This window comes from Rhamphochromis sp. 'chilingali' (genome assembly GCF_963969265.1).
Source record: "Rhamphochromis sp. 'chilingali' genome assembly, chromosome: 15".
Lineage (NCBI taxonomy): Eukaryota > Metazoa > Chordata > Actinopteri > Cichliformes > Cichlidae > Rhamphochromis > Rhamphochromis sp. 'chilingali'.
This window is the reverse complement of record NC_137942.1, coordinates 30,770,883-31,026,053: the sequence shown is the minus strand read 5'-3', so window position 1 is coordinate 31,026,053 and position 255,171 is coordinate 30,770,883. Positions and strand designations below refer to the sequence as shown.

At 40.4% G+C, this 255,171-nt stretch overlaps 3 protein-coding genes and 1 long non-coding RNA gene across 4 annotated transcripts; 1 reads left to right on the top strand and 3 right to left on the bottom strand.

Annotated features, from left to right (window-relative positions):
- Window positions 1-31,579: 31,579 nt before the first annotated feature.
- Window positions 31,580-34,603, bottom strand: LOC308411030. The gene is made up of 7 exons (XR_013974325.1): window positions 33,432-34,603; window positions 32,798-32,893; window positions 32,608-32,701; window positions 32,406-32,517; window positions 32,163-32,313; window positions 31,918-32,045; window positions 31,580-31,804 (listed from the first exon to the last, which is right to left on the bottom strand). It is a non-coding gene; the product is annotated as an uncharacterized lncRNA (long non-coding RNA).
- Window positions 34,604-78,520: 43,917 nt separating this feature from the next.
- On the bottom strand, window positions 78,521-222,572 carry LOC308411954 (carbonic anhydrase-related protein 10-like). Its single transcript, XM_080906022.1, has 9 exons — window positions 222,184-222,572; window positions 214,762-214,836; window positions 146,508-146,650; window positions 113,725-113,910; window positions 107,448-107,543; window positions 106,186-106,258; window positions 102,480-102,634; window positions 92,860-93,034; window positions 78,521-82,708 (listed from the first exon to the last, which is right to left on the bottom strand). The coding sequence occupies exons 1-9, from the start codon at window positions 222,242-222,244 to the stop codon at window positions 82,686-82,688; spliced, it is 987 nt and encodes a 328-aa protein (XP_080762148.1). The 5' UTR covers window positions 222,245-222,572; the 3' UTR covers window positions 78,521-82,685.
- Window positions 222,573-223,921: 1,349 nt separating this feature from the next.
- Window positions 223,922-241,555, bottom strand: LOC308410929 (cytosolic phospholipase A2 gamma-like). The gene is made up of 14 exons (XM_080904597.1): window positions 241,333-241,555; window positions 240,644-240,754; window positions 237,191-237,333; window positions 236,252-236,441; window positions 236,032-236,137; window positions 235,817-235,957; window positions 234,194-234,259; window positions 233,928-234,068; window positions 233,331-233,477; window positions 233,146-233,229; window positions 231,789-231,943; window positions 230,607-230,778; window positions 224,566-224,734; window positions 223,922-224,285 (listed from the first exon to the last, which is right to left on the bottom strand). The coding sequence occupies exons 1-14, from the start codon at window positions 241,444-241,446 to the stop codon at window positions 224,267-224,269; spliced, it is 1,758 nt and encodes a 585-aa protein (XP_080760723.1). The 5' UTR covers window positions 241,447-241,555; the 3' UTR covers window positions 223,922-224,266.
- On the top strand, window positions 240,672-252,928 carry LOC308410928 (cytosolic phospholipase A2 gamma-like). Its single transcript, XM_080904596.1, has 15 exons — window positions 240,672-240,799; window positions 243,497-243,715; window positions 244,113-244,223; window positions 244,567-244,709; window positions 244,836-245,022; window positions 246,094-246,196; window positions 246,315-246,455; window positions 247,028-247,093; window positions 247,188-247,247; window positions 247,981-248,127; window positions 250,144-250,227; window positions 250,345-250,499; window positions 250,582-250,753; window positions 250,843-251,027; window positions 252,469-252,928. The coding sequence occupies exons 2-15, from the start codon at window positions 243,572-243,574 to the stop codon at window positions 252,556-252,558; spliced, it is 1,788 nt and encodes a 595-aa protein (XP_080760722.1). The 5' UTR covers window positions 240,672-240,799; window positions 243,497-243,571; the 3' UTR covers window positions 252,559-252,928.
- The last annotated feature ends 2,243 nt before the right edge of the window (window positions 252,929-255,171 follow it).

Below are 255,171 nucleotides of genomic sequence, written 5' to 3'. Positions count from 1 at the left end.
TTATTGGCCGGGCATCCGAGCGGATGTGCGCTGCTGGTGCGCGTCCTGCCCGGACTGCCAACTTGTTAATCTGCCGGCCATACCAAAAGCGTCTTTGCGTCCGCTTCCACTCATAGAGGTCCCGTTCGAACGCATTGGCATGGACCTCATCGGGCCGTTTCACCGGAGTGCACGCGGCTACCGCTTTGTGTTAGTCCTGGTGGATTATGCAACGCGGTACCCGGAAGCAGTCCCGCTGCGCACCATCTCTGCAAAGAAAAGATGGTTAAGAAAGGTTAAGAAAAGTAAAGAGGAAAATAAGAAAGAGGCTCAGTTAGCTGCCATAACAGGTAACACAGTTAAGGTTTCAGAAAAAGTATTCTGTCGTTTGTTTGCTCGATCATGCCTTAAACACATCAAAATGCATAGTGGGATTATAATACAAGTGAATACTGTGACAAGCACTGGTACTGAATAGGCAATCGCTTAGCAGCAAGGTGAATCGGTGATGCATTAGTGTGGTCTGCACTTCCTCTTCTTTGATTGGGTGAAATAAGTTGAAAGTAATTGGAGGAGGGAACCATGGGGAGTGCCCTGCATAATTTCAATAAAACGCCGTTTTAAACGCCGTTACAGCTGGCAGAGAACGCCGTAAAAAACGCCGTTCAAAGATGCATAAAAACGGCGTTTTGTGCCGAGTAGCGTAAAAAACGGCGTTTCCGTCTGTCTTTGAACGCCGCTTTTTACGTCACTCGGATGGTGCGTTCAGGGCGCCATCCGAGTGGCGGAAAAAGCGGCGTTTGTCGGAACAGAACGCCGTTTTTTTCGGCGTTTTGAATAATTAAACGGCGTTTTTTACGCCATTTCTTAACCAAACGGGTTAGGAAAGTGGCGAATTTTGGCACTAATGGCTTGCCATACCTTATGTGCCGACACCGGCGTTTTAGCTGGCAAAGCGGCGTGGCTGATGTGGAGTGAAGCCACGTTAATGACAACATGTACAACTATTGGAGATGTGAGCAGGACAGACGGAGCAATTGACGGAAAAAGTTTGGACTTTATACCAGTTTTTAAATTGTGTTGAAAGGCCACGTAAAACCAGAGTTGTGATAAAAAGAAATGCAATGTTTGGTTTTCTTCCTGAATACTATCGTTGTTTATATTTACTGCGGGAAGAAACGGTAAAAACTGCATTTTATAAGGAAAAACGCTCGAAAGCACTCTCCGCCTGTGAGCAAAAACACATGAAATGTGTCAAAATAAGGGGGGAATTTAAGGTTTAATAATTTAATTGTTTAATAATTTAGGATCATTTTAGGATTTTTTGGGGTTTTTGGTCATTAGATATGGTGAAGCAGAAATTGTTATTTTTATGTTAAGGTTAAAGGATTAAAGTGAACTGAATCCTGTTTAGAAGATACAATGCCAGTGTTTTAAAGCTGTGTACAAATCTTAGAGGGAAATTGTGGGACAAGTTGACAAAAAGATATGCTTTGGGGAACATTGGTGAAGGTTGTAGGAGTAGAAAAGGTTTGATTTCTTTTTTGATTTCTAGAAGAAGTGGTTATAATGTATAATGTTACATACAGATATTACATAGATTTATTTTTAGGATAAAGGGGATAGCTTATAAGTAGAAATGATTTTTATACATATTGCATTTTGTGCCTTTAAAGGAGTTGTGGCTCAATTCGTCTCTTGGGGGTCACGAGCCTTTGGCTAGCGCTATGATTGGCCAATCTACTGTGAGGATGATATGAGTTATTGAAGGATTGCACACGCTTACAGACACAGAGTCCAGAAACACACATGAAAGTATTGATTCCAGGCAAAAGGCCTCAAATTAATTTAGCTTTTAACTGAACTTAAAGAAGGACCAAAGGAAGGAAAGCATATATTTTGGTTAGGTCTGATAAACTAGAATTAGAAGGTATTGTTACATTAGAATAAGCAAAATGAAATAAAAAGGCTATATTAAAAAACAGGTTATAACATAGGAAATGTGAGGTTTTAAAATGAAGTTAGTGTTAACACACAGGAGTTGTTTTTAGGCAGCGTTTAGTTATGATGAAATGTAGGCCTATGCATGAGTAATTGCTTATATGCTTAAACTTAATTGATTAAAGTGGTTGTTTTCTTTTGGATCTTTGAGTAGAATAGGCATTTATAATGATTTTCTTGTTAAAAAGGTGACTTTAGATTAGAGTAGAGGCCCGTGCAGCAGCGACAGTTCGTGTACAGGATGTTGATGATCAGATAAGGGAAAATAGAGCGAGCAACCAGACGTTTAAGAGTTTTAAAGTGATGAGTAACGTTGAAGGATATATAAATACAAGTCAATAAGTTAAGAAGATAATTAGGATAAGGCTTTTGATTACAGAGTCCCAAATATGATAAGTTAGGGAGGTGCAGGAAAAGGTGTTTTGTTTCCTTTGCAGAAGATTTTGGCGACCACAGGGGGGTGAGGATCCTGGAGGCCCGAGGCCTGATGGACCACAAGAGAGGGACCGAGAAAACCTAATCTTACGCATGGAGTGTTCTCGAGTGGGAGCTGGTGTTTATTACTGGACCAATTAGATGACATGAGGTTGTCTGATTTGCTGAGAAGAGGACGGCTAGAGAGGGTCAGAGCGAGGACACAATGTATTGCGACCTCTGGTGTTCCATAGGTCGAGAGAGGGAGTGTGGATCAGGGAAATTATTTTACTGCTATTGGTAAATAATCATCATCATTACCATTGCATTAATAATAAAATTTACAGTATTGATATTGTATTCAGAGGTTTAAACAGTGTGTGTCTTTCAGAAAGACTAAGTTGCAGGCTGACAGGAAGTTGCAGGCTTTGCAGAACTGAAACCGAAAGTAGTCTAAGTGCAGGTTATTTTGAGGATTACATGTGAGGACGAGCCTCTGTTCTGGTGAAAGGTCAGAAGTGCAACGGGTGAATTGAGAGAGCATTTGAGGACGACACACACACACACTCAGTTAGAGAGAATCATTTATAGGTGAGAAGTTGGTCATGTTTGTCTCTGCAAGAAAGAGGAACAGCGTCTGGCAGGATGTGGAGCTATGCGCTTCTAACCAGTCCAACTGGCGTTCTTGAGTAATTTATAATACTTTGGAACAACAGTAAAACACCCAAGAAAGTGTAAGACTGAAGCAGGTCCAACCTTATAACCAAAAAATAACCAAATTCCCTAACATACTAAAATCATTGAGCAGTTCAACTGCTTTCCACGGTCCAACCGTATTAAATCCGTTTAGCGGTCCAACCGCATTCAATCATTTTCAGCAGTCCAACTGCTTTAAATCCTCAGTACTGTCATGAGATTCTCATCAAAATCAAAGCAGACATCTACCAGTAATTTCAGTGAGTAGACTTAAATTTTATCATGTCCAATTTGGCACACTTTGGAAATAATTCAACAGGTAGTGCCTTACCTTTGGATAAGCCGGCTTATGCCCACTCACTTCGACCACTGGCACTCATGTCTGCCCGTCCGACCACCTCAGACCACCGAATTTCTCCGTCTACACCTCCAACTCTCTCCCTCCTCAACCACCAGATGAAGCCCCCAAATTTTGAGGTTCACATATTGAGGAAGGAGAGTACAAACAACCATTGGTCCAGATGTTTAAACCTCTGAATACAATATCAATACTGTAAATTATATTATTAATGCAATGGTAATGATGATGATTATTTACCAATAGCAGTAAAATAATTTCCCTGATCCACAATAATTAATTGCCCAGCATTGGTCATTATATACTGTATTTTGCAGACAGAGAGTTACAGGACTCTCTCCCAGACCACAGACTCATAATACAAGTCAGAGCTTTATAAAAAGAAAGAAAGTTGTGTTTTTGAAATTGGAGTTCAAGTTATTTTTACTTCCAATAGACTTAACATGTCAATGACTAGATTTTTTTTACATTTTCATTGTAAGTGGGCTAAAGTAGTTAATAAAAGTAGTGTAACATAAATGTAAATGCTGTAATTTGATTTGATTTTAATAAACCATGTAACTTGGATGGATTCGATGCTGGCGTCACCACAGTGCACACGTCTGATGTCGCTCACAGTGGTCCAAGGGATTGCTCAGGGAGTTTATGTGTTCGCTCAGACACGTGAAAAATTAGAGGGAACATTGTTTGAGACCCTCCACTTTATCTTCTGTTGGCCCGGCTGTGCATGTTCCCGGTTTAAATTTGCTTATTGCTTTCCAACCAATTGTTCTACCTGAACTAGAGAAGCTTGTGTTAACTGCTAACCCGTGTGGTTCTCCGAATGATGTCGCTCATCCCCTTTTTCTAAAAACAGTGTTTCCTACTGTTGGACCACATATTCTGAACCTAATTAATACCAGCCTCTTGTCGGGTCAAGTACCAAGCGGGTTTAAGCATGCAGTTATTCACCCCTTACTTAAGAAGCCAGGCTCAGATGTTTCAGTAATGTCAAACTTTAGACCCATCTCTAAACTTCCTTTTCTGAGTAAGATCTTGGAAAAGGTTGTTCACACTCAGCTGATGGATTACCTAAACAACTCTCAAATATTTGAAGTTTTTCAGTCCGGCTTTAAGCCATTTCATAGCACAGAGACAGCTCTCATAAAGGTTATGAACGATATTCTGGTAGCGACGGACTGTGGTAAACATGTAGTGCTTATACTACTAGATCTGACTGCTGCATTTGACACAGTGGATCACGACCTGCTGATCTCTCGATTACAGCATTGTGTGGGCATTTCTGGCTTGGCACTCCTGTGGATAAAATCATACCTCTCAAACAGGAGCTTCTGTGTTAAGTTGGGCTCGTCATCGTCCTCTGTGGCCCCTCTGCCATGGGGTGTACCACAGGGATCTATTCTTGGGCCATTACTGTTTACATTGTATCTCCTGCCACTGGGTGCAATCTTTCGTAAACACAAAGTTTCATTTCATCTGTATGCTGATGACTGCCAGCTTTATTTTCCTTTCAGTCATTCTGATAGCTCCCCAATTAGACTCCTTTTTCTTTTCCTTTTTTTTTTTTTTGCCTGTCCCGTTTGGCTCTTTTGCCATCAGAATTATTGTCTAAAGGCGAAGAAAGATGCCCAACGGATTTACTTTACCAAATTGACCATCCCAGCCTTGCCGTAATGGTCTATTTGATTCACCTTTTATTGTTTATTTTATTTTCACTTGCTGAATACGGGACAGACTTGACTGCGGGAAATAAGGGGAGAAAGAAAGAGGGAAAGAAAAACAGCTGAGAAGAGGGACGGAGGAGAAGGGCAAAAAACAAAAACCAACAGAATAAGCAGAAAAAAAAATACATATATCGATCACCTGGATCACCTGTTGAGAAAGATAAAAGAAAACAAGCAGAAGAAAACGAGAGTAATAGAATAAACAACATCACAATGATCTATGGGAATATGACAGTAAATACTAAATATTAAACATTATTGTGCAGCACGTAAGATCGACAGCACACAGTGTGCTTTAAGGTAGGAGCCAAAAAGGGTGTAGTTTGTGGGTGTGATCACCCGTGTGTACACCTGTGAGCATGGACGCGCTTCCTTTTTAAAAGGTTCCTTCATGTAAAGATCTGCTAGAGGGTGTGGGGAGCCACAGCCCCGTCCTCCAGGGCATGAAGCAGGTATGGAGGAGATCAAAACTCCAGACATCCATCTCAATTAGACTCCTGCTAGATTGCCTTAGTGATGTTAAGTCATGGATGGCTCAAAACTTTTTAAATTTTAATGAACGTAAAACGGAATCAATTCTGTTCGGCCCGAATCGTTCCTCTGATATCCCTGATGTTGACCTTGCTGCTCTGACCCCTCACCTGAAGAGCTCGATTACCAATCTTGGGTTAAACATCGACTCTGCACTTACCTTTGATGGCCATGTTAATGGGGTGGTGAAATCGTCATTCTATCAACTCAGGCGTCTGTCGAAGGTTAAACCTTTTCTTTCAAGGCGTGACTTGGAGACTGTTATCCATGCTTTTATAACCTCACGCTTGGATTATTGCAACTCCCTTTTAAAAGGGGTTGGACTGGGCACTCTGACACGCCTGCAACTAGTACAGAATGCTGCGGCACGGTTTTTATCTGGTAAAAGGAAATTTGAGCACATTACTCCGCTTCTGGCCTCCCTGCACTGGCTTCCAATTGAATTTAGGATTCATTTTAAAGTTCTTTTATTGGTTTTTAAATCTTTAAATGGTCTGGCACCTGCATATTTGTCTGATTTGCTGAAGCCCTATGTCCCCACTCGTTCGCTCCGGTCAGCTGAGCAGCTGTTGCTCTCAGTCCCCAAATCACGGCTGAAACTGAGAGGAGACCGAGCGTTCTCTATCGTGGCCTCTAAGCTTTGGAATAATCTTCCTCTTCACATTAGGCAATCGACATCAGTGCTGGTTTTTAAATCCAGATTGAAAACGCATTTTTATTCACTGGTTTTTGACTCAGTGGTTAACTGACTTGTATCTATGTTTATTATTTTATCGTATTTATTATTCTTATGGTATCTATTATGTTTCTATTGTTCAGCACTTTGGTGAGCCTTGTGTGTTTTTAAAGTGCTATATAAATAAACGATGATGATGATTAAAAGCATCTGATGGGGTCTCAAAGAAGGGCAAGTGGGCTATCAACATTCATCAACACTGTGAATGTGATTAAGAATATACATGCACGCTGCTATTGTTTGTTTGTTTTTTGATACAAATAGTATATATATGCTTTAAATGAGACTGTAGCAAGTATGACCCACGCTCAGCTAGTGGTCTCCTCCTCGGGTCCCTCAGGTAACTACTGCAAGAATATTGGATGCATGATGATAGGACCCAGTTGTGCCAGCCAGCCTCCCACAACACGTCACCCTGAATCCACTGGTCCACAGATCCCACACCCCCACCACACTGACCTATATCTTTTTCATACAGGTGTATTGTGCCACTTTAGAATTATGCCTGATGGTGCCTGGAGGTAAGTGACGGACAAGGTAAGCGACTCATGTTGTAACTGACGTCAGACGCCGGAGATTTTGGTGGAAAATTAAAGCAAATGGTAGTTTAGATTTGAACAAATTCATTTAAGCTTCAGTATTACCAAATACATGTATCAATTGTCTTATAACTAACAATATTTGTCTAAATAATCTCCAACACCCTGGAGAACAATGGGGAGAGTTTAGAGACTCTCCAAGATTACATCGATCAGTGCTTTCAGGATCTCGTGATGAAGAAGGCCCAGTGTGCAGCTTCCCCGGCCAAACCTGAGACGCCGTCGTCGAAAAGACAACGCCCGGCAGATTCCCCCAGCTCAACATCGCCAGCCGGCAAAGATATTGCCGACATACTGGAGTCAATCGACAAGCGATTGTCCAGTTTCGACGCAAGGCTGTCCTTGGTGGAGATTCTTCACCGAGAATTTAAATGCTTGCGAGAATCCCTGGAGTACAGCCAGCAGCAGGTGGAAACGCTTGCTGCTGAAAATGCCACGCTAAGGGAGTCGGTGAAATGTCTCACAGATAATGTTACCCAGCTCAATAGAGAAAATAAAAAAATAAAAGAAACAGTTATCGATCTACAAGCTCGTAGCATGCGTGATAATCTGGTATTTTCTGGTATTCCAGAAGCCGCTGGAGAGGACGCGGAGACCACGGTAAAAAGCTTCATCAAAACCCACCTGAAGCTGCCGGAGGACACTGTGAAGAACATCGTCTTCGATCCGGTACATCGCCTCGGCCCCATTCGGGCTACGGCCGGGAGACCACGTCCTATCGTGGCCAAATTCGGCCACTTCAAACAAAAGCAACATGTGAAAAACCGCGGCAGGGAATTAAAAGGAACGGACTTCAGCGTGAACGACCAGTTCCCCAAAGAGATCTCGGAACGACGCAGGGTCCTCTTCCCAATCCGACGCGGCTTCATCCTGAAGGGCTCACGCGCTGTCATCGCTGTGGACCGGCTGTACGTGGACGGACAGCTCCACCGCGACCCCAACATCACTCCGTGGCTGTATTAACCTCACACCAGATAAGAATCAGCTACACCCTTTCCCTATCCACTCACACTAACTTGCATTAACATCTGTTTAACTTACCAGTATCAAATCGCATCTTAAAGTGTGATTTCATAGCAGAATTAACACCGTCACTCTCCGTCAGTGATTTAATTGGAATGTTTACGTTTTGTTTCTGTTTTTTTTTTCTTGTTTTTTTTTTTCCTCTCTTTCCCCCCTCTTGGTTTTATGCTGCTCACCCCTGTCCTTGGTTTCTTTCTTTATTCCTTTCACTGCCTCGATCACCTGCTTCGACACCCATCCACAAACATCCTTTATTTCGACACATACAACACATACCATGCACTCAACGGCAGCACATTTACATCAGTCAGACAGCGCACACAGTCGTTTAGGATACACACACTTAAGCCAAGCCTACTCATATTAGTAAATATGCAAACACATAGTCAGACTCAGGGAGCATCTCGCCACACATTTTTTCTCTCTCTCCTTCTCTTTATTTATGAACAAGTGACGTATTCTCTCCACCTGTCTAAGCGACGCACACAGCATACATCCCTAGTTATACACAAACATCTATGGGTACACTGAGGTTCATTACATGGAATATAAATGGAGCTGGCTCCAGAGAAAAGAGGTTAAAAATATTTAACCAACTCAAAAAACTACAGGCTGATGTTGTCTGTTGTGATATTTTGATACCATGGTAGCATTTACAGGATATTGTTTTATAGTGATATTATACAGGAAAACTGTTACTCAATAAGGCCCATTTACTAGTTGTTTTTCTCTTTCTCTGTGACCCAAGAATTAATGTGTAAGAATCACAGGATGGTACCTCAAGGTCGAAAACACCACAGAGATCACTTCCTTACTCCCATCCTCCCTTCTTTATCTCCTAGAAAAGAGCTTGTTAAAGGCCAGGTGGTTTGTTTCAGAATTCACTAATGAAAGAACTCTGTATTCTATGTCTAGGAGTGTATTTTGCTGGGATGATCATAAATTGTAACTGAAGAGATAAACTACACAAAGGATACTTCTTTGCTCAGGAGGCAGGAAGACGTTTCCTTATTTGGTCTGTACCGGTTTGAACTGAGAACATGCTGACACACGAACCTTTTTCCTCTATATAAGCTGTTGTATACTTAATAAACCTTTGAGTTGATTGTGGGAGAGCAACCTGAACAGTTTCTGTCACTTTGTTCTCCTAACTGCTCCCGACGTCGTAACTAACCCAGCTGAACGGCATACCTGAGTGTTACTTTGAATAATTAGGAGTATTATAAGGAAAGGACAAAACTCTGCTTATCGCTCACGCCACGGAGGAAACCCGGGACGGAAATTTCCTTCATTGTCCTTTTACAAGAGACCCACAGACCTCTTAGAGGTTCGAATGAACTTAAAACACCTGAGTTTCCCAATGTGTTCTCAGCTTGTTATAATTCTAGACAAAGGGGAGTAGCAATTTTAATACATAAAAATATTAATTTCACAGTACTCGATAGAGTTATAGATCCAGAGGGCAGATTCTTAATCATTAAACTATCTATACGTGATAAAAAGCTATGTATTGCAAGTGTATATGGTCCAAATGTTGATGATCCCTCATTCTTTCATGGTTTTTTCAGTGCACTCTCTGAACACTTAGATGGCACACTTGTTCTTGGAGGCGACCTCAACCTTGGACTAAATGAAGACATGGATAGGCTCAACACAACAGGAACTCAGCGCAATTGGCAGTCCACAAATATAATCAAACAGTATATGAGCGACTTTGGTCTTTGTGTTGTGCCCTTAAACAGGGGAAATAGTGAGGAGAGGTGAAAGAACGGCACAGACACGCAGCTCTCACTCTCACTCGTCTGTATTGAGTTTCAGAAGCAATACAACCAAAACAATATTCTTATGGATGCACTCAGTCTCAGGACAACTGTATCCAAACTAAGTCACTATTGTTCGCTGCATTAGCTGATGAGAATACTTTAGATAACATGAACTGTAGCATTAGACAAAAACATCTTTTTAACTCGCACATGTTAGCTGACACAGTCACTAACTTTTCACAGCAATGAAATAATACTTTAAGTACTGCATGTCTTTCAGTAGTTAACTTATACAGATCGTAACAGAAAAATCTTCACACAATATGGCGGAGTAATAGCGAAAACTAGCATACGCAGCAACAGAGATTAACTGGAACTTCTCAGCAAAATAGTCTGCAATTCACATCTTTCACTACAATGAACAATGATAACAATGTAATAATCAACAGTAACACACATTTATACAGATTTGTGCATGACAGTTACCTTAAACAGGGGAAATAGTGAGGAGAGGTGAAAGAACGGCACAGACACGCAGCTCTCACTCTCACTCGTCTGTATTGAGTGAAGGAGGAAGCGTGCGAACCCACCTACTGGAGCCCTGAGGCATTAACAATGGATCGACGCACAATCAACCCAGGCAAAACTTTCACTACTTATCTCCCTCTATATTCCCACTGCATATTCTATTCGAAAACAGTCAAAGCAACAAATAAAACATTAATAAGGGCATGACATGAAATGTAAGGAACAGAGATGTACAACTTCAAAACTAATCAAATTTATGATCCACCACATACTCCCCCTCAGAATAGATGTTGTCCTCAACATCCAAATGTTTAACATTTAGCACAAACGTGGAGTTATGACCATTAATATCACCAAAACCACATACAATAAACCATTGCATACTATAACTGTTTCTTGCACCTTATATGTACTCTACAAAAATAGTTTCACAAGCTGGAACTCTTTTCATACATTCTTTAGTGTGGGTTATTACCCAAAGTCTTTCAGTGTTCTCATACAGTCTGTATGAATTACAGTGTCCATGCAGTTACATTAACACAGTCTGCTGCTGGCTTGAGAACAAAGTCATTTTAGTGCAGCTTGTCAAAGCGGTCACTCTCTCCTTTGACAAATGTCCATGAGAGTGATACAAGTGGCCGTAGCCATGTGGTGTGCTTTGGATGTGTCTGTTAAGCTGCAAGCACAATATGAATCAGTTCAATGTCCAAAAGTCACTTTGAATATGAATTCTGTGTTAAACAGTCCATTTCCTTGTGGTTGGTGTGGAGTGTAAGTACATTGTCTCTGTTCAGTAATGTGTTTCGTGTGTGATCACAATGTTTCTTTTCACTCAAGTCCAAACAGTTATCAGTGGCAGTATGCCTGAACAGTCCGTGGAACCATGAAGTGTGTATGATGTGATGGTGTTCTCAGGTTATAACAAGCTGGTGAACCAAGCCGATCATATGTGAAGATCTTTGGTGGCTTGCGCTCTCTACTCGGTCGCTGATGCTCTTGCTCACAGGTCCTGCTGTGTTTGTCTGGAACAGGTGCAGGAACAGGTTCCTCCACTGATGGCTCCTCGACATAATTTTCCTCTTGGTCGGGTAGTTGTTCACATTGGTTCAGTACTTCATGTTCATTCTCTGGCTCAGATGACATGTTTTCCACTGTTTGAAGGTGTTTGGCTGGTTCATCAGTGCTCATAGGATTCAGTGTCAGAGGATAAAGTGGCTCAAATGGCTGCTGAGATGACACTGGATAGTACTCATCATCGTCATCCTCTTCCTCAGCTTGTTCCACTTCCTCACTTGTCTCCACGGCTCTTTTTCTTGTTCGTGGTCGCACTTCAGTTTCAACAGGCAGATAGTCACATGGCAGAAGAAGATTGCGATGCAATATCCTTGATCTCCCTTTTGCTTTCTCAGGTCTGAGTTCATAAACTGGGATATCTCTGCTGACCTGACGAACGACTGTGTGAACCACATCCTCCCAGTGGTTCCTCAGCTTGCCTGGACCTCCTCGAGGTGTCATGTTCCTTATTAAAACACGATCACCTGGCTGTAATACTGAGCTCTTCACCTTGCTGTCATAATGTCTTTTACTTACAGCTGCTTTATGAGCATTTTCTCTCGTGATCTCATATGCTTCTTCCATGCCTTGTTTCCATTTTACCATGTAGTCATGATGATTGCCATCTCCTTGTTCTGAGGTCAAGCTGAACAGCATGTCGATTGGCAATCGTGGGGAGCGTCCATATAACAAGTAAAAAGGGGAAAATCCAGTTACCTCGCTGCGGGTACAATTATAGGCATAAATCAGTTTGTTAAGAGAGTCCTTCCAGTTAGTTTTCTGACTCTCTGAGAGTGTTTTCAGCATCTGGAGTAGTGTCCTATTAAACCGCTCCACTTGTCCATTCCCTTGGGGATGGTAGGGAGTAGTCCTGGACCCAGCAACTCCACAGTAGTTTTTTAGTTGTGCAAACAGATGATTTTCAAATTCAGCACCTTGATCATGATGTATTCGTGCTGGAAAGCCAAATCTTAAAGCATAGTCATTAAAGATTTTGTCTGCAGCCGTTTTACCTGATTTGGAAGTTGTGGCATACGCTTGGGCGAAGCGTGTGAAATGGTCAATGACTACAAGGATGTATTCATAACCCCCTTTGCACTTGTCAAGGTGCAGGAAATCAATTGAGACAAGTTCAAATGGGTGAGTAGTGACAATATTAGTCAGTGGTGCTCTGCTCTCATGACACGGCTTCTTCTGTTTTATGCAAACACACCTTCTGGTCACATAATCCTCTACTTCCCGTTGCATATAGGGCCAGTAAAACCGGTCCCGTATCAGTGACAATGTTCTCTCTACACCTTGATGGCCCATTTCATCATGTAGCTCCTTTAGTACAGTACTTTTGTGTATTTCTGGTAGGACCAACTGTTTTCTGTTTGCTGTTTTTCTGTGCAAGATCCCATTCTCATCCATCTCCAATTTGTCCCACTCCCTCAGGAGACATATGACCTGTGGGCTGAGTTTTCTTAGTTCTGAACGTGATGGTTTTTCCTGTGTTAGTTTACACTGAATTACAGGTCCAATAGTCGGATCACTTCTCTGGTCCTGTTTGATCTGGCCTTTTGTCAGTGGAATGATGGAAACATCTGTGGCCATGGCTGAACACCTGACTGAGACACCCATGGACCATGACACATTGGAGTCATCCTGCCTTTCCACTGCCTGTGTGGTTGCTCCAATTACATCGTATGCCATTTCCTCTGTGCATTCATTCATAAACGTTTCCATGTCTACCGGCATCCTGGAGAGGCTGTCTGCGTCCACATTTTCTTTACCAGGGCGATATTTAATTGTGAAGTGAAAATCTGCCAGTTCTGCTACCCATCGACACCCTGTTGCATTCAGTTTGGCAGTGGACAGTACATAGGTAAGTGGATTATTGTCGGTGTACACGGTGAAGAATGGTGCATAATATAGGTAATCACGGAATTTTTCTGTGATAGCCCACTTGAGAGCAAGAAACTCTAACTTGCCTGAATGCAGATGGTAATTCTTCTCAGCTGCAGTTAAAGTGCGGGAACCATAAGCAATCACACGAAGCTTTCCATTCTGCTTTTGGTACAACACGGCACCTAATCCCTGGTTTGACGCATCAGTGTGAAGGGTGAATGGCTGTGAAAATTCTGGAAAGCCTAGAACAGGGGGCTGAGTTAGACAGTCTATCAGCTGCTCTAGTGCTAACTGGTGCATGTCGGTCCACTCAATAGGTGTACTCGAAGGGACACTACACCTGTTTCGCTTTGTTTGCCACTTTAATCTTGTGTTTCGCTGGGTCTCAGCATCTGCAGGTCCCTTGAGCAAGTCATACAGAGGATTTGCAATTCTGGCAAAATCCTTGATGTATTGTCTGTAATAACTTAGTAGGCCCAACATTGCTCTTAGTTCACCAACAGTACCTGGCTGTTTGTTTTTCAAAGCTGTTACAGCAGCAGTGTTTGCGGAGTCTATCCTGCTTCCCTCTGCTGACACAATCCTGCCAAGGTACCTCACTTCTGTCCTAAACAGGTCACACTTCCTTGGTTTGAGTTTGATTCCGTACTCCCTGAGTCGGCGCAGCACTTTCCTGACATCCTCAACATGATCCTCAAACGTTCTGCTAAAGACAAGGACATCATCGAGGTAAGGCACACATATTTCATCCCTTAACCCTTCTAAGCACTCCTCCATGCAGCGTTGGAATGCTGCCGGAGCATTCATCAGTCCAAATGGGATTCTGACCCACTCATACAGGCCCCAGGGGGTCACAAAAGCTGTTAGGTGTTTACTGTCTTTGCCCATGAACCCCTGGTGGTATGCTTTACCCTGGTCCAGTAGAGAAAAGAGAGTGTTGCCACCTAAGTTGTCCATGATGTCTTGTACTCTGGGAATGGGGTGGCGGTCTGGGTGAGTCTTCCTATTCAGCTCTCGGTAGTCAATACACAAGCGCAATGTACCGTCTTTTTTTCTCACACAGACTACTGGAGAGGAGTAAGATGAGTTTGATTTTTCCACCCACCCCTGAGCTATTAGGTCCTGTAGGTAGTTTTTCATTTCCTGATACAAGAAGTAGATTCGTTTTGTTCCATTTTGCCATTTCCACCTTTGTTCTACAATAAACCACCTTCAGCGAGTGCCTGCGCGTGGATCCTCATTTATCTTTCCCCACATGGCTCACTCTATTCGCCGTGACAGCATCTTAGTTATGGTCAGAAATAGAGACACAGACTGTTCTTTCATTCCAAGACATTTTTGAAGCATGTTGTCTGATGTGGACTCCACACTTTTATCTAATTGTCACAATTCTCCCCAACATGAGTTACAGTGGAGTAGGTTGTAACAAGAAACACAGTGTATTTAACATTAACACACAAGGTCTGTGTTATTCTTCCAGGGCTTTGAATAGATGCCATTTATGAGATGTAAAAGTGGGAACTCTAACCAAAAAATTGAGTTACAGGTGCGGTGTTATAAACATAGTCAGTCTCTCCTATACTGCAGTAGTAATTTTAGCATTTTATTTTGAGGTAGGGTTTGCTAAACATAATGATCTGTGCTCTAACCTTGCTTGTCCCCAAATAAATACTACTGTCAAATTAATAAGTGGGTTTATAATCATTATAAAAGCTACTGAAGCAAAAACAAAATGTGCAGCCTCATTACCATCTGCGATACACTGTGTATTCTGACACCTGTCTGCCACAACCAGCATTACATTTTTCAGCAGTTTGAGCTACAGTAGCTCATCTGCTGGATCAGACCACATGGGCCAGCCTTCGCTTCCCATCACTAAGGCTTTGCTGTCCATGACCCTGTTGCAAGTTCACCACTGTTCCTTCCTTGGACCACTTTTGATAGATACTGAACACTGCAGACTGAGAACAGCAGATCTACAGTTTCAGAGATGCTCTAGCCCAGTCATTGAGCGTAAACAATTATGCCCTTGTAAGACTTGCTGAAATCCTTATGCTTGCCCACTTTCCTGCTTCTAACACACCAACTTTAAGGACAAAATATTAACTTGCTCTCCACTAACAAGTGGAATAATAAAGAGATAATCAATATGATTCCCTTCAGGTATAATGGAAAATATTATGACATATGTATGACTGGGCAAATCCAAGTTACACTTGATGATGATTAAAAATTAACAGTAGCTTCTTAAAAATTACTAGTTTGACGGCATTATTTATTCAAGGACAAGCAAGGGTGATGGCATCAGTAAAGAACAGCTCACTATTTTGTAAACATTATGTTGCATGCATAAACATACGCAAACTATACTTTATTTTCCATTAAGTTGCCAAAATTAAAACTCCACTGTACAGAAAAAAATAACATGATTCAGAAAATGCAGATGCAATATAATCTGAATTGTTATTCCAGCTGCCATAAGCAGAAAAGATTTAAAAAGGTTTTTACATAAGTTTAGTAGTATCTCTTTCAACAAAGAGTTCAACACAGTTTTAGAGTCAAAAACAGATAACTGCACTTTTAAATGAGGATATCAAGTGAGATCTATTCATTTAAATGTTGTCCTTACTAATAAAAGGATATATTTTACTAAACAAATTAACTAGCTTAAATAAATTTGTATTTGATTGATAATTAACTGAAATAATGTTAAAAAAATATTTCCTGGACACTTTTCAAACAATAAAGCCATTATAAACCCTACAACCGTATTTATTCAGAGACAAGCAAGAGTGATGACATCAGTAGATCATGGATTATTATGTTTAGATCAGCCTACTTCAGACCAACATGCCAAATCTACAACAGCAATATACTGAAAACAAATTATGATGTAGAAAACATACAAGAAACCTTGCACATGGTTTGTTATTCCACCTGCCACAAAGAGCTGGAATAATGGAGAAAATTGTAAACTAAGATTTTATTTTATCTCAGTTTATCAGTAACATTTTCAAAACAACACAGTTCAAAGCAACACAGAGTCAAAAACACATGTCATGACTGTGCTTTCAAATGAGGATTTCAAATGGGATCTGTTTATTTAAATATTGGCCTTCCCAAAGAAAAAGGGATTTATTTTACTAAACAAATTAAGCTGGAACACTCATATCCAGACTGGATTCAGGGAAAAAACTAACTAGGCTGAGAATGCACAACCTTTACACACACACACACAGCACATACCATCCAGGCTTTGAATCTTTTTGTGTTTTATTTTACTGTAATAAAAAACAAAACAAAAACAATTATTTACAATCATGGTTTTACATCTTCATCTTAATAAGCGATCCATTAAATAAGAGCACCAAAGTTACAAGTAGAGCTGAATAAAACATAGTGCTTCAGCATTTTGTTGTGTCTGTTTTTCCTGTGCTGCCAGGATACAGCAGCCAAGAAAGCTGTAGTCCGCGTCTGTGAATACCCGTGTGTACACTTGTGTGCATACCTGTGTGGATCAGCATGCTTGCATTCCAAAGGTTTCTCCATGTAATGATCTGCTAGAGGGTGTGGGGAGCCACAGCCCCGTCCTCCAGGGCATGAAGCAGGTATGGAGGAGATCAAAACTCCAGACATCCAGAGGCCCCCAGAACACAAGAGACCAAGGAAGACCAACAGAGGGGCAGCCGCGCCACTGTCCCAGAAAGAGCTGAGGAGAGTCCCAGATGAGGGCTCACTCAGCAGCCGCGGAGCAGAAGCCAGGGGGAGTTGCAGTGACGCGCCCGTGAGCTCCGCCGGCAGCCAGCTGTGCCTGAGTGACCGAGCCCCAGGCCGAGAGGCCGGGGGCACCCCACCTCCGAAGTGGCCCCAGCGAGCCCCAGGCTCCAGGCCCCGATAAGCGGCCGCTTTTAACTCTTATTAGAATGAGATTTTAACCACTACGGTGCAAAGTTTTTAGGTACTGCGTTGATAAAGTACAAGAGATACAATCAGTCTGTGTTCATTCAGCAGTCAAGGACATCAATATTTGCATAGTATTTTTACTGACATGTAGTGCACATATGTTTTGGGCAAAAACATTTTTTAATATTAAAATATGAACATTTTAACATACAATTGGCAAATTAGCCAATGCCAATGCAAAACCAATGCCTATTAAAAAAAGAAGATAATCTTCTCACAAACTGGTGTTTGATTTTGAAACAGGAAAAAAGTGGGGAAACAACTGAAAAGACTAACATTTGAATAAAACCTGAAAGCAAGTAAATACTTTATATGCTGCCTAATGGTAAACTTTGGTAATATTGATGTATGAAGAACAACACTGGCTGATGATGAAATACAGTCAGCTGGCATGGTGACACTGCCAGTATTAACCTGCAGGGCTGGACTGGGACAAAAAATCGGGCATTTTCACTACAGACCGGCCCACCAGGTATTAAAGCCATATAGCCTTTGAATGAAAACAAACCCTGTTGTGACAGTGATGTACACTGTCTTTTTGGTATATGTATGATTTCTATACATTTTACGTCAGATAAAAACTTTGTTTGAAAGATTCAAATAATTATTTAATAAAAGCTAAATATTTGAAATGAGAATAAGAAAGAAAAGTATTTCTTTGTGCCCCCCTCTCCCTGTTAATGCCCTACCTGGCCCCATGGCAACACTTTGCTAGACCCGCCCCTGCACAGTTACCAGCTGTCAGCTACTTAGAAAAAGGATCCTGGTGTTATTTGTCTCTCAGAAACAGTTCATAACTTCCCTTCAACTCATTCATGTCACCTAAAAGGTAAACCTGTTTCTCCATCACCTCTTCAGCTCTGATGGTTCAGTAAGGACATCTCCTGGTTTCATCTTCATGTTTCCCTCTCACCAGATAACCAAACCATATCATGACCAGCAGCTTTACAGCTGTGGCTCCAGCAAACACCAGCTGATACTAGAAATTAATATTAAATAAATTCTAACAACAGCTGATCAAGCTTAAATGTGCTGCTGTTGTTTAGCGCGACGTCGGCTGGTTTCCTGTTTCTGGCGCAAAGTGGGCGATAAACAAACGAGAGAGAAAAGCTGATCGGCTAATCATTGATCAGTTTCATGATTAAAGTAGCAACAGAAGAGGGAGGGGGGGGGGGATAAGAGAAGAGGCAGCTGTGCAGCGTAAAGACAGAATAACTCCAGCTTTTTGTCTTTTCCCATCCTAGCTAAAGTACGGGACAAACTGCGTCTCTTCTCAGCTCAATACGAAACCCATAATATTTTCTCTGAATGAGGGACCATTCCATTTTTTAAGGAGCCGTTGGCAACTCTACTAACTAAACTTATGAATAAAATAAAGTTCACTATCAGTAACATCGTGTCTGTGAAGGTTCTCAGTCATCCAGGTCATCGTAGTCAAAGGAGCTTGCAAAGAAAAGCGTCTGGACTTCTTTAAGTTGCTTGAAGACGTTTCACCTCTCATCCGGGAAGCTTCTTCAGTTCTAAGGTCAAATGGTGGAGAGTCCCAGATATAAACCCAGTGGGAGTATCCCCCCACAGAGGGACAAAAGGACAAAGGATAAGAAAGACAGACGCAACAACATTGTCATCCCCTATGTAGCCGGTGTATCAGAAAAACTCAGGAGAGTTTTCTCCAAGCATGACATCCCGGTGCATTTCAGACCCAGCAACACGCTCAGACAAAAACTGGTTCACCCGAAAGACAAAACTCCAAAACACAGACTTAACAATGTGGTGTATGCTGTACAGTGCAGCGAGGAATGTTCAAACCTCTACATTGGAGAGACCAAACAGCCACTTCACAAGCGCATGGCACAACACAGAAGAGCCACCTCCACAGGACAAGACTCAGCAGTCCATCTGCATCTTAAGGATAAAGGACACTCTTTCGAGGATGCCAATGTTCACATTTCGGACAGAGAGGACAGATGGTTTGAAAGAGGAGTGAAAGAAGCCATCTATGTCCACTGTGAGCGACCATCTTTGAACAGAGGCGGGGGTTTACGACACCAACTCTCTGCCATCTATAATCCAGTTTTGAGATCCCTTCCCAGACGCCTTAACGCCCACTCACATCCTGGGCCATCTGACCTCAGGAATTCGCATGACAAGGTGGGGCCAGGTTTCACAATGAACACACCCGAAACTCTGGCTGATTGGGACCCACGCCCAGTTTCACACCTTGGCTCAGGCGATTAGAGGATCATCAGGGGGTCCTTTCGTCCCTCTGTGGGGGGTCACTCCCACTAGGTTTATATCTGGGACTCTCCACCATTTGACCTTAGAACTGAAGAAGCTTCTCGGATGAGAGGTGAAACGTCTTCAAGCAACTTAAAGAAGTCCAGACGCTTTTCTTTGCAAGCTCCTTTGACTATCAGTAACATCATAGCAACCGAACAGCTGTATAGAAACTCCGTCATGCTAGCTCACGCAGTACGAGTTATTGTAACTGACTGTAAAAAGTCAGCGTAACGAAAATAAACTCCACCTAAACTTGGTTTATATCTGACCCAGATTGACTGCAGGTCATAACTTCTTACCTGAAGTTCAGTTCACCTGATACTCGAACCGGCGGCCGCCTCGGGTCTCTGCTCCTCCTGCCTCCCCTTCCCTCATCCACCTGTTACCTCTGTGGAAGCTCCCCATAGCCACCACCAAACAACTGAGTTATTTTTACACATCGGCCAGCATCTGGCCAATCCACCACCTCTCATTGTTCATGCCGTTACAAAAAAAATAAATTAATAATTCATCAGCCCACTGTGCAAATGTCCGATGGCTAGTCCAGCTATGTTAACTTGTTAATCTTTCGCTGAAAAAATGTTTTCTGTGGTGCCGTCTTTCGTGCTTGGCTCTTCTACCTTTGCTAACATGATGCTCATAGTGCAGAAGCCGCTGCTGCATTCACTTACTCTCGGACATCTGAGCTTCACTGTGAAACCATAATCGTACATTTGATATTTCATTAAATTTTATTGTTTTAGCTTCGGGGTGGCACCTGGGGTGGCCAGTCTGGTTGGGGGGGGGTGGCCTGTGCCCCCCCAGGCCACCCCGCTGGACACGCCACTGACGTCTTTCATGAGAGACTACATGGACAATGGACTGTTAATGCTCTTCCACATTCATGTGGCTCTCTTGTAATACTACAAAAACATTTGCATGCAATAAAAACAGTAACAAACAGTACATCTAAAAAATTTGACAATCCTCATTTTATGAAAGAAAAATATACAAGAGGGAACTTTCACAAGGAAGAAGAACAAGCCTAAGGAGCCTAAGACATCATCATCTTTAGAATATAATCGAAATGACAAAAAAAAGGAAAACCTGTAACAGTAAAATCTGAGATAGTATGTACTTACATGTGACTTAAGCCAGAATATCAGTTCTCAGAGCTTCATCTGTTTTAGCAGAGCTGTTATTTAATTTTACAGCTGTTATTTAAAAACTTGAAGTGGCACTCTACATGAGTCTCAGGATGTGTGTGGCTCAAACAACAGCTTTTAGTTTTTACAGTTATAGGATACAAAAATAGAGAAGATAAGGGCCTTTAGAACAAACTGCTTGGTGACAGTGCTAGGACTTAATATAAAATACAGACTGTATTATTCGTTACATTAAAGGTGTCAGATTCACTTTCAGTAAGGGCCACAAAATGAGAATCATATGAATCACTTCAAGGTTCATACAGTTGTAGTTATATATACATTAGTTTGAATGTGAAAAGCATGTACCAAGCAAACTTTTCACATGTAATTTTGTCCACATAAAAAATAGCTTTAAGCACGTGAAACGTGCTCATTCATCTAAAGAAGTTTACATCTTTGTAAACTGATTAAATATTATTTTCTTGCTATTTTTATGCCCTTTTAAACACAGCCAATCTAAATTATAAGTACACAGTTTATATCACTGGACATTTTGAATGCATTATCCTATAAAAATAAAATCTAAGTGAGTGACTCTCTGGAAAATAAGACAGCAATCAGGCTGTCAGCCAGTTCTCCTCTACAAACATTGCAAGAGCTTAGTCCGCACGGCTGGGAATAAGTCAGACATACATGCCAACCCTCCTGATTTTTCCGGGAGAATCCCGAATTTCAGTGCCCCTCCCGAATAGTTTTTATATTACTATTTTAGTATTACTCTTTCTGGTTCGTAAAATAAACTTTTAACATATTTTCAGGCGAGAATGTAGCTGTGTAAACTTCAACTATCTGAACTGGCAAGAACAGCGAAGTCCCAGCACATCGTTTTCAAACCCCCGTGGTCTTGCATTACCCAGGTTAAACATGATATATAAGTCACTTAGATAACCTAAAAACGTTATAGTTTGGCTTTTTTCAGTGTTTTATTTGTTTGTGAGTGAATCGGTTTGGCTGAGATTAAAGTTTAACTTAAATTTAACTTTATTAATCCCTCGGGTGGATTCCTCCTTGGTTTTCACACAGCTGAATAAACATCAAACAGAAAACTGATTAAACAAAAGTGTGAGATGATCGAGAATTTACGGCAGTGTACGGTCATATTTTAGATAGCAAGGAGCAGATGGCAGAGTTTCACTCCACCGAGAGAGCTCGTGACGGAATTCTGAGGGCTAGACCGTTCAATTTCACAGTCACTCACTTCCGGCCTACCCGGCTTTTGGAGGACCTGGCCCACGTAGACCATGAAGGCCGAGCCCTCAGGGGGATGCAGCCTGAATCTGGACATCCCCGCTGTTTCGGTTCGACAGTAATAACGGCGACATTTAACTTTTTTTATCCGATAAATAAACACTGTAAAATTCACGTTTTTTGTATATATATATATGACCCCCTCCCAATGTCTCCCTAATTCTGAGGTGTCAAGGTTGGCAAGTAGGTCCTATGAAGTATTCTTTTGGGGTGGGTGTTGGACTTTGGGCTCTCTTTTGTCACAAACTTTGTTCATAATTTTAATGGAATTTCTGATGGAACTAATTGGCAAAAGGCTTCCACTTTTATGGCCCCAGAATTGTATCTCTGTTCTTTGCAGAGTGGTAAATGAATTGATTCTTCTATAACACTTTTCTACTCTCCCGGAGCACTCGAGGCGCTTTATATAACCTGCCACATTTGCACAAGTGCTTTCTTCTATGCTTTTTCTAAGTGTTCTCTAGCTAACATTCTCACACATTCATTCGCATTCATACTCTGATGGAGCAACTTGGGGTTAGTATCTTGCCCAAGGATATTTAACATGTAGACTGGGGGAGCCAGAAACAGCTTCCTTACTTTTGTTTGTTTTCAATCACTTCAATTTTATTTATAAAGTGCCAAATCACAACAACAGTCGCCTCAATATGCTTTATATTGTAAGGTAGACCGTACCATATTACACAGATGTTTGTACCACTCTCTCCAAACCATCTATCACAGCAGTTCTCAGTGCCATCTTGTAGCCACCACTTTGACTCTTACTGCTATCCCTTCTGTTACACTTCACCCCAAAACTCCTCTCCACACTCATCTAGCTTTGCATGGTTGACCGCATATATTTAAACCCTACTTCCGTTACTACCTCTGCTTCTTGCAGTTTCACTATTGCACCTGTCTCCTTCTCATTTGCTCAAATTCATTCTGTCTTGCTTCGACTGACTTTCATTCATTCTACCTGTCCATGAAGACTATTGCTTGACCTCCTGTGTCTACCTGTCAATCACCACGGCAAAAAAGAAGGGGCTTAGAGCTGATCCCTAGTGTAATCCAGCTTAAAACCATTTCTCACTCCCATTGTACACCAGTAGTAATATAATGGTACAGAATAACACAGAACAAAGTGTGAGTATAGTCATAAATAAATCAAAAGAGCCAAACATATCCTGTTTTTGAAATGATACACTATATATATTATAATGTTTTTAACACACGTATATCTCCACAGCAATCACACAACCCCTTCCCATTATGGACCCCATGAAGACCCCTTGATGCTTTTGGAATATTTATGCGATATCAAACTCCCAGAACAACAACAACCAGAAAAACCACAACCTTTGTGCAACAACGGAGACTCGGAACCATTCTTCATCGCCGGTCCATGCATAACCGCGAGTGAGTGTCTGCCTAATGATTTCAGCGATGTTTTCGAGTACAGTCTATCAGATTTCAATATAGTTGATATACCCACCACACCAGATTGTCTCAGAAACAACACTGATTCAGACATAGGTTTTGAACAAGGCTGCATAACAGACTCGCAAATATCACAGGCATATGACGCATACTTAAATACAGCAAACACATCTACTTTTGATCAGACCCATTCTGCATCAAAAAATGATAAACTATATTTGATTGATGCCAAACTCAGCCAACATCAGCAAGCAGTACAGAGGGATGTGCAAGAAATAGCCGCTAAACTCACACGAGAAATAGCAGCTAAAGTCAACCAACATCAATAAGCAGCACCGGGGAACTTGCAAGAAATAGCAGGGGTTCTAACTAGTATCCAGCTGACAATAAACAACACCTCAGGTTTATTAGATCTCATTAATACCAGCTTTCTAAATAGTTGACTTTTAAAATCCACACCATGGATCCACGCCGTAAATTATTCAAACACAATGATGGCTCCACTCGAGCTAAATGGTTTGACTTTGAGGGTTTTAACCATGCGGCTGCACAATTAGTAAGCAAATGTCAAGTTTTGCATGCAAGACTTAGTAGTCTCGCTGCAGCACGCAGGGCAGTGTCTGTCAATAGAATATTGTATTTCTCTAGTCAGTATAACCTTTTAATGACATAAGTTTACTTGTGATAGAATGCTGCATGATGATCATTTCCTAGCTTAGAACTGATTGTACTTTTTATTGTTCTGGACTGATTGTTCTTTATAAAACGTGTTCTGATATTTGTATCTGAATCTTCCCACAGCGATAGTCAGTGTTGGGGAGTAACGGAATACATGTACCGCCGTTACGTATTTAAAATACAAAATATGAGTAACTGTATTCCGTTACAGTTACCGTTTAAAAAGGTGGTATTTAGAATATAGTCGCGGGTCAGGACTGTTTGGGTTTTGTTTGACAGCTACGTTCTGTTGTTCCAGGCGGCAGCGTTACGGTTGCCATGGTTACAGGGCGACGCTCTCTCTCTCTCTGCGACTGCGTGTTTCCTGGGTGAGAGAGCGCCTTTTCGTTGTTGTTGTTGTGCTAAGCTAACAGGCAGAATGCTACAAGCATAGCTCTAAAGAATGTAGCATCATGGCCAGTGTAGTCCGTGCTGCAGGAGAATGGACTGCCATACACGTTATGTGTCTGTGAGCGCGAGGAGGGAGAAAAAGGGGAGTGGAAAGGTACGAGTTGTCATCGAGGAAAAACGGGAGCTGGAAGCATGTAAATATAATAATAACCACTGCAGCCAAGAAGAGTGCCTGACGAGCCCAGTTGTAAGTAAGCTATCAAGACTCGACTGTACACCGTGTTCGTGTTTTCCTCCGAAAACAATAAGTTCCGTTGGAGCAGTCTTTCAACGCCTCTCTCTGTCTCTCGCAATAAAAGTTGACCCACACAACAAAGTAGAGCTATTTTTCGGCTACGAGCCGACAGGGACCCCGCCGTATTAGTCAGAGGTCCCTTTACTACAGTTTGGAGTCGCGGACCTTCAGTAATAGTAATAAATCACACAGCAATAGTACATTCACGTTGTTGTAAAAAGCATGATAATATATTAAGTAATCCAAAGTATTCAGAATACGTTACTGTCATTGAGTAACGTAACGGAATACGTTACAGAATACATTTTGGGGCATGTATTCTGTATTCTGTAATGGAATACATTTTAAAAGTAACCTTCCCAACACTGGCGATAGTAAGAAGTCAAACAAGCAGTTCTGACCTCGCACACACACACACACACACAATCACACAATCACATACAGTGGGGCAAAAAAGTATTTAGTCAGCCACCGATTGTGCAAGTTCCCCCACTTAAAATGATGACAGAGGTCAGTAATTTGCACCAGAGGTACACTTCAACTGTGAGAGACGGAATGTGAAAAAAAAATCCATGAATCCACATGGTAGGATTTGTAAAGAATTTATTCGTAAATCAGGGTGGAAAATAAGTATTTGGTCAATAACAAAATACAACTCAATACTTTGTAACATAACCTTTGTTGGCAATAACAGAGGTCAAACGTTTACTATAGGTCTTTACCAGGTTTGCACACACAGTAGCTGGTATTTTGGCCCATTCCTCCATGCAGATCTTCTCGAGAGCAGTGATGTTTTGGGGCTGTCGCCGAGCAACACAGACTTTCAACTCCCGCCACAGATTTTCTATGGGGTTGAGGTCTGGAGACTGGCTAGGCCACTCCAGGACTTTCAAATGCTTCTTACGGAGCCACTCCTTTGTTGCCCGGGCGGTGTGTTTTGGATCATTGTCATGTTGGAAGACCCAGCCTCGTTTCATCTTCAAAGTTCTCACTGATGGAAGGAGGTTTTGGCTCAAAATCTCACGATACATGGCCCCATTCATTCTGTCCTTAACACGGATCAGTCGTCCTGTCCCCTTGGCAGAAAAACAGCCCCATAGCATGATGTTTCCACCCCCATGCTTCACAGTAGGTATGGTGTTCTTGGGATGCAACTCAGTATTCTTCTTCCTCCAAACACGACGAGTTGAGTTTATACCAAAAAGTTCTACTTTGGTTTCATCTGACCACATGACATTCTCCCAATCCTCTGCTGTATCATCCATGTGCTCTCTGGCAAACTTCAGACGGGCCTGGACATGCACTGGCTTCAGCAGCGGAACACGTCTGGCACTGCGGGATTTGATTCCCTGCCGTTGTAGTGTGTTACTGATGGTGACCTTTGTTACTTTGGTCCCAGCTCTCTGCAGGTCATTCACCAGGTCCCCCCGTGTGGTTCTGGGATCTTTGCTCACCGTTCTCATGATCATTTTGACCCCACGGGATGAGATCTTGCGTGGAGCCCCAGATCGAGGGAGATTATCGATGGTCTTGTATGTCTTCCATTTTCTGATGATTGCTCCCACAGTTGATTTTTTCACACCAAGCTGCTTGCCTATTGTAGATTCACTCCTCCCAGTCTGGTGGAGGGCTACAATACTTTTCCTGGTGTCCTTCGAAAGCTCTTTGGTCTTGACCATGGCGGAGTTTGGAGTCTGACTGTTTGAGGCTGTGGACAGGTGTCTTTTATACAGATGATGAGTTCAAACAGGTGCCATTCATACAGGTAACGAGTGGGGGACAGAAAAGCTTCTTACAGAAGACGTTACAGGTCTGTGAGAGCCAGAGATTTTCCTTGTTTGAGGTGACCAAATACTTATTTTCCACCCTAATTTACGAATAAATTCTTTACAAATCCTACCATGTGAATTCATGGATTTTTTTTCACATTCTGTCTCTCACAGTTGAAGTGTACCTCTGGTGCAAATTACTGACCTCTGTCATCATTTTGAGTGGGGGAACTTGCACAATCGGTGGCTGACTAAATACTTTTTTGCCCCACTGTACGCACATGCTCACATCAAATGTATTCATTTTTCTTGTGTATAAATAAAGACAAGTGCAAGAACAGAGCGCGCATTTCACAGGGCCCCCACTCTGATGTGAGCGCTCTGCAAGTTAAAACTGCAGCGTCTGTTTGTGTGTTTTCTCCTCTTAGACTCTCAGCTGAAGAAGTGTCTTTGAAATAAATCTCTTGACAGTGTCTAATGCGCGTCCTTGTCCAACTCATTCCGAAGCCGTTACTGATGATGCTGTTGATCAACCAACCGAAACACATCCGGATTTGCCTGTAGCCATGAATGTTACTGTTGCAGCGACTGTTGTTACTCAAGCCACCGTCAATTGTCTTATTACCGGGGCTTCTGTCATGCCTGAAAGGGTGTGTGCACCTAGCACACATGCTTATCTGGGTGCTGCTGCTGCTACTGCAGATGCTGCTGCTGCTGCTGTTGCTGACGCACCACCACACAACCCCTCAAATAAAGGAAATTCCTCAAGTGTTAACCATTCACAAACAGGTGCTGCAGTAGTCGAGCCCATTGTTCAGTCTGGGTCTGGCAGTCACAGTCATCATAGCATCAGAGAGATACCTAATTTCAACGCCCGAGAATTGTGCGAGCGCCTTGATTTTAGGGACATAAGTCTTGATGATCCAGAACAAGTGCCAGAAAGAGGTATAAGCTGCTTAGCTAATGTGATAGATAGAGCAGTGGCTGGATCTCAGCAGGGTTGTGTTCTAAATGTGGTCCTGCGTGGGCCCTCGTTGGCTTCTGATGCTCAAGCTGTTTTAAATCCTGATGATCACTATGACCCTGACCTGTTTCTCAACCAAATAGCTCAAGTTATGCAAAGTAATGACGAATCCATCGGTGATGATGCATTAGAGTTTATTGTCACGGTTGCACAAAACAGTAGCGGCGGGGCTCGCTTAAAACTGGCAAACATCCCTTATGACGAGATTCTCTCAAAGAAGGGTAAACATTTGTACACACCAGACAATACGCACAACAATTTGTGCTTCTCCCTTTGCATAGCACATTCATTAAACCCAACAGCCCCCGAGCATGAAAAACATGCTACTGCTAAACAGTTACATGCTTGAATAGGTCTATGCGACACACAGACAGTATCATTCTCTGATGTCGGCAAATTTGAGAAGCACCTAAACATTAAGATAGTAATCTATTATCACGCAGCAGGACGTAAACGTCTGCAGAGTTTTTTCACACATGATGAGCCAAATCCAAACACTGTAATGCTGTACCTACACAATGAACACTATCACCTGATTGAAAAGCCAACAGCTTTTCAATCAGGTGCATCCATGAAATAACTCAAAACATGTTTTATATTTTAGATTCTTGAAAGTATCCAAATTCAAATTCAAATTCAAATTTTATTTGTCACGTACACAGTCATACACAGTACGATATGTAGTGAAATGCTTGGACAACTGCTCGTGACCTAAAGAAAACAAAAAAGGAAAAGGCTATGAATAAGATAGGAAATAAATATGAAAAATTAAAAAGGGTAAATTTAACTAGGAAGGAATAAAATATAAATTAAGGTTAAAAATGAAATAACTGTACAACACAAATTAGAATGAAGGGTAAATTTAACTGGGAGAATAAAATAAAATATATAAATTAAAGTGGAAAATAAAATAACTGTACAACAAAATACACAATATAGAACTATGTAAGAATGTATGAAGAAATATAAATAAATAAATATATATATACACACACACAATAACAGCAGCTGTACAAGTATTAACTGGAAATGAAGAATATAATGTCCAGTGTTGTGCAATCCACATTATGTCTTGTGCAGTGCAAATATGCTTAAAGTGATTTAAGTGATGAAGTGAAAACAATGTCCAGAATGTCCAGTGTGTGTGTAAGAACTATATGTGTGGGTCAGTACTGTGTGGTGGTGTGATTGAGAGACCGTATCGCCTGCGGGAAGAAGCTCCTCCTCAGTCTCTCTGTGTTGGTCTTCAGGGAGCGGAATCGCTTTCCTGACCTCAACAGAGAGAACAGTCTGTTGTTGGGATGGCTGAGGTCCTTCACGATCTTCCTGGCCTTGGTCCAGCACCGCCTGCTGTAGATTGAGTGCAGGTCAGGGAGCTCGGAGCGGATGGTGTGCTCAGCTGACCGCACAACCCTCTGTAGAGCTCGTCTGTCCTGCATGGTGCTGAACCAGGTTAAGATGTTTCCCGTCAGGATGATCTCTATGGTGCACGAGTAAAAGTTCCTGAGCACCTTGGAGGGCAGTTGGAAGTCTCTCAAGCGTCTGAGGTGGTAGAGACGCTGACGGGCCTTTTTCACCATGGTGTTGATGTGACAGGACCATGACAGGTCCTGCGTGATGTGAACTCCGAGGTATTTGAAGCTGTCCACTCTCTCCACTGGGCACTCGTTGATGACAGGGGTCTGGTAGTTCCTCTCCTGCTTAGTGCTGAAGTCCACTATCAGCTCCTTTGTCTTACTGACGTTTAGAAGGAGGTTGTTCCTCTGGCACCAGTTCTCCAGATTCCTAATCTCCTTTAGGTAGGCCGTCTTGTTGTTATCAGAGATCAGTCCCACCACGACGGTGTCGTCAGCAAACTTGATGATGGTGGTGGAGCTGGTAGTGGCCACACAGTCATATGTGTACAAAGAGTACAGCAGGGGGCTCAGAACACACCCCTGGGGGGCTCCAGTGCTGAGAGTGGTGGAGGCTGAGACATGTCCGCCCATCCTTACTGCCTGTGGTCTGCCAGTTAGGAAGTTGGAGATCCACTGACACATAGATGAGCTGAGTCCCAGATGCTCCAGCTTGGTGGTGAGTGTGGAGGGAATTATGGTGTTAAATGCAGAGCTGTAGTCTATGAAGAGCATTTTAACATAATTCCCCCTTCTAGTGTCCAAGTGAGTGAGTGATGTGTGGAGGAGATGAGAGATGGCATCGTCTGTGGAACGATTTGGACGGTAAGCGAACTGTAGTGGGTCCAGTGTGTCTGGTAGTGAAGAAATGATGAAGTCTCTGACCAGGCGTTCAAAACACTTCATCACTACTGAGGTGAGGGCTACAGGGCGATAGTCATTGAGAGAAGCAGGGGGGGTGTCTTCGGGACAGGAACAATGATGGACTCTTTGAAGCATGTGGGGATCACCGACTGAGATAAAGAGATGTTGAATATCTCAGTGAACACAGGAGCTAGCTGGTATGCGCAGTCTCTGAGGATACGACCTGGGATGCCGTCTGGTCCTGCTGCTTTCCTGGTGTTCACTCTTTTGAAGGCTCTCCTTACTTCATGCTCGGAGATGACGAGCACGTTTCCGGTGCTGGCAGTATCTTCCTGTCTGCAGCCGTTAGCGCCGCTAGCACTAGCATTGTTGGAGTCCTTAGCTGCAGCCTCGAAGTGAGCATAGAAAGTGTTCAGCTCGTCTGCCAGAGTCACGGCCACGTTGTCATACCGGTTGTTGGTGCTTTATAGTCCGTTATTGTCCTTAGTCCCCGCCACAGGCTCCTAGAGTCACTCTGTTGGAGTTGTGACTCTAGTTTCCTCCCGTAGCGCTGCTTCGCCTCTTTCACCGCCCTCCGCACGTTATATGATGCGGCTTTGTACGGGTCCATGTCCCCCGTCGTGAGTCCCGTGTTGTAGGCAGCGGTGCGGGATCTCAGAGTGTCGCGGATGGTTTTATCCACCCACGGCTTCTTGTTGGGAAACGTTGTGATAGTCTTTGTCTCCACAGTATCATCCGCTAGTTTCCCAATGAATCCCACAACCGCTTCCGTAAACATGTTGACATCATCATCGGAGCTGTTTCTGAACATGCCCCAGTCTGCGTCATCGAGTGCGTCCTGTAACGCGGCCACCGATTGATCCGACCAGCGCGCGACCTTCCTCTGAACCAGAACTTCCTGTTTCAGCCTTTGTTTGTATTTTGGGATGAGGAAGATGGCGGCGTGATCAGATTTGCCAAAAGGAGGGCGGGATTGTGCCTTGTAGCCGTCCTTGACCGTAGTGTAGCAGTGGTCCAGTGTCCTTTTACCTCTGGTGGGGCAGGTGATGTGTTGATAAAAGTTCGGCGCTGCGCGTTTGAGGTTGGCGCTATTAAAGTCCCCCGTCACAATAAGTGCAGCGTCCCGGTGTTGTGTCTGGTGCTGTGTGAGTGCCTCATGCAGCTCGCATAAGGCGGTGACCGTGTCCGCTTGTGGTGGAATATAAACGGCACTTACAATGACCGATGTAAATTCCCGAGGTACACAGTAAAAAACCAAGTGTCAATTTTACACTTACAGAGTTGATTTTAACTCTGCTTCAGATAACATTTGGTCCCACTCAAAATTAGAGTTAAATTTACTCTATGGCCAGTGTTAACTTTTCAGTGTTAATTGTACTCAATTTAGTGTCAAAATTAACAACAAAATGTGTAAAAATATTTAACACTGAGGGTTATTCACACTGTTCAGAGTAATTTGATTACACTTTATAGAGCTATTTTACTCCAAATTTAGTTTAATAATAACACTCTGATGTGTAATAATATATCATTTTTATTTCTCTGTAGTGTGATTTTTTTCATATTCATCTTATGATGCTACATTACTAAATAACTGTGATCTATCCTACATTATGGAAATAACAACAAATATACAGGTTAAAGTAACAGCATTTATTATGTTTCTCAATTCAGTGTCATTTAATTAACGTAACAAACCTTTACAATTCACAGTTCTATGATGCTCACTAGAGAAAACAATATGACATTTCCCCAATGTCGTAGTTGCAGAAAAGTAACAAAGTTGGTCAGGGATGAACTGTATGATGTACCAAAGACATAATGGGCCCTAAAGAGTTCATCAAGGGCTCCTACAGAACCTGTCGCATTACATGGAAGTGCATGCTTCTCAATCACAATGAAGGTGTGAATGCTGCTTCTTGTGGATCCCTGGGTAAGATGGTAGGGCTGACTGCTTCAGGTGATGTTGTCTAGATGCTGCTGTACACTGGTTCCAGCCTACAACAACACATTAAACAACAGTATTAAGTGACTATCCTCTGACAGTAGATTAGCTCAACTCACTGTCCATGAAAATAGAGGTGATGGAAAGTATATTTTAAACAACATACCTTTGGGAATTTGATGAGGTTATTGACAGCTTGAGATGCAGACATCTTTCCTGGTCTCTTTCGCCCTTGTGCAGATGGTGGTAGCAGATGTAGCAGCAGCAAGATAGTAGACAAGTCACTGTCCCAGCCTACAGACGAATAAACAAAGAATTATTCCAAAAATACATTGAATTGACAGAATTACCTATATAACCAACAATGGCAAATAAAAACAGTCACAATCATACCATTCTCAACTTCAGTACCTGACTCAGCATTGCACATCTCCAAGAGCTCTGAGGTGGGGACAAGTCCATGACTTTCCTTTACAACCTCTGCTTTGAGATTGGTGAGCCACCTCTCCAAGAATTTGCTCCCAGTGACCTCACAAAACAGGAGTCGGAAATCTTGTTCTATCTGTAATGCAAAAATACAGAACATAGAGAGGTGTTTGATTGAATCCTGCCTACAAATTACATCAGTATCATTTAAATGATAAGTGAACTTACTTTTGGGAGATTTGCAAACTGAGACGCTTCTTTCCTCCACAGCTTTTCTTTGAATGGTCTTCAACCGCCATGCAATGTATCCTGAACTGTTCTCTGGATCGTAGTAATGTTTCTATGTAATTAAATAAACGAAGAAGGACTATGTTATCAACATTTCTGAGGGCAATTATGTATTTAATGTTGAAAAGTTCCCTTTACTTACATATCCATGTTGTGAATATGGGTCTTCCAGATATGGAGACAGAGCAACAATGCCCTGCGCATACATCACTCTTACGCTTTTAGGGGGAGATGTCCTAATGTATAAATTCAATAATTGGCATTAAACATCACAATTAAAAATAATACAATGTTTAAAATGTTTCTTTATATCTTACATTTTTGATTCTTACCCATGTCATTCTGTCATCTCAGCCTCAAGTATGTTTCTCATCCATCTTCTGGTTGCATCTCTCAGAGATTTGGTTTTTCCATACTCTTAAACCTTTCTATAAGATAGGAACATTACTTAATATTACTTAACATGTCATTAACATTGCTATCAGTTAATTTACACAAAATACATATTTCTTACTAAATAATGAGCAAAACTCTAAAGTAGTGTATGCCTTTGGCATTTGCTTAAAATAATATAAACCAGTAAAGTTAACTTTATGGTAATGCTACCCACTTTTTCTGAAAGTATGTACGCTTATGTAAGCTAATTAGCGATTATTAGCTTATTGATAAACGGTAATTTAGTTGTTCAAACTGTGCGATTTGACATGTGACAATGATATTATTTAGACAGCATTTAGAAGAAATACATAGTTAAAATGTTTTAGGTTCATATTAACGCAGTGAGAAGATAACGAACATCTTAACTTTTAGCAACTGCTAGCATGTAGCTACTGGAATGCCATTAAACCTATGGGTAAATGCTGCTAACATGTCCTCACTCGACATCAGTGAAACTATAAAGAGCTACTTAGTTTAAAAATACCTTTTAAACAATGTTACCAGTATGGGAATGTTAACTTCACTTACCTGACTGTGGCAGCTCTTTGGAGAAAATTCCATGCGCATTAGAGCTCTGAGGCCACACACGCCTGCGGACTGGTAATAATCAACACTGTGTGGAGTGAAGTCTTCACTGCGTGACTAACAAACTTTACACTGACTTTTAACTCTGATGTTAGAGCTGGTTTACTCCTCATAGAGTTGTAAATACTCTATCTAGGTTAAAATAGGTTTACTCTGAAATATCGACACTCCATTTTTTACTGTGTAGATAAAAAGGACGACACATGATGGACAGTAGTTCCAGATTTGGTGTGCAGGAGCGTGTGAGAGGAACAACGTTCGCACTGTTGCACCAGTTGTTGTTCACCATTAAACACACGCCGCCTCCCCTTGACTTCCCCGAGTCCCGTGTCCTGTCCATGCGGTGAACCGAGAAGAACTCGGCCGGCTGGATGGCGTGGTCCGGCACCGCTGGGTTCAGCCATGTCTCGGTGAAACAGAGGAGATTGCAGTCCCGAATGTCTCTCTGGAACTTTACCCTGGCCCTGAGGTCGTCAAGCTTGTTCTCCAGTGACTGGACGTTGGCGAGCAGGATGCTAGGCAGAGGTGTGCGGTGTGCACAAGCTCTCAGCCTGTTTCTGACGCCGGCTCGCTTCCCTCTAGGCCGCCGCCGCTTCCCTTTGTTCTCCCTCAAGATCTCACTCGGCCAGCTCGGATCCGGAGTTAAAAACTTCGAATTGTGAGTACATTGTATACCAATAGAAACAAGAGTGTCACTGTCATACCTAATGTACCCAATGGTGATGATTTTGCCGATTTAGAAATGCTGAAAACTAACTTAAAAAACAAAGACAAAGAAAAAGTGGTCGGAGCAGTCGTGACAGCAGCCGACCTCACCGGCGCCATCTTAAAGGACAGTTTTAAAACACAGTTTTATAGGGGCGACCCTATCATAAAACCCCCCACGGTGTGCTGCAAACTCTGTGTCTATGTCTATGTGCACGAGCACATGAATGCCTACATGTGCGCGTTCCCGCGTGTCTATGTGAGTGCTCGTGTGTGACTGTGTGCGCATACCTGTGTGTATGTGTGTGCACATGAGTGAATGTGCATGTGGATGTGCGTGCGTGACAGTTAAAACACTGTGGGTTTAGGTGACTCCCTAGAGGTCATAAAACCCATCTCCCTTCCAGACCACAGTTATCCAGTTACAAATGTTGAGACCCCCACCCAAACATCCTCTGGGGAAATTCCACTCAGCATTAACTCCTCTCTGTTTTACTTACACAGTTCAAGTGGGGGAGGGGTCTCCTACAATCTACTCCTAAGTTCACGACACAGTGAGGCCTTTATTATATTAAGGGCAGTATCTCTACAACAGTTCTACATTATATTTTAACACATTTCTAAACTCTAAATCAACTAAATATTCTACAAACCCCAGGAACAAAACTGAAAAGCTACCTTGAGAGTAGAGTAGATTTGACTTTGCAAGCTCTCAGGCAAATATTACGGACTCATTACATTGAGAAAGATGCCACAGAGTTGTATCACTCGCTCACACGCGCTGTACAGGAGCCAAAAGAAACTCCAATCCAGTTTTTGATGCGAGCAATGGATTTGAGACAACAACTTGTTCTTGCTTCAGAGAGAGTTAAGTCTGGTTTAAAGTACAGTTCGGAGCTCATCCAAAATCAGTTTCTCCAGACAGTACTCACTGGCCTCCATGATGACACCATCCGAGCTGATGTGAAGCTATACCTGCAAAATCCTAAAATCACAGATGAGGTTCTTCTGGAAAAAATGACTGCGGCATACAGTCTGGAAATGGAAAGAAAGAATAAGCTGTCAGCTGCATCAAGAGCAAAGATGATAAAAGTTGCAACAGTAAGTGGGGAAGATCAAGAGGTGGAGAAAGAAAGCAGTATGCACACATCAGACAGTAAGAACAGGCAAGGTGGAGCGGTCAAACGAGACACATTAATGGATAAAGTTGATCAAGGCAACAAGGCTATATGTGAGGCTCTGCAGAACCTCACCACTCACATTGCCAGCCTCCAGCAGACCGTTAAACCTCAGCACATGAGAATGGCCGAACCACCTGACCGGAAATACCAATCACAGCCTAGGAGCACAAACATTAGACAGTGCCAGCAGTGTCAATCATCCAATACAGGAAACAAATGTGACCACTGTTACAAATGTGGCAGTACGGAACACTGGGCAGCAGGTTGTCGTAGGAAAAAGTGCTCAGCTAATTCAAGTAAGATCGAAATCATACTTAACCCTGAAGGGGAGAAGCACCAAACCGACCCATTCAGCCTCAAAGCACCCCTCACTGGTAAACAACAACAAATGGCGAAGCTGGTAGGCAAAAGAGGCCAGGTCCGTGGCTTCTTAGGAGGTGTAGAGAGACCACAATATTGTGGGACACCGGCTCACAAGTATCGATAGTGGGGACGAACTGGAGAAAGAAACACCTGCCTGATGCTGAAATGAGGTCAGTGGAAGAGCTGCTCGAAGAGGGAGCTTTAGAGCTCTCAGCTGCTAATGGGACCAGTATTCCATATGAAGGATGGATAGAGACTGAGTTCAGCCTGTCCAAAAATGCTGTGGCTGGGATGACCAACAGGCCCGTCCAAGTTCCAATCCTAGTCGCCAGCGGTGACATTGAATGCCCCATCATCGGCTTTAATGTGATAGAAGAAGTAGCTTTGAGAAATGACACCAGCAAAGACTGTATCCCCCCCAGGGCATATGCTGGACAGATTGTGCTCAGCATTCGAGGTGGGGCGCAAAACTGCAAGAGCTGTCCTGTCTGTCCTAAAGAAACAAACGCCTGACAGCCATCCCCACATAGCCCGAGTAGGAAGGCGACCTGTGACCATCCCGAAGCGTAACATGATGACAGTGCAATGTGGTTGGCTAAATAAGAGTGTGTTGAGTGGGTCACATGCAGTGTTGGAGCAGAACTGTGAGACACCATGGCCAGCAGACCTAGTTGTTAGAGAACAGCTAATTCAGCTCCCCTCAGAAGGTGATGCTAAAGTTGCAGTGACTGTGGAAAACATGACTGACCATGATATCACCCTCTGTGGTCGCACTACACTGGGGTGGCTGCACAATGTTGATGCTATCTACATGCCACATGTAAAATGTATGGAGGGTGAGCTTTCTAAGACATCAGACGGAAGTACTTCCTTACCCACAGTGCAGTCCAGTCAGACAACAAAAACTGAGCCCTGGGACCCACCAGTGGATTTGAGCCATCTGACAAGTGACCAACAGCAGCAGGTAAAACAGATGCTGAGGGAGGAATGCAATGTTTTTGCAAAAGATGACTGGGACACGGGATGCATTAAAGATCTAGAGCTGGAGATACAGCTAAAAGACAAAGTGCCTGTGCAAAAGACATATAATGCAATCCCCAGACACCTTTATCAGGAGGTAAAAGCACACATACAAGACTTACTCAATCAGGGCTGGATCCAAAAATCTTGTTCTTCATATTCTTCGCCTGTGGTATGCATCAAGAAGAAAGATGGTGGCCTTCGCTTGTGTGTAGACTATAGGCTCCTGAATGCAAAGACACTGCCTGACAGACATCCCATCCCAAGAATACAGGAGATCCTGGAAAACCTTGGGGGCAACTCCTGGTTCACAGTATTGGACCAGGGAAAGGCTTATCACCAGGGTTTCATGAGTGAGAACAGCAGACCCTGTACTGCATTTATAACACCATGGGGACTCTATGAGTGGGTTAGGGTCCCATTCGGCCTTACTAATGCCCCAGCAGCATTCCAGCGCTACGTGGAGGGATGCCTGGGAGACCTCAGGGATGAAATGTGTGTCCCATATTTGGATGATGTACTCGTCTTTAGCTCAAGCTTCGAACAACACATCCAAAATGTGAGGAGAGTGCTACAGCGACAAAGAGAATGTGGTATCAAATTAAGGCCACAGAAGTGTGACTTTTTCAAATGTGAAGTCTGCTATGTGGGGCGAGTGGTTTCAGCAGAGGGATACAAGATGAACCCCAAAGAAGTTGAAGCAGTGCAAGCACTGAAACAGGAGAAACCATCGACCGTGAGAGAGGTGAGAAAGTTGATGGGTTTCCTTAGCTACTACAGACCCTACATACAGGACTTCTCAAGGGCAGCCAAACCCCTCTATGAACTCTTAGCAAAGCCCAAGTCTGAACACAAGCAGCGTGGAAAGAGTAAGGAGTGCCACCGCAAATCTGCCCAGCTGCCACCATCCCATCCAATCCAGTGGATGACAGTTCACCAAGAGACATTGGACAAAATAATAAACCAGCTGACAAACCCACCAATCATGGCATATCCAGATCTGGAGAAGCCATTTGTTCTTCATGTAGATGCCTCTGAGGATGGTTTGGGTGCAGTCTTGTACCAGCGTCAAGGGACTGCCCTGAGAGTCATAGGCTATGGATCACGGACACTGACAGCTGCAGAAAAAAACTACAAGCTACATTCAGGCAAGCTGGAATTCCTGGCACTGAAATGGGTCATAACAGAACGCTTTCGTGATTATCTGTTTCATGCGCCTCATTTTACTGTGTACAGTGACAATAACCCGCTGACATACGTCATGAAGTCAGCGAAACTTAATGCAGCTGGACACCGCTGGGTGGCGGAGTTGGCAGATTATCGGTTCACTCTTAAGTACAGGCCAGGGGCAGCGAATCGAGATGCAGATTTCTTATCAAGAAGAGGAAAGCCCATTGAAGACATCATGCAGGAATGCACAGAGGCATGTCAGCAAGATGACATTGAATGTATTGGGAAAGCCCTAGAGAGAGAGAAAACAGGAGAAATGAACTGGATCTCAGCTGTCACCTGTAATGTCAACGCGCTGCCAGAGGGATGCATCGTCTCAGAACCAATTCAGCCGTTTGCAGTTGACGACATCAGAGACGCCCAGGATCCAGACATAGCCATAAACCGAGTTTTGTCCCTGAAAAGAACACACACCTACCTGAAGCATAAAGAAAAGATGGCGGAGAGTGAGGCAGTTAGATACCTTCTTCGGCAGTGGCCCCATTTGCAGATTGATGGAGATGGCATTCTGAGGCGTGAGACCACCAGGAGAAAACAGTTTGTTGTTCCTGATTCATTAAAGCCCATGGTCTATAAACATCTACATGAGGAGATGGGACATTTAGGAGCAGACAGGATGGTTGCTCTCGCCAGGGAGTGCTTCTTCTGGCCTAAAATGAGGCAGGAAATGGAGCACTATGTCACTCAGGTGTGTCGCTGTATAAAGAAGAAGAAGCCTAACAGAATAACCAGAACACCAATTCAGAGCATTGAAACCTCTGCGCCGTTTGAGATGATATCCATTGACTATCTGCATTTGGACAAGTGCACAGGAGGTGAAGAATACATACTCGTAGTTGTGGATCATTTCACCAAATATGCCCAAGCATATGCGACAAGGGACAAGTCTGGGAAGACTGCGGCAAGAAAGCTCTTTGAGGACTTTATCATGCGCTTCGGTTTCCCATCCAAAATACACCATGACCAGGGGAAAGAATTTGAGAACAATCTTTTCCGCAAGCTTCAAGGCTACTGCGGTATCAGCCATTCTCGTACCTCCCCGTACCACCCACAGGCCAATCCTGCAGAGCGCTTCAATAGGACCCTCCTAGGTATGCTCCGGACACTTGATGAATCTCAGAAGTCAAGATGGAAAGACCATTTGAACAAAGTAGTTCATGCAGCTATTGGGAGGATATGATTCATGTCATCACCGAGAGGAAAGGTCCTGATAGTCCAGTGTATGTGGTTGAGCCATTGCAAGGGACAGGAAGAAGACGAGTGTTACACCGTAACCTACTGTTGCCATGTCCTTACCTGGTTGAAGAGTCTGGGGTGTGTGAAAGCAGCCTGAAAGAGAAAAGCCGTGGAAACAAACAGAGACAGTTAGCAAGAAGACATCATCAGACCAAGCCCGATACTGACCAAACAGACACAGGCAGTTCTAGTGAAGATGACTGTCACATGTGGACAGCACTGAGATATGCTGATCCACCCCTCAACCCAGAAACAGAGGATTTCTGCCCCCGGAGTGACGCACTCGGAGAGAAGTCTGAGCCTGCTTTCAGAGCAGAGGGGCATCCTGAAGAGGAACAGGTGGAGGAGAGACGCAGTTTGGAGGAGGAGGTTGAAGCTCCAGCTGTTGGACCCGAGAGTGACCAGAGTGATGCTGAGACATGGAGACACAAGCCAAAGAGAATGAGACAGCCCCGGCGTGTCTACACATATGAAAAACTAGGCCAGCCAACCGTCCAGCAATGGAGCACATGCCCTGTCAGTGTGAACAGCCCTTCAAGTGGCATCCATCATTCCTCTGTCCCACCATCATCCATGTATCCTTTACAGTATGAATAGATATAACAGAAAAACACAGAGTCAACTTCACATGAGAGTTTAATCTAAGCGTAACATTACAGTTGCAGTTCATGTTGATGTAGTATTGACACATGTTACAGTTAAAAGAGAAACAGGTACTCTGAGCATTATTACTATAATAAATAGAGGGAAGGTTTATCATTCTAGCGTCAAAGAGTAAGACAGTAGTGAGTACAATATGGGTTTACTGAACTCATGGTTTTGAAGTGTGTAATCACATGATGTTGGGGTGTAAATGGTATTTTCCTTGTCCCACTGCGAAGATTCGGCGGGCCCACCAATACTTCGAGGGATAACCCACCCTTCAGTACAAAAGGACTATGAACATTTAGTTTTGTATCGTGACCATGAGAGACTTGTCCTGAGATACTAAGAGATGGTATAGCCTCTCACCCAGTAACGTGTAATATGTGTGGAAATACTTGTTTGCTCACTCATCTTTGGTAAAATGTTCTATTTTTGGTAAATTGTCAAAGATTAGAAAGAAAATGTGTGGCAACATTTTTCTTTTGTGGGGGAGGGTGTTGCGCTCTAAAAGTAGTTATAAAACTTAAATTTTTCTGAATTGTGGGGAAAATCTTTAAAGACTATTCTTATTTAATTGTGTTTTGTTTTTGGACACATTTCTAGTTAATTTTTGTAGTTTACTGGCTCCAGGAGGTCAGAGTTCAGATGTGTGATGTCATCAGTAAGCGCAGAAAAAAAACAGTGTCTGAGACGTGAGGGGGCGATGTTTTGCTGATGATACGCTATTCTGCCTGTAAACTCCAAACCTGAACTGAGGAGAATAAAGTTGCAAGAAAAAGGAGAATGGAGTCATGTCTCTCTGAGGGTGCAACACAAGGAGAGCTTAACTTCTGTCTTGCTAGCTTGCCCTGCGCTCTTCCTTCTGATTACATTAACTCAGTGGACCGACACATCAAATTCACCAGGGAGGATATGAAAAGTGGCAGGTTAGCCTTCTTAGACTGTGAGATTTCCATCAGTAATGGGGGACATCTAAAAGCTGACGTGTACTGTAAACCTATACGGATCAGTATTTAAGGTTTGACTCTCATCATCCACTGAAGCACAAACTGGGTGTCATCAGGACGCTACAACACAGAGTGAACACCATCCCCACAGACACAGCAGCCAGGGAGGCAGAAGAACAGCACATCAAGAAGGCCCTGAGTAAATGTGGTTATCCCAGCTGGACTTTTGTCAAAGCAGGAAAGGCACCTAAAGAAAGCTCCAGCCGATCCAGGAGAGAAGGAAAACCGCTGCCCAAGTGAAAACCTGTAGTGATCCCATATGTGTCCGGAGTATCGGAGCAGTTGAGATGCATTTTTTCTAAACACCTGGTCTCTGTGGCTTTTAAACCCCAAACCACGCTGCGCCAAAAATTGGTCCACCCCAAGGATCGGGTGCCCCGACACAAACAGAGTAACATAGTGTACGCTGTTAAGTGCCAGGAGGATTGGCAGGATTTATACATCGAGGAAACCAAACAACCTCTGGCGAAGCGGATGGCACAACACAGAAGAGCTACCTCGTCAGGCCAGGACTCTGCAGTCTATTTACACCTACAGGCCAGTGGACACTCTTTCAATGTTGAGGATGTAAAATCCTGACAGGGAGGACGCTGGTTTGAGCACAGAGTCAAGGAGGCCATTTACGTGAAAAGGGAAAGACCATCTCTGAATCGAGGAGGGGGCCTAAGGGTACATCTTTCGCCATCTTACAATGCTGTGATTGCAGCCATTCCCCAACTCTCTGTGAATGGTACTCATGGCCATTGATCAGTGGGCTTTGATCAGTGGGTTTTGGTCAGTGGTTGTTGATCAATGGTCATGAGAATTTGCATAATTAAGATTAAGGAACTGACCTCACAGCCCATTGTTCCTTCAGTGGGCTGGTTTCAGTCATTATGCAAATGTACCGTTTATAAGATTGAAACCTGCAGTCAGCTGAGACTGAAGAAGTCACTTGAATGAGTGACGAAATGTTTCTCCCACAAAACGCTACGCCCAGATGAACAGAATCAACTTTTGGAAGTCTTCATTTACATGTCTCCTGTGTGAGTCTGTGTTGCCGTGTGAGTTTACATTTCCGTGTGCTCCCTCGCCCTCTGTGTGTCCTAGTCATCTCCATGTTCCCCTCATTTAAACAAGCTCCCTCCCCAGGGCCTGGGGGTTGTTTTTCCTGCTGGTCAAACTCTGAGTTGGCTCCCTCTGATGAGGTCTGGGTGCAACTCAGCGCTATCTGGAAACAGTCTATGGACAATAAAGATGGTGTCAAACAGCGACCAGGACTGTTTCTACCTCCTCTTTCTCTTCCCCTCCTTTTTTGTGAGTCGTTTATTTTTTCAAACTCAGCCAACATGTTTTTACCCCTTTTGTTCTTTTCTTTGCTAATATTGGTATTTAATCACTTTATCTCATTTAACTAATTATGCAACTACATGCATACCCATTCATTTATTTTATTTCTATTTTGATATCTTCAGTTTACACATATGTTTGTATGATTACATGTGTGTGTTTATGTGTGTGCACAGGCATATACATATGTATATATTTGTGAAAGTCTCTATCTGTATACATATTAATGTAGATGTATGTGAATTTGTCCACATTTGTGAACTGGTATGTCTGCAGATTAACACATATCTGTTGTGTATTAGTTTAAATAAAATAAATAAACACACAGTGTGTGTCAGGTGACAGTCTGGGTTGACCAGCTATGTCACGATCCTGGGTCTCTGACGCAGCGTTTTCAGTTTACGTTTTGAGTTCTTAAGTTATCCCTTTATATGCTGAGTAAACTGGGTTATGTTTTGATTGCCTTAAGTTTAGTTTTGTTTCACTTAGGTCTTCTGTGTTAGTCTGTCATGTTTCTTGTCTTCTTGTCCATGTTGTCAAGTTCGTGTTGTCATGTCTGCGTTCCATGCATGTTTCCTGTTTTATTTTGAAGGGCTGTGTCCTATATCAGTGTAGTCGGCTTTGCTTCCTTTGTCTCGTTATTTCAGATTAGCGTCAGCTGTTTCCAGATGTGTTTCCACTTCCCCTAATCACCCTTGTGTGTTTTTAGTCTGCGTGTTTCTGTTCAATTTTTGTTAGGTCGTCTGTTTTTCTTCGTCATGTCTCCATGTTGCCAGGATTTTCCACGTTTAAGGTTTTGCTCTTTGTGTTCAGCATTCAGTTTTCCCAGTTTAGTTCTAATTAGTTTCCCCCTAGTGTCCGTGTGCCTTTTGTTTTGTAATGTTTTTTATCACCCTTATTAAATGGCTTGCTTTTTGTTAACATTCAAGTTTTGTTCCAATTTCCTTGGTGTCTGCATTTTGGCTCCTCTTCACAAATTCATACAGTGTGCTGCTGCACACTGTGACAGGCTAGATCTGATGTCAGCGCACATAGTCTGTTTTAACATTCAGATGAACTGTTCAATACTTCAGTGTTGTTGAAACTGGAGTTTCACTGACCTTGAAATTCTTCGTAAAGTGTTATTTAGTGAATATTAACTGCTTCAGCTGTTGATAAAGGGAGTAGCTGTGTGCCTGTCTGTTTGCAGGCAGTTTGCTGTGTGAAGTTGTGAGTCAGCTGAGGGAGGCACTGTTGGCACAGACACTTTTGCGAATGAGTATCTTTATTCAATATTAATTTTAGTATGGATTAATATTTGAGTATCATATTACCTACTACTGAGACTTACCGCAGTTTCCCACCCCAATATCCCGAGCAGTCTGTCAGACAATCGTGCATTGTTCAAAGCCTCATTTTTATCCTTTTTTTCCCTCTTATGTAGATCAATCTGCACCCAACTGCTGTTTTATTCTGGTCCACTTTGTATGGTTCTTCTGCTTTAACTTCTCTATGATTCCCTGATTGTTTCCAACTATGACTCCTCCTCACCTGGCTCCATCCTTTGTGATTATCTGCTGTACCTTAAGGGGTGGAATTAAGAACCAGTGAAGCTAACAGGTGGTATTAAATTCCGGTTCTTTTGGATTCTTTAGGGCCAAGAAAGACACGGCTCAAAAGTGGTCTTTTTACTTTAAAAAATTATCTTTAATTAATATATCCTGGATATGGAGACCTGAGCACAAAACACACAACCCCAGGTCTGAAGCACAAACGGAAGCCTAGTTATTTATATAGTTGCTCTCGACGTCACACCACACTTTAAGTTTCGATCAAACAGCCTAGTTGGTTTCACTTTCTAGCTGCAAAAGCACGCTCTGCAAAAGCATGTAATTTCCTGTCAGCCTTCAACCTAGTTTTACACTGAAGTCTGGGCCTCTCATAAAACACACTAATCAGCATTCACCTTTCCCTACTACGCCTCCCTAACTTATTTTGTTCATCAATTGTTCTCTTAATTATTCAATTTTGGTTCAACCTATCATGTTTGGGGCTCCCTAATCAAAAGGATTAACCTAATTATGTGAATAAGCATGTTAGCATCTATCCATCGGCACTCAAGGTCCTCCCTACAATATATCAATTCAGTCAGTTACGCTGAGCGACGTTTTTGACGTTTTTGACTTTCAATTGACCGAGTGACAACTCATATCAGCACAGTTGCAATGTGTGTATAAAAAAATCATTTATATATACTATTCAATGTTACTCATTTCAGTGAACAACCTTTTAACACCTTTAACACACTTAAAGTGCCGCTTTCACATCCCTCCAGGTGCTTCCTGTTGCTCGCTCTCTTCTCTCTTATCTGATTATCAACATCCTGTACACAAAACTGTTGCTTCTGCAAGTGCGAAAGTTTCCAAGCAGAATGTGCCTTAACTCTGACCTACAAGTCACAGTACATTTTATCTGTCTATGCAAGCATCTTCATTGACCTTTTACACCGTGACACCTTTCACAATAGATTAGAAGAAAATCATTATAACCGCTTATTCTACTAAAAGATCAAAGAGAAAGCAAACATTTTAATCCATTAAGTTTAAGCCTAAAAGCAATTACTCATGCGTAAGTTTTATCATAGCTAAATTATCAAGCTCCCTTGATAAAGCCCCTTATTTCAAATTAAACCCAAAATCGCCCCTTCTTGACAGCAAAAGCTTAGTCAAATCATTTCTCTAAAACTCTCAGCAATTCTCCTCTAGGGTATATTTGCCCCGGGCCTCCAAACCTGTATTTAGGAAGAAAATCAGTCTAATCATCAAGTTAAATCTTTTACACCACTGGCTCCACTCAAACCTGCCTAGAAACAACACCTGTGTGTTAACACTAACTTCATTTTAAAACTCACATTTCCTGTGTTATAACATGTTCTTGATACAGCATATTTTCATTTCATTTTGCTCTTCTTAATGTAACAGTACATTCTAATTATACTTTACCAGACTTAACCAAAATATATGTGCTTTCCTTACTTTGCTCCTGCTTTAAAGGAAAAAACCTTGGTCACTTCGACAAGTGTTTGTTATTCTATAACTGCATTTTACATGAAAAGTCTAGCAATCTCCTATGTGACTCATAAATATTACTTTTGTTTTAGAATTTTCTTAAAGCAAACATCAGCAACCCAAAATCAGCAGCCAAAACATTAAGTCTGCAAAGCATTCCCTTTCTCTCCCCAACAGAGTCAATTGTTTGTCCCCCTTTATTCATGCTAACCCTCATTCACTCAATTACACACATTCACTCAAAAGAAAAACAATTGTCTATCATTTTTGGTCTGGATTGACACGCGGCAATCCTTTTAGACCGGAACTCCCAGGTTCCCACAGGTGGCCTTCTCCTCAGCCAGTTGTAATCTGGAAAAGATTTTCAGCACTGTTAATTCAATCTTGCAGGCCTGCTTACAAAAAATGAGAAAAAAAAGAGAGCTGATTATTAGCTCATCAAAACACAAAACATAATCACCTGACAGGTTTTCTCTAAGTGCACTGTTACAATGTTAAAGGGCCCATGTTTACTAAAACCCCCTCTCTTTAAAATAAGAAAACAACCCAAACCTCACTGACACAATCAACCCATCACTCAAACAACAACCCCAAAGATCTTAAACACAGAAAATGTTGCTTATTAATCTATCGATATGTTATGGGAATTAGAACTTCAGGGCCACAAAAGTTTTGCTATACTCTTTGTTTGACTAATACTTAGTCTGAAATCAGACTTAAAATCACTCTCGCTGTTCATTTTCCCCACATCATATCTCGTTGGTTGGCCTCAGATTCCACAGCGTCCTGAGAGTCGAGGTCAACTGGCATAATTTCACAGAAAATCTTGTTAAAAGCCACACAATTTGCACACAGTAATGTTCCCCTTTAAGCACTTTAACATACTTAGATTTAGCATAAGATATAAACCCGTTATAACGTGTCCTCATTAAATTATAAATTTCTTGTCCAACTCTGTACTTCTGAACAGACCTGACCACCTTATTTAATTATCCTATATTTTACCATTATCTATTTTACCAACTAATTATGTGTTAACCTATAACTTTCTTCCGACCGCCGCATGTGGAAAATTGATCCAGGTCTGCTTTGGACCTAAAAATAACAAAACTGAGACATTTTCCTTATTATCATCAGTGCTTAAACGACCCACTTCTCTCTCTCCGGCCAAAAATACCAATTTATTTCATGTATTCACCTTGATAAATGTAAGCGTGTTCTTCCTTGCATTCATATTATGTGGTCATGTTAATAGAGTGTAAGCTGCTTCTTCACTGCATATGTATTTTATAATCAGGTTTAGCTCATGCCTCTTTGCACTGAGCTGTGGATTCAAACTATCTCAATTCTGCTTCTCCCCAAAAAATAATTTCACATGTAACCATTTGTATATGTGTGTTTTTTACCTTTTTAACCTCATTGTTGTGATGTGGTGAAAATTTCTAAACCTTCATAAGTTCAGCTTTCGATCCAATTTTCCCATATGCATTCACTATATAATGTCCAGGTTCACCTCTCACTGTTCTCACAGTTTCCTGTGGGGCCTCGCAGATCAACACAGGCCCAAATCAGCTGTTTCTTCTCTCTTGATCTTTTCAGTCTTTTCTTTGAGGATTACTCCAAGCATGGCAAATATGAAAATCAGTGTTCAGTGCTTCCACACAGTTGTTTATCCCACTGTTCAAATCAAATCAAATCAAATCAAATCACTTTTTATTGTCACATCACATGTGCAGGCACACTGGCACAGCACATGCGAGTGAAATTCTTGTGTGCGAGCCCCACAAGCAACAGAGATGTGCAAACACAACAACACAAACGAGCAAAATACAAGAATGGCCAACCTGAAACTAATAAATATATGTACAATATATAATAGTGTATGCATTTCTGGATGTGTATACTAAATATTTTCCTACGTGTGTGTGTGTGTGTGTGTGTGTGTGTGTGTGTGTGTGTGTGTGTGTGTGTGTGTGTGTGTGTGTGTGTGTATACACATTTTTACAAATTAAATAGTAAAAAAATAAAATAAAATAATAATAATAATAATAATAATAAAATATATAAAATATACAGAGTTGAATATGTGCAAAACAAGTGGCATTTATATACAGTGTGGAGTGCATAATGTTGAAGTTCCAGTAGTGAAGCTGAGGTGTCTATGACGTGTTCAGCAGTCTGATGGCCTGATGGAAAAAGCTGTCTCTCAGTCTGCTGGTACGGGACCGGATGCTGCAGAACCTCCTTCCTGATGGAAGCAGTCTGAACAGTTTATGGCTGGGGTGACTGGAGTCCTTGATGATCCTCCCCGCTTTCCTCAGGCACCGCTTCCTGTAGATGTCTTGGAGGGAGGGAAGCTCACCTCCAATTATCCGTTCAGAGCACCGCACTACTCGCTGGAGAGCTTTGCAGTTGTAGGCGGTGCTGTTGCCATACCAGGTGGTGATTCATCCAGTGAGGATGCTCTCAATGGCACAGCGATAGAAGGTCCTGAGGATGCGGGGGCTCATGCCGAATCTTTTCAGTCTCCTGAGAAAGAAGAGGCGCTGCTGCGCCTTCTTCACTGTTTTGTTTGTGTGTACTGACCACGTAAGATCCTCAGCCAGGTGTACGCCAAGGAACCGGAAGCTGCTCACTCTCTCCACAGCAGCGCCGTTGATGGTGATGGGGGTGTGTACTTCTCTGCACCTCCGGAAGTCCACTATCAACTCCTTTGTCTTTGCGACGTTGAGGGTGAGATGGTTGTCTTGACACCAGTGGGTCAGGGCGCTGACCTCCTCCCTGTAAGCCGTCTCATCACCGTTGGTGATAAGACCCACCACTGTAGTGTCGTCCGCAAACTTCACAATGATGTTGGAGCTGTTAGTGGCTGTGCAGTCGTAGGTGTAGAGTGAGTACAGGAGAGGGCTCAGTACACACCCCTGTGGAGCACCAGTGTTCAGTGTGATGGGGGATGAGGTGATGCTGCCCAGTCTGACCACCTGGCGTCTGTCAGACAGGAAGCTAAGGATCCAGCTGCAGAGGGAGCTGCTCAGTCCTAGATCCTGCAGTTTCCTGTCCAGCTTCGAGGGAACGATGGTATTGAATGCTGAGCTGTAATCTACAAACAGCATCCTCACATACGTGTCTCTCTTCTCCAGGTGTGACAGGGCAGTGTGTAGTGTCAGGGCTATGGCATCATCAGTGGACCTGTTGTGGCAGTATGCAAACTGTAGAGGGTCCAGTGAGTCGGGTAGTGCAGAGCAGATGAAGTCCCTGACCAGCTTCTCGAAGCATTTGCTTACGATGGGGGTCAGGGCTACAGGTCGCCAGTCGTTCAATGAGGAGATGGTGGAGGATTTGGGTACAGGGACGATGGTGGCCATTTTGAAGCAGGCTGGGACTACAGACAGAGAGAGGGAAAGGTTGAAGATGTGCGTGAACACTCCAGCCAGCTGAGCCGCGCATGACCTGAGGACGCGGCCGGGAATCCCGTCCGGACCAGTAGCTTTGCGTGCGTTCACCTTCCTGAAGCACCTCCGCACATCCTCCTCAGACACAGTGTGCGCACTGACGTCATCCGCGGTGCGCACACTGTCCGGTCTCATGGTGTTCGCTGTGTCGAATCTAGCGTAGAATACGTTTAGATCCTCACACAGAGAGGCCGTGGTCTGCGGTGTGCTGGTTTTCCCTCTAAAGTCTGTGATCGTGTTTAGTCCCTGCCACATACTCCGAGGGTTGTCAAACTGTTGTTCCACCCTGTCCCTGTACTCACGTTTGGCTGCTTTGATCGTCTTCCGGAGTTGGTAATGTGCGTGTTTGTAGTCCGATGTGTTCGCGGAGGCAAAGGCGGTGTTCCGTGCCGCGCGAACATCTCCGTTAATCCAGGGTTTTTGATTTGGGAAGGATTTGACTGTTCTGGATGGGACGACATCTTCCACGCATTTCCTGATAAATCCACAGACTGAGTCTGTGTATTCATCAATGTCTCTGGCGGCCACGTGAAACATTTCCCAGTCCGCGTGATCAAAACAGTCCCGCAGCGCAGACTCCGATTGGTCCGTCCAACAGTGCACCGCCCTCCGGGTTGGAGCTTCCTGTTTCAGCTTCTGCCTGTAGGCGGGCAGGAGCAGGATGGAGCAGTGATCTGATTGGCCGAATGGGGCGCGGGGGAGGGCTTTGTACGCATCCCGGAAAGAGGTGTAACAGTGGTCGAGTTGCCGGTTTCCACGTGTGTTGAAAAGGATGTGTTGATGGAGTTTTGGTGAGACTTTCTTCAGGTTTCCCTTATTAAAGTCTCCGGCTGTGATAAACGCTGCCTCTGGGTGTGCGGTTTCCTCGCTGCTGATCGCGCTGTACAGTTCCCTGAGTGCACGGTCAGTGTCGGCTTGTGGGGGAATGTAAACAGCCGTAATAATCACTGCTGTAAATTCCCTCGGTAGCCAGAATGGCCGGCACTTAATCATCAGGTACTCCAGGTCCGGTGAGCAGAAGGATTTGACCGGGTGCACGTTCGCATAATCACACCAGCTGTTGTTGATCATGAAACACACACCACCGCCTCTGCTTTTCCCAGTAAGATCCTGTGACCTGTCCGCGCGGTGCACAGAGAACCCCGGCAGTTGTATTGCGGAGTCCGGTACTTTGTCCGATAGCCAGGTTTCTGTGAGGCAGATCACGCAGCAGTCCCGCATCTCTCGCTGGAATGAGATCCGTGCCCGAAGCTCGCACAGCTTGTTCTCCAGAGACTGCATATTAGCCAGTATTAAACTGGGTAACGGTGGTCTGTAAGTGCGCCGTCTCAGTCGAACCAGAACGCCAGATCTTCTCCCTCTGCGTCGGCGTTTGCGGCCTCCAGGGCCAGAGAACAAAGGCGTCTCAGGTGAGATGAATGGGGGGTCTGCAAACGGAGCGTCCGTGTTGCAAAACTTGAACTCCGGAAAGTTATAAGAAAGACCGTCTTTTATGTCCAGTAAGGTTTGTCGGTCGTACACAAGGAGACAAGTGCTGCTCGTGAAAAAATAAAGGAAAAGTAAAATTAAACACAGAAGAAAGCCGTTGCTTGGGGGAGCTCGCGACGAGGCTGCCATACTCGGCGCCATCTTGAAGCATCACATCACATCAACATCACATCAACTTCCCAGCTTGGAGTTCAGGGTGCATGTTCCATCAAGTATTTTCTTACATGATGCTGCTGGAGTCGTCAGTGTTATAGTTCAGTTGCACTGTCTTTTTGCTATTAATTCTTCAAGTACACGGTGTTCTGTCTGTCTTCTGTCTTCATCAGGAGATTGACTGTCCTTTAAGCTTCTTCTCAGGATAAGGAGACAATGAGAGGTGAAGCTGTCGAATTTTAAGCCAAAGCCTGGCCTGTTTTCATCCCAATTCTGTTACTCTATGCTTTTGCCGCTGAACTCATGTTTTCAGGTTGAGAAGAATCCACCTGTATTGACACACTAAAACCTTCAATTAATATCCTTTTCATTTCTTTTCTCAAGACATCCATTAGCTTCATCTGCCTAGATTTTAACTCTTCTCTCTCTCTCTGGGTGCACACTTCACACACCAGCCAGTTTCCTTTTATGGTCATGCAAAGTTCCTGTCACACACACAGCTTCCTGTCACACAACTACACAGACTCATATTTTTCTGTTTCTCTCTTTCCTGTTTCTACAGGCTAATCGAACTCTTGTTATTTTAGTATTTACAGTCTCTAAACCCTCTGTAATTCTGCTAAGTCTTGATCTAAAAACAATGCACCCTTATTTCACAATCTTCAGCGTGCTCAGCAGAGCTCTTTCAGACATCAGGACAGTTTTCCACACATGTCACCATTCTTTCAATTCAGTTTCGTAGCATCATCCACGCAATAGTTTGCGGACGACACAACGCTGGTGGGGCTCATCACCAAGGGCGATGAGACCCACTACAGGAAAGAGGTTGAGCTCCTGACCACGTGGTGCAGAGACAACAACCTCCTGCTAAATGTCAGTAAGACCAAGGAGATTATTGTCAACTTCCAGAGAGGCCACACCTGTCACCCCCATTGACCATCGACGGCGCTGCGGTGGAGAGGGTGAGCAGCACCAAGTTCCTGGGGGTGCACATCAGTGAGGACCTCTCTTGGACCACCAACACAGCATCACTGGCCAAGAAAGCACAACAGCGCCTCTACTTCCTGCGCAAACTCAAGCGGGCAAGTGCTCCACCACCCATCCTGACTACATTCTACAGAGGAACTATTGAAAGTATCCTCTCCAGCTGCATCACTGTGTGGGGCGGTAGCTGCACTGACTATAACAGAAAAGCTCTACAACGCATTGTGAGAACAGCTGAGAGGATAGTTGGTGTACCACTCCCCTCCCTGCAAGACATTTACACCACTCGCCTCACCCGCAAAGCCATCACAATTGTCAACGATGCAACCCACCCCGCGCACTGTCTGTTCAGCCTCCTGCCCTCTGGAAAGAGATACAGAAGTCTCCGCTCCCGCACTACCAGGCTCACCAACAGCTTCATCCACCAGGCTGTGAGACTGCTGAACTCTCTTCCCTCCCGGCTCCCAGCCAGCAGAATCACCAGATTGGCAGAAGTATAGTAGACAGATTGGACTCTACCCCCCCACACTCTCCAACAAGGAAACACTCTCTGAACCAAGAACTGAAAACATTCCTGACTTGCATTGCAATTGCAGACACCTGCTGCTATATATATTTTTTTAGTATTCTTTTAGCACTATTTATATTATTATATTACTATTTATTATCTTATTGTTAGGGCTGTTTTTGTTTTTGTTGTGCATCTGCACCTTATTGTTGTCAATGCCTACGCATGGGACAGTGTGAAACGTAATTTCAATTCCTTTGTATGGCAAGTACATTTGAAGAAATTGACAAATAAAAGTATTCTATTCTATTCTATTCTATTCTATTCTATTCTATTCTAATACTTTCATCAGCATGTTACACTCCCCCCAAAACTTCCTTAAAAAATAAAATAAAATAAATCGTCTCTCACACACACACCAAGCCCTTTTTCTCTCAACATAATGTGCACCTTTCATTCATCCAAATAACAATTTTACACTCCATTTATACATTCACACATTTATATATAACAAAAGACTGCCACTAACTGCCAAGATAAATGATTTCCATTACCATATTACAACTTTTCGACCATTTTAAAAGCCTCTAAGGCCCAGGTTCGCCCACCCTGCTGGTCAATCACCCCGCTTCGGGAACGCCCTCTCCAATAACGGTCAAATTTCTAGGCCCTAATTAATTTATAACCGCTTCCCGCGGCTCGACAGGAAGCTCCACCTCCAGCGTCTAAGTATCCCACTTGCGCCTTACAGCTTTACTTAAAGCTTACCTGTCAATCACATTAAATGGTCACGGCTGGGGCCGCGCCCCTGTCGGTCAAACCGTGCAATAAAAGTGGTGCTTGACCACTGATTATTAATGACTGTCCCTACCTGTCGCGGGTATCACCCAAATGACGCTGTCGTCGCAGGAAATTGCAGCGCGTCCGCCGCAAGATGGAGCCATAACATTCAGAACATTTTGCACCCCTAGAGAAACGTCCTACAATTTAAATAATTCTGGAAGCATCACTGTGGACTCTAACCGCCAGTTTGTTATCTGATGCCCGGGTCCCACCCTATAATCAATGTGGGAATAAAATTCCCTGACCAAATGTCCTAATCTAATCTCTTTTCTTGGCTGACGTAACGCACACATAACACACCAACTTCTAACATACGTCACAACAATTAAAAATCCACCCCAGTATTAACAACAATGAGCTTTCACCAAATAAGCCCAAACTTTACTTTTATTTATCCCAAATTACCCAAAATTATCATGGACATGTCACCTGAAATCTACTTAACAGATTTTATAATTTAGTTTAATTTCCACTACTGAGCCAATTTAATGGTAACAATCTTCAATTCAGTGGACAACTAATTTAGAATTCATCCAGTGTGCACAATTTTCAACAGGCTTGCGCTTACCTATTATTCTTTTAGACCGGTCTGTTGTCCACCTCGTATCAGATCGCACCTTAAGGTCCAAATTAGAACCCTCAGCCGCACAAGAATCCGGGTCACTGGCACCAAGTATTAAATTCTGGTTCTTTTGGATTCTTTAGGGCCAAGAAAGACACGGCTCAAAAGTGGTCTTTTTACTTTAAAAAATTATCTTTAATTTACATATTCTGGAATATGGAGACCTGAACACAAAACACACTTTCTAGCTGCAAAAGCACGCTCTGCAAAAACATGTAATTTCCTGTCAGCCTACAACCTAGTTTTACACTGAAGTCTGGGCCTCTCATAAAACACACGAATCAGCATTCAGATTATATATTTTATTTCCTAACAGTGGTCTGAAATTATTAATTTTATTATTGCTAAGTTGTGAAACTGTAAATAAACAAATTTATTTAAACAGTTTCAGTTTCAACACATCACTCCCAGATTAAGATTTCACCAGTTTCATCTCCATAAAAGATGCAGAGCATCATGTTGAATTGTTGGACATGAACACACTGATTTCAGAACTTTTATACAGTTGTACAAGACATTCAAAGCTGAAGAACCTGGTGCTAATTTGTTTACGTATGCTATACTGATGCTATCACTATCCAGTTGTGAGTGTGTAGGCATCTGCGCCATTTACTTCAGGGTAAAGAGGAAATGATGTCCTTCATGAAGCCTCCTGATTGGCAGAGCTAACTCAAAATTTCGTCCTATTAGCTTAAAATTTTGAGATACCTAACTCAAAGAGAAACAAGCTTCCATATTTATGGAACTGAATGAGTCCCCAGCATCAACACTTTGTCTTGTGTTGTCTTTTGTCAACTTTGCTGTTTTGAATAGGAAATGATTAACATAAATATGGCACAAATTAATTAATTTTCAACAAAGCCAAAGCTGAACTATAGACCTTATGCTGCTGTAATATGCAACATAATATGTCTTTCTAAAGAAATATTTTAAGTTATAATATTTCAAAGTTTTTTAGAGTCCATTATAGTTCAGTTTGGATTATGCCTATTGTTGTATTGCCAGCTTTTATGATTGTTATTCATTCATTTTTACTTCAGTTTGAAAAACTGAAGTAAACTTTCAGTTTTACTTTCAGTTTGAAACACTGCAGCCAATGCATGCTTTTAACAGCATTGGCAATGTGTTTGGGTATTTAAAAATTTTTTTTTTTTTTTGTTATTTCTTGATTTTAAAACATCCCCTGAAAATGGATAGAGGATAGACTGAGCTGGAAACAAATGAAAAAGTTATCAATATCCAAAGACAAGATGTTGTTAAGGAGTTCAGAAAGGCTGGAAACTATTGTTCAAGACCACGTTAAAAAGTGCAAGAAATTCTGACTCCTTGGAACAGACTGGTGCACAGTACTATGACAGTAAAAGAGTGAAAAGAACATCAATACTATGCATTGACTACACACTGCATAGAAAACTGCATAAAAAACTGCACATAAACCTTCAGATAAGGCAATGTTCTTCCATGCTCATCTGGCTGTCTTGTAATTGTACAAGAAGGTGTAAATGCCATAAAAGACTGCAACTAATCTCCTGTGCCCTGTCAACGTTTACATACAAATAATAGGAAAAAAATAAGAACAGTGTATAAACACAGGCATGGGCTGCTCAAGTCATCTTTGAAGGTTCTTTGAAGGAAAAGAGATCAAAGGATCTTTGTCTGTTTTAGATGAGTTTTTATTTCACTTTACACAGAGGAGAAAAGTGAAAATACACAACTGGCTCAAACAAAGGCTGACAGTTTTATAAGTACGGGATAGAACAATTGAGAACATCAGAACCATAGAAAGAAACCTAAGCTTCCTTTTATACTTGATGTGTCTGTGTTAACAGATGGAGCTGTTACTGAGACAGTGAGCTCAGGTTGAATCAAAGAAAACCTGTTTCTAGCATCTAAAACAGCAGCACCGCTCCTGTAACCACCATTAAAACCTTTAAAAGCTAGTTCATTATCAAACACACCTTTTAGCTGCTCTATCCACCACTCTTTGTGTTACACAGCAAAAAAAAAACCCTGAAGTTGTATTACAATATGCAGATGTACAGTTAACTTATTCTGATAATATGTTTAAATTATACAGCTGTTTACATGATGCACACCTGCAGCAAACAGGGGTGAGTCTAAATCAGGGCATGAGGTGTACTAGACCAGATTTATTTTGAGGTTTTTCATAACATTTAACAGATCGAAAGTGAAATAACAGAAATCACTGCCTCAATTAAAGTGTGTTAATATTTAAAATATACAAATGAAAGCTTTTTTTTTTTTACAAGCCAATAAAAATGTACATGGGCTTGTAAAACTCTGAACCACTGACCTGAAGGATTTTAGGTTGGGCACAGGAATTATATAATATAATAACATCTTGTGTTCAGCAGCACAAAAACGTTGCATCAAAGCACAGGGCAAGGCTCACTTCTCTTCATTGTAACCACCACATTCTCCTTTAAAGGCTTACAGACACAAACTACCACATTCACTCATTGACACATTCACTTAAACATGCAGAAACACATGTACAAAAACTCATGAAGCCTTCTGAGAAGACAGAGTAAAGATTATTTTTATGCCTTAGTTTGGATTGCATATTTATCTTATTTTATTTGACTCTGAGTCCACTGGAGAGGATTTATATATTTTTGCATTTAAAAAATAAAATTAAATATGGCACAAGTTTTGATTTTTTTTTCTGACAAATGAAGCAGATGGTAAACAACCTTCCTTGAACAGGGCACAGACAAAGAGGCCAGGTTCACCTTAGGAAGGCTCACACTAGCTTGGGTGAGCCTTTTCCCTTACTGTCTCTCTGTGTTGCTTTTCAGGTTTGTGGTAGGCAGAGGTAATCAGTGCAGCTGGACAGGCTCCCAGGAGAGCTGACTATCTCAATCTTTGCTCTCGTTCCTCCCACCCAGCACTGTGCTATTTGTTCACTAGACTTCAGCCTGGTTATTTGAGGTTTTAGTGTACGCAGCAGCATACACTAAACATTTATCCTACTGCTGACATGATGAGCAACACAGCTCGTAAAGTTAATTATAGTTTTGATTCTTTTTGGTTAATGAAATTTTGTCATTTGGGTTAAATTTAATTTTTCCTATTAGCTGTGACTTATGTGCCATGACCATGAGTGAGATAAAGAGAAGGAAGTGACTTGGTAATTTATATCGAATTATAGAGCAGTGTGTGATTGGTTGATTCATCAGCAGCTTTTAACTTGGGTTACACATTGCTAATATAGGAAATTCCCCTTTTACCAGTAGCAAGAATGTTTAATAATTACTCCCTAAAGTCACAAAAGATGTCTTGTGATCGTGTGTTATTACCTTATACAAATTATTTTCTGGATGATCAACAATCAGCTGATTATAAATAATTAATGAATTTCATCTACTAGAAAGATAGCAACAAAACAAACAACAGACATCAAATTTTCAATGCTTACATATGGCTCTGATGGCTGATGCTCTTTTCATAGAGCATGTTTGTAATGACTTCATATTCCACTAGATGGCAGCAAACTACCATTAGAGTTTGTTGCTCTCCTGTTCCATCTCAGAACTATAAGTACTAAATACCAAATCAGCTGTTTCTTTAAAAGTCTTCCTGACCCAACATTTACGTGCATTGTGAGTTTTTTGTCATTTTTAGAGCAGTACTGAGGATCATATATGGTATGTGTGGTATTGATGATAGTACACTGCATGACAAATGCACTGGACTGAGATTGAGTTTGGGTTGAGTCTGCTTTCTTTCATTCAGAATTAAGGCAATGGTGTCATAATGCTTTGATGCAGCTGTTTTGATCTCTGGTAGCAGAAAGAAGTATGCTGTTCTAATGAATTTTTAATGTTTGAAAACTCTGTCATCCATTCTAAACTAAATCTGTTACAGAAATGTTATCCAACTCCATCAATCTACAACTGTATGTGTAAACAGAAGTTGACATTATCCAACAGAATTCTTTTACAGCCAAAATAAAAATTTGTTGATGCATTTTCTACACTTGTAAGTAAGAAAAAGTTTCATTTTGGGATGTTTTGTTAATGTCGGAAGTGTATAACAATTTACATGTGGAACAATTTTGTGTGGTGCCCACAGAAACACTAATCGGCCACCTGTTGGTTAATGCAGGAAAGCCCAACAGTGGGGTTTTTTTACCCCATTGGGCCCCTGTGATACTTTTCTGTGGACAGCCCACAGTCAAAACGCAATGGGGCTTGCCCACAGGGCCTTATTTGGGCCTCACAGTGTGAGCCCCACAGTGCAGGTTTGTGTGTATGAGATTGTGCAGATAAGTGCTTGGTAGTGACATGTATGAAGGTGTGTGTGTGTGTGTGTGTGTGTGTGTGTGTGTGTGTGTGTGTGTGTGTGTGTGTGTGTGTGTGTGTGTGTGTGTGTGTGTGTGTGTGTCAGTCCAGTCACTGAGTGTTCAGGAGTCTGACAGCTTGGGGGAAGAAACTTTTTTGCAGTCTGGCAGTGAGGGCCCGAATGCCCCGGTACCTCTTCCCAGAAGGCATCAGGGTGAAGAGTGTGTGTGAGGGGTGCATGGGGTCTTCCATAATGCTGCTAGGTTTGTGGTTCACTTTTACACTCAGCTTTCTCTTCACCACAACAGACTGGGACAGCGTCCACATCACTGCTGCCGCAGCACCAATCCATCTGTCGATCTCCTGCTCCATTCTCCCTTCACATGTGAAAAAGACCCTGAGATACAAGAACTCGTCCCTAGGGATGGGTACCGGTATCGGCACCGGTTCTGACATAAACAGTAGTAACCAGACCGAAAAGCAGCGCACATTTCAGTGCTTTATTTCGGTGCTTTTTTTTCCCCGAGATGTCACACACTTTGAATTCTAGCCAATCATTTTACCTTTCCAAGGATAGTAGGCGGGCCCAGATACGTACGTTCTTTTAGAGCAGAGCTACAGATTAAAAATGCCCAAGGCGAAGCGGTCAAAAGTCTGGCTGTACTTCACAGCAAAAGATGCAAACTCAGCAACAAGTGCTTTAAGGTGATACTGTGCAAAGGAGGTAATACCTTGAATCTGATGGAACACCTGGCGACGCATAGCGGGGGTTTTTTAAAGCCGAGAAATGCACCGTATTTGATAGCTTGCTGCAAGAGCTCACACCGAGCACATCTACTGCGGGTGTGGTGCCTGTTATTGACCCGGAGTTAGCAACATCCCATAAAAATTATGAACAGAATCTGTGACAAAGGGCAGCCTTGGTGGAGCCCGTCACCCACCGGGAAAGAGTCCGACTTATTGCCAGGTATGAGGACCAAGCTCTTGCAACGGTCGTATAAGGATGGAATGGCTCATAGCAATAGGCCAGACACCCCATACTCCTGGAGCACCCCCCACAGGACACCCTCGGGGACACGGTCGAATGCCTTCTCCAAGTCCACAAAACACATGTAGACTGTGAGTATCCTTGAGAGGATGAAGAGCTGATCCAGTGTTCCATGGCCAGGACAAAAACCGCATTGTTCTTCCTGTATCTGAGGTTCGACCAACGGACGGACTCTCCTCTCCAGCACCCTGGTATAGACCTTTCCTGGAAGGCTGAGGAGTGTGATTCCTCTGTACTTGTAACACACCCTCCAGTCCCTTTTCTTAAAGATGGGAACCACCACCCAGGTCTGCCAATCCAGGGATACTGCCCCTGATCTCCACGCAACATTGTAGAAGCGTGTCAACCAAGACAGCCCTACAACATCCAGAGCCTTCAGGAACTCGGACATCATCCACCCAAGGGGCTCTGCCACCAAGGAGTTCTTTAACTGGTGGGTCATCCCTTTTGTCCCCAGACTCTACTTCCTCCACGAAAGACATGCCAGTGGGATTAAGGAGGTCCTCGAAGTATTCCTTCCACTGCCAAAGTTCCCTCTAAGCTGCGCACGTGCGCAATTGCGCACTGCTGGCACGGTCTCTGCGCACAGAAAATCTGCGTTGCGCACAAAAAAATCTAACCTGAATTGAAATTAAAATTAAAGCTTTAACAATTCTGTTTTGCAGTGTTAGTCAGTAAGTGACTGGCTGATCCCGTATGGGATTACAACGATGCCACCTTATCCCATAGCCAATAATGCGATTCACATTCGTACATGCGCAGCTAATCAACGTCGTTGACAGGCTATGACAGGTGCCGACACCGGTGTTTTAGCTAGCAAAGCGGCGTGGCTGATGTGGAGTGAAGCCACGTTAATGACAACGTGTACAACCATTGGAGATGTGAGCAGGACAGACGGAACAATTGACGGAAAAAGTTTGGACTTTATACCAGTTTTTAAATTGTGTTGATAGGCCACGTAAAACCAGAGTTATGAAAAAAAGAGCCCGTTCTCACTCCCGAGGCGTAACATGCTGACATTTTGTCACGTCCCGCGGTGTTCCTGAGGAATGCGAAAGGAGACCTTCCGCGTTCTTATGGTACGCGCCGGGTTATGGATGAAATCCAGTGGAATGACGCTCCCACGGTAATAGACGTTCCAGCCCTGTATTCCAGCCCTAACCATAACCTTATCCTGACCTTAACCAGGACTTTAATGATGTTAAATAGCGTGATTCCAAGGGATTTGAAGAAAAAGAGTGAACATGTGTAGATTGAGTCCAGACTGTCATGCGCCGCGGCTCACATGTACAAAAGGATCCAAGCGCAGACTCAAGCGCTAGCAGAAAATGACACTTTATTATAACAAAAGGCGACCTGGGAAAACCAAAGGAGCAAAACGAGGAACTAAAAAACCCGGGGAAACAATGACGCGACAAAGCTGGAATCGGGACCGTGGGAGGCTGCAACAGAAAGGGGGAGAAGATTACTAGGGAGCTGGGAAGCGGAGGAAACACATCAAAACTGAGTTAGACCAGTTGGCTTACGATTAGAGCGGGACCGTGGGAGCTCGGGAGGGAAGTCCATGAGAAGGAAATCCGTGGAGGTAGTGGATGGGCCAGATGATGTACAGATGAAAATATATGCAATGTTTGGTTTTCTTCCTGAATACTATTGTTGCTTATATTTAGTGCTGGAAGAAACGGTAAAAATGGCATTTTATAAGGAAAACACTCGAAAGCACTCTCCGCCTGTGAGAAAAGCCAAAACCAAAAAACCCCACCCTTTCCTATTGGTGGAAAAATGAACCATGTCGACCTATCAAAAAATGATATGGCAACATGGCATTTAGTTGTTTAGGACGGGGAAGTTTTGGAGTGACGGCGGTGTTTTGAGATGTGAGACATTTGCGACGTTTAGCGCAAATCTTGTGTAGTTAGTGTGTAGTGTAGTCAATAGTTTTTTTGTGTGTGTCAGAACAATGAGACGACTGTTGAATGTTACAGGTGTTACAGCAGTGATACATCTCCTGTTGTCAGGCCTGCAGGTATTAGGCTGTTGTTCTCCTTTATCTCATAGTGGACAGAAAATTTTTTTTGGAGTGGCACAAATAATTTGTGTGGCATCAGATTTGATGCAGAACAACTGATTGTTCTGTAAATAGTTTGAAATGTTTATTTTAAAAAATGCCTTGGCTTCATTTTTAGGTAAACAGCTGCAAAAAACTTTGCTGTTTGCATAACTCAGTTACTTTTTTGAAGAAGTAACTATATAATTAATTGCCCAACATTGATCATTTAAATACTATATTTTGCAGACAGAGAGTTACAGGACTCTCTCCCAGACCACAGACTCATAATACAAGTCAGAGCTTTATAAAAAATAAAAATAAAAAAGAGAAAGTTGTGTTTTCAAAATTGGAATTCAAGTTATTTTTACTTCCAATAGTGTTAACATACTACACAGGTCAAGAACAAGATTTTTATTAATTTTCATTGTAAGTGGGCTAAAGCAGTTAATTAAAAGTAGTCTAACATAAATGTAAATGCTGTAATTTGATTATTGTAATAAACCATGTAACTTGGATGGATTTGATGCTGGCGTGACCACAGTGCTCACGTCTGCTGTTGCTCAGTGGTCCAGGGGACCGCTCTGGGAGTTTGTGTGTTCGCTCAGACACATGAAAAATTAGAGGGAACATTGTCCACCGCCAATCAATTTTCTCAGTCGAAGTCAGCAGTGCTCCACCAGCACTTAGGCAGTCCGAAAGTCTTTTTCCATGGCCTCCCACACCCGAGTTTTTGCTTCAGCCACTGCCTGCGCCGCATTCCGCTTGGCCTGTCAGTACCTATCAGCTGCCTCCAAAGTCCCACAGGCTAACCAAGCCCGATTACCAATACGGTGCAATTACCACACCAGACAGTGATGAAGCTGCTCAGTACACTCTCGATATTCCCTCTGCAGAAGCTAGTGAGAATGGATGATGGGAGATGGGCTTTTCTCAGCTTCCGCAGGAAGTAGAGAAGCTGAGGAGCTTTCTTAATTATGGAGCTGGTGTTGAGTGACCAGGAGAGGTTTTCTGCCAGGTGAAAACCAAGGAATTGGATGCTCTTGATGACCTCCACAGAGGATCCATCAATGTTAATTAGACAGTGATCTCTCAGTCCTCTACTGAAGTCAACAATCATCTCTTTTGTTTTGGCAACGTTCAGAGACAAGTTGTTGACTCTCCACCAGTCCGTTAGCTGTTGCACCTCCTCTCTGTATGCTGATTCATCGTACTTGCTGATGAGACCCACTACAGTCGTGTTAATAGAGTAATAGATTTAAACCTCCACTCCCCTTAATCTAATGCCTGTTCATTCCAGAAACTAGAGGGACGAAAATAGACTCTGACTCACCTTACGGAGGATGTTGACCAGGTGCTGTGACATGATTTTAATGGAAAACAGCTAGACGGCACCTCATTGCCTTCACTGTTTGTACTGCATGCTCTGTATACCTGACCCGATAATCAAAATCAAAAACTGCTCCTCTCCTCTACCTTTCTGCACTACCTCATTCCACCTCAAAGTCTCATTCATCTTTCCAGTGGATACATCAAACACCTTCTTTAAAATTTACCTCACCAGAACTTTGGAAATTCTTCTTCAATTTTCACAATTTAATCATTGCTTCTGCCTTCATTTGCTTCCTATTGCAGATTTCTAAAGTTATTCTACAGACTAACATTTGATGCTGTCTAGCTACATTCTCCCCTGACACCACCTTGCAGTTTCATATCTCTTTCAGATTGCACCCTCTGCACAAGACATAGCCTGACTGGTGAACCTTTTCTCTATTTTCATATGTCACCCTATGTACACTCCCTTTTCTTGAAGTGAGTGTTCATCACAGCCATTTCTATCCTTTTTGCAAAATCCACTACCAACTGCCTCCTTACCATTTCTCTCTTTAACATCACACCGACCCAACACTTCCTTATCACCTCTGTACATGTCTATTGAAGTATGCTCCTAGAGTGCTTTCTAACTAACATTCACACTCCAATAGAAGCTTGGAGGTTAGTGTCTTGCCCAAGGGTATTTGGCATGCAGCCAAGTATCAAACTACCAACCTTTTGATTAAGTAGTTGACCTGCTCTACTTCGTGAGCTATAGCCATTCTTCTTCTGGAACATGTGTTGCAAAGTAGGTTATGTTCACAGTATGTGTTACCATTGCGATATTACCTGTAAGAAGTGAACCAACTTCATCCTGAAAGGTTGATTCTGTTCATCTGGACGGAGGAGCAGTTTTCGATTTTTTCTTATCGAGTCAGTGTACAGAGCTGCTGGTCCAGATGAACAGAATCTTAATTTGAGTTAACTCAAAAGTTACCTGGATATGATGTCATTCTGCTTCAACTTCTGGAGCTGTGATAGCTAGACAGTGATGTTGACATTTATTTAGGAAAAAATATTCCCTTTAAGGTTAGCAGTATGACCTAGGTTGCCTTCTTTTTGAGAAAAGCTAATGTTAGGTCAGAATTTGAATTTTGTAGGATGCAGCACTCAGAAAAAGGCATCTATACTTTACAACAGACTAAGATTTACCATCTTAAATTGCATATAAAGGCACACAATGCTTTTAAAGGTTCTCTGTATTAGTAAAACACTTTAATTGTTTATACAACTTTGCCCTCTCTAGGATGAGTACAAGCAGTGAGACAGAAGATATTTGAGGTCACAAAAATAAGGTGTTTGACACTAAACAATGATTTAGTGTATGGAGAAAGAGATTATATTATTTTGAGGGTGAAAGTCCTATATTTTCAAAGGTAAGCATGAAATATTGTGTTTTTGTCCTTGTAATAACAAAAATGTAGTAATACATTTAAAATCCATCCATCCAAATGTGAACCTGAATGCTGATATTTAATACTGACCTGTCAGCCTGCTTTCCTTTAGCCTGCAACTTTCTGCTCCTTGTTTTCATTGAACAGTTAAGGAGTTGTTTAAGCTATGATTTTGCTTTGTTTTCCTCAATCATTTGGGAGTCTAGGGCAAAAGTATGCCTTTATTTTAGTAGTTATCAGGGTTTTCTTTTCATTTTTTGTGTTGCCAAGTGTATTTCATTTATTGAGCACCTTTCAGGGTTCCCAAGATGCCTTTACACATCATGCTAAAATAATTCTAAACACATGAAAAGCATGATGATGTGAGAGTGATGCATCTTCACACACCCACTAAGCATACCCTGAATTACTGCTTGTCTCAGTTGGAGGCCATTTCTGGTAATTAAAGCTCAAATTTTTTTCCCAGAATCTGCAGATCTTATTTTGAGTAAAGCTGGAGGAGGGATTATGTGTTCTAATTCTGATGACGCTTAATTCCAGTGTTTAAATAATACAATGTTCAGCCTGGTTGAGGCGTTACAATTTGCTGAGTAAAAATGCCAAAACTTGAATGGAATATGCTTGAATCAAAGCTGTGTATCTTGGATGATGTGTTCATAAAAATATTTAAAAGATGCTGCAATAAAAACTTGAATTCAGAGCATATAACTTTCTTACAGCTTGAACGAACTGGATTATTTATTTATTTATTCCTATTATTAATAGCAATGCTACTGATCTGCACAAATTCAAATGCAAAGTGCAGAATATCCAAGCGAGTTGATGGGAGATGCCAGACTGATGTTACTACTACTACTAAAGTTAGGTTGCTAGGATACAATGACAGACTGGAATGAGAGGAAGGGGTGTTGGGTGCTAGTGCATGTTGGGGGCTGGGGACTGGGGGTGTGAGACTGAATCAGATGGTACTTCCACTGAATTCTTATTACAAATCAAGGACAGACAAAAGGAGGTAGGTAATATTTAAAAAATGAGGCTGAAAGCAACAGAGGGACTGATAGAAAGGAAGAGGGTGGAAGCTTGTGAAGGTTTCTCCTGACAGTGGAAAGGGGAGTATAGGTGAGAAAAGAAGGAGGCAGAGGAGAGAAAATGTGTGCATGTGTGTGAATCTGAAGGTGTGTGGGAAAACTCCAGGGAATGAAGAAGGAAGAGAAATGTAGGCGGAGAAGAAATGTGAAATCAAGATGCAACGGTGTATAAGAGAGAGTGGGATACAGGACGTGGTTAAGAGTATATTACACCCAATCACCGATGTGATTGATGAGCACGTCCTATCAAAAGGCATCCCATGCAGCCACGAGAGCTTTCAAGAGCAAGTAGTTTGAAATTGGATGACTCAGCAAATCCACAGACTATATTGGATTGCTACAGTTTTGAATCCTTAATGTCAGGGGTTTTCCCCTAACAATATGAGTTTATATCTTTTTGCAGGGACTTGGCTGTAAGGACTGATATTGATATAATATCAGCATATGTACAACTAGCAGCCATTTAGCTGAGATTAGCTATTTCTCTCTTGATTTGGTCTAACTCTTCTTTACTTGAGGATAAAAAATATATATATCCTTTTTATTTAATACAATTTCGTCTTCATGCTACTTTATGGGCTTTGTGGTCAGAGATATTAATAAATAAACAGCTAAAATTTTTAATGCCTAATCTTCATTAGAGAAGGTTGTAGATACAAAGGCAACCAATTAGGTTTTCATTAAAGCCTAAACACATTTACAAGAAAGCACAGGACACTGCATGTCTTCCATGGTCACACTGGATTTAAAAAAATAATAATTTCTGAATTAAGTGTTGCAGTGACTGTTGCCAGCAACCTCTATATTCAGGAGACCTTAAAGCCAACAAGTAGTCCCATCGTGTCTTTGGTGTTGTGCAGTTCCATATTTTAGGAGATGCCTTTAGTTCTGAAGCCTACAATAGTTACAATGTAGCCCTTAATAGATATAAATCAACCTTTATTTCCCATGAAGAAAGGATTCCTACTTTTAATTCCTGCTGTGGCAAAAGATATTGATATTGGACATAAATCATCCAGGTGTGTTTTCAACACTGGGTCACACTGAAGAACTTTTGCTCAGCGCATTTACCCCTGTTATTCAGAACCAAAAACCTTCAGGGGTTAGTAAGCTCCAAACAAAATGCGGGGTTGTCAGAGACCCTTTTTGCCCACTGTCAGCTTCCAACCACAGTGTGACACACTTGCCGCACTTCTCACACAGACTGGCCAGATACACAAAGGGAAAAGTGGAGAGCTTCTTGTTTTGTTTTTACAGATTTTTTTTTTCATGATTACTTCCTTAGTTTTTCCCACATACAATCAGTTTAACACCATGGATACCTTCAAGGAGAGTCTATACACAAGTGTATCTATTATCCCCACTTGTGGGATTCATTATGCTGAGACTACAAAGGCATGAAAAACCCTCTGGACCCTTGGGGAGAGATCACAGAGGCAGTGTGATGCAGCCTAGAGGAGGCTACAGTGGTTGGGTCATTTGGGACATTCAGGCGTTATGCAATGACACAGATATGCTGCTTTGTTTTAAGAACCCCCTAGCTTACTATACCTACATTTACATCAATGTCCAGTACAGAATTTTGATGACTGAAGCAAACAGGAATGTCTACAATCATCCCACAAGACCTGGATATAAAGAAAAGTATCCTGAAAATTGAAGAGCAAGGCATTTATTGTGTTTGGCAATAACAGATCAGTTTGCTTTGAGCTGATAGGAAGACAACCGTAACTTTAAAAAAACACCCCTTACAACCAAGATATGGTGAGGAGAATCTCACACAACACATCAATCCCGGACGCAGATAAACTACCACAGCATTTTATCTGCACCAAGTTCCACTGCTGTCATTTAGCAACAAAAAAATAAGATTTCCGATTAACCTATCACCGCTAAGTGCATGTGTTTGGACTGTGGGAGGGAACCCGGAGAGAGTTCACATGAACACGGGGAGAACATGCAAACTCCTCACAGAAAGACCCGGGTCTGATGGTAGAATTGAGCTCAGGACCTTGTTGCTGTGAGGCAACAGTGCTAACCACCTTGTCATATAATCATCTCTGTATGTATGTAGCAGGGCAGTGCTAAAAGAAAAACAAAAACAGGTACTAAAACAGCAGTTGCTTTTTTTAAATTATGATTTTATTATGATTAAAAAAAGACCAGCAACTGTCCTTGGGGGCAGCTTACCTGTGACTGCCACTGGCGAGCCTGATGCTGGTGTTTGAATAACTCCTGCAGTCTCCAACAAAAAGACTGATTAATGATTGCTTTACATGTGTCACCATTTCAGTGCTGCATCTCTAAAACCACCTTTCCTCATGATTTAGGAGCAAGGAGGCAGACATGATAACTTTACAGTTACTTCAATGCAGAGCTGACTAACATTACAGAAATCTATTATGTTGCAGCATTAGCAGTAAGAAAAAAATGTTTGAGTTTAGCTTGTACAAGTTAGTGAAAACTAAACAGGTGTGCAGCCTACTGTACATTTACCTCTAAGTGCACTGTCATTATCTTCTTACAGTAGTATCTGTAGCGTCTCCTCCACTATGTAACCAGCAGGAATCCTTATTTTCAGATAAGGATTTAACTGAGTAGTTTATTTGGCATTATTGGCCTCACCATGGGTTTTGTGGATCTCTCCATAAGTTTATGTCATAACCTGGCTACACCCTATAGCATCCACCGTTTCCTTAATATGACAATATAAGATCTCCATTAAAGAAATAAATGTGTAAATCTGCACCAGACCAAAGGTACAGAAGATTATATCAGGCTATCTGCGTATTTTTAGCTCTGCTGTTGGAGATCTGAGCTGATATCTACATTATTGCACAGTATTTTGTCAAAAAGAAACAAAACTGAAAGAGATACACTGGTTTGCCAGAAAGAGAGTGTGATAAATAGACCCAAGACAGAGCAGAGAGCGAGTGAATTAAGCAAAGTAGCAGCATGCCTCTAACCTGAGGGCAGAGCAGAGTGCGATATTCCCATGGCTACTATTGTGATAGACACTGAAACCAAACCAGACAGGGGGCTGCTTAACACTCAGCATCAGACCCTCTTTAATCTGACAAAATACAGCCTAGCCAAGAGCTCGATGGATGGATAAGAGTGCACACACATACACGCACAGATGCACAAAAATCAGGATGGCACATGTTCGTACACTCACTCGCAGACTCCTCTTCACAGATACAGCTCTGAATCCAAAATGAGGATAAATATTTGATAAGGAATGCCTTGTGAGCTGAATTTGCAGACAAATCACGTTGCTTTCTGTGTCCATGGAAAGAAAAAAGAAGCTCCATACTCTTTAAGAGAGGATCTAGGTCAAATACACTGTAGCTTCTCTAGGCCTCTCTGTCTGGTTCCAGACCTTCATGCTGAGACTACTCGATCAATCAGCAAAAACACCTTTCATTCTTTTTTAGAAGCAGGGGCACCAATATTCTTTGACACTGCATGTCAAAAGTTGTTCTTTATTAGTTTATATATTACACTTGCTGCATACATGAATATTTGATTCGCAGCGGAAATGTTATTTGATTTAGTATTGCTAGTTCCAAAAGGGAAGCGAAGAGAAACAGATCTGAAAAAAAAAATCACAATGTAGGAGCAGAGAAATTTCAACTTCAAGTTCCAAAAATGCTGGATGTAACATTTCTGTAGTAAATTCTTGTTACTGCTAGACTCATTATACTGTCTTTGTAAAGGGGTGACTACCAGTCTTTCTTTAAGACTTTTATAGAATGGGAAAGATGAGTTATGTGGGAATGGAATCTGTTAGACCACAGGATGCAGAACCTTCTTAGTGACAACTAAACAGTCTTAAAACTATTCATAACTTTATAGTAATCATAGCCATGCCTCATCAAGTGACCTTCCACTAAAATATTTAGCCACCTTACCTGTTATCTTGTTAGCAATGGTAAAGTTATGAAGAATCTGAGATGTTCTGAAGCTTATCAATAATGTCTGGACGCATGCTCGGTCATCCATGTTCTCATCCATCACATCTAAGTCTTATTATCTAAGCCTGGGACGTTCTGTTTGGACTCCCTCGGCCCAGAAAATATAGAATAGAATAGAATAGAATTCAACTTTATTGTCATTGCACATGCACAGGTACAGGGCAACGAAATGCAGTTTGCATCCATCCAGAAGTGCTTTAGTGATATAGATATATTACAATATATATTAGCAATAATATAGATATGTGAGTATATTACAGAAATGGGTCTATTATGGTATGTTATAATGTACACGGTATGAAGTATGTTGTGAATATTCTATAACTATAAGTATGTACAGGCTGTAGTGAGTACAAGCTATGTACAGGATATGAACAGGATATAAATATGAAAAACTATACAGAATATGAAATAAATAACTTTACAGAATCTGGGATATACAGCTATACAGAAATGGGAACTATGCAAGTTGTAAACAGTTGTAGGATTAAAGATTATCGAATGTACAGAATGATTATTTACACAGAGCTATACAGTAGTGCAGTTAAGATAAGTGAGGGTGTAGATAGTTTCTACAGAGGCTATATAAAGTGCTAGTGGTTGTGAGTGGTGGTTCAGTCCATGTTATTAGCCAGTTATGATGTGTAAGCATGTTTGCAAAAATCCCTTCTGCGCTCTACATGTCAATCACAATAATTCAATTCAGTCATAGCGCTGAATCAAAGCTTTTGACCCTTATTACATTGCGTGCCCACTCTTTAATGATAGCACATAGCAATTTCATAAAAAATGTTTTTATTTAATCATTTGATTCCTAACAAAGGAAATCCCGAGAAGTTGATTCTGTTCATCTGGACATATCGTTTTCAGTGGAAGAAATGTTTCATCACTCATCCTTCTTCAGTCTTATTATATCAATAATGGTTCTAAAGTTGATTATAGTTTATTAAAAATGATTAAACACAACTCACATATTTTCAGTGAGAGCCTCATAATACCATAGCACCGCAGCACTTGCTAATGCTAAGCTAATGTTGCAGCAGAGGTAAATGACGTAATGTTCCCTAAATATGAAGTTATGTCCAGCAGTGGGATGACTTATCATGTCTTGAATGTCATTTATGCAGTAAAATGCTTTGACCGATCCAACACATCATTTCATTATATAGGTCACAGATGTTTACTAGGGGTGCAACGATACTCGTATCGATATTGAACCGTTCGATACAGTGCTTTCGGTTCGGTACGCATATGTATCGAACGATACAAATTTTTTAATTTATTTTATCAACTTTCCTTCTGACGATGCTGTCTGTGTTGAGCGCTTAGTGGATCTGCACTCGACAGTGCAGCCTAGCAGTGTTGCCAACTCCTCAGTAAGGAAAATCGGTTGTCCTAAAAGTCGCTAGAAGTCGCTAAATGACATCATCGCCTAATTTGCATAATTGGTCATGCTAATGTAATTGTAACTTATGTTGTTGGAGAGAGAAATAACATCGTGGAAGAGACATAAAGTGAGTAAAAAACGTCCTAAATGCATTTAGCGTTTATTTAGAACTACAAATTAAATTTCTTTTAGCAATTATTGTTTTTTTTAATGTCACAATTCCAACCCTGCTCCTTTACCCGGGCTTGGACCGGCAAAAGTGACCCGAAATAGGCACTCTGGTGGAGTTACTTTCTGTGTGTGTTTATAAGTAGTTTTAAACCTTGTGATCCACAAAACAGCATAAGAGTAAAAGAAGAACTGACTGATCCACAAAACAGCACCCGCTTCTTGTTGAGAGTAAAAGCGATATGCGCTTTCACGTCTTTTATTAGCGACTTTTTTTAGAAAAAAAGTCGCTAAGGGGCCTGAAAACTCGCTAAATATAGCGACAAAGTCGCTAAGTTGGCAACACTGCAGCCTAGACGGAGTAGTCGAACGCAGATTCACTGAACAGCACAAGCTAGCGAGACAGAAGTTAAGCTCTCCTTGCAACATGGCAAATTGAACCTCCCCCACCCTCATTCAGATCTGGCGTTTGGAACTATTTTGGTTTTCCTGTGACGTATGACCCTGAAGGTAAGCGCGTCATGGACTAAAGTAAAACAGTATGTCGGATGTGCCACGCAATGCTCAATTACATTGGTGGGAACTAGTGTGTTGGCGCAGTTAGCTCGTTAATGGCCGTCCAGCCCCACGCACGGGGCGATCCGAGGTAGCTCGTTAACGGAGATTTGCCGTGTTGTGGCGTTAACGTCATTTCAACGAGATTAACGCTGAGAGCACTAGTGGGAACACAACGAATATGACTGCACATTTACTCCGACAACATCCTAGTGCAAAGACAAGTGGAAGCAGACAAAAACAACAAGCACGCATGCTACAAACTTTACCCGAGTCATTTAGACAGCCGTTAGCACATAATTCTTCTTATGGGGACCTGATATGTTTAATATGCTGCTGAGAATATAGCCCAGAAGAAGCGTATAGTATAGCTTTTATTTTGGAAAGAGACATTTCTCTGTAATAAACCCTCTTTTCCAAAGATGAGTGATTCCTCAATCAGATGTTTTTATTTTTTTTATTACTTTGTTGTTTCAGCAACATTAAATTTAAAAACTGTACTTTTGTGTTAAAATATATATTTATAATTTTAATAAATGACAAATTAAAAAGGCATGAACATTTTTTTGGTATCGAAAAAATATTGAACCGTGGCACCAAGGTATCGAACCGAACCGAACCGTGAATTTTGTGTATCGTTGCACCCCTAATGTTTACATGTAGGGTAGCCCTCCTAAGGAGGACCATAAATCTGCCATTACAAAGTGTCACAGTGCTGGTACTGACCCTTATAGGTTATTTTTTTTTAGCTGCATTGAGCCTCAAATCTATCCTTGCCAACAAAAGCATTTATCAGTCACTTGTAAAGCACAGTTCATATGCACTACATAGATTAAGTTTGACTGATTTGTTACAAGTACATCAATGAAACTCCAACACTGAATGCAAATAGAACAAAAGGCTTTGTGTTCTCATCATAATTTTCAGAAATCACAAAGCTTCTCTCAAGCAAAAGGGCACTTTAAAAAACAGTTTTTCCAGAGTGAGCAGTGCTTGTGAATATTAAAATAAGCTTTAGCTACAAAATCTAATTGGATCTACAAATTTCATTTTGACTTTTCATCAAGACTACAGACTGGAAAAGGGATAACACCAGCCGCAATCAGTTCTAACAACACACCTTTCGTTGAACATCACTGTTGTGATGCCATTATGTTATAAACTCTCTCCAGACATACAAATAATTGCCATAGTATTATCATGCAGGTGACTTCAAGGTAGCACGGTGGCACACTGGTTCGCACTGTTGCCGCATAGCAAGAAGGTCCTTAGTTCAATTCCACCATCAGGCCGGTCTTTCTGTGTGGAGTTTGCATGTTCTCCCCGTGTTTGCGTGGGTTCCCTCCGGCTTCCTCCCACCATCCAAAGACATGCAGCTTGTGGGGATAGGTTAATTGGATAATCCAAATTAGGTTGTCTGTCCCTGTGTGTTAGCCCTGCATCAAACTGGCAACCTGTCCAGGGTGTACCCCGCCTCTTGCCCTATGACAGCTGGGATAGGCTCCAGCGCCCCCCGCGACCTTGAAAGGATAAGCGGAAGTGGATGGATGTCTTCAAGACCATGTTTTGCTGTAATAATATATAACTACACAAAAAAAGGTAAAAACGATACAAGTCCAGCTATAATCACAAGGAAACAAAACTGAATGGTGAAATGTCTCAACTTAGCCCTTCAGAAAAGTCCATTTCCAATATGCTTCATAACCTCTTAACCACAAACACTAAAGTGGAAGGACAGATGTTCTATTAAATTCTGAAAAAGAAAAAAAAGTGGCCATAATCCTTTTCTGTAGCAATGGCATCACACAAAATATTACAGCAGCTGGATGAGATGAGACAAATGGATTAGCATTCATTTTTTTTCCCTTTGTTCGTTTTATAACAATTATTCATAGATATTGTTTATTTGGTTCTGACTGAAAACCTGTAAAAGATGGTGGCTCGAGAATGCAACAACGGCGGCTCTTGGAATCTTTCCTTCGTGATGTATTCTGATAGGGTGATGGCATGCCATTTGTTACAAAGTATCTTTTGGTGTGAGAGAAAGAAAGTCTGTAAAAGAAACTGGATTGATAGAATTTCAGTTTAGTCATGCTGTGATGTTTCTCCCTCCGTTGGTTTGACTTACTCTGAAAAAGCATCGCTTCTCTGCAACTTTTCTATCCTCATGCTGTTCAAGAATTACAGCAACAATGATATGCTTGTTACATCATCCCAGCATACACAATCACACAGAGTGAGACCTCTTCACCCAAACATGTAACTGAACTTGGATGCATTCTTTACTTTTACTGGTAGTCAGCCCAGCCTGACAACCCATCAACATTACTCAACAGCAGAGCAGGGGCCTATCCAGCTTAAGAAAGCTTCACTGTTTTATATACTTTAACTAAATTCTGTTTCAGTATTGCCATGCCTGTCATGCATTAAGAAATGAAATTACACTAGGAACAAACAAAACATAGAAATAATCAGATTTGTGTATATCACTTGTGTGTTCCACTGTATCATGCTTTATTCTAATGGCGTACAGGTTCTGTTTTATAATACCTCTGAATGTGACTCACACAGAGTCTGAGTACTGGAGCTATCAGTTACATAATGTGGGTTTTCCTCTGGGTTTATATAGGTAGCCTTCCAGAGCAGCAGTTCTCACCTGGTGTAATGGGACATGCTTATGTAACCTAGACAAAACTTGCTCTGGCTTTGATATATAGGAGCAGATGTGGCCTTGAGCTAAGAGCAGCAGTCTTGCAACAAGAAATTTTCTATTGCTTTTTTGTTTTTCATTTTCTTTTATTTTAGAGTTTTGTGCCTTTTATTTCCAAGGCACTCTCAAAGCAATGTTTCTACAGATGAAAGGAGGGTGATGTTTGCACTGCCCTACACACCATGCTAACTTACCTTTAGCTTAATTTTTAAACTGTAGTTCCAAAACAGGAAATTCAGAACCTATCTTCACTTGACATATGTGCTCAAACCAGCAGCAATTATATCATATGTGGAACCCACCATAATCAGTCACTGTCAATAACGAGTCAGCCTAGCAGAGTTGCAGCAAATGTTGGGCTCATTGCATCACACCTAAACACAGAACTGACCATCAGTATAATTAGACACAATTTACTAGAGCATATCTAATGACAGTATTTTTATACACTGGATTTATTAGACTAAGGATTAACAATCCATGTATATCATCAAGTGCAAACAAGTTGTTTAGGTGATTTCTTGAGGATTTGTTAAGTCTAAATAAATCATCAGCAAAGTATTTAGACTGATGTTTACAAATACACAGATTATGATATGAGCCAGTTGTTTGTGTGTGAATGGAGGATTTAAAACTACTTATTTCATTATGTAATTCTCGTTTAATTGACACAGTAATTATTTGTTAATGTGTAGGAGAGGTTTGAGACAGATTGACATTTACATTAATCAGATTGGCCAGGGTGTACCCTGCCTCTTGCCCTGTGACTAATTTACTATAGATTAGTGAAGATAAAATAACGAATAAATTGTGAGCATCTCTGTATGTGCAATAAAAAAACTAATTACAAAGTTTTGATAGGGAATGGAGAGAATGACTTGTGTCATTGGAAACTAATAATGACAATGCATATTTTGCTAATGCTGACAAAGATATTTTAAAAATCATTTTTACCATTACCAGTAACTGTTTTAGTAAGTTTAATGTTTCAACACTATGGGAATGCCAGTAATAGTTAGGCTATGAAAGGGAAATTCACAGAGCACATTGTAAAGTGGCTTTAAAACAAAAAACAAACAAAACAAAACAACAACAACAACAACAAAACAACAGGGGTTTGAGTAATGGCTAGTAGGGTCACAACAAAGCCAGGGCTTAAGCCCGGGTTGTTTTTTCAGAACCCCAGGGTCTTTTGCAGTGTCATTTGTTTCATAGTTAGATGCCTGAATGACAACTGTATAAAACACAAAACTACACACAATATCCATAGTGCACAGTCATAAATTCCCCCTAATTTTGGTATGATCCAAGTTCAGGCACTAGGCGACTGAGCACAGCACATGTGAGCGAGGGGGGAGAGAGCAGTGCAAAAAGGCAGACAGAGGTACCAAAGCAAATCATTCGTACTGTACAAATAATGTAAATATGACGGTGTATCACAAAAGATTGATATCAAACTGATCACTTGACCCATATTACGTTACTTGCTCTTCGAGTGAATCAACAAATGGTGAAATGAAAAGCCGAACAACAACAATGCTGTTTTTTTAGAGAGTCTTAGCTTACATGTGTGTTTATTTCATATTGTCAGTTGTTTCCCTCCACGACTAAACAAAGCTCTCTAAACCGGTTATGTACCGATGAACACAACAATGGACATAAGGAGCTTCTTTCAAAGAAAAAACTCAGGTAGATGTTATTTTATATATTATGCTTTGTATGTTGTTCAGTATATTTCTATGCAAAACAAGAGGAATTTCAATACACAGCAGTATATTCACAGTTGAAACCAGATATTTACATACACTTTAGGGAAAAAAACAGTAACTTTTTTTTACTGTTAAACATGAATTTAGAGTAAACTTTTTTGTTTTGGATAAATAAATATTGAAATATCTTTTGAATTAGTTAAATGTCAGAATAAAGAGAGACAGAGCTGTCTATTTTTTATCACTTTCATCAAATTTAGGAGTACATATACACTAAGTTTATTGTTGATTAATAAGAAACTGCAGACGATTCCATTCTGAGCTTAAGAAGCTTCTGATAGGTTAGTAGAGTCCATGTGAGTAAACTGGTGGCACAGCTGTGGATGCATATAAGGCAAAACACAGAGCCTGTTTCTTTGAAATGGGAAAATCAATTGGCTCAATTTTGAATACAATTTGGTGCCATTTGCAATTAAGAAATACAGATAGTTTCTCTCTTTACTCTTAAAGTTAACAAATATGTTTTTTATATTTATCAATCTAAAAAATAAACATTTAGTCTGATTTGATGTTACAATTAAAAAGGTGTTTTTATCTGAAGAGTACATAAATATCTGGTTTCAACTGTATATTTGATGATGTTGGTGTTTGGCTTGATTGTCAGCACAAAGAGGGAGAGAGAGGAACAGAGAGAGAGAGAGAGAGAGAGAGGAACAGAGAGGGAGAAAGAGTGGAACAGAGAGAGAGAGAGAGGAAGAGAGAGAGAGAGAGAGAGGGAGAGGAACAGAGAGAGAGAAAGAGTGGAACAGAGAGAGAGAGGAACAGAGAGAGAGAGAGAGAGAGGAACAGAGAGGGAGAGAGAGGAACAGAGAGAGAGAGAGGAATAGAGAGAGAGAGAGAGAGAGAGAGGAACAGAGAGAGAGAAAGAGTGGAACAGAGAGAGAGAGGAACAGAGAGAGAGAGAGAGAGAGGAACAGAGAGGGAGAGAGAGGAACAGAGAGACAGAGAGGAATAGAGAGAGAGAGAGAGAGAGAGAGAGAGAGAGAGAGAGAGAGAGAGGTTCTGGTTCTGTCTTGATTAAGTCCTCAGTAGTCCTGATTTTGAACTGTTGTAGTCCTGTTTTAATTCCGTATCAGTTCTGGGTCTGGTTGAATTGGGGTTTAGTTCTCGTGTCTTGATACCGCCCGGATTTTGTTCTGCCTTGCTGCTTAATTAAAAAACTATTTTAAGGTGTCCTGCATATGTGATTTTTTTTTCTGATATGAAGTCATTCTTTTTCGAACAAAACTCAAAACACCCCCCTCCCCCCCTCCAAATCCAACATGCATACTACCCTTATATCAACCAAAGTTCCAGAAAAAACACAAATTATGAATTTATTTGTGTGTAATGTAATGAGATTAGCATTTGATTCCCAGGTAAAACATAAATTAGAGGTGCTGCAGTCAGCTGGGTACGAGTCTGGCCTGTAGCCCTTTACTGCATGTCTTCCCCACTCTTTATCCCCAATTTCTTAGCACTTAGCACTTGATGAAGACATGCAGACCGTTCTTGTAGCAGTTCTTCAGGTCTGCACACATCTCAAGAGTGATTTTGGGTCACTCATCTTTACAGAAAGTTTTGGCTCCCTTCATGGACTTTCTATAGCTTCAAGGTCTGGAAACTGCCCAGGCCACTCCATAATATTAATGTGCTTCTTTTTTAGTCGCTACTTTGTTACCTTCACAGTATATTTTAAGTCACTGGCATCCTGGAAGACCCACTCACAACCACCTCGCTTGGGTTGACATTCTTCGTTTTATTCCTTTAAATATCCACTTCATGACCCTGATCAGGAATGACTGCCATATTGAAAGCCAGTAGTCATTCATTCTCAATGCTCCGAAAAACATACGACAAACTTTTAAACTGGGAGTGCTAGCTGTTACACACAAGCTGTGCTGGGGTGATAACTTAACAGAAAATGGTAGACAGCAAAATAACTGTAAAAAAAATAACAGCAGCAAGCTTGTTGGATTTAACCAACAACTTTTATAACTTTGAATAATTGAATTCATTTATTATTATTATTATTAGTTGTAGTAGTGTACTTTTTTTGTACTGTACTTGTATAAGGGCAATCAAAGAATTAAACCTTAAACACTAAACGCTTCCCAGCCAAGAAGTCTAATAACCTTCTGTGAGACTACAACACTTTATTTAAGACAAATAAACAAAACAAAAATGATGACCAATCACGTGGCAGCAACTCAATTCATTTATGCATATGGACTTGGTCAAGAAGACCTCCTGTGAACCAAACATCAAAATGGGGAACAAAGGGGATTTTAGCAACTTTGAACTTTGGCATGGTTGTTGGTTCAGCTTGTCTCAGTATTTGCAAAAAATCTGCTGGGCGTTTCCAACATAGCTATCTAAAGAGTTTACAGAAACTATTAAGCAACACAGAAAATATCCAGCGAGTGCCAGTTCATTTAATAGTTGGTAATAAGAAGGCAATGGTAACTGAAATAACTGCTTGTTACAACCAAGGCATGCAGAGAACCTCATCTCTGAACTCACCACATGTTAAAGCAAATGTGCTATAGTAGCAAAAGACCAGATAAAGGGTCACTCCTTGGTGGTGGCAGTGGTGGTGGTACGGGGTGGAGCAGTGGGGAGGGAGGTTCTTGTTACACTTGTGCCACTCAGCTGAGCATCATTTAAATACCAAAGCCTACCTGAATATCATTGCTTACCATGTCCATCCCTTTATGACAACAGTGAGCATATAAACACCATGTCACTGCTTTTTTGAACATGAAAATGCACTTTGCTGTTTTCCAATGCCCTCCACAGTCACCAGATCTTGGTGTAATAAGATACCTTTGGGATGCAGCGTAACAGGTGATTTGCATCATCGATGTGCATCATACAAATCTGCATCTACTGCATAATACTGCATTGTTAAATCTATGTATAACAGAATTAAGTCAGTTCTGAAGGCAAACGAGATTCCAACAGAGTATTAGCAAAGTGCACTGTACCTAATAAAGTGCCTGGAGCATGCATGTTTACAGGAAAGTACATTATTTATCACATTATTGTTGTTTTCCATAGTCCCTGCTTTTAGTTTGCCCTGCAATTTCCAGCAGAACAGACTCTGGAAACCTTTAAATGTTGTTCCCACAAAGGTTCTAGACTGTGTAAACTCACTGTGTATATTTTTCAGCATCATTCAAACAGTCTGGATCTTACTATTCTCTATGCCTGTTTTCATTTCCTATTAAATCCAGACAGTCACCGCTGCTCATTCTCATTAAACGCTTTGTTACACTGTTAGTAGTTTATGACAAAGACACTCAATGAAGCTTCTACTAATTTCAAAATAGATGAACTAATTAATTATATGAGTTCCACAATCTTTAAACATAAAACAATAGCATTTATTTTGTCCAAAAAGGTAATAATCTCCACTGTAATCCATCTTAAACAAAACTCATATTTACATTCAACATACATGAGTATAATTTCAAGTTACCTCAAATGAAATATAGCTTTTATAATTGTAAATTCCTTTTCCAGTGGTTGTAGCACATAGCTCCCATAGCTCATCATAGTTCTTTTTTTTTTTCATTACAGTTACATATTAAAACTAAACAAACATAAAGAGTCAGTTTTTTTTCATGAGATACAACATCACAGCAGACTGAAAGGTAAAAATAAAAAAACAATCCCACAAGTTGACCAGTTCGGTTAGTGACAATCCATGATGGGAAACCATTACATAAATTGTCTCTATGATGGGAATCTTTATCCAACAATTTTAAGATCTACAACCATCAATGCATGTTAAACCTGAATGAAACAAAGAAAGTCTTTTTGATTTGATGGTTTTGATCAGGCCTTGAACCCATGAAGATCTTTAATATAAACAGTTGTTGGTACCTTATTATTCTGTGGTGTTTTATTTATAGAGCAGCTGTTCAGTGACTTTGTTCTAGTTTTATCATATTGTTGTTACAATATGATATTCAGTCCTGCCAGTGTTGTCACACAATTGTACTGATCTACAGGTGGTGCTTGAAGAATCAGCTATCTGCATCTTGAGAAGGATGGAAACATATGAAAAGCTTAAATGTAAAAACACAAATCAAATAAAAAATAATAATTAAACAAATTTGTTTATAAGAAAATGCCACAGAGAAAATTGAATATTTCAGACATTAGTGTCTGCATTTTGAATATATTATTGGAGACGGTCGCACTTTCCCACTTTAATAACAACAAGATCAGTAATGTCATTTACACTTGATAATAATTATCAACAACATGATTTCACTGGCAGAAATGCTGAATGTGGAGAAATGTAATCTTGTTGTATCTCTCTGTGTTACTCTGGATAAATTTGACCCTTTCTTCTCCAACTAACCCCAACCGCCCAGTTATGTTTGTTTTCATTTCTCTCGTGGCACATAAACAAATTACAATAACTACTTTTCATTTTGAGAAATGCAGATTAGTTGGCTGTAATGGTTACAGCCTAACAACTTTATTAGGTAGGTAGCATCAACTTATGTTTACCGTAAAACATGCTGGTTGAAAACCTTTGAAATCCAGTATTTAGCATTACCAACTTTCTGTATTTAAGGTATTTTGTAAAATGATTTGCAAAAAGGTCAAAGCTAATACTGTGTTTAAATAATATTGGAGTTGCAATAACTGCCATCGTCTGAAAATAAATGTCAAATGTGATAATTATAGCTGGGAAACTTGTCTTTTTCTGATATATCTGACCTGGCAAAAAAGGGAATGACAGGAAATGTAACGACAGTTAAATATAATTATGCCATAAAATGTGACAGATTTTTTTCATGGATTGGAAAAAAAAAATACTGTATATTTAAGAAAAAATTATCATCACTCACTCAGTACTCTTCAGACTGGTTCTGTACAGTATCATTCATGTTTTTAGTTAAGATTTTGATAAAGACTGCAGGAAATCTTAAGTGAAATGGCACCAGAATACTGACAGTTGCCACATTGAGTCGTTTAATGATGTGAATGTGGGACTTTTTAACTTAAATATCAAAATCCCCACATACTGTTAAAGTGATACAATGCTTACAAATTCAAGTCAAATAGTCACTATCCTGATTATTGGTGAAGAAAATAAGGAAATAGCATTTTTTGTACTGTTACAGCAGCATTAGTAAGCTAGGTACTTGAATAACAAGAATGAACCTTTGGTGTCACGGTTAACGCCGACTATCAGCTTTGTCCCGTGTTCAAGACTAATATATTTTTTGACCCATTCATCTCTTCTCAGTGTTTTTACTACACTGATTTAGTGTTTTTCCAACATCATCACGCTGTTCTTTGTTCTCCTTTTAGCTGCTCCCTTTAGGAGTCATCACAGCAGATCATCTCCCTCCATCTCACTCTATCTCTAGCATCCTCTTCTGTCACACCATCTGTGTGCATGTCCTCGTTTACTATATCCATGAATCAACTCTGTGGTCTCCCTCTATCCCTCCTGCCTGGAATCTCCATATTCAACATCTGTTGTGCAATATACCCACCGTCCCTCCTCTGCACATGTCCAAACCTCTCAGCCTTGTCTCTTTAATTTTGTTTCCAAACAACTCAACCTGAGCTTTCCCTTTGATGTCCTCATTTCTAATCCTGTTTATTCTTCTCACTCGAAATGAAAACCTTAACATCTTCAGCACTACCACCTCCAGCTCGGCCTCCTGTCTTTTAGCTAGTGCGACTGTCTCCTAACCATACATCATAGCACATCTCACTAGCATCATGTAAGCCATCCCTGCTCATAAATCACCCAATACGCTCGTTTCCATCTACTCTTCTTCACCTCTCTTGTGTACTGCTCATTGCTTTAGATGGCTGAGCCTGGGTATTTAAGCACATCTAACCTCCTTGTCTCTGCTTCTTGGCTGTTTACCTTTCCATCTATCTCCCTCTCCTTCACACACATATTCCATCTTACTTCTCTTCTCCTCACCAAAGCATACCTCCACCTGTCCAGACTCCCTTCCACCTGCTCCTTACTCTCACTATAGATCAGGTAGTCTGAAAATGTCACAGTTCATGGACACTTGACTGGCCTTACCTCATCTGTCAACCTGTCTGTCTATCTCCACTGTGAAATGGAAGAGACTCAGAACTGATCCCTAATGTAATTCCAGCCACACCAATCTGTGACTCCTACCCCACACCTTACCACTGTCCTGCTGTCCAGTACCAGACTTACATACTTCTTTGCCACTCCTGACTCCATAATGCAGTGCCAGAGTTCCTCTCTTGGTACCCTTCCAAATGTTTTCTTTAGATCCACAACTGCATACTTCTCGAATCACTTTGTTCTTTCCCCAAATCCTAATTACAATGACTGCAAAGTGGTGCTTTTACTTCAGTTACAACTGTACAAGAAAAACCTTTTGTTGTTTTGTTTTGTTTTCTCCCCCACACTCCTTCTACATCATTTTGGGTGGGGGACAAATCCAAAGCCAGACAGGCCTGACATATCTCATTACAGTTGCTAGGCTGATTGAAGAGCTTCTATTTAATGCAGGGATTACTAAATGGTTAATTTGCAGAGGGTACTCTTTGCAGAATAAACTTTGGTGAAAACAGTCTGTTTGCTCTTGGAGTAATGGAAGGAAGGTCAGCTCTTAATACATCGCTGTGAAAAGCAGGGACTTGATGTGAAATGAACTCTGACTCCGCTTTTTAATTAAATACCATGAAGACGAGTGAACAAAATCATGCAAATTGAGTGACCTATCTCTTTCCAATCTCCAGTGGCTCCATCTGTTCAGGTCTGTAAACTGTCAGAGATCCAGCTTCTACCTCCCTTTAGCTATGTAACCTCATTTCACAAGTTCTGAATTCTCTTTTCAAAATGATCATCTTTAATCATTATTTGATATCAGGATAGGCATGTTATTCTGTCTCATCATAACAAAGCTGAGGGTTTCTTTAATGGCAGGGGTATCGATCATCATTGGGAATGTAAAATGAACTGAAGAAGCTTGTTGGATGAGAGGTGACATGTCTTCAAGACCAAGCTCCTTAGACTACCATGACCTGGATGACTGAAAACTTACACAGACATGTTAGAAATGCAACAGTTCCTCTGGTGAATCAATGAGGTTTTTTTTTATAATTGCTTTCTGTACCAGATTTGATAAGTGATTATCACAGCCAAACCCCAGGAACTGGCATTTTTAGCTGCATCCACACATCTATAAATTAGCCATAAAATGTTTGGATCATTGCAACTTCAATCGTCGTGACGTCACAAAACAAATAAACAGACAGTACACAGTAGACATCAGAGTCCTTATGATCTATTTCACACTTTGTATTGATTTGTACCATCGTTGCAGGCCCCTGATGAGTATTGTTAGACAGTGGATGAGTAGGAGGCCAGCGTAGCAGTTAGAGCTTTGTCATTTGAGCTGAGCTAATATCAGTTTGCTTAAGCTGTCTTTAGTGATGTGCAGCTTTTGTGCTTTTTATTGACTGCATGTCCCATTTGTTCTTCTCAGTTTGGTTCAGCAGTGGGAAAAGGGTGCCAGTGATTCCTGCCTCTCCAGCTGTGGTACTGCAGCTTCACCTCTATTTCAGGAGCCACTGGTTCACTGGAGAAGAGGAGAGAAGGAAAACCGGAATTTATTATTTTTGCATATTTCTCATTTATGTGTTTCAGATCATCAAACAAAAGATAGTCTGAGTAAATACAAAAGGGAGTTTTAAAATGATGATATCAAACCTTCTTGGGCCTATGTGAAAGCGTAACAGTTCTAAACTGGTTCCACAACCTGTTGCAGAGTTACTGCTTCTGCAACAGTAACTCAAAAAACCCTCATTACAATCAAGTATGCAATAGAGCATCTCTGAACTCACATTCACCACACATTGAACCTTGGAGCAAATGGATTACAGTAGCAAAAGACCAGGCCAGGAGTCACTCCTGCCAGCTTAGAAAAGGAAAACAAGACCTTAATTTGCACAGCCTCCCTAGAATTACAATACAGAATATTTCAAAAACAAAGAGTCCAGATTTCTGCGGTAACATTTAATAGGTAGTGTCAGAATTTGGCAACGTTTGGAAACATTTCGGCATGAAAGCACAGATCCATGCTGCTAGGCACATTATTTCAGTTCAATTCAGTTTTATTTATATAGCATCAAATCAATACAGCTGCCCTATTTTATAAGGTAATGATTCGACAGTTTACAGTGTTATTTATACATTACTGTCTAAACATCACAGCTTACCTATTGTTGTTGACCAACCCAGTCTCACACCCGTCCATGATGCAGTCATGACCTTTAACCTATTAATTCATGTTGCTGAATCAATACATCGATCTATGACCTTTAATCTATTGATTCATGTTGTCGGACACAAATTTCTTTAAATTCTCTTCAACACAAATTTGCATTTTGTATCCCTGAACACAAACTTTTATCAGCCCGCTATGTCCAAGTCCACAGCTAGAAGTTATCTGGACTTTCAGTGACCCAAGTCTGACTCGTGCACATCAGTTTTTTTCTACACATATTTAGCATGACTTTTAAATAAATGATTACAAATGTCTTGTTGCATCAAATTTAAACATTAAAAATTACTGAGTTGGGCTTAGAACAGTATGATGATTTGGGTTAAAATGCACTGCTTGCCATATCTTTTCAAATACTGTTGTCCTGGTTGCCATGGTGACACCTCCCTGCTTTTTCTGCAAGTGTAGTTCCTCAAACAAAATATATTTCCTAATGAAAAGCATTACTCACAAATTCATGTTCACTGACACAAACAAAAAACACTTAACAATTCGTGTCCATGAACACGAGAAGATTCATTTATTGTGACTATTTCACAAACTGCCTGAAGACCAGGCTGTACCATCCCTCTCCCATCGGCCGCAGTGTACCGATCCTCTGATAGCTGCTTTTAGCAAGATAACAATAAAGTCAAAAACATGACTTTTGCCTTTCTTCAGAATAATAATGAACTGGCTGTACTCAAATAGGCTCCACATTTACTAAGTCCTCAGTTCCATAGAGTACAATTTAAAATGTGATTTTTGCAACTACATCCCAACAGCCAACAAATCTGCAACAAGGGTGTTGCTGTCATGTTAACATGGACCAAAATGTCTGAGGAATGTTTGCGGCACCTTGTTGTGTCAGGAAGAGGACTATAACAGTATATGCTTATTGATTGTTGAGAAAAGAAATCTCATGCACAAAACTATCTCCCCACCTTTGTAATACATCTGACATGACAACCCCCTATCCTCCTACAAATCACCCGGTTACAATTCAGCTCAATTTTATTTGTAGAGTGTACAGAGTTCCACTAACAGTCTTCCCAAGGTGGTATATAGTCTTAGGTAAAAACCAGACAATATAGGACCATCAACAATCAGTCTTCTGCGAGCAGCCACTTGGAGACAGTGGAAAGGAAGAATCCCCTGTTATCGGAAACAAGAGAACCAGGTTCAAGTGGGCACATCCATCAGTCCAACCCAAGTGAGTTGTGTGGAGATAAAAAGGAGAAAAAGCCTATTAATCTGCTAAATTACATTTAGGAGATAAACTGTTTAATAATCCAATTAATGTCACGCAAACTGCTTTCTTTTAAAAGTTGCACCTCTCACCAATGCTTTAAAACATCCGTCATTTTTCTATAATTCCAATTTACAAAACTGACCAATCAAATTCAAAGGTTACTTGAACTGCACAGTTGAATTTCTCACTTATTTGCAGTTGCAGTTGATCAAAGGTATTTAGCGTTTGTGTTAGTTTGCGTTACTATGTTGCAGTTTCAAGCAATGTTTTGGTTCGCCCTGATTAGCATGAAAACCACTAAAGCCAAATGAATACTGTATATATTCTATACTTGTGCTGAGCTATGCATATTCAAATTAACTTTGTAACAAGGACAGTAAACAGACACAACTAAACAAAAGTCCCCTGGAGTGCTGAATATACTCCTCACAGGTTTCCAGTGGATTGCCAGCTACATTTTCTATCACCTCAAAAATCCTGCTAAAGCTGTCTCAATGCATCTTGTCTCTTCTCTTTTCTGTTATCTTAGACTGACTCCATGATGTTAAGATCAGGGCTCTGTTAGAGCCATATGATGTAGAATTTCAGAATTGCTTGCTCTTCTTGGCTGGAGTGCATTTTGTCATGTTACAGAATAAATATGGATGACATAAAACACTTTTCTGATTTTACTGCATGATAGATTTTAAAAAAAAATCTATAATAATATAATTGTAGTCTGAGCACATGAAAAATCAAGCGAAATGTAAAACTGGTATAAGTGGGGTATGAGTGGGGAAAAGTATTTTTATTTTCACTTTGGGATAGATGTACATGCTGGTTGGCAAAAGGCCATAGATTCTAATCAAATGTAACTTTTTTAATGCGAGTTGCAAAACAACATAAAGCTTTTCATCAGCAAAAGGCAATCGCTGACAGCTGCTTGGTGCGTCAAGCAGATGTCAGCCTAAAAACCTAGCTGCTATCAATGAAAAAAGGGGGGAACAAGATAGTACTAAAAAGATATAAAGTGCAGGGAGGAAATCAGTGGGTATGAGTAAGTGCAGTTAACTGAAAGAGGGAATTTCAAAGTGAATTAGTCTGTGGAGGAGAAAAAGAGATAACTCCTGCCAAAAGCAAAATCCATGCGTTTATTTCCCACCAGGATCCTCTCATTGGCAGAGTGCACTGTGTTTCTATACTTTCACTGGATGTTGAAGAAAGTACAGAAGCTTTTTTTTTTTTTGCAATGTCATCTCAGCCTTCTTGCCTGTTACTGGATCACCTGACTTTATATTTTCTAAAGAGAAAGAGATAATATTTGATAGCTTTTAGAATTAGCAACTGCAAGTACAGGTCAGGGCTTCTACAGAGTTTATTTCAGAAGCTGCAGTATTCACGGCGCAGAGCATGTTAACCTCATCTTTCAAGGAAGGATATCAAACTCTACGCAAAGCTTTTACTCCAACTGAAAGCCAGTTTTTCTGTCGCTACAGTGCAAGGTAAATGCATTTAAATCATTTTCATTTTCTCTTTGGATCTTATACTAAACAGTTAGATTTTGAAATGAAATGTAACATTTCAATTCAATTCAATTTTATTTATCTAGCGCCAAATCACAACAAAAGTCGCCTCAGGGTGCTTTGTATTGTACAGTAGATCACACAATAATAGGTACAGAGAAAAACCCAACAATCATATGACCCCCTATGAACAAGCACTTTGGCGACAGTGGGAAGGAAAAACTCCCTTTTAACAGGAAGAAACCTCCGGCAGAACCAGGCTCAGGGAGGGGCGGCCATCTGCTGCGACCGGTTGGGGTGAGAGAAGGAAGACAGGATAAGACATGCTGTGGAAGCGAGACAGAGATTAATAACAGATATGATTCAATGCAGAGAGGTCTATTAATACATAGTGAGTGAGAAAGGTGACTGGAAAGGAAAAACTCAATGCATCATGGGAATCCCCCGGCAGCCTACGTCTATTGCAGCATAACTAAGGGAGGATTCAGGGTCACCTGGTCCAGCCCTAACTATATGCTTTAGCAAAAAGGAAAGTTTGAAGCCTAATCTTAAAAGTAGAGATAGTGTCTGTCTCCCGAATCCAAACTGGAAGCTGGTTCCACAGAAGAGGGGCCTGAAAACTGAAGGCTCTGCCTCCCATTCTACTTTTAAATACTCTAGGAACAACAAGTAGGCCTGCAGAGCGAGAGCGAAGTGCTCTAATAGGGTGATATGGTACTACAAGGTCATTAAGATAAGATGGGGCCTGATTATTTAAGACCTTGTATGTGAGGAGCAGGATTTTGAATTCAATTCTGGATTTAACAGGAAGCCAATGAAGGGAAGCCAAAACAGGAGAAATCTGCTCTCTCTTTCTAGTCCCTGTCAGGACTCTTGCTGCAGCATTTTGGATTAGCTGAAGGCTTTTCAGGGAGTTTTTTGGACATCCTGATAATAATGAATTACAGTCGTCCAGCCTGGAAGTAATAAATGCATGAACTAGTTTTTCAGCGTCACTCTCAGACAGGATATTTCTACTTTTAGAGATGTTGCGCAAATGGAAAAAAGCAGTCTTACATATTTGTTTAATATGTGCGTTGAAGGACATGTCCTGGTCAAAAATGACTCCAAGGTTCCTCACAGTGTTACTGGAGGCCAAGGTAATGCCATCCAGAGTAAGAATCTGGTTAGATACCATATTTCTAACATAAAGCTAAGATCTCCTGATTTAAAAACTAAATAAAATGCTGAACTGATGAAAAGGTTTTCCAATACCGAATCACCAAAGTACTGCCTCTCCTGACCTTCGTTCAATAACAACAGCTGCAACCAAACATTTTCAAAACGTGGAGCGCAGTCTCTCACATTACTGTGGAGGAATTTTGGCTCACTCTTATTTACATAATGGCTTCAGCAAAACCTTACTGCTGGGTTTGCAAACGTGAACTGTTCTTTTCAGGTCCCACCACAGCATCTCAGCGCCATGACTATTCCACTGCAAAATTTATATTTTATTCCTTTTGAGCCATTCAGAGTTGGACTTAACACTAAAGGGACAAACCTAAAGGCAGAGGCTTGCATGGATTTTCCTGTCAGAGATGTTGGTGTGTCAATGAAATCTGCCAACCAGCAACAACTTTTCTAGCACTTTTCTACACAAGCACTCAAAGCACTTTATACAACATGGCTCGTTCAGCCAAGCACTTTTTTCTAAGTGTTTTTTAACATTCACACCTAATGCAACCAACGCCTGGAAAGTCTGCTTGTAAACTGCTGACTGCCTGAATAATTCAGATTCATAATTCAGATTATGACTTCAAGGTCTTCTGTGTGAGACCAGAATCATGCAACTAATCAATAAAGCCACATCTGTGCTGTAGGTATAATGTTCCTTTTTTTGAATTCGAGTTTGCCTTTTGACGTATCTAAAATTTTAGATTGTCAGTTTTGTTTTGGATTAATTCTTTAACATGAAGGCTGTTTGAGGTGGGAAAGCTTGAGCATGAGTTCCTAGATGACTTGCCCCGTGCTCTTGAATTTTAGAAAGTCAGCTTCAGTGTCGGTATGTGGAGTCCCAGAGCTGTGTATCTAATAGGGATTACCAAACTGCTGGTGCTGTGTCTCTTAGCATGTTTAGATGCAACTTATTTCCTCTTAATAATAATATTTCATTTACTTTCCTTTCAGGTCACTCAAAGCAAAAGTATCTCAGAGTGCAGAGGTTAATCCTTTAAAACCTAAACCATCAAATAATTGCCAGAAACAGTCTATTGTCAAAAATTTTTTGACAATAGACTGTTTGTTGAACCTTTAGACAATATATATATAAAATATATCAAATTCTAATCTGCATATATGAGTTTTAATTTGTATCAAATTTGCTACATTAGCCATATTTTTGCAATTTAGTCATTAAAAATGTGTCATGCAATTTATATCATTTTTTGAGGGTAAAAAAAAAGGTCATGCTGATGATATAGAAGTCTCAAAAACTCACAAAAACACATGTATCAAATATGATAAGCTTTAAAAAAAAATGTAAAAATAGCTTTAGAGTGACACTGGGTCCCTGACCAAATAAGAATAACACATGAACAGTTGTTGCATTGAAAAAAGTCTGTATTATGCATTAGTTGATTTTTTCTATCATTACTTACTATGGCTTTATAATTATATTTATCAAAAAAGAAAAAAGATGTTGTAGTAAATTATAAGTGCTTTTCAAATAAAGAGTAGAAATGAAAGCTGCAAAGCAAAAAAGAAGACAAAAAACCCCACTGAACAAAAGTTTGTGGGGAAAAAGGCTTTTACGATGACCTTGTTAGAGATCTGAACTGTGTTGCAATTTAGTTCAACGATTAAAGTTAAAATTCTGCGGAAATTAGGTTATAATGGCTTGAAAAAGACCATTTTTAACATTTCACTTTTCAACCAAAAGGGACATCCACGTAAACAACCATTACCAGAAAACCAGATTCAGACTAGAAAATAACACTGATGCATGCCTGATGCTTGGGAGGAAAAAGTTTGTAAGGAACCAAAGGTCAGAAAACAAAGACTAAAGCCAGAGTGAGCCTTCTTCACTACAGCACTTCACTGATGCAGCCCTGTCCTCTCACACAAAGCAATTTATCCTAATAACGTGATAATACTGGATCCTGGTAGTACTGGCATTTCTGTGGCAAGCAGAAGAACACTTAGAAGAAGTGATAGTGTACTAAAACCTTTTTTTTTTCATTTACGCATTTGTTTTTTGTTTTGTATTTTTTTGATGATGATGATGAAAAATACAGGAGCCACCACAGCTGGAAAACACTAGGGGGTAAACTGGTGGAGAAGTGGTTCACTAAAAATTTAGGAGCCAAGTGCCTCAGTCTCACACAGTGGAAGTGGAACGCATTTAATAAAAGATCATTGGAGACCGTTTTTGAAGTTTAACCTTGAGTTGAAAAAAAAAAGCACAGAAACTGAGATATTTTGTCTTGTTTGATAGCAATTACTGGCAACCTGGCAAGTCTAAAAAAATACTATATTCCCACATACCCCCAAAACAAAGAGCAGCCATTCTGAGTGTTTCTGGTTTCTGGAGATCACCTAAACAGTCTTCCAAGGGACTTCAATTGCTTCAAATGCATTGCCAGAGAAAGACAAGGACCTGGCTGCAGCGTATAAAATTGCCAGTTGAATTTTGCTGAGGCTACTGTTGATCATATTTTCTCTACTTTGTGAGAGCATTAAAGCACTGAAGCGTACCATCTTTCTTTTGGACAAAATTAATTAAAGGAGAGCAGAATTCCATCTGGGAAATCTTATAATCCTTCCACATGGCCAGATGGGCCCGGAGAACTGGGAAACAGACCTCTAACACAGGAATTCCTAACTGTGAAGCCCAGTTCTGTAACACTGAAAAGAAAAGGCAGGCAGATGATTAGACATGGAGAATTTCTGGTGTCCATCTTTTGTCAGACTAAAGTGTGGAGAAAAATCACATCTGACAGCATTTGCTGGAGAGGAAAGGTTGTCAGCGCTTCTTTATTGGGCAATCAAGAAAGTTTATTCTTGATAAATCGCAGAGACATTACAGACATTTCTTAAAAAATGACCGACAGAAAGCTGCTGTGAATATAACCATGAATTCAACAAAGATTTAATCCACTATAAAAGCTTCATTTGTCCTCCTCTTTTTATTTTTGAGCACCCATCTCCTCAAAGGTATCTCAACAATCCAATCGCTTCCACTGGTTGGACTAACACTGTTGGAATTTCTAAAAGCTCCTCTAGGGAGTAGGGATGGGTACTGGTGTCGTTCTGACATAAACGGTAGTAACCAGACCGAAAAGCAGCGCACATTTCGGTGCTTTATTTCGGTGCTTTTTTTTCCGGAGCTGTGATACACTTCTAGCCAATCATTTTACGTTTCCGAGGATAGTAGGCGGGTCCAGGTACGTACGTTCTGTTAGAGCAGAGCTACAGATTAAAAATGCCCAAGGCGAAGCGGTCAAAAGTCTGGCTGTACTTCACAGCAAAATATGCAAACTCAGCAGCCTGCAACAAGTGCTTTAAGCTGATACTGTGATACTGTCAAAGGAGGTAACACCTCAAATCCGATGAAACACCTGGCGACGCATAGCGGTTTTTTTTAAAAGCCAAGAAATGCGCTGTATTTGATAGCTTGCTGCGAGACCTCACACCGAGCACATCTACTGCGCGTGGGTTGCCTGTTATCAGACCCAGAGTTAGCAACATCCCCAAAAACACGAAGAGGAGAGTCCTGGCCCCTAGCCCTGCCAGTGTAGCAGAAATGATGAGGATGATGATGGCAGCAGCAGCCGTTCTTCTCTGCGTGAGTAACTTAATGTGGTTCGTGTGTAATTTACGTTGAGTAGGCTAACCACGTTATTACATTAATACATGTAAGGTGAAATAGCAAACATCATCATAGCTACATGCGGCTGTCTTCTTGTTTGATGGCAGATACTCCCTTCACCCTGGCCAAAAAGGCTAAAATGACCAAAGAAAAAGAGGGAAACGGCTAAACATGAGAGGTTTTTGGATAAAGTTTTCAAGCACTGCTTCCAGCCAAGAGTGATACCATATATGCCCCATAGCTGCAGAAAAGGCTAACATTGTTGTCTTTTTACAAAAACCAGCTGAACATGAGAGGTTTTTGGACCAATTTTGTGTTCTCCATTCTTTAAGCACCGGTTTGAGCACCGTTTGAGCACCGGCACCGTTTCAAAAGTACCGGTTTGGCACCGGTATCGGATAAAACCTAAACGATACCCATCCCTACTAGGGAGTGATTAAGGAAAAATCAAATACCCACACGATTCACAGTTAAGATGATGTCAAATTCAAGATGGAACCCATTTAATCTGATAGAAAATACTTTCAGGAGTTTCTCTTGGAGACTGATGCCCATTATTTGACCTCATTTCAGAGATGCTTTGGTTTACATGTAGTTTGGGAGTTGATCACTTTTTGACAAAAAAGGGGGGGCAGACTTGTTCAAAGGAAACTTCTGACATTCAATGTAAATGAAAAAAAAAATACTTATAAAAGTTAAATGAATGTGATCATATCCCACCTGGCATTTCTCTATATGTGCTTATTCAGTCTGCTGGTCTACTGTTTTGTGTTTTTTTACTCTGTGCCTACAATCTGGCTGTTTGTGTTCTTTTGCTCTTTGACCTTGAGTGTTTCGGTTCTATATTCCAACAGGCCAATATCAAAGGGGTAGTAGAGAACATGACATTGGTTTTAGTTGTGGAGGATATCGTGAACTTCACTGGATTCATAAAAAAGAGAAGCTGTCAGCTGTTATTATTCCTGAAGGATCCAAGGACACACTTCCAAGTTTGGTGTATATTTCTTGGTTGGACCAGTTCTAATTTAATTTAACGCTTCCAGTGTTACATTGGTAAAGACAACACATTTGCACTTTTTCACACATACACATTAATTTTGATGTCCTTTCTTTTTGCTCCTGTTTTTTTACCTATTGTTTATATTCTCACAAAGCACTGCCTGACTTTCTCAAACTAATGTGTATAAACAGACCAGCGCATATTATGCACTGCATGTGTGCTTTGGACTCAGATAATAAGAATAAAAAAGTGCAGGTGCACTGCTGTCTTGGATATTTTGCTACAGTACAACACCCTGTTGTAATTTGTTGTGCCACCACTTTATCATGTAACTAATTATCACATTTAATGGGATTGTTTTCACTACATTAATTAATGTATCCCCCTGTGAAAAGCACCAACGACCACAGAAATCATGCAGATCCTCATTTTTTATCATGATGTTTAAGCTTATAACAAATTAAGCCATCATTGCTGCTTTTATAGTATGTTGTTTATATAGTACGCTGTTTTTATAGTAGGTTATTCTTCATTTCAGTACACTACACTGGCTGAAATGTGTCTAGATTATCTATGTGCAACTTTATAAATGTCACAGCAATAACTTAATATCTGTTGTGAAATATTATCCCTCTATTACTACCCATGATCCACAGGTTTAAAAGGTTTCCCAGAAAAGGGAATGAGTGGGGCCTGATGAGCTTCAATGACCTAAGCGACCTAAATATATCCCCAGTCTTGGCACAAGCTTGTAATAGCTGCCTTGATTAGCTTAAGAGGCTGAAAAGGAGAAGCACAATCATACTTGGCATTTTCTTCATGCAGAAACAAAACCACCGCTCCCTCTTTCTGTACCCTGTGAGTTACCTCTGTATTGTGGACGAAGGGCACGGTTGTTGGGGCAGTCACGGCCCTGCTTGCTAAAGTTGATATTGGTACGGATGCAGCGTTGAAGCAAAGGCTGGGTGGGCCGGGTGTTGTCGCTCATACTAAGGAATATCTTGTAGGGCTCATTCTGGCTGAGGAGGCGCAGGGAGTGCATCTGTGGGAGACATAAGATCAAATCTTAGTTCAAGAGCAAGCTAAAATGTCCTGAGTTCATCTTCAGCTTCTCTAGTGGCACTATGCTAGTCTATCCACCCATCTGCTGCTTATTTGTAGGTGGTGTGGACAGCTACCTAAGCAGGAACTGCTGCTGCTCCCCAGCAGTCCCATTCTCAATACTTCACCCCAGACCTTAAACTTGGCCATAGAGAAGAGACAAAAGCTTCATTTTCAAAGAGTGTGGAGAATCATCGCTGGTGATAAGAACTAGTATCAGTGAGGAGTTTCAGTGGAAGCAGTGCCCTAGCTCAAAACATTTAAAAGAAAAAAAAGTGTCCCACATGTTGACGTGAAAATGCATACATTTTTTACATCACATTTCAAAAGGACAACCTGCATTTGGGAGAGATCATCAAAAACATAATTCAGAATTAATTCAGAGTATTATTTGTGGAACCCACTAAACCTTGAATGATTTATAGACTGTGATTTCGATCTAGTCAATATATAATTGGAAAAGAAAATCAGTCAGTCAACACCACAGGACTAGAACAACACGAGTGAGCACACATGTAGAACCACACAGGGCTGAGTGGAAGGAGAAACACACTATTCCATCTTATTCTTTCTATCTTTTTCTGTTTTTCACCTGCCTCCTCCACCACAGTTCTTTTCTCCCTTATTTCCACATCATGCTCTTCTTCTCTACCTCAAGCATTCTGAACTGAGGTCAGAGCTCTAACATAAAGAAAAGAGCATGAGCATGCACAGATTATTTAGTCACAATGGTGAGTGGTGCTTCGTTGACTCATCAACCTTGAGCATTTTAAGTGGCTAGGAGAAAAAATGTAAATATTGTTAAATATTTCATTGATACATATTTGTTTTAATCCAGATTTATGTCAGTATTATTCACATGCATAAATATAACATATAGTATATAGAAAAAACAATTCTAATGCAGACAGTATTTGAAACTGGCAGATTATAGGTGAGAGTTTTTTCTTTTTATTCTTATTGACCTGCTCTCAAAACTTTTTTTAAACACCTTAAAAAAATCACTTTTTAAACCACAAGTTTTTGTCATTAAGCTGAAGATATGATGAATTTGATACAGTTTTCATGTACCTACATCAAAATAAACCTCAAATATTGCTCAACATATTTAAAAGAATCAGAGGCCAAAAAAATGAAAAGTGCAGAATAACTTTGGTGCAACAAATGACTTGTGAAGCAATCTTGTAGTATTTTTCTGGTGGTTGCAGCTCATTAAATGGTGCAAACACTCAAACCCAGCCACGGGAAGGCCACAAGCCAGTTTATTCCTACTGCTGGTCCCAAAACGGGAATGGGGCGGTTCGCTTCAGGAAGGATCATTCACCCTAAAATCTGTGCACATCATAAAGAATTAAATTCTCGTGCAGATCCGGTGCTGCTGGTCTTCAGGATCACCCTCCAGGGTGATTTGTGGCATAAGGAGAGCAGCAAAAGTGAATCGTGAGACCTGGTATGATGAATGGTTTGGAGACAGTGGTGCCAACAAAAAGACAGACCTGGAGGTGGCTCACAACCAGTGAATGTGACACGTGAGGTAATTTTGCTTTTGTGGGTTTTGTTGCTGTCAGTATTATATATACAGGGTAGGATTATAATGCAGACCAGCCCAAAAAGATTTTTCCCCACACAGAAATAAAATCCTGCATCATAGTTCTGACTGCATGACTTTTATGAAACCATCACTGGAAATGGTATGGTTATAAAGAAAGGGGATGTTATGTGTGTGTGTGTCAAAATGAGTCAGGTCTAGCAACAAAAAGCAAGCTTTAATTACGCTGCTAAGAAAAGCCCGAAAGGCTGGCCCAAAAAAACAGGAAACCAAGAATAAAAGGAGGGCAAACTGATGGAGACACAAAATGGCACAAAGCGCTGATTGAACACAGAGATGAATAGATGAACACATCTGCAAAAGCAAACCGCACCAAGGGGGACGAACCAGCACAGGTGTGAAAACACCCTAAGTGTTAGCGTGTCACCTTTTTCTCCTCTCACTGTCGTTCCTTTTCCTGTTTAAGCCAACTTTTCCACAAATCAGCATTCTACCTACGCTAAACATCACTGCCATCAGACTACATGTGGAAAGAAAGGATGCTTCTGTACCCTTGTCAGTTCCAGCAATCCCGCCTCTCTGTGGTTGCCTATGCAGGACAATCAATCCCACATAACACATTAGCCAAATCTCCCATAGGTGTTCACTTTCCTAATCACCCTGGAAAAGACCACATGAAAACAAAGCGATCACACAGAACAGCTTGGATCTGCAGTGAGCCTTCCCTCTCATGAAAAGACTACAGCAAAGGGTTCCCAGCCAAAGTGATTTCTTCAGTGTAGAGCTCAATGGTTCAAATCTTTCTGTTCATGCTTTAATTTTTCACCAGCCTTTTAATGATCAAATTATACATTTAGTGTTTATACTGTTTGTATCATTCCCTTGAATCGTATGTTGTTGATATTTTAATCTGAGGCCTACTATTCAATTCAATTCAATTTAATTCAATGTAATTCAGTCCAATTCAGTTGTATTTATATAGCCCCAAATCACAACAACAGTCGACTCACGGCGCTTTATATTTCAAGGTAGATCCTGCAATAATACATACAGAGAAAACCCAAGAATCATATGACCCTCTATGAGCAAGCACTTTGGCGACAGTGGGAAGGAAAAAATCCCTTTTAACAGGAAGAAACCTTCAGCAGAACCAGGCTCAGGGAGGGGCGGAGCCATCTGCTGCAACCGGTTGTGGTGGGTTGTGGTTGGGAGCTGTTACTAAGGTAACAGTGTTGGCTGTGGCACAAAGGTTATTGTTCATGTACTTTTCCACTTCAGTTGTTATTTAGATTTTTTTTTGCATACTTCTATGATAATTCTGGTAAAGAATTATCAAAAGGATTTCATAATTTCATTCAAGTGGCAGTGCCACTGTCAAAACCACTGGCTTCATCTCTAATTGTTTAAATATGCTATTTGAATGATCAATTATTAGAATTCATATTTTTGCTGATCTCTCTCAACTTTTTACTCAACAAATTTGGACTTGTCACATTGTCTTTCCCTTTGGGGAGCACTCACTTTGTTTTTTCACTGTCATGGCTCACTGGGTCACCTAATTAAACGGAGCCGTCGTTAATACAGCTCATCACTGGACCCACTTCAGTTTGCCTACCAGCCTGGCATTGGAGCGGATGATGCCGTCATTCACCTCCTACATCGTTCCCTCGCTCACCTGGAGACCGCTGGAAGCACTGTGAGAATCATGTTCTTTGATTTCTCCAGTGCCTTCAACACCATTCTTCCCTCGGTTCTAAAGGACAAGCTGGTGAACTCTGGAGTGGACCATCACCTCACTACCTGGATCCTGGACTACCTCACTGACCGACCACAGTATGTGAGGACTCAGGGCTGTGTGTCGGACAGGGTCGTCTGCAGTACGGGGGCCCCACAGGGAACGGTTCTGGCTCCGTTCCTCTTCACCATCTACACTGCAGACTTCTCCCACAATTCCACCCAGTGCTTCCTGCAGAAGTTCTCTGATGACTCTGCAATAGTCGGCCTCATCACTGATGGGGACGACAAGGAGTACAGAGGTCTGACCCAAGACTTTGTGGACTGGTGCCAGCTGAACTACCTCCAGATCAACGCCAGTAAAACCAAGGAACTGGTGGTAGACTTCCGCAGGCACAAGCATTCTCCACTGCAACCACTGAACATCCAAGGTATGGACATTGAGGCTGTGGACAGCTACAGGTACCTTGGTGTTCATCTGAACAATAGACTGGACTGGACTCATAACTCAGACGCCCTCTACAGGAAAGGGCAGAGCAGGCTGTACCTGCTGCGGAGACTCAGGTCGTTTGGAGTGGAGGGCCCACTCCTGAAGACCTTCTATGACTCTGTTGTGGCTTCTGCTATCTTTTATGGTGTGGTCTGCTGGGGCGGCAGCATCTCTGCTGGGGACAGGAAGAGACTGAACAGGGTGATCCGAAGGGCCAGCTCTGTTCTAGGATGCCCTCTGGACCCAGTGGAGGTGGTGAGTGACAGGAGAACGGCGGCTAAGCTGTCATCCCTGTTGGACAACATCTCCCACCCCATGCAGCAGACTGTGACAGCACTGAGCAGCTCCTTCAGTGGGAGACTGCGGCACCCACGGTGTGGGACGGAGAGATTTCGCAGGTCTTTCCTCCCCACTGCTGTCAGACTCCATAATAAAGACTTTAACTGATCAAGCACACACATCCATACATATGCAATAACACCAAGTGCAATAATCCTTTCTGTCATCGTTGTATTTTTACTCAGTTGTATATAGTATTTGTATTCTATTTTTATCTTATTGTATATTTATTTTATTTTATTCTACTGTATATAGTATTTTATTTTATTCTATTCTATTCTGTACAGTTGTGTACTGTATTTATTCTTATTGTATTCTAATTTTTGCCTCATAACTTTTGCACTGTCCACTTCCTGCTGTGACAAAACAAATTTCCCACGTGTGGGACTAATAAAGGTTATCTTATCTTATCTTATCTTATCTTTCTCTATTGTGTCAAATCAAAACGTCCACTATATTACTAATATGCCTGTTAATCATACAAGAAACACAATCTTCTAGTAGTTGAAGAGCATGAACAATTTTAACAACTGTTCAATAATAAGATTTTGGCTCCTTTAACTCGATGATATTTTTAATACTACCTTAAAATACTTTTTGATACTTACTTTGTATACTTTAAATTTAATTTCACAAATTGGTGTAAAGTAATTAGTTCATTACAGTTTTGCACATACTGATGATTAACAATCTTTGTCCCCAAAGGAGTGGTTGTGTTAAAAAGCCCCCAAACTACAGTTTTGCAGGCAGTGCTAAACTACAAAACAAAATGGTCTCAGAGACACTGGATGGGTTCAGATGAAGACTATTATAACACTGAAACAGGAACAAAGTGTTCTTGGAGGTTTCTGCCGAACATCACATCTTTTTCAACAGCAATCTTCCCCTGTGCTGCCCCTGCACAGACATATCTCTGAGTCCAACCTGCTTGCCTCACACAAGGTTACAAAAATCAGAAGATGCACAATAAGAAAAAAATGACACAACTTCAGCATGTGCCACCAATCGAGGAGTCACTTTTGCCACTTGCCACAATTCACAATGACAATGAACTGAACTGAGTCAGCTTAAAGGAGTCTCCCCAATTACCCCCTGCAGCCTACACTGAAGCTATGGAAAGGAGTAGGTGCTCACGAATGAAAGCCTGTATGTATTACTGAAGACTGTGCAGAACACGTGTCAAACTCGGCATCCATGAGACAAATCCAGCGTTTTGTAAATTTTAATCCAGCCGCATGTCAGTTTTGGTCCGCTTGGTTGTTACAGCAGTGTGCACGGTGACTGCTCAGCTACTCTTAATATGTTTTTAATGATATTTCCTACACCACCACTAAGTTGTCATGTTCAGGCGTGTGAAACATTCGATTTAAGACCCATAGAGATATGTGAAACGAAAAACTTAAAGATTCATTATTATGCTTTACCATCGATGTGTATTTGTTTTTTCCAACCAAATCACTGTCAGTAGTTGTTACAGTGGGGCAAAAAAGTATTTAGTCAGCCAGCGATTGTGCAAGTTCCCCCACCTAAAATGATGACAGAGGTCAGTAATTTGCACCAGAGGTACACTTCAACTGTGAGAGACAGAATGTGAAAAAAAAATCCATGAATCCACATGGTAGGATTTGTAAAGAATTTATTCGTAAATCAGGGTGGAAAATAAGTATTTGGTCAATAACAAAAATACAACTCAATACTTTGTAACATAACCTTTGTTGGCAATAACAGAGGTCAAACGTTTACTATAGGTCTTTACCAGGTTTGCACACACAGTAGCTGGTATTTTGGCCCATTCCTCCATGCAGATCTTCTCGAGAGCAGTGATGTTTTGGGGCTGTCGCCGAGCAACACGGACTTTCAACTCCCGCCACAGATTTTCTATGGGGTTGAGGTCTGGAGACTGGCTAGGCCACTCCAGGACTTTCAAATGCTTCTTACGGAGCCACTCCTTTGTTGCCCGGGCGGTGTGCTTTGGATCATTGTCATGTTGGAAGACCCAGCCTCGTTTCATCTTCAAAGTTCTCACTGATGGAAGGAGGTTTTGGCTCAAAATCTCACGATACATGGCCCCATTCATTCTGTCCTTAACACGGATCAGTCGTCCTGTCCTCTTGGCAGAAAAACAGCCCCATAGCATGATGTTTCCACCCCCATGCTTCACAGTAGGTATGGTGTTCTTGGGATGCAACTCAGTATTCTTCTTCCTCCAAACACGACGAGTTGAGTTTATACCAAAAAGTTCTACTTTGGTTTCATCTGACCACATGACATTCTCCCAATCCTCTGCTGTATCATCCATGTGCTCTCTGGCAAACTTCAGACGGGCCTGGACATGCACTGGCTTCAGCAGCGGAACACGTCTGGCACTGCGGGATTTGATTCCCTGCCGTTGTAGTGTGTTACTGATGGTGACCTTTGTTACTTTGGTCCCAGCTCTCTGCAGGTCATTCACCAGGTCCCCCCGTGTGGTTCTGGGATCTTTGCTCACCGTTCTCATGATCATTTTGACCCCACGGGATGAGATCTTGCGTGGAGCCCCAGATCGAGGGAGATTATCAGTGGTCTTGTATGTCTTCCATTTTCTGATGATTGCTCCCACAGTTGATTTTTTCACACCAAGCTGCTTGCCTATTGTAGATTCACTCTTCCCAGTCTGGTGCAGGTCTACAATACTTTTCCTGGTGTCCTTCGAAAGCTCTTTGGTCTTGGCCATGGCGGAGTTTGGAGTCTGACTGTTTGAGGCTGTGGACAGGTGTCTTTTATACAGATGATGAGTTCAAACAGGTGCCATTCATATAGGTAACGAGTGGGGAACAGAAAAGCTTCTTACAGAAGACATTACAGGTCTGTGAGAGCCAGAGATCTTCCTTGTTTGAGGTGACCAAATACTTATTTTCCACCCTAATTTACGAATAAATTCTTTACAAATCCTACCATGTGAATTCATGGATTTTTTTTTCACATTCTGTCTCTCACAGTTGAAGTGTACCTCTGGTGCAAATTACTGACCTCTGTCATCATTTTAAGTGGGTGAACGTGCACAATCGGTGGCTGACTAAATACTTTTTTGCCCCACTGTATGTTGGGCAGACGAATGAGGTTGTTATACACTGTCTGTATGTGAGAGCCTACTTGTAAAACTGTAATCAGGATGCATTATTAAATGTGTGATTCACATTTTCTACTGTGGGCCTTAATGAAACTGAGCGCGAGAGGCATGATGTGGAAAGATGGATGAGTGGAGAGCGAAGATGGATGGACGGGGGGTAAAAATGCATAAGAGAAAAAAAAGGAGAAGATATTGGAGAGAGGGAAAAGAAAAAGCAAGTGAAAATAAAGATAAAAGACAGAGAGATTAAAAGTGGATGACAGGTAAGTGAGAAGACAAGACAGGTGAATGAGAACAGGGGGAATGCAGTCAGAATAAATGGCACATAGTGTGTGGGATTTCACTGATGCATGCAGGCGCTTGCTGTGCTGGACTGTAATGTGCTGCACTCTGACACAGAGCTTCTTGGTCTACAGATTGCATATTTGATTTGATCTATAGTATAAAGCAACTATTCTGACCAAGCAGAAAAGGTCACGGTATTTAATTCATATAGTTTGACCCTATAAATCTGAATCATCATTGATTATGACTCTAAGCTTGCACTGTCATAATATATCATTTTTCATTTGATTTTAATTAATCTCTTGACAAGTCTTGACATTTGTGAGACAAAAAACAACTTGTTTTTGCTTTCCTGATAAACATAGGCTTAGACTTCATAGCTAGGGCTGGTTTCATCACCGATGACCTCACAGGTTAAAGTTACTTTTTGTAATTATTGTATGTAATTAAAATTTTTTACCAAATATTTTTGTTTTGCTGCCCAGCTCTGTAGTATAATGCAAAAAGGAAACAGGTGATCAATAGGTGTTGATGTGAGAGTGTCTCTCTCTATTAGCCCTGTGAGCTATTCACAGTCTGTTCAAGGTGACTATCAATGATCCCACAGTTTACAGCTGGATATAAAGCACTAATCACATAGAGTAATTATATTTGTCCCACAGCATTAATAAAAAGCTAACCAAGAAAACATCTCAGCACTGTCGGTAACAGTTGGCTCCATTTATCAGGGTTCATCACTTTTACCTCACCAGTCTAGCAGAAATGTTGTAACTTGAGTGCCAACACTCTTTCCAGCAGTGAAATGATAGTCCTTTTTTTTCAATTCAATTGAATTCAATTTTATTTATACATCGCCAAATCACAACAGTCGCCTCAAGGTGCTTTATATTGTAAGGTAGATCCTGCAATAATACATACAGAGAAAAACCCAACAATCTGATGACCCCCTATGAGCAAGCACTTTGGCGACAGTGAGAAGGAAAAACTCCCTTTTAACAGGAAGAAACCTCCAGCAGAACCAGGCTCAGGGAGGGGCGGGGCCATCTGCTGCGACCGGTTGGGGTGGGAGAAGGAGGACAGGATAAAGGTATGCTGTGGAAGAGAGACAGAGATTAATTTTTTTACCATTTTCTTTCTCAGCATAGTTTCTTTTTGGGATGTGGTGCTTGTGGTGATACGCGTCACTTTCCAGGGGCCTTAGCCATTATTTGCTTTTATATTAACTAGAATAGCATAGGGCATCCTGGATTCTGCATTGACAAACATCTTGTAGGACAAGTTCATTTTGCAATATATCTCATCCCTGGTTTATCTTGCATTGATGTCTCTGTAACAAAACTGATTTTTTTCTTCTTTTATTATCTGATCAAGAGCAGACGTAGTTGAAAAAGTACTGCTACAGTGAAGCAATGAATAGAAGAATTGGAGTTGTGCAGCTGTTGATTTCATTGCGTACGGACCTTGTGGACATGAAGTCATGGTGTTTTTTTCCGTTACATTGTGTTTACAGCTCTAGTTAGTTTTTGAAGGTTTTACTCTGTTTTTAAACAAAAGGATTTTCAATGACTTGAGGACCTTGTAAAAAAAAAACCAGCACAGTTGAATCGAGCTTTTATTTTAGACCATAAGATAAAGAAAGTGGATTTGTTTGTTTTCTGTCGTTTCATTACGTTACTGTTACAACAGCCTGCTTTATCTAAACCACTTAGGGAAAAACAGACGGTTTGAAAATTGCAGGTTATGAAGGTGTAATTTGCAGTTGAGGCATGTTTGTACCCCATGCCAGCAAGAAAATTAGAAATCAAGTTTCTTCCCCGATCAACACAATACAAGTCATTTTTTTCCGCCAGACGCCAGATACCTGTGCTACACTTTCATACCTGCATCTGTGTCACGTAGACTGGCTTGTTGATGAGTATCCACGTGGATGTCTCATAGCAGGGAGGAATGGTGATGGAGCCCTCGTAGGTGATATAACGTGTGGTGTCGGGGTAGAGGTCAGCTATGTTCAGACCCATCAATAAGAAGGCATCGTCTAGAGAAAAGAGAAAAATGGCAGGGGGAGCCCGTTAGGCTGTGTGTGCAAGTTCGCTTATGTTCTAACCTATTAACAGAGACACCAGTCAAATGAAAAACAGAAAAATGTGTGTCTTTTAGTGCATTCATCACATTATCACAGTTAAATTAGAACTTTAAAAATACAAGTGCTGACGAGATGCATCTTTACATTTTAATATAAAGACTCATGCTTTTCCAGTTGCATATGTCTATACCAAAACTCCACTATTTTGAATGTGCAAGTGCTCTGAGTACCCAGGTGGTGTATTCATAGCACTCAAAATGCTAAGTGCACACTTGTGTTGGCCATGTAATAGAAAGAGAAGGACCAACAAACAACTTCACCCGGCAGAAGGAGGCTATATGTCAACCTAACATCTGCACATTTTTAGCAGGTATTGTTGGTACAAATAATGTGCTGAGGCATATTTTATGCACGTTAAATTATCAGCTTCACTGTGTGCTCAGAGGCACTATAACTCACAAATCTCATATTATATAATAGCAAGTATGATAATCATGGTCCAACATTGCAAACCTAAGTATGCGGTACTACATGAAAGTGAATCAGCAGAAGTATCCATACTCAGACTCCTGGTGTAACGTTGGAATAAAGTAAGGGTTAGGGTTGGGTAAGAAATGGTTAGGGTAACTCCTCACTACATCATTAAACCCTCACTGAATTTATTAGACACAATAAATAAAGTGTTGACTGGCAAACATGGCCTACAATTGGAGGGTTGCCGCATGGCCGACACTTTTTGGGCAGTTCCTCCTACAGCCGGCCAATCTCCAGCAACTGTGTGGTGCTATCATGTCAATATGGATCATACGTTTGAGGGATATTTCCAGCAACGCAATGAACCACATAAAAGGGAATCAAACCCAGCATTGGCAAGATCTAACTAATAAAGAAGCTGGTGAGTGTAAGTCCGTGTAAAACCTTTCTGAAGTGACTGATCCACGATTTCTCTGCTTGCATAGGGTTATTTCAGGACCATTATTAGGTTTTAAAAGAAGTAAAGCAATTGCTGGTCTTTTCTTTCTGAGTTACCTTCAAAGGTTTGTTTTAAAGTATTAGGGTTAGGGTTAAATGAGAATAAGGTTTGGTTTAGGTTATGGACTTTGATGTTAATAGCCAGGGTGGGTAAAAAGCTCAGGAATGCCTTTATCAAAGGTTAGGATTGTGGTGTGAATGTACAGCTCAGATCTATCACATGGCCAGATTACCATGCAACTTCTAAATTTTGGAATAGCCTTTCTAAGACCATCAGATTGGCTGAATCGATACTCATACTGTTTCCTTTTCCTTCATTTGCTCAGTTTTTGGGGAGGTCTATGACACCATGTCTGCATCCTGAGACATGTACATGTTTGTTTTTGTCCAAATAACAAAGCGCTTAGTAACTGTGCTTTTTATGAAGTGCTATTCAAATATAGTTGCTGTTCTTATTATCAGTTACATTAGTCACATCTAATTTAAGAACTCACTGCTGGTTCCCACAGGTAGTCCTCAACATTAACTTGAATTGGATCTTGGTTTAGATTAGTATAACCTAAGTTTACGGAGAATAAGGATAAGCATATGGATGTCTTGTGGTTAGTCTGTGTGGTTGTTATGTAGCTCTGCTATGTTTAGCCTCATTAACAGGAAGAGAGTTCATCAGAGGACTGTACATCTTCACAGCAGAGGCTGGAAAGCAGATTGTGGGCAATATAGCACTGATTCATATGTAATTAATGAAGCTTTCTTTCTGAAGACAGATTTAACTATCAGGGAGCATTGTTATGTAAAACAAGATGTAGACTGATTTTGTAGTGTCAGAATGAACTGTTGTGTAGCAGCTTTAGAGGTTCAAGACAGACTCCTAAGTCCGTCGTGGTGTATTCAGACCAAACAGTAGTGAAGCTTTGCTTCATGTTACTTTCATGAATATAATTAGTGAACTGTTTCCAGACCGTTTCACTTTCACCCAGGACAATGAAAGAACAATTACCTTTACTTACTCCGACCAATAGCTGGAATAAAGAATGGAGTAAGAGGCTAAACTGAAGTTGAAGCATTTTCAAAATGTACCTCTAGAGTGCAGTGAAAAAGTATTCGCCTTCATCACTTTTTGTATATTTACTTAAATGTTTCAGATCACTGTAATGTAAAATGTAAGTATTAGACAAAGATAAATACAAAATGCAGTATTTAAATGTTTATTACATTTATTCAGAGAAAGAAGTCCAAACCTACCACCTGTTAAATCATTCACAAACTGTGAATAACCTCTTTTTTTTGGAAAACTAAGTTCAAATTCAATAGCCACAGCCAAGAGTTATTGTCAAAAGACCTGATGAATCAAGAAATCACTTACACTGAATTTGTCTATCAAAGTGAAGAAAGTTAAAAGACTAAAAAGTAAAACATATTATGCCACAATCTAAAGAAACTGCAGAGAAACAAAGTCATTTGCTGTTTATCTACATATATGTACAAATGTACAAACTGCAATGTAGACTGTGCTCTGCAAAAAGTCCTCAGACGTAAACTTCAAATCCAAGATCTACTTGCAAAAGAAGCTGTCATGATCCTGGGTCTTTTGACCTAGCGTTTTTAGTTTGAGTTTATTTTGTTCATTAGGTTATCTAAGTTCATTTGGTTATTAGACTCCTTGTGTTTTCTTCCCCTGTATTTAAGTTTCCCCTCACCCTTCGTGTTTCATGCTGCGTGTCTTATGTTATCAAGTTTGTATTATCATGTCTGTCTCATGTTTCCTGTTTTATTTTGAAGGAGTCGTGTGTTCTTTGTTCATTGTATTTAGTTTCACTTCCCTTGTCCTGTCATTAGGCTCATGTCAGTCAGCTGTTCCTCCATGTGTTCCCACTTCCCCTAATCACCTCCTGTGTATTTAAGTCCTCTGTTTTCAGTGTGTGATTGTCAGGTCGTCTGTTGTCCACACCATGTTTCCCATGCTTCCTAGTTCCTTGTCTAGGTTTTTCTTATTGTTTGTTTAGATTTCCCAGTTTAGGTTTGTGTTAATTTTGCTTCAGTTTGCCTTGCCCTTTGTTTGTACCTTTTTTACCAGCCATATTAAACGGCTTGTTTTTTGTTAACATTCAAGTTCTGTTCCCTGTTCCTTGGAGTCTGCATTTTGGGTCCTTTTTTCAATTCATACAGTCTGCCCTCGCCAGACTGTGACAGAAGCAAAAGTCCTAACCACTACATCATTGTGCCACTTGTTAACACTCTGCTCAAAAACTTTGCATTGGTCTGAACACAGCATAAGATTTGGTGCAAGTAGAATGCTGATGACCTAAAATAAAGTGAGGCCCTATGTTTCTGTATATATGGTTATATAGAGATGAAAATTCAAGAAGCAAACATCATAGAAGGTTATATATAGTACACATAAAGTTTTCAAGATTTTATTTAGTCCAAGAACCAGAGGTTTGTAAATGTTCTGAACTGAATTAGCTCATCTAAAGACAAAAAGAATAAGTGTGTATATGTGTGTGTCAGGTAAAGACTGTGCATCTTACGTTTGTAGTTAATTCTGGTGATGGTGTCTCTATTGAGCATACGGTTGAGGAAGGCGTTGGAATTTTCAGAGAGCTGAAAAGGAGAATCACAGACAATCACAAACACATAATGCTATAAAACATGTAGCAAATGCAAGTTTTTTTTCTTCCATGCACTCTATTTCATTTAGATAATGACAATAAATAATCCACAACTGAGAGGTTTTAAAGCCGTATGTTAGAGAGTACATGGTAAAAGCTCTTCTGCAAGTTTAATTCAATACAGTGTTATACATACATAGATACATACAGAGGGATACAGATGATAGTCTGATTCTCTGACCGAATGCTCAGTGTCAGGATAAAAGCTCACAGTCATAAATTGTTCTTCGGATTTGGCCAAGATTCAAGAGCAATTACACTCAACACCATTAAATCAAAACAGCCATCTTTCACCTCTGTGATGTCACTGGAAAAGAAGTGGATGAAGATGCAAAGAAACACTCTTGGTTGTTTTGTTTTTTCAGAACTTCATGATGCATCCCATCAGATTGTGTCAGGTATAAAATACTACATATGACAAACTAATTTGTCGTTATGACAGAAGCTGCAAACCAAGTGGTTAGCTAGCACAGAATAAAACAAAAAGGAAAGTTGAAAGCAGATTTCAACTGAGGAGTCAGACACTCAGTGAGTTGCCATGTTTAAGCCTGTGAAAGAAGCTGGAACAGACTTGCATAAATGTGTGCAACAACAAAATTAAAGATTTATTACTTTGCTTTTACATCAGGACACATCTCGTGTTATTATGTGCACCGTACTGGTAGGAGCTGTCAGGCTGTTGTGAGCCAGCTGAATGGAATGCATCTTGTAGAACTGCAGTCAGAATACATTATCCTGCATGACTAATGTTATAAAGACTAATACGCCTGTTCTGTGGACTAGTTATGAGGGCTATATTTGGATCAAACTCTGAAAGGGCTATATAACACACACACACACACACACACACACACACACACACACACACACACACACACACACACACACACACACACACACACACACTTTCAATTAAGTTAAAGCATGTCAATAAACTCTATACTGTATATCTGGCTCTTAATGAGATTCTCTCTGTGTGGCCCTTAGTGAAACTGAGTTTATCACCCCTGCACTACACCTCTGTATTCTGGCTGTTTTTTGTATGAGTCTTGGGGTGTCTGAGACCAGCATTAATTGCTTTTTTACTCTATTGCCCTGTATTCCCAGAAGAACAAGCAGACCTTTATGAAGATGGAAACCACAGCAATTCCATGAGGGCTCTTAGCTGCCTCGCTGTAGTTGGCATACAGATCTTGATTATAATGGATCAGCTGGACCTGAAAGGAAAAAACAAATTTACAGCAATTTATAGAATATTTCTAGCAAAGATGCAGCTTTTACAACTTAAATTTCACCATAATACAAAAAAAACAAAACTTTTTTGCATACTTTCCTTTTTTGACGAAGGTGCTTGACTGACTGAAGGAAGGGAAAAGAATTCTGAGGTGTGTAGCATTAGCAACAGCCTTCTAACATGTATGTTTTGGAAAACTTCTAATTTGACAGAGGACATGGATGACTGAGAACCTTCACAGACGTACTGACAGAGGACGTTAAAGTATAATGATCATGCCACTAGTCTTCAAAAGTCAGGGCTATCTAGTCATAGTCAATTTTCACAAACTTTTAAATGCAGGTATAACAAGGAAGAAACAAACACAAAAAAAAGAGGGAAAGCGCTGTGCAATAAATTAAGCAGACATATTTATTTCCTAAAACAAAAGAGGTATATCTATCAAGGTCTCCTGGGAGCAGAGTGAAAAATGAGAAGCAAAGAATGCGTCATAACATTTATTTAATTTTATTAGGAAAATAGCATATCCAAACTACAACTTACAGTATACATTGTGATTTTACTAAAGTTTCAAAGCTTGCTGGATAATTTTTCAGTTAGTGTTTTTCTGATAACGAGGCAGCTTGCTAACCTGGTTTGCAAGACGCTAAAAACCAACAGAGTTTCAACAAAGATTCTATTATTAAAAAATAATAATTTAAAAATGACAGCAATGCCCATGTTTTATGCAATCTATGCTTCCTTTCCTTTTTAATTCCAGTTTTGATGTAATTCCTCAACAGGCTCTTGCGTTGGTCCAAATGTCTGAAAAAACTACAAAGAAAGGCTTCTGGGGCCAAACAATATCTGATGTGTGTCCACTCAGCCACCCTATAAAAGCCATTTGACCGCATGTATTTGTGCTGCCATTTGTTTGGCCCTGACCCGAAAATAATGATCAAAAGTGAAGACTGGAACATAAGCTGACTTATAAATCAAGAACTGCTCCTTCAGGCTGAGCTCCAGTTCAATCCCCAGTTAATACTGCCTGACCGATTCGATTTTTGACTCACAAACAAGAATCGGAAAAACTTTTTTCTTTTAAAAAGTATCTGGGGGTGTGTTACTCTTCACTCCTATGGCAGAGTAAGCAGGTTCTAAATTATGATCAAAACTCGATATTGATATGCTTTAAAAGTATATCAATATATGTAACTCTGACAAGTTAATGAAAAGCACTTCAAATCACGACCTCCACAGTTACACCTTCCCTCCGATAAACCATAGGCAACAACAGAATGTATAAGCGATGAACTAAATTCATTTTAACCAAATAGAAAGACAAAAGAATTACTCATCTTCTTTGTTTATTTTAAAATAATGTTTTTGTTGTTTTTCAACATTTAATTCACAAGTTTAGCATTTGAAATTCTTTTTTGGAATTCTGAATTTCTGAAATAATAAATCAAATAAAATCAGTCATATTATCCAAACTTATAAGAACTCCTGTTAAATTGAGTTTTTCAGTTATAGAACACTGTGGAACTTAAAGGTCTTTGGAAAATTGCATCAAATATTTATACAATTCTACCAACACAGAAACTCATTTTCTCTTTCTCTCTATTTTAAAATGGCCAGAAGACTTTTTTAATGGTACCGATGCTAACTTCTTAACTCAAATTTGCATTAACATCTCTTCAACACACAGTTACATTTTATACAGCTTACGAGTTCTAGATAGAACAGACTACACAGGCGATAGATAACATATTAGTGAATTAAACAAATCTACATACTGCTTTCAGTACACCCCTGACAAGTACTGGCATGTTATTTGTCACTGCTTCAGATCACCTTTCGCACTTATTGGGCTGCTGCATCCCCACAACTCTGCATCTCAGGCAACTTATTATTCCAATTCCAAGCTTCGTCTGCTTTGGTTCACCTTGCAGTTCTAAGTATTGCCGTGAATGTTTTTTTTAAACAAACGAGGCATGATCATTAGTTATCGATAAATGTTGCCTGATTCTTAGTGCCAATGAGAAACAATTATCTTTCATTTTTACTAGCATCTCTAATTTCATTGTTACTATTATTGTATAGTTATTATTACAAGTAAAATTTACATGTTCTTGTCATCATCAGTATTAGTATATCCTAATCCTTCTATTTGCCATCGTCACACTACATGAATATTGTGTCTTGACTACTAAAACCTGTTGTTCATAGGTTGTATAAACACTGGCTTGTCTCCTGAACAGTACTTACAGTTATTTAGAAAGAATAGTAGTAGCTCTTTTGCTCTGAGTTTTGATTTAGTGAGTGAGATTACTGATTCTTCCAGAACATCTCTGACAGAAGTGAAATCACAAATAAAATTTGCATAACAAAACTGAGAAGTGTCTCAGAAGTGTACACTTTCATCTCTGTGGACAGGGTGGATTTACAAAACAAATGCACCATTGTTATTACTGTTTGGTTAAAGACAGACAAGCTTGGGGTCTCTCCACAGAGCCCCAAACTGAACATTTTCAATTTTGGCAACAAGGTTTGAATTTCCACTGAGATGGATTACTGGCTCAGTGTTCAAGTCTAAGGTTTTATGTATCATGCTGTATCATGTTCTATGTGTCAAACATAGAAGATAGCCTCTTTTAATCAGCTAAATGTGTTTATTATTACAGAAACATCATCCCAGTGGACACTCTTTCAAGGATGAGGATGTACACATCCTGACAGGGAGGAACGCTGGTTTGAGCGCGGAGTCAAGGAGGCCATTTACGTGAAAAAGGAAAGACTATCTCTGAATCGAGGAGGGGCCTAAGGGTACATCTTTCACCATCTTACAATGCTGTGATTGCAGCCATTCCCCAACTCTCTGTGAATGGTACTCATGGCCATTGATCAGTGGGCTTTGATCAGTGGGTTTTGGTCAGTGATTGTTGATCAATGGTCATGAGAATTTGCATAATTATGATTAAGGAACTGACCTCCCAGCCCATTGTTCCTTCAGTCGGCTGGTTTCAGTCATTATGCAAATGTACTGTTTATAAGATTGAAACCTGCAGTCAGCTGAGACTGAAGAAGTCACTTGGATGAGTAATGAAACGTTTCTCCCACAAAGCGCTATGTCCAGATGAACACAATCAACTTTTGGAGATTTACTTACCTGGATGATTGAGAATGCATCAAGATGTACACACTAACACACTAGTGGTTGAGTTCAGTTTAATTTTTTAGTTTTTCTACTTATAGAAACATCTGATAGCGTTACCTGTGTGTCGTACAATAAGATAGCTATAGAACAACCCTGCATCTAAGAGGTGTGATAACATCACTTTTAATGGAAACTCATGCAAACTTCAAAGTGTAAATTACAAAGATGCAAGTCGACTGCATACAGGCCTACAATCTTATATTCTTTATTTATAGGCATATTTCACTAAAGCAGTATATTTACATTTTACAGCATTTACACAAGTACTAGGAGAAAACACAAAGAACATATGTTTAACAAGTTGACAGGTGCAAAGTGCGACAGGCAGACAGGAGAGACATGTTCTGATAAAACCGATGCATTATCACTGAGACACATGATCCCTTTAATAAGGAAACAATACAATAAAGGGATAGTAGTCTGAATTCTAGACTGAAACTGCAAAATCAGTTAAACAATCCTATCAGTTATAGCTTTTATAGTTCATATAACAGTAGGCACACCTGGACATTGGCTTCAGGCAGACCAGGTGTCATCTGTAGAGCCCACTTTGCAGCATCAGTGTCTTAGAGATTTCCAGAGTTGGAAGCTGCCATAAGCTATCCTCACCTCGGAAAATGTCCAAAGCCACAGTGAGTGGTTTTATCAGCAATGTTAGTAAAGGAACCAATACACATTGGAGTCAACGGCTAGTCGGCTACAGAGATTGTTCAAAGCTTGCGTGGGAATGTCTGTAACGTAGGATGGGGCATCATGACATCTGATTTCCATCTCGTTGTTGTCGGCACAGTGAGTTTTTATCCAGTCCAAAGGCCAGAGTATTTTCCTGTTGCACTTCTGTACACTGATATGGACTCTGATATGTGTTTGCTGTAAGCCATTTGTCAACATCATTACTTGAAATTAAGTTTAGTGTGTATCTCAGGTAAAGGGGGAGAGAAAAATGTCCTTGGTCAGTGTCAGTGGAGCGCACGTTTCCAACATCTGTGAATGTCACAGCTTGTTCTTCATCCTCTTCATCAGAACCTGATGCTGTGGGCTCATACATCTTGAAAGCCTTCAAAAAAATTTGTTCCATTGTCAGTGACAGTTGCCGTGTCTTTGCGTGACAATCCATAAACTGAATGAATCAGTTCAATTTCACTAGCTATAACATCGTATGTGTGTCGTTCTTTCAGTTGCTTGCAGACAGTTGCAGCTTTGTCATAGTGAAAGTTATTCGTGTTAATCCAGTCACAGGAAGCTTTTATTGTGGCAAGTCCAAATGTCAACAGTCGTAGACAAACATGCAGAGCTCTGAAATGTTTTCTTTAACTCAGTTTCCATTGCTAGTCGATACATCTGGAGAAACTTTTCCTGTCTGAGACTGGTCTTTTTCCTGTTTTTGGTCATTTGCTAAATAGCTTTCTGAAAGATGGCCATCCCATCATAAAATATTTCCTCCACTATGTATGATGCCACCGGCCTGTTCATCTCTGCTTTGGTTACCTGCTGAAAACAAGCTTTGGTTGCTTGCTTGGGGTCACCATACACCGTCTGAGTGTCACTCTCGCTCCTGCTGTGGGACTCTTTGATACCAGCTTAGTGTTAGTGTAAGTGCTTGGAGAGATCGGAAGTCGTGTTTGCAGCAGTGGGGAGTTGCTTCTGACCAGGGCACAGTTTACATCTTGTCCTTTCAAGCAATAAATTATAAAGAGTAATGTGCATATCTCCCTCCATCAAACTCAGCCATTTTGGGCTCCAAGGAATCTGTTCAAGATATTGTTGCACAAGTGTGGATATGAAGTGGATTTTGAACTTGGGCAACAAAAGTAAGTAATGTATTTTTTTCAAATTAGTAACTGTAATATGATTACTAGGGGCGATCGTGGCTCAAGAGTTGGCAGTTCGCCTTGTAATCAGAAGGTTGCCGGTTCGAGCCCCGGCTCTGACAGTCTCAGTCGTTGTGTCCTTGGGCAAGACACTTCACCCATTGCCTACTGGTGGTGGTCAGAGGGCCCGGTGGTGCCAGTGTCCGGCAGCCTCGCCTTTGTCAGTGCGCCCCAGGGTGGCTGTGGCTACAATGTAGCTTGCCATCACCAGTGTGTGAATGTGTGTGTGTGAATGGGTGGATGACTGGATATGTAAAGCGCTTTGGGGTCCTTAGGGACTAGTAAAGCCCTATACAAATACAGGCCATTTACCATTCACAGGCCATTTACTTACTCTTGGACAGTAATGTAACACATTACTGTCCAAGAGTTAAAGGAAACTGTAGTAACAGTAATGAGTTACTTTGTAACAACCATCACTTATGCTAACAATGAGACATCAGCAATGATCCTAAAAAGGTGTTGCCCATCAGTCTGGGAATCGTTAGCGGAACATTTCCAAACAAATACAGGGAAAAAGATTATTCACATGGAACAATCGAGAGAGTTGCCAATCTTCCCAGAAGTGGACATTCCAGCAAGTTCAATCAAACCATGAACACCTCCAGAGTTAATGTGAGGTCTTATGTCCGACAGGTAAACTTTTTCCAAAATTACATCATATAATGATTCCAAGCACATAAGCAAATCTACAAGAAAATGACTGAAAAAGACAAGAATCATAGTGTTACAATGCCCTAGGCAAAGTCAATACTGCAATATTGTGGTGGGATCTTAGGAGAGCTATGTATAAACAAATGACCACAAACCTTGAAGAACTGAAGTGTTGTGAGAAGGAATGGGCCAAAATTCCTCCGCAATGATTACTCCGACTTATTGTTCCCTAAAGTGGTTCTACAAACTATCAGATCCTGTGGTGTGCCTTGTTTGTCCTTCAATACATATTTTTCTTTTTATCTTGTTTAAATAAACAGTAACACAGTGTAAAATCAGGCTGTATTGGCCTAAAATTCAGGTTGTATTGACCTAATTTTAAAACCTTAAAGCAGTGTAATTTTTCTCTTTTCTTTACCATGGTTGCATGTCTTGTCTCTTACCTCTCCAGGAAAGCCCTGTCCATTAAGAAGGTGCTCTGAACCTTGAGAGTCTTCACTCCCAAAGTGGACACGGACCTCTTCCAGACGGTAGCTGTATCCCAGTGGGCCCCCAGAGATGTTCACCAGGTGGGCTTTGTCTGGCCGCAGGGACACATGCTTCCCAGTGTTGTACATGGTGCCTCCCATCTACAGTGAAACAGTCAGAGGGGGATAATTAGATAATAAGATGATAGCTGTCATTTCACCAGTACATTTTTGTTAGATGGGAGCACACAACAGAGTAGAAACTGACTGAAAAATAATAAGTAGATCAACATAACGAGTCTTAAGCCCTAAATGGCACCATTCACAAAGCTAATGGATATACATGGTTTGTTATTAACAAATCTTGAATTGCATTTGAGCTACTAGGATCCAGTCAGTGCTCTGAATTGTAATGAGGTGGTAGGTAGGATTTTTTGTACAGACACAGTACAGTAGAGGTGCTAGTTTTTATGGCTTGTTAATGAATATCATAAAAGTCTGTCAGGCTCTTTCCTGAAATCTCTGGTTTAATCTGTTTGACATATGTTTTTGTGTGTAACTTGACAGAAGCTGAGAAAATCAGCAAAGGGATGACATTACAAAATGCATTACACACATTATTATTATGGAACCTTGTATTAATGAATGCATAAATCCACGACTGTATCAAACACAGTCATTTCTAAAATACATTAAGACTGCTGTAAAAATACATTATGGCAGTAATAAGTACCAGGGTTACCTGCATCCTCCTCCTGCTCCATCAGTGATGGGCTTGGCATTTGCCCAGTCTCAAACTAATCTGTTATGAAAGCAAACAGATTGGCAGCACTCACTATTTGTGGTAATATTTATTGTTCAGGTATGACCCATATTTTGGGGTTGATTTAATTCTATTGTGTTTATATCCACTCGTGATTTTTCGGTCGTAATGTTAGAAAAGTGTCAAATGTTGTAAAAGCAAGACAATGCAACAACCTGCAACATGATTTGCTACTTTTTTACAACACAAAAATCAGCACTACTTAAAATTATAATGACAGCACTGGCAATAAACTGCAAAACATTATGGAGTTTTAATGTGGGTGTTGCTTTTATTATTACTTTCATGAGTATAACATATGCCACCTCTTAACTCTTTCAGTGAAACTGTTAATAAACCACTTATGTATTTTTAACATGGATAATCCCATTGACCCCAGTGCGTAATCCCCCACCACCTGTCATTTAAGGGTCAAGCTAACCCTGGAAAACAGCCACCCCCTTCTACTTGCAACTTATTTGTTGTTAGCAGATATCAGGACAGCGATTGAGGTTTGGGTTTTTTTCACAAAGTAATAATAAGTCTTGAAATGTCAACAACACAACTGATCATAACCACCAGCAGGGGTCTGCTGCTCATTACTATACCAGGCCTTTTATCACAGTTTGGCAGGCAGGGAGTGGATCCAAGTGACAGATGGTCACTCAAAAGGTTACTTTACTATAATATATATATCTAAAATATAAAAGCTCAGAGACTACAGAAGAAACACAAAACACAAGGGGCACAGAAGGAAAGAGCATGAAAAACGACTTGAAAGAGGACAAGGGGACACAAAATAAATACATAGCAGGTAATGTGGGAAGATGGAAAACAAGTGGAAAACACCGCGGGAGCAAATCAGAATTAACGAGACAAGTTAAACTGAACAAAAACCACATGAGACAACAGACTTATCTCTTAGTAAAACGTACAGGAAACATAACTAAAACCAAGACGGAGACTGTTTAAACAAACATGGAGACATGACTGACTTCACAAAGGAGACGCTAAGGGACAAAACACAGAAAGGGGACAAAAAGAATAAATAACCTAATCACCTAGTCAAAAGTCATCTATAATTAACCTGGAGACACAAACTAAGCCACTTCTCAAACCCCAAAAACGTAACGAAACTACAACAACTACTGCTGTGAGAATGTGATGAAGTGATGAAGTAGTCAGATACCCTAAAGACGCCATTGGCTATTATGATTAAAAAGTAAATCCTGTCTTGTATATTTAAAAGAAATTGACTTAATCTACAAAGGCAGATTAGCAAGTAGCAGCTCCTGCTACAGTTATGGCACAAAGGCTCCTGTAATGCAGCACAAGAAATCACTACAAGAGTAGGTGGAGCAATTAATAGAAAACAAGGCAAACTAAAATCACTAAAAGCCTACAAAGTAAGTCATTTAAATAATGAATTATAACATTTAAATAAAATTTAAAAACTGTTAAATTAAATGGGATACACAGTCAATGACAATAACAACAATAAATTAATATTAATATGCAACTAACAATATGAAACTGGTGTGTAATTTTCTTTGTGCTTGTGGTACATTTCTGTACATGTTTGTTAATATTTCTGTAGTTTTGTTGAAACCAGAGAAGAAAATCTTCCAAACCAAACTTTCTTCTTGCTTTCTGCCACTTCAGCCTCAAATCATTCTTTTACAAAAAGTGTCCAATGTCCAGAGATGCATATTTTTTCTGTCTGGTTAACAGTGCCTCAGTCACCAAACCTTTATATTTTGTGCGTGCTAGGTGCCCTTATCCCTTCCTCTGTGTATGAAGAATACAGCGAATATGTTTGTGTGGATTAAAACAGCTTTTCGTGTTGCTAAAACAGCCCCAGAGCTGTATGTTGTCAGCTCCTCACAACACCCCTGGCAACACGTAAAGTATTAATGCTCTTTACCCGACTCCCAACCATATTTATCATACATATTATATGACACTGCAGCAATCACATATTCATTACCGCTGTTTGTATATAATAAATGAGGAGAAAGCACTCAGCTTTAGTTTAATTGTGACACACCACTGCTGGGGTAGTATAAAATTAAACAATTACTCACCAGCCTGGAATCTATTCACAGCATTAATCCTTGAAGAAAAGCACGGAAGGGATTTAGAATCTAAAAATGGATGATTTTCACTCTTCTACGTCACTCGACAGGTTCAGGAAGCATAAAGATAAATGCATTTTCATTTACACATGTACCAGTATTGTGCTGGAAAATTTGCATAGTCTAATCTTAAATCTCCAATTTGAATTCAGCGAGCTATGTCGAAGAATGGCCTGTTTATAAGAAGGTGTGTGAGTTACATCAGCAGACTGTTGGCTACTGGCCCAAACATTTTCACAGTTCACCAGCATGTTGTCTTAATTGAACCACCCTCATCAGGTCATGCTACAGCTAGGCTGAAAATGATTTTCCAACCATTTTGTTGTTGGTTTACATGTGTGATTCTGGTCCTGTGGCATTAACCTTTCCAAAGCTCCAGGTCTTGGACTGCTGCCCAGACATTATTTTGTACAATGTCTTCATAAAGCTTTTAATTCCTTGTTTATTCCAGGAGTGTGACAGTGTCACTGTCAGTCACAAAGTGCATAGCTATGGCTGCAGCAAACTAGTTACTGAGGGGAAAGAGAGCAGCAGTAAAGTGGATAGTGGATCTGTAACAATAAAATTACTGGCAGGTGATTTTTTAGCATGTTTTTTTTAGCTATGCTTAGCATGCATAGTGTGCTGCAAATTTACAACAAACCAATTTGAGATTCAGTTTTGGTGTACAGTACCTTTTCCTCCCCCTAACCACAGTGCTATATTCTTGCTAAATAACTTTACCCTTTGTCTAATCTGTCTAAACACCTTGTAGTAAGTGGGAAATGCTCCTTCAAGTAGTCTGCAGCATCTGCAGTGAGGTGGAAACTGTACCTCTCTACTGAGGCAAAGAGAGAACTGAGCGTAAAGGTGAGTAGCAACCCAAAGATCAAAGAGGGGCAGAAATGAGCTTTCTCCAAACGGTGTCTGGGCTTAGCCTTATAGATAGTGTGAGGAGCTTAGTGATTCGGGAAAAGCTCAGAGTAGAGCAAATGGTCTTCCATGAAAGGAGCCTATTAAAGTGGTTCCGATATCTGTAATTCCTCGTGGGTGAATCCAAACTAAAAAGGGCATGCCTGACCCCCAGACAGATCAAGAACACACTAGAGACATTACATCTGTTTGGCTGGCTTGGGAACACCTTCATATCCCCAAGAAAGGATAGAGGAGTGCGATCTAACCATCTCTGCTTTGACTATGTTGCTGTGACCTATACAAGTGGTAGAACATGGATGGTTCAAAGTATCAAGATAAGACCAAGTTATCAACCAAAAATGCAGAAACTTTCAGACTTCACCAACTTTTTCTGTCTTTGTATGTTGGTGAAAAATCCTTAAGACACAGAGTGCTCTGATGTTACAGCAGAGAGGCTGTGTGTACAGACAGACAAGCTAAGATCTCAAGTCACTTCCACATCTTCTAACAAATCTGCATTAGACGATAGTGTTGTTGCACAGCAACTGGGACTTGCCAAATGCATATAGGAGTTCCTTATACTGGATTGATGAAAACCAATCAAACATACTTCAAGTAATTCTGCACAAACAGGTTACCGCTGTTTGATGTGTGGTCTTAGAAAATCAAAACAGCATGAGGAAAATCTTCAAAGCCTTTTTGTGGTTTCCATCAAGCATACGATTGCATCAAATGTATATACAGGGAGAAGCGTTGGGGTTAAAGATAAAAATAACATGAAGTGACACAGAGATTTTAAAGGAGAACTTGTAGGAAATGGAAATATGAGTGGAAAGGGGGAGCATTTTTGGAAATAAAACTAATGGAACGAAGAGAAGAGAATGGAGATGGTTTGGTAAGCTGAAACAGAAAAAAGAGAGATGCGATGGTCGAATGGTTAAGGCACTGGACAGGAAATTTAATGAGGACCTCGGAGCACGCTCAATCCCCACTAACAATGAGATGAAAAGGAAAAAAATTAAAAGTTTTTGGTTCATTATCGGTAAATGTTCTGAGTGAAGTGGTATTCATGTGAAACATCAGAACTTTGGTTGAATTAAACAGATATATAAAGTTGGACCCTGATCTTGCAAAGAAAAGCGTCTGGACTTCTTTAAGTTACTTGAAGACGTTTCACCTCTCATCCGAGAAGCTTCTTCAGTTCTAAGGTCAAATGGTGGGGAGTCCCAGATTTAAACCTAGTGGGAATATCTCCCCAAAGAGGGACAAAAGGACCCCCTGATGATCCTCTAATTGCCTGAGCCAAGGTGTGAAACTGGGTGTGGGTCACAATCAGTCAGGGTTTCGGGTGAGCTCACTGTGAAACCTGGCCCCACCCTACTGTGATTTCCTGAGGTCAGATGGCCCAGAATGTGAGTGGGCGTTAAGGCGTCTCCTCTCTCTAGTTCCACAGCATTTTGTGCCTGTTTGAGGGACCAACTAACCAAGTATGACTAGGCTAGTTGGTGGGAAATAAGCCCGGTACAAGAAGAGAAAGAATGGAAAGCTGCAGTGGAGAACTGGGGAGAGTATAAATCAAATCAAAATGTATTTATATAGCACATATTAAAACAACAGTATTGACCATAGTGCTTCACAGTCAGTAAAAACATGAGACAATTAAAACGAACAATAAAACAGGACAACAAACAATAGATAACAACACAATAAGCTAGAACAGCCAACTAGTTAGAATCAAAGGCCAAAGTAAAAAGATAAGTTTTAAGACGTGATTTAAAAGACTGGATAGACTCTGCAGTACGGACATGAACAGAGAGGTTATTCCAGAGTCTGGGTGCCACGGTTGCAAAGGCCTGCACTCCTCTCGACTTCATTCGAGACCTAGGTTGTGCTAGGAGCATGTGATTGGATGATCTAAGTGCTCTGTTCGGGATTGTATAAGTGGAGTAGTTCAGAGAGATAGCTGGGCGCTAAATTATTCAGAATTTTAAAAGTGAACAAAAGAATTTTAAAATCTATGCGATATTTAACAGGGAGCCAATATAGTATGGCTAAAATTGGGGCTATGTGTTCATAGATTCTCGTACCTGTTAAAAGACACGCAGCTGCATTTTGAATTAACTGAAGCCGGTAAAGAGAAGAGTGTTGGAGGCCCGAGTAGAGGGAGTTACAGTAGTCCAATCTGGATGTGATAAATGCGTGGATAAGCTTTTCAAGGTCCTTTAAAGCAGCGGTCCCCAACCTTTTTTGCGCCACGGACCGGTTTATGCCCGACAATATTTTCACGGACCGGCCTTTAAGGTGTTGCGGAAAAATACAACAAAATAAAACTAGTACCGGTACCGAAAAAAATAAGATTTATTCATAACACACGTGAAAAGACCCAGGAAAACCGAGTTAAAGATAAAAACGATAACAAAATAACGCTGAAAACCAATAAAAACCCTGAAAACCATACATCTCACACCTGAGCCTCAACTCTCGCTGCCTGGTACCAAATGAATCACGGACCGGTCCGAGGCCCGGGGGTTGGGGACCGCTGCTTTAAAGGAAGGAACGGCTTTGCTTTAGATATCTGACGCAACTGGCAAAATCTGTTTTTTACCACAGTGGAGACTTGTCTCTCAAGTTTAAAAGAGCCATCCAGGAACACTCCAAGGTTCCTTACAGTGAGCGAGAGATGGCTAGCGAGAGGGCCTAGGGCATCAGCTAACTGGTCTAGCGGAGTGTGACTACCAAAGACCATGATTTCGGTCTTATTCTCGTTCAATGTAAGAAAATTATGTGATAACCAAATTTTAACTTCATGCAAACAGTTGAACAGAGGTTGCAAAGAAGCAGACACATCAGATTTCAGAGGTGAATAAATCTGGATATCATCGGCATAACAGTGAAAAGAGATGTTGTATTTTCTCAAAATTAATCCCAACGGCAACATGTACAAAGAGAAAAGAGAAGGACCGAGCACGGACCCTTGAAGCACACCACAATAAATAGGGGCAGAAGCTGAGTAGTGTTGCCCCATAGCAACAGAGAACGACCTCTCTGAGAGGTTGGATTTCAACCAAGTTAAAACCGTACCTTTGAGACCAACAACATGTTCCAATCTTGATAAAAGAATGTTGTGGTTAACTGTGTCAAAAGCAACAGTCAAGTCAAGTAAAACTAAAACCACGGAATAGCCAGAGTCAACAGTTAAAAGAAGATCATTAAAAACTCTAAGTAAGGCTGTCTCTGTGCTGTGGCGAGGTTTAAAACCAGACTGAAACTTTTCATTAATACCATTTTGCATCTGAAAAGGCCTGAAGTTGCCTTTAATACAAATAAGAAATTCACAGATTATCATTTTAGTGAAAAGAAATTCTATAAGAGGGAGCAAGTTGCATACCATTAGCCACATAACATCATAACCCCTCAAAAATAATTACGAGATGATGAAAAATTAGGAATCATTCAGTCAAACAATTACAGAACCAACAAGAGAATGACAAAGGAAGCTAGAATTACCAGGACTAACACAAAGAAAGGAAAACTGTGATGGAAAAGGAAATGGACAGAGTTGGGCACTGATTAGCCAAACCAATGATTGACAGAGAAAAATGGGTTGGAGGGAGAGTTTGAGAGACAGTGAAACACTTTTGGGCAGATAAAGAAATGGGTTAGGAAGAGCTTCAGTTCCTCGGAGCAACACTAAGGGAAATGAAATGCTAATATTTAAAAGTCCACCTGGGCCTGGACTCTAATAGGCCACTACATAATGCATGTAACCCAATAAGCACATAGTGAGGGCTGAGGTTTTAATTTAAGTCCTCTGCTCTGCCAGTATCTATTAGAGACAAGCTCTCTGGCTATCCCTCTGTTGACACGATGGGCTTAATTATCACGCTGTAGAACGCTAAGTAGAAAGCTCTGCTTTCCTTGCTCTTTCACAGCATTATGCTGCTAGAGGCCTGTGATTTTCCAACCACTTTCTCCCTTAGGGATCTCTGCTACGCGCATATGATAAAGAGCCACAACACTGCAGGGCTGAGCATCTCTTACCAGGCTAATCCACACTTCTTCGAAAAGATGTTTACTGCTTCATCTGCAGCAGCCTGATCTCGTCTATTGTAATGTGAACTCTGAAATGTGATTAGCCGTTAACTTTGATGTACTCTAATTCCAACAAAAACATTTTCAAAGTTAATTTCACTTCCTCATTTAAAGATTTATATAGCGTGATTGTTTACAGTGAGCCTAAAAGTCAGTGAGTCACAGTACTAGAAATGAAAGCACGATTTTTTTTTTGGCAAGTCATCTATTTTGAGTCTAGAAACTGGAGGCAGAATGTGCAGCTATGCAAGGTATATTGGATTAAAAAGAAAATCCAGTTATAAAAGTTCTAAATTTTGCCAGTTTCAAATCTGAGATCAGAAGTTCAGCTTTTAGATTAAGCACTCTTCAGTCTACATATGAAAATTTCTGTGGTGGATGTAAAAACATCAAAGTGTTTTTTATCTTCCAAATCTAGCGTAGCATTCAACAAACGATGACTATACCATTTTTAAAATCCAGTATGGAAGTACTGGATTTAGGTGTTTCTTTGTATTACACCACTTTACAAAATTAAAATGTTAACCATCAATTTAGTACAGTTATGTAACTCAGTTTACGTCAATATTGTGGTTAAAACTGACCTCAAAATCTAAATCTACAGATGAGGAAGTTCTTATATTGTTTCAGAAGTTTGTGCATACATTTAATTAGATTTAATTTTATGAGCCATGGTAGTTATTTCAATTCAGTTCATTGATTGTTTTTAGATTTGCTCGTTCACTGAATTCCATAAAAAATTCCATTTGTGTTTTCACATGCTTATTGAAAATACACTGAATTTCCCGGAGGAAACCCACCCGAGGGATTAATAAAGTTTCATCTAATCTCTAATTTTAGAAATTGTTCCACTTCAAAACTCAGTGACTACAAACACTGAAACAAAGTTGAGATTTGGCTAAAAAGTCAAAAGTGCTGTTTAAATGTCTCTAGAAAAAGACTTTCATTTATTTGAACAATTATTAATCAGACTTTTTTAATGGGCTCAATGCTATGCAACAATTATATATAAACTGCATCTTCACTTATTTTATAACTTTTCTCAAAGTAAGTTATATTAATAAATCTTGAATTTTTGTTTATATGAGATGGAAATAAAAAACATTTATTTATTGAATTTTTTTTTTTTCAATTCATAATTTATTCTTTGAACTGCCAGAGGAGTCGTTATGACCACCATTGGAAATTTTGCATGCAACAGTTGTGGCAGGCCTGGCTGCCCAGCAACACATATTATTTATGCACATTTTGATATAAAGTTTGCTATTTGATAAGCCAAAGCTAGCTGACTGATATATGAATAATTATTACAGGGCTGAATGGGTCAGAGATGGAATACTGAGCTGGGTTTCATTCCCATAGCTGAACCAGACTGTGCTAAACTAATCCGAGCAACTGAAGAGTAACTCGTGAAGCACACCGGCCAAGTCAGGCCTGAGAAGCAGAGCTGAGGACGTGAAGGGCTGCAGATGCAGCAGAGCAAATTTTACGGTGGAAAAAGAGACTGCAGCAGCTGCAGGTCTGGTGGAGGAAGAGGCAGGGCTGGGCAGAGTGATGGACTGTCACCGTTCAACTTTCACAAAAACAACTTAATTGTATAATGTGTACATATTCTGTTAACTGTTACTGTAGTTAACTGTGTATTTATTTAGACAGTTCACTCTTTTTGATAGTGAGCACTCTATTTTTTATACCTTCCTTATTTTAGCATCACTCAAACAACACATAATACAAAATTCATTTTTAACCTCTTCTTGCTCTATAATAATAAAACTATTTGGATGTGTTGGTTATTGTGTTTTATTGTACCCATTGTTCGCTAGTAGTAAAATATATATTTGCCTTTATGACCTCTAACAAAATAGTTTAAATTATTTTTAAAAATAATAAGACCCCTAAAACTGAACCTGAAACACAAAGATGTAACACATTATTAGAAAAAACAAGAATTGACATACTTGCCATTGCTGCAGTTGTTGCCGGAGGGGGTCAAACTGACTCCCGGGAAAAGCTTTGACTATTCAGCTCTAGATTTTGAAAGCCGGATGTCTTTATCATTTAGTCTGTATGTCTGTATCATTTTATCTGTCCTGATCTCCATGCTACATATTTATAGCCTTGTGTGTTCACCTTTCACAAATAATTTTTGAATTAAACGTTAAATGTTTGTAAGCACCGCTGAAGCCGTTGTTGTTGTTTTTTCTTTTGATAAAAGCATCACCATTTTTTAGTTGAAGGAGATCACTGAATGAGTTCTGTGGTTAAGCCTCTTTATGAGTACACAGAAGCAAAAAGACTAATTCTGCAGCTTGGAAACCTTGAAATAGTTTGTTTTTAATAAAGCCTTGCTTTATTCTATACATGTTGAAATAATTATTTGCTCATTAGAAGACCCAGGACATCTAAACAGTGCTTTTATGTAGCTCTCATAGAAATGGTTCGTGAGGGAATCATTAATCTGATTGATTTCTATCAGAAGAGGAGCAATGGCCCATGTAACCTTCAGCCTGGGAGAGACTACCAACATCTGCTTTATTAGTTTTGAAGATTATACCTTTTTCAGTGCTTTTTCACATCCAAACAAGTTCCTCACCATCATCCAGTTTACCCTCATCTCTAAATAAATGGATATTAGTCTTTAACATATACTGAAAGACTGTACTACTGCAAAATAACCCTCTCTTTGCAATCAGGATGATCAAATACTGCTCGTTTTTTACAATTTCTACCGTTCTGTGCTCTGAAAACCCTGCATGCTGAATATCTGTGGCCTTGAAAAGCTTTAACTGCCTCAAGAGCTTTCAGTTGAAAGTTTACTGGTCAGTAGAATCTCTCGTGGTCTCTGGGTCATTTGGTCTCAAAGGTATTTCAGCCCACTTACTGAAAACTGGCCTATTTACTTTTTTAATGTTAGCAGATGTTTAAACTCAAGGAAGATCATAAATAACAAGTACTGAGTCCAACTTAGTGGAGGGTGTAACATGTTAGTTCTTAGGCTAATTTGTGTTGAAGAAGGATAAAGATCCACTGGCTGATTTGTCCACCATATCAAATGCAAACGTGCTGTTCAAGCAAGCTTACTGGAATTCCCTCAAATTTTCCGCACATTTTTTTTCTCCCCTGAAGTAGACATCATGACTGTTGATCCAAGCTATAATTACATGTTCTGTGTTCTCACAACAAAGTTGGAAAACAGTCACAATATCAGCATGAACACCTCGGAGCTGCTTAGGTTCTGCTAATCATTTTCTTGAAAGGTGCACATAGCTAGCTTAGGTGACTCCTGCGCTTTCCTGCAAATGTTGACTTCACCATTTTTCTGATTTCCATATATTGCACATGGCTTATATTGAACTGCCATATATTTGGCCAGTATTTTACTGGAAGGCTTTATTAGGAAAACGCTGGGACTGGGACTTCATACAAAAATGTTCTTTGATTTATTTTTGTCCTCAGTATTAAGTGAGATCTAAGTGGGTGTAAAGGAGATTGAAGCCAACAAGGTGCCTTTGACATCTATGCTGTGGCACGTCAGCCAATGGCAGTCATGTTTCATCTCTGTAAGATTCTGGATATTTATAATTGAGCTATTTGTATATATTAGAGCTATTTCTTATATATAGTTCAGTCTGTTACTGTTATTGTCTTGTAACCACAGTGTTCTGACAATAGTGAGAATGGTCTTCCACTCTCAACTCATCACATATAGACATTTGTAAAGTAATTTTTGCACTGAATAAATATCAACGTAGAGGATTAATGGAGCGATGAAGCACTTTTTAACCAAAACCATTAACCAAACCATTTATCACCTAAAACTACAAAAGCAAATGAATTAGCAAAACTAACCACTGAGTGAAAGCAAAGTTAAAGGTTGGTGGTGAAATGGTAACTTGAATTGAGTCTCCAGGCTGATAAAAGTCCAACATATTCAATGGCCAATCTAACTACATCTCTACATCTAAAAGAGGACCATCGCCAACGTCCAGTATCACCTTGGCCAGATTGTGTTTCTCAGTGAATGAGCTGCGACAGAAACGTATAACTGCAAAGTTTAGCACTTCGATACATAGATGACAGCCTATAATAGCACTACATAATAAGAAGGAAAATCATTTATGTCAAGTCAAGGTTTTCCTTTGAGACAAGGGTCACATCTTTAATCAGCAGCTGGATTAAATACCCATTAAACATATTAATTAATGCTAAAAACATACATTAAACATAGTGACAAGCCCACTGGAATCGCCAGTTTGGACCCTGCACTGACTCTAAAGAGGGCAGGACAGATATTTCTGTAAATCCAATCTAAGCTTACAGCAGATAAACTGGGTTTAAGATCATTTAAAAACAGTGTCCCTTTTTTTATAGACCAGGTTGTGTTTGCTAATATACTGTTTATCAAACAGGGGCAATGCACCACCATTTAATACCAGTAGACAAAGTTGACAATTTTGTGTGAGGTCGGTTGAGAAGTCACAGTTCAGTACATTCTGGAACAGCACAGAAGACTAACGTAATGCATATAAATGACATGTTCATCATTTATTTTGAAAAATGTAAACGTCCAAAAGCTCTGACTCAGGGTTTCTCTTTATTCGTCATCTGTTTGACTGTATAAAGACCTCAGAAGGTTTACTGAACTGAAAGTCTCGAGTTTATTGTGTGTTAGTACTCTACAGCAAGGATTGGTTAAGTGGCTGAGGGAAAGCATGTGATTTATGTGTGTGTATAAATGGCAGAGAGAGGGAGACAGATAGGCTGTCAAAATGATTAATTCTCTGTGTGAATGACCCCCTGCTCACCTCTGTCTAATTCCATCTACTCTATTCCTTCATCTCCCAGTCTGTTCCCGTGTTTTTTCCTTTCTCATCTCTACCAACCTCCTCTCTAGTCGTGTTCTCCAAAACACTTTCTTTCTGTCTATTCTTTTGTTTTCTCCTTCCACTCCGTGTGCTCTTGACATTTCTCTTGTCTGGTCTTTACCTGCACCTTCTTTACTCTTCTGCGATCGCTCTCCTCATCACATGTTCAGGAAACTGAAGAAACTTTTATAGCTGATTACTCCTGAAGATTTCACCATTACTTCTTTAACAATTCCAAAATCAGGACTTTACAGGTGCAGTCTACCCACATAAAACGTGCTGAGGATTTTCTCTACAATTTTGTCCTTGCAGGTGAAGCTCATCTGCAATCATGGATAGGTGTTTTTAGAAGTGCCATGGGGCTTCTCCTACTGCACCTCACAATTACTATGCTTTACTTTATGCTTCATCTATGCTTTATATTCAAACAAGTTATCCTATTTTTCTAGATTTAAAAGATGTAGATTTTGGGGCACTCCCAAATTGTGATTCATAATAATAATAATAATAATAATAATAATAATAATAATAATAATAATAATAATAATAATAATAATGAGTCTTTACTGGTAAAACTCAAACTGTTGTGATCCATCACAAACTGCCCCACTCCACTGGTGTAGTGCACAGATGGGCCCGTTTATAATGATGAAAGAGGCTAAATGAAATGGCAGGACAATGGGAAATCTTTCCTGACCTTCTTGCCTTCTGTCTAACTTCACAAGATAGTATCTGAGATGTAAACTCATTAAACTTTGCACAAATATCTGTATCATTTTTTTTAGCATGCACAAAGGAAGGAACACTTGTGATGTATTGCTATGGAGCCCAGGAAACATTAACAAATACAACAGGAGATATATAAATACAATCCATCATGAAAATGACCACAATATAACAAAAGAAACAGGCTACAAAATTCAAATTAGGCATGCTTAAATATATGTGTTTTTCTCTTGCAATACTCATTCATATACTGGCTCACTAAACTGGTACTCAGTCATCAACACTGATATAAATGACCAAAGACATTTCTATAATAAATTAGTTCACAAAATGCACAAATCGGTGCACAGAAATTAGCCATAATGTAGGAAATAAAGTGTCTAACAGGTTTCGCTCAAACCAAAACTTTGCCCATGCAGATACTGACGAGCACTCAGGTGCTGATGTGACATAATTATTGTGATAACAAGATCTCATTTGATCTTGGAAGCTAAGCACCGTCTGGCCTGGTTAGTATTTGGATGGGAGTAATGTCACCTGCACAAACTCGGGGTGACTACGAGTCAGGTGATAGAGCAGGTTGTCTGCCAATCAGAAGGTTGGTGGACCAGTACCTGGTGCATACGATTAAAGTATCTTTTACAAAACTGAACCCGAGGTGTCCCTGATGTGTCCACTGAAGGTGGTGTGCAAGTGTTAAACAATGTGCTTAGGCACAGATCAAATCACTGTTTGATAAAATCACTTGTAGAAGCCATATTAGCACGTCTTTTCAGTTTTTTTAGTTATGATGTTCCAAGAATTGGAAAATTAGGATCCATTTCAGCTTTAAGATACAAGTTTGTTCCTGAGAAAAGCGAAGCCAATGTTAAGCCAGGTGTTTTTGTTGGCCCTGAAATCTGTGAACCGATGCTCAACAATGACTTCAAAGGAGAACTGAAGCTAACTGAATCAGCAGCATGGGAAGCACTGGTGCAAGTTGTCCAAACTTTCTTGGCAATCACAGAGCAGGGACTTATGCTGAGCCTGTGGATAACATGCTGAAAGCATATCTGCTAATGAGTGCCAGAATGTCACTGAAGATGCGCATTTTACATTCTCATCTCAACTTTTTCCCACCAAATCTGGGTGATGTCAGTGATGAGCATGGAGATTTCATCAAGATATAAAAGTAATGGAAAGCCGACAGGAAAAATTCAATCAGAGCACGATGGCTGAGTTATGTTAGTTCCTGCAAAGAGAGATGGATGTGCAGTATGCAAAAAGCAAGTGCCTCAAACATTTGTGAGCATACTAACTTTCAAACTGACAGAAACATGCTTTAACACATCTTTGGTATTGTTTACTGCTTTGTTTTCAGAATAAACGTAAAACAATTTAGGTGAGAAGTAGTTTAAATGTTAACATTGTGGTGATATACCATACTGATATTGTGTCAAATATATATGTATATATATAGTGTCAAAAATGCCAGTGATATATATGTCCTTTTAAACCTAACGTGCAAGCTTCAATTGGATTTCATATCTGAAATCAGTGTGAAAAAACTAAATAAAAATCTGGTCTATTCCCAGTAAGCAAATTAAACATATTTTTGCAGACCAGTGTTGTTTTACTAAATACTGTTTATTTTTAATTAATCAACAAATCATTTAGTCTATGAAAAAAATAACAAATTACCTAAAATATTACCAGAGGATTTAGCAAATGAGTCTACAGATCTCAGATTTTCAGTTTGTGTTCAGTGTCTGTCTGCATACCTGTCAGCAAGACTGCCCAACACCCACCACGCTAAATCTATTTATTACTTTCAACAAAGACGCTGGGTGAGCGTCAAAGTGCCTTTTATGCTGTTTCACCATTTCTGCTTAAGAAATCAGAAGAAGATGAATTAATTATTTGTTCTGGATTATTTTTCCTATTTCTGGGACTACAATCCCGGTTCACAATGATATTTGTGTTATTCATATAAACAAAACTGGAATGAATTTATGGAATTGTGCAATTTCACATAACTTTTGTTAGCTCTTTTTCACAGTTGTGCATTAAAGACATCTTCACAAAAACAAGCCAAGTCATCAATTATTAATTTGACCCCGTTTTCCTCAACTCGGAGCATGTTATAGCTTCTGCTTAAAGCAAGTTAAGTTCTGTGAAGGATGTCTGAATTAGTTTTTAAAAGCATTTCCTTGAGAAATAAAGTATTTCAGAAGAGGATATTTGAGCACAAGGACCCACTCTGCCACACTAACAAACTCTTCAAGGCGAACTTCAAATCAGATCAAATGGATGATGCAAATGTACCACAATCACCAATTACAAACACGGAGGAGTTTAATTTGTCTCTTGGCCTCAAAGCTTAAACTCTGCATCTAGTTAAGGAGGACTTTTTCATATTATTATCAATTAATTTTGCATCAAAATTGAATGATTTTAATAAATTCCAAATTGTGCCAGGGTTTCTTAATGAGAGATTGTCGTCACTGATCAATTACTGTTTGACTGCGTGGGTGTGTGCATGTTTCCCTTTACGTGCATTTATGCGGTGGAGTCAGAGAGGAGAAGACTAATGAATTGTCACTTCAAAACCGCATGCACACACACACATGCACACGCACATGTACTGTCTAATCTATTAGTAAAATGTCAGCATGCTGCAGAGCAAGTCTTTGTGAAGATAGTCATTTGTCATATTTGGAGGTCTTATCGCACCTTTCTGTAGCGTCTCTTTGCTGTGAATGTGAAGGTCGCCCTGTCACTGCGTCGGATGTAATGAAGTTAAAGTCCTTTTCAGTGGAACATGGTCACAAGTTGACGCAAGATAGATTGCAAGGTAATATTGTTGTCGATTGTCCATTAAAGGGACAGTTCAGCCCCAAATCAAATATAGTCATCTCAGTAGAAAGAATATGCTTCATACGAATCAATTTTCAGTTTGGGTGCTTTGAGGAAATGAGGCAAATGCACTCTGAAAATCAAACTCTGCATCATGCAGCCATTATTTTACTGCACACAATAAAATGAGGAATATTTACGAATCATTAGTATAGCTAAATGCTAAATTTAGCAATCCATCTATGATATACTACATAGTGTTTGTTAATTAGTTGAAAGCATCACTTTAAATTTTTCAGTATTAATAACTCTAAAGGTTGTCAACAAATCATGGCAGAGTGCATTAATAATATAAGATATGATTATCTGATTGAAATTGTAGGACGATACAACCAAATTCTATTTGATGACTACCAACTAACAGCAAGGGATAAAAGTCGCTGTTTAAAAAAGAACAATAAGAAAGCAATATAAAGAACTATATACAAACAAAACATTTTCTTGATTGCTGTGGCAGCTAATAAGGTTCAGAGATTTTTACACTGTGAGGTAAAGATGCTAAAGTATTCCCCTGTGAGTTCTTTGCAACAGCGGGAAGAAAAAACTCCTTTTTAATAGGAAGAAACTTTCAACAGAAACAGGCTCAGGACGGGTCAGACATCTGCTGCAGCCGGTTAGGCAGAGAAAAGAAGAACGAGCGTAGGGAGACGGGACAAAAATAGGACCAAACACAGACAATAATTTAATGACATGCTGCAGTGGCGTCTAAACACACACATGGGTAAAAAGAGGTGAGCAGAGAAGCAGTGCTCACTGCATTACAATGTGTCACATGAAGTCTCGCATAACTAATGGATGGTTTAGGGTCACGTCATCCACTCTTAACTAGAAGCTTCATGACAAAGGAAAGTCCGATCTTAAAAATAGAGAGGGTTGCTGTCTCTGCGGGTTTTTCTTTTTTTATCAACACCATATTGCTCAAAAGCTGACCAGTCACTGGATTTTCCTCCAATTAAAATCAAACAAAGCTTAAACGTTTTCAAAGCTGTGGAGCAGACTCATATCAGCCATGCGTAAAGTGATCCAGAGGTGAATAAGAAGATGATCCTGAATGACAGATTGCCCGCATTTAAACAAGGTAAACTTTTTTAGTAAGAAAGCTTTAATCTAATGAGAAATTCAGAATGCAGCTACCACAGAGCAGTGTTGTCTTGTTTAGCCATCATACTAGTGAAGCTAAATAATGCATTCTGATTACAAGCTTCCATGCAGACAACTGAATATCTCTTAACTTTCTGTCATGTCTCTTGCACATATTTCTCTGTGTCACAGAGCCTCTTTCAAAGTTCTGCACACCACAAATCAGTGGCTTTGTGGGACTTTTTAATAATAAAAAAGTTAAATATCTACAGTTGATCTGTTCCAGCCTTTTGACCTGCAAAAAAAAGAGCGAGAGAAAGAGAAGAAAAAAAATTCCAAATAAAGTCTGCAGTGTCTCTGTAAATCCTTGACTCAGCTATTTCCTTTGTAATGATGAAACCTGCCTTTATATCTCCATCCCTTTGAGATTTGGCTCAAGGAGAAAAAAAGTATTTGCTGTAGCTGCATGGCTCTTTCTGTAAGGTGACTTATTGAAAGCCTCTGTTCACCGCCCACCATTCTATATCTCTCCTGGTGTGTGGATTCAAAGCGGTCATGCAAATCATACGATATTCTTTAGAACAGTGTCTAAAGGAGTACGCTGTCTTAGGAAGCGCTCTCATTAAAGAAGCACTCTGTCTCCGACTTCTCTTGAAATTGTAAACCCAACGTAATATGTGGACTGAACTCAAACTTTCAAAGGCTTGAATTCGGGCCTTGATTTAAACATATGCAATAGAGAATGGCGTGGACGAACAATTCCCAACAGGGAGCAGCCCTTAGGGGGGGAAAGGGTTAATGAGAGAGGTCAGCAGAGATTAGTTCAAGCAAATATAAATCAGTAATTTAAGCTGCTACAACATAAACAAGTTCAACTTAAAATATGTCACCTTTTTAATCAAGTCTCTCACATGCATGTTGTTATTAAAGGTCTTCAATTACATGATTTCAATTTGGTATAGATATACACTGTTCCAAAAAATAGTAATGTCAAAGTATCTTACTGTATATTTTACAGTTTTGTACTGCCTTTCTAGAATAACATTAAATTTACATAAGTAGACTGTGATTTTACATGTCAAAGGTAAAATAACATCACTGTAAATATAGTAAAACACAATTTACTTGTTTTTTAAATATTTTTTTTGGACATATGTATATTTAGTTTGTAAAAATACATTCAGAAATGTATCATAATTTCACAAATATTTGTCTGTTATGTGAGAGAATGATCTGTTAAATTCAAATTTAATACTATGGAAAAATATATAAAATGATTGAAAATTAATGAGAATAATCAATAATTAAAGGAGTATTTGAATTCTAATTTTGCTGAAAATGTCATGTCATCTAGGTCTGATTCAATAATTCAGAGGCAACAAGTGAACATATAATTAATAGGAATAAAAACTTTAAAAAAAACATATAAAACATTGCACGGCCACGCTGTGCTAATTATATATTTTAAAAAATAAATGTAGAGGTAGGAATTGCAATTAATATAAATCTCAAAGTATTCACAACATTCCTGAACAGAAATAGGCCTCTGCACCTGGGGTGAGGGTGTGGCCATGAAAACAATGTGACATGCCATTGGATGTTGGGACACATAATAACATGACGCTAAGCATTGGCCAATGAATGTGAACTAACTACCACAAGGTCGCGGGCATGGCAGCACTGTAGGAAAGAATCCTAATATAAAAGTATTTTACTGCATTTTACAGTTTTGCTCTGTTCTTCTAGAATATCATTAAAGTTATGTAAATAGACTGTGATTTCACATTTCAAATGTAAATTAACGTTAAATCACTTTAATGTAATAAAACATAATCTCATGCAAAATTAGTGCAACAAACTATTTTCATTACTGAAAATAACTGTATTTTTATGAGAAAGTTATTTTCTGTTATTTTACGGTAGTATTTTGGCGGCCCAGCTGCCGGAATATTACTGTGTTTTTAGGATTTGGTTGTTTTTCCTATTTATAGATAATTTCATTGTTTAATCACATTAACATGTTCCTAATTTAATGTTTAAAATCACTTGAAAAGGCAGGATCCCATGTAAAATTAGCGCAACAAACTGAATTGTCATTACTGGAAATAACCACATTTTTATGAGGAAGTTATTTTCTGTTATTTTACGGTAGTATTTTGGCGCCCCAGCTGCCGGAATATTACCGTTTTTTAATATGTTTTTTTTTAACAGTGTAGCTTAGTCCTATCCCTAACACTACCCCTGGTGGTTGTTAAGAAGTTAACACAACAGGGCTCTTCAGTAAATCTGAATGCCCTACATGGGGATGCTTGAGGTGGATCAGATATATCAGAAGACTGGAAAGAGGTCCACTTCTGTCAGTCAAGAACAGGAAGTTGGGGCCGTCCCTCCTGGGTGGAGGGCCGAGGCCCCATTCTCATATAATTAATTAAGTCTGTGCTTTGGATGGCAAGACCTGAAGACGGGCAACTGCTGCCTTTTGTTATTATACATGTAATCCTCGACATCCCAAATGTACACATTCCTCAGCTGACTTTTCTCCAGTAATTAATTGGTGAGTCTATAATATCTTTTTGCACCTATATGAATGTGTGGAAACAGTGAGAATTATACAGTAAAGACTTATGTAAATGTGGTTTGTGTATTTCCAAGCAACAAAGAAATCTGCTGCTCACAGCAGGAGCCAAAACAACCAATCTGTTGTGCACCAGCTTCTGAGGAAACTCTGCTTACAAGGAGCTAGAGGCTGAAAGAGAGGCTGGCCCAGATAACTGGATAACATACTACACACACAGACACACACAGACAGACACACATACGCACTGACAGACACACACAGTGTCAAAGTTGTCCAATTTTCTCTTTGACTCTTTAACCTGCACATACACCCAGAAGCAATCTACTGTCACACAAACACTCACGCTCACATTCCCCCTCAATCTTTGATATAATTTTCTCACACATAAATTGTACGCATGCCTGCCTCTCTCTCCCTCCCTCTCTCTCTCTCTCTCCAGCATATTTCCAAACACACACACGCATGCACACGCGCCAGCGCAGATGGTCATGTTATGTGCTCTCGCTCAGCAGATGCACAAGAGCATTAATCATGAAACAAGACTCAAACAGAGGATTTAACTCTTACTACAGTTTTTAAAGACCTCTAAGACCCCTTTAGTTTTCTTTGACCGTCAGAGAAATCCTGCCCATCTCATATGGTTAGACTGGAACATCACACAGTGTAAGTAACTGGACAGCATTGTGTGTAATGAGTCATTGTTGTCAGATGTCAGGATTTGGTGAGGGAAAAGGCAGACACAAAGCCAAATAACGCTTTTGAATGCTTCTGTCACAGCTTGGCAACCTGTCCAGGGAGTCCACTGACTTTCACCATCACCACTGCCTTTCACCATCACCAAATCCAAGTGACAGCAATGAAGGTCTTAAGTAATAATTATGTGGCTCACACAGCTCACAAACACAAACTACTTTGTCTAAGCATGCATCGTGCTATCTACAGATGGCAAAACTTTGTATTTAAGATCCTCTTTGTACAAGTCGTCATATTAAACTATTTTTTAACAATGCAGCCTAACACCAGCCTTACTAAAGTTTTAAAAACGGTAAACCAACACATAAATGTCAAACCCTGATTTAAAAAAAAAAAACATCCTCATCACAAAAAACGGTACTATCAACGATTTTCTTAATCAGATTACTCTGTACAAACGACCTCCCACAGAAACTAGTGTGTGTGTGTGTGTGTGTGTGTGTGTGTGTGTGTGTGTGCGTGTGTGCGTGTGTGCGTGTGTGTGTGTGTGTGCGTGCGTGTGTGCTTCTCCTGTGCAGCTCGGGAAACCTAACCCTCAATCATACAGAGTTTCCCATAAATGGCACTCAGTCATCAAAACTCTGAGAACTGTAATAAAGAACTGTAGCATTGTGCTTATCCTGGGGTGACATGCAGCAGCAATAATAACAAATCACATTAAGCAGCTCTGTGGTCCTACGTAGCTCTGGCAAGGTGAACGGTATTTCTCACCAGGTACCACTACTGTTAAATTTATGCAATAAGATCCAGACATTTTTGGGACAATGACCCATTATGGCTTTTTATAAGAACAGCTACAATTTTGAAATAGTTAATGGCATGTTTTTATTAAATCCCCTGCAAAAGCCAAAAGCCACATTTCTACTGTTTAATTTAAAAAGAAATCCAGTGAGTTGGTGCACAAAGGCAAAATTACTAAAAAAAAAAAAAAACGTGTACCTGTCCAACATTGATGGTTTTGGGTTAATTTTATTATTAATTGATTGATTATTTTTTAATTGATGTGATTAGCTCACTGGCGGACAGTAGCTTTATTGGCCAACACATGGAGAAGGGTAAAGTGTCCGAACCTCGAAACAAATTCAGAAAAAAAGAGGGTTGTTTTCTACCTTGTTGGTCTGCAAAAACTGTGTTTACAAAAACATTTATATGGTTCCATACACCACTCAGAGGATGAATCCTATTAACCTTTCCTTTGTTGTTTTCTAGCACCTCCAGCAGTTTGGAAAAAAAAAAAGCAAATAAACAAATAGACGAACAAAAAAAAACAATAAAAATATGAAAGAAGCAGAGGACACAACGTTACTCAGGCATGACTGCCTCTGACAGGGAGAGGCGTTTTTATTAGCAGCGGGTCTGTTTACACTCCCAAAATGTTAATATGAATTATAAGAGACAGGCAGTGAGTATTTTGTTATAATTGTAATTTTTCCTACCACACACACATATGCATTCACAGTGGTGTGATCTCGACTGCAGCTGCACAGCCTGTCCTCCAGCTCCTGCACATGCATGCAAACAGGAGGTTCAATATTGGGATTTTCTTCTGTCTGAAAACCATGTTGTGAGACAGCCTGTCTTTCAAAGTGTTCTTCTAGCTTTTTAAGTATTCTTAAGGTAATGTCTCCTGTCCTCTGTGTTTTCAGTTAGGCTCGATATAACAGACAGGAGACGTCCTTTAACACTTAAAACAGGTGACGATATGTGGGATCTGTTTTAAACATGCAAACAAATCTTGCTGAAACAGAACTAAGCTATTACGGGTTTAATAATTAATTCATGAGGAGTTGACACACAAGCATGCACAGCATTTTGTCTCCCTAAACAGAAGAAAGGTAGCAGGGAAAATAGAAGAGCAATATAGTGATATCAAGCAGAATTGTCATCTCATTTAATTCTAATTTTCTCATTTAGAACCAGGAAAACACAGGAGAGGACACAAGAGTCTATCTGTCTGTGTAGACAGCAGTAATAACATTAAATGAGAAATGTTGTGAGTAATTATCTGATAGCAACACAGAATGCCCAAGAGCTTCACACGGTTCTGTTCAAGTATAGACTGAAATGTCATCTGATGCCAGAATTTAGTTTTTCCTACATACCTACAAGTGAAGATGCAGAAAAGGTTAAATGAAAAAATAATAATGTATTAAATTTGTTTTTTTTATTATAAAACATAAAACAAACTGCTCTTAGTTATTTACAGCTATATTATTTACAAAATAATGAATCCTGTTTATCTATGAATTATATTCCCTCACAGCATGACAACAACAACAAAAAGCCCCGAGCACCAATTCAAAGAGATTCTTTCTGCCACACAATACTGTCTTGGGATGCACTGTCACAGGTCCACATGCTTTAACTTTTCAAGATTCCACTGTCACATCTCCCCGTGTTAAAGTGAATTGTATTTTTAAACCAGAGATTTTATCACATCCCCCCTAAACTGGCATATCACCTCTATCAGCTCATAGAGGTGATATGCCAGTTTAGACATATCACCTCTAAATGCATATTCATATTTTCCAAAAGTAATGAGTCACAGATTCAGTTACTCACACAACACTTTTAAATACTTACCATGTTAAAACCATATGTATTTTTTGAAAGTGTTTGCATGAATAATTGTCCAGTAGGTGGTCATGTCATCTGCCCATTTCCCTGTTTTTCCTCTGGTCTGATACTCTTTGTTTAGTGTTTAACCTGTTTTTTCTTACCTGAGCTACAGCATTCACTACCTTGGTTACTGTAGCCCAAGCAGGTTTTTTTTTTCTTTCTTTTAAGCCGCTGTCACTCACAAGAAAACACTTTGGATAAGTGTGCTGTTTCTTTTTTGTTTTTTTTATTCTGCAGTCTTGGAGCTTTTTGCTGTAACTACCATGCTTCTCCCCTACAACAAATACAACTATTGTTTTCTCAGTGGTCCACATAAAGGTGTTTGCTCATATGGAGACATCCACACTGTAGGAGAGCAAGCTTGTGCCTGTCACCTTAAAATCATTCTGATTCACTTTTATGGTTAAAAACAGAATAAAACTGAAATTTTTAAAAAAGAAATTTGTATGTGGCCTTATTTTATGAGCAAAGTAAATCTAGTGTACGAACATATAACCAGTCTTGTGGAGTAACTGAATACATGCACTGGCGCTACGTATTTAAAATACAAAATATGAGTAACTGTATTCCGTTACAGTTACCATTTAATCTAATTTTGGTAATTTTGCTGGCAACCCAAACAAAACACACATTAAGAAGCTCTAATGTAAGTGTCCTGTTAATGTTGGTGTCGTCAGTCACAACGGACCCACCAGTGCAACAGAGACAGCAGTGCATGGGCAGGAATGCATTTCTTACTTGGAAATTCCAACACCGTTTTACATTTAAAGAAGAAAGGGATGGGCGAAATCTGACCGTGAAATGCAAACTCTGTTTGCCAGCAGCCGAGCTGCTCTCAGCGTCAAAAGACTCCAACCTAAGGAAACATCTGGAAGTAAGTTCTTTTTTAAAAGCTAATGTTAGCCTACCACAACTACCTTGTTGTAGTTGTGCTACCTACCTGGGTTATGTGTCACTTCAACATCTTCGGTGTGCTATTGCTGTGTGATTTATTACTAACAGAAACAGACAGAAAGAAAACATATTACTGATACAGAAATAGTTTTCAATACGAGATCACTGCAAACAGTGCAGCCTTACCTAATGGCCACCCTACTGTTACTCATTTTATATAAAGATTTATAAATCTAGTTGGTGTTGCTTTCAGAGCTGCACATGAATTTTTGCAGCTAGCAGGTTGTTAATGCTTTCCATCAAGTCTAACAATCTGCAGTCTATGAACTAACCTCAGCTAACACCAGCTAACAATGTTAGCTCGGTGGCGAGTAGCCTTGAGTAATAGTAATAAATCACACAGCAATAGTACGTTCATGCAGTTGCAAAAAGCATGACAATATATCAAGTAATCCAAAGTATTTGGAATACCTTACAAACTACATTTTGGACCATGTATTCTGTAACCTGTAGTGGAATACATTTTAAAAGTAACCTTCTCAACACTGCATATAACACATAACATATAACCTCAGTATAGGCCATCAACAGCTTTGAAAATGTCTGAAGTCATCTGACAAATCCAGCATGAGCTTCCTGTGATACAGATCACTACTGTCACAGGACTGAAATCTAAGAAGACATTATTTGCAACAAATGAATGAAAAAGAACACTGCCGACTGCTAAAACCATCCCACACCAGAAATGTAGGAAAGCCAGAGCACATGGTTTCACAGTTCATCAAGCAGCTCTGAGAAAATCCTGCATGACTTTCCCATAATACAGCTGGCCTGGCTGCCACAAAAGAACAGAGAATTCTGATCTACTGTTAAATAAGGAAGCAGAGAGCCTGCAATGAAACATCTGTGTGCTAAAGCCATCCCACAGGACAGGTCCTGTTAAGCCTAGTGTGGTAAGCAACATGGATTGTGCATTTGATGCATGGGTGGATTAAGGCCCCCTGGAACCTAACTGTACACACACCACTTTGTCTGAAACCATTTCGAACAACAACACCGGAGGGATCTAAAAGGTGCTAAGAGTTTTTGCAGCCTGCAGTCACAAGCTGTTAATGTCTTGATCCCCGATTCAAGCAGAAAGCTGAACATATTACATCGTTACACCCTGTTTTAGTGAGGGATCGCCAGCGCTGGAATAAGAAGCTGTTGCTCATACCAAATGCTGTTCACAACCTAAGGGATGCTGCTGTTTTTCAGAGAGTGGTGGAAAGTACATTCAAGGCACTTGCATTATGCTGAAAATGTCAGGTTTAGACTACTTCATACCTGCACATTTCAGATGGAAATATTGTCCTTAAATCTAATTTATTAGTTTGAAAATCGGCATAACTTGTGAGCCTGCCTTAGTCCACAAGTCATTACCTGTGCTTGACATAAGTTAGACAATTGATAGGCCATTAATTGAATGCTAGTGACCCAGTTATATAAAATGCTGAACCTGCACAACTTAATGAGGACTCCTTTTTTATTCAAGTTCAGTTAGAATAAACAGTGATTGCAGATTGTACAGGAAAAAAGCAACACTGACATTTAGATTAGTTCCATGAGACTCACTCTGTCTATATACGTCTGTCTACAACGAGGTAAAAAATGTCCCAGGAAAATGGAACAACAAACAAACAATGAACGTCCTGCTTTGCTCCTTGTAGTTGGTGGTAACGCTTAAGAAGACAGAAAGCAATAAATCTGAATGAAAAGCTTACCACTGCCACTTTAAGCAAGCACTTTAAGAAGTAGTTACCTGACAGACAGGTAAGACAGAGTAGTATCGCTCATCCACCCCCATGGCACTTCTGTTCATTATTATTTTCCCTTTCCCGTAGTTTATGATGTGTCCTTGTATCTCAGGGTTCCACTTCTTGTTTATTTCTGGGCAAGATAGGGCAATAAAAAAGATTTTTCCTTTTTGATCAATAATTGTAGAGGATATTTGCACGATTAGCTGTGTGCTTTGTCATAGTTTCAATCACTTGCCTGTGTTAAAAAGAAGAGAAAAAAGAAAACACACAATAAAAAGCTCTATTTTTGTCACAAATTAGATCACGAAGGGACTGATATGCGCATTTGCATGCATATTAACAAAAACTCCAACAAATTTATTTCAGATGAGCCCTGGCACAGTGATTCAGTAATCCTGATATTTCATTAGCCCAGACGACCTACATTCCCTGGTGCTTTGGATTAGCAGAGCCTGAGCTACTACTGTCAGTCATCTGATCTCATATCATATTTGTCTGAACCACAGCGTGTCACAGTGACTGTGATTAGTGGTTGACACTGCTCCCTCTGGGAATAACATGGGGGCTCAACCCAGTGACACTTCTTAGCTCTCATCACAATGAGCAAGTCTCATGGGGAATTATAAGGATAGACCTTTTAAATAGAGCATTATGGGGTTAATGTTTCTTTAAGATTTCTCTGTGTCCTATAGTGAAATGTTAATCACTATAAATTGAAATAAACAGAAATGAAACAAAAGGACCCAAGAGACGTAACGCATGCTTAGTTCAGATTTAAACAGTGTACGATCCTGTTCAGAATTTACACATAATAACTTTAAACACAGAGCAAATTCCAAAGGGAACAATTTGCACTAAGCTGACAGGGGCTTGAAAGCTTGATTTTAAAACTTGCAGGATTAAGTATCACTGCTGTCAATACACAAACCTCAGATAAGAGACTAGTGATAATGTAAGAGCTAAGTGGATGAGTGGCCTGGCTTTGCTATTTACCAGATGAAGTGGGCACTTTCTGTTACACTTGTTGTATTAAGAGTGTAATCATCCCTCTATCTGTCTCCACTCGCCTACAGTCTTTGAAAGACTTAGGAGGGTGACACATACAGTAACAAACATAAAATACACTGTAATGCAGGTATAAGTGTAAATTTAAACATCCCAAAAAAAGTGTTTTGCACAGAAAAATCAGAGACTAAAATTGTCATTGTGCAAATATGAAAATGTATTTAATAGGTAATAGATTACACAGAGCATAACCACTGTAATGCTCACTGATCCTAAAAAATATGATCAGGGTGTCATTATTGATCCCTGCAGGGAAACCTCTTCTCTGAATTTAGCCCGTCCCAAGTATCAGCAGCAGCTATCGGACTGCTAACTCCAGTATAAGTGCACAGAAAGATGCAAGTGCACACAGAGGTTTTCTGCCATGACCCAAGCATAATGAATCTGAAGTGATCAATGTTTATCAAATAAATTAGTCTAACATGCTTTTAAGCAAAATATCCAAGAGTAGACAAGCATAAGCATCTCACCTTCATATATATGCAGTTTACATCTATATGTGTCAAGATGTGTCATCACTCCATTTAATTATATTTAACATTAGTGTGCAGCATTGCCATAACTAGTACATTAATTCATTTTTTGTACACAGACTGAATATAGATTCGATTTCATCAATGAAACATGATAATTCCAATTTGTAAATTACAGTAAGGCTTCATTTAAAACAAATACGTAAAGCAAGATATGCTTTAGGGTGGAAGATTAGCAGGAGCAGGTATTACAGACAAACAGCTTTGTAGTCAGATTCACCGCCTGCTAATCACGTTTTGCTTTAAAGCTTGAAAATGACAACAGACAAAAATCCATTAGCACCTTCAAAACTGGAGGTACACGCGTCAGTAACTGACGTCTCCACGGCAACATCCATCTATGTTTCTGTACGTCACACTTGTCCTGATCTTTAAACCACAGAATTTTAAATTAGTGTATGTTTAAGCCATATGTAATAACATCTCCTGAGGTTCCTGAAGTATTTGGTACGCACAAGAATGTCAGCCCAATCTGGAATGCCTGCGTTCAAGTACAAAAATCTTGGCAGAATTTGGATTCCACATATCCATTCCTTTTTAACCTTTAGCCATGCTGGGGCACAATAACCAAAAATCATCCTTCAGAAAATAATACTTGTCAGAGGCTGCCGCTTGGGGCTAATGCTGTATCCTTATTCTTGATTTAAACCCTGGTTTCTGTGGTGGAAAAGAGTCTTCTTCTGGAAAGTGTCTGGGAACAACACAAATATGCTGACTTTGATATTTTCTGGAGGTTTCAAAGAACACCTACAAAAGCTTCTTTAAAAGGGAACATGATGGGCGAGCTAATAAAGAAACAAGCTACATGGATATATGTTTAAAAATATTATATCAGCAGTGTTTAAGTACTGTGTCTGGGGGTGGGCGTCCGGGTACACACCGGCTCACTCCTTGGCGGCCGCCTGGGGCTCGCTCGGGCCACTTCGGAGGTGGGGTGCCCCCGGCCTCTCAGCCTGGGGCTCGGTCACTCAGGCATGGCTGGCTGCCGGCGGAGCTCACGGACGCGTCACTGCAACTCCCCCTGGCTTCTGCTCCGCGGCTGCTGAGTGAGCCCTCATCTGGGACTCTCCTCAGCTCTTACTGGGACAGTGGCGCGGCTGCCCCTCTGTTGGTCTTCCTTGGTCTCTTGTGTTCTGGGGGCCTCTGGATGTCTGGAGTTTTGATCTCCTCCATACCTGCTTCATACCCTGGAGGACGGGGCTATGGCCCCCCCACACCCTCTAGCAGATCGTTACATGGAGAAACCTTTGGAATACAAGCATGCTGATCCACACAGGTATGCACACACGGGTATGCACAGACGTGGACTACAGCTTTCTTGGCTGCTGCCTCAAAGCACATTGTGCGCTGTCTATCTTGCGTGCTGCACAATATCGTTTATTATTTAGTATCTACTGATATCTACTGCTAGCTAGTTTATTGTGATGGTGCTGTTTTTTTTATTATGTTGCTCTTTGTTGTTTGCTTTCTCTTCTGTTTTTTTTCTCCATACAGGTGACCCAGGTGTTTTGTTTTTTTGTTTTTTCTTTCTTCCCCCCCTTCTCACCGTCTCTTCTCCCCTTTGGTTTTCTTTCTCTCCCTCTCTTTCTTTCATTCTTTCCCCCTGTCCTATCCCCCAGACATGTCTGTCCCGTTTGTAGCAACTGAAAATAAAATAAATTCATAATTATAATAAAGGTCAATCAAATGGACCAATATGGCAAGGCCATGATGATCCACTTGGTAAAATAAATCCGGCATCTTTCTTGGCCTTAAGACAACAATTCTGATGGCTAAAGATCCAAACGGGACACAAAAAAAAAAAAAAAAAAAAGCAGTGTTTAAGTACCAAGTCCAAGTAGTGCCACAGAGAAAGAAAAAAAACATGTAATCAATGGGCAGGATTCAGCATCTTGTAATTAAGCATCCCATTTAGCCTCGATCGTGCAGTTTCTACATACAGAAAAAGAAACAAAGCTTTTTATTTGAAGTAAGTATTTTACTCAGTTTAAACCATAAACAAGTTACACCCATTGGTAACCTCAGTAGTTTATAGACATATTTCATTTGTCCAATCATATGGACATACATAGAATACCATTATTATTATTATTATTATTATTATTATTATTATTATTATTATTATTATTATTCAGCATTTCTCAAGTTTTAAAGTTCCAGAGGAAAATGATCATTATTCCTAAAGTAAACAAATGTGTGTCATGTGCTCCGAGAGAAAGCTTGAAGGCAGTCAGTATTCAGACATTAAACTGTGGATATGAATCACCCACAGTCATCATCACATCAAACCTTAGAAAACATTAAATCCATTTTGAGCTAGCAAAGCATCTGGATTTTGGAAGGGAACAATGAAATCTAACAGCAAAGCACCATATTGTTCAAGATCAAAGCAGCCTTTGGCAGTGAAATTTTCATAAAGACATTATGTTGTGAAATAATGACTTATGATTCAGAACAGACTACGTCCTGAATCAAAGGAAGATATGTTAAAAATGTACATTACGTTTGAAGTCGGACTCATTTTCAGGATGGATTATTGAAAATAAAGGAAATATGCAAGTCCCACAAGAACAATTATTTAATGAATGCTGGTAGTGAACTGCTTTCAAGGGAAAAGTGAAAACCAACGATGTAGATGTCAAATATAATTACATTACAGGTTAAAGCAAGAGAAATTTGTAAAATTCATAGTTCATCACCTATGATTTGTGCAATGTACTTTCTTTGCTTATTTAAGGATTTGCTCATAAGTTACACGTGTTATGTTGGCTAATGTATCTTATTACCCTGTATTCATATATATGCAGCTAAAAAGTTGTGTTTTTGTTTTGTTTTTAAGAATAAGGAACAATGTTAATGTCAAATAGTTCTGAGAACAGGCCTATAAATATTACAATCCTTACATGTTTTAAATCTGGCTAATCTCACATTCAAGATACTTTCTCGTGAACCTCGTGTAGCTCCAGTTATTAGATTTTCAGAAGTTCCTTTAAATCACAATTCAAAAGGTTTTCTCTGAATATTTATCCCTCAGATCCCTCAGGATACTACAGTAGACCTGCATGTTGACAGTTTCCCCGAGGGATGAATTCACAGTGTGCAATCCAATGAATGTTGAAATAAAGGCATTGTTCCCCCAGTGTTGTTTCTGGGAGAACCTGCCAGAACCTTCTTTGCCCAAAGGCAAAGAAACTGAAAACTGCTCAGTTATAGCTGGAGACCAAGCTCTCAACACCAACCTTGACAGAAAATTCAGGTAAGTTTAAAAGTCAAGTTAATGCTTTCTGTCTATCCCAACATATCTGAGTAGATGACCTTGAACATGAGCTTTCAAAAGTTCATGTTCTTACAGCTGAAAACCGTCTTCTTTCAGCTAACATGAACATTTTGGGAGCGCAAAAGCTTCCTTATTTCTAATGTAATGACAAATTTGGCTGATGAAGACTAGAACTAAATACCTTCAGTATTCAGTATTTGATATTTTAGTTTAGTTTATTTTGTCATTACACACTATCATTTAAGATTGCTTTTTTCCCCCAGTTTTTAACTATAATGGTTTTCTGAGTTACCATAGCAACCTGTCTATGGGCAAATTGGACTAATTTAAACGAGGAGTTAAATTGTTGTCCTGCTTCTCAATACCTTTTGATGACCTCACATTACTCTCTTTATTGCCCCCGAATAGCTACTTGTATGTCATTCACAGTGGCAACTGTAACAATGTTCTGCTATAAACATCTCATTTGTCAAGTCTTGGCCTCTTTTTACGAATCACAAGGAGGGAAGTTTAAGAAAAATTCACTATCTGGCCTTATGGGGGTTTGTTGTCCCAGCCTAAATTTCCTGCACTGCAACTCAAATACAGTCCGTATCCCTTTCAACCCCAGTGGTCCCTGTAGCAGGAGTGAGCCTTTTCTGTTATTAAACTGCAACCAGCTGCTGTTATTTGAGGGTTTCAGAGTGTGGCACACTGAAGTGAAAAAGTAGTCTGGTATTACTCCGACTGAAATGAATGCAGCATTTATTGTGCTTTCATTTCTGATGTATTACATTTGGTGGAGTTACAGGTGAGAATTTTTCAGAACAGATTTAGAAGCATCACCACGGCTGGCTTGTATTTTCACTCTAATTTACAGGTTTAACTGGGAACAATTTTGCCCCGTAGTTGTGCAGTTTGTACTTACAGTTCTGTAACTGTTCATGATGACTGAATGGGAAATTTCAGGTCAAATTTCTATAAAAAATAGCCTAGGGCTTATGTATTAACACATAAGCCCTTTCTCGGTTTCTGTCAGCTGCTTTTACAAAATATGTCCTTGTTCCGCCTTCAGACAGAACCTTAAATTTCTAAAATGCAGAAAGGTTCACACCCATCCTCATCAATCCGACGTGCAGGCAGATTGACCACCCCCCAACCCACCTCCAAGGCCAGCTGCGACCCCGGGACAAGGCCAGTCCAGCCCCTGAACCACCAGCTAACCCCCACCTGAGGCAGGGTGTTGGAAGTCTTGCCCACTCTAAATTTGTGACAAAGCTAAATTTGCACTCTTGTAGCCAGACCCCTTTTCCCCACACTGACATTATTATGGCCAATAACTAAAATACATTTCCAAACTGTCATAATGAATCCAGGATGAAAAGTACAACATCCCACAAGCTGTGTTTAACTGTGATTTTAGGTGCTTTAAAGAGGATTTTTCCTCCAAAGATTAACTGTGATTGCTGTGTAAAGGGCTAAAATTGTAATGCCTCCTGAGCCTTGGTGCAGCAAAATGCAGCTGGGAATTTCAAAGCCTTTGGATATAGATGAATCATTGTCTCTGACCAAAGTTTCTCTGCTTCTTGATTTAGAGGTAGTGTCCTGGTCTGTGTTCTTTCACCCTGATGAATTAAAGCCCAGCGACTGTCACAGAAGGACAGTCCTGCTTGTGTCTCGACATTTGATGAGTTTTGTCTCAAAACATGAGCTAAAGCTCCTCGATCGCTACGTGAAAACCATTAGGAAGCATTTTCATTTGGTGACCCTTACCTTATGTCCTCCTGTATTGAGCCTGAGAGGGGTCAGGTACGGGTCAAAAATCATGTGACTGGTTTCGATGTCGATGGGAGACTGCCTTTTCCCAATGGCACACAGGTTCCAGGCTGAGTTCACCAGACCCCAGAAGGATGGAACTAGTGTTGGAACGAGAGGGAAAAAAGAAAGCAATTATTGTGTGAGCGCCTGTGCATGCCTGTGCACATGCAGGCACAAGATCAAACCATAAAAACAGAAAGAAAGGGAGCAGATGAGCTTCATTATGATGGGACAGAAGTGCTGGTGGAGTTTAGGGAGATTTAAATTTACATATGGCTTCATTAAAATCCAACTAAAAAAAGAACTTTCATTAAAGTCTCCAGGTTATTATCTGCAAGTACAAGTAAGGCGGAGAAATGGACTTCTTAAAAGTGACTCAAAAGTTCTCTCCATCGTTTTTATTGCACATAATTTACAATACCAGAACTTGGCAGACCCACAGGCTAAGCTGAGCCTTGCAACAGAAATATACCTCCCCGGAATAAAGTAGTACATCTTACTTTTACACTTAAAATATTTTCATGATGGTTGTTGAATTTTCTGTTGATAACATAATAACAGCATTAATTAACATTGTAAATATAAGGATCCTGTAATTGAGTCTGTGTTTATTGTGTGAATGCTGAGTATTAAGCTCATTCTCATTCCCAGGGTGTCAGTTATTTGGGTAGATTTGGCGTGTGTTCCGAGTGAGATGAATGGAAGGGGTGTTTCAATGTTTTCCTAAAAGTAACCAAGTCATTTTCAGCACCTAAACGTAACTCTTTTTTAGTGTATTAACCTGGCAATATAGTTTTCTTTGCCTAAAGCTGCCCTAATACTTTAGTGCCAAACCTAGCCAAGACGTTTTTGTTGCCTGTACCTAATAAGTGAATCAAAGCCACAATACAAAGTTAATAATAAAGCTAAAATCAAAACAATTAGTGAGGAAAAAAATCACTAACTCTGTTAACTGAACTGTAAAGGAATAAAACACTTTTGACATTCACTAGGGCACAAAGGCTTGTGTTTCATTGGTCCTCTAATGAACTGGAACTGAATGCTGAAAGGCATCACTGATGTCCCCTCATACCCAATATACAGTGCAGACCACATGGAACCATTTTTTCTCCCTCTGTGCTCGAGCATATACACTTGGAAATAAAAGAGTAGATACTTGACTGAAGTGGTGAGACTGAGCTTCATTTGATTTGGTTTCCATTAATGAACAGTGCTGTGATAAAAGTCTTTGCCCCTTCCTGATTTCTTCTTCTCTTCTTGTCATACTTGAATGTTTCAGGTCATCAAACAATAATAGTAACATTAGACAAAGATAAGCCAAGTTTTTTTTTCTTTTTTAAAAAAGAAGATTTAACATAAAGATTTCACACTTTAAAAAAAGGTATCAAATAAAACTGGTCCAATGGGAATATCTCAAACATTTAATTGACTCAATGATATACTCTGATTAAAAAGACACGGCATACTTTAAGCACTTAGAAGTCTGTTGTGTCTGATCTCATTTAGCACTGTAATGATATACTTGCATATTCTACCTTGTAGTTGCATTAAACTGTACTGTGAATTTTAAAAATCAAAGTCTTTCTAGAAGTGAAGTAGTTTTATGCCTTTTATTATGACACAATATTTCATCGTACACCTCTCTGCATTTAATCATTAGTCATTATTAATCTCTGGCTCTCTTCCACAGCGTGTCTTCGTCCTGTCTTCCTCCCCTCACCCCCAACCAGTTGCGGCAGATGGCCAGCCATCCCTGAGCCTGGTTCTCCAAGAGGTTTCTTCCTGTTAAAAGGGAGTTTTTCCTTCCCGCTTTTGCCAAAGTGTTTGCTCATAGAGGATCATTGTGAAACCTAGCCCTCAGTAAATCACATGATAGGATGGGGCTAGGCTTCACAATGGGTACACGCAAAACCTTGGCTGATTGTGACCCATGCCGGTTTTCACACCTTGGCTCGTGTGATTAGGTAGAGGATCAATCGGAGGTCCATGACCCTCTTGGGGACTCTCCCATAGGGCTTAAAATCAGGGACTCTCCACCAGTTGCTCTTAGAACTGAAGAAACTTCTCGGATGAGAAGGTGAAACGTCTTAAAGGAAACTTAAAGAAGTCCAGACGCTTATCTTTCCAAGCTCCTTAAACAACTAAATTGAACGTTCCTGTGTAAGAGAACAATTTTCCTCTCTTTTCCATATTTTTTTAATTTTGCAATACCTGTACTGCAGGATCCCTGCTGTCTGAAACGTTTAACCTCTAAAAGTTAGACTGTTCATTTTAAAAGGTGTTTTTTAAAAAACAAGAGCATGAAAATTTTCTTTGATTCTTGTCAAATTGCCATGTGGCTATGATAACTGCCATATCCAAGGTTTATAATGTAGCAGCACATAGTAACATGTAATTAAAAACAATATGATGATGTCATGATGAAACAAGCATGTTTTCTGAAATATTGCACCTGGGAGGGAACAATTCTGAACTTTATATGGTTGCTACGGGTTAATTAGCCAAGGGTGAGGAATTTGACTACCAGTAGATGTTTGTAATAAATCTTTTGGCTTCAGTGTTCACTTTAACCAAAGCACGTGTCAGTGATAAATTAGGCTTTGTTGTGTTATCTCAACATGTAATGCAGGATCATTGTAAACCCAAGACTCTTGTAGGATTAGATGTTCAGATAATCAGAAGAGTTTTGCTCTCTATCAGATAATCCTCTGTAGTCACATGATTACTACTATCCAGAACAGAACAAGCTGGACAAAGAATGGGACTGGAAATATGGTAATGATAGCTGATGTTTAAGGCAGCCAGATGGGGGCAACATGTGTTAGCAATGCAATTGACAGATAGGGAAAGGATGCGCACATGCTCACAGGCATACAGAGCCTTAGATGACATTACTAAATCAACTGTAATTTTGACACATGCACACAAAGTCTTTCTCTCGCCCCAGGGCTTATCACTAACTGTCATAATGCTTTTCATCTCCAGGCTTAATGACAATTCAGAGTGTGAAACAGCTGTCATTTTGCTCTAAAAAGTAATCAAGTCATCTAAGCTAAGACCCAGCTAAATGGGTAAAGAAAAAAAAATGAATGATTGAAGTTTTGGTCCACAAAATTTAGATCAGAAAACTTATTTATATAACTTTCTCCAATTGCACTCTATTTTAAAATTCATGCACACTGATTAACACCTGGGAGCTGTTCCTGACAGCCTCTACTGCTATCCCCCCACCCTTCCCTTCTTACAGTCTGTTCTCCTCTCTCTCCAGCCTCATCCATTCTTCCATCCCTCTCTGACCATATTCTGGGGAGAAGTGGAGTGACAGATGTGGCAGCCCTGACCTGCGGAGTGCAATCCTGACCCCTGCTTGGCACATATCCGCACACGGTTATATCACCAAGCTTTGTTTGTTTGTGTAAGTAGGTCTGTGTGTGACACACAGACACCCACTGTATGTCAGGAAACACATCAAGCTCTGTAGGAAACAAATAATTACTTGGGTCTAAAAAGTGGAATATGTCTATTGTGTTGTGTATGGGATTTAAATAATGGTGGCAGCTATTAGTCAGGACTCCTGTAGTTTCATTGCATCTAAAATCCAGATTGTCAACTGTGTTAGATTACATCATGTCGGTCCAGGTCTCTTTTAATCTTGAAGTGCTATGATGTAAATACAAAAAAGACTAAACATTAACACTTCATTGTTTCAATTTCAATCTAAGCTGAAATTTATTATAGAAATGGACAGCTGACAAAACAGAACCAGAGAAAAATAAATAAAGGCAAATATAGAAATCATAGAACAAAAGAACCTGCTTGAACAGTTACGCACCCAAGTATTTCACAGTATCAAAGTAAGCCATTCATACTTTTCTGTATGCCCATGGGTAAGTTACAAACATACTTATATTGGTGAAAATATGTATGAATACACAGAACTGCCTCTGCAACAGCTGGCGGCTTTAAATTCATTTGATTGTTATATTGATTTTCAAGTAGGTCAAATAAAACTTTTCCTCAAATTTCTGCTATTTTAGCACAAGTAGAGATTCCCAACAGACAGATAAAATCCAAAAAGATTATCCCACGGAAATAGTTTAGAGATCTTTAAAACACAAATATGCTGCTCTAGACTGGTTATGAAATACAGGAGGAGCATCATATTTTCTAAATAAACAGAGTTCATTTTGGTTTGGCAGAAATAAAAAATGATTCTAGACATACTGGATTAAAGTTATTGACCATGGCGCCACCCCCAGAGAAATAAATCTCATCCGAATGGCTTAAGTCAGTGGCTAAGCTAATGCTTCTATGCAGCTGTACTTAAGCATATTGATGTTTTAAGCTAATTGCTGTCAGCATGCTAATATGTATGTTTAACATGCTCACCATGTTAGGATGTTACAACGTTAACACATTTGTTAACAAACCAAAGATGAAGAACATCCTAAATCCTAAAATTATTTGGAAAAAACTAAAGCTTTTCACCAAATCTCTACAGGCCATGAGTTCAACTCATACACCACAAACTTCAGTTCTCTCAATATCTTTTAGTTCACATGTCACAGGCATTTTTCAGGATTTGCTAGCAACTGGACTACAAATATACACTAAGGATACAGCTTTGCTTGTGGCAACAAATTCCTCTTGAACATAAAAAGGGTTAAGTGGCAGCACAGAACAAGGACTAAGTTTTGATGCATTTCTGTCATTTATATCATACTACTTAGCCTTTTGGTCTCAGGTATCAGTCTGAGCTTTTGAACCGTTGACATCCCTTAAAATCATCGTAGGAATGTTAAAAGACAAAAGACTATTTAAAAAGGAAAACTGTGGAAATCAGTGAAACCAGTGGGTGATGTCACACACACACACAGTCCGTACAATCGACTAATAAAGAAAAAAAGGACACAAAGACTAAGACAGGTAATGAGAGTAGAGAGACAGAGACTGGGACGGAGGGAGGAAGCCCTGAGGACCAACCATCCTTTTTAATATTAATAAATGTAACCGGGTTCAAATGGCGGGGAAAAGAGAGAGAGACAAAAACTGAGAGAGAAAAGGGAGATAAAGAGTCAAAATGCACTGCCTGCAGATATGTGGAGCTTAAAAGGAGAAGAGCTTTCTGGAAACGTGCGTGTTAAGTGATAAAGACTTGTTTAAATCTGCACTGTAGCATGGGTTACTGTATGGTGGATGACAAAAGCTGTCGGATACTGGGTTAATCTGTATTATCAACCACCAAACTGAAAGAATGCACAACTAGTAAAAAGTCTGTCTTACTCTTCAGTGCTAAATGGGCTCCATTGTTGTCCAGGAACTATTAAAATACATCAATGAGCCAAACAGCTTTTATGGGTAATGTGTCCCTTCATTACCACGAACATTTACGTTCCCACATACACAATTCTGCTGCCCCAAATGCTCAATAAAGCATTAAATATGGATTATTCCGCCACAGATTGTAGAGCTTGAGAAACGCTCTAACTCTATCTGATTGAATAACCCTTGTTAAACATAGTAACCAGTAGTTTATGGGGTATTACACAGGTTTTGTTTTAATGTAAACAATAATCTTGTTGACAACAATTAAGAGAGGTAAACTATGGAAAAATATTGTTTTTGCTTGTTTCTCATCTTTTATTTAAACTGAAATGAACTCATGGCATGTAAGCTCCTGTAGATCCATCCAAAGATACAGTCTCACAGTCACAAAGATTTTGAACAACCTATGAAAATATTCAAAAGTAAGGCAAAGAGATATTTTCATCAAGGGATTATTTGCTGGACTACTTTTGGTTGGATGAACGACTTTCACAAGTCTGCTGGTAACCTGACAACCCCAGTTCATTTTCTGTGTTTCTTTGAGCGAAAATACGTAGCTCATGGAATAAACCGAAAGCACATTTTACACCTATAAGAGAGACAGTCAGAAGATTATAATGAAAAATTGAATAGCAGCTGTGAATGAGCAAGGCAAAAAGAGAGAACATGAGCTCTTAGGGAACAGTGGAGTGACTGCTGTTCTGAATGGAGGATGGAGTTGCTATCAATGTGCCAAAAATGGAAGCTTAAGGGTAGATAACTGGGAGCAGAACAAAGCTGTCAGGGGTGGAGCTCACTCGTGGGGATGAGGTGTAAGGCTGTTCTGAAACCCCTTCATTCAATCAAATCAATTTGGAGTGATCCTCCTCTCCCAGATAACAATAGCCATTAAGTAGATTGGTTACTTGTACAAATATGAGTTTTGCTACTTTCAGAACTGATGTGTAACAGCGGGGAACACACGACTCAGTCACAAAGCCTGCAAACGCTCACATTAACCTTTCTTGTTCTTTACAAAAGCAATTTATCCTCTGAAATGATTTCATTATCAGGTCCTGCTACAACGGAAGCCATAATGAAAGACCCTTATCAGACATACATTCTGTATCAGTACTGCAGTTTGTCGGTCTCTTTGAAATTCTACAAACATAAGCTCAACACGAGTACTTATCTCACTCAAAATTTTGAAGCACACCTATTCCTACTCGTCTTACCGTATTTTCACGACCATAAGGCGCACTTAAAAGTCTTAGATTTTCTTCAAAAAGTACGGCGCGCCCTATAGCGCAGTGCGCCCTGTGTGTTGTAAGGAGGACGTAGTAGAGAACACCATGAGAACGCTAAAGGGTGAAGTGTATAAAAGGACAGGTATGTGCATTATGTGGAACATCGTTGTTTTAACAACCCTGAAAATGGCAAAGAGACACGCTTATGAAGCACAGTTTAAACTGAAGGCCATCAGCTATGCGGAGGAACATGGAAATCGAGCAGCGGCAAGAGAATTTAAGATTAACGAATCGATGGTTCGCAAATGGAGGAAGCTAGAAAACAAGCTCCGGCAGTTCAAGAAAACGCAGCTGAGTTTCCGCGGACATAAGGCGAGGTGGCCCGAGTTGGAGGAAAGACTCGAGCGGTGGATCATCGAGCAAAGAACGAGCGGGAGAAGCGTTTCGACGGTCACCATTCGACTAAAAGCAGTTTCACTAGCTGAAGAGATGAACATTGAACATTTCCAAGGAGGTCCGTCTTGGTGCTTTCGTTTTATGAAACGGTGCCATTTTTCCATCCGGACCAGGACTACGGTAGCGCAGCAACTTCCAGCGGATTATAAGGAAAAGCTGGCCATCTTCCGCTCCAACTGCAGCAAACACATCGGTGACAAAAACATCCAGCCCAGCCACATCACAAACATGGACGAGGTCCCGCTCACTTTTGACATCCCGGTGAGTCACACTGTGGAGAAGAAGGGGACCAGCACGGTAGCGATACGCACAACGGGGTATGAAAAGTCTTCTTTTACTGTTGTGCTTGGCTGCCATGCTAATGGACAGAAACTGCCGCCTATGGTGATTTTTAAGTGAAAGACTTTGCCTAAAGAGAAGTTTCCAGCAGGAATCATCATTAAGGCAAATGAAAAGGGCTGGATGTATGAGGAAATGATGAAAGAGTGGCTGAGGGAGGTGTATGTAAGGAGACCAGGTGGTTTTTTCCACGCATCACCATCGCTGTTGATCTGTGACTCTATGCGTGCCCATCTCACAGCCGATGTGAAAAAACTAGTGAAACAAATGAACTGTGAGCTTGCTGTCATTCCGGGAAGCCTGACAAAGGAACTCCAACCGCTGGACATCGGTGTGAACCGCCCGTTCAAAGTAAGGCTGCGAGCGGCCTGGGAGTGATGGATGACCGATGGTGACCACAGTTTTACCAAGAGTGGAAGGCAGCGCCGGGCGAATTACGCCACAATTTGCCAATGGATTGTAGATGCTTGGGCTAACATGTCTGCTGGGACTGTTGTTCGAGCTTTCGCAAAAGCCGGCATCATTTCCGAGGAGCCGCACGGCACGGAAAGTGACTCTGACAGTGAAGAAAGTGAACTTGGCATGTTTGATGGAGATTTAGTGCAGCTGTTCAATTCAGACACAGAGGATGAGGACTTCGATGGGTTTGATTGATGATAAAAATGTGAGTACCAAACTTTGTTTTGCTCCTGCTTTATTTTTAAATACGCACACTTGTATGCTTGTGTGTTGTTGATGATGACGATTACCGGTAATAGAAATGTGAGTAAGGTACCGAACTCAGGTTTGCTCCCGCTTTATTTTTAAATACGCATACGGTACTTGTATGCGCCCTATAATCCAGTGCGCCTTATGTGTGTGTTAAATACAGTAATGGCACACATAACTGAGACTGCGCCTTTTAGTACAGTGCGTCTTATGGTCGTGAAAATACGGTACTTTCATCTAAATGTATGTCCTTTACCAAGCATTCATGTTGCTTGCTAAACCCCATCTCACAAGCTTCCTAAAAGGGTTGATTTGGACAGAATAGGGCTGCTCGATTATGGCAAAAATGATAATCACGATTATTTTCACTGAAATTGAGATCTCGATTATTTGACGATATTTATTTAACCCTTTAAGATCTATCATAGGACCAAGTCCACCAGAGCTTATATTATTTTTTTACATGTTGTAGTGCCATTAGTGGGAGCATTTCAAGTTGCTATACATCAATACAACTGTTATAGCCCATATTTTAATAATATGTATGCATTAAGTCCATAGTAACTACATTAATTACAAAAAAGTGCAATAAACTACAAAAAAATTGAAAATCGTTTTTGTTTTTTTTTACATATATTTCTACTTGGGGAAATTTAAGAGGTTTATCCCTCAAAACTTTAAATACAAAAAAGTTGCAAAAAATAGTTTACAACAACAGGAAATTTATTTTGAGTGTCTTCATAGTTTTATTTTGGAGATACACCAATTTTTATATACTGCAGGAAAAACGAAAAAACAATCCTATGATGCAAATTTGCAAAGAAAACAGCATATGCATCAAAATAAACTATTTCCAGCAGTGCAATTTGAGTTCTAAGCATCCCAGAAACTATTCAGAAAAGTCAAACATGACTTATAAAAACACCAGTATAGGCTTTTAAGGCCTACAAGTAAAAAACTACATTTTCCGCGAATATGGCGTCACTTCCAGTTTCGGACAGGAAATGGTGGACACGCGATAGTTTGAGCTGACGTCTGTTTCACTGTGGGAAGTGTTACGAACAGCTGATCGGATCGGCAAAGCGTGTTTCTGGAATATTATGTTTTCCTGCAAGCGGTTTTTATGCAATTTTTGCAAAGCTTTATGTGGAAGGAAACCGTGACCTGGGGCAAGCTGATGGCATAAGATGTAAGTTTCATATGCAAAAAAAATTATTGCGCTAGCTTACATGGTTCAGGTTCTACAGGGATTTAAAAATAGTTACACAAAACGGAGCATGCCGCTCTGACCGGCTTTAAAGGGTTAACAATAACAATGTATTGAATAATGACTTTAAAAAATAATATAAAACAGTGTGCAAATACTGATAACAGTGCAAATGTTTGCAATATAAAAAATAAATGAAAAATGTAAACATCTATGTTTAGTGAACTTTGCAGTGTTGCTCTGTGGTGCAGCTACGACACCGTAGCAAAGTTTGCACACTATGTCTACTTGATCCACGTCTGACTCCGCGAACCCATAATGTTTCCACACCACTGAAGTTTTGTTTTTTTTTACCTCTCTTTTCAACCAACGGCAGTCACTCTCCTCTCCAAATAACTTCTGCTTAGCTTTCCGAGCTTTCCGATCTTCCCTGGGGTCCTCTTAATTGTTGTGACGCCTGTTCGAAATGCAGAGAGGTGCGCTTGATTTGCCACACGGAGCAGCGCGAGAGTAAAGCATGCGGGAGGTGCTAATAATCGGCTCAGTCATTTTTAATGATCGTTGAAAGCCCAGATCGTAATCGTGATTAAAATTCAATTAATTGAGCAGCCCTAGGACAGAACAAAGTTAGCTTCACTTGGGGCACAATAAAAGATCACTGGAATTTTAGATGGTTGGTTGCACAGTTGTCATATCAGATCATCAGAAACTTTATTGTCATTGTCATGAGAACAACGAAATTAAGAATGGTCCCCGATCATTGCATCATCCCTAGCAATATCAAAATATAAATAAAACAATAAAATTCAATAAATAAAATAGATAGAATACTTAAAATACTAATAAGATATAACAGTAAAACATTCACATACATTCCCACACACATGCTTCAGACCGTGCATAGATTAACACAAGAGTGGCGTGATGGACATTTTTTTTGTAGTATTCAGATGTGTTATTGCAGTTGGATAACAGCTGTGTTTGAGTCTATTAGTCCTTGCTCTGATTGCCCTGTACCGTCTGCCTGAGGGCAACAGTTCGAACAGGGAGTGGCCAGGATGTGAGGTGTCTTTTATGATGTTTTGGGCCTTTTTAAAACAGTGGGCGTTGTGTAGAACTTCCAGTGTGGGGAGAGGGCAGCCAGTGATCTTTTGGGCGGTGTTAATGATCCCTTGGAGTGCTTTCCTCTGAGTCCCTGTGCAGCTAGTGTACCAGATGCATATGCAGTAAGTTAGAACACTCTCAATGGTGGCTCTGTAGAAGGACACCAGCAGTCTCTGTGTGATGTTATTCCTCCTGAGAATTCTCAGGAAGTACAGTCTCTGTTGGGCCTTTTTCAGCAGCTCGGAGGTGTTCACACTCCAGGAAAGGTTCTCCTCTATATTGACTCCCAGGAAGCGGAAGCTTGCCACCCTTTCTACACAGTCCCCATTTATGAATAGTGGTTGGATCTCTGCCTTTTTCCTTCTGAAGTCTATTATGAGTTCTTTGGTTTTTGAAGTGTTGAGGAGGAGGTTATTGGCCTTACACCATGACGTCAGCTGCTCCACCTCGTCTCTGTACGTAGACTCGTCTCCCTTGGAAATGAGCCCCACCACTGTGGTGTCATCTGCAAATTTCACAAAGATGTTGCTGTGGTGGCGAGGAGTGCAGTCGTGTGTGTAGAGAGAGTAGAGCAGTGGACTGAGCACACAGCCCTGGGGTGAGCCAGTGCTGAGACTCAGGGCTGAGGATGTGTGATGGCCAACTCTGACTCTCTGTCTACGGCCCGAGAGGAAGCTATTGATCCACATGCAGGTGCTGTATGGAAGCCCCAGGTCTTGTAGCTTGGCCACCAGTTTGTGTGGAAGGATGGTGTTAAAAGCTGAGCAGTAATCCACGAAGAGCATCCGCACATAGCTACCATGCTCTTCCAGGTGAGTTAATGCAGCATGGAGTGCTGTGGCTACAGCGTCTTCCGTGGATCGGTTTGCTCTGTAGGCAAACTGGTGTGGATCCAGGCTGCGGGGCAGGGCTGCTGTGATGTGTCTGCGGACCAGCTTCTCAAAGCATTTCATTACCACTGGGGTGAGTGCCACCGGTCTGTAGTCATTCAGGCCGGTGATGTGGGGCTTCTTAGGCAAGGGGACTATGGTGGAGGACTTCAGGCAGAGTGGGACAGTCGCCTGTGCGAGGGATTTGTTGAAAATCCTGGTGAAGATCCCAGCCAGCTGTCCTGCACAATCCCTCAATATTCGACCTGGCACACCATCAGGACCCGCCGCCTTCCTCGGGTTAACAGCCTGCAGCATGCGCCTCACCTCGTGCTCTTCCAGGGTGAGGGTGGTGCTGCTATGGGTGGCGTGTTGCTGCTGTGGCTCCAATACCTCCGGTACCCTGGTCTCAAAGCGGGCAAAGAAGATATTCAGCTCCTCTGCCAGCTCCAGGTCACCGTCCGCAGCTCCGAGATTGATCTTATAGTTGGTTAGGTGCTGGATGCCTTGCCACACCTGCCGGCTGGTATTACTCTTCAAATGGTCCTCGATCCTCCTCCTATAGTCCCCCTTTGCCTCTCTGATGCCTCTCTTCAGGTTGGATCGGGCTGTGGTGTAGTAATCCCTGTTGCCAGACCTGAACGCAATGTTCCTCTCCTTCAGCAGCTGCCTGACCTCCCGGGTCATCCAGGGCTTTTGGTTGGATGACCCGGGAGGTCAGGCAGCAGAAAAAATCTGTTACATATACACATAAAACAGAACGGAAGTTTAAATCAAGCTCAAAGACTGCCTCGTAGTTCGTGCTGGAATACATTCAGTGGCTCTGGGTGAGATAAGAGCACCTAATGACTCTCTTTATCTGTATTTTTCCTGCTTTCTTTTCATGCTTTGCATTTGTATTGACAAACATTTTCTAATCACCAATGAATTCATAGAAATCTGATTATTTTAGTTGAATGCCCCCAGAAAGTAACAGGTAAGCATTTAAAAAATATTCTTGGAATTATGCTGGCTATTGCTTGACAGGGTGACACTAGTAGCAATCTAGAGAGCTAACTATGAACTGAAAGATAAATTGCATCAATAACATAGATTCTGATACTCTGGATTCAAATAGCCACATTTGTTACAATGACAAGATAGCACCAAAGGCCCTGGGTTACACTACCATCTTCTCTGTGCATGCTCGAATACATGCAGGAGCCAGCAAGAAAGAAGATTATCTGCACCTTGACGATGGTGCCCGAGTACTTTCTCATCTAAAGTACACTGAACACATTGTACAATGGATGAGTTAAGGTTTTTAAAATTTCAGTAAAGATTTCACTACATTTAATAAGGCGGTCTCACTGGGTCAGTCTCAATCTGAGACTCAGCTTTGAAGACCCCAACAATCTCATTGGTAACAGCAGATGTTACAGTCATAGCTACATCTCCAGGTTAAGCCTGCTTCACCACAGACTGTATAACTGGCCCATCCGCATCCAGCTATCCTATGTAGTCTAAAGTCATTAAAGGTATCCCAGACAAATACATAACGGAGCAAAAGCTTTGACAGATGCACCTGAGGGGTTTATGGTGAATTGCTTATTCCTCCTAAACCAGCCTCTGTGCAAGCTGTTCAACCATTACATTCTCCTGGGAGAGATGCGATGTGCATGCCAACACAGATTTACCAACCTTTGGTAGTCCCATGCAAGTGTAGAGTGTCCTAGAAGGATGTGTTTTGCTATCGTTGGAATGCTGGATAAATCTAATCAGAAATGATTCAACCACCTACTGTGTGACTCCTGGTCAAGTAATCTGTGAGTAAGCCTTTCCAAAAAGGCAAGCCTCTAAGTGATGGAAGAAACACCGGTACTGATGACTCAGTAGATGTTTTAGGCGAAAATGCTTTAACATGGAGTTGTGTTTCTTGTTTAATTTCAGAAATACATCATTCTGCACCCTAACCCTACAAGAGTTGGGTCTACCTCACCTTTGCTGTATGTAGTATCTAATGGAGAACTGTGACACCAAGATTTTTTATTGTATTAATTAAGCTTGTCAAGCTGTTGTAGGAGCATATGTGGTTCATTCCTTTCATGCCCAGGGAACACTGGCACTTGATAAATTTTCATAACTGTTTAGTTTGCAAAACTGTGGCCTAAGCCGCTTATGTAAATTAAGCCACAATAACAGCACGTTTGTGATCAATACACTTGTCACAGAGTGTCTGATTCGTAGTTTAAGTATGAGCTGAGGGAAGATGTGTGCATAGGGATGCTGTAAGTAGTATATATATACACCACCGTTGAATGATAATAATATACCAAACAAGGTGGTATATTATAGATTTGCTAGATTTGGTTTCGACTTTAAGCTGAACATGACCCTAGCTTTCAATTTACTACAAGAACCACTAGTAGACCTTCAGGACAGCATTTAACTTAGCATGAATACTTGAAACTCAAAAAAGGCAGGAGACAGATACACCTCTGCAACCAGAATCCACCTACATATGAAATGGACTATGTAAATAACACATCTGTTCCATGTTCAAAGCATAAAAATACTTAACTGCCAATTTTACAAAAACTATTAACAGTTTTATAATTTCAGTAGATACAATTTATAGCCACTATATTGTTAAGATAGCTAGTTGCTATGGCTGTCGGTACACATTTACTCAGCAAGCGAGCTTAAAATCTACAACTAAGGAGGAATTTTTGGTATGTTGGTAGCCACAGATCTTAGATGGATTGCTATATCTTTAGATTCACTAACTAGCAACACTAGCTAACACTAACTAGCAAGCGTCAGCATTATTTCTAGGCTGCTGGGATTCAAAAGCACATTTTCTTTGTACAGGTGGAAATAAAATCACCAACCTACTGCTTTATTTTACTTCTCATTAAGTCCACTGAAAAAACACTTCAAAGAAGTGGATTTCTAAGAGAAATTATCTTGAAAGAACTGCTTTAACTACATAAAAGTTGCTGAAAATGCAAATGTGTATTGCAGGTGAAGGAGTGACTCATGACCTCAGTGCGTCTACAATCCTCGCTACATTTTCTGTTATCAGGAAAGAGGGTAGTTAAAGTAATGTGAACCAGGTGCACATGTTTCATTCAGAAGGCATCCTGTTATCCATATATTAACCCAGCTCAAAGCTTGAAAGCCTGTTACATATGTCTCAGTCACGGGTACAGAAAGATTTCCCTTTGAGTGTATTGACGTGTTATATGTTTAAACGGAGAGCAGAGATTGAGATGCACTGCATATACGATTTCCTAAAGAGTATGAGCGATACGGCTTTGATGTGCTGTTGGCACGATGTATGATATGTGTGTGCCAGAGGGATCAGTCAAAGCTTAAATAACTTGCACATCATGTACGAGGGGTTGGTGCAATAATATTAGAAGATAATGTTAATGCATTTGTAGACATTACACTGACTGTGATTAAGTGGATAAAATGACCACAAGCACAAAAGTCAATGTCAAGAGTTCTGCCTCTGTTTTCAACACAAGGCATTAGATTTATCATTTTGAATAGACTCATGCATGACAGTATATACACCCATATATAAACAAATACAATATTAATGACGTATCTTTCTAAACCTGGAACACAAGCTACCAGGATTATTGAACCTGTTCTCACCCAGACCATTCTCATTCCCAACGCACAACATACCGATGATTGGTCACGGCCTGACACAAAAGGTACCCCTCTGCGTCCTTATGAAGCGCTCTTGGAGATTGAAGCACGGCTTTCTATGTGCTTCCCTTTATATTCGCTTTGCAGCTTTCTATTGTAGCCCTAACCCTAACCTTACCCCTAACCTTAACCCTAACCTTACATTTATAGATTCATTCCAACCTGCTTTCGTGCCTCGAAACGCACAACATAGCGACGATTTGTCACATAGCATTGTTATGTTATGTTTTGGGTTGAGAACATGTTGTCTCACCTCAGCGTGTCAATTCCAGCTGTTCTCTCAAATAGTGCTATTCTATCAGTACACAAAATGTCTCATTTGGCATTTCCTTGACCCACAGGCTGCCTAAATATTGGACACCAGGAGATTATTAACAATCAGCAATGCTTGTCCGCATGTGGAAGTTTAAGGGACGGTGGTAGAATATCACTTGATTTGTTGCCACTGACATAAATGCTATTGTGTACATGTGCACTTGTTCACTGGTGTATAGGCATTGCTCCTCTCTCACAAGCTAATAAATCCTGAACTAAGAGCTGTTGCATTTAGGAATATTTCCTTTGTTTTAGCATTTTGTGAAATGATTAACATCTTTCCTTACTTAACTGTCAGACGTGCTAATCATACCACTCTAATGGGGTATGGTTCAGCCCACACTGGAAGAGTATTAGCTGCATGAGGACTGTAAGTAGATAAAATACCAGTTTGACTATGTTACGACACATTATTCTTAGGCTAATTAATGTAGCGTGGTTGCATGGAATATTATTAAAAGTCAAATGTCCTGTACAAGATCAAACATATTCACAAGAAAATGATTTAATTTCATGGGAGTAGGTGTTCATGCAATGAAATCCTTTGCTCATAAATTTATATTAATATTTGAATAATACTCATTCACAAGCATTCTGCAATGAAACGCACATGCTATCAGTACTAACTGCATTCTTGATAAACGACTGACCGAGCCACAGGCAGCATTAAAATTCTTTGTAGCTTTGGCCTGCAGTGGCACTGCAGGTCTCAAAGAATGTTTGAACTAAATAACTAACTGGCAGAAAAGTTTGTGTTAGCTTTGGGTTGCTGCAGAGAACATCAAGGAATATTTAAGAATGGCCTTGCAGTGCTTGGGCATCTGCATAGCGGCACAAGCTGTGCAGGATTTTCTCATGACATTTCAGAAATGTTTACGATGGGAAATTTTGTCACTGACAGCAGATGTCAATACAAAATTATGATAATAATGTGTGTCAAATAAACTGCCATGCTGCATTCAAACAATGATGTAACTCCACTGTAATCCACTTTGTGTACTCTCTCCCTTTAGTGTCTCTCTGTTCATCTGCTGTGCCCTGTTCTGTATCCAGCTCACCAGTGTCTTTACCTCTGAGGACAGTGGTAGGCACAGAGTAGACACAGCATGACAGACATTGACAAAAACAGACATGAGAAGATTTCTGACATGCACATGAATATATTGTGTCAATAATCTACGTGCTTATCTGACATTTTTATAGCATGTTGATATAAATTACCAATGCAAACACTCCTGTTTATATTTTTCTTTTCTTTTTTTTTTTAAATTCTAATTCTGAAGAGAACATGCTTTAGTTGAAAAATAGTGAAACCTCCCATTGTATTCTAAAAGATGGGTGCAGCTTCTGGTTCTGAAAAACAATTGTCCCAGAAGTGGACTCCCCAGCAAACTCTCCCTCATACACTGTGTGTCTATACTTGTTGTTGTACTAGGGTTAGGGAAAGGTTTACATACATATATATTAATTAAGCATTGTACATCAGGGCATTTCTGATTGGTCCCAATTTCATCCCACAGCATGATGATGACTTCAAACATGATCGTAGTGAGACAGATCTAGGCGTGCAGCATAAAGTTTGGCACCAACAAAACAGAAAAAATCAATTTAAGAAGAACGAGTTCTCCAGGATACTTGGAACAACATATCTACCGAGTTCCTTCTAAGCTTCCTAAAAGTGTACTGAGAATAACTGGTTTTCAGAACAAACACAGATTTTTTTGTCTTTTCACTACACCCCTAAACTTAAAAAGAATAAATACATGAAAACTCTTCATGCCATTGTTTTTGAAAGTGATTTAACTGCACTTTTAGAGCCTACAACTTTTTCATAGACCCTCTTCCTAGCAAAAAACCCTAAAACAATCCGCAGGCAGTTCATGGAGAAGTGTACAGGCTGTACAGTTTCTTTTAACTTTCTTTTCTTTTAATTTCTAACCAGAGTTCAGTCTTATATAAAAACATATCTAGTCACCTCCAGCTGCTTGAAAAAAATCACATAATAGTCACATTATCTCTGCTAGTAATTTTCTTGTTTTGCTCGATTTTATATTCTACCGAGCCCAAAGCAGACTGCACACACAAACACAGTGCACACTCACAGCACTGTGATTTCTGAGCCATCTCACTCGGCCTTCTGGAACACATTTACAATGCCCCACTCTCTAACACAACATAATAATTTTTAATTCATATTTAAAGTTAGATTTTAGTTTTAAATAAAAACGTTTTCTGTTACATTAAATAATCTGTTCAAAAATCTTAATTAGCAATAACTGCAGGCTGTATGTGTCATTTTCTACCTTCTGGCTCATTCCAAGCAACCTCTCGTTTATATTTACTGCAAACTAGTATATATTCATGTTTTACAGCAATGTTCAGCATTATGAGTGCATGATAATTATAGAAACCCTGAGAAAATTTAAAATGCATGAATAGCGGGCGGTAAATATACAAGTTTCCATTATGGCTGCTCCCGCTGAAACAGAATACCTGATGACTGGTTTACCTATATGCTGCTTAGAGGTGTACTACTAGAGCTGTGTTTGATCCCTGTTTAGCTACACTGAGAATATAATTGGCAGGTGATCTCGTATGGACACATATCTCCCAAGGATCCACCATCATCCTGTCATGGACTAGTGGGCCATGTTAAGCAACTATATCTGTACGTTAAAAATATGAACATGGTTCAAGCTAATTTTTTATTATTTCTGATAAAATTATTTGTGATTATTTGAGTAAGACATTGAGTAAAACAATGTATTTCACTGTATGTTATCCTGTCTTCCTTCTCTCACCCCAACCGGTCACAGCAGATGGCCGCACCTCCCTGAGCCTGGTTCAGGGAGGTTTCTTCCTGTTAAAAGGGAGTTTTTCCTTCCCACTGTCGCCAAAGTGCTTGCTCATAGGGGGTCATATGATTGTTGGGTTTTTCTCTGTATGTATTATTGTAGGATCTACCTTACAATATAAAGCGGCTTGTGGCGCCTCTTGTTGTGATTTGGCGGTGTATAAAAAACAATTAATTGAAAAACATAAACATTTAGTTTGGGATAGATTTTTTCTCTTTCTAAATCAGTTAACACTGAAAACTGCATTTTGTATTGTATTATATACTCAAGTTATCTTTATCTCATGTTAAAATTTGTTCGATGATCTCAAACTCCTGCTGTGTGATACTGAAAATTTGGTATTGATCAGATACCAACTAAATTCATGGTTAGTATTCCCAATATCAATGCCAATACTCATACTTTTAACCTATAAATTCAGCAGTGTGTCATGACATATGAGATTAATCATCATGAATTTGCTCATTCTGAACACATTTTAATGACCACTAAATCAAGTAATTTTTATTTTCCAAATGAATCATTAATACAACAAAACACAGCTTTCAGCTATTCATGTATTTTAAAAATTGTTTTTTGGAGGCCTGGAATGTAAATGTGTAAATGTCTCTAAAGCACTTTCCACTTCTATTCTTTAAATGTGCTGTTAGCGCTACACACAATAGACGTGATAGACAACGCAAAAAGGTTCAGACATTTTTCATAGTGCATGTTGTGCAGGTAAAAAAAATTTAACACAGTGAGCTACATATGTCACAGCGGGGTACACCGGTGTGTTCTGACAATGGACCCAAATTCAGACACTGAGAGAGGAACTGCAGTCTTGAACAAAGCGTGTCGTTTATTTTGGCTGGTAGACGTGAAAAAACCCCTCAACCAAAGGCAAAACAGGAGCGACAACTGAAACCTAAACTGTAAAAAACGAAATCTATGAAAACGGTGATAACTATGAAACAGCTATGACAACTGTGAAGACTAAGATGACTATGAATACTTTGACGAGACGAAGGAAAACAGACGACCTCACAACTAATACACACAGGAGGTGATCAGGGGAAGTGGAAACACACGAGGAAACAGCTGACACACATGAACATAACGACAACACAGGGGAAGTGAAACTAAAAACAAGGACAAAGACACACAGTCTTTCCAAATAAACCAGGAAACACTGAGAAAATAACAATAATCAAAGAATGAAACTAAAACACACAAAACACTGGGTCACAGACCCAGTGCCGTGACAACATACTGAACTTAACGGATACAAATAGTGTATCAATACTATTCAATTCAATTCATCCATCCATTCGCTTCCGCTTATCCTTTTCAGGGTCGCGGGGGGCGCTGGAGCCTATCCCAGCTGTCATAGGGCGAGAGGCGGGGTACACCCTGGACAGGTCGTCAGTCTGTCGCAGGGCCAACACACAGGGACAGACAGCCATTCGCACTCACATTCACTCGCACATTCACACCATTCACACAATGGCAATTTGGATTTTCCAGTTAACCTATCCCCTCAAGCTGCATGTCTTTGGACGGTGGGAGGAAGCCGGAGTACCCGGAGGGAACCCACGCAAACACAGGGAGAACATGCAAACTCCACACAGAAAGACCCAGGCCTGATGTTGGAATTGAACTCAGGACCTTCTTGCTGTGCGGCAACAGTGCTAACCACCGTGCCACCGTGCTGCCCTCAATTCAATTCAATTCAATTTTATTTATATAGCGCCAAATCACAACAAAAGTCGCCTCAAGGTGCTAGTATCGATCCAATACCAATATCAGCATTGGTATTGGTATTATCGATTTAGTAAGTATGACAGTCAAAAACTAGGAAATCGAAAATACTTTTTCACTGTATATGTCATTTTCACCAGGGCCCAACCACGAGACTCATAATTAGTTTTCTACTCAAGTCAGATCAAATGGATTTAAAACTTTTCAGAGACAATGGAAAGATTGAAAGAAAATTGGAATCAGGGGTCCTTGATTGATGTGGCTATGAAAAAGGAGTATTTTCACAATAATAAACTAAGATAGGTGCAATCATTTTTTAAATGAAGGTGAATACTGTTGACTCTAGACAGTGAGAAAAGACTGTTTCACTCCTACAGCAACCAGCATGCTTTGAGATCTGTTCCTTCCAAGGCCACTGCCCAGACCGTTGTCGTTTTGATATATGACCCAAGCATCTAAGGAGGTGTGCCAATAAAGAGAAAGGCGGTACAATAGTGCATTTTTAAGACAAGTCTAAATAAAAGAAGGAAGAAGCAATAAAACATATTTTGTGAAAATAGAAACGGTGTTTAAAATTTATAGCTGAATATTCACTAATATTAACAATCATGTTAGGATCACAAAGCAACACATTGAAGGAGTTTAACCTTTTTTTGGTTAACACATGACAAAAGCATGAATCACCGGCCCTTTTCAAGACACACCCCACCATCCTTACACACATCACTCTTGGTTTGTGGTTACACCTAGAATCAAGAACAGAGGGTTTGCGTGTGTGTGTGTGTGTGTGTGTGTGTGTTAGGGCTGCATGATTAATCGTTAGAAAATCGCAATCTCAATTCATACTTATGTGCGATCTCATTTCCAAATGACAACGATTTAAAAAAAAAAAAAAAAAGACGATGACGATGACGATTTTGATCCGGGACGTAATCTACATGAAAACAAGCGCTCAAAAAACAAAAAACAAAAAACAAAACAAGCGCTCACTCTTCCTGCTCAACAAATGACAAGGGCGGAGCCTTATACCACGTGATACAGAAGCTGGCTGCTAAAATTGGCAGGGAAAAAACAACAGAGAGCACGTCAGGGATGACGAGAAAGTGACAGGAGAAAATCCGTCCTGGTCAACCACCCAAACATCAATAACGGGAACCTTATACAGCGCTTCCCTATACCCGTCGAACTCCCGCAGGCACAAAGAAATTACGGAGGCTAGCACTTATCACCTGGCCAAAGATATGGCTCCCATCAACACTGTGCAAAACGAGGGATTTAGGAAAATGATCAACACCCTAGACAAACGCTACACAGTGCCGTCCCGCAACTATTTTTCTATTGTTGCACTACCTGCTCTATACACGCAGCGTCGAGCAACGGTGGAGATGGAATTTCAAGCAGTACAACATTTTGCGGCAACGACAAAATGTGAGACATTTGTTGTTTTTATGTTTATTTATTGTTTTTATGTTCAGTCTCAACTGTTACGAAGTTGATGTGCAGTTAATAAGTGCAATAAATATTTATATTGGAAAAGAAAATCGTGAGAGAATCGTGATCTCAATTCTAAGCAAAAAAATCGTGATTCTCATTTTATGCAAAATCGTGCAGCCCTGGTGTGTGTGTTTATCAGTGAAAAAAGCAGGTGCAGTCCTTTGTAGTTCTTTGTATTTCTGACCCAGGTGTGCATGTTAAAAATTTTATGACCCAGAAATTCCTCTGATGATTTTTGCAGATGACATGAAGTACGATTAAACACACTAGCAAACACCCTCTCTGCAAGCAGTTGTTGTCAGGCCTTTAATTACATAAAGGTGGCGTACATTTACGTTACATGTTAAACAAGGGGGTGATGAATATGAAAGTGTAAATAATTGGAACTTATAAGAATGTTTTTACACATATAGATGTTGATAATTGCTGTATGTGTGACAATAAGTTTTGTTCAGACTGACCCATTCATTACAGAGGAAATACATGCAGACATACATATGGTGCACTCATTATAGTAAGATACTTATCACACATATGCAATATGAAAGAAAAAAACAACAGACTTACAGGAAACACATTATATAACATCAGAAAAAAGGGATGAAAAATGATCTGTGAACCCAGTGTTATCAGCTGACTACTGATAAACAGTTAGATGCTCATTGTTAAAGCAGAACCTTATTAATCTTTGAGGAATAAAATCCATTCCCATCACTGGAAGACTATTATGCACTGCTACTTTATAGCATCAAGTGATTAAAAAAACATACCAACAAATGCAGACAAGTGGCTGTGCTTTAATCCCTGGTTAAAATATGAAGACTACATGTGCTGTAGCTGCAACAACCTCAAGCTATAAGGACCAACACTGGCTGAAAGACAAAAAGCAGATCCATAAAGATTATCAAAATGTATTACTCAGAGCAGTTATGACATCACAGAGTGAGATGAAATGGTTTGAAGTGATTTTAGTGAGTAAATGAAGCAGAATGTTTAAAATGGTATGACAAGATCTAATAAAATTATGTTACTGCCAAACATAAGTGTATTTACACCACAGTACACAGTACATCTGAACTGCCCAAGGAAAGGCTTTTCTTTGAAAATTAAGTCTTACTCAATTTGCTATTTAAATAACAATCTTACTTACCAGCTCAGTTAGCCCCTACACAGATGGGGGTTGAGTAGTTTAGCTTTTTCCAGCCCTCAACTATCTAAAACTAAAATCTAAAACATTTAAAATTAGTCATTAGTCAAAAGTAGTCATTATCCAGTGAAATCTAACAATACACATAAATTAAACTGTACCAAAGTTAGAGCTAGCAACACTCCTGTGATTTATCATCTTACATTATATATTACCAGTTTTCTCTTTCTGATCACCTTGGTCAACATGAAATGTAGAGTTCATCAACAGACAAAGATAACCTAGGTAATTACAAAATGAACTTTTTAAATGATGACACTCCCACCCCCTCTTATACAGGGAGTGCAGAATTATTAGGCAAGTTGTATTTTTGAGGAATAATTTTATTATTGAACACCAACCATGTTCTCAATGAACCCAAAAAACTCATTAATATCAAAGCTGAATGTTTTTGGAAGTTTTTTAGTTTGTTTTTAGTTTTAACTATTTTAGGGGGATATCTGTGTGTGCAGGTGACTATTACTGTGCATAATTATTAGGCAACTTAACAAAAAACAAATATATACCCATTTCAGTTATTTATTTTTACCAGTGAAACCAATATAACATCTCAACATTCACAAATATACATTTCTGACATTCAAAAACAAAACAAAAACAAATCAGCGACCAATATAGCCACCTTTCTTTGCAAGGACACTCAAAAGCCTGCCATCCATGGATTCTGTCAGTGTTTTGATCTGTTCACCATCAACATTGCGTGCAGCAGCAACCACAGCCTCCCAGACACTGTTCAGAGGGTGTACTGTTTTCCCTCCTTGTAAATCTCACATTTGATGATGGACCACAGGTTCTCAATGGGGTTCAGATCAGGTGAACAAGGAGGCCATGTCATTAGTTTTTCTTCTTTTATACCCTTTCTTGCCAGCCACGCTGTGGAGTACTTGGACGCGTGTGATGGAGCATTGTCCTGCATGAAAACCATGTTTTTCTTGAAGGATGCAGACTTCTTCCTGTACCACTGCTTGAAGAAGGTGTCTTCCAGAAACTGGCAGTAGGACTGGGAGTTGAGCTTGACTCCATCCTCAACCCGAAAAGGCCCCACAAGCTCATCTTTGATGATACCAGCCCAAATCAGTACTCCACCTCCACCTTGCTGGCGTCTGAGTCGGACTGGAGCTCCCTGCCCTTTGCCAATCCAGCCACGGGCCCATCCATCTGGCCCATCAAGACTCACTCTCATTTCATCAGTCCATAAAACCTTAGAAAAACCAGTCTTGAGATATTTCTTGGCCCAGTCTTGACGTTTCAGCTTGTGTGTCTTGTTCAGTGGTGGTCGTCTTTCAGCCTTTCTTACCTTGGCCATGTCCCTGAGTATTGCACACCTTGTGCTTTTGGGCACTCCAGTGATGTTGCAGCTCTGAAATATGGCCAAACTGGTGGCAAGTGGCATCTTGGCAGCTGCACGCTTGACTTTTCTCAGTTCATGGGCAGTTATTTTGCGCCTTGGTTTTTCCACACGCTTCTTGCGATCCTGTTGACTATTTTGAATGAAATGCTCGATTGTTCGATGATCACGCTTCAGAAGCTTTGCAATTTTGAGACTGCTGCATCCCTCTGCAAGATATCTCACTATTTTTAACTTTTCTGAGCCTGTCAAGTCCTTCTTTTGACCCATTTTGCCAAAGGAAAGGACGTTGCCTAATAATTATGCACACCTGATATAGGGTGTTGATGTCATTAGACCACACCCCTTCTCATTACAGAGATGCACATCACCTAATATGCTTAATTGGTAGTAGGCTTTCGAGCCTATACAGCTTGGAGTAAGACAACATGCATGAAGAGGATGATGTGGACAAAGTACTCATTTGCCTAATAATTCTGCACTCCCTGTAATGGAGAAAATATGGAACATGGTGAACCTTTCCAAGAGTGGCTGACCTTCCAGCATGTCAAGGAATCATCCAGGAGGTCACAGAAAAACACAGAACAACATCTAAAGAACTGTAAGTCAACACTTGCCTCAGTTAAGTTTATGATTCTGCAAGAAGAAAGAGACTGGGCAAAAATAGCATCCATGGGAGACTTCCAAGACAAAAATCACTGCTCACCAAAGAGAATACAAAGACTCGACACATGTTTTCCAAAAAACATCCTGATGATCTCCAAGACAAATTTTTCTGTGGACTGACAAAGTAAAAGCTGAACTGGAAGTTTTGTGTCCTCTTTACCTGGCATAAAACTAACACAGCATTTTATAAAATGTACATCATGCAAACAGTCAAACATGGTGGTGATAGTGTGATGCTCTGTGCTTCTGTTGCGGTTTTCGGGACACATACAACTTGTTGTAACTGATCACAACAATGAATTTTGCTTTCTACCAGAAAATCCTGAAGGAGAATTTTTAGCAATCTGTCTGTCCTGAAACGGAACTTTATTCAGTTTATGTAGCATGACAATGATCCAAAACAAACCAGACTGGTCTGAAAGGCTCAAAAACATGTGGCAGGATTGAGCAGGATATTGGCTCACTGATCCACCGTGCTAGGACCTACAATAATGGTATTAGAACGGCAACACCCTGAGGCTCTCTAAGCAAGTGAAAGAGGACGGGTGAGGATTAGTAATTGTCAGAGCCACAATCCAGAATGAGACAAGGAACATTTACAAATACATCCGAAAGATTGTCTCTCAAAATGAGCTGCTCCAAAAATACCTAGGCAGGAAGACAGTAACAACCAAGCCCCATCATGGGATGTAACATTAACAGAGGAAGTGGCTGATTAAAAAAGCCAGTGGAAGAAGAAAAGGCCGGCTTAAAACACACCACACGAGCTCTGATCATGGCAACACAAAAACAGATTCACCTCAGACATCAGGACCCAGGTTGCAGACTGCGCAAAGGTGCCTCCAAACCTATCCAACACAATGCAGCAGGATGTAAGATGCAAGCTGGGAGTGCATACACTGAGAGGCACAACTAAGTGGCTGAGATAGTACAAAAGAATATCTGTGGTGCATATGGACCAGAAGATCTCAAGATCCAATGGGATTATTCTGTGGTTTTGGTTACCTTGGGTGTTTGTACTCTTCTGTTTCATGGTTCATGTTCCTATGTTCTGTGTCCCCCAGTCTGTGTTAAGTTGGTGTGTTATGTCATTGCGTGTATGTGTTTCCTGTTTTATTGTGAAGGTCTGCGTCTTATGTGAGTGTTTTCAGTTTGCCTCCCTAGTCTCGTCACATTAATCACTCCCAGCTGTGTTCCCCACCTGTGTGTAATCTCCCTGTGTTCTCTGAGTGTATTTAAGTTGTGTCTTCTGTCATGGTAGTTGCTGGTTCGTCTGTGTTGTTTCCCCTCGGTCTCCCTGCAACTCTCCATGTGTATTTCCCCGGACCTCCCTGCATCTTCGTTTCTGGTTTGTTTTGTTAGTTTTACCCAGTTTAGGTTCCAGTTTCATGTTCCCAGTGCCTTGGTTGTTTGTTTTTTTCCCTTCGTTAATAAATACTCACCTGCACCAGAGCTGCCGCGTGCTGGTCCTAAATATTCCACAGTACGAACCAGGCACCATGGACCCAGCGGCAGTATATCCGTCCGAGGAGCTCCGGGACGACGTTACATATAACGTGGAGATTCTCCTCGGGCTGTGGCTAGAGAACCCTCCAGAGGAGCTTCGCTGCACCGTGGAAAGTCGGCTACAACAGCTCTTTTCTGGCCTGCCATGGCTTCTGAAGTCGCTTCCTCCGACCATGCAGGCTTTTCTCCAGCACACACCGCACCTTCTCTCAGCCACTCCTGCCTCGCTGCCCGACTCGCCGGATGTGATCTTGCCGGGCCCGTCGGAGCCGTCTGCGGGGAGGAAACGCCGATCGCGCCGCCGGCGCGCCACCCCACAGCCGGACGTTCGGGCTTCTAATTCGCCGGCTGTGGTGAGTAAGGACTCTTTTCCGTTTTCGGACTGTGTGACTGTTCATTCAGGGGCTGTGTTCTGTGCGGCGGATGATTGTGTGAACAGCGTATCACCTGCTCAGCAGCCACACACTTCTCAGTTAGCTGCCCCGCAGCCACACACTTCTCAGTTAGCGGCCCCGCAGCCACACACTTCTCATTTAGCGGCCCCGCAGCCACACACTTCTCAGTTAGCGGCCCCACAGCCACACACTTCTCAGTTAGCGGCCCCGCAGCCACACACTTCTCACTTAGCTGCCCCGCATCCACACTCTTCCCAGTTAGCCGCCCAGTGGCCACTTGCGGTCCAGTCCCGAGCGCCTCCAGTGTCACTTTCAGTTCGCGCTCCTGTGCCTCCAGAGTTACCTGTAGCTCAGGCCCCCGTAGCTCCAGTGCCCCCGCTAGCCGTAGCTCCAGTGCCCCCGCTAGCCGTAGCTCCAGTGCCCCCGCTAGCCGTAGCTCCAGTGCCCCCGCTACCCGTAGCTCCAGTGCCCCCGCTACCCGTAGCTCTGGCTCCAGTGTCACCGGTCTCACACACTCACTCTATGCAGGGAGAAAGTCTAAGTTCCAGTCAGGGTGTTTCTCGCGCTTTAGCTGCTTCAGGCACCATTCTGCACTCCAGGGCTTCCCCAGAGGCTAGGTCTCAGTCCCCAGCTGATTCTGGACCCCTGAAGTCTAAGCAGCCGCCTGAGAACTGCACCATGTCAGCGTTGCCTGGGCAGAGCCAGTGCTCAGTGCATTGCCAGTCGCCTTTGTGTCAGCTAGTGGCCTCCATGACTGCTGGCTTAGTGGTGATTTCTGCTGGAGGGTCCGAGGGACCGCTCCGGCCTTCGTCTCCTGTCTCCGCTGGAGGGTCCGAGGGACCGCTCCGGCCTTCGTCTCCTGTCGTCACTGTAGGGTCGAAGGGATCCGTCCAGTCTGCGGCACCTCTGGCTTCCACGCCGCCGTGGCCTTCCGCACGGCCGGTCCCCAGACCCTCTTCGTCTGAGTGGCCGCCGTTGCCTTCCGCACGGCCGGCTCCCGGACCCTCTCCGCCTGAGTGGCCGCCGTGGCCTTCCACACGGCCGGTCCCCAGACCCTCTTCGTCTGAGTGGCCGCCATTGCCTTCCGCACGGCCGGCCCCCGGACCCTCTCCGCCTGAGTGGCCGCCATTGCCTTCCGCACGGCCGGCCCCCGGACCAGTGCTGTCGTCGTGGCCGTTGCCTTCCGCACGGCCGGCCCCCGGACCCTCTCCGCCTGAGTGGCCGCCGTTACCGTCCGCACGGCCGGCCCCCGGACCAGTACTGTCATCGTCACCGTTGCCTTCCGCACGGTCGGCCTCCCGAACTCTGGTGTGCTTCTTTTCTTTTGGTTTTGGACTCGTGTTTTGTTTTTCTTTTTGTCTTTTGGCCTTCTGGTGCTCCTGTTTTGTTTTGCCTCGTGCCCTCCGTCCTGGACCCCCGCCGCCCTGGTTGGGTTGTTTTCTGTTTTTTTTCTGGCTGTTTTGTTTCTTGTTGGTCTGTCTGGAGCCAGCCTTTGAGGGGGGGGTCCTGTCATGGTCCGGAGTCTGCGACTCCGTGTTTATGTTTAGTTTATTAGTATTCTGTGGTTTTGGTTACCTTGGGTGTTTGTACTCTTCTGTTTCATGGTTCATGTTCCTATGTTCTGTGTCCCCCAGTCTGTGTTAAGTTGGTGTGTTATGTCATTGCGTGTATGTGTTTCCTGTTTTATTGTGAAGGTCTGCGTCTTATGTGAGTGTTTTCAGTTTGCCTCCCTAGTCTCGTCACATTAATCACTCCCAGCTGTGTTCCCCACCTGTGTGTAATCTCCCTGTGTTCTCTGAGTGTATTTAAGTTGTCTTCTGTCATGGTAGTTGCTGGTTCATCTGTGTTGTTTCCCCTCGGTCTCCCTGCAACTCTCCATGTGTATTTCCCCGGACCTCCCTGCATCTTCGTTTCCCAGTGCCTTTGTTGTTTGTTTTTCCCTTCGTTAATAAATACTCACCTGCACCAGAGCTGCCCCGTGCTGGTCCTAAATATTCCACACGGCTTGCCCCGGCAAACCGTGACAAATATCCTGCTGCTGGCCAACCAAACAGACACAGTGAGGGTCAACAATGAAGAAGACTGCAGCTGCGACAGATGTGGACAGTTGTGTACATGAGCACACTATCCAGTTTGAAATAAGTTGAGAATCAGTTTTGTGGCATTTAAAGGCTTTAAAATCTTGATGTAAAAGCTTGCCGTATGTGTATCAATGTGTATGCATTAGAAACAAATGCGATACATACTCTTAAAACTCAATTTTGAAGCACTGCCAGTGGTAAAACCTTCACACATTTGCCAGCTTGAAAAAAGGAAAATAGAAGTTCTGTAGAATATTTCAGGCAATTTCGGTTACCCATTTTGATTACTAGTGGCAAAAGGTAGTTGTTTTTCATAGAATATCTAAAATATCTATTTCATTGCTCATCCACTTTTTAACTAATGACCATTTGTTTTACTTTGACTTTGTTTTTTCATTTTGCATGAGAAATACATTAACACTCAGCTGGAAGGAATAGGTATTCCAATTTTCCAGACAGCAGTCTGGAAAGTAGCACTCAAAACTGGGGCAACTTGGTACCTGTGTGTCTGACTGTCAACACTGCAGATAGGAAGTAGGAAGAGGGACTTTTAGCTCCTAAAGTTTCTGTTAAAATATGGGTTGGATATACCACTTTCTTGCTTTCAGCCCAAGACCCAATTTTTTACTGACATGACATTCAGTTGCATTCTTGGAGCTAAGAACCCAAAGAAAAATGTGGGTGCCTTTGGCATATGGAAACACTTAGACCTGCAACACATTTTTCATTCATAGCTCAGACAATTATGCAAAAGTTGAACCAATACATGTATTATGAGACAGTGTCATAAAGCAAGATTAAGGTTTTATACATAAAATATATTAAGATAATCAGAAAGTGTGAATCCTGGTTTGGTGAACTCAGACTCTATTTAAACATTACAAAGTGTGCAGACTACATGTTTCCCAGGCATTTTAACTAAGCATTTGAGCACACTACTGTAACCATTAACATTTAAGACAAAGTAAAACCAAGTGCTAACATGAAGGGCATCTAATGGTCACCTGATACTGGTCCCAAAAGCAATATGGCCACTTCTGGTTCGGAAAAACTGGCATGATGGCCAGTTTCAAAAAGTTAAAGTTTCAAAAAGTAGAGTCCAAAAGCAATGTGTAATCTCTTAGTGGTTATTTCCATTAGTTGAGTACAGCTGAATTATAAAGCTGCTGAAGATTTAAAAACAATTCACCTAATGTTTATCAAAATAATTCAAAGATAACAGAAAAAAGGCAAAGGATGGACAAGATAAGAAATTAGTAGATGAGAGGGACAACTCCGATGTACTATTTGGACAGAGTATAGTGGATATACTGGATAAAGGGTGTTGAATACAGAAATGAAAGAAGGAGGACAAGAGGAAAACAATAGAGAAGACTCACAGATGTAGTGAAGAAGGTGACAGAGGAGAAAGCTAGGGACAGGGTGAAATGAAGGCAGATGATCCACTGTGGCAACCCCTAAAGGGAGCACCCAAAAGAAGAAGACATCTGGTAAATTTGAATAGAGTCTATCCAGAAAGTATTCACTTCACTTCATTTGCTACACGTTTTGTCATGTTACAGCCTTATTCTAAAATGGATCAAATCCCTTTTTCACATTCATTTACCCCATAATGACAAATTCTCACCCTGTGCACAATACTATTTTGAAGTACATTTGGCAGAATTTACAGCCTCAGGTTTTTTTCAGTATGATGCTACAAAGTTTGGCACAACTATTTTAGGGAAGATTTCAACTATTCCTCTTTGCCGAATCTGTCAAGCTCCATACGGTTGAATGGGGAGAATGGGAGAGTCACTGCACAGCCAATTTCAGATCTCTCCAGATATGTTCAATCAGATCCATGTCTGAGCTCTGATTTGACCACTCAAGAATGTTCACGGGGTGGTCCCAGAGTCACTTCTTTGCTATCTTGGCTGTGTGTTTAGGGTAGTTGTCCTGCCAGTCCAAGATCCAGAGCACTCTGGAGCAGGTTATCATCAGGAATGTCTTTGTATAATAATGCATGTTTCCCTAGACCATGACTAGTCTTCCAGTTCATGCTGTCCAAAAAAGAATGGGAGTCATTCCAGTGTCTTTTGGCAAACTCCAGGCAGACTTTCATGTACCATTTACTGGCCACTTCACAATACAGGCCTGATTAGTGGAGTGCTGCAGAAAAAGCTGTCCTTCTGTAAGGTTCTCCTCTCTCCAAAGAGCAATGCTGGAGCTCTGTGACAGTGACCGTCAGGTTCTTGGTCACTTCCCTGAATAAAACACCCCTACCCAGATCACTCTATTGGCTGGAAAAGTTGGTGGTTCCAAACTTCTTCCATTTATGGGTGACAGAGGCCACTGTGCACATTTTGACCTTCAACGCTGCAGAAAGTTTTCTGTCACCTTCCACAAACTTTTTTCACTTTGCCATGATGGGGCAGTAGGTGTAGAATTTTGAGATAACAAATGAATGAAATCCATCTTGGAATAAGGCTGTAACATAACAAACTGTGGAACAAGGTAAGCGCTGAAAATACTTTACACTGTAGGTTATGATGAGGTACAACCTGGACAGGATGCAGGTCTATCACAGAGCTAACACAGAGACAAACACTGACATTTACATTTATATTCACATCTATGATCACTTTAGAATTACCAGTTTACCTGCATTTGGCTTGTGTCTTCTTTCTTCTTTTTTATTTTCTCATAAATCCACTTCACACAACAGCATAATTTATTATTATTTTTATCATCACTACAACATACAGGAATTCTTTTATTTATGTTGTTTAGGCTGAATATTGTCCAGACAGTTAACTCTCAGATGAGAGATTAGACTGGAAACAGAAACAAAAGTCAGAAATAACATTTTAACAAGATAGGATATTCTATAAATTTAGTCTTACATTTGACACTACTGTACAAAGCACTTTTTGTTCCAAAGTGGAGGAAAGCTGGATCAAATACCACACTCCTTTTGTTGTGTGCTTATAAAGATCCAGTTGCAAAGGAAATCAGAAAGGCCTGATGGGTGGATGGACAGCTTCAGAAACCGCCTCACCCAAACAGCTATACAATATTTGACAAGAAAAGCTCTAAAAGCTTTATTATACAGAAAAAAAACGCATTTCCTACATTTGCTTTGTAGGTGGTTGTTTGTAAAAATTTTGCACAACCCCCCTTCTCCCTAGTCAGGAGAAGGGTCATGTGGCATGTTGATATAAAATAACCTGAACAGGGGAAAAAAATTGCCAAGCTTTTAATTATTATTACATTTTTCATCGTTTGGATGATGACAAAGGATGATGTGCATCTCGTCTTCTCCTTATCCATCTCATCTATTTCATATCTGACATTACAGAGATAGACTTAAAATAACACTGTCTTGGGAGATTTCAGGGTGCTGTGTGTCATGTGGTAATCTCACATTCTTAAGAAGATATAAAGGGGGTGGGAAAGTAGTGTGGGTGTTTTGAGTGCTTGTGAGGATTGTTGAGGAATAGCTAAACTGCGCTGTTCAATAGGAGTCTTTACAGACTGCTATCAGCAGCTCTATAAGGGTGATACAGGTCAGATGCTAATCCTACAATGCTTGGTGAGAAGAGACGGTTCCACATAGATGACATAAAAAGGATAAGTCAGGGGTCAGGGCTCTTACAGCTTTATTCCTTTTATTTCTACTTTACTGAACATATTATACCTGAATATGAGTGTGCCAGCCAAAATATACAACTTGATGCTCTGCCTAATTCACATTTTCATCAAAGGACTTTTTGTAGCTACTGGAGTTACATAGTTAAAATTACAAAATAAATGAAATCCTAAATCTAATCCTACACTATAAAAATGGAATTAAATATGGATAATAAGTAAACACACAGACCAAAAAGAATTAAAGGTAGAAAAGCTTACTGTTATTACCTAAAATGTCCCGTTCTCTGTTTGTTGCATTATTTTTATTATTACTGTAAGTTGCTTGGGTTATATTTTTGCAGTTTCTTTAGGAAATGGACAAATTGTGGAATGATTTATTAACATTTGAAAACATAAAAATAAATACACTATATAAAGCAAAAACAGAGTCTGTATAGTTCTACCAGGCTTGGTCCTCAGCCAGAAAAGGGTGGAGTGCCAACTCTGGGTCAGGGACAACTTCCTGCCCCAAATGGAGGAGTTTAAGTATCTCGGAGTCTTGTTCACGAATGACGAGAGAAGGGCGATCGACCGGCGGATTGGTGCTGCGGCTGCAGTGATGCAGACGCTGTGCCGGTCTGTCGTGGTGAAGAGGGAGCTGAGTGTGAAAGTGAAGCTCTCAATTTACCGGTCAATCTATGTCCTTACCCTCACCTATAGTCACGAGTTGTGGGTAGTAAGGATGGGTACCGGTAATGGCATAAACGGTAGTAACCAGACCGAAAAGAAGCGCACATTTCGGTGTTTTATTTCAGTGCTTTTTTTTTTTCCTGAGATGTCATACACTTTGGATTCTAGACAATCATTTTGCCTTTGCAAGGATAGTAGGTGGGCCCAGGTACGTACGTTCTTTTAGAGCAGAGCTACAGATTAAAAATGCCCAAGGCGAAGCGGCTGTACTTCACAGCAAAAGATGCAAACTCAGCAGCCTGCAACGAGTGCTTTAAGGTGGTACTGTGATACTGTGCAAAGGAGGTAACACCTCGAATCTGACGACGAACCTGGCGATGCATAGCGTTTTTTAAAAGCCGAGAAATGCATCATATTTGATAGCTTGTTGCGAGGCCTCACATCGAGCACATCTACTGCGGGTGTGGTGCCCGTTATCGGACCCGGAGTTATCCCCCAAGAACCCGAAGAGTAGAGTCCTGGCCCCTAGCCCTGCCAGTGTATGATGTGTATAGTGTATGAAGAAATGATGACGGATGATGATGGCAGCAGCAGCCGTTCTTCTTTGGGCAAGTAGCTTAATGTTCGTGTGTAATTTACATTGAGTAGGCTAACCACGCTCCCTTCACCCTGGCCAAAAAGGCTAAAATGACCAAAGAAAAAGTGGAAAACAGTTAAACATGAGAGGTTTTTGGACAAAGTTTGTCTTTTTTCCATTGTTTAAGCACTGCTTCGAGCCAAGAGTGATACCATATATGCCCTATAGCTGCAGAAAAGGCTAACATTTACAAAAAAACAGCTAAACATGAGAGGTTTTTGGACAAAGTTTGTATTCTTGATTCTTTAGGCACCAGTTCGAGCACTGTTTAAGCACCGGCACCGTTTCAAAAGTACCGGTTTGGCACTGGTATCGGATAAAACCTAAACGATATCCATCTCTAGTGGGTAGTGATCTAAAGAACAACATCGCGGATACAAGCAGCAGAAGTGAGCTTCCTCCAAAGGGTGGCTGGCCTCTCCCTTAGAGATGGGGTAAGAAGTTCAGCCATCCGGGAGGGGCTCAGAGTAGAGCTGCTGCTCCTCCACATCGAAAGGAGCCAGTTGGGGTGGTTCGGGCATCTGACAAGGATGCCTGCTGGGCACCACCTGGGTGAGGCGTTCCAGGCATGTCCCACCGGGAGAAGGCCCCCGGGGCAGACCCAGGACACGCTGGAACATTATATCTCTCAGTTGGCCTGTGAACGCCTTGGTGTTCCCCCGGGCAAGCTTGACAGAACTATACAGACAAATATGATTACACAGAACTATATTAACTATATTATATCTTGTAGGACATTGCAAAGGTCTTCTTTAGATGTTGGCAGCCTGTTGTTCCGTTCTCTGTCAAGCTGATCCAACACTTGAGCCCCTTTTTCCATTTGTAACTACTCGGATCGACTCATGGATTACAACGACTCAACTTGGATCGACTGGTTTTCAATTACAATCCAGTACTACCTAACGTGCGAGGTTGTCATTGTAGCAGCATGTCCGAGCAAAAAAGGTGGACATCGATGCAAGAATATACCTGCTGTTCAGTCTGTGGCTTTTCGTCAGATCAATGATCAATGCGTTGTTTGTTGTAGGCATTTCATGACTTATTGAGTGAAGCTACTGACCAGCCAATCGGTGGCATGCAGCCTGACGACGTCACATTTTGGTACCTGCGTGGACTGAAACCCCAGGCGAGCAGGTAATAAAAAAGTACCTCGGACCAGTTACTATGACCTAATGGAAAACCCTGAAGCGCATGTCAGACCCTGCCGAGTTGATCCAAGTAGGTACTAATGGAAAAGGGAATAACGTCCAGTAATGCTTTTACTTAATTGGGACTCTGCCTGGTTTCATTGTCAAGCTGAAAAATGAAGCCGTTACCAATCAGATGCTTATGGTATTGCATCTTAGTCTTTGTTGGATTCCTTTCTTGTTTCTTAAGGACTTTCAAATACTTTTCCCCGGCTTTACACGTTTTCGTACTCCACTTGACCAGTTTGCTCAGATTTTTTAAGGATACATTGCACACCAGGAGTTTTCAGCTTATAACCCTTTTTGAATGATCATTTTGTTACAAAAACACAATTACACGCCTATCACACTGCATCATATTTGGCTTTTTTGTTGTGTAATCTCAACTAAGGAAATAGGAACAGATGATGCACTTTTGCACATAGCCACAACACAAGTTTATCCCTTCATTTAGATTGTTTTTTTTATGCTTAAATGATTCATAGGTCAATGTTAAGCAGCTTAGCAAAAAAACATATGACTTATTAGCATCTAAATTACAAAACTAGGAAAGCTAATTTATGTGTGTAGGTACAGGTACTTAGACGGCAATGGATTATTTATCAAAAGTGACAAATAACTGTGATGACAAAAAAATAAACATTCATTTTTCACTTTTCCTTTGTAAGAATTTGCTATTTTGTGGAGAACAGTCGTCAACAAATTCAGGACAAAATGCAAGTGCCACAACATCAAAATCATCAGAATTTACAAAGAACTCTCTCAGCTCCGTATGCCATCTTTATTTTAAAGGTTTCATTCATAAATTCATAAAGTTTAAAAATAATTTCTAAAGCAGTCAGATTTCAACCATTAGCTTTAAAGAGTTTTTCGTTTTGTTTTGTTTCGTTTTGTTTCGTTTGTTTGCTTTTTTAAAACCTGAATTGCCTCTTATCCGAAAATCAAATGAATGAATTCTCCTTAATCCTTAAAAACCCACTGGAGCGCCAGCGATCCCATTTGCATAACTATTTTTCAATCCTGGTAGAATTACATTCAAATAAGCAAATAAGCCAGAGCAATAATTTTGGGGGCATTTAAAAACAGAGTTTTTACTTACATATCTTGCATGCAACTTGTCTTAGGCTGCAGGTTTCCTTCCACTGTTTCCAATGGCACTAAAGCATATAAAAACGTCAAGATGAGGTCTGGCAGACCTTCGTCTGCAATGACAAGCCAGCCGCCCAAGGCCATATTGTCGAGTAAGAATGCCTTTCAGTATTAAAATTCAATATTTTCCTACTGAAATCAGAATAGGACTCTAATATTACTGCACAATGTCAAGCTTGTTAAGCAGTGCAGGAAATGCTGCCGACACTGAATGCACGGACTGAATGGGTGATAATGAAATCCCATCACTGATGGCAATACTAATTAGCTAGTATACATGGCTCAGATGATTTGGCAGGATGAATCATATCAAGCAGTATTACAGTTACAAATATCAAACAACACACAGGAACTGAGAGAAGGAACACATTTACTAAAACAGATAAACTTTACTACAAGCAAATAGGTCATCTATATGTATGTCTAATCAGGCCCAAAAGACTTCTTAATATTGCTAGAGCTGTGTTAGAATAGTTCATTCAGCCTGTTAGTCTGTCTCTGTGTATAATGTGTGTCTGTGTCATTCTCACTGTGAAAAAAAAACATTTTTCCAATAAATTTCACAGAATGTTCCTGTTACTTTTAGATTCATGAAATATGATTAAAATACAAAAAATATTATAAGTAGTTTCTATAATTTAGAATTCCTGTGAATTAAAATACATCCAGTATCAATGTTGAGGTTGCCAACATCTACCTCATTACTCATGTCTACGCCCATCAGCCGGCGAGCACTGTGAGGGTAATAGACGATGCTCAGGATTTGCTACAAGTCTGTTGTGGTCAGTGTCATCCTCTGTGTTGTTGCACGCTGGTGCAGCAGGTTGAGGATGCCAACAGTCTCAATAAACTGATCAACAAGGTCATTAACATTATTGGGATGGATCTGGACTCTCTTAATGTGGGGTCGGAGAAGCAGATGTTTTCCAAGATAAGGACAGTGCTGGATAATGCCTCCAACTCACTCCATGACATACTGACCAGTCACAGGAACATGTTCAGTGAGAGACTAAGATTACCTAAATGTACTATTCCTCCATCTGAAGTGCAAGTACACACTGCAGTAGTTTCTCACCCAAATATCTGCACATTCTCTACAGAGAAAATATCAAATTATATTATGATAATAGAGGCACCTCAATGTCATTTGTGTTTAACTTGTGTAGTATACTGGGATATTTATAATTAGAGCTATTTGTATCTATTAAAGCTTCTTTGTTATATTTTGTAACTGCAGTTAATTGTATTATTTAATGTAGTTTGGTGAGTTACTGTTTTTACTGTCTTGGAGTAACTGTAAACAGATAACTTCTTCAGGGATTAATAAAGTATTCTGATTCTGAAAGTATATTACAGTGGACTCCAAATTTCATCACTGATTACTAATTGTTTGGGGTTTTTTATTATTTAATTCATAAGAAGATAAATTCCAGCAAAAGATCAAAAAATGAACGACACTTCCAGCTGGCTCCTGGCAGTCAATTTTTCCTTGATTAATGACATTGTGTGAACCTGCTCCCCACCTGAGAAGAGAACAGGAAGCCAATGCCGTACCAGCTAGTTCTGTTTCCCCCTATCTCTGGTGTATGATAATCAATCTGGATGGCTACAGGCTATAAGCATGATTCCAACTAAATGGCTAACAGTCTTTGTTCTGTTCTTCCTCGCACAAACAACACACAAGTCACATGTGTTCTACAGCCCTATCCTGCTCTCCACATTTAATCTCCTGGCATCTTTACCACACTCGGAGACACTGCAAACCTTCTTGCAACTGCATTCTGGTTGAGCTGGACTCCTTGTGCAAAGTGAATGGACTGCTTGTACCTTCTTATCCTACCAGTATGTCAAGGACACAATCAAAATGCAAAATTAGATAAAAAATCAGTCAGGATGGATTAGGATAGAGCAATGGTCTTTTCCTTTGCTTGAGTGTGGACAATCGTTTCATGTTTCCCAGTGAACTGTACTTAAAACATAACTTTACTGTCTACAAGTGTTCAAATACCTTCATGTGTCTCCATTTTATTTATCTAGCTCATTAAAAGTGATTTGGAATACAGCACTTTCATAACAAAATGTTAGGAGCTTTCTTTTATGGTTTATTTATTAACAAATTAAATATTGAGACACAACTCTTAATTGTTTAAGAGTTGACACTGAAAAATTAAATCTTCTTATTATGTAATTTTTGGTGAACCACAGTTTAGGTTTAAATAACTTAACATTTATATGAAGTGATGAAGGTTTTAAGGAAAAATATGTGGTATTACAGCAGTATTGTGATATTATTAAGCAAAGTAACAGTAATATTTTACTAAATGCAAATGTTCATATGCATTAAAGACACATGATTGCACGTGGAATCATATCTAATCAATCAGTATGTACTTGCATCACAGGGGACCAGACATGAAAGCAGTCAAGCAGCATCTTCATTATAAGACAGTTTATTTCACTAGTTGGTAAAATAAAGATGACTTTTGATTTTGACTTTATCATCTTGTCCTGTTGAACTTGTGGAATTATAAAGCAATAAAGGCCCCTCACCACACTCCCTGCCGGTAACAGATGCCCTCAGGGGTCGGTGCGTTGGTGGTTCTTGGTGTCTGGGGTTGGGCGCTCAGGTATGTACCAGCTCACTCCCGGTGACTACTTGGTGGGGCCTGGTGCCTGTTGCTCGGTCAGGCCTCTTCCGGGGCAAAGGGGGCCCTCAGGCCTTTGGGCCTGCGGCTCGGTTCACTCTAGCACAGCTGGCTGCCGGCAGAGCTGGCGGGCACGCCACTGCAGCCCCCTCTGGCTTCTGCTCCGTGGCTACTGGGTGACCCCTCGTCTGGGGCTCTCCTCAGCTCTTCTCAGGAGGGTGGCACGGATGCCCCTCCGGTGGTCCTCCTTGGGCTCTCGCACTCTGGGGCCTCGGGATGTCTGGAGCCTGGATCTCCTCCATGCCTGCTTCATGCCATGGGAGTGGGGCTATGGCTCTCTACATCCTCTAGCAGACCATTACATGGGGAAACCTTTTGAATAGAAGCGCGCTGATCCACACAGGTGTGCACACGGGTGTTCACTGTTCATAGACATAAACTACACCTTTATTGGTGCTATTTCCAGGCACATTGTGCGCTGTCGGTCCTGCTTGCTACACAACAACATTCAATATTTAGTATTTACTGCTGTTTACACTTAGCTAGATTAACATGATGGTGTTGTGTTTAGTATGTTGCTCTGTTTTTTTGCTTGTTTTCTCTTCTTTTTCTCTCAACAGGTGATCCAGGAGAGTTTTTTCCTCTTCTTTCTCTTTTTAAGTGCCCTTTCTCACTGTCCCTCTTCCCTTCTGTTTTTCTTTTCCTTCATCTTTCTTTCTCCCTTTCCTATCCCTCAGTCATGTCTGTCCCATCTGTAACAACTGAAAATAAAATAAAATAAATAATAACAACAAAGATTGATCAAATGGACCAATACGGCAAGGGTATCATTGGGTATACTTGTTGGTCTTCAGACAACAATTCTGACAGCTAAAGAACCAAATGGGACAGGCAAAAAAAAGGAATTGTAAAGCAATTCGCTGATGAATTTTTAAATTACAGCCAAAACATATTTTTGAGGTCATAGTGATCTTGACTCTAAGTGAACATTATGCAGAGACACTCCATTCACCAGAATGAGTACGATGTCACTCTGACACTTACCTCTGACCATCAGTTGGTTATTTTTAGCATTCTATATTAGAAGAATTTCCCTGAAAATGGTTCAACACATTTTCATCATTCCAATAATTATATTGAATGAAATTGAGCTCAAAGTAATACTTACAGTCTTCAATATCATTAAACTAGTAGAAATAAGTATACCAGTCCTGCTGCCTTGATAGTAATTTCCAGAATATCATTATCTCTCTTTTTATAAAATTCAGCTAGTCAAAGCAATTATTCAGATCTCAAAATACGATATGAGAGTTGATCAAGAGAATATCCAAGCTTGTCAATCTTATTGAGGGAAGTAAGGCAGAGGTGGGAAACTTGTAATCACTGTTTACTATTATGTGTTTGCTAAAAGGTCCAAGAAATAGTGATAAACTGTGAAATTACTTTTGAAAAATGGCCACACATGTCAATGCAACTTCTGGGATGATTCTTTTTGGAACACTGGGCGAAACGGTATTAAATGATCTAGAATGTCATTTGGGTGAGCAAACCCAAATCCAGCTTGCTCACCCAACAGAATTCCTTTATTTTCTGGAAATAGCTTTAAATGTGAATGCATGAGTATTTTTACTGTATATGTGCCCAACGAGGAATTTCACAGGACTGAATACGATGCATATATCCATGAACATAGATTCCATTTTTTAAATATGTTGGGCTTAATTTTTCTTTAAATCTTAGCTGGCTTACTCTTTTAGTATCCAATAGGTCAACAGAAAACCTCTTTGGCATTAGGTTAGGTTTGTTATAAGACTTCCATTCAATGTAAACAGGTTGATGAGCTCAATGGTAGAATTAAACACTAAGGCAACCGATAAAATCTCACCAGGGCTCTGGCAACCTGGTGATTTTAAGAGGTTGAGGTTAAATAAATAATTACATAGCAAAACCTCAAATCACCTCTTTAGTTAAGTAATCAGCTGTTTACTTTTGCTCCTCAATCTTTTTTATAATAATATCATTACCCTCTACCAGTTAACAATCACATGTACATATAATAAGCTGTTAGAGTCCATATTTTAACAGTGACTGCATGAGATGACTAAAGAAAAAAGCAGTATATGTGAGTACTGTTGCAGACATGTGGGAGAGCTGATCCTTCCTCTAAGAAATGAATATATCCAAAGTCTTTCTACGTCAGCATATCTAAAGAAATGGCAGTGGGTCGTTGAGTTCACTGATGTGTGGAGGGCCATATCATTCCACTTACAGTGCAGAGCTCTGCTCGCTGCTGGAGTAAAGCAGTTTGAGTTGGTTTAGAGAAATAACCTGCCATACCAGCTGTTCGCTCTGTCTCGTAATTGCCCTTATCATATGAAAGTCTACTCCTGACTGCCTTTAAGCTTGCAACTAGGGAGCCTCTGATTATCTGAAGGACTGCAACCTCATAGTTGGTTATTGGACGTATTCGACTATGGAGAAGATTAGAAGAAGGGGTTCCCTCCCTCAGTAAACATGGAAAAACTTTGATAGGTGTGCTAGTAAAGAGTCCAAGAAAAGACATGAATGAATGACAAATAGTTTGTTAAAAGGACATTTACTCTGTGTTCTATGTTATATAAAAGTTATCAGTTACCACACTGACTGAAGAAAGGAGGGTCAAATTTAGAATCTGAATGAGGGAACTGTAGAACTGGTTTCACGATAGAAAAAAGGATTTTCCAGCTCCCATACAACAATTCTCTGATTCTAGCTGGCTTTTGTCCAGTTTTCCTCACCAACATGTTTCCTAAACACTTTAACATGTCTATTTTACTTACGATCCAGCTTAGACTGCCAAATTTAATTTTCAAGCATACCGATCTGCTGCCAAATTCAACAACTGGAATTGACTGTGCAGGTGTCCAACAATAGTAATTACACTTTTTAGAGCTGTCAGTAAAACAGCATACTTCTACAAAGCTAACCAAAACCAAACGGCCTAACGCTTGAATACTGGCCAAGGAGTCGCTCCATGCAAACAGCAAAAGCTTGACATTAGACTTTGCTACACAGTCTGAGAGCCAGGCAGAACTAAAGTACTGATTGTCAGGTAGGTTTATGCAACTCTTACTTACTATTCATCTTTATGGGCACGGCACAACCTGATATTACAGCAGAGTGTGTAATAGACATGCGAGTCCACTGTGTCCGTTTCAGGCTTTGCCTCTCTAAGGCGTGAAATGGACACGCATGCAGACGTTGCAGTACCAGCAGGGGGAGATTTAAGGCCAGGAAGTTGCAAGTGACCAGGGTCCTTCTAGGCCAGAAACAATTAAGGCTAATATGTACTTACATGCAATTATAATTGAAATAATGTCTGTTTAAAACATTTCCTGTGATTTTTTTCATTCATCTTCTTAAATAAAATATCTCCCTCTGCTGGTACTGCAGCTTCAGGAGATTACACTACAACACTAAAAAGAAATAGTCTTCAGATGGATAATGGATTCTGGTTTTTATTGTTTTTCTTCTGATCACCTCTTACTTGTCATTAGTTTCCTGTTTTATGCTAGCTGGTGAAATAATAGTGGTTTTGGAGCCACAGGTGTCTGTGTCAAAATTTGGTCTATTCAGTAAATATCAAGAGATTTCACTTTATAATTCAACACTTTATCTTGTGATGAAAACAAATGAGCTGATGCTCAATGGAATCATTTTACAGAGTTTTGGAAGTGACAATGTAGCCCATGAAGCTGAATGAACCAAGCATTCAGCCAACCTCCCTACTGCCTATGCTGGATCTCTCTATATTTGCTAAAACATCTAGTAATAGAACAGTTTTTAGCATGTTCACTTTTATATCATTATTTACATTTTTTTCTTTATAATGTTACAGTATAAGTTCTGAAGCACTGACTCTGATATAAACTTGACAGGAGGTTTTAAATCCTTCCCACACTGACTTCTAAATAATCTGACTCTCTGCAACCAGAAGTTATATCTCTGGTGGCGATGTGAAAGAATGCAGGTTTAAATTAGTTTGCATTTGCTTCTTCATCTCTCGTATACAGTGTATGTTTTAACATAAACTATAGGACCCCACTGTATTCCCTTGAATCCATAAGCAAATCCATCCATCTTCTAAGCAGTGACACTGCCTACAGCCGCGGCCGAATCCTACGGGCATGGAGTGAGTGAGACTGTGAGAAAACAGTGAATATGTACAACATGTGCAGAATTATAAGCACCTGGAGATAAATTGAAAGCCCTAAACTGTCGGTAGATGCTTATTGACATACAGCCTATCTGATGTATCAGAACCTGTGCCGGGACAAGTGATGATATTCCAAGGTCTTGACTTTCCAAGAGCCATCATGGGGGATTTACAGCCATCTGTTGCAGGAGCTTCTCTTCACCTCCATTTTTGGACGTGTGTGTGTGTGTGTGTGTGTGTGTGTGTGTGTGTGTGTGTGTGTGTGTGTGTGTGTGTGTGTGTGTGTGTGTGTGTGTGTGTGTGCAGATGGGGATCAGTTCTCTCTGACGACACTGTTGTCGCTTCTCTTTGTATTCTTGTCACTCATCCATCTTTACTACATCTCGTTTATCTTGCTGACTTTGACTCATACTGTGATGATGCTCAACACTAAGACAAAGGTCATATTTAAAGAGTCAGTGAGACAGCGTGACTGTAAAAACATCCCGCATGATCTCCCATGTGTGCTGGAAATATCTCAGCTCATCATCCATCAACGATTATATCAAAACAGAAATGGAAGGCAATTTTTAAAAATGACCTGATGCTACTCTACATTACACAATCTACAATAACACAGCTCAGCTCAAATTCAGTACTAATGACATACATCTAATTACCATATAGCACTGTGAAGTCTTCAGCCACTGCTAATTTCTTTATATATAATATAATTTCCAAGGAGTTAGGCTTTCTTGTATGCTCTGTTGTATACTATATATATACAGTATACTGAATATGAACACCCCCATCCTGTCACTGGCACAAGAATTGTTAACATACCACAGGCAAGCCGGCACAAGTATTATTTGACTGAAGCAGCCAAATATAAACTTATGAAGTAAGCATGTTATATTGTTTTTTACTTATCACAAATCTTTCTTACATATTTAGTCTCTGAGCGTTTTTGTTAAACTTGTAATGTTTTGTGATGAATGTTGTAGACAGAAATTGTACTTAGAGTTTGTTTAAACCCCCAACAAAACAGTTAACAGAAACCAGCAAAATGCCCGTCTAATAACAAATTTGGACTTTTCCTGTCTTTTAAGAACAACTTTGCATCTTACAGAAGAACACACATAGCAGAAAGTAAGCCCTCTGTTAACTGAGCTGCTTGTTAACCATCTTCACAAGCTCTTATCCGGGACAGCCAGTGTGTCACATAACTAATCTCCTCATAAGATCTCAGATGGAACTGAGGAGGGATTAGAGCAGAGGATCGTGATGTACATTATGCACACCTGGAAGTGCCATAATATCCGTGTGGTAATCAGCAAAGATAACAGTAAGTATAATTTCTTTGATACATCGCTTGTTTTATGATACGTGCTACGGAGCATCACTTTACACTTACAGTCTCTTCATCTTTACAAGGACATTGTTTGTGCAGTAGCTGCCTTCTTCAGGTATGTCTCCCACTGTTCAAACTACAAGCAGCAGCTTCAGTAAACAGAACTGTGATGTAACAAGCCAGTGGGCTGCAGAGGAGCACAGCACAGAGATAGAGGCAGAGCTGCACTGCCATACATCTAAACCAAGCAGCAAGTTCAGTGCATTGTCGATTCACTGCAACCCTTGAATCCTTTTTACACTGTGGGTAATAATAGAAAGAGAGCCTTTTTATTAGCACCCATCATGCAACAGGAAATGCAGTGCAGAACAGACGAGACACTTAGAAGAAATAAAAATGGTGAGATAATGACTGGTGCGGAGGTAAAAATATAGCATACGTAAAATAGAAATGGTTCCCTGTATTAGGTTTCGTTTCAGAAGCTGTTGGAACATTAAAAAAAAAAGAAGAAGATTTTTCAGTGTGCTCTTTGGTAGTAAGAAATGTTTAAAACTGGTCAAGTCTGTCTCCCTCCCACCTTTATATTTACATCTACGAGTTTTCTCAAAGGTCGCGCTTTTAAAGCTGCTAATTTAATGGTTCACACATGCACACACATCATTCCACTACCCTGACATGTATCTGACGATCGCTCGAACACACACACACAGTGAAAAAGACACATTGTTCTTCTCTTTATTACACCTGTGGTTCAAAGTGTGGGAGGCAGGAGGACTGCTCTGTTTTTATGTTAATGTACACTTACTATGAAAATAAGTGTGCTGTGTGCAGGAATTAAAATATGTAAATTAGCACCGATGCTAAAGAGCAGACTAGTTGAAGATGCTCGAAGTCATTTGACGCGGACTTTGAACTGCAACAGAGACATGACAGCGTGGTGGTGCAACTGAAAAGCAATCCAGCCACATCAAGGGCATATACAGCATCCTAACATCTGGGGTCTGATCAGCCTAGTCTCACCGCAAAACGGTAATAACTACTTTGGTCCACATTGCAAACGATAAAAAAAAGGTAAATGGTAAAAAAAAAAAAAAGCTGACATTTCTATGCGCAGTAATTCATATTTTGCAGCATGAGTCATTGCCGGACCTGCCCATCCTTCTGTGTGCATACCTGGAATTCATGAGATCGAAAGAGCAGCAGCAGCAAGACCCAGCACAGAACAAAGCAGCCAAGAATGACAGGACTCTGATTAAGTTAGAAACAGAATGAAAAAGGGGAGTGAGGGTGGAGGTGGGTTGCAAAGCATGTTGTTGATACACATAGACTGAGGGCAAGCTAAAGCAAATTAAACAGCATGGACTGTTGAGCCCGACTTTGACACCTGGATGAAATGCTGAAAAAAACGATGATCTCTCACAGTGATTGAAAATCAAACCAAAGAGTGAATGAAAAGAAACAATGAGTAAAGCATCGCAAAACAAAGTTCTAGGCTGACCATAATACCTGGTGTCATTTGATGAAATTCATGCAACTTCTCTTTTTAATTCATATTGCAATTTAAATATTAGGTTAAAACATAATAGGTGACAATAGAGTTTTGGTCTGAGGATGAGTATAAAACATGAACATATAGAAAACAGCTGGTAGGAGAAACTTCTAAACTTATAAAGCTCCTTTAAAAACAGAAAATGAACAATTTTGTGACAATACTGTAAAAAGCACAAGTGGGGATCAGGTAGCCAGGCTGCAATTGTTAAGGGGACTGTGGATTTAGGGGAGCCGCCCTACTGATCAATAACTGCACACAAAGAGCATTTCAGTTGTGATGCAGCAGAGGGCACATGTGAGGTAGTCCTCAATGAAAAGGAGTGAGTGGAGTGGCTAAAATAAATAATCACAACACCCACATTTTATTTTCATTTTTCTAAATACAGTATAATGTGTGCACATTTGTACTTTACTTTTTCTTACAGGGAAGACCATCTATTTGGACACACACACCTCATTGCATCTCTTTCCAAAATGTTAGAAGTTGAGATAAAGGAGCTTACTTTGATAACAGGTAAGTATTATAATAAATATGTGTGCCCTAGTGCGCTTTAGTAATGAAATGTGTAGGATAATCTCTCATCATTAGGAAGAAAAATCTGTTCTAAATATATTAAAGCAGCAGGTAGGAAAATGATTTGTCTTAAATGACGCCATTCCTTCAAATTAGTCTGTTAAGAATGGGGAAACAAAGCAGGTTGTCTGAGTGTGCGGTGCTGTTCAACTAGAAAGATAGATACAGTATGTCATGTGCAATACAGACTCAAGCTGACATCAATGCTGCTTCCCTGTCAGTGTTTTGGCAGCACTCATACACAACCCAACAGACAATCAGCAGTTCACTGTGTAAAATGAAAAGGAGAAATGCTTAAAACAGTTTTGCTTTGGGTTACACTGTTTCTATAAACCAGATTGATGATTGATGATTGGGCACTCCACAGATTTACACATCAGGGTTCGTTCACTCGCCTCGAGCAGCACTACTCAGCCTGTGGTAACGCTGAAATCCTAAAGGAGCTTTCTTAGGTTTGAAAAAAAGCACCCCATGATGTTAGAGATCCAATAAAATGCACTATCAAGTTAAATGACTTTCCCCACATTCATTCTTTTCTACTTGAGTTAATTTAATTCACATTAATCACATTTTCCGACTCCAAAGTGAACGTGTCTTTAAACAGCCAGTGGTGTCTGCAGCAGCAAGGTGTGCCAACGTCACGGCCGCTCCACAGTCAGACTTCTGCAGTGGTCTTGCCACTTTGACTTTAAGTTGCACTTTGAGCGTAATTCAAATTCTGCTCTCCTATGGGTGTCTCTGGCGAGCAACTAGCAGGATGTTCCCTTCCAGCATCTCAAATAAGCAGTGGGAATCTTTCCTTTGAGTCAACATCTGAAGGGCCATCTCAAAGAGGAGTGGGGGACACTGTTCCATCTTACGTCCATCAGCTTGTGCACGCTGACTGAAATGAGTCCCACAAGTGTCTGATGGCGCACAATTTTCAGCCTTCAGCTCTTTTCTGCCTTCAAAGACTCAGACATCCTCACAGTGACATTGCTGTTCTTATGGAGTTAATACTATGATTACATTTCTTCCAAGAAAGAGAGACTAAAGGCAAAATGAACCAAAATATGTCATGGACACTGTAAGCCCAAAGAAGTTAGCAGAACTTAAAGAAATTAAGGCAACTGATTACCTGAAGTGTTTATGAACTTAAAGGTTGAAGCTTATCAGAACTGCAATGTTTTGATTACATTTGACATGTACCTTTTGACTAAAATAAAAGTAAACTGTTCTGTTTTTCAGTTACGTCACCCATAGGAATAAGTTGATATAACTAAAAGGAATGAGTACAACAGAGTCACCTTTTCTGTTTAGGAAAACTCAGAATTTATTGTTCACTTTTGCCATCTTTTTTGAATAAACAAAAGTCAAACATCAACTCTTAAAACTCAAAGGTCGCAAATCGTAATAAAAAATAAGGTGACTAACTGCCTCAATTACATCCAGTACTGCTCAATTAAAATTTCCTCACCTCAACAGTTTCACCACTAACATACTACACTGTGAGTATCCAACAAATATTAAAATAAGTCCTTATAAAAAGAATTCCAAATGCTAAAAACATGATACATACTCCTGAAGATTTCAATAGCAGATTTGATTAATTTCAACAATTAAACTGTTGAAACTAAAATTTGCAGCTATTGACAAATCCAACATTTGTCAATAGCTGCTTGGCTAACTTACATGTTCAAAACAATGTCTATCAGTAATTTCTTGCAGTCCAGTTATTGCAACAAAAAACAAACCAAGACACTGTCTGATGCAGCAATACGGCAAAATACTCCATACAGTGGTTTTTGTTCTTTCATGCAAGTGTAAGGAATACTCTAACTTTTGACCTGCCAGCATCTTTGCTAGGTTGAGAACAAATTGAGTGAACTGGCTCGCACATCTGGTTTCTGGCATTTTTGCAAGAGACTGAAACAAGAATTCTGACTTTCAAAAGGCAGAGATGGGCAGTAACGCGTAATCCGATTACTTTTTACAAGTAACGAGTATGGGCAGGGCGATATGGCCAAAAATATATATCACGATATATAATTTCTGCGAGACAAAATACAACTCCACAACTTTACTAGCGCAAAAAAAAACCATCCATTTATTTTACTTAAACAAGCAGCTGTTTTTTTATGTGCATTAAAGCTATATAAACATTTACCTGTGCAAATGCAGATTCCTTGCTGAAAGTTTAACCAAAAGGCATTTCCAGTAGAAATGGGCTGACATATCCTGAGCATAACCATGTATAATATCCACTGAAGTTAAAAAGAGGTGCTTTGCAACATGAAACTGCAGTGTGCCAAATAAAAACGTCAAATAAAATAAAAACGTTTTCGGACCATAAGGTGCACGGGATTACTAGGCACATTAAGCGAAACAAAACAGTCAGATGAATCAAACTTTATTCAACTCATTCTTCTTGCTTCCTCCACTTCTGTACCATTGATTCAGTAATGCTGTATTCTATCACAGCTGCTCTATTCCCATGTTGCAGTATATTAATGACTAACCTCGTATTTTGGATGGATTATCTCAGTTGTTCTCCTGACTGAAGTTTGGTTCGTTTACAGCATCCTGCCATGCGATTGCATTTGTCTCTAACCATCAGGAACCTTCACGTTAACGTTTATCGAGTGGAAAAGTGTGAGCGTTCATCCTCCAGCTTCACTGTTTATGTTATGCTAACACAGCTGTGTCGCTAGCGATCACGTAGCACATCATTATATACCACCTTTTTTAGAAATCTCTGTCAGAACATGCTATTTTCTGTCTCTTGCTCTTGACGAAGGCGGTCGCACTTTTCTCCTCTCCTACTCCTCTCCCTTAGCTTCCCTGCTTAGCCTCTTGTGTCCTTGTCTAGTCTCGTGTTTTTTGTATTACTTTTCCCTGGAACACTCTCTCACAGTCTGTTCTCTAAAACCTAAAAGAGGAATTATGGATTTGATCAACTGGTCCCTGAATGCAATTGACACCCTTTTCTCAACGAGAAGTCTGGGCTCGGGTGAGCCTGAGTGATGAAGATATCTACCTATTCGGAACCATGATAACAGGGTTCTTGCTGATCGGAGCTGGCTTGGCCCTGACTTATCGAAGAATTAAGAAAGCGGAACTGGCTGTTCAAACCCCCACAAGGCTGCCCGGTGGGATTGAAACGATGGGACGAGGCGGGAGTTTCTCAAAATGGGCTCATTGAGTGCAGCATGGATAAGATCTTGGAGAAGCTTACGGCTGCCGTGGATACTCAGAATAAGATCTCTGAGTACAAACTGGATTACATCTTGGAGAAGCTCACTGTGGTCGTGAGTTCTCAGAATCGGCTCTTTGAGCACAAGAATGACAACATCACGGAGCGTAAGGTTGATAACATCATGGAGAAGCTCACGGCTCTCCAACGGGAGATTGAGAGACCAGTGTTGGTCTGTTAGAACAGCTTTGAAATTCTCATGAGCTGTTTGCACTAAAGTAAAAACCACCATCACTTCATGTGGATACCCCTTTGGCGCCAGCTGTGGGCTCAAGGCTGGAGCTGAACAACAACACCCTGATAACGACTGTGTTTAGACTGTTCTTCCCATTCTATGCAAGGTCACCTGGGTTGGCTGGAAGACTGTTTACTTAGCCTGGCAGGGGGAAGGACACTGTCTCAGCTGAACTCTGGACACATACACAGACACGCACACAGACATATATATACACATGTAGATGTACACTCATCCCCCCTCCCCCTCCAAACGCCTTCGACGCTTATTCCCCTCCGATGCTGACGGTGGATCAAGGAGACCAGCGGTTATGCTGCAGGCTCGGATGTACTGTCTACACTGGCTGTCTCTCACCCTTTACCCATCCCTGTTGCTTGTCATGTGTTTCTTTGGTGTATTAAGAGTTTTTTCATGTGCAGAGGTGTTTTTTTTTTCTGTTCTCAAACTGATCGCCCTGTTGGAGCTCAGTCTGGGGGGAGTTATTTTTTCTCCTTATCTTTCCTCATGTGGTGCTTTTTCCATTGTTATACCTCTCGGACCTATCTTTTCCATGTGATGTTTTTGTGTAATGTATGTATGGTTGGAGGGTAAGATGGCACCGCCATTGCGTGCAATAGGTCGGCAGCCTTAACATGAAATTTCCCCTTGTGGGACTAATAAAGGTATATCAAATCAAATCAAATATCATGCTTAGGTAACTAGTGAAACTAGCGAGCTAACTTCCGCTAACTTCCTGCTAGCTTCTAACTCTGTTAAATGTAATGAATTCTGTTTTCATGGATGACTGGATGTTAAACATCATAGTTACACCTGGTAAAGCAGCAATGCTGATCGTTTTATTAAAGATGAAAGAATTTAGACAGTTTTTAACTCTCAGTGATGTTCGTTTGACTTCGGGACCTTAAAGGATGGAGTTTAGGACCCAGATCGCTCCCAGATTTACGAGCACGTTAGTCCAACAAATACGGCAATAACGACGGCCCAATTGCATGTTCTACAGAAAAAATGTGCTTTGTTGTGTATCTGACGGACAAACACCAAACCAGTTAAGTTGCACCATTTTTACAAACCAATTCTGCTTCATCCGTTTCACTCAACAATTTCACTCAGCATTTTACCCAATATCTATCGCGATATTTCATTTTCTTATCGTTGCCTAGCATTGTACTGGTATTACCGTGAACGGTATAATATGGCCCAGCCCTAGTAACGAGTAATGTAAGGGATTACTATTGCAAAAAAGGTAATTAGATTACTGTTACTTTCCCGTAAGCACGCCGCATTACTGCGTTACTATAACCGTGATTTTTTTGCGAGAGTGTCTCATGACAATGATGTAAGCGAGTGCGATGTTCGTGGCAACAGCTGTGTGCAGATCAACAATGGATAATATAACGAGAGTATGACCTTACTTTGAGTTTGATTCTGTAAAAAGTGACAAAAACAGCAAAAAAAACCCCTAAACTTCCAAGCAAGCACCGACAGTACACTGCCACGGGAATGTGAAACTCCCAGATCCTTCCACTGACTGTTACGACAAACCTGCACCAGGGCAAACCTCCGCCTGCCCAACTCCTGCTATACAGGTGAAAATAGAGCAACAGGACCACTGAGTCTTTGATTTTATTTATTTTCTGCTGTGTTTCACTTGCATTTATTTGAAAGAGTGAGTGTAAACGCAAAAAACTATTTTATTTTATATGCTGGAATACGCAGACAAAAGGTTTAAATGTTAAACAAATTTCTTCCAGTCAGAGAATGTTGCATATAATTTAATGTTTGCTTCATGCGTATTTTACTGCGGAAAGTTCTGTGTTGCTACAAAAACGGCAAGAAAAAGGCAATTAACAATGGAACAGAGACACATCATCATAATACTTAAAAATGTCTTTCCTACAGAGAAATTGCGAAGAGCAATCGTGGCTCAAGAGTTGGGAGTTCGCCAGCCTCGCCTCTGTCAGTGTGCCCCAGGGTGGCTGTGAGCAGAAAGCTCCTGAAGCATTTGAGGTGTCAGAATGTGGAAATTTCAACATCGCTTGAAAAAACTGCCAGCTAGCAACGTCCCTCTCACCAGTAGGATAACTGATTTTTAGCCAATTACAAGTTGAATCTGGTAGTTGGGGTTGTTAGCTAAGATACCGTCATTAGGAAGTGGCACAACTAATGTGTCTATGCGAGCTAATTTGCGATGTGCACCGCTGGCCCGGCCATTTATTTTTTAATGCACCTTCTGAGATTAATTCACTGTGTGTCTTGCCCAGGGCTGGACTGCGACAAAAAAATCACCCGGGCATTTTGACTAGAGACCGGCCCACCAGGTATTATGGGAAAAGCCATAAAGCCTTTGAAAGAAAACAAACACTGTTGTGACAGTGATGTACAGTCTTGTTGGTATATGTATGATTTCTAACGTGGTACATCAGATAAAAACTTTGGTTGCAAGATTCAGATAATTATTTAATAAAAGCGAGACATTTTAAAAAAAGAATAAGAAAGAAAAGTATTTCTTTGTGCCCCCCTCTCCCTGTTAATGCCCTACCTGCCCCCTGGCAAAACTTTGCTATCCGCCCCTGCACAGTTACCAGCTGTCAGCTACTTAGAAAAGGATCCTGGTGTTATTTGTCTCTCAGAAACAGTTCATAACTTCTCTTCAACTCATTCATGTCACCTAAAAGGTAAACCTGTTTCTCCATCACCTGTTCAGCTCTGATGATTCAGTAAGGACGTCTCCTGGTTTCATCTTCATGTTTCCCTCTCACCACATATCCAAACCGACATCATGACCAGCAGCTTTTACAGCTTGGCTCCAGCAAACATCAGCTGATACTAGAAATTAATATTAAATAAATTCTAACAACAGCTGATCAAGCTTAAATATGCTGCTGTTGTTTAGCGCGACATCCGCTGGTTTCCTCTTTCTGGCACAAAGTGGGCGATAAACAAATAAGAGAGAAAAGCCGATCAGCTGATCATTGATCAGTTTCATGACTGAATGAGAGAAGAAGAGGCAGCTGACAGCGTAAAGACACAGAATAAATCCAGCTTTGTGTCTTTTTTCATTCTAGCTGAAGTACGGGACAAACTTTGTTTCTTTTCAGCTCAATTCGAAACACGTAATATTTTCTCTGAATACAGGACGATTCCATTTTTTAGGGGACTGTTGGCAACTCTATAATAATTAACCTTATGAACAAAATAAAGTTCACTATCAGTAACATCATAGCATCCACCCAGCAGTATATAAACTCCGTCATGCTAGCTAGAATGCAGTCCGAGTTATTGTAACTGACTGTAAAAAGTCAGCACAACGAAAATAAACTCCACCTAAACTTCGTTTATATCTGACCCAGATAGACTGCAGGTTATAACTTCTTACCTGAAGTTCAGTTCACCTGATACTCGGACCGGCAGCCGCCTCGGGTCTCTGCTCCTCCTGCCTCCCCTTTTGCTCATCCACCTGGCCTCTTGTGGCAGCTCCGCCATAGCCACCACCAAACAACTGAGTTATTTGTACACATCTGCCAGCATCTGGCCAATCCACCAGCTTTCATTGTTTATACAGTTATAAAAAAAAATAAAAAATCATCGGCCCATTGGCCCACCGGGCGTGCCATCAGTTAACCCTTCCCAGGGTTGTATGATTGCTAAATGTTACCGTTCCAATAATACAGTTCTAATAATAAAGGTTTTATTGCTAATCAGTAATATGTTCTTTTATTTTTTTCATTTATATTGACACCCTGTTAAAGTTTAAAATCTATAGCTTTTCGAAGCATCTGGATTAAAGCAGGCCATTAATTCAATCCAATTCAATTAAATTCAATTTTATTTATATAGCACCAACCCACAACAACAGTCATCTCAAGGCACATAATGTTATGAAGGCAAAGATCCTACAATATTACAAAGAAACCTCAATAGACAATAGACAACCCCCTATGGGCAAGTATTTTGTTGGCAAGGAAAAACTCCCCTTTAAAAGGAAGAAACCTGGCTCCAGGAGGGGTAGCCATCTGCCACAACAGGCTGGGAGCCGGACAGGACAGGAAATTCATGACCAAGTGGATGATGGAAAACCAGACCAGTCAAGGCCTCATTCACCCATGCTTACTCCACGCCAAGCTAAGTTGTTATATAAAAAAACATTAAAAAAGGAGTTTCTCCATCTCTATTCATTATTTATATGCTTCCTCTTGGTTATATATTCCGAAAATATAACATAAATTTTCACTGTTATGCCGATGACACCCAGCTCTACCTTTCTTCTAAACCCAATTCATCCCTCCCACCTACCTCCCTCTCAGACTGTCTTATTGAGATTAGATCCTGGTTCTCCTCCAATTTCCTCAAACTTAACAGTAATAAAACTGAAGTTTTACTTGTTGGTACACCATCTATCTTAACCAAATCCCACAGCTTTTCCATTAACGTTGAAAATTCTCCCACCCTTCCCTCCCCTCAGGTTAAGAGTTTGGGTGTCATACTTGATAATACTCTTTCATTCCAGTCTGACATTAATTACATAACACGGTCTGCTTACTTCCATTTACGTAATATTCACCGACTCCGTCCCTTCCTTACTCCCCATGCTGCTGCCATCCTTGTCCATAGTCTTATTACATCCCGTATTGATTACTGTAATTCCCTCCTATTTGGTCTCCCTAAAAGGTCCCTTCATAAACTCCAACTTCTTCAAAATTCTGCAGCTCGGGTCATAACTTGCACTCCGTTAAGTGCTCATATTACCCCAGTTCTACAGCAGCTTCACTGGTTGCCCATAGAAGCCAGGATAAATTTTAAAATCTTACTTCTTGCATACAAGGGTATCCATAAATCTGCTCCTTCATATTTGTGTGACCTGCTCCATATCACCACTGTTTCCCGCACTCTCAGATCATCATCTGCTATTCATCTTACTGTTCCGTCCTCACACCTTATCACTATGGGGAACAGAGCTTTCAGTCGCTCTGCTCCTCGGCTCTGGAACTCTCTTCCTCCTGCACTAAGAAATATTGACTCCCTCTCCGTATTTAAGACACAGCTCAAAACACATCTGTTTAAACTGGCTTATTCGCTTTAATGCTGATTTTATCTGTTGTCACGCTCTGTTTTGTAATTTTAACTTATTTTATGTATTTTATGACTACTGTTCCTTTTATTAATTGTGTTTTTTGTAAGGTGACCTTGGGTTTCTGAAAGGCGCCCTCAAATAAAATGTATTATTATTATTATTATTATTATCTCTCTGGCAGCCAGCTTAACAGCAACTAAAGTTTACAGTCAGGCATATTTGTTTACCCAGTTCTTTAAAATTCAGGCTTCTGTGTTTCTGGTGACTAATTTTTTAATAATTTTAATAGCTATAAAAACACTTAATTACATTACTAATTAATCGAATCTTGTTTTAATTGTTGATATCAGGTTAGTTTCCAGAGTCTGGCTAACTTTAGCAGTGCTAGAAGCAGTAGCCTTGGTTTCTTCCATGCTAGCAGCATGGAAGAAACCAAATATTGTTACACCTGGCTTGAACCGCTTGACTGTATTCCATTATTGTGAAAAAGTGACAGTTTTTATTTATTTATTGTTAAGCTTTAAGGCATTGCTTTAATCCAAATAGTAAATTTTCACAAAACAGTATAAGAACAAAAGACAATGTATTTAGTGGGTTTAGGTTATTTTTCTATCTAGAGTCGGGTTGAACTGCTGAATTTTTATGCATTCAGTGTGAAGCTTAACATCATCCAATATGATTTGTGTTTTAACCATCCCAGTTACATGAGATAGCTTAGAAATAGATTTCAGTTGAAGACATGGAGATGTACGAAGACCAACTAAATAGATAAACCCAGTGGTGGTTTTCAGCTACTAAATCATTATTTCTACAGACAACTTACTTTTTTATAAAACCTCTAGGGTTAGGCATGAAGTGACACATTTTTTATACTATATTTAGCATATTTTAGCTTTTTTTGTTTTAGATTTAAAATGTCATTTACAAGAATGCCCTGGCCCACCACAGTCAGCAGCTCAATCAGAAATAGTTACAATACACACAATATGCACACAGCAAATAATTAATGGAATATTTAATGATGTGAAGATACATCAGGATTAAAAACCAAACAACAAAGCCCATTAGAATGAAAACAGGAGCAGTAGTGATCAGGTATAAGATGTGCAGTCAGATGTGATTAGAGCTGACTGCATTCATTCAGCAACACCGTCTCCACGAGACTTAGTCAGCCTTTCACTGTAATTTTTTCTTACAGTATTGCAGGAGGGAGAGATTCAGAGTATGAACTACGAGTACGTAGTTATAGACTGATTAGGCTAAACTTTCCTTTTCAACAAAGCAGATAGACTGGATCAGGTGATCCTGTATCTTCCCTCAGCTACGCTGAAACAGGCCTAGGCTTCTGGGGGCTTCTGGGGGCTGATGCACTGACTGTTTCTTGTTCACTGAGTGGTTCTCCTCCTGTCCTGCTCCCATCACTCCCATTATGTTGTGGCAGATAGCTGCCCCTCACTGAGCCTGGTTCTGTCAGAGTTTTTCCTTCCCACTGTTGCCAAATGTTTGCTGAAGGAGGATCAATTGATTGTTGGGATTTTCTCCGTATTATTGTAGGGTCTTTTATATAATATTAAGTGCCTTAAGGTGACTGTAGGTGTGATTTGGCACTAAACAGAAAAAAACTCAAATTCAATTGAACTGAACTGAAATAAATTATTGATTCTTAGCAGATAATACGATGTTTCATGTTACGGTACCTTTGCAGTGACAATGCTAATGTTACTATCTGGACTGACATGTGCTTTTGGTGTCTGTGCCACTTAACTCTATGGTTAAAAAGTCTATATTATGTTTAAGTGTTCAGACAGTTTTGTATCTTAAAGCAAATAAAGAAACTAATTCCACAACTGCTTCATGGATCCCGCAACTAACGACTGGAATTAAACTTTAAACTTATGCATCAGATTTTCTGGTTTAACCTAATTTTAAGTAGTACAAAACAATTTGAGCATATTATCTTTAATTTGTTGCAAGGTCACAGGTTCAAGCCCCATACCAACCTGCACATTCACCATAAGATTACAGCTGCAGCTATGATGGAAAATGGTTCAGAAAATGCACCCTAATGACACACTTTGTACCTGGCAAGCTACCTCATCTCATCTCAGCTCTGCTGGATTACACTATATTATATTAGATGATGAATCCAGTGAAATCTTTAACTACGGCAAACAGGTCGTCTCAGAGAGCACATGCCCGTCCATTACAGCGGCCTGCGGCAGCCCAGCTAAATAAGAACAAATAGTAGAGGTGCCATAATCACCCCCTGCATTAGCTCTAATGTTGTTACTGCGGTGAGTAATTGCAAGAAATGTAGCGGGCAGCCATCAGGCATGGAGAATGTGGATATGTAATGATATCAGGAGATTATTGAGATTGAGTAGCATAACTTCATTCCCATACTCAGTCTTTTATGTCTTTTCCCGCTCTCTCTCACACCTCTCTCTTTCCCTCTCTCTCGCTTGCTCACACACACACACACACACACACACACACACACACACACACACACACACACACACAGCCTGTCCTTTAGTTCCATCTAAAATTGCTCATATCTCCTCTACTGCGTGAGAGAAATGTAGTTTCCTCCTCCACCTCCTCCTCTTCCCCTGATCTCGCTACTTCGCTTCATTTTTCCCTCTCCCCCTTGTCTCTTATGACTCTGAGTCTCTGCACTGTGTGTGAGAGACAGATTTTATAAAGAAAGAGTAAGCAAGTAGGAAGCAGAAGTAGGAAAACTGCATGACAATGACATCGACAGAAAAATATATGAGTAAAAGCAATGTTTGTGCATGAGGGTGAAAGAAAGAAAAACGAAAGAGAAAGAGAGAAAGAAAGAAATAAAAAGTGGCAGGGGCTCCTCTGATCACTAGTGTGGTGTCCTACTTACTCTGCAGCACACCCAAATAACAACCCGGAACTGTGATGTTACAGTATATAACCAGCATACACACTTACAAACACAGACACAGTGAACATCATTACATCGTGTACAGGCACACGCCTCCATCTTTACAATACTAAAATAACACAAGAGGTGTGACATATATATAAGTTGCACAAACACCTCAGTGGAGGTGACACCGTCTGTTTTGTTTTGTTTTGTTCATGTTTTAGTGACCTTTAAGTCACTCCAACATTGTACACTTTATTTGAGTAAATAACACCCTAATTAGAATTAGAAGAAGAAATGTTGTGGCGAGTCTTAGTGACAAAGGAGCACTCGGGTTCCTATTCCTTATGAAGCTGCAGCTACAAAGATGCGTTCATAGACGTGTGATATGCATATTGCTGATGTATCCCAGTGAACATTTTTCCGTGGCTCCATTTGAAAAACTCCTTGAGAAAATGCAGTGGGGACTCTTAAACCCATAACCTGCTCTGTTGGCAATAAACACTGAGAGAACAAAGAATTTGAATGGCAATTATTTTTTTGATGGCTTTGCTTTGAAAAGCATTAACAGATAGACTGTTGCTATGAAGATGCAATAGAAGGGATTTTTTCCCTCTGCTGTGATAAATGGAGTGCATTTGGTGGTTGACAAATTCTGACTCCATACAGCCATTTCTACACAGAACTCATTTATTAAGGCACCTCACGCATTACTCCTCTTACGGTTCTGTGGAACCGAATACTGTTGATTCATTAGTCAAGGTGTTGCTAACTGGCAGCATAAGTTGATGATCTCGTGTTGCCAGATTTCACCTACCAGCAGCTAAAACTCTGCTACTTGCATGCAAACCCTGCCTGTGGTGAACTTGTGCAAAATAATATATCAAAGATGTGTTTGTGTAGGCCAACTTAAAGTGACTAATACCTCGGAGTGGATACTGTATGTGTTAGCGTGATCTCCTTGCGATGGACTGGTGACCTGTCCAGGGTTTACCGGCGTATCTGTATAGCGCCAGTTCATCATAGCACAATACTCATCTCAAGGTTCTTTAGGCTCGGGCCACACAACCAGAAAACCCTGCGTTGCAAGCTCCAATTATAGAAATCATACATGCTCTCTAGCAAGCTCTGCATTTGGGGGGATTTAGTGTGAAGTTCCACAGCCGTTACCCAAACCTTCTAGTCCATAGGTGTCAAACTCTGGCCCGCGCGCCAAATTTGGCCCGCAGCCTAATTACATTTGGCCCACGAAGCCACACCAAATTACTATCAGAGCTGGCCTACTGGTATTATACAGCTAATATATATATTGTTTATTATTAAGCTTTGCTTGTTCCATATTCAGTTTTTCAGCAAAACGTGTTTTAGTCCATAAGAAAAGATTCATTCTTTTATATTGCTCATGTTCATTTCAATAAATATTAACGTTAGCCCGCGACTTTGTTCCAGTTTTGAATTTTGGCCCACTGTGTATTTGAGTTTGACACCCCTGTTCTAGTCTATTTGAAGTCGCAGTTGTAACAGGTACCAACTGGAGCTGCTATAACTTCCAGCTCCACCTGGGGATTCCCAGCAGTTCCTGAGCCAGCAGAGAAATATAATTCCTCCAGTCTTGGGCTGGTTCTGGGGCCTTCACCCAGGTGGATAGACAAGGGAATTCACATCAAGTACCTTGTAGGCTTCCTCATTGTGGAGGAGAAGCAGTTTTACTCTGGGCTCTTATAGTGGATTTTAAAGAATAAGCTTGGTCAATCTAGCTATCTAATTTGATAATTTGCTCATGTTCATGACTCTGTTCTTGTAGTTGTTACCATAATATGCCATATGCTCCCCGTTTTGTGAACAAAATTCCAAGAAGCTTTAAGTCCTTCACCTCCCCACCTTCATCTGAAGGAAACACGCCTGCCTCTTTCAAGTAGAGAAGCACTTTGGTGATGTTGAGCATTCCAGCTGTATGACTGTCAAGTCAGCACTGAAGAACCTTGTGCGATGATGCCAAAAGGACATCACTGCATCCCCATCATGTTTCTTTCCTAACTTACACTAGACCTTGAAATTCTGTCCATAAATAGGAAGCAGAGTGTTTTAATAGCCTCACATAGTGCCTGCAGACAGCCGTGTTGATAATAAAATTATTACAATTTAGACTTCCGACTCGGATTTCACTGCAGAATGCCTTGCTTAAAGTGCTGTAAGAATTTATTTAGAAAAGAGACACCATTTTAAGGTAGAGGTAGTCAGACAGGTTTCTATAATATGTCACAGGCTTTATGGAAAGCTGTAATTTTCCTGGAACTTTAAATGTGACCCAAAGTGCAAAATTGTAAAAATATACCTTTCATTTGTTCTTCCTCTCTTTCCCGTTGTTAAATTTGCCTTTAATCACCTCCTCGCTGCAGCTACCGAGAGCTAAAAGGTAGACTCTCAATTCCCTCAGCTCTCCTTTCTTTCCTCACCACCCGGCCCCCTCACTTTAAGGTGGTCTCACACACACATGCGCACGCACGGTTAGAGCTACTGTTGAGATCCATCAGCAGGAAAGGGCAGCTCCCCTGAGCTTTTGCTTTTCTTCTTTCCTCTATTCTTCACCCGCTCCTCAGACTTTTTTCCCTGTCTTTCTTCCCTCCGTCCTTTCAGCTCCTCATATCAAGGCAGGCCCAGAAACACATACAATGACAAAGTGAGAGAAACCACACGAACATGGTGTCTCGCTAGCTTCCTGTCATGTTGCCATAACATAAATCAAGTGTCATCAAGACCTCACAACACTTCATTTGCATTTGCTTGATCTCTATTCCAAGCATAGAGAAAGCCAATCAAAACATGGCCGTGGATGGGCTCTTCCTGAATGAAATGCAGACTGCAGAGTTAGCAGGGGAGACATGGAACTTATTCTCCTGACTCAAATAATTTACCTGGCATTTGCTTAAGAAAAGACCAATTATTATTTGAAGGTCTTCCTTGACTTTCTGTATGTCTAAAGCAAAAACAGATATTGTTTGCTATGTCCTCTTAGAGGGATGTAGCAAAAAATGAGGTACTTCACAAAGGAAACACACACGTTGCCACTTCTAACAGAAAATATGTGTGTTGGAGAATGGCAGCTTGACAGTTTATTCAGTTTGCTGCACGGAGCCAAGGAACTGGAAGTTTAAAAGGAATACAGAAACCAGTCTCACCAGTTTGCAGGCAAAAAAATAAATAAATACACATTTATAGCACAGCAGATTCTTTTTGAAGAATTCAGATTTGAAAAAAATGAAAGGATTTAGTACAGGTGTCACGAAGTTTGAGTTTATTTGAAGAAGGTTCAAAATGGCAGAGCTGAATGTAATTTTTATTTCTTATTGCAAAAGAAATACATCAAATCAAGTGTTTACCTCATTTATCCTTCCACTGTAGAGTGTATTCACATAAACAGGACATTTAAATAATTTGAGACTGCGTTTAAATCTTCCAAAAAGACATACAAGAGAATAACATGTGGTGTGTGCTGTGTGATACTATACTACTAAGAATGTTGAGCCTTAGTGTGAGTGAAAATTTAGTATTTTCAGGTATCGTCTGTTAATTTGCATTAAATTGCAATAAAAGGTGGCAGACTAAATGCTGACGTTGATGCAGTGTTCCATCTTTTATATACAGTCTATGGTAACACCGCAGTGATAATCTTATAATGCTGTGCCACTAAAGGAACAATAAGGTACTTTTGTATCTCGATTCGCTGTGCTTACATGTTCAAAGGTTTTAAGTACAACACTGTTAATTATTCCATTGGATCTCTTATTTGTAGCAGACTGTAACTGAGAATGATGGGAATGTCCTAAGTTATTAACCTAAGTGGGCAGAAGAAAAAAGCTCTTCTAGTCTTTGGAAGCTTTTCAAAGAATGAGATAAATTAATGTGATAAACTACTTTTCCTATGGTATCCAACTGAAGTTCAGAAATATACTGAAATTTGAAAATAAAAATGTCAACCTCAGAGTGGGACTAGAGCAAAGGTCAGAGATTCATCAGAGATGAACAAAGACTATCTGCTTTGGTGTGATGAAAATCTGTTAAACACATGTTTAAATATTTCCAAAGATCAACAGACTCAAACTTTTAGCCCCAGAATCAGTCGACATAGCTAAGAAAATTAACTGAAGTAACACAAGCAGAGATTTCCTGACTTAGCCTGCAGTATGAGTCATACTCAAAAAGTCTTTAAATCTCATAGTTCTTATAACAGGTTTCTCTCCTTGGACTGATAAAGGCCCATTTCAATTACATGCTTGTGTTTGCAGACTCCGATCCACAGCGCAGATAACCCTGACGAACTCATACTCAGACTTTAGGAAGAACGACCCCAGAGCCGTAGAAGATAAATGGGACTCACCATGGCTACAAGTAGTCATTTTATAACATAAGTAGCTGAACACAAGTTTCCATTCACTGTTCACTGAGTTCCCCTTATTTACCCAGGATGAGCATTTAGTCATATTACTGTTACTACTTTACTGCACTGTAGAAAGATCTGAAATCATTCTGACATATATACTGCACAAAATTCAAGATTCTCATAATGACACTCCCTGACTAAACTAATATTTTATTCAGTTTTTTTTATATAAACCATAGTTTTGACTGCTGCTGTCAAAACAAGCCAAAGTTAACATTAAAAGGTCCACATTAACCTAAACCAAAATCCAATCAAGTCATTTTCATCCCCAAACAAAAATTAAAATTACTTATATAAAATAAGAAGAATAAAGTCAGAAAATAAAGCTAACAGTAGAAATCAGGACTCTGACATTTTGTTCCACGCAGGATACAAACATCAGTCAACTGGTATTTATAGACCTACAAAGTCTGTATTAAAAAGCTGGAGGTGGCATTAAGTAGCAGCGTTACCCGCTGGGAAAATCTGCGTCTTGCACTTTGTCTTGCTCTTTTCCCCCACCTGCTTTCAGGTGCAGTATATGTAATAAAAACTAATTGGTCAGCATTTGGAATGGAGATACAATTTACATGTGTATGTCCTATGGGTAATTATCTGAGGGCCATAAAGGTCCATATGTGCCCCTAAGCAGTAAAAGGTAAATGTGTACACCATCTTCACTATATTTTAAGGCACCCCTGCACAGAGTTAGCAATTAGCTGGAGTACAGGAGTATTTGACAAAACAAAAGGTTATGCTATGAATTTTGTTGAGTGTGCAAAATGTGTCATTTTTTTGTTAACACGTTTAATGTAAAATCTTTAATTTGATACTTGCTAATGACTTTAGCTACAGTGCGTCTTCACTGCTACCACACAAATTACAGTATCAGTTGGATCATTAATTTACAGCACATTTTGGGTCATCTCTGTTTTCTGCATTGCTGTCATAGGTGAAAGTCTGCTCTGTTACTCTTTAGAAGAATAATCTTAAAACTTGTGATTTCAGTTTTTGTTCACGCTCAGACAGGCTGCTTGAGTCTGTTTGCTTTTAGCTTATTGCTAGTCTTCCACATTAAAGATGAAATACACCAAGACCAACATGGTGTTTTCTGTTACCATGACATTTTAGGTTAGTGTGACCTACAAAATATAACCTCTGTCTATTTTCCACATGTCCACTTAAATGTTCACTGAGGAAATGGCCTTATCAGCCATCGTCAACCACTGCGCACAGTCCAGGTTTCCTCTGGCTCTGAATGGCCCTCAAGATGTGAGCAAATTCAAGTGAATGACAGCAACATCTCTTGGCCACTCAGGCTAGAATGAAGACTGAGCTGCAGGGAACAAGCAAAAGGAGAGAAATGAGCAGGATAACAAAGAAAGAGATGGAGAGAAAAGGGTGGGTGACTGGGCCAGAATCTGGATATGCTGGAGAAAAGGAGACAGGAAAATAAGAGCAGAGGCAAACGAAAAGCAGACGAGTGGACCAGCCATAAGCATAGGGGAAACCAAGGAATGAAGGAGGAGGAGAGAAGCTGAAAGGGCAGAGGAGATGAGAGAGAATAAACCCAAGGGGAGGGAGAAGATGAAAGGAGACAGGGAGACAACCAAACACAGATGTGATCAAATATATATAAGAAATGTACAACGAAAGGATGAACCTGGCGCCCCTTAGAGTCTGATGCAAGGAAAGAGAGATGGGGAGAGAAAGCATGAGAGAAAGTTGAAGCCTAATGCTCACCGAATAACTAATGCAAATATCAAATTGACTGTTAAATTGTTAAATTGTTAAATTGTTAAATTGACTGCCCACTGCTTCACTGAGTGAATGGGTCAAATGCAGAGAAAAACAAGTAATTTCCCCATGGGGATCAATAAAGTATCCATTATTATTATTATTATTAAATGAGTTCATATTTTTAGGTTGATTCAGAAGCACATTGTAAAACATACCTTATCATTATATTAAAGTGAAATCTCATTGTTAGATCACTTTGAAACCTAGAAAAATTAGTTGTTCTAACTTGACGTCCTTTGAATTGAAAGCATAATTGCAATGCAAAGACACTGCGAGCAGCTTAAAGCCGTCTTTGTAATGACTGGTATAAAAGAAAGGAACGGCTGCAGCTGAAAATCCTTCAAACATAATTAGTTTTTCTCGGTTGGAATCAGTATAAGTGAAAATACAACAGCTTTACACAACTGGCCATATAAACCACTCAAGCATTACAGCAATATCAACTGTGATATTGGCTCCCTGTGTGAGGCCAGATCACCTTTGACCCCTTGGAGGCAGGAACTCTGAGGACTGTTTTGTCGTGCCATTGCAGCAGGTTCTTTGGATCCTGTGGGTTGTGGGGTGGATCATCCTTGTTATGCCACTTCTAAAGAAGGCTCAGTCAGCCTGTGCTGGGTCACGCACCTCGGGCTCTCTTTCATGTTTCTTGAGTCGCGCTTTAACAGTTTTTGCGGCATTTTGGTACATATCGTCTTGCTGGGAGAGGCTGCTGTTGCCATGGGTGTGTTTGTGTGTGCTTGGCTTGTAACTGTATTTATGTGGGTGGTAGGTGTCAAAGTAACTTACACGTGAATGCCAGGACCCAAGGTTTGCCAGCAGAACATTGCATTGTAACTGGTAGTCAGTATTTTTCTACTGCAAAAGTGCTTTAATGTTAAGATTGATTGGAACTGAACTACCAGAAACAGTGGCACAAGTAGCATATTTCAAATCAAACCAAAAACTAGAACGCTTCAAAAATATTTTTAACTAGGCTAAACCACCAAAGAAATATCCAATCAGAATACTGCTTAATATTGTTAGAAGAAAGTAAAAGAAGATAATTTGTTACAGTTTATCATTATTTTTTTTCTCTGTAGTTTTTTCACACTAAAAACTACTTTTGGGTGCTTGGTTAGCAGATGTGCCTCACTTTTACCATAACCAGGTCTGAAAAGGACGCCTTGTACCACCAGTGCAATAATATACATCCTGGGAACGAGAACAGGCTCTTGCTTCTTTTTACTTCAAAAATCGATATAGGGTAATCAGTTTACTCAGGGCCATGTGAACATTTGCTTTTTGCTTTAACTTGGAGATCTAGCAGGCTGCGCCAGTTAACCAATCTCCAGCTTCGAATAAGTCACATCTGATGATTCATTAACTGTTCATTTTGACAGTCATTTCTAGCTTGGTGAGCCAAGTATGGATGCAAAAAATAAGTACCGTTTAAATTATGTGACATCTTGCTGGCGTTCCTGGTGGATATGAGATTATTTTCTCAGTATAGGTGCTGTTGGTTGAACCTGTGAAGTGAAGTGGAGGACCAGAGATACTTGTTGCCATATACGTCTGCCAAAGGCTCTCCGGTGTTGCATGGTTTCTGCGGTGCATACTGTATCTCGTGTTATATTTAGTTTTGTATTTTACGGTGCCAAAGAAATAGCTCATGAGCTAACCACAGTAGCAATGCCAGACTCCTTCCTCTCTGCCTCCTCTTATCTGTTATTCTGAAAATCTCAGTGTTTACGACAAAGTAGCCCAGTAGTTGGCTCATTTGTGCTCCCTACAAAATCTGGTGGAGCATCTCACAGTAATCTCGCTCTAGAGGCTATATGAATTTGTGTTTCTCTTTAGAGGTTGCAGACACTCATCTCAGTCCATTTTCCTTTTGAAAAACACCCACAGCTGTGTCCCTCTCTTATCTCAGCCTGTGTATCTCATGAGGGTGCAAAGGTGATCACAGCAAATACGCACAAGATGACAGTGAACTGAGTTTTGAATACCATTCCATTTTCTTTCTTTTTTTCTGCTGACTACATTCCCACTTTACTCTCCAAAAACAGCTTGAAGCAGGCATTTCTCCTGTGCTGGCACAGCACTCACACAAAGCAAGAAGAAAGGTGCCATGTGAAAGTAGATCGAGGGTGAAAAAGCAGTAGTCAAAGTCGGGCTACGCTCGCTGATGTGATGAGCCTACTGACAGTCTCAAATTTCCCAGAAGGCAATTCACACATGCACACACACACAATCACACTTCTTCATTTGGAATTATTTCAGTCTCATTCTAAAACAGGAGGCGCAGCATCTAAAAGCACGACTCTTGCACGAGCATGAAAGTACAACTCCAAATTAAACTCAGCTGATTTCAAAGTAATTATAAAATTATCCCAGCTCCTTCTACACGTGCAGAGGCACAGCGAGGAAGATCAGCTGCAGTGCCTCGGCAACTCCATTACCTTGGCTCGAGTTAATTAATTGCATGTGACAGGCAGAAGTATAAAGGTGAATGAATGTGCCCCTCATCTACATCATCTCCAAAGTCATTTACTAATACAGTCTGTGATCGCTGGCCCTGATGTCAACACGAAAAGAATGTTGATGTTGAAAGATACTGCAAAACCCTGCATCACGTTGAGTGATGAAATCTCTCCAGTAGCTACAGACAGCATTGACACCAGAGTGAAGAAGAAAAAAGGGAATGTATGACTACAAGGACAATAAGCTTCAAACCCCTTATTTCGGGGTCATGTTAGTAAAGCATTGGATCGTACATATAGGTGTGCTTTCCCTTTTCTCACGTTACAGAAAAAAAAATCACTTACTTGCATTAAGAACATTTGTACCAGAATCAAAGAAAAACCACCACATGGGGCTGCTTGAATCTTTTAAAAAGGACCTCAAATCAACACGCGACTCTTCATTATTATGCAGAACAACAACCAGTACATATTAAATTTCTTCAAGACCTTTTTTGTCATTATTGTTAATGACTATTCTGTTTGTTTATGATTTCCTTCTTTGACTATTGTGCAGTCAAACACAGGCAGCCCCTTTTCTTTGACTCTTTGCAGCGACAGTAAAGGCATTCATTAACTCATTATACATATTAAAGACACAGCAGGCTTCCGTCATGAATGCATAAAAATAAAAGTAACTGTAGATTTCAGTGTGTGCTTGTTTGTCGGAGTCAAAACTTAATAAATTGAGTGAACTCAGCACGTGCTATTCAGACAGAAAGACACGAAGCAAAAGGACTGCAGGAAGTGAAACGAAAGCCACTTGTTGCTGCTGAATTAGCCTTTCAGCTGTTTTTTAAAGAAAAAGCAAGTTATTGCTTATGTTAACAAAAAAAATAGTAAAAATGTAACTTACAAAAAAAGGCGCTCCTTCCTACCGAGGGTAAACTTGGAAAAAGATGTTGAAAACACAACTTTCCTCAAAACAATGTGAAGATATGGCTCAAAAATTGAAAAGTAAAAGGCTTTTAAGATCACCAAAAAGACATTTAGAAAAAGACAGCCCTTTTCATCCAAGTTTCTTTGAAAAGATAAAGGGCACACTTCCTCCTCAACAGCTCTACAGACTCCTCAGGCAAACAGCAGATTCAGCCAAAGACCTTCCTGTGATGTGACCTTGTTAAACACTACATCACAATGCTGTTGTAGCATGTGGGAACCATAAGTTGTGATTGTCCCAAGGCTTGTACAAATGAGCTCCCCGTTCAGCACACACTGAGCAGAACCACATCAGAATAAATGTACATATGCATTTAATATTTTAACAAATGCTGCTGAGTAACATTACCTTGTATAACTGGAGTGGATGTCTAACACCACCCCACAGCCAAAAAAGCTTGTTCTTTTAAAAGGAGGAAACATAAAATGTGTTTGTAATTTTATAAAAAATATAGTTAGGTGTCTAATTAAATGTAGCATTACTTTAGTAGCCCCCAAAGTCAAGCTTAGCATCAATCCTGGTGGATCAGCTGACACCTTTCTCCATATCCAATTGATAAATTTCATATATGGCCAACTTTTTGACCTGCTTTAGCTTGCCTATGATTACTCCACACTCCAACCCACTATGCAAACCACCACCACTCCAGTCTTTCATGCTTGGTTAGGCCCAGTCACACCGGTCTAGAGACCAGTCGGCAACTGTCTGGAAACCACCTGTAACCAGGGAAACGCCTATGGGTACATCACTGTTGCTAAGTTCTAAAGACTTTAATGAAGCCAAATTTTGATTGGGTCTAAAATGCAGTGTTAACAACACACATGCATGTGTGGTACACAAATATGCAACTTAATAATCAGCTTCATTTGTTAAATTCAAAGATTTTGAATTTTATTTAACAAACTATGATCCAAAAAATGAAACCCTTGTGTCAGTGACTAACATCTTTACACATTTGATCTGGTGTTGAACCATTGTATTTGACTTTGATGGAGATCATTTACCTGGAACAAAGCTCCCCTGGACAACATCCTTATATGCCCACCAACTGTCATCAAGCTTGGATGTAATAGGCTGAGCTGCAGGGAAAAAGAGAAGGAGACAACATTTTATAGCACTTTCACGCATCAATCCCACATCAGTTTGACTCTGCTTAACCTACAGACTGGAATGAAATAGGTTACGCAAACACTGTTAACGCCTCTGCAGCTGTAACACTGCAGACAATGACATGGACGTCACTACCTGACGCAACTCCCTTCTCCCTAAATAGTCCACAACTTTAGTAAATTTAGCACTACTATAAAAAAAAGTGTACCCCTTGTTTTGTACAAAATGATCTGTATAATATAGAATCTGAGGATAAAAAGATGGAGTAGTTAGTGCTGTTCCCTCGCAGCACGAAGGTCCTGTATTTGACTCCACCACCTGCATGTAGGGCTGTGCAATATGACCAAAATCTCATATCCCAATATAAGACATTTCTCATCCCGATAACGATATATATCACAAAATTGTGCTTTTTCTGTCAATTCTGTGAATCTCAGGAAACTCAACTTGCGTGAAGTGTTTTCAGCGGGACGTCGTGTACCTGGAGTCGAGTGTTTTGACCAATGTTTATATATTTTTAGATATAACCTGTAAAGGCCGCCATTTTCTTTGTGAGTATTTATTACACGGCGTGCTGCTGGTAAAAGCTTGTTCTAACGTTTGAGTCTAAGGTTTATTTTGAGCACCTGACGGCTCTTTTTTGCTTCTCATCCATAAACTCTATCCATACTCTTCTACAGGATTCTTGCATAGGTGGTAGAAGAGGTTTGTCATGTTTGAGTCTGTGGTGGGGATCAGTTTGCAGCAAAATTTGCATAGTACAGCTTTCTGGTCCATGTCAGACTTTTCATAATCAAACCATGTCCATGCTACAGAGGTAGCCCCTCGTTTAGGAATAAGGTCCTTGATTTGTTTTGACTGGTCCTTCTGTTTGGAGCTACCTGGTTCTGCCTCATCTTCACTGGCCATGCTGGTATTCTCTGTCCCTGCATCCACATAGTGACCCATCCAAACGATGAAAAATTATTGCCGTAAACAGTGTATTTTGCAACACCACGAAACAAACAATAGTGTATAATATGAAACGATAAATGTTTTCATTTCCTCATCCAATATATTTCATCATATCGCACAGCCCTACCTGCCTGGGTTCTCTCCAGGTACTCCGGCTTCCCCCCACAGTCCAAACACATGCAGTTAGTGGGGTTTGGTTAAAGGGTGATTCTAAATTGCCCATAGGTGTGAATGTGAGCGTGAATCTGTGTTGTTCCTACATCACATTGGCAGATTGTCCAGAGTGTACTCTGTCTAGGGCTGTGCGATATGGCCTAAAATCCATATCGCGATATAATCTGAAGCACATGCGGTAACGATATATATCGCGATATATTCTTTTCTTCTGTATAACGTATTTTCCACACTATAAGGCACACTTAAAATCCTTTAATTTTCTCAAAAATCGAGAGTGTGCCTTATGTATGAATTCTGGTTGTGCTTACTGACCTCGAACCGATTTTGGCGTGCAGAAATCTGTTAAAAAATGTTTTGATCGATTGTCACAGCATTACGGCTGCCGTAGTGAGGAACTTCGCGGAGTAATCTTGGTCCAAAACTCCGTCCGCTTCAGGTCCCAAATCAAACGAACACTGAGAGTTAAAAACAGTCTAAATTCTTTCATCTTTAATAAAATCATCAGCATTGCTGCTTTAGCAGGCGTAACAATTAAGTTTAACATCCATGCATCCATGAAAACAGAATTTATTAAATTTAACGGAGTTAGAAGTTAACAGGAAGTTAGCTCGCTAGTTTCCACCTAAACATGACATGCCATGTTCTGACTGAGAGATTTTTGAAACTAATTAAAACGTACAGCTCTGCTATCACTTCCAACATAAATGAAGACAGGAAACTAAACAGCAGTGGCATTTGCAGGGTTACTGAAGTTGGACTACCTGGTATATAATGTTGTGCTACGTGATTGCTAGCAACACAGCTATGTTAGCATAACATTAGCACAGTGAAGCTGGAGGATGAACGCCAACTTTTCTTCCACTCGATAAAAGTTAACGTGAGGGATTCTGGTCATTAGGGACAAATGTAATCGCATAGCAGGATGCTATACACGGGCCAAACGTCAGTCAGGAGAACAACTGAGATTATTCATCCACAATACGAGGTTAGTTATTAATATACTGCAACAACATGGGAATAGAGCAGCTGCGAGAGAATTCAACATTAATGAATCAATGTTACGGAAGTGGAGGAAGCGCCGTTTTTGGCTTTTCACCATATTTCAAAAGTGCTTCATCTCTTTGCTATGACTGTCGCCCGGCATAATTTGCAGATGATAATGGTTGGATGCTTCCGACCAAAACAGGCGCAGCTTGATTACATCATCAACATGCGCTATCGCAATAGACCAGTATAGTCAAAATCTCTATTGTTGGCCAAATTTATATCGTTTCTATCGTATATCGTTTCTATCGCCCACCCCTAACTCTGTCTAATACTGAGAACTGAAGACATGAATGGGAAACAAACAGTGCAGAGAGACTACAGCAGCCCAGCGGAAGGTATCTAAGGCATAAACAGATGTAAGTGTTGCAGCAGAGGCTGATGAGAAACAGGAAAAACAGGAAAAATAGTAAGAAGTGAACTGCAGTTTTTTTGTTCATCCAATTCCCTGCATCACGAAAAAAGAAAATGTAGTATGGTCCCAGGATAAAAAAAAAAACTGGCTTCACTCTGGCCCTGGCTTCTGTCATTCGAAGAGAACTGCATCTGATCGTGCCGGCAATTATTTGGCGCCTATATGTATAACTTGGAAAACTAGAAATGCATTAATTGTAATTTTTAATTTTCTTGGCCAATCCTGGTTTCCTGTTTTGCTCCTGCCAATTCCAATTTTGGCTGATTTAGATCTTTCAAGAACTACAATCCACTGCTTACATAACTTTAAGATTTCGTTAACAGAATTTTCAATTCATGTACACAATAAAACAATGATTTCTATTGTTTTCTAAGACTGCAACCAATTACAGTGACTATCAAGAAAATCTCACGAGTTAGTCCAGGTTACTGGTGTCAAGGGTAGTGTCGTGGATGAGAGAAGGAGGACCCAAACGCTGGACTCACAGGCAGGTAGGTGAAGGTGGATGTTTATTGCCGAAGGAGTGAGCAAACAGTACAGAGGGAGGAAATGGCTGGCTGACCGAATGAATGAACAAAGGACTGACTGACTGACTGGACATACAGACGACATCAGACATACATCATTAACATCAATGACACGACAGAGAACTGGTGAAACCGAGGAACTTAAATACACAGGTTGAATGATGACAATGATTGGAAACAGGTGAGTACAGGGCTGAACATAATCTGACTAATGACACGGGAGACAAGCTGACACGGGAAAAGACAGGAAGTGAGAACATTAATGTGGCGAACCAAACTGAACATGAACAAACTGAAATCACTGGGTCAACGACCCAGGAACCCTGACAACTGGAAAGGGCTTTTCATATAAATAACATCCAGTGGCAGTGAGAACACTATCCTTTGGTTTGAGTTTGTTTCTGTGCTACTTTAACTTTTTATTAGCTAGCTAGCTTTGGCACTCCATCCTCTTTTCCATTTTCCTCTTTTATCGCAGCAAAAATGCCAAAGTTTGAGCCTTAAAATCACACTCCAAAGCAGGTTTTTGACATCATCGTAGCTGCCTCCATCTTTTATACTTTCTGTTTATTCATCTATCATAAGAATCGCATATTCTTCCTGTTTTAGTAAGGTCTCAGTCACACAGGTCTAGAGACCAGTCAGCCATTCCCAGCAACGTCTCCTCTCAAGAGAAAATTGTATATCAACCAGTTAGCCTTACAACTGAAATCAACACATTTCAAAAGGTGGAACTTTTAGTTTGGAGGCAAATGGTCTCCAGTTGCACTTTGTATCAGTCTTTTTCAAGTTTCACTACGACTCAGTGGTTAGTTACCGAACATTTGCAGATAAGTTGATGTCTTCCATGCAAACTGTGTAATCGCAATCGCAAGGTTTTCAGTGCACTACCTCTTTCCAAATGATTTCACCTAGCAACAGCAACCACTCTCCCAGAACCACTCACCAATTCCTCAGGGAAAACTCATTTTTCCCTAGCAACCACTGGTTGCCAGGCGGTCACTAACCGTTCCCTAGGCCTGTGTAGCTGTGCCCTGAAGAGTAGCTACCTCCAACATGTGTGCCAAAACTACTACATCTGTTCACTGGAAACACTGGCACCAGATTGATGTCCAGTCCCAGGTAGACAGCAAACAAGTTGGCCCAGCTGGGAACAGTGTTGTGTTCAATATTATTAAACTGGGAAACTGGGAATGCATACAAACAAAGTAAAAACTCAAATTATACTTTAAAGCTAATATTATAAACAGCACACATTTCTAACAAACTTAATGCTAGCAAACTGACATGTCCTAATCTAATGATCACATTAGGAGTAAAGGTGACAAACATGCTGCATAAACAAGTTGAAAGTAGTAGAACTTTGACAGTCTGGCAGAAGGTACAGCAAAAATAGCTGATATTTAAACTAGAGGGCTAAATGAAGAAAGCAGTTGCAGGTGTGCAAAGAGGGTGCAGTCAGCTGTTTGAAACACTGAGGATGTCTCGGGCACCTTCAATGTGCAATGTTTGGCTACAGTTAAATGGTATGTTTTAAAGTAAACATGAGAGACAGGTAGGGAAAGAAATAAGGGATTATGTCACCATGACAGATAAATGAACCAGAGTCCTGTAAATGATTTGAGGAAATATAATAACTACAAGTACTAGAATTTCATTCATCCAAAACTCTTGAGACCAGCCTGCAATCACAACTCACATATATATATATATAAGACTATCTATCGATAGATAGATAGATAGATAGATAGATAGATAGATAGATAGATAGATAGATAGATAGATAGATAGATAGGTGTGTGTATGTGTGTGTGTGTGTGTGTGTGTGTGTGTGTGTGTGTGTGTGTGTGTGTGTGTGTGTGTGCGTGTGTGTGTGTGTGTGTGGAGAGAGAGATGTAATTAAGCTTTCAGTGTAAGTCAAACTGGAGATTTGCTTATGCATGATACATTTATTCCTATGGAAGTTGGTGGTGCACAATTCCTCACACCGTGTATTGTGTGTTTCTAGCCTCAGGCTACCTCTGACTGGGGATTTGCTCAGTTACCATCCAACTCAACACGTTGTGATCAACCTACCTGGCAGCAGCAGCACAATTAAAACAGGGCTGCCAGGATGTGATGGCTACTTCAGAATAGCAGAACCAGGACACTGACATGTTACAAACGAATTGCAACATGTCAGAAACAGTCGATGCGAAGTCGATGCAGTTAACTACTGAGTAGGTGTGCTATCCTTTCCAAGGACGACTCACATTCCCCATTCTAATGACCTGCATGTCTGTGGACTGACAAACATATTCTTCAGATCTGAACACTGATGTAATAATTCTATTATATTACTACTAACTGGAATCCGATGCTGTAACTAATAATATTATTATTATTATTGAAAAGGTGTGCATACTTTCTTCAGGTAAAATGCTCGGGCCTGCTTTTAGCACAAAATTGACTGCCCCTGACTGATTTCAGAATTCATTTCAAGCACAGTTGGATGCCTGATTAACTCCTGAAGCAGTCCCCTACTTTAAAGAACAAGTATCAGCCAGTACTGTCCCCTTGCACCAAAAACATATTATATTTATATTTTATAAATATAAATTATAAAGGTTTTTTCTGCTAGAACCAAGTGTATGCCACCACTACTCTGCACACATCTGTAAAGATGTCGACACAGAGAGCCGCAGCCAGTAGCTGTCTGCTAGGCCTCACCTTCATTAATCAGCAGGTGCTCATACCTTGTATTTTGCATTTTAATTTAATTATCTGACAAATAATATGACCTACTGACCTATGACAGAGACCATTCAAGAAGTTTGTCTTTCCGCTTTGGTGATTTCATTTTCTTTGCATTTTTTAATCTGTAACTTAGCATTAATTAGCAGGTACATATGTCAGTTGCATCCATAAAGTTAACAGATACAGCTTGCTAACAACCCCGAATGTGGTCATTTGTCAATATGGAAGAAAAAAAAACATGGGAACAACCAAAATGCTATCATTCATGGTTTAAAATGCAGTTTCTAGGAACCAATGTGGCATCCACTGTTGATATACAGTCTACCGTTTTTCCACTTTTAAATGCAATCAGTCAATTAAAGCACCTTCCATGCAGGTTAGTTCAGTTACTTTACAGATGACTATTGAAGTGAGACACTAAATCACTACTACCTCTTTAAAACTGATCATTTGAGAGAAGAGTGAAATTAAAATATTTGACTCTGAGCCACCCGGTTAGCCCATTAACATGCATGGCTTACAACTCAAACGTTTCTCCTTTTTTGCCATGTTTTATCACAGTGTCTCCACCGAACTGGGTAATTTATACCCAGCCTAATTTGAAATGAAATGAAACATGAAACATGGGCAATGTGTGGAGTGGTACTGATCAGAATGGCCTTTATTGGGGAATTGACACTGTTGTTAGCCTATTCTTTGAGCATCTTTATAGTTTCATTCTGATTTGGAACTATTGTAATGAAGTTATGATACATTATAACGTGTTTATTTGCATTGTTTTTCTTTTGAAGCCTGCAAATCAATGTGAAAATATAATTATGACCAGGCCAGCCAGTCATGTTTTGTTAAGAATCTAAGGTTGGCTGCCTCGACACTGATGAGTAGGAAGGCTTGACTTGTGGGAATCTTGACTAAATGGGTGGTTACCCCTGCTGACAGCACCGCACAGTAGAGCCCTCTGACACATGGGCAGTGAAATTCATGAGCTATATATACTCACAGAGCCTTTGTAGTTTGGGTTCAGGCCACTGTGAGTAGCCTAATCTGAGCTACTACCTCTGTAAAGTGCACGTGTGTGTGTGTGTGTGTGTGTGTGTGTGTGTGTGTGTGTGTGTGTGTGTGTGTGTGTGTGTGTGTGTGTGTGTGTGTGTGTGTGTGTGTGTGTGTGGTTTTGATGAGAGTTCTGCAGCATGCATTTCATGGTCAGGCTCACACCAGCGTGCTGCCGTATGTCTCTGTGCGAAGAGCCTGTTGACTCATAAAACACACTCAAAGATGAGTAGGCGATGATTTACCTAATTGGCAGATTACTATAGGTCTTTTATCAGCAGCCTAAGTCACTATTATGTAACATTTCAGCAGAGTCTATCTTCTATCACACATGAATGTAGTGTACCCATGCTCCCTTCTATTCCTCATTTGTTAAAAGCTGTGAAGGATGCTGGCTTCTTTCGCTTCCTTACCTGATGAAGTGCAGATGATATATGTTTGCAAAATCACAGCTATATCCCAAACGACATGCATTCTTCGTTTAATTCCTGCTCATTTTCTGATGCTGCTGCTGAGTCGCACTTGTAGATAACAACACGGCCAAACTTTAAGCATTTTCCCCCTCCTCTTCTTCTTTTGGAGCTCGTTATCCCCGTCTCGCTCCTCCCGTGGAGCGCCGTGATGGTTTCAAGCCTCGTAGGACAGATCCGTTCTCACGGCTTCGTCCTCCTTCGCTTTCCGGTTTGGTGTTCGGGCAACATTTCGGTCTTATATTTTTAACAAAATTATTTTTACCAGCGTTCGTCATACATTTATCTCTTAGTCAGTGTGTTCTGTCCTTATAAAATGTCAGCCGTGAAATCCGTTCATGATGCACGCTCCGCTTGTGTTTGGGGCGGGTGGGTGTCTGTGGCGCACCGCCCGCCTGCAGCAGATCAGCAAAACTTCACTGACGACGCAAAACGAACCGAGAGCGCACAATCTGACAGAGAAAGACGCACATTCAAGATAAAACTACATAACAGGGTTATGTCTGAAAAACCAGTGCTCTGTAAATAACTGCTTAAAGAAGGATCATTTAAAAAATAAGCTGAAACATGTTTAGTCTCACTGGCAAGCCGTGCAAAGTGCGTTAGAGCAGGTCCACATGGATAGATGAAGAAAACTTTAAAAAACTAACAGAAACAATAACTTTCACATTGTTTTATTCCGACTTCCACGTTTAATAAGTCAAATTCCTGACTGACATGCTGCCACAATAACTGCTGACACTCACTGAGTTAGACCAAGATACAACAACATGCCACAAATCATCCAACTGGCTGCAGCGTGCTGTCTGTAGATGGCCTTGCTAGATGATACTTTTGGCTGTACTGACCTACATAAACACGCTCCGACTTTGTCCCGTGGAAGTTGTGCGACCTCTGGCGTTAGCTGTAAGTTACTATAACTAAACCCCGTCTCGATCCACGCCTTGCTCCTCTCATATAACAAACAACATGGCGACGGAGAAAAGGCTCAGCGTGTGGCTTCATAATAAAAGTTCGTTAATTGGCGTGATTTCAGGATGGAGCAGCGAAGGATTGAACCACCAAGTAGTTCATCATTTTTGGACTACAGCTTAGATAAGAGTTCATTCTCCTCAAACACATGGCAGGTTGTGAATTGTATAACTTAGAATTTATATTACGATTTCATTAAGTGTCACAAAACTGCCATCATGATATTGATATCATCAGTATCAGTGATCATACATGGGTAGCATGTATCAGTCACTTTTTACTAGCATATATTATTAAAAATGTAACATAGTGCACCAATAAATATTAACAAGAGCACTTTGAGAAGCAGGACAGTCTGGATTGCTAAGGTCAATTACCAGCTACAAGCCAGGGGGAAAACACACCAAGGTCAGAAAGATGTTCACATTATTATTTAAAACTTCTGTTAAAAAATAGCCACGTTTTTTGGTTTGTTTGTTGTTTATTTATAAAGGTTTTACACGAATGTGAACTTTATTTCTCTCATGATAAATTATGTTAAACTAGTCAGCTAGTTATCACTGGGCTGACTTAAATACATGCATCTTTTATTAGGACTGTTCATTTCACAGGTTGTAGTTGTGGATGTGATGCATATAATTACTTGTGTAGCACAAACTGTTTGGCATTTTAATTATGTATGTTAAACTCAGTGATAGCACAGCCCAGCTCTTTGGAAGTCCCACTGTGGGGTTTTATTTGTTTTGGGGGGGTCACGTGCATACTTTAATGCATTTTAAGATGAACACAAGGATCTTGTGTTCTTCCTTCCAAATACTGATATGAATAAGAGCTGCTCCAGATAATGGTGTATAGTTGGAGTTGCTACAGCAGCAAAGGGCTGTTGCTGCTGTAGCATACACATTGCACATTGGTCAAAAATAAGACACATAACACACTGCCAGTACTTTAAATGATGATTTATATATGGGTTCTGTTTTCATGTAGCTTCAATATTATCATCAGTAGTATCATCATGAACCAAAGATTTACGCTGCCCGAACAAGAAACCGAGCTATGGTTCGCCAGCCTTCCTATAGAGGAGGAAAAAGGAGGGTGTGTTAGCTTTTCTGTAAGTCACACATTTATCCATTTTCCATCCACATCTTTCTGTAATACACAGATATGACTTTTTTTTAACTTCTGTTACAAATCAGCCTTCTCTACAGAGACATACAGTGACCTCATAGATGACGTGCTGAAAGATATGTGAGAATAGTGACCTACATTGACAGCAATGCAAGATTATGCCTATTTCTTTTACGTCTCACTCCGTCTCACTTGACACTCCGTCGCACTCGAAGCTATCCCTACCACTTATTATGTCTGCGGAGAGCAGCTTTGTTTATCTCCTTCAGCAGAGTTTCCTTGTTGTTCTTCACATTTTCTTTCGCCATCTCCAACACAAACTTGATTTTTTCCTGGCTGAAGGGACGCTGGAAGGTGGAGAACTCATCCATCTTTGCTTTGAACTCCTCTGCATCTATCAAAAAAGCAGTAAAGTGCCTCAATCACCTATTCTGTTTATCACAATAAGCTTCAGTTTGCAGCACTATGTAGGTTCCTCATCCTTTTAGACCTTTTGGACCTCTTTGGCAACAAGAAATAGCAAATAAAGCTATATATTTTTTAGATATCTTTTTTTTATTTTTTTATTTGCCTGTCCCGTTTGGCTTTTTGGCATCAGAATTATTGTCTAAAGGCTAAGAAAGATGCCCAACGGATTTACTTTACCAAATAGACCATCCCAGCCTTGCTGTAATGGTCTATTTGATTCACCTTTTATTCTTTATTTTATTTTATTTTCACTTGCTAAATACGGGACAGATTTGACTGGGGAAAAGAAAGGGGAGAAAGAAAGAGGGAAAGAAAAACAGCGGAGAAGAGGGACGGGGATAAAGGACAAAAAACAAAAACCAACAAAATAAGCAGACAAAAAATACATATATCAATCACCTGGATCACCTGTTGAGAAAGAAAAAAGAGAAAACAAGCAGAAGAAAAAAGAAAAGAGCAACATAATAAACAACATCACGATGATCTATGTGAATATAACAGTAAATACTAAATATTAAACATTATTGTGCAGCACGTAAGATCGACAGCGCACAGTGTACTTTGAGGTAGCTGCCAAAAAGGGTGTAGTTTGTGTGTGTGAGCACCCGTGTGTACACCTGTGAGCATGAGCGTGCTTCTTTTTAAAAGGTTCCTTCATGTAATGATCTGCTAGAGGGTGTGGAGGAGCCTCAGCCCCGTCCTCCAGGGTATGAAGCAGGTATGGAGGAGATCAAAACTCAGGACATCCAGAGGCCCTCAGAACACAAGAGACCAAGGAAGACCAACAGAGGGGCAGCCGCGCCACTGTCCCAGAAAGAGCTGAGGAAGCCCCAGATGAGGGCTCACTCAGCAGCCGCGGAGCAGAAGCCAGGGGGGTTGCAGTGACGCGCCCGTGAGCTCCGCCGGCAGCCAGCTGTGCCTGAGTGACCGAGCCCCAGGCTGAGAGGCCGAGGGCACCCCACCCTCAAAGTGGCCCGAGCGAGCCCCAGGCTCCAGGCCCCGACAAGCAGCCACCAGGAGTGAGCCGGTGTGTACCTGGACGCCCATCCCCGGACACAAAGAACCACCAACGCCTGAGGGCGTCTGCCACTGGCAGGGGAAGTGGTGGGGGAGATAGGCCTCCATACCTTGGAGGGCCTGAGATGTCCCCAGAGAGGTGGCGTCTGATACCCAACCTGACATATAGACACAGACATACAGGCACACACAGATACAGACATCCATTCCCACCCTCATGCTCTCATATGCAATTACTCAACACTCACCCAACGTGGAGACAGACATAGAGAGACACTGTACACACAATCACACTCCCAAAGCGTACTCTAAGCCCCAGGTCTAGGTACCTTTGCCCCTGGAGGGGGAAACTGCACCCAGACCCAGGTAGTGTTACCCTTTTCCCTGCGGTGGAGAGAAGCAGACTGCCCGACTCGGCAGCAGCAGGGAGGCCCCACATTCCAGACCCCAGTTGGACAGCCAACTCCTCCTCCCAGCCCCCCCCGCTCCAGCAGGCCGCAGAGAACGGGGGGGTGTTGTCATGGTCCTGAGTCTGAGGACTCAGTGTTTTGTGTTTCCTTATGCTTTTGTTCATTCCGAGTGTGTATTCTGTTGTGATTTTGCCATTTGTTAGGTTTCTGTTCTTTGCCTGCCTGCTCCCACTTCTCTGTGTTCCCTCTGTCTGTCCATGGTGTTATTGTGTCTGCTCATGAGTCTGCCTGTCATGTTCAGTGTCCTGTCTGGTTCTGTCTGTTAATTTCCTGTTTTATTCTGAAGGTTCATGTCTGATGTGAGTGTGTTCAGTTTACATTTCCCCTGTCCCGTCAGCTCTGATTTCTCCCTGCTGTGTTGCCCTCCTGTCTCTTATCCCCTGATTACTGGTGTGTGTATTTAAGCCCTGTGTGTTCTCCTGCCTGTTGCCGGTTCGTCTGTATTACTCCATGTAAGTCCGCGCTTTTCTGCATTCATCTGTGTCTCTCTGCGTTTTTGTATCCTCCGTCAGTCTGCGTCTCTCTGCCTTTCACCCCGTGTCCTGTGGATTTCTAGTTGCTCTTTAGTTTTCCCAGTTTAGGTTTCCGTTAGTTTGTCTCATTATTCGTTTTCTGTTCCTGCCACTGACACCTTGTAAATAAACTCCACTAATCTTTTCATACACTGCTTGCTCTTGGGTCCTTTTTCCAACTCCACACGGCTCGCCTCGGCAGCCGTGGCATGTGTGAAGACTCCAAACCTCCCTCCACCCGCTCATTGTAGTGTTGATGCATGTGTGTTCTAAGGTCCATTTAAAACCCAGGAGGGCATGGAGCTACCTGCCAGAGAGCAGCAGGTAAGCGCATAGCCCCTCCTGATAGCCCTCAATGTCTACATGTATTTAAAATTGAGAGGTGGGCAACGGCGCCAGGGGTGAGGTGTACACCCTGATGGTCTTTTGGATTCCATGTAGCGTGCCCACCCCCAAGATCCTATATGTATGTGTTATGAGAGTGTGAGTAATGGGAATGTCTAAGTTGTGGGATAAAATTGAGGCACAAGAAGCCAGAAGGGGACAGAGGGGGGTATGCCTCCCTTGCACCCTGGTGACACACCTTTACCCCAAGGCCCTGCATGTGTGGGTGATTGTGTTGGAGCGGGAAGAGGGAGGCAGCTGGAGTTAGGGAGGGAAGGAAGGGAGGGGCAAGTGACCCCTCCCTGGGGCCAGCTCCCCCACTGACCCCAGTAGGCACCCCCATACTCTGCAACCCGCCAGGGAAAGGGGGCCCAGGCCCATCCGGACCGGGGCCCAGTTCAGCAGCGCCGCCTGGCCCCACCTCGGAGAAAACTTCACCCACCCCGTCATCCACTCATCTTCCAGACGACACAAGACAATAGACGCCCAGGCTGAGATCTTCCTCCACCTCTCCTATATCTCCCCCTCCTGCAGAGAGAGTCCCTGAAGAGAGGAGACCTCCTGCAAGATGTAACAGCCTCCCCCATCAGTTGAAGAGCCCCCCAGATGGCTCAATGTACTGGCAGTCCCCTGCGCCAGGGCTGGGCCCCCATACACCCACCCGCCCACAACCCCAGCAACACACCAACCAGGACCCAAGCCCCCAAGGCCCAGCCAGGGCCCCAGCCCAGAGACGGAGCACCCCCAGAACCTCACGCCCATCCCGGACCCACCCAGGGGCAGCCAGGCTACCAGGTCAGTAACTCACATCCGTCAGCACAGACCCTCCCCTAGCCCCGCTGCACGCAGCCACGAGGAAACCATCACCTAAGAGCCAACAGAGCCCTTAATAGGCCATGACCGCAACCCCGGATTGAGCCCTCCAAGGAAGATGCTCCTGGGTATCCCCCCGACGCCCCAAGCCTGTCCCTACCCCCACACCAATCACAGCAGTGAAGGTGGGACCAAACTATGACCACCCACCCCTGGTTAGAATTAAGATTATTTTTATTTTTCCAGTTCATGAGGACTGTTTTCTTGGCTATGCATAGGGCAGTGAAAACCATATGGGCTATATTCTTTTCTGTAGTGACATTATCTAAGCTGCCCAACAAACACACTAAAGGGAAGTTGGAATGTTAGATTTCAGACACTTTGATAAGTCTTCACATATCGTGGATATAATTGTCCGGTGAATTGGTTTGGCAGTGTGAGCAGTTGTTGGTAGACGTAAAGCCCATCTTGAACATCCGATGACCTGTATAGTGCACTCTATGTAGTATTTTGTATTGAATTAATTGAAGACTGGGATTTCTAATTAGATGAAAGGTTTTTAAGCAAATCTGAGACCAGAAGTTTTGGTCTAAGTTAACTGATAAATCCGCTTCCCATTTTGCATTAGGAAGTGATATTGATTCATCTGTTTTAGAAAGCATTCTGTATATTTTGGAAAGTAATTTGGGGGTTTTAAGAGTAAGAAATTGAACCACACTTGGTGGTGTTTGTAGTTCAACTTGACCCGGTTTAAATTTCTTTTTTACTATGGATTTAATTTGTTGATATTCTAAAAATCTTTTCTTCTTGATCCTATATTGTGTAACTAGTCTGAAGCATTCATGTCGTTGGATGTTTGAGCTGATAAATGGTAGATCTGAAATCTCTAGATTATTGCAAAGTGCTTGTTCTACATCTAGCCAAGGTTCATCTAAGAGGGTATGTTTTAGCCATCCTGAGATAAACTGAAGCCTGTTGGCTAAGAAGTAGTGCTGAAAGTTAGGCAGTTCTAGTCCTCCTTTATCCTTGGTCTTTTGTAGTGTTTTTAAGCTTATACATGGGGGTTTATTTTTCCAAAGGAATTTGGACATGTATGAATCCAGAGATCTGAACCAATCTTGTGGCGGTTTAGTTGGGATCATTGAGAATAAATAATTTATTTTTGGTAAGACCGTCATTTTTATAGCGGCAACCCTTCCCATGAGTGATATGGGTAAACATTTCCATCTAGCCAGATCATCTTCTACCTTCTTTAAAAGTGGGATATGGTTTCATTTAGTCAGATCTGCAAGCTTGGGAGAAACATTAATACCTAAATATTTTATATTTCCCGATTGCAGTGGTGTAGAAGAAGAATTATGGAAGGAGCAATTAATCGGAAGGACTGTAGATTTTGACCAGTTAATTGAGTAATCTGATATTCTTGCAAAAGAGTTTATCAATTCAATCACCCCAGAGATATTGGTTTGTGAGTTATGGAGAAAGAGTAACACATCATCCGCATAAAGGCTGATTTTATGTTCCACGTTCTTGCATTTTATGCCCTTAATTACTGAATTCTGTCTAATTGCTGCTGCTAGTGGTTCAATAAAAATTGCAAACAGTGAAGGGGAGAGTGGGCATCCCTGCCTGGTGCCCCTCAAGAGACAGGAGCTGGAGGATGTTTGGTCATTTGTTCTGACACAAGCTGTTGGGGAGTTATATAATATTTTTAACCAGTTAATGAAAGAGGATCCAAAACCAAATTTGTTGCAAAGTTGCAAATAGAAATTTACTCTATCAAACGCTTTTTCTGCATCTAAAGAAAATATTGTAGTTTCAAGGTTTTTACTGTATGAGTAGTCTATCAAATTAAGTAATCTACGTGTATTTGTTGATGAGTGCCTACCTTTTATGAAACCAGTTTGATATTTTTTATATATCTTTAAAAGATGTTTGAGCTGAGTAAACGTGCTGAGTAAAGGTGCTGAAAATGGGTTTTTTTTTGTGTATGTTCAATGTGTTAGACTTGTACATAGTTGACCATATATGATTAAATAATGTTGAATCCTGGATATGGATTTGTAAGCAAGAAATTTGAAATAAGGGGGTAGGAACAAGAAAAGTGTAAACTTCATCCTACTCCTTTTCGAGCGCACGCATTCTGTAGACAGATATATACATGAAAACTTGATGATTTTTAAGTTTTGGTTTTGTTTTTTGTTTTTTTCTGTTGTTATTTCAATTATGTTTGCATGTTCGAAATAAAATGATATCTAGCTATCTAAATTATCAGTAAAATGAGATACAAACTGCTAACACAGTTGCTCACCTTGAACCAAAATAAAGGTTATAAAAGGTTGTTTTTTTTCCTTGAATTTATGACCAGCACCATTTCTGCTGTTCCGGAATTCTCCCTTAGAGTGTGGTGTGTCTGTCTATGTTTTTACAAGTGTTTGAAAACTGTTTAGTCAGTTCAGTGTTTTTGTCTCTTTGTTGACAAGCTGTCATTTCAGTAATTCCTTTGTTCATGCTTAATACCTTTGGATACAACCTGACACCTTTTATTTTATGTCTGTAGCTCAGTTACAATGAAAGCACAGCTGCACATTTGGAAACAGACCTTTGCAGTTCCGTCTGTTGAAGAGCGGCATGTAGATGATTGTGGGCTCCTTCTCTTTCCCCTCCAGCACATAGCAGTCCTTCGGCCAGTCACTGTCCTCCAGGATCGTGTCATTTATCTCGGGGAAAGGCTTTTTCATCTCGGCCGCATAGTCTCGGGCAAGAGTCAGAGTCTGATAACAAAGCAGCAGTTGAACACAGTTTCAGACGCAGCACTAAGTACTATGTGGGCATCAAATAACACCCGAGGGATTGTGGCTGCTTTATTTTTTATCCCTCACCTTGAAACTTTCTAATAAGGCACACTTGAAACAGAATTTTGAAGTTTTAATTAGCACCTTAATGGTTAACAAATTCTTTAAAGATTGTCAATAAGCTATTTCTCAGAACGAAAACAGTTCATTAGGACTTATCAAGAATTCTAATTGTCTACAAGGTCTCCCTCAGGTATTCCCATTACCCCACAGTCTATAGACATGCACATCAGATTAATTGGTGATTCTTAATTAATCAGTTAGCTGTAATTAGTTGTCCAACTCTTTGGTGATTTTTGAAAAATATTTTTGCATCTCTTTTGCATTTGAGCATAGCTTCTTTCATCACTGCTTCCTCTGCCTTTCCATTCAGGCCACACTGTGGTGCAAATTGGTCTTAGATGAAAGTATGGCCCAGCCTTAGTTTAAGGCTGATACACTTTGAAGATGAAATATTTGGGAACTAAATCATTGGCAGTTGTTTCTTCACAGTAAACATATCAATTAACAATGCATTAATTAAAAGAGGATAATTTAGGAAATTTATGTCCAAGTTTTGGTTTGGATGCTTTGCGGTTGATAAATGGTGTTTAAACGGTTAAAAATTTAATAAAATAAAAAAATAAAAAAATAAACTGTTTTCCCGTAATAAATGAAAGCATCATATATAAACTGCATTTGTATTTACTCGGGTTATCTTTGCCTAATATTGACATTTATGTGATAATTTGAAATATTTATTAAGAAATCAGGAAAGGGGGCAAATATCTTTCCACGCGGCCTTGTTCCACATGGCTGTGCACAGTTATGGCTGTTCAGTAAAGGGCTGGTTGCAGTATATGCAGCACGACACAGTTTCAGGAGAATATAAATATTTGTATTAAACTATAAAAATGATCGATTAGTTACACACACACATCTTACAGTACCTCAAACATATTTCCAGCACTATACTCCGGGGCTATGATCAGGTCAATGTCTCTCTTGTCTCCTAGAAATGAAGGGTACGGTACGTTGATCACCAGTCCAGCATCTATGAGCTGGAGTCTTTCGTTAGAGTAGAGGCAAGCTGGAACAGAGGACTCTGCCCAGAACCAGAGACAGAGAGAGAATCAGCTTTTCTTTCACTAGGTTTCTTCATTGCACTTGCAACCATTATGGATGTCACTGTGACCATTAACACTACAAGCTAACACAAAGCCGAGGGCTACAATCAATTTAAAATGACCAGTTAACCCAACTTCATGCATGTATTTGAACTGAAAAAAACCAAACATGTAAACTGAATTCTCAGTGAATTCAAACCCAGGGGTTTCTTCCTGTGATGCGACAGTGCTAGCAATCCATTTTCTTCTGCTTATCCAATTCAGAGTCCCTGGACACCTTCAGCTCTGTCACCCCCACCTCCTGTCTTTTGTTAGTGCCACTGTCTCCAACCCATACATCACTGCGACTCTCACCACCTTGTAGACCTTCCTTTTCATTCTTGTTTCTATCTCTGTGTCACAAATCACCACTGACACTCGTCTCCTCCCACTCCACTCTGCTAGCACATTCTTTTCCAGCTTGTCCTTCGTTGTTTTGTCGATTGATTCGTATGGCTGACCCCAGGTATTTATTTCACTACCTGTAATCATTGACTGAGCTTTAGATGTGTTTAACTGAATTTGGCTTGTCCAAACAGGCATTTGGGTTATCCAAGCTCCAGTGTACAGCTCTAACTACTTTTGTGAGGTGGTCATTCAGAGGTGGTCTGGGCTGCATACAGCCTCATTCATTTATTAGTAGGTATTCCAGCGTATCCTTGGTCACATTAAAGGACCACCTACTCAGCTGACATGTATGTCACTGGAAAAAGTGCAAAGTGGAAAGTGCAGTAGCTTCTGGACCAAGACAACCCATCAGACTAATTACAAATAAATAAATAAATAAATAAATAAAACCCCAAAGTGAGTAACGCTTTTTAAGGTTGGAGGGCTTGATGGGAATTCAGGGTAATAGGTTGGTCTTGGTAGCCTCTTGAGCTTTGTAGATGTAGATAGATGCAGGTTTACAAAAGTGGACAAGTCCCACTTTTGTAAACCTGAATCCTAATTCAAACATTAGGATTCATCTACTCTGGGAGTAGATGAATCCTAATGTCAGAATTTCTAATCTTAAGTGTCACGTATGTCCAATAGGAATAGTATCACTAGTAGTCCTTTTTCACATTGCCATGATTTTGTGTGAGAAATGACTCATTCAGTGGGAATGGGTCATAATTGTTGCTTAAATTGTCTGACTCACCTTGGTATCGGTAAAGGAAGTTTCCAGTTGTTCCCCACTTCCATTCAGCAATCAGGGGAATTACTTGGTTTATTAGGAAAGAAACTGGGAGAAATACATTTACATGAATAGAGTACAATAAAAACTGTCTTTTCCTCTCCAACACTGACAAGACTGTGTGCTTATCACCTATACTGTACACTGACCGTCTGTTTTGAAAGCTCCATCATCCAAACTTTGGCTCCACGTCTCAACTGCTGCCAGCAGCTCCTGACTCCACTGGTTAAAAAGAGTTTTTCTTTCCTCCATACTCTCTGCCTCCACAGACTCAGTCTTGCTATGATTTACCTTGTCTGGGAAAGATAAGAGTCTAATAGGTACTGCGGCATTTTCAGATAGACATTTGCTGCATGATTACGCCATTACAAAGAAATGTCATAAATCTTTCACGTTCAGTTCTATTTTCCAACTTTTTTTTTGGCCTGTAAATATCAGTAGCTACACTCTATTAATTCAGTTCAATTCAAATTTTTTATATCGTGCTAAATCACAACAACAGTCACCTTAAGTCACTTTATATTGTAAGGTAAAGACCCTACAATATTAAAGAGAAAGCCCAACAATCAGCTGACCCCCAATGAACAAGCACTTGGTGACAGTGGGAAGGAAAAACTCCCATTTATCAGGAAGAAACCTCCGGCAGAACCAGGCTCAGGGAACGGCGGCCATCTGCTGTGACTGGTTGGGGTTCTGCTCACATCTACCCAAGTAATGTTCTTTAAGACATTCTTGGAAACATTTACCTTCTAGGATTTTCTGCAGCTTATCCAGGTACATCAGAGCAGTAGTGTCCTTAACAGTTATTCTGGTCAGAGCTATCACTTTATCAAGGATAATCCATACGCGCAGGTACTCCTTAGCAGCACTGTCCAAATGCCCAGACACTAAAACACACACACACACACACACACACACACACACACACACACACACACACACACACGCTGAGCAGGTTAAGATAACACAGTCAACATACATGTAGCAGGTATGCTTTTCAAACTGTGATTACCATTCAGCCATTGAGGGACAAAGTCTCTGAGAGTCTCCTCATTAGATATCGCACAGCCTAAAATACCTGTACAATGAGAAAATGATTTTAGATGTTTGTATTTTACACCAGACACTGAAAATCTTCTGTATTAATATTTAGGAATGAAACCTATTTCTTCCTACAGATGAGGAAACATCTACATTGACTCGTGCTTTACATTATATTCCTGGCAGTGGAAGTCGCGTACACCATTGTTCAGTGCAGGCTGCCTCTATGCAATCATACTTTCCAATTAGTTGGTTTCATAGTTCTTTTTTGGCTGGTTTCCTCTAATGTGTTTTAGATGTATAAAAGAATGACAGTCACTCTCACAATATTTTACTAGTATTTGTCTCCAGACCGATTAACTGGAGAGTGCTGTTGAGTTTTCATGCAATAATTTTCAGAAGGATCTAAAGTTATCAGAGTAGTGAGAAAACTAGTCTGGGTCATTGTGGTTGCACTGAAATTTGAACGCTATTTTGTTAGCAGCGGACTGTTGCTTGTCTTGCTTGTTTTGTTGGCTCTGACTGCTGCATTTGACACGGTGGATCACGATCTGCTGATCTCTCAACTAAAGCCTTGTTTGGTCATTTCTGGCTTGGCACTTTCGTGCCTCAGGGATCTATTCTTGGGCCACTACTGTTTTCATCATATCTCCTGCCATCAGGAACAATTTTTCCAAAAACACTTTGATTTCTGACGATTTGCCAGCTCTATCTAGCTTTGAATCACTCTGATAGCTCTTCAGTTGGACTCCTGCTTATTTGTCTTAGCAATGTCATAGATGGCTCTAAATTTGTTATTATGTGCCATTAATTAAATAAAATTGCAAATAAATAATTTATTTATTAAATGTTTTAAATGAAATGAATCAGCATTTAATAAATTATGTAATGATATATTTATTTAATTCATTTTGTCACTCCTGGCTGTCCATATCCTGGCTCCATGCACTGGCTTCCAATTGAATTTAGGATCTATTTTTAAATCCTTTTACTGGTTTTAAATCTTTAAATGGTCTGGCGCCTGTATATTTTTCTGATTTTCTGCAGCCATAAGATCAGACAAATGTACAGCAGCTCTTGTTCTCAGTTCCTAAATCATTTTCTGGGCTGTTCCTACTCTAAGTGCATGGGTAAATAGCATCAGAAAGATGTCTTCTCTTTGTTGGTTGGTTAATGGGCCACTAAATGAAACCACACCCCACTATCCTGAAGCTACAGTTTAGTTTTTCTGTATAAACCCTAATAAATAACAGCAAAGATGATAAATTAAAACAACTTACATTTTCACTAAAAGTCATGTGGCCTTGTACCTTCCTGTTTTCACATAACCTGCAGCCCTGTGAAACTGTGATGTAACATTTGCAAGCATAAGAAGAATATATAGACTGCACAAAATTACACTGTACTGACTTGGCAACAATAGAAAGCACTGAGCCACCATGTTGCCCTTTTGATACTGACAGTTTTGGTGGTTCTCTTGGTGATTTAAAGTGGAAAAGCTTCATCGGATCCGTACTTGAAAGTAAAATCAGCTACATATTCTAGGCATCATCAAACCAATCTCATATTCCCTGTTCAGCCTGTAAACACTCACCCTGTAACTTGACCATGTCCATCTCTTTCTTTTTCTCCAGCAGCGTTCCATTTTGGAATTTGCTGCCCAGGAGAGATGTTTCGATAAAGAGACCCAACTCTGTGAATCCGGCCTCGTGGGGGCTTATCTCAAACCATTTTCCTAAAAGATGCGAGAGTGCATAATAAACCACTTAATAAGGGGCTAATCTAACATGTCTTTATGTATGTATGTACCTTCTATAGGTCCTTGAGTAAAGCAGTGCTTTTCAATAGCACAGTAGATGGGATAAGGGTTTGTGGCATTCCTGTTGGCCTCATCTGAAAGACACCGTAGGTCCATCTGATGGAACACCAGAGATTTCACTGAAAGCCTTAGTCTGTATAGCAGAGAGAGAACTGAATTTCAAATGAGAATTATATGAACTATAGTTTGTCTTTGTGCTTGCACTGGTACCTGTTTCATAATTCCAGCTGAAGTTAAGACCCCCCAGATATCAGCAAGAGAGAAGTGCTCTTCTTTTGCTCTCTCACCCAACCAATCCACAGCTTGCTCAAGTTTAACACTCGGGGAATCAAACAGCCTGGACACTGCCGCATCCATGTTGGTGCTAAATTGTGAGTCATTGTACAAGGAGGCCATGGACCTAACAGATAAAGCAAGTCAGGCAAGTGTATAAGACAGACGTCAATAGGAAAACAATTGTTGCAGATAAGGTGATTGCACCTTGTAGTGATCCCTTTGTTAATTTTTTTTCTTCTTGTCTTCTTTTTATGTTAGACTTGATAATGATGTGTCTACCTGTAAACCTGTAAATTTGTAAAAGGCTGTCCATGATTTAGTGTCTTGCTGTAATCAGTGATTTTACCAGAATAAAACACTATTATTTGTTCACTTTTTATATTTTCACGACTTCTTTAGCTGGTTTCTGTTGCATTTGCAGCCTGTTTCACAAGCACATGCTTGTGATTTGACAGTAAATAAATGATCCTGAATTGAACTGAGGATCTCTTTGCTCATTCTGAGCCAAAGAAATGAACCAATAAAACTAATCATACTAAAACTAGTCCCTAACTGGTACAAAAAGGGGTGCTAGGTGCATGGAGGTGGTAATCACAAAATAATCTAAAAGAAATATAAATCTTATTACGTCAAGCCAAAAGCTAATTAACATAAACAGAAAAACATCCCATATATCAATTAACATGCATGTATATGCACTGTGTGTATATATATATATATATATATATATATATATATATATATATATATATATATATATATATATATACACACGCTGTATATATTGTTTCTACTTGGCCTCTGTAATGACTATTTTATAATATATTCTGGTAAAGAAAGAATTATATTTAATGTTTGTGTCATTGTTTATACCATGTAGACCCCGAAACTCCTCCTAGGTAGAGCAGTGTGTCCAGCAGACCTTCCTTTTCCATTTGATGGAGGGAACCCACCAGACCCACAGCTGCTCGCTGACCCCCACCTGATGCCAACAGAGCAATGTGGGGAACTGAGTCCTGGATGAAAATATGAAGGAGAGATATTATTTGATAGCTGCACTGCAGTTTTTGGATGCAACAATTAATAACCCTTTCACATCTTTATAGTAAATCTGAAGCTACAGCCATCTGTCTGTAACTCAGTTTGTCATAAAATGTCCAAACAGGAAAACAGCTAGCGGTTCTCTGCTTAAAGCCAAAAAAAATCCCCTAATAGCATCTCTAATTAATGCCAACAAAACGATGTGGGGAACTGAATCCTGTTTTCTTCCTGTATACTGTTTCTTGTGTTTCTCTCTGTGTTTTACTCCTCTGACTTTCTCTCTTTACATACATTTTTGCCTTGATTGAGTTTGTTTGTGTCTAATTATCTCCCTGGTGTGTATATAGTGTTGTTGTCTTTTCACCCTTGAATTACTGTGCCTTATGGTGTTTTTTCCTGCTGATTTCTTGTTTTTAGCGTTCCATTTATCTAGCTGTCACTCTGCCCCAGTATTTTGTCTGCATGTGGGCCCACTTTATGGACTACTGCAATGTGGCATGTAAATTATATTCCTGACTCATTGTGCATTGAGATAAAAGATCAAGGCTTCAGGGGTGTCTGCTAGAAAAGCTTTCAAGAAATTTAGTTTTTCCTTTATGTTTTTGTTTGTTTGGTTTTGTTGGGTTTTTTCAGTTCTCTGTTATAGCTTGATTAGCTTGAAGTATGAAAACTACTTGGTCATATTTACCAAAACATCAATTGTTTTTTTAAAGCCCATATATAAACTACACCCTAAAGAACCTCATTCCTCTGTTGTTGTTCTCCCTTTGAAGCCCATTTATAAAATACAACAAAAGGTACTGTACAAGACTGCCAGGAGAAGTCCACAAATCCAACAGAGAAGGAAACTAACATAAATGCAAAGAAACAAATTGAAAAACAAATGCATGCTGAGAAAACAGCTTAAAAACACATCCTAAAAAAGTGAATGACAGAACTATAAATATACTGACGACTATTAACACAGATGAAGATAATTACACAAAAAGGAAGTAAACACCACAAAAAGACATGATAGAAAACCAGATATCAAATTCAAACAGCTGAGAACAGAAACAGGAGGACACAACTAGGCCTAAACATGATAATAGTGCCCGCCAGACAGAAGGACAAACAGACAGGGTGACACTAAGGGAGCTCAAACTATTACTGCTACTGCTTATAATAATTCATCAAGACATGAACAAAAACACAAGGTTAGAAAACCAAAAAAAACTGGATCCAAAGCTCCGCACCAAAACCCATAACAGTTTCTATACTTTGCAATGAAAACAAGAGGCTATTAACCAGTGATGTCCTGTCAGAGAAAGCAAAGCAAGCAGTACTTGCTCAATGAAATCTAAAAATGTATATCAGTTAAAACCAAAATAAATTAGTTTCTCTCTTTGTATCACTTTACAAAAAGTGTTCTGTCCAGAAGCTTTCTCTCATCGTTGGCTCGTGTTAACTTTTCACTTACGTCCAAGTTACGTTAGCTTGACTGTAAGGCAGGCTTGAATCTTCCTGTCTCCAATTCCCTCAGAATCTGTAGCATCTCTTAATTTCATGGGCATATCTGGGTCCCATTAACAATCGTTTTAGCTGTGCAGCTGAGAGGTCGGCAGCTTTGTTGGCTAGCCTGGCATATGGTTTCTCATTGCTGCTCCAATGCTTTCAAATTAGAATTTATGAGAAATCACCTGGTTGACCTAATATTTATATTGCTGTTTTGTTAATAAGCCACCTTCATTTCCCATCATCATCTCTGCTTTCCTTACTATAAAAGACATCACATGCTTTTAAGTACAACAGTATCACCCACTGTATTTTCCTTTATCATATACACTCAACAAAAATATAAACGCAACACCTTTGTTACTGCTCCCATTCCCCATGGGATGGACGTAGAGACCTAAAATTCATTCCAGATACACAATATAACCATCCCTCCCAAACAGTGGTCACAAATCAGTCCAAATGTGTGGTAGTGGGCACATCTGCTATATTGAGATAATCCATCCCACCTCACAGGTGTGCCACATCAGGATGCTGATCTGACATCATGAGTAGTGCACAGGTGTACCTTATACTGCCCACAATAAAAGGCCACCCTGGAATGTGCAGTTTTTTGCGCTATTGGGGGTCTGGGGACCCAGAACCGGTCAGTATCTGGTGTGACCACCATTTGCCTCATGCAGTGCAACACATCGTCGCATGGAGTCTGTCAATTGTGGCCTGTGGAATGTTGGTCCACTCCACTTCAATGGCTGTGCGAGGTTGTTGGATATTCGTGGGAACTGGTACACGCTGTCGTATACGCCGGTCAAGCACATCCCGAACATGCTCAATGGGTGACATGTCCGGTGAGTATGCTGGCCATGCAAGAACTGGGACATTCTCAGCTGCCATCTGCCCTGAACAATGTGAACCATGATTCATCCGTGAAGCGCACACCTCTCCAACGTGCCAGACGCCATCGAATGTGAGCATTTGCCCACACAAGTCTGTTACGGCGACGAGCTGGAGTCAGGTCAAGACCCCGATGAGGACGACGGGCATGCAGTTGAGCGTCCCTGAGACAGTTTGTGCAGAAATTGTTTGGTTGTGCAAACCAATTGTTCCAGCAGCTGTCTGGGTGGCTGGTCTCAGACGATCTTGGAGGTGAACCTGCTGGATGTGGAGGTCCTGTGCTGGTTTGGTTACACGAGGTCTGCGGTTGTGAGGCCGGTTGGATGTGCTGCCATATTCTCTGAACCCCTGTGGAGACGGCTTATGGTTGAGAAATGAACATTCAATGCACGGGCGACAGATCTGGTTGACATTCCTGCTGTCAGCATGCCAATTGCATGCGTCCTCATTGCTTGTGGCATCTGTGGCATTTTGCTGTGAGACAAAACTGCACATTCCAAGGTGGCCTTTTGTTGTGGGCAGTCTGAGGTACACCTGTGCACTACTCATGATGTCAGATCAGCATCCTGATGTGGCACACCTGTGAGGTGGGATGGATTATCTCAATATAGCAGATGTGCCCACTACCACACATTTGGACTGATTTGTGACCACTGTTTGGGAGGGATGGTTATATTGTGTATCTGGAATGAATTTTAGGTCTCTACGTCCATCCCATGGGGAATGGGAGCAGTAACAAAGGTGTTGCGTTTATATTTTTGTTGAGTGTACTTTAAGTACTACACACATTTGGTGAAAAAAAATGTATGAGGTAAGTCGAGCTGGAGATTAAAGTCAAAGGGAAAAAAGAAAGGGGAGGGGGGAAACAGAAGGATGAGGAGACAGTTTCTATCTTACAGCTGTACAGTTGATTTCCAGAGTGTTGAGTGAATGCAGAACTATTTGTTTCCTCTTGTGAACATACTCCTTTTCACCAGCACACAGAGAGTGGGACTGACGGATAGGTCTCTGCAAAAACAATCAAGACAGAGAAGCACTGACTTCAACCCAGAGGTAAGCTGACTCAGACACTGAAATGTGCTACACATATTGTATATTGTACATTCATATGCTGCAGCAGAGTAATATCATATGAAACCTTATAAAGAAGGCATATTCACTTTTTCCTCACATTTCCCAGGGAATATGTTTATGATAGTATATATGAATGCTAATATCTTTCAGTTCATCCACACTGTATAAACGGAAATAAGAATAATCTAATAAAAGGCAATATAGAAATTTGCCAGGATAGAAATGATATACATCTGTAAATGCATAATTTCTATAATAATAACTAGTTGACTTAATATTCTTCAGGCTAGCTCCTTATTTTAAGTCTTCTTATATATAAATATATCACAGATTATTTGTATGTTTTGTATTATCTGCATATGTCTGTAAAGTAACTACAGTTATGAATTGTATTTTTTAAAAAATACAAAATAGATCTAAATGGCACTTTAACGTAATAATTTAGATGTTCAACTACGACATAGACCATGCAACATATAGTCAATTCAAATCTATTCTCATTGATGCCTCACCTCAGACAGAGCTACATTGCCCTCCATGTTGTCCGCTGCCTGTGAAAGAATGACAGAATTCACAAAGCAAAGACAAACCACTGCATTCATGAAACCTGTTAGTCCTGTTTGCATGTTGCGAAGCCAACCTTCTTTTCAAATTAAAAAGTTCAATTCACCCCGCAGGGAAACTTCTTGTTTCTGTCAGCTTCCCTCTAGCTAAATTTGTCTGTGCAGAACAAGAAGTCAAATGAGCCCAAACACGCAGAGGAATGTTAATTCCTACCATGTGTGGGACTTTTACACAAGTATTGCCTAATATGGAAATACTATGGTAAAATCAAATGTCAACTTTTTCTTCTTCACTCACATTTTTCACTCACAATGTGTTTATACACCGCCCTGAAATCAATCATTATTTTTTTATTAAACTCAGTCTGTCTTCCACAGTGTGTCCACTATCCTGTCTTCCTCCCATCACCAGTCTCAGCAAATGGCTATGCCTGAGCCTCCTAGAGGTTTCTGCCTGTTAAAATGGAGTTTTTCCTTCCCGCTGTGCTTGGTCAAAAGCAGTTGTTTGATTGTTGTGTTTTGGTGCTATGTAAATAAATCGAACTGAACTCCCACATCTCCATATATACCAGTATTTTTGTAGGGAAAATAAAAATGTGCAGGCAGTTTCACCAACATCTAGCCTTCTTTTTAATGGCTTGTAACATAGTGGAAAGCTTTATTTTTTCTGCTTCTTTTGGAGAACATAGCAGATAACCAACGATAACCTTTGTCATGCCCTACAGATATTTTACCCAAATCATTGTTTCGAAAAAGTTTTAATTCTGTTCGATCGTATCTAATAACTTTGATACATTTTTCAAGAATGTCCCTGTTGAACCATTGTTTTAAAAGTCTCATCTACACACTACCTGCAAACTTCTAAACGGCCCCTGTGGGGCTCCTTAGGGGCCTCTGCTTTGCTTGCTATATATTTGCCAAGTTTTCATAAGATTTCCTAAATTTTTTATGCTGATGATATTCAGCTGTGTTACTGTTTTAAAGCACATGTCCTTTCTACTGTATTACCGTGTTTGGAGGTACTAAAGATTACCCTACTGTAAATTCTTTGCAGTTAAATGAAGAAAAGCTGAGATTCTGCTTATTGCTCCTGACGGTTTGAAGATTAAAGCATGTGTTGGATCCTTAGGTTCTTTTGTCTTTTTTCTGTTAGTAAGCTTTGTGTTGTACTGGATGGTTGTGTCTCTCTGGGTGCGTTCAGTAAGCAGCTGACTCATTCTCCTTTTCTCCATCTGAACAATGTTGCTCAACTGAGAGATGTTGTGTCTTAAGCTGTAAAGGAAATGGTTATCCATGATTTCATTTCCTCTCATTTAGATTATTGTGTTTGTAATTCTCTTTTTTCTGTATTAGGAAAACATCTTAAAATCTCCTTCAAATTGTTCAAAATGCTGCAGCAACAGTTTTAACCAGGACTAATAGGAGCTCACACATTACTCCCATTTTATTTGCTCTCAGTTAAGTTTAGAATACATTTTAAAATTTGCATCTTCACTTTCAGAGCCTTGCACTAACATATATTGCAGACATATTCCTCCTCTCACTGTGTCAGGTCTTCAGGTCGTGCTTCATACTCACCTAAAGACTCATGGAGACCATGGTTTCCAGGCCGTAGCACCTACTCTGTATAATGCTGTCCTTTTAACTATTCACTCTGCTATGTTATGTTTAGATCATAAAACATAAAGATGTTATTTTTTACCCAGGCTTTTAGATAATCATATACTTTCTTTTATATTTTATTTAGCTTGAATTACAGTTTCTATATATATTTTTTCTTTCTCAGTTTGAAGCAGTGAACCTTTGTCTGACAAAAGTGCTATACAAATCTTTGAATAACAACTTGAGGCAGAACCCGGCCTATAAATGACTGAATAAATTCAAATGTAAAATAGTTAAAGAACTTTTTTCTCCAAAACCTTTACCCAACAAAATAAAGGCTTTATTTAAATTACAACACAAGAAAAAAAAGTTATGTTTTGCTTTGCAGATAAACGCACTGTTAGAGTGATATGAAGGACAGTTAGATGTGAACATACACAACTTGTTCTGCCTCCATATCATTTTCTGATATGTCTGTTTGACGTCAGCATTGTTCTAATTTACCATGAAGTTGCCTGATAGCAGGACATAAAAAGGACTTCTGAGCTAGACGAGAATCTTTAGTCTGCTCCGTCCACATCCAGCCATGTTGTGTGGATATACCAGCCGGGCGACTGGTCTGCTCTGTGCTTGTATTGTGATGATGGGATCTATGGGACTACCTGTGGACAACAGGAGGAACCTGTGGACAGTCCCTCAGCAGAAGAATCCAGCTCTTTCAGAGTTCAAGGTGAAGAAAATCATTCAGTCCACAGAAGCTAAATGTCTTCTGAAGCAGGTCTTATGAGTCCTGATGTTTCATATTTAATCATGTACAGAGTGGTTTGAGTGCTCTTGTTGTGTTTGCATTATGAATCCAAGAATGAGATAGAAAGATATGATGTTTGGCTTTTAATGGATGTGTAACTCATGATGTCCGTTATGAAACAGTCAAACATTAAAGAGAAATTCAATGTTTTTACACATGTTTATCTAGTTTTTTGTCATGTTTTTTTAAATGGCAAATCTTTTAAAGTGTATATTTAAAATGACACTTTACATAGTTAATATTTATGTTGTAGATCCAAACCATCCAAATCCAAAAGTTTTCTTATGTGCGTCCTGTAATACTTCCTTGTGTGTTGCAGAAGTATGTACATCAGTCACAGTCCTTATCTGCTGGAGAGCAGGAGTTTGTCCTGAGGAGGAAACAAGTAGTTCAGAAATCACTCAATAAACTGGGACTCACATGTACACTGGTGAGAAAACTCTCAAATACATAAGTCATAAGTCTTTTTTTCTTCCTTCCCTTTTTCTTTGTCAGTAGCTTATTTTTCAGTGCCAGCCAGCTTTTCAGCTTTTTTATATATACAGCATATATATAAACTAGAGTACAATGACATAAATTTCCGATCACTTTAAGATCTCTTGACTTGTCTGCTTGGCCATTTCCAGGAATTATTAAATAGGATAACATGCGCATTAGAAATCAGAGAAATCTGGACCAAACAGAGCACTTCATTCTCATTGGACTGTCTCATCTGTCCACTGGGTAACTTTATTTTTCCATCACCCACCTGTTTTTCTCTCTCTTTTCACCAGGATATGGTTCCTCACATTGCACTGTTGGGGTCAGGCGGAGGTCAGAGAGCAGCTGTGGGTCTGATGGGATCCCTCTTTCAGATGGAAAAAGATGGTTTGCTGGACACTGTGCTCTACCTGGGAGGAGTTTCTGGGTCTGCCTGGTAAACAAGTACAGACAGAGTCACGCTATACATAACTGGTTAGCTAGACTTTACTAGCTAGAAGGCTGAATAGTTCATTATAATGTGCGTGGGCTGAGTATTTTGTGGTCTGACTGTTTCCCTCAGGTCCATGGCCACCTTATACAGTGACCACCAGTGGAGCACCAACATGGACAATGCTGTGTCCAGGCTGTCGAAGCCTGGGATTGGGCTTACGGATGTTCTGATCTTTTTGGCCAAGAGGGCAAAAGATGGTCACTTCTCTCTCACTGACATCTGGGGGGTCTTAACCTCTGGTTTCATCATGAAACAGGTAAGGCCAAAAGAACTCAACTGGACTCATTTTATTCTGGAAATCCAGAAACACGGTAATGTGGCTTCACACTGCAGGATGCCTGTGAACTGAATAAATGAATGAATGCAAACATTATGCTAATAATGACAGAAAGGCTTGTGTCTCCATACAGCATACTAAAAGTCTGCGCTAAACCACCAGGTGTCAGTGTACTCGCTCTATCACAACATGATAAGAATACACTTTATTATGATGCTTTAAAAAAGACATAAATATTGTTATAACTTGCCCTTAGGCTACATCATAGATTTAACACAGAAGTCTAAATTAAGCTTCAGGAGAAGCAGAGACTTTACGCTGTATAGGGTAATGCTGCGAGCTACACAAATGCAAATCAGGGAAGTAAGATTACAGCAGAATTCCAGAAGACACACCTGATGACCTAAAATGCACCGACTTCCTTCTAAAATCCTCTCTGGTATAATTTGATTACCATAATTAAATTCTACAGATGAACAGATGAAGAGCAAAACGTCAGTATGAGCCTAAACCAGAATCAACCTTTTCTAACATTAAAAAAATCATCATGGGAAAAAAGAATGAGTAGGAGTGACGGGTGAGATGGAATCCAGTTCAGCAGGTAGTTCCGCTGCTGGTCCAGGGTGATTTTCCAGCTAAAAAGCCCATCTTCACTTTGTGACCATGTTATCACATGCTCCATGTGACATACATACTACTGCATCCTTTCCACTGTGTCATTCCTGATTCTTCTGTCTGTTCAATGCATTCTGGGGGCAATCACTGATGCGTATGAAGTGACGCAATGCTCTGCAATGCAGCTGGTGTGGATTGCTCTCAGGTCATTGTTAGGTTATTAGGCAGTTACAGCAAGAAAAATGCAATATCACGTAAGAATTCAATAAGGTTTTATCAGACTGCAAATAAGAGAGGTCTTGTTAGTTTTCATAATTTATGTTCCTAAAGCACATGATCCATCCCGGTCTTAATTTTGTATTTATTTCATTTATCTCAGTTTAGTGTTGACGGTTTATTTATTTATTTATTTATCTGGTTCGTTGTTTTTGTCAGTTGGATGTCCGAAGTCTTTCTGAGGATGGCACAAGCATCACCAATCCTTATCCCATTTATAGCACAGTGAACAAAAACTGCTTGCAACATGATTCTGAAAAAGGTACTAAAAACAAACAATTACGCAAACATACGTCTCCAAATGTTATTCATGTGTATATTGCTCTTCTTTGAGTCACTGACTCAGTCTTTTTGCTTCTGTTTTTCTGTGTTTGTCTCAGGCAAATGGTTTGAGATGACTCCTCATCAAGCTGGCTTCATAGATCTGGGTCTCTTCATTAACACTCCAAACCTGGGCAGCAGAATTCATGGAGCTGGTTCTGACGTCAAAGGGCCAGAACTAGACATGGTCACGCTGCAAGGTGCGTCCATCTCTTTGTCTGCTAGAAACACCAACTCCGCCAAACAAAGGAATGTAATAATAATAATAACTTTTATCTTGTGTCATGAGCATTGTTGCAAAGGTCACCAGCTGTCACTTTAAACCTCAGACAAAATACACTTGGCCAACAAACACTAAATTCATGTATTTTGTTATTTACAGTTCAAATAGAGATCAAATAATAATTAAATGAACATTTGTTATTGCTGTTAAGAGGTCATGCAAGATGCTTTTAGATCTACTTGTCAGATCTACTGACAAGTAGATGCTTGTCAGTGTGATGCAGGTACCTGCGTGTGGCTCTCTGTGGAGCCTCAGGAATATCTGTACCTGTATACAACTGCACTGCTCATGTGATGATACTGGATCGTGCAAAATCCTGTCCTCAGACTGCTGTACAGTGCCAAGAACCTCCGACATGTCTTCCACTATTCCCTTGCCCTAATATTATTTTTATTTACAGTTTTCCTCATAGGTATATTGTTCTATTTTTATTATTAATATTAATGTTTTCACAGTGTGTCTCCTTTGTGTGTCTGGTCTGTTCTGCAGGCTTAGTGGGGAGTGCTTTAGCAGACGATGAGAGTGTGGTGACCTATATTCTTGACTGGTTAAAAGGTAGAAATCTGAATGTGTCTTGTTATGAGAAAGCATTTGCTAAATGCATTTAATATGCGACAGTAGAACTAAACAACTGTTTGTGTGTGCTCAGTTCTAGTGGGGAAGGAAGCTACTGATGAAAACAACCCGTTGGAGTTTCTCTGGACTAAAGGTACAGTCATTACATGTTACTATAACTGGATCATCCATCCATTTTCTTTCCTTTATCCAATTCAGAGTTGTGTGGCAGGTCACGGAGACAGACAACTATTCACGTTCACATTCACACCTCGAGTTTCTTTAGAATCGCCGGTGCACCCCATGCGTGTCTTTGGACTGTAGGAGGAAGCCGTCGTACCCAGAGAGTGTCCACACAGACATAGTAAGACCATAGAAAGTGTGGATTCGAACCCAGGACCTTCTGGTCACCCTAGCTTTTTTATTCCATTTGAAATTATTTTAATCCGAGTTTATGTTTTAGAGGTTATATCCTGAGTGTGCACTTCATATGAATATCATGAGCAACCTGTAAACAGTGTTTTATCACAAGTATATTAAGTTTGGCCGGTGCCATAAAATCAGTCCAGATCAAATTAAATTTAAATTGAATTAATTTAATTTAAAGAGTCAACAACAAACCCAAAACATCTATATTGCTGGTGTTTGCCCAAATAATATGTGCCACAAGACAACTTCAGCTATGACAAAAAGCGATGGATAAACACCTGAAAGCTGTTTTATTGTACCAGTACCACCATTGCAGTTTTTGGACTCATTACAAGTGATAACAACAGACTCCTGATCTACAGACATCCAGAAAACACTTTACTGTTTGCTTCAGTTAATACTGACTGTTAATGTGAAAACGATTCATCTAAAAGTGAACATATGATCTTATTTTTTAGAGGGCATCAAAATAAACTACACTGCATCATCTGAGATGAAGCTCTTAGAACTGCATAATGTGATCTTTAAGGACTGGTGTCAGAAAACTTTGGCCTCCTTACAGTCGTGGAGTCAGAATATGGATGAAGGACCAGCCAGATATTACGGTCAGTAATATAAAGTTTGTTATTGTTGATCAACACAGTTTTAGCAGAAAGAAAGCTGAGAGTGAGACGGTATGGGCACAATGTCTGCTGTGACTATTACTTTAATTCAATTCAGTTTTATGTATATAGCATTTCCATCTGTTTTTGGTCTTTACCAAATCCAGAGTTAAAGATACAATATACTTCTTACTTTCTTTAAAAAACAGTCAGAAGCTGGCACATTAATGATTGTAAAATGTGCCTGTGCAACAAAAAATGAATGAGAGCTTATGTAAGGAACTAAAACAGAACATTTATGAGTCACATATCCAAACGAGTCAAAATCCAATACAAAACTGAGCCCCTGCTGTGACATGCATTGACTCTGACAGCTCCATGCAGTTCACTGAAAGCGTCTTGGCAGTACATTGTCTGCCTGCAATGGTCAGAAAGTGTGGTATGGTGTATAAATGGTCAGCATTTTAGGTATATGATGTAATCAATACCAGTGGGACATTGCATGTCCTGAATCAGTCACACTGCTATCAAATTCACACCGATTTTCATCAGGCATTGATATTACAATGGTTTGTATGCTGTTGTTGTGTCGTAAATTGACATATTTACTGTAATAATCATTTTCTATCATGTGTGGTCAGAGGCTAAACAAGTCTCAAATATCTTTAAAATGTGTGATGGCAGAGGGGCATGCTGGGTATTTCCTGACCTCACTGCCTGTCACAAAATGTAACTATTTATTTTTCAGCATATATAGCAGCAGAATTATAAATTATGTTTAGGATGGCAAAGCAAAAAAAAAAAAAGAGAAGAGTACGAGGCTCAAAAGATGGAGTGCTGATGAGTGAGTAGTTTGTGTTTTGGTAAAAGATTCAAACACTGTCACCACTATGAAACTACGTAGTTATATTCTAAGGAGCTTTGAAAGAAACGTCTGGACTTCTTTAAGCTTTCTTGAAGACATTTCACCTCTCATCCGAGAACTTCTTCAGTTCTAAGAGCAACTGGTGAAGAGTCCCAGATTTAAACCCTGTGAGAGTGTCCCCAAGAGGGTCATGGACCCCTTATTGATCCGCTACCTAATCACACGAGCCAAAGTGTGAAAACGGGTGTAGGTCACAATCAGCCAAGGTTTCAGGTGGGCCCATTGTGAAACCTTGACCAACCCTATCATGTGATTTCCTGAGGGCAGAAGGCCCAGGATGTGAGTAAGGCATCTGGGAAGGATCTCAAAACTGGATTATCGATGGCAGACAGTTAGTGTCATAAACCACCATCTCTGTTCAAAGATGGTCGTTCACACTGGACATCGATTGCCTCTTTCAGCCCTCTTTCAAACCGTCTGTCTTCTCTGTCCAAAATGTGAACATTGGCATCCTCGAACCTTTGACCTTTAGATGCAGATGGACAGCCGAGTCTTGTCCCATCAAAGAGGCTCTTCTATGTTGTGCTTCACTTCTCTGATGAGAGGTGAAACATCTTTAAGGAAACTTAAAGTCCAGACGCTTTGCTTTCCAAGCTCCTTAGACTTATGACCCAGATGACCGAGAACCTTCACAGATATATGTACTTATATCATAATACACGTATGATAAATAGAAACTGGTCTGCAGGTTTTTGAATGAGGAATTCTGCAAATGAGTGTGCTTGCTTGGTATGGTGAAACCATCCAGTCGGTCTGTGAGGACCTGTGGTTAATGGGTTTGTGTCTTTTGTTCCATGGTCACATTACAGTTTGTTTTATCCCACTTTTCCAAGGACAAATCTGTGTTGGCTTTCTGGTAGGCTAGTTCAAGAAGATGGTGTGAGATAAGCAGTGTGGTTGATACCCTGAGCTCTGTTGTTGTCCACGGTGCAGCTCAAAAGCAGGAGTGATGTTACGATATGATCATGACCATCTGACAACCAGAAAATGACTCCAAATGAGCACGATTGTCACATATGTGGTGCATGTATTAAATGCAGATAGCAAGTTGCAGCTTTCAGTTCTTCATTATGTTGCTTGGTTTGTTTCCCCAGTTTCTTGGTTTATACAAACACTCATCACACAGATTAAAAAACTGGAATGGGGCAAAACTGAAAACTTCCTCTACCAATACCCAGGTAGACTGATGTTCTTAAACTTTACCATACATTTATTTTTTAGAGTACTATGTTTTGCTTGATAGATGATAAAAACTGGGAACTGAATGATATATTGTTATTTATGTTTTTTGGAAGATGTCAGAGTGCCATCATGCATTAGAGTTAAAGAGTTTCTGCAGCTCATAGATGCTGGTGTGATGATAAACATGCCCTACCCCCCCTTCTTGGGAGAAAAGAGAGACACTGACCTCCTTATTGCTCTGGAATACGGAGCTGACGAAACCTTCAGGGTAAGGTGCGAGCATATGTGATATGTCACGTAAATGTATCCACACAGCTTCAGGAAAAACTAATGTGAAATTCTCCACACAGACTCTGATTCTCGCCAGAGACTATGCAGCCAAACTGAAGAAACCTTTCCCAAAGTTAGAGGAGAAATTCCTGAAGGAGAAAGACTGGCCAAGGCCCTGCTATGTTTTCAAGGGGAAAAAGAAGGAGCCCACCATCCTTTACATGCCACTCTTCAACAGGCAGAACTGCAAAGGTTCATCAAACACACACCACACATAGAGAAAAGGAAAAAAACATCACATAATGTCAGCCATGATCATCAGCAATTCTCTTCTGGTCTAGATGAGAACGAGTTCAAAGCAAAGATGAAGGAGTTCTCCACCTTCCAGCTTCCATTCAGCCAGCAGAAAATCGAGTTTTTGTTGGAGACGGTGAAAGCGAACATGAAGTACAGCAAGGACACTCTCCTCAGGGAAATAGCCAAGGCTGTCATCCGCCGACACATCAAGGCTTCAGATGGCGTCCCGGTGAGCATTTAGATGGTGGACACATCTTCCCCCATGCATGAGAAAAAGTACATAAACAATGTTTGTCCTCTTTTAATTTCTCATCATCCCACCCCAATCTATCCATTCATCGTCTTAGTCTTCTGTTTTGTTTTCTTTCTTCCATCCGCCATCCTCTTATTCTCTTTCTTTTCATCTTCTTTCTGTCCTTCTGGGATTATTCTTCATTTTTTTCTCTCAACCTTTCCTTCCCTTCCTTTTCTCTGTTTCCTTGTAGTTAATTTTCCTGTATTAGATTATTATGATATTTTTTATTTTCTTTCTTTCTCTCCTTCTTCTCATTCTCTTTTCATCATGTTTGTTCTTCTTGTTCCTTCATTTTCTTTCTTTTCCCTTTAATATTCTGCTTCATCTCATTTCTTTTCCTGTCATCCTCTTTGTCTTTTTTCCTTCTTTTCCCTTGTCAGTTCTTCCTTCTCCCTCTTTTCTCCCTATATAGACTTTCTGTCTTCATTGTTTCCAGTATTATGCGTTATCCGTTAAAATTCACACGTCATGCATCACACCAGCTTTATTTTATTTCTCGATTACTGAATTACCTCAGAGGGCACTGTGAGAGTGCATACACAAATCTCAAGGCCGGTACCCAACTTATTCTTTGAGAGGAGACTCCAGATACACACCAAATTGAACAGTTCATTAAATTGTAGTTTTTGCGTTACCTTGCTGACAAGAGAGGCATACAAGGGCTAAGTCCTCATTGCTGTTATTTCAATATAATTTTGTAGAGGAGACACTAGAGGTCCCCCCATGTTCACTTATCCCAACAACTGCTCTAAAGTGCTGTTCTCTGTGGGGAGCTTAACACTAGTGAGACTAGTGCAGCTTTGTGTTCAGATTTGTAACACACGTTCTTGCACAAAAAACGGTGGATTCTGCCCCATCACTTGCATGAAAACAACCTTTTAATATCCAGTATGAGTTAAATGTCAACCTGTGAACCTTCAGCTCAGAAGTACGTGTAAACCTGCCCTCTGACAGCTAACAGGCCTGACCTGCAGCATCCAGTTCAGTTCAGTTTTATTCATAAAGTGCTGCTTCACAACAACAGTGACCTAAATGTGTTTTACATTGTACACTCATAAAAGATTCTTTTGCAGTAATTTTGTGTAAAATGCAACTGATATGTTTGATATAAACTGAATCTATAACAATCAAGTAAATTTGAATTGAACAGATTTCACCAGATTTAACTTTTTATATTGTGTTTTTGTAAGAAATTTATATTTTATTAAAAGAAAAACAGATGCAATCAAATTTGGGGCATGACTTCTTTTTGAGCACATTAAGCACAAACCTAGAGAGAAAATCCCATTGATCTAATCATCTCTGATGAGTAAACATTTGATGACATTGAAAAAAAAGAGCGCTTCTAACCCTCTGAGGTCTGTTTTCATTCCAGCTATGGTCACTGGCTTCAGATGTTCAACACTTTACTAGAGTTCTGAAAAGGAGGGACAAAGGTGACAAACAGGAAGCAGCTCAAGCCTAAACCTGATCCTACGACGGTTTTGAAGTGCTTATTATGCGTCTTTTTGTTTTAGCAATCACAACCGCCGTGAGGCACCAAGCAGGGGGATTGAAAGGGTTCAAGAATCCAACAATTCAGGGTTTAAACAGTAAATGTTTTGTGGCTCAATGTAGCAACTTCACATGTCCACAGAGGAATGAAATGCAATGACACTATTGCATTATTATGTTATACTGACAGTGCTTATATGACTTTGTGTAATGTCTTGTACATGTTTTGTTTTTCTCTGTGAAACAAGGTTTTTCACTTTGCAGTTATGGTGGTTTTAGAAAATTATTATTGTGATATCTGTAAAAATATGTTTACAAAGTTGACTGATGCTAAAAGTAAAATGAATCTCTAACTTTGTTTGTGTGTAGTGTTTTTTAGTACATTTGTTAACCTTATTTTTTATTTTTGGCCTGTCCCATTTGGCTCTTTTGGCATCAGAATTATTGTCTAAAGACAAAGAAAGATGCCCAACGGATTTACTTTGCCAAATGGACCATCCCAGCCTTGCCGTAATGGTCTATTTGATTCACCTTTTATTCTTTATTTTATTTTATTTTCACTTGCTAAATACAGGACAGATTTGACTGGGGAAAAGAAAGGGGAGAAAGAAAGGGGGAAAGAAAAACAGCGGGGAAGAGGGAAGGGGATAAAGGGCAAACAACAAAAACAAACAAAATAAGTAGACAAAAAATACATATATCAATCACCTGGATCACCTGCTGAGAAAGAAAAAAGAGAAAACAAGCAGAAGAAAAAAAAGAGCAACATAATAAACAACATCACGATGATCTATGTGAATATAACAGTAAATACTAAATATTAAACATTATTGTGGAGCACATAAGGTCGACAGCGCACAGTGTGTACACCTGTGAGCATGGACGCGCTTGTATTTAAAAGGTTCTTTCATGTAACGATCTGCTAGAGGGTGTGGGGAGCCACAGCCCCGTCCTTCAGGGCATGAAGCAGGTATGGAGGAGATCAAAACTCCAGACATCCAGAGGCCCTCAGAACACAAGAGACCAAGGAAGACTAACAGAGGGGCAGCTGCGCCACTGTCCCAGAAAGAGCTGAGGAGAGTCCCAGATGAGGGCTCACTCAGCAGCCGCAGAGCAGAAGCCAGTGACGTGCTCGTGAGCTCCGCCGGCAGCCAGCTGTGCCAGAGTGACCAAGCCCCAGGCCGAGAGGCCGGGGGCACCCCACCTCTGAAGTGGCCCGAGCGAGCCCCAGGCTCCAGGGGCCTGTTCTTCGTACCTCGCTAAGTAAGTTAGCTGGATTAGATTGTTGACGATTTCGCGTGATCCTGGATCGTTCGGTTCCCCGAAGCTCATCCGGGACTTGCTGTCATAGCAACAGAGCCGTAAGCGTAAACCTGCTCGGGAGCAGGTTTACTTTATGTAAACAGGATTAGATCGCGGCCACGCAGGTATGTCCGCTTCATTTATACGAAAGCAACAGCGATATTTTACCACTGTTTCACCATAAATAAATAACATCAATGTAACTAAAGATAATGCAGCACTTGATCCTTTTATTGATGTCACACAGATACATACAGGTCATTTCCTAAAAAAGGGAAATGTACTATTAACATTCTATTACATGTATGTGATTATTACAGATGTAATTCATATTTCAGAGTAGTAATTGTAAATTACTTCGTGTAATCAAGATGAGAGACCACGGCTATAAAAGCGAAGGTGGATTTGGGAAGTCTGTCGCAGCCATGTCCTGTCCGTATACGCGACCAACCCATTGCGGAAGGTGCAAGATTGATAAGGAGAGTCCTCAGAATTCAGCGTATATTGCGGGATAGACAGGATCCTTTAGCTCAGCGCGACAGTGTGCTCATAGAGAGATATCGATATTCCCGTGAGGGTATTATTTACTTAACCAACTTGTTGACGAGGGGGTGCAGGACCACCACCTGTCTTTTTTTCCTCTGCCCTTTTCTTGGTTGCTGTTATGAACAAACTAACAGAGTATTACAGGCCAGTATTACCTTGCCAAGAGACGAAAAGCAATCTAAGAGATAAATATTACCATTCTGTAGAATACTCCTGTATTCCACTTTTACTTGTTCCCATGTTCTTGTGGGTCCTGTTGTGGCTCTAATGTGAAAGGGGATATAATATGACATATTATAATATAATATAATGCCATATGATATTGGACAATATAGTGTCATATGATAGATCTACCCTACCGCCTACTGGTGTTGGCCAGAGGGGCCGATGGCGCGATATGGCAGCCTGGCTACAACCGTAGCTGCCTCCACCAGTGTGTGAATGTGGGAGTGAATGAATAGTGGTATCGTAAAGCGCTTTGGGTGCCTTGGAAAGCGCTATATGAACCCAATCCATTATTATTAGTATTATTATTAAATTACCTACGAGTTTGATTTGTCAGCAACTTTCTGCCAGCCCTCTCTCCTTGCTTCTGCAGCCTTTTCAGTTTTCTCTTGCGTTTTAATTAAACTCTGAAACTCCTGAAATCCCTCACTCATGAGTTCTTGCTCTGCTGCCGGAAAATACCGAGCACGCCCCTTAGACATTTTCGCCGACCAATCAGCGGGTTGCCGAT

Bases quoted from the DNA above. Each gene is read 5' to 3' on its own strand.
- LOC308411954 (XM_080906022.1), bottom strand. From the start codon at position 222,244: ATGCATGTCGTTTGGGATATAGCTGTGATTTTGCAAACATATATCATC. The intron at 113,911-146,507 runs GTAAGGGTCACC...GTTTCACTGTAG, and splicing joins TCAATACAGGAGGACATAAG to ATGGGAGGCACCATGTACAA. The intron at 106,259-107,447 runs GTCTGCTTGTTC...TCTCCTTTTCAG, and splicing joins TGGTTTCCATCTTCATAAAG to CTCTCTGAAAATTCCAACGC.
- LOC308410929 (XM_080904597.1), bottom strand. From the start codon at position 241,446: ATGCAAACAGGACTAACAGGTTTCATGAATGCAGTGGTTTGTCTTTGC. The intron at 240,755-241,332 runs GTGAGGCATCAA...TTGTTTTTGCAG, and splicing joins GCAATGTAGCTCTGTCTGAG to AGACCTATCCGTCAGTCCCA. The intron at 236,138-236,251 runs GTACCAGTGCAA...GTGTTCCATCAG, and splicing joins CAGCTGGAATTATGAAACAG to ATGGACCTACGGTGTCTTTC.
- LOC308410928 (XM_080904596.1), top strand. From the start codon at position 243,572: ATGTTGTGTGGATATACCAGCCGGGCGACTGGTCTGCTCTGTGCTTGT. The intron at 246,197-246,314 runs GTACTAAAAACA...TGTTTGTCTCAG, and splicing joins GCAACATGATTCTGAAAAAG to GCAAATGGTTTGAGATGACT. The intron at 246,456-247,027 runs GTGCGTCCATCT...TCTGTTCTGCAG, and splicing joins AGACATGGTCACGCTGCAAG to GCTTAGTGGGGAGTGCTTTA.